Genomic DNA, 247,087 nt, shown 5'->3' on the forward strand with positions numbered 1-247,087 from the left:
AGGTGCCAGTGGTATGTCAACTGTGTGGCATCCTTCGGGATGCTGAATTTTCAAACTTAGGGAAGGCTATTGTGTAGAATATACTCTGACTCTCCTATGGCCAGTACCAGGAGTTCTGCTGGGCCCCTTCGAGGTGATGGTAACTATTAATATTAATCTCCTAACTTTCTGCTTCAGTTTCCCCATTCATCCTCATACCTCTTTTCTTCCTCAGCTCCCCCCTTTGCCAATTAATTAAGACCCCACTCTAGCTTATATCTACATATCCCAATAATATTAACCTGAGTCAGAGAACCCAACAGACTAAAGATGTTATGATAATAACCCACCTTTCACCTTGGAAATGTAGCAAGCAGTGTGGGTCTTCCAATGAATAAACCTAAGATAGTATCTTTAATCATCTACCATTATTTTTGTAAGTAACAATAATGTTACTCTATTAAAATCTGCCTCATTTTGCCATTAGTTATTCCAAGAATTAGGTTCTGAATTTCCAGATTTTCCTTTGCACTTACTCTTTCAGATTTACCTTGTTTCTACCTAAGCAGATTTGTATCTAGATTCCCCTCCACAATGGCTTTCATGTTCAGATTAAAAATCTGTAAAATGGCTTTTGGGGCACCTGGGTGGCTCAGTGGGTTAAAACCTCTGCCTTCTGCTGAGGCCATGATCCCAGGGGATCGAGCCCTGAATCAAGCCCCACATCGAGCCCCACATTGAGCTCTCCACTTGGCGGGGAGGCTGCTTCCCTTCCTCTCTCTCTGCCTGCTTGTGATCTCTCTCTGTCAAATAAATAAATAAAATCTTAAAAAAAAGTCTCTAAGATGGCTTTTGATATAGCTTCTCTCTAAAATAGGACCTCCACAATTCTAACTTTAGGTCAAAATACCACAGTTGTGGAAAAATGATTTTTCAGTTACGTATCTAAAATGTGACATTTTCCTTCCAGTTTGGGTTTTCCTGGCATGGCATGTACTTACATTCCAAAGAGTCTTTACACCATCCCTGAGTTTCTTGTCCTTCATTTGCCCATGAGGCACAGATCACTTCCATTAGCCCATTTTTGGATTTTACTGTTGCAGTTTTGGTTTTTGCCCTGTATTTAATTTAGTGATTCTGGTGTGAATGGAGTCTCCTGAACTTGGAAAACAGAAAAAAAGTGTATGTATGTATGTATGTATGTATGTATGTATTTATTATTGTTATGTTAGTTACCACAGTTTTAAAACATTAATCAGTTAAATCTTGATTACTAATGGAAATGAAAAGAACAGTCTTATACAGATAACTACAATCAATAAGCCAAATACCTTTTTTGAAATTCAAATTCCTTTATTTCTGTGACCTTTTAAAAAGTAGGTGTATGGCATATGAGTTTTAGTTTTATCTCCATTGTCTCCTATTAGGCAAATTCAACAGAATAAGGCCTCCATCAGAAGAATATTGTCATCTAACATGGCCATTTGGAAGTATTCAACTTTGCGAGGTCCATGAGAAAACAGGAGGAAAGGACAGTCCCAGTAGACCAAATGAAACTGATGACATGGAAAGGGAGATTTTTAACCTTAATTTCCAAGTATCCCTATGGGTTTGGGATGCGCTCATTTAAGGGATATGGGGAAGAGTTTTTGAGGTAGAGGGCCTCCTGAAAGGCCACTATCATGCATTCCTTACTGTATTTTGATTACTTCTGGTGGAGGGGGAGGAGGAGGTCTTTAGGAACACTCAGGAATATGAAAAAGAGGACCAGCACATGCTGGAAAGGAAAGTGACGTGGGAGAAGCAGTTAATAATTGAGAACTGAGGCATTTTACCTTCATAAGAATCATAATTTGCCTCTGTGAGTTTATTCTTTCACTAAACCTAATATATACAGAATATTATAATATTGTGGGCAATAAAAAAATGAGTACAGCAGTGTTTAGCCTGATGGAACTTAAAAGAATAGTTCAGAGGCAACATGGAGGGTTTGGGGGTAGGAAAAGAATAAATGAAACAAGATGGGATTGGGTGGGAGACAAACCATAAAAGACTCTTAATCTCACAAAACAAACTGAGGGTTGCTGGGTGGAGGGGGGTTGGGAGAGGGGGGTGGGAGTATGGACATTGGGGAGGGTATGTGTTATGGTGAGTGCTGTAAAGTGTGTAAACCTGGCAATTCACAGACCTGTACCCCTGGGGCTAATAATACATTATATGTTAATAAAAAGTAAAAAAAATTATAAAAAAAAATAAAACCTTTTATTGCAAAAAAGAATAGTTCAGATAATATATATACTTTAAAACTATAATGCAAAGTATGAAAAATACTTTAGAGGAGGAACAAAGAAATTTTTGTGCACTAAGCACCAGCAAAACAAGGATTCTGTTGGTTGTTGGCAGATTGTGCAGGGACTAAAAGCTATGGTGACATGGATTTAGACTATTTGTCAGGCTAAGAGGAAACCAGTGAAGATTTAAGTGCGTGGGAGCAATGTTATTGAATAGCATCATAACTGAGCTGCAATTTGCTAAATGGGTAGAGTGGGGGAGAGGCTGAAGGTGGAGAGAGCAGTAGGAATAGGTGCGATAATAACAATATGGTGTTCATAATTGTGGGTTATTATTCTAGAATGTTCTATAGGCACTGCAAGTCATGGCCCACTAGGTTTTGAAATTAATTTACTTGGTGGGGCAAGCATTATAAAAAACTGAAATAGAATAGAATAGAAAATATTGGATTTTACTGCACTCAGTAGTGTAAGTATTATTTTATGAAACTTCTGTTTCAGTTTTTAATATTTTAATATATATGCACTTTGTTATGTTTTTATGGAGCTTGTGAAATACATTTTCTATTGTGGATTGCGGACCAGATAGAGAAACTTTACTAGAGGGTGTATTTATAAAAGCTTACCTTCATGGTAATGGTTAATGGCAATACATGAATATACTCTACCTACTTTAGGCAAGGGTATGAGAGAAATCCTTCAAGCACACTGTGTATACGGGGATCAGTCTGTATTTTAAATAGCCACTGTCTTATTCTGCTACTTATTTTAGAAACGTCAGTTTGATCAGGAGACCATAAGTTTTGAATAATCAGTGTCATAATTTTGAGGTATCTCTTGCTTGCCTTTTTTTTTTTTTGGATATTTTATTTATTCATTTATTTTAGAGAGAGGGAGAGAGAGAGAGAATGGGGGAAAGCAGAGAGAGAGAATCTCAAGACTAAGAGTAGGACACTTAACCAACTGAGCCACCCCGGTGGCTTGCATTTCTCATCTCTTGCCTTTCTAAACACGATCAAATGCTTTCAGAACAATAGTTCTCAACAGAGGACATTTATCAATGTGTGGAGATACTTTTGGTTATCACAATAACCAAAATGACCTAAAATAGTTAATTAAGAGAAATGCAATTCCTAACAGCAGTTGTAAGATTCATGCTAAGATTTGGTCTAACACAGACTCAGTGAGATTATTTGTAGAATGCTCTGTTCATCAACTTTATTATTAGATTTAAAATGATGTATCAGTACTTGCTTATATGTGAACCAGAATGAAATGGTGCATGTAACAGTTTAGCAATATAAAGTTTGTAAATCTAGGATCATTTTTTGAATCTTGACATTAAAAGCAGAATTATATGTTACCACCATAATATCAACTAATTTAAAAGGCTATGTATATTTTTATATGTGAAGAAACAACTTTTATCTTGAAGTGAGTTTAAAGAACAGGCAGCCAGCTGCCCAAGTAAATCACATCATTCAAAATTCTTAACCTAAGAGTTTTCTAATTTAAAATAGATTCAATAGAAGTCACTGAAATTCTTATAGAGCAGACTATTTAATAAATATAGGTGATCAGAAAGGAATTTTGTAAGGGAAAGGGCATGTGAAATTGGTACCGGGGTTGTTCCAGGCCTGCTGAGGATACAAACTACATATAGGTTCACCAAGTCATTTATGGCTTCAGCTATCTGAACCATAGGTGTGTTGGTCTGCATGTTTTGCAGACTTTCCTAAGCTTTAAAACTCTGTGAGTCTAGGTTATGGATCTGTGTGTGTGTGTGTGTGTGTGTATGTGTGTATAATTTGTTAATGTCTTTTAGATTATTGCAATATTATTTTCATGCCTTATTGATAGCCCATGAGGAGACATTGTATTGAAGTAACTCAATTTTTCAGTGGTTTGGCTTCTATTAGGCCTATATGAATAAAAGACACCCTGCTCGTAAATCTGATTTTTAGCTGACGTTGTCACAGAGTAACTGTTTCCACAAGCCTGACCCTCCTAATGTCTTCATGAGATGCTTTGGGGGTACATTTGTTTTTTTCAGATCACTTTGTTCATGTGTTCTATGGGGTAGGTCCTAAAATTTATATTTATCAAAAATTTTTTAAACTAGTGTTTCATGGTTGCAACAGTTAGGCTACTGCCCCAAGCCTTAAGAGATCATTGGCTGCAGCAGTTCAAAGGTTAGAATGTTTCTTTTTATGCAGAAAGATGAAGCTCATTGATTATTCAACATATTAGTAAATTCTCAATTTTTTTCAAGGCATTTAACCTTACAATAATGTATAGAACCACCTCCTGGGTTCAAACATGTAAACGGATCTATGAAATGTCAAATTTTTGTGCCATTCATGATCATGAAGTTACCATTACCTTCCCCCAGTTTTTGTACCAAAGATACATTTCTGATGATCTAGTTATTATGTATACTTATTTATTAATCAGGATTTCTCTGGATATATAAATCAGCATTTCTCTTTCTCTATGTGTCTGTATTTTAAAAAAATCACTAAGACATTAGGAAGGTTTCACCATACTTTGTTTCCTAGGTGTAACCTTTTTTTTTTTTTCAAAGATCCTTCCATAGAGTTTATAAGTAGAAAATATATTATGGTGAATGGTGAAAAATCTCTTTGGAAAACTTGGAGTAACAAGAAAAAAATTTAAAAATGTATTTGTGACTCAGGAGAAATGATAAGAAATTATATAAGGTTTTCTTGAACTCTTAAAGAGATTAAAAACTTTCTCACTTTTTGGGGACCTTTTTGACAAAGACATTCTAAAAATCATGGATTATTTTAAAAAATTTGCATTACACCTCTTTTATACTCCAGCTTACATGATGTAAAGAACTGAGTGTTTCTGCTATATTCTCCCTTCCAGGCTAAACTGATCCACTACTTTGCAAATTTATAAGGATTTAAATTCCTTATAAATTGGCTATGAGTCATTGCTTAATTGAAGTGATTCTATAATAAATAATGTCATTTAATCTCACTTCATTGTACTACATTCACTGAATATGTAAATTCTCATACATATATAGCCTGCTCACAGCACTCAATATCTAACTTTTAGAGTGAATTAGAGGCCCGTTTTTGAAGTGATCCAGTTTCGGTAATAAACCACTTTTGTGTAGACTCCAGGTTTGTTCTTTTGACCACAGTTGTCTCCCCAGCTTACAATTCCAATGAGATACCAGGTATCTTTAAGATCCTTTATGACTAGAGGTCCCCCAGAATCACCCTGAAAATAAAAGAAAGAGTATTAGCTAAATATAAAGCTTGTTACTTAAAATACTCTTATGAACCACATATTTTATTGTTCGATAGCGTATTGATTACCAATTATAGACAAGTTAATTGAAACATGGATTCCAAAAGTTCTAAAAGCCTTAAATTTCATTTTCCACATTTTAATTTTTTCAGCTTTATAGACATAATTGACAAATAAAATTGTGTATATTTAAAGTGTACAACATGATATTTAATAGACATACACTTTGTAAAATGATTACCACAATCAGTTAATTAACACATTTATCACTTCACATAGTTACTGTGTGTGTGTATGTATATGTGGTTTTTTTTTTAAGATTTTATTTATTTATCAGAGAGAGAGAGGGGGAGAGAGCGAGCACAGGCAGACAGAATGGCAGGCAGAGGCAGAGGGAGAAGCAGGCTCCCCGCTGAGCAAGGAGCCCGATGTGGGACTCGATCCCAGGATGCTGGGATCATGACCTGAGCCGAAGGCAGCTGCTTAACCAACTGAGCCACCCAGGCGTCCCTGTATATGTGTGTTTTAAGAATGACTAAGGTCTACTGGCAAATTTCAAGTACACAACACAGAAAGTCTATCTAGCTGGTGTTGGTTTTTCTGACTCCAAGCAGGGTGCTTGGATCTCAGTTTTATTGGACAGACTAAACCCCTCACCATGAACCTCAGTTATAATCACTGTATTCCTGTCTTGGACCCTGTCCCTGGGTCACCTTCTCAATATTTTCCCCAAGTTTTCTATGGCTAAAGCTTTGCCTTACCACTGACTTGCACAGTCATGGAGCAGGCATCTTACCTCTGTTTCCCGTTTCAGTGAAATCTCTTTATGACCATCTCTTTCCTGAGGTATAACACTGATCTCACCATTTGCCTAGGATTCCAATGTGCTGTCTGCAAATGGGCTCCTGTCACCACCTTCTCCTTGTGCATCATGGTTTGGAACTCTCTGTGCATTCTCTGAATTCTAGCTGCCTCCCTCCACATTCTCAGCAACGGAGGCTGGACATGTACCAGCTTCTGCTCTTGCTCAGCCCATGGGCCATAAAACTCCCTGCTCCTTTTCTGACAGAGGTTTACGTGTGTAATTTGTGGGACTCTGGGCAGAGTTTTCTGCCACTAATATCAAAACAATTTTGGTATTTCACCATGTAGAGTCACCTCCTTGGAATTTTCAAGAATTTCATGTTATAAAGCAAGTGCTTTCAGGAAGAAATACACTTTCTACCTTGGTCAGAAAGCATACAGGCTGCATAGCTGTTGGACAGCAGAGGAAGGCACTGGAAAGGGCACCAGGTGATCCCAACATGACCTGATCCACCTTCTCCCTCAGCGGTATGGCCTGTCAGCCTCCTTATGCTGATTACTTGGGGTCCCCTCAAATACGAATTATAATTTCACACCCTCATAATTTTTGCTGCATTTAACAATTATTGAACTGACAAGATGTCCATGTTGATACTAACATAAATAGCACAGAATATTTCTTGAAAGAGATAGAAGAGTTTTGAATTAATGATATTAAAATAATCTCTACCTACCCTGCAAGCATCATACTTTCCTTCTAGATATCCAGCACAAAACATTCCAAATTTTATATCACGGCCATATACATGCGGTTGCTTGCACACGTCATCACTTATGATTTTCAGTTTGGCTTCTCGAAGATTATTTTGGGATTTCCCTTCAGGAAAAACAAAGTCATTTTAGTGTTCACAATCAACATCCTTAGCTAGAATGAAGCGAGTGAACTTTTTTCTAATCTAATCTATTTCATACTTAAAATTGTCAATACAGAATGAGGTTGATGTAAACAGTTTCTAGAGAAAAGATTTCCTTTTAAATTCTGGCACATTTAAATGATAATTATTATCCTTATTACATTTTAAAAATACCTATACTAGGAATAAAAACATTTCCCAGAGAGCAAACTCTCTTGATGTCGTTATATGTATGTATCTAGACTGGATTTTATGATCCAGAGTGTATCAAACAAAATCATTTTTATTTATTGGAAGTTTAAGTTTAAGTTTAATATCAAGTTAAATCATTTTGGAGAAGATCATGGAATCTTTGTTATCAGAGACTATCTCTACACAGTATTCTTTTTTTGAATTAACATATACTGTATTATTTGTTTCAGGGGTACAGGTCTGTGACTCTTCAGTCTTACACACTTCACAGCACTCCCCATAGCACACACCCTCCCCAGTGTCCATCACCAGCCACCCCCTCCCTCCTCCACCCCCCACCCTGCAACCCTCAGTTTGTTTTGTGACATTAAGAGTCTCTTATGGTTTGTCTCCCTCTCTGGTTTCATCTTGTTTCATTTTTCCCTGCCTTCCCCTACACAGTATTCTGATCCCTGATCCCTTTTAAATTAACTTCTGTCGTTGTGAAGCAGATTTTGCTGCAACTGGCCATTGCAGCTGAGCAACAGGAAAACCTGTAAGGGGACCGAGGAAGGTAAAATGAGTAGTGGAGCAAACCAAGAGGAGAAGGAGATGAAAAGGGCTGAGGGAGGCTCACAAAAGCGGGCCATGGAGGGAGGGGTCTTGGCGTGAGGGTGGGCATGAGGATGACAACATGCGTGGTAAGTACTTGGCACCGCATCGAAAACAGCGCATAGAAATAGACTCTAGTTTTGCTGAGGAGATATTTGCTTCATTTATGTCTTCCTTGAAGCCCATCTGTTCCAAACTGCCTCTCCCTTAGGCCTTGTGATTCTCACAGCCTGCTTATCCCACACCTGCCTTTCTCGGCATAGGCACAGGAGTGAGGGTTTGAGTTTGCCAGTCAATCCAAGTACCCCTGGACACAAACAGGGCCACAAGAGACCTTTTCAGGACTTAATGTCGATTCTGGCCAAGACGACATGTTCTTCCCTCTGCAGCTACTAGGGGAAGATGATGTAGACCCCTGTGTTGCTGGCCACCTTTGATACTATGGGGAGCTAGAATCCCTCCATATGAAGGCAGCCTCGGGGAGAACAAGCCAGAAATAGGAAGATTCAGACATTCAGAATCAAGTGACATCATACATCATACTCCTGAATCCAGCTATGTCTGAAACCAGACTCGTGTCATCTCTCTTGACTTCTAAATTACAAGGGCCAAATTTGCCATTTTATTATTATCTTTACTTTAGTAAGAGTTGAGTTTCTGTCACTTACAAAATAAGAGCACTCAACAAATCCAACCAAGCTGTGTGGAAATGGGTGGCAGGATAATATTGATGGAGGTTCAATCACACTGTCCTAAACTGGACATAGTGCTTGTGGTCCTTTCTGAGATACTGACCACCGTAGAAGAGTGCTCCAAATCCTGTGATATAGACCGTGGAATTTGGTTGGAAGGATGCAGAGGCTTCTGGCAGACAAACCCGGCGGATGTCATCGGTAAAGGTGACCCTGGGAGAGAACTGCACGGCAGCAATATCGTACTCTCTTGCTGGGAAGTGGTATCTTTCGTGGACAATAATTCTTCTGACATTTCTTTTCATTAATGGAGGGTTGATTGTCGTTCCAAAACTAACAGTCCATTGACGTGGATTTGCATTACTGGAAAATGTTAGAAATGAACAGAATATATAAACTGCACTATAATGATTACATAAAGGCTAATAAAAAACTCCATCTTAAAAATATATGTTGTAATGATAGTTTCCTTTGACCTTTAAATCCAGTCTATTGCTATTTTGAAAAAATAAACTGTGTACAAACAGTATCTTAGAGCTGGGGTCCAAAAAAGAACTATGAATTTCAGAACTGTTAAGCATATAAACTACCATTCATTTATCTCTTCAACAAATATTTATTGAAATTCTATGTGATGAGCCTTATATGGTGAAAGTGATGAACCAGATAGAAAAAGTGCCTGCTGATGGCTGTATTCGATTCCAGTGAAGGAAAAAAGCAAAACAAATTAGCAGAAAAATAAATCCAAGCAGTAATCACAGTTATGAATAAAAAATAGAGCAATTGAATAGAATATGGGAGTGTGTGTAGGTAGATAATTCTCTTTTGAGAATATGATGTTTATTTATTTATTTGTTTTTTAGATTTTATTTATTTATTTGACAGAGAGAGAGATCACAAATAGGCGAGGAGGCAGGAGGGGGTGGGGGTGGTGGGGAAGCAGGCTCCCTGCTGAGCAGAGAACCTGAGACGCTGACCTGAGCTGAAGGCAGAGGTTTAACCCACTGAGCCCCCCAGGCACCCGGAGAATATGTTGAGATTGAGACATGGTTGATGAGGAGTCAGCTGTGAGAAGACAGGGAGACAAGTTTCCAGACCAGCCTGCCAAGGCCTGATACCAGCTGGGCTATAGTTCAAGACACAAGGGAGGAATGGTGGGAAATGAAGCTGGCGAGGTAGCAGGAACCAGATTTGGGTGTTTCTTACATGTCATGAATAAAGAGTTTAGATTTCATTCAAGAGCTATGGGAATTCCTTGGATGATTTTAAGCCATGAGTAATGTAGTCTCTTGTACATTAAAAAAAATTACATAAGTTCTTTCTGGAGAATAGATTGTTGGAGGGCAAGAATTAACAAGGAAAAAGTTGTCAGAAGCCTTGTGAAAAATGACCAAATATGGGTGACTTGTAACTTGGGGGCTTGAGCAACTGTGGATCTGGTATGGATGAAGACTGGAAAGGTTGTCTAGTAACAAAAGATCATCCAGTAAAGTCTTTGTTTTATACTTAAGGAAAATAAATTCTAGATGGGTTAAATTATTTGCCTTCTATCATGTCTTCTTGCCTCTCTGGCTCTTCTATTTATTAGACATGGTCTCTCACTACAATCTATTTATTAGTAGCAAGATTGGTGTTCTTAACTAAGTAATTGAACTAACATTACCCATAAGGGATAAGCAGAGAGAGATAGTGCCCATAGAGATACTTGTTTCTTGACCACATTATTTCTTAATAGGTAGTTTTAGTCATAGAAAGAAGGATATAAGCATATATCATGGGGTTTAAGTCCAATTTGAAAGCTGTAATTGTGTTGGGATTATTATTTTTTTCTCTAAGGCAACTTAAAATTTAAGTTGTGTTTTTATATGTAATTTTTATGTGCAAAAATACTTTAATGAGAAAAACTAAATAAAAATTGGATTGTGGGGAGCACATGGGTGGCTCAGTCAGTTAAGTGTGGAACTCTTGATTTGGGCTCAGGTCATGATCTTGGAGTTGTGAGATCAAGCCCCATGTTTGGCTCTGCCCTAAGCATGGAGCCTGCTTAAAATTCTCTCTCTGCTCCCTCTCTGCTCATGCTCTCTTTCTCTCTTAAAAAAAAAAAAATTGTTTGTGAACACAATTATTCATATTGTATAAATATGACTTTTTTTATAATTCAGTTTTTTGTGAGTTTTATGGATGTAAATTTTCTCTCTCAATTATGCCTAGATAAACTTAGCATAAATAAAGTATTTTGAACTTGGGAATGCAAAGGACAGACCTTGAATACTATTTATTCAAACGGAAACGATCATTCTAGAACTTTCGGACGATGCCCTGATACCATTTAATGCAGCTTGTATTTGTTATGTTTGTAGATAATGAGCCCGAAATAAACCTCTGACATGAGAGATACTAAGTGAAGATTACAGATAAACTTTCTAAATTCTTAATCCAGGCCCAAATAAAAAAAGGATACAATTTAATGGTGATAAGTATAAACCAGTAATTTGGTTCCCCATCTAAAATGTAAGAAATCAAAGTGGGACTCCTATCTGGAAACCATCCCTGTAAAAAGGATCTGGGAATTTTGTTGATTATTAGCTTGAAAATCAATCATGTGATGAGAGTTCTTAAAGTGTTAATTTCATATAAGTCTGCAATGGTATGAAATAATCTCAGAGTAGGGAAGGCCATAGAAAGTCATTTGGTCTTTTCACTGATCCAGTGCTTGAAAGATGGGACTTTTCATGAGGCAGACATATATGCCTAGGTTCGGTTCCACCATTCCCTAACAATTGTGACTTTGGGCAAGTTACTTAACTTTTTTTTTTTTTGTTAAATTTATTCATTTTAATGAGAGAGAGAAAATGTGTGTGATCAGGGAGAGGGGCACAGGGAGAGAAGGAGAGAGAGAACCTTAAGTGCTGGGCATGGGGCCCAACTGCTGGGGCTTGATCTCACAACCCTGAGATCGTGACCTGAGCCCAAATCAAGAGTTGATGCTTAACTGACTGAGCCACCCAGGCACCTCAACTTAACTTTCCTTATTTCCCTCAGTGTAAAAGGGCTTATCAAGCAGGCTTTACTTAATGAGGCAAGTGTAAGAATTATATAAAACAAATCTTAAGCATCTAACTAAAAATTTGTAGCACATGGGAGCTTAATAAATGATTAATAGTTGCTGTTGTAAGCACACACTCTCCAGTAGCAATTCTTTTTGCTTAAATCCTGCAGGTGGGGGCCTCTCCTTTCCCACCTCTTTCTTCACCTTGGGATACCTCGCATGTCTGAGCAGCTCTAACTGTTGACAGTTCTTCCTTGATACCTTAATTCTCTTCCACAGGAAAGCGTCTCAGACATAGGGTTTACATGGCAAGGCTATATGGTTATACTATTACCTTTCTTTATCATCCAACACTCTATACTCTAAGAGTATTTCATTTCACTATGTTTTCTTTTAAGTCTGCTTTCCAGGACAGAATTCACTATCCTAGTCAGGATTTGACCAACGAAGAGTCTCCTTTATTTTGGAATCTGTAGTTCTCTTAATACAATTTAAATCACCATGTAGTTTTGTGAACAACTGACTCATAGCGTGTTTTTTTCTGACTCAAATTTCTAAACAATTTTCACATGTTAAAACACAAATATGATTTTGGTACTGATACACTTGGATTTTTTTGGACCTATTTAGAGTCTTACATTTATACCAACTAAAATTAATCATATAGTTCTTGCTTATTACTCTAATATAATTAATGTCTTTTTGAAATTTCTGTTTTTCTTACCCAAACATTTGTCATCCTTTCCAGCATCTGTCATCAGCTACTTTGTTGATTATAACTTCCACATCATCTGCCAACCCTAGAAAATACACTGTCTAGGACAGGGTGCAGGATTAAGGTCTTTGGTGGGCCATAAAAAACATCCTCAGCATTTTAATAACAATTGTTAATCATGATCCTTTAGTGAGAATTGTTTAGTTTTCGAGCTACCTATTACGATCACATTCAATTTATAATGTTTATGTTTTCAGAAGCCTTCCCATTTTACTTTGTCACTATGACATTGATCATATTATCTATTTTGAGAAGTGTATTTTAAGGGAGACACTGACAAAATCAAGAACATTTACAGGAGAAGAACCAAGATTGTAGGGCATCTGAAGCTGATGCTGTGAAATAAAGTAGTGATATTTATTTTCACATACGGTTTGGAGATTTTCACTCATTTTATATTGTTTGGCTTGAAAAAGAGAAAATAAGGAAATTTTTCTTTGCATGGTTCTATGGTGAAAAGAAAGAAATTTGATCCTTGCTGCTCCAGATCAAAGAACAAATATCAATGGTGGAAGTTATTAGGTTGCAGATTTGGCATTGAGCGTTATAAAGATATTTGCACAAGTAGAACCATCTACCACAAAACTGGAAAACTTTGGAGAGAGTAAGCCCTTCATTCCTTTGGTATATTCAAGGACAAACTGGGTATCTGCATAAGGGATTTCTGTGCATTCTAACATATTGCCCTATTGAGCTCTGATGTTTTTCAAACTTTAAGAATCTAAGTCTCTGTACAGATTTGGACTCAGGCAGGCAGAATTTATTACGGTATCCTAAGTCAGAATTTTATTTGCAAATAACTTTTCCCATTTGGTAAGCTGTCTTTTGTTTTATTTTGTTAATGTCTTCCTTCACCACACAAAAGCTTTTTATTTTGGTGTAGTCCCAAAATGGTAGTGTAGTTTTGGTATAGTTTAATTTTGCTTTTGTTTCCCTTACCCAAGCAAACATGTCTAGAAAAATGTTTCCACAGCTTATGTCAAAGAGATTGTTGCCTGTTTTCTTCTAGGAATTTTATAGTTTCAGGTCTCACATGTAGGTCTTTAATCCACTTTGAGTTTATTTTTGTGTATGTTATAAGATGGTGGTACAGCTTCATTTTTTTGCATGTAGCTGTCCAGTTTTCCCAACACCATTTGTTGAAAAGACTGTATTTTCCCCTTGTATATTCTTGTCTCCTTTGTCACAGATTAATTGACCATATAATGGTGGGTTTATTTCTGGGAACTTTATTCTGCTCTATTGACTTGTGTGTCTATTTTTGTGCCAATGTCATATTGTCTTGAGTACAACTTTGTAGTCTACCTTGAAAACTGGGATTGTGATTCCTATAGCCCTATTTTTTCCTAAGATTGCTTTGGCTAAGTGGGATCTTTTGCACAGTGAAGGAAATTATCAACGAAACAAAAAGGAAGGAAACCTACTGAGTGAAAGAATATATTTGCAAATGATATATCTGATAATGGGTTTATATTCAAAATATAAAAGGAATTTATACAACTCAACACCAAAACAACAACAACAACAACAAACAAACCCCCAAAAACAAATGTTCTAACTGAAAAATGGATAGAGGGCCCAAATAGATATTTTCTCAAAGAAAACCTACAGATGGCCAACAGACATATGAAAAGGTGCTCAACATCACTGGTCATCAGAGAAATGCAAATCAAGACCAAATGAGTTTATCTTTGTGTATGGTCCTTATATATAATGCAGTATTATGCCTCCATCAGAAAGGATAAATACCCAACTTTTGTATCAACATGGATGAGACTGAAAGAGATTATGCTGAGTGAAATAAGTCAAGCAGAGAGAATCAGTTATCATATGGTTTCACTTACTTGTGGAGCATAAGGAATAACATGGAGGACATTGGGAGATGGAGAGGAGAAGTGAGTTGGAGGAAACTTGAGAGGTAGACAAAGCATGAGAGACTGTGGACTCAGAAACAAACTGAGGGTTTTGGAGAGGAGGGGGTGAGGGGTGGGGTGAGGCTGGTGGTGGGTATTCTGGAGGGCACGTATTGCATGGAGCACTGAGTGTGGTGCATAAACAACGAATTCTGGAACACTGAAAAGAAATAAAATAAAATGAAATTTAAAAAAAGAATAAAAAACCCCAAATGAGACATCACCTTAAACCTATCAGAATGACTAAAATTAGAAAGATAAGAAAAATGTGTTGGCCAGGATGTGGAGAAAAAGGACTCTTGAGCACTGTTGGTGAGAATGTAAATTGGTACAGTTATTGTGAAAAACAATATAGAGGTTCCTCACAAATTAAAATAGAATTACCATATGACACAGTAATACCACTACTGGGTATTTATTCAAAGAAAACAAAATACACTAATTCAAAAAGATACACGCACTCTAAATCAAAGCTATAATGAGACATCACCACACACTTGTCAGAATACCTACAGTCAATAATGTAAGAAACAACAGGTGTTGGCGAGGATATGGAGAAAAGGGAAACCCCCTCACACTGATGGTGGGAATGCAAACTGGTGCAGCCGCTCTGGAAAACAGTATGAAGACTCCTCAAAAACTTGAAAGTAGAACCACCCTATTATCTAACAACCACACTACTAGGTATTTACCCAAGGAATACAAAAATATTAATTCGAAGGGATGCATGTTTATAGCAGCATTATTAACAATAGCCAAATTGTGGAAACAGACCAGATGTCCATTATGAATGGATAAGTAAGATATGGTATATATACATGCAATGGGATATTACTTAGCCATAAAAAAGAGTGAAATCTTAACCATTTGCAATGACATGGATGGAGCTAGAGCATTATGCTAAGTGAAGTAAGTCAAAGAAGGACAAATAGTATATGGTTTCACTCGTATGTGGAATTTAGGAAACAAACCAAAGAGCATAGGGGAACAAAGGAGAGGCAAACAAAGAAACACAACTCTTAACTATAGAGGATAAACTGATGGTGACCAGAGGGGTGGTGAGTGGTGAGTGGAAGGATGGGTTAAGTAGGTGGTGGGGATTGAGGGGTACAGTTGTTATGATGAGCCCTGGGTGTTGTATGTAAGTGCTGAAGCACTAAATTGTACAGTTGAAACTAATATTACACTGTATGTTAACTGGAATTTAAATAAAAACTAAAAAAATAAAAAAGCCAAAAAATGTTATATGCACCCTTATGTTTTAATGCAGCATTATTTACAATGGCCCAAATATGGAAGTTACTTAAGTATCCACTGATAAAGAAATAGATAAGGAAGATGTGAGGTGTATACACACACACACACACACACACGGGAATATTACACAGCCATACGAAAGGAGGAGATCATGCTATTTGCAACAGCATGGATGAACCTAGAAGGTATTATGCTAATAATAAATAATTCAGACCGAGAAAGACAAATGCCATATTATTTCACTCATGTGTGGAACCTGAAAAAAAAAAAAGGAATAAACAGGTAGAATCAGACCTATAAAGTCGGAGAACAAACTGATGGTGAGGGGAAGGTTGAGGGGTGAGAAAAATGTAGAATGAATAACTCTGAGGAATAAAAGGCAGAGCATGGGAAATAGAGTCAGTGATGCTGTACTGGTGTTGTGTGGTGATGGATGGCAGTTACACGTTTGGTGAGCACAGCGTAGCGCAGAGAGAAGCTGAATCACCATGTTCCACACCCGCAACTAATGTAACATCTGTGTAAACTATACCCCAACACCCCTTCCCAAGACCTGTGAGGCCGTGACCAATGAGTGCTAAGATAATTACTACTATGCCCACTAATGTTGCAAAGAAGTATACAACTGTAACATTATATTAGAAAAGAACCAGAAAGAAAACTTTTTCATTTACGTCAGTAGTATTTGGGGGTATTGGTTATTATTCAGAACATAATAAAACTCAGTTTTTAACAGTAGTGGAGGCCAACGTAGAGTCAATAACTTACTTCGTAAAGCAGTGCGCTGCTGTGATGAGCCACGTATTACTGACCAGGGTGGCCCCACACTGATGTACGTTATTACGCTGAAGGGAAGCTTGCCAAGGCCAGGCAGCCTTGGCTGCGACGTCTCCAGACATTATTCTGTTGACTATTAATGGAACAACTCGTTTACCACAGCCTGTAAGAGATAAGATCATTAAGTCATAAGAAATGTCTCTATAGCCTTTGGTTCAGGGTACCTAAGAGAGAGCGCTAATCTAGTATTGACATTTATCATTATATAAACATATACAATATTAATATCTATCCCCTTTGTTCCCTGATATGTTGATGTTTTTCTCATCCCTGTATTTATTTGTGGATATATATTGCTTACTAAAGCTATGTGAAACTACGAAGGGTTGATATATCACAAAGTAGGTGTCCTGAGGACTTGAGATGTCCTGGGAACTCCTACTGAGACTATTGCTTCCCAGTTTCTGAAGACCCAGTGTGTTACTTTGACCTGAAATTGTTACCAGAAGAGCTCCCCAGACAAGTAATTGCCCATTTGTTTTAACTCCTTCTCCCATATATTTTTCTGTATGACTAGTTCCTAAGGTGTGCATGGGTTAATGTACGATGACCAGTTTCTCACTCTTCAGGATAGAGAGTTCCGCGTTTCCACATAAATACCCCATTCACTATTGGTGGGAATAAACACGTACTGTGTTATGTATCAGATCAGAGATTATTTTGCTGCTTAGGGTTTCTCAGAATTAAGCCTGTCATGAACATGGTGTTAATAAAGAAAATATTGTAGTTCAATTCTTCTTCCAACTAATTGAGTATCAAAAAAGAAAACTCATTTTATTGACATTGACTACACAGCACTGTGGCCTGTCATTTTAGAAATCTCCACCACTCTGCCTTCACTCTAGTGTAGACTACCTTCTTTCTCATCTGGAGGACTAGGATGGCTTTAGTTTGTCACCCTGCTTCTGTCCGGCTCTTCTGATCTATTCTCCGTGCTGAAAACTGAGTGATGTTTCTTACATGTGTAAACCCTTTAATGACTTCTCTTACTGCCTTTCAAATAAAGGAAAAATGTTTCAGCATGGTTCTGGTCCTTGATCATTATTAATCATACCCATTTCCCATTCTATGTTCCAGTTACACTGACATTTTTATGTTATAAGAAATGACCATGTTCTTGCTTTTCTGAAGATATTTTTACATACTACTGCCCCTGTCCAGGACACTTATTCTACTTGCCACTTGATTCATGGCATCTCCTCTTTCTCCTGTCTCAGGGATCATTTTCTGACCCTATAAGACCGGGTTAAGCGGACTCTGTGATTGACTGTCAATCACCTTGTGTACTTTCTCTATTGTAGCATTTATCACACTATTTTAACATTTCCTGATTTATTTGTCTTCCCCTACCTTCAAACTCTTCATTTTAGAGGAGGGATTGTGTCTTATTCATAGTGGGATTCACTTTCTGGCACTTGGTAGATGTGAAAAAGATACTCGTTGAATGAATGAATGAATGAATAAATGAACAGAAATATATAGTGTGTTTGCAAGATACAGAGGCAAAGACATGAATACCTTTGTTCAAATTCATCACCACTTTGATAAAATCTTTCAAAATTTAGGCCACAGTGATATGGAGTGAGTGGATGGAGCTGCTGTCAACCATGAAAATGAATGTATTAAGCACATTTTATAGCTCAGTCATAGATAATACGGTCTATTTCCTCCCCATTTATTGCTTTCTTTAATTTTATTTCTCAGCAGAAAGAACATTTCATAGCATTTCTAAAATTAGAAAAACAAGCCCATTTATTCCGAGGCAGAAATGCATAATTTAAATTTAATTTAAATGCATATTTAAATTACTCCCGAATTCCCACTATGTGAAATGTTTTTCTTGAACATGATGAAAAAAATCAGTTTCAGAAAAATGTATTTCCATCTGTTGTCCAGTTGTTACTCTCTTCCAAAGAGAATGTGTGACATGGATGGGAAATTATGAGGTAATACTTGAAGACATTGTCCTTTTTGATGTGGAAATAGAATTTGTTTTTAGAAGCTAACTAGACTTACATGCTTGGACAGTTAGCTTCCCTGTTGATGAGCTCATTGCTGAAAAACAAAATGGAATATAGATTGATAATGTGATATGGTCTTAGTTGGTCTTTCAGAGGATATTGACTATATATGAACTCTGGACAACCGAGCATGTAATCAGGAGAATGGTAGCCCAATAAACTAGATATGTATACGATTTTTATAGAGATTTATAGGCAACCTCTGGGTAGGTGGAAAAATCCTCAAGCTGTAGGTGATTAAGACACAAATAGTGGATGATTGAACCCACAAGTAGTTTTTATTAATACAGAACAGGGATTTCCTAGTGGGCAGGATATAGCCTCTTTGGATTTCACTTCAGGAGTTAGAGAAAACGGGGAAAGAGGGAGCAAGTAGATGGGGTCTCCAGGCTCAAACCCAGCCTCTGTCAGAGCAGCTCTGCTTTTATCTCTTCTATTGAAGAATTCATGTAAGCCTTTCTTTAGTCAAAGGGAATGAAAAAAAATCTTTGAAACCACCCATATAAACTATATTTAAAATACTTCTAAAACAATTACTAAATTGTCAAAATAATTTTTTCTGAAGAATAAACGACTATGTAGTCTTATCCAATATCTGCTGAATATTGGTAAAGACCAATTATTGGACAGAAGCTAAAATCAAATTTTCTCAATTTCCAACAAAGTTAAGAACCTAAGAAAGGATTGGGATGCCTGGGTGACTCAGTCGTTGAGTGTCTGCCTTCGGCTCAGGTCATGATCCCAGGGTCCTGGAATTGAGCCCCGCATCGGGCTCCCCGGTCTGTGAGCCTGCTTCTCCCTCTGCCTGCTGCTTCCCCTGTTGTGCTCTCTTTCTCTCTCTGTGTGTCAAATAAAAAAAAAAAAAAAAAAAAAAAGAATCTGACAAAGGACACATGAACATTTCAGCTTAAATTGATGGAAGGTTATTTGAAAATTGTGTTGATTTTCAAGATAAAAAACCTTACTGAGCAGAATGAGGATAAACTGTTTTACTTATTTTGACCAGTGCCATGTTTTTCAGACTCATACTCGCTGTCTCTAACTTTACATTGTGCAAAATAAGAATGTTTCTTTCTACTCACCTTCTATAAATCCAGCTTGGCAAACTAGTAAGGACGAATTCTGTGAAGCAGGAATTTTGAAAGTATTCAATTCAAGAATACCCTTACATGGGTGTCTGGGTGGCTCAGTGGGTTAAGCAGCTGACTTCTGCTCAGGTCATGATTCCAGGGTCCTGGGATCGAGCCCCACATTGAACTCCCTGCTCAGTGAAGAGCCTGCTTCTCCCTCTCTCTCTGCCTGCTGCTCTGCTTACTTGTGCTCTCTCTCTCAAATAAATAAATAAAATCTCTAAAAAAAATAATACCCTTACATTCATGCCCAAGTCATTATATGATAAAGAATCAATTGCTCAGGACAGATTCTCAGTATTTACTCTATAGAAGAACTCAATTTTCTGTCAAATGTAGTTTGACAAGAAACAAGAAACAAATTTCTTGTTTCATTTTTTTAAAACATAATTTAATATTTCCTACATTAGTTAGTAATGGATTAAAATGAAAGTAGTATGATGTTAAACTTCTTCCTTAAAGCTTCATCTTAGTTTGTGCAAGATGCAAATTTCCCCTTTCCAGGAAGGGTACCAGGTTGTTTGAAATGGTTGTGAGTGTAATTGGATTTTTGAGGAGTGAATTTTTAGGGAGAATGATTACACTTAGAGTTAAAATATCCCCATGCAAGTAACTAGCTGTTGATATCTAATTTTTACCAAATAATTTTACTTTTCATGTGAAGGAGTGAAATTAATATTAACACCTAAGCCAAGAAAATGAGCCTCTAACATACTTCTGAGTTGAGAGTAATTGAGTTAGTATTCAGGGGTCTGCATGCTACGAGGACCATGAGGGGAACTGGAGCACACATGAACCAAACGTAGGCAGTGACCTGCTCTTTCACAGCCATGGTGTTGTAAGGGCCTTAGCCAGAGCGACCCCATCTCGGTAGAACAGCCATTTTGTTGTTTATGCAGTGAACTTAAATTGACCTTGCCCCCCAGAGGAACATACTTAGAAACAAGTCTGGGAAGCCAGTAAAATATGGCTGACAAGTCTCTGATAAAAGAGCCCAGATATAAGGACAGGTCAGGTCAGGCTGAGATAACAGAGCCCAGATGCAAGGACGAGTCGGGCCAGGTGGAGGCGTCCAACAGTAAAGCGCACATGCTATCGCCCTAACCACCAAAGAATATAAACCCCGTCTTTGGGGCGTCAATACTCACCAAAGTGATAGGCTAGTTCGAACAGCTACTATAGGGTAAACTGTAATTCAATTGGCCACCCGTGTGTGACCTAGCATGACTATGCAACTTTCTCTGTGTGTTACAATCTCATTGGCCAGGCTCAATCACATGGCCTTTGCTCTATAAAAGCAAAGGGGGGGCGGTTGCTCCCTCCATAGGAGACGCCCCTGGCGGTCGGTTTGATTCTCCATTCTGGTGTGAAATCAAGCTTTGCTTGACCTTCGCTTTATATCAGTCTAGATCCTTTGATCACGGACCCCATCAGTGTTTGCAATGCAAAGGAGCTGATTTTAGCTTCCCTTTGACACATTGCATCCCTCGAAGGATCCATATCACGCAGTGTTTGTTTTTCAAAAGAAACCCCAGAAAACAACAAAACCAAACCAAACCAACCCACAGATTCTTGACAAATAACAGATAATCTTGGGCTGCAGGGTTATTTCTAGACTTGGTCTAGAATGTCAACAGTTTCCCACTCATTGGGAACCGCCCAGATTGAGTGTTCCTGGAGAGCTGTGATTTTGCCTTGAGGATTATGCTGAGCTTTTCACTAAGTGGGTTTTCCTAAATGTTAGTAAACACTTCTCTTTTTACATTTGGAAATTTGGAAACTTTCAAAGTTGCAGCTTTTTCTACTACCAGTCACTCACATTATGCTTTCAGATTTCCAAAGCACGTGTAGAATTTACTAGCTTTCTAAGTAGTAATGGCCTATATGTTTCACATTTTCTATTTTCTTATACATCCTCATATACATGATTACAGGAAGAATAATTGCAATTTTTATGGATGAGAGAACAGAGGTAAAGTCATGGGCCAATTACTTGGGTGGTCTTAAAGTGACTCGGTGGGGTAAACTTTCAAATCAGGTTCTCCAACAACATCCTACCTTTTAAGCTACTAGTCATTAAGATTAAAGTGTATTACATAAACTGAGCCTGTCGAAAACAAAAAGACCAGGCAACGGATAGCCATTTTGTGCTTCATTGCTGGTTTCAGATAGCTCAGGCTTTTAAATTTCTGGCAATTAACTGGTTATTGGAAGTCACACACAACACGTCCTATACTTTATCAGAACTGCCACTATTTCACAACCTCAACTCATTTGTTTCCCCACGTAACAAGGTGGATTAAGCCCTTGACAGGTTCTTCCCTCCTGGGTTGGGAGAGGTCCCCAGCTTTATTCCCGGAGTAGCTGACTCTTCACCAGCAAACTCACGCCCCTCCCATTCCCTGAGATTTTCACTTCCTGGTCAGGTTTCCTCTTGAGGAGTCAGCCAGACCCTTACAAGGGTAGGGCATCCTGTTTCACCTCTGATATTAATTACTTACCCTGAAACTCTCTTAAGTCTGGTATCCATTGGAATTTGTAGGAGAAATCTGCACTTGTGTGCCGGAAGGAAGTATTGCAGAAGTAGCTTAATGCACAAGGGTAAACAGGTTTGTGTCTAGCCGCAGAGCCTTTAATATGCTAATATAAGAGATGAATATCATAGACAGAATTTCTAAGACGTGTTTGACCCAGAGCACTTTTTTATATAAAGCCTCTCAAGAAATTAGAGATCTAGATTTGAATCTTACATCGTTTTATTTATTAGTGTCCTTAATTTTTTGTTTCTCTTTCATATTTATAAAGGTGAATTTGCCTACTTCCTAAGAATATAGAAATTAGATGCTGCATGTGAAGAGTGTAGAAAAGGGACTTGATAAGGATTGGTTTGCCTTTTCAGTGTAATGATAATGGCATAATGGTTTGTGATTTTAAAAAATTTTTATTTTATTTTTTTTTCTCACCATAGGATACCCCCTCCCCAGTGTCCGTCACCCGCCACACCATCTCTCCCACCCGCTCCCCTCCAGTAACCCTCAGTTTGTTCCGGTAGCTCAGAGATTTTTAAAACATCACTTTTAAGGTGGCTTTAGTGGCTCCAAAGTATTTTTTTTAATCATTTTCCCAAATGCCCACAGGAGGAAAAGTTAAGAGAAATGTCATAATTTCACTATATACAGAAACCATCCATATTTTTAAAAGGCAACACATGAGTTTATGTTTTAGGAAGGTCACGTCCTGGAAATAGGACGTTGCTAAATGCTTGGTGTTTTCCCTACCTTAGTCATGGAGGCAGTGTCTGGATCAGATTAATTCTCTATTAGTGGTAAGGTTTGCCTTTACTTAAGGATGACTGCCGGTCAATACCTACAGGAAAAACCACTTGACAACTAACTTCAGACTTGCATTTATCAGAGAAACATAAAACCTTGAAATGCAATTTTTTTAACTTGAAAAAATTTTTCCCATCTAAATTCTAGCTGTTATTTGGAATGGAAGTTAATGGTAAGTAAGTTTAAGATAAGACATAAAGTAGAACGAGTAGAAAACTTCACACCCCCAAAAAGAGTGTACCTACTTACCATTAACTTGAACTGAAGACACATTTATGGGTACGGCTCTTGTGTTCCTTATCTTCTGATTTAAGATGCTAAGGATTTTCTCCTTTATTAAGGCCCTTTGCTCAGTAGAGGGGAACTGAAACACCATAACGATGTCTGCTTTCACACCATCTTCCTCTGGACTGCAACGTACAAGAGAAAGATTTTTATTCAAGGAATACACTGGGTCTTACACTCTTTCCTGGATTTAACACTCCTGGATTATGCCTTAATTGCTAAAAGTGTTGAGAACTAATCTTCTTACATTGACATTCATCTCTATGTCACTGACTCAAGATCATTTTATATGTCCCCTCTTCAAGTTTCCATCATATTTTGAGTAAAATTTCCCCATTAATTTGAAGGCTTGTTATAGTAGTTGGGTAAGATTCAGATCTCAAAAAAATTTCATCCAAATTGTAAAGTCTAAGGATCAGAAGACACTTCAGTGGTCTCTTTGGCCAGCTGATACCTACATCACCTCTAAGCACCCACGGCCCTCTAACCCCCCCGCCCCCCCCCCCGGCAGTAATTAAAATGATGGGAAATTTACTACCTTCCAAAGGCTGTTTCTCTTTGATCAGCTCTGATTTTAAGAGAATTCTTAATTTTGAGTTGAAATGTGTCTCTTTATATCTTCTGCTACATTAGGATTAGGTCTACCAGTTGGGACATATATAAAACATCAAGTTCCTTTCCCACATAAAATATATGAAGACAGTGACATTCCTGGTTCCCGAGTCTTCTCCAGATTAAACATGTGCAGTTCTTTGAACTTTTTTTATATAAACAAGTTCAAGTCTCTCTACCTGTAGTATTCAGTTTTTCCTTTTTAAATTGGGAAAACCAAACAATTAAAGGCCTTTAAAAATTAAATCTACGTACTGATCTGCTTTGTCTCTTATTTTTACACTTCAAAAGACCCAAGCTCTGAAAAGCACCACAGGCCTAATTCTCCTGAATCCTTTAACTAAAAATAGGAAATCGTATTGATTCTGAGGCACTTTTATATATTGTTGTCCATTTAGGCTCCAGAATGTGAAGATACAAATAATCAGAATTTTATGACATATTGGCAAATGTAAGACCAAGTTAATTTTCCCTCTTTAGACAGAAGGAAAACATTTTTTATGAGGTAGAATTTCTCTAGGTCCACAGAGAAAGTTACAAGTTATAATGACTATAAATTTCAGAGTTCACAAGACTATCATAATGTTTCTAGAATGTGATGGCAAATCAGAATTTGAAAAGAAATGATACGAAATCTAGAGAATTTCAGCAAATATGTGCTTTTTATCTCCTAAACATTGTAGAATTTATCTAATTTATACTATAAATTAGATAATTAGATAAATTAGATAAATTAGATTCTGGAGGTCACTAGTTATTTAGTAAAGGTGTAAGGAACTTGGAATAAGTCGTCTAATAAGACATTAATCTGTAGTCAGAAAAAATATTATTTCCTTTATATAAATCTGTCTGAATATATTCATTTTTTAAGAGGATGAGTCTTATAGGCTAATAGGTTTGCACCTATTATGTATTTATGTTCTGCTACATGCTTTCCAAATAACACAGTTGAAACCTCTGAGTAATTTCTGCAACTGATATGAACCTTCTCCCTTTTACCATAACAAACAGAAAATCTGTTAAAACAGGAACATTTTTTGTTTGGGTATGGCTCCTGGGACTTCATTACAGGTAAAACTTATAATTCCATTCTGCAGTCAAACTTTGCCTTCTTATTTTTGAACTGATACATCTCTCAAGACAACTTGGTAGGTTTTCCCAAGGGCACAGGTTCTGGTAGTTCTGGGCCTTACAATCAGTTGATGGGGTTTGAATCTTTTTTCTGTCACTTGGGGAACTTTGAATGTATCACCCAACTTCCCTGCCTCTTAGTTTTTGCATTTAGAAAATGGTGGTCAGCCCTGAATCTCCAGACCGTATAGAGATACCATTCATGAGAAATCTTAGGCAAGAGCCAACCTCACAGAGACAACAACATATGAGTGTTCCCATCTCCTTTGCCCTATGTCCCTCCAGGCTGGGAGTCCACCTTTGCCCAAACATACATACGTCAGTCTGACTACTTGGTTCTTGATATAATGCTTGTTCAAGGCTGAATCTATAAATATCTCATCCACCTGTTATTACAACAAGAGAAAAACTCTGTGTTAATAAGATATTTTATAATAAAAATATCCTTCTGATTAAAGGCTAAAAAAATAGAAAAGAATTTTAACATGAGTAATATACTTTTAAACCAGTGGTTCTCAACTTTCATAGTGAAACAATAACTGGCAGGGTTTTTTTTTTTTTTTTTTTTTTTAAATTATAGACAGTGGAGCCCCTCAGAGTTTGGTTATAATTGATTAGGAAGGAACCTAGGCATTCATATTTTTAAAAACCTCCCCAGGTGATTCTAATATGCTGACATAGTTACTTTAAGAATCTTCCTAAAATTCTATAGAAGGTGAAGCCAAAAGACCCAGAGCCAAAATGTGGCACGGAGGGAGGCTTTGAGAGAACCTTGGCTGAGTACTGGGTTTGAAGCCTATCCTGCTGCTCATGAACTGGGCAACGTTGGAAGTTACTGAACCAATCTGAGCCTCAGTTTCCCAACCTGTAAAAAATAGATACTGATAATGCTGCTCATAGGGTATAACGATTAAACACACATAAGATGTTGGGTATATTTTGGTAGTGATCTGCAGGTGGTTCCCAACCCCCCATCCTGGCATAGCAGGTCTCAGATTTCTCTGCAGGTCTTTGGCTCTAAGTACAGAGAACAGGAGTTAGGCATTTGGGAGAGAGGCAACGATTTTTCAATTGTTGGCTGTGGGCTCTAGTGTAAATCAGGGAGGAAGAAGGAGTAAGACAGCGTTGTAGATTTAGATGAAAGCTGTATTACTCAGTTTATATCACCATGGAAGGAGAAAATAAGCTACTACTTTTGGTTCATTCGCACAGAATTTTAATTGCCTGATCCAGCATCATGTGGCTGTGGCTTATCACGCCTCGGGTTTGACTTGCAGTAACTCTAGTGACCACTTGGTGGCAACAGTGTCATCTAAATTAAACGAGCGTTGTATTTCACATTTGATGAACCAAGTGTGCAAAACCCACGTCCTAAGTCTTTTAAGGAAGGGGCAAGAAAACCAACTTATTTTGAAAAATGCAAAAACATAAAAATAAATGGAAGGCTATGTTAGAGATCAAGGAACAAGTCATGGCTTCCTTAGCACTACCCGGCATTCACAAATACTTAATTGGGACACAAAATATTCCTGGACTCCTTTAACCCTCACCGTAACTGGTATGGGATAAAAGTGATCTTGGGAGATGAACTGTGAGAGACTGTAGAATCTGAGAAACAAACTGAGGGTTTTGGAAGGGAGGGGTCGTGAGCCTGGTGGTAGGTATTAAGGATGGCATGTATGGCATGGGGCACTGGGTGTGGTGCATAAGCAGTGAATCTTGGAACACTGAAAAAATAAAGTTAAAAAAATGATCTCGATTTGTGTTTTATTTGACACTTGGAGACATTATATAAGAATACCCTGGCATCGTGGGGATCATACACTGGGACTTATATTTAGATTTTCTGTTTGCAGGGCCATCTCTTCTCATTAAATGCCAGCTTCTTTAATCAATGTGATGTACATTTTACTTCAAGTTCTTTCACAGAACCAAAACGATACATTATAAAATAAACATCAGATTGACTTAAACTATAGAACTTGTCAAGATATAATTGGTTGTATATTTGTAAACCTGAAGATCAAAGGCAGTATTTAGAAAATTGAAAAACTGCTAGTATCCAAAATATACACTTATTTGTATTTATGTAAGAAGAGTTTAAATGGACTTGAGAAGGTGTGGGGTTTATAAGCTAAAAATGAAACTGTTTTGGGAGGTGTGTTTTTGGAGGAGTGACATTGATGTAGCGATTCCTCTTTTCATTGCATACAGCTATTATTATTACTCAGTATCTGGGGAAAATCCAAAAGGAAAGAAAAGGAAAAAGAAAAAAAGAAATAAAAACCAAACCCAGGCCAACTCTACAGGAAAATAGTGCCAAATATTAAATGGAAGAAAAGTAAATAGCAGCTGAGTATTTATAGACGTTTGTAATTATCCTCTGAATTTCCACCCACAGATGTTCCCTTGGCTGTTTATAACTTGTTGGTGAAGGTATTAGGTTAAGTTTTGGACTTTAGATGACATCATTCTAAAGTCCCGTGGCTGCTGCGATACCCACCCCGAGCATCAGTCCTGTTGTTGGTTCAGTTGTTCGGGAAGAGAGAAGCTGAGGAACAGCGTAAGGGGAATCCAGGCACAAGTGACTTCACTAATCATAGAAATAAGGTTTTCTTCCTTCTAATACAAATTCCAGGGCCCTGCCCCTCCCTATAAAGTCTCTTTTATTAGCCTGGGGTGAGGCCCAAGATCTTCAGGTGATTCTCGGGTGGTCCGAGGAAAACGTGGAGAAATGCTGCCGCACAGGGACTGGCTTAAAGGGTTTCTGCAATCAAGGAATTTCCAGCGGGGGAGAATCGGAGAAAACAGGAACCTAAACTCATTGCTGAATGGATTTTATGTGTGATCTAGCTTTCTAGAGACCCTAAGATAATGAATCATTAATCATGATTAATCTTTCCTAGAAGATGAAGGCTTAGGTCATAAGAAATACTCGACTGATAGTTTGGCATTCTATATTTGTAAGAGTTAAGAACACTTTAAAAAAAAAAAAAACTGGTGTGCCAGTTTGTTTTAAGTGTATTATTTACACAAGCTAATAGAGATACTGATTTATAAATTCAGCCCACCTCCCATTCTGGGGCATTTGCAGAGTTTGCTTGTTGTAATTAGTCACTTAACTTTAAACACAGACCCCACCCCTTTCAGGGTAGTACCTCCTTAGGTCTGATGATTTTGAAATGCTGGAAGTTGCGCTGAGATTAAGTTCTAAAAGGGCAATTGAAGGTTAGTTGAGTGTTTAATAAAAGAGTTAGGGAGAGGCTGTTAACTCCAACCAACAGACACGCCCATGCAATCAGCTCTCATTCCTGAGCAAGTTTGTTTACACATGGCCCACGCCTTTCACTGTCAGAAGCTTCCCAACTTGGCTTTTCTCTCAGCAATCTCCGTATTTACATAGGAGGTGTTGCAGGTAGATATGCCACCAAGAGATCGGCTAATGATATAAAAACAGTTTCTTCCAATGTCACACCAGATGAGCCCCCAGAATCAAAGGACCCACAAACATGCCATGAGGAAACTTCAGATCCTGTTGCTTTCTCCCAATTATAATAAGAGTAGCACATGAAGAACAGTGTAAGAGATGCTTTAAAAAAAAAAAAAGACACATTTAGTTTTAAATAAGACTTAATTGAAATTGCCTTGCTACAAGGGCTGAACGCAGGTAAAGTAGGAAATAAAGCACAAGTCATTTTTGCCTCGGGTCACAGCGTCAGATATTGAAGGTCGTCACCTTCTGTTGGCCATCTTCTATCCCGTCTTCAACAGACCTGTACCTGTCAGGCTTGACCCTTATTCCATGTTTACTTGTCCTTTTTAGACTATTCCTTGAATCTGTAGTATTCTCCGCCATTCTGCTGGCGCTTCTTTTTTGAATCAGAACTCTCCTTCAAGGTCTATTTCAGATAATACCTTCTTTGTGGTTATTTCTTGAACCTCAGAGTAATCTTTCCTCTTTCTGCCTTAATCTTTCTTATCACTCTTACACCTTCTACTCCCTCCTTAATATAGTTATTTATGTAATTTTAAAAATCTCCTTTCCTAGACTACACACCCTTTAGGGATATGTATTGATTTTTTCATGCTCTACAGCATGAAAAAATAAAGCATGTTTTTTTGGATGAATGAATGAAAGAAAGTGAGAATTTATCAGAAAGCCCTGCATTTACCAGGAAAGTTGCAAGAGTTTTTTTTTTTTTTTTTTTTTTTTTTTTTTTTTTTTAGTCCATTTATTTGACAGAGAGAGATCACAAGTAGGCAGAGAGGCAGGCAGAGAGAGGGGGAAGCAGGCTCCCCGCTGAGCAGAAAGCCTGATGTGGGGCTCGATCCAGGACCCAGAGATCATCACCTGAACTGAAGGCAGTGGTTTAACCCACTGAGCCACCCAGGCAAGTGTTGCAAGAGTTTTTAATGAGCTTTTCATCAGATTTAGACCAATGCTTCTGAAGAAAAAGCAAATTGACTATGATTTACTGATGGGAATCCTTTCTCCTTTTGGACCATTTCAGGTAATGTGATTGTTTATGGAGAGCTCCTCCATGTTAGTAAGACTACAGTAGTCATAATGGTGGGAATAGTCTTCATAGTTGCATCACCTGTGCACCAAGCACTAACCCCATTGTATTTGGGAGCTCATTTGCTTTTCTCCTCAACCCTCTGAGGTGAACACTATTATCGTCTGCATTACATAGATGAGGAAGTGACTTGCCCAGTTGAACTAGCTGACCTTGGGATAAGCACACAGGTGGGTTTTTACTAAAAGCTCCTACCCACAATGTGTAGTAGGCAGCAGCTAAGGGGTCAAGAAACTGTTTTAGCCCTCTTGCAAGGCAGTTTTCTTTGTTCTCTAAAAATGAGAACTATAATCTTGATTGTTCTTATTGTAATTTTTAAAGTTGTTATCTATTTAAAACTCTAGATTTTTGGCAAAACCCAAGAATCAAAAAGTCAGCTATGAATAATTTTTCTAAACCTGCGTAGAGTGTGGACACCCTTCACGTCAGTGATAGTATTTATGGAATTCTGAAGTTTGGTGGCCTTCTGGGTATTGAGTCAATTTGTGTCCACAAAAGTCCTTTCAAAAAAAAAAAAAAAAAAAGCTGTGTCTAGTAGAGATGGAAGTTGGATCCAGTCATGTGGGGGCTGTGGATATGTGGATGAAGTGCCATGGAAGTGTGACATTCTGATTACCCAAAACCAGGAGTAATGATATCAACAAATCGGTTGTGATATTATGTGGTATTATTGAAGATATTTCTTTGGTTGCCCTAGTCCTCCTCAGTGTTTCCTTATAGGCTGTTAGAAAGAAACAGATGAACATCTGTAACTGTTTAATCACACATAGCAAGTAGCAATATATTGGATAAGCCTTATGCCAAATTGGCTTATATTCCTGAGACTAAGAGGCAAAGTAAATTCAATAAATTAAAGTGTTTGCAATTAAGGGTGATAAAGGATAAATTAGTAACTTTCAGCATAACACAAAGGCTTAGATCTCTGAATTACCATTTTAGAAGAGGAAAATATATAATTTGTGTCTTTTCAAAGTTATAATAAAGATATTTAAACCAGAATGCCTGAGGCAAAGGAATGTGCTCTCTAGGTGTGTTGTCCTTGAAATCTCCAAATTATTCAGTGAAAAGGAGAAAGGGAGAGAATATGAATCCGTACTCTTAGAATCTTTTATATTTCCTGAATGATGAACAATAATCTAAATAGATTATCCAGTAAAGATTGTGCTATAATCTAACTTCATCAGGAAGTTTAGAGATGGTTCATATTGCTGCCTTTCTCAAAAAAAAAAAAAAAAACTTCTCTCAGAAAACACTCATCCACATTTTTCTCCTAATCATGGTTTGTTTATGCTAAACATATACAGGCAGATATTTTCATCAGCCTCCTTCCTCTATTATAGTTGTTTGTTTCTGTTGTCTTCCTCCTCAAAAACTGATACAGACAAGAGACCATAAGCCAAAACTGGTATCAAAAGACAAAGAAAGTCATTATATAATGAAAAAGGAGTCAATTCATCAGGAAGACATAACCATCATAAATATTGTACCTAACATTAGAGTACACAAATAAATCAAGCAAATACAAACAGATCTGAAGAGAGAAATAAACTATGCAATAATAGTAGAGGACTTCGCATCCCGTTTTTATCATGGATCCATCATCCAGACAGAAAATCAATAAGGAAACATTGGGTTTGACCATACTTTATACCAAGTGGACTAACCAGACATATATAGAATATCCCACCTAACAGCAAGAGAATATACATTCTTCTCAAACACACACGGAAAATTCTTTAGGATTTATATGCTCTATAATGATAGATCATTTTAAGTCACAAAACAAGTCTTAGCAAATACTTAAGACTGAAATCATACTGTTTTTGACTATGTTTTGACTACTATGTTTTGACTAGCATGAAACTAGAAGTTAATAACTGGAGGAAAGCTAGAAAATTCACAAATATGTGGAAATTAAGCAACACACTTCTGAACAACCAATGGATCAGAGGAGAAACCAAAAGGAAAAAAAAATCTTGAAACAAATGAAAATGGAAACACATATCAAAACTATGGGATGTTGCAAAAGCAGTTCTAAAGTGGAATTTCACAGTGATAAATGTCTACATTAAGAAAAAAGAAAGATCTTAAATAAACAACCTAATTCACACCTCAAGGAATTAGAAAAGAAGAAAAACTATTGTGCACCTGAAACTAATATAACACTATGTTAACTATACTGAAATTAAAAATTTAAAAAAGAAGTAGAAGAAATAAACAAAGTCCAGAGTTAGCAGAAGGAAGGAAATAACAAAGATCAGAGCAAAATTAAATGAAATAGAGACTAAAAGATAACAGAAAGGATCAACAAAACTTAGAGTTGGTTTTTTTTGACAAATCTTTGGCTAAACTAAGAAAAAAAGAAGACTCAAAATCAGAAAATGAAAGAAGAAATATTACAACGGATACTACAGAAATGCAAAAGATCATAAAAGACTACTGTGAACAATTATATATTAACAAATTGGATAACCTAGAATAAATGGACAAACTCCCAGAAACATACAACCTACCAAGATTAAATCATGAAGAAATAGAAAATCTGAACAGATCAGTAAGGAGCAAAGAGGTTGAATCTGTAATCAAAATCTCCCAGTATAGAAAAACTGATGGTTTCACTAGTGAATTCTACCAAACATTTAAAGAAAAATTAACACTGATTCTTCTCAAACTTTTCCAAAAAAAATGAAGAGGAAGGAACACTCCCAAATTCATTTTACAAGGCAAGCATTAACCTAATACCATAGCCAGATAAAGACACTACAGGCTAAAATTCCTGATGAATAGAGATACAAAAATTCTCAACAAAATTAATAAATCAAATTCAACAATATATTGAAAGGATCATACATTATGATCAAGCAATATAAATTCCTGAGGTATAAGGATGCTTCAACATACACAAATCAATAAAATGTGATACACAGATTAATAGAATGCAAGATAAAAATCATATAATTATCTCAACAGATGCAGAAAGATCACTTAACAAATACAGCATCCTTTCATGATAAAAATTCTCAACAAATTATATATAGAAAGAATATACTTCAACATAATAAAGGCCATCTATGGCAAGCCCGCAGCTTATATAATATTTCACAGGGAAAGGTTGAAATCTTCCTAAGATCAGGAACAAGACACCTAGGGTGCCCACTTTCACCACCTATTCAACATGGTACTGGAGTTCTAGCCAGAGCAATCAAGCAAGAAAAAGAAATAAAAGCCATTCAAATCAGAAGGGGATACATTGTCTTTATTTGCAGATATATTACTTTATATAGAGAAAATCCTATAGATTCCACCAAAAAACTGTTGACTAATCCATGAGTTCAGGAAAGGTGCAAGATACAAAATCAATATACAGAAAATGGCTACCTTTGTATACATTAGCAATGAAATAGCTGAAAAAGAAATAAAATACAATCATATCAAAAATAACGAAATACTTAAGATAAGTTTAATCAAGGAAGTGAAAGATCTATGCACTGAAAACTACGACATTTTGATGAAGGAAATCAAAGAAGACAAAAATAAATGAAAGATATCCTGTGTTCAGGATTAGAAGAATTAATATTGTTAAAATGTAAATACTGTCCAAAGCATCTATAGATAAATGCAATCTCTATCAAAATTCTAGTGGCATAGAAATAGAAAAAATAGAAATAGAAATAATAGAAAAAAGTCCTAAAAGTTATATGGAATGACAGAAGATCATGCATAGCTAAACAGTCTTGAGAAAGAAGAACGAAGCCAGAAACATCACACTTCATGATTCCAAACTCGAATACAAAGCTATAGTAATCAAAACAGCAGGGTACTGACATAAAAACAGACACATAGACCAATGGAAAAGAATCAAGAGCCCAGAAATAAACCCTCACATTTATGATCAGCTAATATTTAGCAAGGCACCCAAGAGTACTCGCTGGGGAAAGGATAATCTGTTCAATATACAGTGTTGGAAGGCTAATAACATGCAGAAGAATGAAATAGGGCCCTTATGTACCATCTCAAAAATAATTTGAAATGGATTAAAGACTTAAGCATAAACCCTGAAACCATAAAGTTTCTAGAAGAAAACATAAGGAAAAAGCTTCTTGACATCAGTTGTGGCAACAATTACTTGAATATGATATCAAAAGCACAAGCAACAAAAGCAAAAATTAGTACGTGGATCTTTATCAAACTGAAAAGCTCCTATACACCAAAGGAAGTCACCAACAAAATGAAAAGGAAACCTCTGGAATGGGAGAAAATATTTGCAAATCATATATCTGATAAAGGGTTAATATCCAAAATATATAAAGAACTTATACAACTCAACAGAAAAAAAAAATCTGATTAAAAAATGGGTATAAGAGCTTAATAGATATTTCTTCACAGAAGACATACCAAATGGTCAACAGGTACTTGAATAGGGGTTCAGTATCACACTAATCATCAGGGAAGTGAAAATCAAAACTCAATGAGCTATCATCTCACACCTTTTAGAATGGCTATCATCAAAAAGACAAGAGATGACAAGTGTTGGAGAGGATGCCATCCCTTGTGCACTCTTGAAGAATGTAAACTGGTGCAGCCACTATGGAAAATAGTAGGGAAGTGTCTACTACTTTATGATATAGCAATCCTGCTTCTGGGTATGTATACAAACGTGTGTGTGTTGTGTGTGCATGAGTGTGTACACAGAAATATTATTCAGGTACAAGAAAGAAGGAAATCCTGTTATTTGGGAAAATATAGATAGAACTTGAGGGCATTATGCTAAGTGAAATAAATCAGACAAAGACAAATACTGTCTAGTGCCACTTAGATGTGAAATCTAAAAAGCTGAATTCACAGAAGCAGAGTAGACTGGTGGTTACCATGGCTTGGAGTGGGGGTGGGGTCATGGGAGAAGCAGAGTGATGTTGATGGAAGGGTACGAACTTCCAGTTATAAGATGAACAAGTTTTAGGGATCTAATGTACAACATGGGGATTATAGCTAATAACACTGTGCTATATACTTGAATGTTGCTAAGGAAATAAGACGTGAAATGTTGTCATCCCAAAAAAGAAAGGGTAATTATGTGAGATGATGGATGTGTTACAGTGATAATTATTTTGCAGTATATCAAATCAACATGTTTTGTATTGTAAACTGACACAATGTTACATGTAAATTGTATCTCAGTAAAGCTGAACACAAAGCTGATACCAGGAAGTGAGGAAACTATGGAGGAGGGCATATATAACAAATAAACTCGGTGTGTTGTTTAGCTAAGAGTTAACTATCACAACATATATCCTTATAACTAACAAAACTTAAATAAAAAAATAGGAAAATAATAAATTTAAATATTAAATGGGAGAAAAATTGATGTAGAACTGAGCTTCCTATCTTAGCTGAGTACCTTCCTAACAAGTAGAACAATTTAATGGAAAGAGCACATGTTCTGGTTTCTTCCATGGCTTTGCATCTCCCCTGTGGTATTTACTAGCTGTGGACCTCAACGTCAGAGGCTTAGTTCTCTTATCTGTCAAGTGTGATAATAATGTTCCTTTGCAGTGTTATATTGCAGATTAGACATGAAATAGACAATTATCTTTTTCTTCCAGGATTCAAATTAAACACATTGAAGTTGGAGGTGCAGTAATACACATCTTCCTTTTGATATGCCTAATCTTTAATTACAAAATAAATGTAAGTCTGTGTTCTCATGTAAGTTCTCAGCCATATTCTACATTCAATCTTTCTAACCTCTGAACATGAAGTTTCTTGATGAAGTCTGCTTAGAATTTTCTCAAATCTTCCAAATCCAGTTTCTTCTTTCTAGGCATAGGGCCATAGTCCCACACCAAGTATGGAGCATTTCTTGCCTTATGCATCCAGACTTAAAGACTAATACCTTTGTTAAGTTTAAGTTTACCTTGACTCAGTTCCCTTTTCTTAGGAGCATTTCCTGCCTCAATGTTGATCAGAGCCAAATTTCTCACTTTTGTCATCTAATTTTTTAGACAGTAAATTTCTAATTAGTTTATCTCCTTGTAACTCTGTTTCCAAGTTCCTTGTTTGTATAGTTACAGACTGTATAGACACATAGTATCAAGTATATTTTGAGAATCATTTTAGGCCCTTTTTGGGTGTCCCTGGGTGCTCCTTGGACATAGGAGCAGTGTTTTTTAGGGGGAGACAACCTTAAGAAAATTCCCAACTGTCGCCATTGTTAATGCAGATGATGGTCACTGGCCCATGTAGATAGTGTAATTGAAAGAGACTAATGTACTATGGATAATTACTTGATCTCTGGAATTTTGTAGGATTGTAGATGGGAAGTAAAATCACACAGGTGATTTTTAGGGATGATGTAAGTTTATTAAGAACATGTAATCTCAAATTTTAACTATTATCATTTACTAGCTGTATGATCTTGAATAATTTAACTTTTCTATACCTTGATTTTTCTCATCTATAAAATTGTGATAATAATTGTACTTACCTCATAAAGTTGTTTTTGAGAATTAACTAAAATAATACAAATTGGGTGCTTAATGTAGTGTTTGGCACTCAGTACATGTTAATGATTTTTATGGTGTTACAAGCTTATAGCTTTCACATTTGTAATGGCCCTATAGTTTAAAAATATTTCCTCATATTGCTAAAATATATTTCTTCAAATAAAGTACTGCCTCAGCCAGTGACTCTACCCGAACTTCTAATAATTAAAGAAAGTGACCTACCCATTTGGGAGTGTCATGAATTTTTGGTGTCTGGTTACTGGAGTTCTTTTAGCAGTATATGAGCATGAGCTCATTTTACTTTTGTACCTCTATTTACATTCAAATCAGTAAATCCCCAATTATGAGGAAGAACAGGACCTGCAACTTGTCTTTCTTGGCTGTCTAGTTAGCACCCATATAGGACAGAAGAAAAATCTGGTTTTATTCATTGGGATTTAACAACAATAAACAGGAGTGGCTCAGGATAAAGCATGAACCCTTTGTGTAATTCTTCTAAAGGTGACTCGGTGGTGAGTGAAGGAAAAATGGTCTCATTTAACAATTTTAAATTGTCTCATTTAAACAGAGCTAAATAATACCACATTTTTCTTGACCACAGAAACCTAGCTGAATTTCTTTTCTTTGAAGCTATTCTGACCTTACAGTCCTCAACATACAATTTGGCTTTTAATTATGTCAGGCTGTTCAGTTTCATGTGTGTGATTCTCATTTCTCCAAAGAGATTGGAAGAAATTTGAGGAGATAGATCATGTTTCCTTTTCTGCAAGACTCAAGTGCAAAGAAATGTAAAGAGCTGAACAATCATACCACATATTGGGAAGAAAGATTGTTTAGTTAAATTGGGAAAACTGGCTCACTTATATGCAGAATAAAACCTGAGACCCTACCTAACATTACATACATGGTGGACTTTAGATCCATTAAAGACCTAATATAAAAAGTAAAACTATAAACTTTTTTTTTTTTTAAAGATTTTATTTGTTTATTTGACAGACAGAGATCACAAATAGGCAGAGAGGCAGGCAGAGAGAGAGAGGAGGAAGCAGGCCTCCGGCTGAGCAGAGAACCCGATGCGGGGCTGGATCCCACAACCTGGGATGATGACCTGAGCCGAAGGCAGAGGCCTTAACCCACTGAGCCACCCAGGCGTCCCAAAACTATAAACTTAATAGAAGAAAATATGGTAAAATACTTTTATGACTTAGAGGAAATGTCTTCTATAAAAAAATTTATAAAAAACATGAACATAAGACAAAGAAAATTGATGAAGATGATTACTTCAAAATTATGGATTTCTATTTCATGAAGAACAGCATAGTCCAAATTAATAGAAAACAGAATGGATAACTGTAATTTCTACAACCAACAAACTGTTCATATTTGGAAAATATAAGGAACTCCTGGAAAATAACCCTAATAAAACAAAATAACTCCAATAGTGAAATAGGTAAAGGATAGGTACCAACGGTTTATAAAAATGAAAAGTTTGCTAATAAGTATGTTTGATAGTGCACAAACTCATTAGTAATTAGAAAAATTAAATTAAATCCAAATAAGATATAACTTATTGCTTATTAGGCTGGCAGAAATCAGCAAGCCAAGTAATACCAAGTGTGGGCAAAAATGTGGGGACCTGCACTGCTGACGGAATGTACACTGGTTCAGACATTCTGAAGAACAATCCAGCTAGTTAGTCAAGTTAAGTGGATGCACACCCAATGACCCAGTGACTCTGCCTTCAGAAGAACTTGCAGAGGTCCATAGGGGACAAGTAGGAGGCAGTTTAGTGCAGCATCTCTTGGGATAATGGGCAGGAGGTAAAATATGGCAGATACAGACTGGGAATCATTCTGTGGCAGCCAATAGCAATGGATTAGATGTACATTTAACAACATGGATAGAGCTTAAAAAACAGATCTGAGTAAAAAAGTCTGACACAAAAGGTGATGCCATGGATTGAATATTTGTTGCCCCTCCCTCTGGCCCCCACTCCCTACCCCCCCACCAACCCCGGCCCGGATTCACATGTTGAAATGCTAACCCTCAATGTAATGGTATTAGAGGTGGGGCCTTTGAGAGGTGATTAGGTCATGAAGGGGCTGGTGCTCTTATAACAAGAAACCCAGAAAGCCCTTTATGTCTGTTCTCATCCATGTGAGGATATGTCTAGAAATCTGCAGTCTGCAACCTGAAAGACTGTCATCTCTTGATGAACCTGACCACACTGGTCCCTGATCTCAGACTTCCAGTCTCCAAAACTTTGAGAAGTAAATTTCTGGTATTTATTAGCCACCCAGTATCTGGTACTTTGGTATAGTTGTCCAAACTGACTAAGACAACTGAGTTGTAACACAAAGAATAAATTAAAAGCACGTGCATACAAAACAACAAAACTCATTTTTACAAGAATGAAAGCAAACTAAAGAATATACATGAAATAAGGAATGGTAGCCTGTAGGGAGAGGTGAATGAGAATGTGTTATGAGAAAAATAATGACGACCCCAGAAGTGCCTTGCCTGCGCTCGTGATGTGTTATTACCTAACTTAGTCTTTGCACCTGAGGCTCCTTCATTCCTAGAAATGTGTGCTTTACTGAAACCTTAAAGTCCGTTTTCAAACACTTTTGTTATTATAAATGCACTTTGCCTTTCTTTATTTCATTTTAAAAGATCTATTGCATTCCTGTCCATTTACTTCAGTAAAGATAGTGTCTTGGTTAGCCTAAAACAACAACAATGTTGGCTGTAAAGCATAAAGAAAACATTTTAAACTTTCTTGATTTATTGTAAATAGTTTCCAAGTTCAAAGAATTTGTACATCGAAGACAGATTATTTTTTATTATTATTTTTACATTGAAGAAGTTACGTGGAGTCACTCAGGGTTAGAGGGCTAAAGGAAGTACCAGGGCATGTGCCCAGGTTTCTTTGGCATTCCTCAAGAAATGATTGCAAATGCTGTTTTCTAAGGTACTATAGATATAGAGGAATGGAAGAATATATTTCAGCCTACAAACGTTAATTAATGATTTGGAGGGACAAGACTGTAAGATGGAACCAAAGTGCATGATTTAGTGAGGCTTGAAAATATAGGTTATAAACTCCATGATATTATTGCAAATACGTTGCAATTGAGTGTGCATAGGGATAAAGATCAGGTGGTGATAGGAAAATGAAAATTGATTTGAGAAAGAAAGGAAATATTTAGAACTAAAAAGGTTCTATGACTGCTAAAACAAACCAATACATCTGCCATTCCCACTGCTTTGAAATAACTGTACTGCCATGCTTCCTTGTCAAAGAAGTTAAATTAAGCTTAATTTTTTAAAAGATTTTATTTATTTATTTGACAGACAGAGATCACGAGTAGGCAGAGCAGCAGGCAGAGAGAGAGGGGGAAGCAGGCTCCCTGCTAAGCAGAAGGCCTGATGAGGGGCTCGATCTCAGGACCCTGAGATCATGACCAGAGCCAGAGGCAGAGGTTTAACCCACTGAGCCACCCAGGCACCCCAAATTAAGCTTAGTTTTTAAGTGATGGTTCACACACACCATCACCTTATCACACATCATGTGGAGAATTATATCATAACTGAGTTTACTTTTTCCTTTTTGGGGGCAGTCCTATATTTTAGTTTTAACAAAATTATTAGTATTGCATTTGAATATTACATAATAGGTCTGGCTATTTTATCTTTATTAGCATGCTTGTGAGATAAAATTAGTATTTGTGGTTATCTTTCCTTCTCTCATAGATTTTAAAAGTATTTTAAATCTTAGAATGTGGTCACATGCCATGAAATGTGGTCATCTTTCATTCTTAGAATGAAACATGTGGTTTCACAAGTAACCATTTCTGATACGGCTACACTTTATAATTTGGGTGATATTATGGGGCAAGGGGGGAAGTCATAGGCTGGGATCGAGTTGGCCTCCGTTCTCTCACCTTTAGATGAGAAGACTGAATTAGAGTGGTGTATCAGGCTCGCTGTTAGAAAGCAGATTCCTTTACTTCCTCATCCCTGACTTCCTATCTCATCAGACACTGATTCAGCGAGTCTGGGGTGGGGCTTAGGACTCTTCAAGATGATTTCGATGCAAGTGGTCTGAAAATCGTCTTTTGAGAAATATTGAAGGAAATGATTCACAAATCCCTTCCATCTACATTACTTCACAACAGAAAGGATATCATCTGACTTACCAATTTCTCACTCATCTCCCGTAAGTCCTTAAGTTGGTATGTGTTGTTTTGTCCAGAATTACTATTGACTCGAAGATCTGAAATTTTAAAGGTGGCATGATAATACTCCATTTTCTGTCCTGTGATATAAAAGAAAAGTAGGAAATTACGTGATATGGGCATAGCTTTCAGGATCAAAGGTACAGATACAATGAGGCTAATATAAAGTCTTGAATTACTGCTGAGATTCTTTAAAAATGTAGTTTCATTATAATATTAATGAAAATGATGATTAATGTATTATGTTAATAATAGCTGATATTTACTGAGTGTGTATTATCTTGTGAAACATTGTTCTGGGTACTTTACATGTATTAATTCATTTGGTCCTCATTCTAGTTCTCCAAGATTGGGGTCTCCATTTCACAGGTGAAGTAAGTGAGGCACAGAGGTGATAAGTAACTTGCTCCAGGGTCTATAACTAGTAACTAGCCCAAGTTTAAACCGAGACAGTGTGACTTTAGAGCTGGAACCATTAATTCCTATACTGTTCCTTGCTGAGGGACAATGAAACGTATACTACCTATTACTCTACAGGGAGTAGATGTAAATGAACGTCCTTGTGAATTTTGATTTGTAATGGGAGAGTCAGATACAGTAAGAAAGACAGGAAAAGAAAGGGGGAAAATTGTCAGAGGTGGGAGTTAAGAACACTGTGAACTGGGGTGAATCAGTCAGATTTCTGCTTGGCTACTGGGAAAGGTAAGAAAACAGAGAGCAGGGGAGACTTCTGGGAAATCTGGTAACCTTAGGAGTATGTCCTTGTGTGTGTGTGGTGGTGACGGGAGTGGACAAGAAAGCTACAAGAGTTAAAAATAGAGAATGGAGCCATCACAGAATGATTCTCTCTCCCTGGGGAACCAGGGAGATAAAATGGGTTTCCCAGTTGTGGAGTGGGAAAGGAAGAGGGATCTCAGGATGGTGCTTCTTCTACGTGGACTCTGCAGCGCCTTTTCTGGTCCCCCTGATATTTATCTCCTGAATCCATATTGTTATCAAACCTTATAGTCATAATAAAGGGGCTTTTGTGCAGTCACATGAACTGACCTAAGAATCTTTGGCCATTGGCATAAACTACAGGTAGGGTTGTCATAGTAGCCAGAGCTGTGTCCTTTAAAGCTCCTGATAGACTCTTCATCATTCCCCATCAAATCTGAGGTGATGACAATAGCTGAGACCATTCAAGGAAGCAACCTGAGCTAGTTGTTGTATCATACACATCTGTGTGAGTGAGACTGTGAGATTTGTCAAAAAATGTTAATGGTTTGCAGTCTGTACAGAGAAACATACAATTGAAAAAGAACTCTGAAATGCAGTATTTGTGTGATTATAAATATAACAATTTTATTTATTAGGCAATTAAAAATACCTGAATATCATTTTAGAAAGAAAAAAAATTCTCTCTAAAAATAAGTAACAACATTCTGTCATATCTAGAGTTTACCAATTATTTTAAAATTCATTATTACTTTGGACATGTGTTTTTCTTTTGCCTTTAAATGTTGGTGGATAGGATGATGAGTAAATGAGCCAATTTTAATAATTATCACAGTTTTTCACTTGATGATTAGAATTATTACAATTGCTAGTAAATTTTAGTTATTATTATTATTTTTTTAAAAAATTTTTTTAATTAATTTTTTAATTTTTTATAAACATATATTTTTATTGGTTAGTTATTATTTTTGATCTTTTGTGTAGAATCTCAAAAGAATACTAGATCGTGAGCTCTAAGTAGATAGGGAACTTGTTTACTTAATGCTATTTCTTGAGTCTTCCAGAAAAGTACTCATATATAATTAGGTAGTCAGTAATTGTTTCTTAATAAAATTATTGAATAAATTTAAACAATTCTAAATGTGGGCATTTGCTGGTAAAATTACAAAACTGTTTTGGGATGAAATCACATATACATATATATAAATGAGAAAAATGAAATCAAACTGGATGAAATCCATAATTTTTACCTACCAGAGACTAACACATGAGCCAAAACACCAATGGTCACTGCCACCACTGTCAGTAATAACGAAATGAGAAGGGCAGTCATCCATGGTTTCAAAACTCTGCTTCGGGTGCCAAATCCTGCTGTTCTGTGAAAAAGAAAACTCACCAGTTACTCTTACATGGTAATGGTTACAGGCTTTCCGGTTTTCATTTGGATAAGATCAAGTTGCTTTGGTCTGCCTTTCTCAGCAAGAAGACATTTGTCTTCCATTTTCATCAAGGTTATCTTGGTGTGAAGGGAGGTGTTAAAAAGATCAGGATCTGAGAATCCATGATTTGCTCCTGGTTTCTATTTCTGGAGGCACTGGCTCTCTGTGGTGGCCGGTCCTGACTTAGCAATGTGGTCCAAAGCTTGAAAAAGGATGTTTTCCCTTCTTCCTCCAACATTTTTTTTTCTCTTTTCTCTGTGTATCCTTTTAGAGTTTACAGAGTGATTTCAAATCTATTATCTTACTTATTTTTTATCTTTTAAGTCTTGATTATGAAGTATTTCAGGTACATAGAAATTTAGAAGAAATAATATAGTGGAACACCCCTATAATTATCACATCATTTTATCAGTTGTTAATATTTTTGCCATTTTGCTTCATTCATCTTGTTGCCATATTTTAATATGAAATAAGACATTATGACTTTTCATTACATCACCATTATAAACAGGGTATTTCCAACATAACCATAATACCATAACACTCCTAAAAATCAGCAATATTTCTCTAGTACATCCGACTATCCAGCCCACCTTCAAATTCCCTCTTTTTTTTTTTTTTTTTTTTTTTTTTTTATTTCCAGCATAACAAATTCCCTCTTTTATCTGCACTATGTTTACTGACGCTTTGTACAAATCAGGACATAATCAAGAATCATGTAGTATATTTGGTCATTGTGTCTTTCAAGTCTTTTAAAGAAGAGTCCTTTTTCCTTTGAAAATTTTAATTATGTTGACTTGTTGAAGAAATCAAACCAGTTGCCCTTTAGGACATCCCGCTTTTTACTTGTCTGAATGCTTTCTTATGATATCACTTACCTTGTTCTTCTATCCCTCTCATTTCCTGTTAGGGTAAACAGATCTAAAGACTTGATTAGATTTTGGTTAAATTCTTTTGACAAGACTACTTCAATGTGATGCTATGTATTTTTTACTTTTATCACATCAGAGTTAGAGGAAATTTCCATAATTCAGGAGGAGAAAAATAACTCTTTGCTTTTTTTCCTAGCCTCTTATGATCAACCATAGTGCTGATGATAGTGTGTCAAGTATTTGTTTGCATGTATATTAATCTAAACTTAGCTGTGCACTCCTTGTGGAGCTGGACTATTGTTGTTCATCTTCTTATCATTAAGATTTAATAAGGTTGCCTGATAAAGAATGGGAATTTTATAGAGCAATGAGAGGCAGATATTATATCAACTTTACATATGAAATAACAGAGGCTGAGAGAACAGAAACTTGATTAGAGTCAAGTGGCTTAAAAGGGTTTTGGTCATCTAACTCCTTGTGTAGTGCTCCTTCTCTACAACCTGCCATTGTAGTCAACTTCATTTATGCCCTTCATTAGAATTTAGCTTTGGGGGCAGAGGGTATTTTTCATATTTCATATTTCCTTCGCAAGATTTAGTGCAATGTTTTGTACCGAATGTAATTTTAAATAAATATTGGTTGATTTATATCCTGATTTTAATATAAGCATATTTTTATGTAAATGCAAGCACAAAAGATACAGTTTGTGGACCTAAACAATTGAGAAGATGGTAGTTTTGGCATAAGTAATGTATTTACCTTATAAACCTAGTGGAACTTGAGAGATCTAAATTCTGTTGAGAATAGAAAATATTGACAATGTGTGCGCTGACTGATTAAAAAGAATCTAGACAACTGGCTGTGGAAAGGCAATGTGTCTTCTAACGGACCAAAGCTAAGGTGCTAGAATATAACAACAAACAGAAGCTCCATGGAGTATAATATTACTTAGCCTCTTAAATGGCTTAAAACTTAAATTCAGAAGTGAAAGATAACTTAGAGGCTACCTGAAAAATTCAACATATTTTCCAGGTGAGAAAACTGAGGCCTAGAGATGATTAAATGACTTCTCTATTATAACCAAAATAGCAGTCATCTCAAACTCATGCCTTCTAACTCCTGGGGCACTTTTTTTTTTTCCCAGTGCCAGATGGCTTTTCCATTGAGTGTATGTGAAAATTCTTAAATTAATTTATTATTCATATATTCATTCACTCAATTATTTATTCATTCATTCATCATTTATTTGACCATTTAATTTCTCAGGAAATCTTAGTGTATCTTCAAGTCATTCAAAAACAATAAGAAAACCAAAGAAGAAAGGCTAGACCTCAAGGAGATTTAAAAACTTTGAAATATATGTTCCCATCACATCAGAGTTCCTCTGAGTAGGACAAATGAAGAAGGTGGATGATAGGGAGCCCATATCCCAGTGCTAAGATGCACGAAACTCACACCATTACATACTGAATGGTGGGACTCTCAGCAGAAGAGTGGTTCAATAACCAATGACACATTGCTTCATGTGCTGTGGCAGTCACATCTATAAATCCCATACAAGGTAGGGTGCTCCCAACAAATGGGAGTAAGAATGGGGAATAATAGGTATACAATGCCAAATTATAAAAGCTTCAGGAGCCATAGGCTAAAGCTGCCCCTACTTAATCCTATATGAATAAACTTTCAACTCAGTGTCACTTTTATAAATACAAACAAGAAATTCATGAAAGCAAACATGCATCATTGACTTTCCATTCTAGAGAGGTTCTGCTAGTGATTTGCATAATATCGCTTCAGATATGAAAAGAAATAGGCTTTTTAATGCCTTGGGAATCTAGCCTGATTGTAAGTAGAGATGCACTACACCATGGTGCTCATGCATTTTTTTCCTGCTTGCACCATAAAGCAAACACTGGTGTATTAATTTTCTATTGCCACAAATTACCACAAAGTTAGCAGCTTAAAGCAACTAGTTCACAAATCTGTATGTGTCATGTCTGGGTTCTCTGCTCAGGATCTCACAAGATTGAAATCAAGATGTTGGTTGGGGCAGCTGTCTGATCTAACATTTGCGATCATCTTCCAGGCTCACTTAGGTTATAGGCAGAGCTCAGGTCTTTGAAGATTTTATTTATTTATTTGAGAGAGAGAGCGAGCGAGAGCATTTGTGAGCAGGGGGATGGACAGAGGGAGAGAGAATCTCAAGCAGCCTCTGTACTGAATGGGGAACCCAGCACAGGGTTTGGTCTCACTGCCCTGAGATCATGACCTGAGCCAAAATCAAGAGTCGGGAGCCCAACCAACTGAGCCACCCAGATGCCCCTGAGTTCAGCTCTTTGAAGCTAAACTGGGGTTCCTGTTCTCTTGCTGGCTGTCACAGACCTTCCTCTTTAACCTCCTTGATTTCACCCACATTCTTTTCATGTGGCCCACTCCATCTCTATAGCCAGCAATAGAGAATCAACCTTCAACAAATCTCTCACATCTTGAGTCTCTCTCTCTACGGGTAGAACCAGCTAGTTCTTTTCAAAGATGTTACCTGATTAGAGTAGGCCCACCAAGGATAATCTCCCCATTTTAAATTCCACTGATTTGAGGCCTCAATTACATCTGCAAAATTCCCTCATCGCAGCACATAGATTACAGTTTGAATAACTGGAAGAAGAAATGTGTACATTGATGGATGGAAATCTTAGAGGCCTTTTGAAAAGTTTTTCACAGCTAGAAATATTATGACTTTCATGAAGATGTACAGAAATCTCTATAGCCTTCAGAGAAAGCATGTAAGATTTAAAATTTCTAATTTTTATAGGAGGTGGTAGAGAACTTTTCATTAAAATGGAATTTTATGTTGAACATACAATTAGAAGAATAAGGGATATTTTACTCAACTAAGAACTGGGAGCAATACAAAGTGAACTCTTAGAACTTGAAATGGGAAGAATACTAAAAGTAATCCCTAATTGTGGCCTAATTAGCATTCTGCATCCCTTTAAGGAAAGGGCAAGTAGAGATGATACTTATTCAGCATAACACAACCTATAATCTGTGTGAAATCCAATTTATCATATTCATTTGACCTTCATTAAGTTTGGTTATTCAGAGTTTAAAAGGGCATATTCATAGCATGGTATTTCCAAAGATGTTGTTAATGAAAACATGGTGGTAATTTGAATAATTTTGTGACTATGCTTTCTGCAGTCTTGCAGACTAAAAAATACACACCTCGAGGAATATATAGAGAGTATTAATTATTCATGATCGCAGATAGGATATTTTTTCTTTTTCAGTAACCAGTCTCCAAGCCGATGACTTATATATGTAAGTCCAAAGATGGCTTGGGTCAGCAAAAGATATTATAGACCTCTTTCTCCACATGGTTTTTCTTCTTTCTAGAAAGATTTCACTGAAGGCAGCACCTTAGGCTCACTCCTCAGTCAACCACATGCCCTTTATCATTTTTTTTTTAAAGATTTTATTTATTGATTGTTTCGACAGAGACAGAGATCACAAGTAGGCAGAGGAGCAGGCAGAGAGAGAGGAGGAAGCAGCCTTGCCGCTTAACAGAGAGCCCTATGTGGGACTCCGTCCCAGGATCCTGGGATCATGACCCGAGCCAAAGGGAGAGGCTTTAACCCACTGAGCCACCCAGGCACCCTGCCCTTTATCATTTTACCTGTAAGCTCTAAATATTTCCATTTTCAAGATTAGTCTTCTGCTTTCTCGTAGATAAATGTTATCATTGTGCAAAGGAAAATTCATGTGATTATTATGCAAATGCCAATTTATGGACAGATTATGTTCCTACAAATCTTCATAAAGACAGTTTCTTGAAGTTTGAATATACGATCTAATTTATTTTTTCACTTTTAATTTTATTTTTTGTTTTTGTATTTATTGTGTTCAATTAGTCAACATATAGTACATTATTGGTTTTTGATGTACTGTTCAATGATTCATTAGTTGCGTATAACACCTAGTACTCATTATCACACGTGCCGTCCTTAATACCCATCACCTGGTTACCCCATCCCCCCAACCCCCTCCTTTCTTTAACCGTCATTTATTTCCCAGAGTCTCTCATGGTTTACCTCCATTGGTTAGTTTCCCAGGCCACTTACAAGACTACTTGAACTCCTCAAACAACTGAACAAAGGTGCTAAGTGCACTAAATTCCTAGAAGCCCTTTGCTGCAGAAGACTTCGCTTGCCTTTTTCTAACATAGGGCCCATCCCTGGAAGAAAGTTCTTCTAGAAACAAAAGGCCAAATTTTCCCACCAGTGAAAATTGTCATTCCCTTTGAGCCACTGAAGTCAGACATTTGCTACAGAAGAGCAACCTTTCGTGGTGACCTAATATACATTGATATGTGAATATCTTATTCCTCTGGTACTGTTTTATTCTATTTTATTTTATTTTTTATTGTGTTTTATTTTAATTCCAGTATAGTTAGCATACAATGGTGTATTCGTTTCAAGTGTACAATATAGTGATTCAGCACTTCTGTACATTACTCCGTGCTCACCCTGATAAGCATACTCTTCTTAAAGCCCTTCACCTATTTCACTCATCTCCTCACCCACCTCCCTTCTGGTGAGCACCTTTGTTCTCTACAGTTAATCGTCTGTTTCTTGGCTTGTCTCTCTCTCTCTCTCTTCCCCTTTTTTGTTTTGTTTCTTAAATTCCACATATGAGTGAAATCATATGGTATTTGTCTTTCTCTGACTTATTTTGCTTAGCATTATTCTTTGTAGCTCCATCCATGTCATTGCTAATGGCAAAATTTCTTTATTTTTTATGGCTGAGTAATATCCCATCATATAATATTATATATGGAACATACATAATAATACATATATATGTTTATACATATAATATATATATATTCCAACATAATAAACCATTATACACATACACACACACATACCACCTCTTCTTTAATTCATTCATCTGTTGATGGACACTTGGCTTGCTTCCATAATTTGTCTATTATAAATGATGTTGAAATAAAACATGAGGTGCATGTATCCTTTTGAATTTAGTGTTTTTGTATTTTCTGGGTAAATGACCCATAGTGTAATTATGGATGCTTCTATTTTTAACTTTTTGGATCATAGGCTGCTTCCGTTTTTAACTTTTTGAGGAACCTCCAAACTGTCTTCTGCAGTGGCTATTTTGGAATGACCATTTAATACTAAAGTGGTAACAAGAGCTGCTATGTAGAAAGTGCTGACTTTGTGGGAGATATTGGCATATTGTCACACTTCATCTTCCACACACTCTTGTCAGTAGAATTATTTATCTTCATTTTTCTAGTAAATAACTTGCTCAATTCACATAGCTAGTATGCAGAACTAAAACCTAATTGGCCTCTGTGATTCAAAGGCCCATTTTTCTCTGCGTTATAAAATTTCTTTTTGAGATGGATTTTCACATTTTTCAGAATAGGCTTCCTATAAATTCAAATGAATAATGGGTGGTATTTCAAGTAGCATAAAAGGCAAATGAAGAGTCTTATGAAGTGAAAGTAGAGTTTGTTTGATCTACCGGTCACCCATCTTCATTGCAGTTAAGGCTTCAATTTATTTTTTGCTTTCACATCCTTTTCCTTTCTATTGGCTTTAGATTCTGATAACTTTAAAAAAGTTAGGATTCCCTTGTTTCCCTCCCCCAAAAGCCTCCTATAACAGTAAGCAGAGATTATTTGGAGGTGGGGAAAAAGAGGGAACGGATTGATGGGATGTTGACCATATTTGGGGTTACCTATAAACTGTGAAGTTTTAACTTAATTTGACACTTTTTTTTTATGCTACCACAAATTCTCTGTATGTTTTATTGAGATATTATGTGTACAAATATCCTCTTACTCTAAAGTGTGTAAGATCTTGAAGATAGTGAAAAAGTCTTCTATAGCATTGGACATTTCTTCAAAAATGTTCCCAGGGGGTGGGAAAAAGAGGGTCTCCCATAGTTAAGTAGGTTTGGAAAAAATGGGTTAAATAAGATAGGATCCTCCCTTCTAGATGTCTCAGAATCTGGTTTTAAATGGAGGTAAAGGTGAGAAGAATATCTATCTTGGATTTGTATGTATTCTATTCTGTTCACTGATACAACTCCAATGCCTCATACATCAGCTGACTCTTAGTAAATACTTGAATGCTATTTATCAAATTGGACTGAAATAAAAGATTTTCAAATGTCCTTAAAAAAATCACATCAACTGATATCTTGTGTGATTCTGATGTACCACAGAGCAGTTTAGAAACATAGCTCTAGATGTATTTATACCACTGTGATGTTCATGGAATGCTTATTGGGAAAATAAAAAAAGAAACCAGGGAGAGGAGTTAAGATGTGGAGTAGTAGGAAAACGTTATACTTGCATTGTCCCTCAAACACAACTAGATAAATATCACATGATTTTGAACGCCCAGGAAATCAATCTGAGGACTGAGAGAACAAACTGTAGCTGGAGGGTGAACAGAGGCCACATCACGGAAGGCAGAAGGTGCAGAGATGTGATTTGGGGGAGAAAAGAATCACTGGTTTTGTGGAGAGGAGGGAATCCTGATCAGGGAGAGATGAGAGAGAGAAAAGCGTGGGGAGAACAGAGCACAGGGCATTGCATAAAACAATTCCCCCAAACCACTGACTGGGAAAACAAGAAGGGTTAATTACTGCAAGTTTTTACAAGCAGCGGAACTCAAACTGAAGTGTTCGAAGTCCAGGCCTTCACTGAGTGGAGTTGAGTGGGCATCTGCTTCTGTGGAGAAGGAGAGGAGAGGCCTGCGAGCAGACAGCATGCTCTGAGGATCTCCTGGGTGGCAATGGAAGAGATAGTCACCTCTTAGAGTGCATTTGGGAGAGGTGGCACTGCTTTTCAAGGGATAAAAGAGCTGACAGTCACCACTGAGCTGCCCTGTTCATTAGCATATGAGCAGAGATGCCTGCTGAGGGCAGCTAATCTGGACACTGGCTTTTTGCTGCATTTCACCATAAATTCTAAACCCCTGCACGTTCTTGTGATTGCCCTTCTGGGACAAACCAACACCAGCCACAGTAAAGCAACACCCTTCCCCAGAGGATCAGTTCAGGTCCCTGCCACATTGGGTCCATTGAATTTGGAGTTTTGAAACCCAGCTGGTGCGCTTGAGAGACAACGCAGGAGCATTGGGCTGCCAGCTGGGCAGAGAGCTCAGACACAAACAGGGTGAAAGTAAGGATCTGAGGGTTTCCGGGGACACCAAAGGGGAGATTGTTCATTCTTCAGTGAAGACTTCCTGCACAGTAGCAGGCACAAACTCCCCATTCTGGATATTAGAGAGAAGGCTGATGCCATTTCCCCCCACCCATCAACATGGAAAGACTTCAGTGAACATCATAGCACCCACAGTGGAGGCTTGAGCTACTTACACCAAACCCAATGCCCCTACACTCTGAGCTAGGACAAGTGTGCCTGAGTGTCATATCACCACAGGCCCCTCCCCCCAAAAGGCCGGCACATCAAACCCCTCCTCCTCCCACAACCACCAAGACTACTGTCTTATTTTGATAGGGATTGCACTGAATGTGTAAATTGCTTTGGCTAATCCCTATTTGATAGGGATTGCACTGAATGTGTAATTGCTTAGATATTTTAACAATATTTTCTTCTAATCCATGAGCATGGAATGTTTTTCCATTTCTTTGTGTGTCATTTTTAATTTCTTTCATAAATGTTCCATAGTTTTCAAATCCAGATCTTTTACCTCTTTGGTTAGGTTTATTCCCAGGTCTCTTATGAGTTTTGTTGCAATTGTAAATATGTGATCAAGTCCTTGATTTCTTGTCTGATGAGTCATTACTGGTGTATAGAAATGCAATAGATTTATCTACATGGATTTTGTATCCTGCAACTTTGCTGAATTTGCTAGCAATTTTTTTGGTGGAGTCTTTGGGCTTTCTACATAGAATATCATGTCATCTGCAAATAGTGAAAGTTTGACTTTTTCCTTGCCAATTTGGATGCCTTTATTTTTTTGTTGTCCATGCTCATGGATTAGAAGAAAAATATTGTTAAAATGTCTAAGCAATTACACATTCAGTGCAATCCCTATCAAATAGGGATTAGCCAAAGCAATTTACACATTCAGTGCAATCCCTATCAAAATAACACCAGCATTTTTCACAGAGTTGGAACAAACAACTTTAAAATTTATATGGAACCACAATAGCCAAAGTAATGTTGATAAGGAAAACCAAAGTTGGAAGTATCACAATTCTGGACTTCAAGCTGTATTACAAAGCTGCAGTTATCAAGACAGTATGGTACTGGCACAAAAACGGACACAGAGATCAATAGAGAACCTAGACACAGACACAGAATAGAGAAGTCATAATGGACCCACAACAGTATGGTAACTAATCTTTGTCAAAGCAAGAAAGACTATCCAGTGGAAAAAATTTTCTGAGTCTCTTCAAAAAACAGTGTTGGGAAAATTGGACAGTCACATGCAGAAGAATAAAACTGGGCCACTCTCTTACACCATACACAAAAATAAATTCAAAATGTATTGAAGACCTAAATGTAAGATAGGAATCTAACAAAATCCTAGAGGAGAACAGAGGCAGGAACTTCTTTGACCTTAGCCATACCACTTTCTTACTAGACACATCTCCAGAGGCAAGGGAGACAAAAGCAAATATCAACTATTGGGACTTCACCTAGACAAAAAGCTTTTGCCCAGTGAAGGAAACAGTCAACAAGACTAAAAGGCAACCTACAGAATGGGAAAAGATACCTTCAAATGTCTTAATCATGTAAAGGGCTAGTATCTAAAATCTGTAAAGAACTTATCAAACTAAATGCCCCCAAACCAATATCCAGTTAAGAAATGGGAAGAAGATATGAATAGACATTTTTTCTGAAGCAGATATACAGATGGCTAACAGACACATGAAAAGATACTCAACATTGCTCATCATCAGGGAAATACAAATCAAAACTACGTGAGATATCACCTCACACCAGTCAGAATGGCTAAAATGAGCAACACAGGCAATAACAGGTGTTGGTGATGATGCGGAGAAAGAGGAACTGAATTATACTGCTGATGGGAATGACAACTGGTGCAGCCACTCTGGAAAACAGTTTGGGGTTTCCTCAGAAAGTTAAAAACAGAGCTACTTTACCACCTAGCAATTGCACTATTGGGTATTTATCCAAAAGGTACAAAAATACTGATTCAAAGGGGTACGTGCACCCTGATGTTTATAGAAGCATTATCAACAATAGCCAAACTATGGAAAGACCCCAAATGTACATTGACCGATGAATCGATAAAGACAATGTGGTATATATACACAATGGAATATTACTCAGCCATCAAAAGGAATGACATCTTGTCATTTATAACAAGGTGGATGTAGCGAGAGTGTATTATGCTAAGTGAAATAAGTCAGAGAAAGACAAATATCGCTTGATTTAACTCATGTGGAATTTAAGAAACAAAACAGGTGAACATAGTAGAACGAGGGTAAAAAAAAAAAAAAAAACGAAGGTAAACCATAAGCAACTCTTAACTACAGAGAACAAACTGAGTGCTGATGGAGGGAAGTGGATGGGGGATGGGTTAAGTGGGTGATTGGGTATTAAGGAGGGAACTTGTGTTGAGCGCTGGGTGTTAATAAGTGACGAATCACTAAATTCCACTCCTAAAACTAGTATTACAGCATATGTTAGCTAACAAGAATTTAAATAACTTAAAAAAAAAAAAAGCCTTCCACCTGCCATAATCCTCTCTGGAAAGGAGAGAGGGTCTGAAGATTGAGTTAATAATTGATCCTGCCTATGTGATGAAGCCTCTATAAAAAGTCCAGTAGTACGGGGTTTGGAGAGCTTCTGGGTTAATATGTGCTGGGAGGGTGGTGAAACCCAGTTCTACACGGACAAAATCTTCTGCACTGGGGACCCTTCTGGACCTCATTATTTGGCTGCTTATACATATCCTTTAATAGCCTTTAGAATAAACTGGTAATCTAGTAGGTAAACTATTTTCTTGAGTTCTGTGAGATATCCTGGCATATAAATCAAACCAGAGGAGGGGATTGTGGAAAGATCCAATTTATATCCAGTTGTCAGGTACTCAGGTCAAAACAACCTGGGTTTGTGATTTCTGTCTGCAGTGGGGGCAGGGGTAGTCTTATGGGACTGAGCCCTTAACCTGTGGGGTCTGTGCTAACTCCATTAATGCCAGAATTGAATTGGAGAGTTTCTTGGAGAAAAGCCCCACCTCGCTCGTGTCAGAAGTGTTGTGAGTGTGGCAGGGGCATAGGAAAGGAGTTTAGTAGTTCAGTAAAGGAAAACACAGCGAATTTTCCTTTGACAAAAATGAAAAAAAAATTGCTTTAAGTCTTCTCCTGCTTGGACAAATCCTCTCCAAGCATCCTGGTATTATGGATATGCTCTACCATTTAGAGTTAGAAGATTTTGGGTTTAGTCCCTGCTTATAATTCTTTGACATGTATCTTGAGAAGTTTATGAAACCTCTCTGAATTTCAGTTTTTCTGCTTGCAAAGTGGTGATAGTAAATACTACCCAGAGATGTGAGGAAATAAAGTGAGTAAATGAAGTACTCTAGCACACATCAAATTCCTACTCCGGTCAGGAGGGCTCATGGTAGTTATCTGCTTTGATAGTCGTCGCAGCTTTTTGGAGTGGGCCTTAACACCTTTTCCCCAGCTCAGTCATGAGGAAATTAGAGAGGCAAAGCCACACAGGTAGTGGAGCTAAGGGAAGGGAAGACCTAATGACTTTGACATCAAGGCCCTCTGTCCCATTTGTAACCAGAACGTGATGATAATGAGCGTGAAAGCCTTTAGTAGTATACCATTCAAACATTGCTCACTTTCATACCCCCAGCGGCTCAGTCTGTTGTCAGTGCTCAAGATGTTTCACAGGTCCAACTGTGAATGTACTGGGGATAGGATGGTGTGGATAGCTTCAGTTTAAAGTCAGTAACCATGATCTGGGGCAACTTTCTTTTTCTTTAAAATAGGGTAATAACTATTACCTTATTTTAATATATAATATATATTAAATATATATGTTAAAATATCATATATTACATATTATATATAAATATATGTGATATATTATATATATAATCCCCATATGAGGATTGTAAATAATAGGTGAGATAATATATGGAAAACGATTCACATTTTGTAAATAGATAATAAATGACAGATGTTATTATAATAATTAAATATTAGCCGCCACCCAGTAAGGATTCATATGCTTATCTGATCATAAACTCCTAACATCTGGGTTTCCAAGTATAAGCATATCTGCCAGCCTGCCTACTTTAGCTACAAGTATATTATTCCTGGTATGCCACACAATTGGAAAGGAGGAAAAGCAGAACAAAGAAGATGCTATAAGTAGCCTTTAACTTTCAATGATATGAATATATATTTCAATTTATTGATTATGTACAAAGCCTTATGGAGTGAATCTTTCTTAGCACTATGAATCTTTTACTCAGTTTTTTACATTAAGAACAAAAACTTATTTCTCTTGAGAATTATTAAAAAGAAGGAAAAGCAGGATATCCTAATAGTTAAGCTCAGATTCTGGATCTGGACTGCCACAAATCCTTACTCTTTCACTCCTCAGCTGGGATGTAGGGCCAGTTACATTTTCGTCTATACAGTGGAGATAATAATGGCACCTAATCATAGGATTGTTGTAAGAATTAAATAAGCTAATATGTAGCATATCTATGGCACTATGAGTTTGTTGAAAATGAGCCAAATAATAAAGTTTAGTTGATCATTTATATAAAATTGAATGATCAGAAAGTAACATGGAGCTATTACTTTGTTAATTTGGTTCTAACCCTGAAGATAAAACCCTGAATAAATTAGAGAATAAACTTGGCAAATTAACAAGTTGATTGAAATGAGTTTTCAAAATGAAATTAAAATTTAAATTATCAATATTTTTAAAGGTTTTCTCTAGAGGATGATAATAAAGAAGAGGAACCCAATTTTTGCATTTATTGATAAACAATGCTGAAAAAAATGAGATGTAGGAAGAGAATGATGCCAGACCTCTGGGAATAGGATAGTAATCTCAGATGAGGTCCTTTGGTATTTTAGCTCTTATATGGGAAATAATTGAGATTTTAAGAGAATAAATCATCCAATTAATTAACTTATAGGAAAGGGTAGTGGTATGTATACTGCTAAAAGCAAATGCAAACGGCTATTGACAGCAAAGTCTGAACACTAAGGACTATCTCTGAAATGTAGAGATGGTCCTGAAACTCATAGAGAAGAGATCCGAGGTTCAATGTAGCAGAAACAGTGAAGACATGAATCAAATACATTTTGAGAAGGCTTACACACTGTATTTCTTTTTAGTAGAGAAAAGTGGTGAGCGTGGCGGTAAAATACGTTGTAGAAATACTGTAGGTAAAATGGAGGGTGTCATAGTAATTATTAAACATTTGCTGTTTTCCGATCCTGAAGCCTTCTTGTTAGTGTGACCTGCTATCTCCTGCAGATCCTGGATGAGTGTTCTCTGAAGTTACCCTAAAGAAACCATACACCTTCAGTGTTTCCCACTTGAGTGTTTCTTTACAAGTGTCATGGATACCCTGAACAATAGTACTGACCCCCAATATTACTCCTCAAATTATTTCCCTTAAACTGAAAACATTTCTTTTTGTCAGATAAGATCAAAACATTTATTTATCAGAGAAAGAGAGCGAGAGAACAAGCAGGGGGAGCAAGCGGGCTCCCCGACTAGCAGGGAACCAATACAAGACTCGATCCCAGCACCGTGGGGTCATTACCCGAGCAGAAGGCAGATGCTTAACTTACTGAGCCACCCACAGATCCCAAACTGAAAACATTTCTATAAACACACAAATATTCATTAGAAAAGAGGACTTTCTGTCCTCTTTCTTTGGGGGAACTACGGCTTTACAATATCATGACTTCCATAAGCATGAAATATGCATTTTTTAATTCAATGACTTTCAAAATTCATTTTTTTAAAAGATTTTATTTATTCATTTGACAGACAGAGATCACAAGTAGGCAGAGAGGCAGGCAGAGAGAGAGGGGGGGAAGCAGGCTCCCTGCTGAGCAGAGAGCCCGATGTGGGGCTTGATCCCAGGACCCTGGGACATGACCTGAGCCGAAGGCAGAGGCTTTAACCCACTGAGCCACCCAGGCACCCTCAATATTCATTTTTAATAGTCATTTTTTCTGACAAAATATTATGCTATGCATTTACATTTTTGTACTCATTCATTTGTTTAACAAAAATGTATAGAGTCCTGGGATTTCTATGAGGAAGGCAGGTGTCTCTGCAATTATGGACCTTCCAATCCATATTAGTTCCCAGGACTGACTATAAGGCATGAAGAAAAGCAGCAAAAGAGAAACTCTATAGAAGCTAAGTTCAGTGAGATTCTTTAAAGGAGACTTTCCTTAAAACTAATGAACACCTTCCCCAACATCCCCAAACCAGAATTAATCAGAGCATAAGGTAATACAGTCTTTCAGTAACTTCTAAAATCCCAGCTGTTGAACTTGGCAACACGAAATAATGGTAGGAAGGATTTTTAAAACAAAAATAATGATTTCAACTACAGAGTTTAATCAATGCAACTGCTGAAATCTCACAAGATCCATCAGATTGAATATGTTCAGGACACTTCATAGGCAATGCTCTGACCTACTGAGAATCCAGCCACTGACAGAAAGTAGAGCAAACAGCCATTTGCTAAACAAAACTGAACTTACCGATACATCATCTGCAGGAGGAAGAACACGATGGTGAAGGTCTGAAGCCCCTGGGCTTGACTTTCTAATCAACTGCATGCCATCCTAGACGTATTAGAGGTCTGTGGCTGAAAGATATTAAAACAAATTACAAATAGTTGAAATGAAACTAGTTAGACAAGTCTGAACAGAGAAGCCTCAACCCATAGAATGGCTTGAAGAAAACAGCCCAGAGAGAGCATAGTCGCAACAAGAAAGCAACATATTTTTTGGTATTGACTAATTTTGTTACAGGAAAAGAAACTGGTTGCAAGGATTTGAGTGAGAAATACCTTAGGAATGCACTAGGATTAAGAGTTCAAAGAAGATTATTGGTAAATATACAAATACCTTAAAGAAACCTTCATGTAAAAACTCTTAATAAAAACAACCAGGTAGCCTTGAAACCTAGAGTCATAATATAATTCAAGAAATAGTTTTAATTTTTTGTTGAACAATAGTTATCTCCATGTATCAAAGGGTTATAGTGGATTTATTAATATATGTAATCATTTTTCTTTTAAAAAATATCTGCTTCTGAGAGTACACACAAATAAATCATATCAAGCTAGATTTTTTCCCAAAAGCATTTAATGTAATAAATACCCATGCTATCATTTATATTTAGGTAATATAAATTACAAGTATATTTTCTTTCAATATGTGTATGTGTATATATATATATAGAGAGAGAGAGAAAGCAAGAGAGAGACATTTATCAGAATGAAGAAAATAAAAAGAAGATTGGGAAACAAATAATTCTTTAAAAAGTTTCCAATCAGACATGAATACCTGCTCATTGTGAACACTGAAACGTTAAAGATGAGGCTGAAACTCTGACCTCTTCCTGTTCATGACTCCTTTCTTCCTCCTCAGAGGCAAATAATGTTATTAAGGTCCATCTTTTTTTTCTTTTTTAAGATTTTATTTATTTGTCGGGGTGAGGGGGGGGGCAAAAGCTGGGGGAGGCACAGGTAGAAGGAGAAGCAGGCTCCCTGCCGAGCAAGGAACCTGATATGGGACTCGATCCCAGGATCCTGGGATCATGACCTGAGCTGAAGGTAGACACTTAACTAGCTAAGCCACCCAGGCATCCCAAAGGTCCATCTTTTTATAAAATCTTTTATAAAACATACTAAACATTTCCATACACACAGACACAGAGACACATATACCCATAGAAAAACTTATGAATATTGATTAAACAGTATCACATTATATACAGCCTTGGGAAATTTGGTTTATTGTCTCTTAATATTTTGAAGATCTTTCTATGTTGAGAGATATAGATTTACCTTATTTTTCTAAAAGCTACATGCAGTATGAATATATTTCACGTTGAGCCTTGATTATAATCTTACAACCAAATGATACCCATTTAAAGCAAAATACTAGTTTATTTCTATTTATTTATTTATTTATTTATTTATTTATTTATTTAAGAGGCTTGAACTCACGACCCTGACATCAGGACCAGAGCTGAGATGGAGTCAGAGGTTTAACTGACTGAGCGACCTAGGCAACCTAGGGAAACACTACTTTAAATGAAGATTTTCAGTGGTCATTGTTTCTAATGCTTAGGAAAAGTACACTCAATGGGGCGCCGGGGTGGCTCAGTCATTAAGCCCATGCCTTTGGCTTGGGTCATGATCCCAGAGTCCTGGGATCGAGCCCTGTATCTGGCTCCCTGCTTGGCGGGAAGCCTGCTTCTCCCCCTAACACTCCCCCTGCTTATGTTCCCTCTCTCTTGCTGTGTAGCTCTCTGTCAAATAAATAAATAAATAAAATCTTTAAAAAAAATAATCTTAGTACTGTAGAATGCTTTAAGTGTACAGACTCTACAATCAGAGGTGGGCTTCAAATCTTAGCAGTTTTTATGTCTGCAAAATAAAATAATACTAGTGACTACCTTGTAAGGGTTTTTGAAATGTAAAGGTGTCAATATATGTAAAATGCTTAGAGTAGGGCCTTGTGCAGTGGAAGCGCTACAGAAATACTAATGCAGTGCTTGAACTCGCAACCCTGGGATCAAGACCTGCGCTGAGATGAAGAATCAGACACTCAACTGACTGAGCCACCCAGGCACCCCCAAAATATCAACTTTTAATATTAGGGCCTTAGTTTATATATAATCAAAAGAGAAAAACCATTTAGTGAGACGATAATAAGTGCAAATAGTACTTGTCAAGGACCAGACATTATCATCAATGCATAAGACTTCACAACAGCCCTTTGGAGGTACAAATTTAATCCATTTTACAGAAATAGAAACTGAAGCTCACAGATGTTAAATTAATTTGCCTTATCACACATCTGAATGTGGTGGTGAAGATGGCATTTCCCCCCACAGGTGCCTCTGATTCTAAAAGGCTCTGATCTCTATCAATTGGATCTACTATATGAATGGCTCTTGACACAAAGCTTGCCCTTAAAAATAGATCTCAGTAGTTCGCTACATCAAAAAATGGTATACAGTTGTGTGTGTGTGTGTATATTTTATATATATATATATATATATATTTTAAGATTTTATTTATTTATTTGACAGACAGTGATCACAAGTAGGCAGAGAGACAGTCAGAGAGAGAGGAGGAAGCAGGCTCCCTGTGGAGCAGAGAGCCCTAGGCTGGGCTCGATCCCAGGACCCTGGGATCATGACCTGAACCGAAGGCAGAGGCTTTAACCCACTGAACCATCCAGGTGCCCATATATATATATATATATATACATATATATATATATATATTTTAAGAAAATGAATATATGTATGTATACATGTAGTGCATATACATGTATGTATATATGTATGTGTGCATGTAAGATAATGTCATTTTTGAAAAAGGGGGAAAATTCTTTATAAGTTATATAAAGTGTATTTATATTTTATATTTATATATTATAAAAATTATAAATTTAGCTTATATATTTATATTATATAAAGTATAAAGTATATTATATAAAGTATTATATATTATATAAAGTATATTATATAAAGTATATAAAGTAAAAATATATATTTATATAAAGTATATATATTATATATATAAAGTATAAAGTATATTATATAAAGTATATATTATATAAAGTATATCAAACTACATTATATAAAGTATATTTTTTTATATCTGTATAAACAGAACAATATGATAGGATATAGCAAATTTTAAACTTTGACTACCTCAGGAGAAAACTGGGGAGAGATTGAAAGATTTTTCTATGTACTACTCAATGTTGTAAAAAATAGCTTTCTAACTTTAGAGATGGAAATGCAATTACAATAAGGTCTATTTAAAAAATCATGTAGACCAGGAGATGGCAGCATAGTAACACATTTGGTCTATGTTTCTTAGTGCCTCTCTTAAGAGTGTTTTTAATGAATATCAATTTGGATCACAGGGATCTGTTGTTTCTACATTTCTTCTACAATGAAACAATATTAACAGATTGTGGAATCCAGTCCCTGTTTTACTTGGGTTGACTTATTGCTTAAAATATTATTTTGATTTTTTTTCAGGGTCCATAAATAAAATTTTATTGGAACACAGCCATGCGTATTCACTCATAAGTTGTCTATTTCTGTTTTTGCACTATAATGGCAGAGCTGAGTAGTTGGGACAGAGACTGTATGTCTCACAGAGCCAAAAATATTTAGTATCTGACCCTTCACAGAATAAGTTTGCTGAACCTGGAAAATGAATTATTATTTTGTAGAATTAAAATTTCTTTTTAGAAGCTCTAGGAATATATAGCTGGTATTAATTTCAAGATGCGCTACTGCATATCCTTATGATCTTGGTTTAAGATTTGAGGATGGGACTCCAGTAAATGTCTGATGCATAACTTTTAATCTTTGTGACTAAGTCACTCCGATGCTCCTCTATTGTTTGCTACTTTTTGTTTGGTTGTCATTAATATATCTTTCTGGGTGAAAAATTCCCTGTTTATTAAAAAAAAACAACAGAATACTTTTTTTTTTTTGATTCTTTAATATACCATTATTTGAGGAAGTTCTGGGATCTTTGTCTAAGGAAGGTTGAAAAACCCATTTGTGACCACTTCAATCTACCTGTGGGTCTCTGGTGGCCCTGATATAGCTTATAGAAAGAACCCAATTACACTGGAGGAGGAAGAGTCCAGAAGTCCTCACGCTATGCATGGCCAACCATAGTCCCCAAAGGCTTTGCTATTTTCAACACCTATTATCAAATTACTTCTCCCTCTGTATGTGGTCTTGAGAATAGGACTTTTAATTTTTTTAAAGATTTTATTTACTTATTTGACAGAGAGAGAGATCACAAGTAGACAGAGAGACAGGCAGAGAGAGAGGGAGAAGCAGGCTCTCTGCCAAGCAGAGATCCTATTGTGGGGCCTGATTCCAGGACCCTAAGATCATGACCTGACCTCAAGGCAGAAGCTTAACCCACTGAGCCACCCAGGCAACCAGGACTTGGTTTTACGTATAGTTGCATATCCAATGTCTAGAATACCCGATGTCTGGCACATAGAAATTCCAGAAATGTTTGTTAGATGAATGAGTAAGTGATTTATGTAAGTAGTTGCATACAACGCTCTAGGCCAGTGATATCCATAGAACTTTGATGATGATAGAAATGATGTATATCAGTGCTACTTAGTATAGTAGCCATTAGGTTCATGTGGCTATTTTTTATTAGAAATGATACTAGCATTGCTGAGGAAATGAATTTTAATTGTATTTAATTTTAATTAAAATAAAAATAGTCCCATCGGCTAGTGGCTACCATATCAGATGGTGTGGCTTTTAGTAGATGGTGATGTTATGTGACTTCTTATTTTCCACTCTGCTGTGTTAGTCGATGATGGGCTGAGCCATTCTGCCTCAGCTGAATATGTAAATCTCTTTTCCAGCAGTACCTATTTATACATTCTGGGAATATTAAATAGAATATACATGGTATGGTTATGCAGGATTTAGATATGTGACAAATCTCTTTCTAGAGAGAGATTTATATAGATTTCTCTGTATCTATATAGATTGAGATCTATCTACAGATAGATATCTATCTCAATATATCTATATAAACAGCTTCCTTCACCCAAACAGATTCAGTTTCCAAATGATATTAATTTGGCTAAGATTGTTTAGATATGTGTGATCATCATAGATGAGTCTTTTAGTGTTCTTTCAGCATTATAACAAAAAGGAGAAGAAAGAGATTCTCAGACCCATGTAAGGAAATTGTGGTTGTAAGATTTTTTACAGTGATTTTTTTTCCTCTGACTATTAATCCCATGGCAGTGGTTCTCAGCTGGGTGATTTTGCCCCTCAGGAGACATTTGGCAATATCTGGATACATTTGGGGTTATTACAACTGGTGGAGATTACTACTGGCATATAGTGTGTAGAGGTAAGGAATACATTTGAACATTCTACAAGTCACAGGATAACTGCCACCTTCCCCCACAACATAGAATTATCTCTGACTAATGTCAGTAGGCAAAAACTGAGAAAGTATAATGGAGTATAGTGATGATTCAAAAAAATGAGTTTGAGTTTATTTTATAAATATATTTTAATGCATACAATATAATATTATGTATGTGGGACAAGAGAGACTCTCAGCTGATATAGAACTCAGAAGAAAATCTTGCACAACAGTTATTTCATTAGCCAAATTAATCGTAATGGGGGGAGCAAAGGTTTAGAAGCACAGAAAAAGATTGAGTTTTGTTCAAAACTAGTCCAATCATATAGGGTGTCACAAAATATACATTTAAATACATATGAAAATAACTATTTTATCATAAAAGGTAAATCTCTCCAAAGATGCTTTCTAAATTATTTGAATATTCTCTAAAAATACCATATTTTAAAGAATGCCAGACTTTTTTTTTTAAATAGGAAATTTTAATATTAGACAATAAAGACTTTTTCAAAATCTTTTTTTGTTTTTTGGTTTTTTAAAAGATTTTATTTATTTATTTGACAGACAGAGATCACAAGTAGGCAGAGAGGCAGGCAGAGAGAGAGAGAGGAGGAAGCAGGCTCCCTGCTGAGCAGAGAGCCTGCTGCAGGGCTTAATCCCAGGACTCTGGGATCATGACCTTAGCCTAAGGCAGAGGCTTAACCTACTGAGCCACCCAGAGTCCCCCAAAATCTTGTATCAAATTGTTTATGAATGTCTAATTTTATATTGACCTTTCACTTAAGTTATTTATGAATATCTAACATATTGATTTCTTATTCTGTGGGTACCTTACTTATTCTGGATTTGATTGAAGGTAAAACCATTTAGAAAATAAAATGCATTAAGATGTAATAAAGCAGAAGTGGAAAGTAAATTTCCATCAAGTTTGGAACTTCTCTCATTTTTAGAGATGGAAAATAGCTCCTTATCATGGAGTCCCTTTCTCATTTCCACCTAACAAAAAGGCCCAGAAATTTTGTCTTTTTTTCTCCTAAATATCAAAAAAGCATTTTTAGGTAGTGTAGAACAGGATACTGGGTTAGGCAATGTCTCCAGTTTTGCTGTTCGGTCCCAAGATTTATTCATTGTCCCAAAGTAAATATTAGGTAGTTGTTTACCACCTTACACCAATTAGAATGGCAAACATCAACACAACAGGAAACAACAAATGTTGGCAAGGATGTGGAGAAAGGGAAACCCTCTCACACTGTTGGTGAAAATGCAAGCTGGTACAGCCACTCTGGAAAACAGTATGGAGTTTCCCCGAGGTGTCAAAAAAAGAGCTAATCTATGACCCAGCAATTGCACTCCTGGGTATTTACCCCAAAGATACAGATGTAGTGAAAAGAAGGGGCACATGCATCTCAATGTTCATAGCAGCAATGTCCACACCACAATAGCCAATGTGTGGAAGGAGCTGAGATGTCCTTCAACAGATGAATGGATAAAGAAGATGTGGTCCATATTTACAATGAAATATTATTCAGCCATGAGAAAGGATGAATACCCATCATTTGCATTGACATGGATGGAACTGGGGGGATTATGCTAAGTGAAGTAAGTCAAGCAGAGAAAGACAATTATTATATGGTTTCACTCATATGTGGAACATAAGGAATAGCGTGGAGGGCCACAGGGGAAGGGAGGGAAATCTGAAGGGGAAGAAATCAGAGAGGGAGACAAACCATGAGAGACTATGGACGCTGGGGAACAAACAGAGGGTTTTGGGGGTGGGTGAGGGGAGGAGGTAACAGGGTGTTGGGTACTAAGGAGGGCACGTATAGTGATATGCGCTGGGTGTTACACGTAACTAATGAATCATCGAACACTACATCAAAAACTGGTGATGTACTATACGGTGGCTAACTGGGCATAATAAAAAAAGATAAAATCTGTACAACTAGGTGTAAATGTATATGTCAATTTTTTTCAAGTTTCAGAAACAGGTACCTGTGCATCTGAGGGCAAAGGGGAAAGGACTCATAGTAATGCCATCTCGTAAATCCCTGTTTCACCTCCAGTGCCTCTCCATCGTCTGGGTTCGCTTTGGTCCAAACGAATTACCTTGATTTATTTGGTACTGTGAGCCTATAGATTCTTAATGAGGATTATTTAGTGAAGGAGATACAAACTGTGGAGTCAGGGAAGGGTAGCCTGCCTTGTCAGGAAAAAAATAGAGAATGCTTAGCCGTTGGCACTTGTCTGATTAAACGGGATTATTCTAAAATGAGTAGTACATACTAGGAACAGAAAGAAGGACAAGGAGATAATGAGAGACATTTGGCAGCAATGGCAGCTCTTTGTGGAGCTGACAGTATTTTGTATGCTCATGGTTAGCAAAACACTTCAGATGATGTAAAACAAGATGCTTTCCTCATGTTTAAGAGGAATATTGTCAGATCATGCTTATTTGCATCTTGAATTCAATGACCTTATACATCGCAACACATACTCAACACAATTTGCTAGAGACCACATTTACATTTTGCACGTAGAGGTGATTGTTGCATTAGATGTTGGTTTTAGATTTAATCCAGTCCCGATAACGAGTCACTTTGGTATAAATTCCAGGCTTATTTTTTTTTCCACAGTCTATTCCCCAGCTTACTATTCCAATAAGATACCAGATGTTTCTATCACGTGCTATAACCAGAGGTCCTCCAGAATCACCCTGGAGAAGAAGAAATGTACATTGTCAATAAAACAAATGAAAGGGAGTAAAAAGTGCACGTTAATGAGCATGGGAATACCTACTAAATTAATTTTTTAAATCAAGGTATGTAAAATGAATTCTATTTTTACTTACTGTTAGTATTAATATAACAGTAAGCATATTACTTATTATCTCTGTTTTTATCTTACAACTTCTGCTTATCTGTGTAAATGTCTTCATTTGGGGGGCAGTGTGAATAAAGCTAAGGTTTCAGTTTTATCTTGTGTAGTTTTTAGTTTTGTTCTATCTAAAGAGGAAGCACAAATTGAACCTAAGTTCAGGTATACAATTCCTACATGAATGATGACCTTAAGGCTCAACTAGATGTTACCTCCATGAAGCCTGTACTGTTAACTAGATAAAATCACTTGCTTGAATTTGAATTTCACCTTGTACCGCTCACACCAGTTGACAGGAAACTGTCCTGTATGTTATATTGTTGTGTAGTAATAGGTTTAAGAGGAGAAATATAATGCAAAGGACACTCCAGGCAAATGTGCATTATTTATTACAGACAGGCTTTTGTTTCCAAATAAAGATTTAATCCCTAGCCCTCATGAACTGGTTTGAAGTGTGTGAATCTTGGAGACTTACCTAATATCTTTAGCCTAAGGTGTAGACAAATGATTTTTAAAAGCTTTTAGCAATGAACTTTTCATTCAAATGAAACATTCTATGGAAGTCCCTTACAGATTTATTTTATAAGAACAATGATCCTGTATGAAGCAGTCCAGGGGTCTTGTGCTTTTAGCTTCCTTTCCTTTTCTTTCCATGCTTCTTAGTACCGTTTAGGGATCAATGGACAGAGAATGAGAACTCTGGTCTACTAAAAGTCATGCTCCTCAGCTCCTTTCCTGTAGGACCACATCCTAATTTAGGTCCTCAGTATTTTACTCTGCAATTGGTGAAGGAAGCAAGGGAGCATGGGCCAACAGCAGAGAACATCTGCTCTTATACGGATTTATGTTCCTGCTGAAGAGTCATGTGACCCAGTTGTATTGTGGGCCACCCTATTGTTTCTGCTTCTCCTCAGGAAGTAAAGCGAGTGGAATGAGATCTTGTATTCTAGAACATGTAACCAAATCCTAGGATTTTATTCTTTTTGTTACTTGTGTGCTATATTATTAGATCGTAAATTCATATAGATTCAGTGTAGGTTTTTAAATATTTATGTTTCCTTCAGTAATTGCCACATTATCTTGCAAATTACAAAAAAACCCCCACCCCTGAATAAATAAGTGAATGAATGCTTATTATATCACATTACAGACAGCTAATGGCAGATCAATGGTGCCACCTTCACATTTAGGAAAAAGCTGGCGTATGTGTCAAATTCTCAGACATTTCCTAATCTTTCAAGAATTGTTAAACTGTTGGATCCATGTCAAATCTTTATTATTTTAGTTACTTACTTTTAGTCTTTTAAGTAGCCTGAATTTAAAACTGATATTCTCCTTAAATGCTTAACACTTAAAGTTCTGTATGGTTTGGGGAAAAACTATTTATTTAATTAGTTTTTAGATATAATTGGTGAGGTAGCACTTTAATATGAATTAATGTGGATAAATATATTTTTTTCCTAATAGTGCGATTCTAGCTGAATGTACTCTGCTAAAGGTCAAAGGGTTAAGTACTGGTAAAATGATTTTCTGTTGGACATGGAGTTACCTGCAGACCTCATTCCACAGTGCCTTACAAGTAGTAGGGATTATATAACTAAGTGGTTACCACTGTGACTTGAAGCAATGATTGTGTGATTTTCTGGCTTGGTTTCCATTATCTGCTCCCAGTTTTTTGTTTTTTTTTTTCTTCAGTTAAAGTTCTAATTTGCAACTGATGGTCATTTTTTACAAATGGTTTTGGAAAATAAGAGGGTGTTAAAAGAGGAGTATTTCTTATAGTTCTCCTGTTTCCTCTTTTTATACTCTCCTCTCTCTTCCACAACTTAATTTTTGGGGGTCATATGAAATGACATTGGTTATGGTCAGTATGGCCACCTCTAGTCAACAAATTCACTTCTGTGGATTTGAGTCTATTCTTACCTCACAGGCATCTAGTTTTCCTGTTAAGAATCCAGCACATATCATTCCTGATGATACGGCACCACCATATACATGAACTTGATTACATATATCATTACTTATGATCTCTACTTCAACTTGTCTCAGAGTATTGGGAAAGGGACCTAGAGAAGAAAAAAAAATTAATAGATGAAGAATCTTCACATTGTTGCTTATGATAGTTAATTGTTGTATCTTAAAAAGGATGGATCAGTGATAAAATATGTCTTGAAGTTGACTCTGTGCTTAGTGACAGTGCTCAGGTTCAAATTCTATTTCTTATGTGTCTTCTATGTGCTAGGTACCATTCTTGGCACATTTACTTCCACTGTCTTACTTAATCCTTGCAATAACCAACAAAGATAGATAAGAGTATTTTTTTTTTTAGGGGTGCCTGGGTGGCTCAGTGGGTTAAAGCCTCTGCCTTCAGCTCTGGTCATGATCTCAGGGTGCTGGGATGGAGCCCCACATCGGGCTCTCTGCTCAGCAAGGAGCCTGCTTCCTCCTCTCTCTCTGCCTGCCCCTCTGCCTACTTGTGATCTCTTTCTGTCAAATATATAAAAATCTTAAAAAAAAAGAATATTTTCATTTTCAGATGAGAAAACCAAAGCTTACCCAGTTATGATTCTTGCTACCATCACATAGTTAAATGTGTAATATATTAGATTTAAACATTAGATTTAAATTAAATTTAAATGAAAGCATTTCTCACCACCTGTGATGATCTGTGGTAGTTCACCTTACCTTACCTGGAAATCTGCCACTTCACTCTAAAAAGGATACAGCGATACCAGGAATTGAGAATCCTTTAGGAAGAGGAGTATAGAGCAATGTTGTACTATCAGAAAGTAATTTTTAATACTGAGTAGATGGAATGCTATTGTTTCATGAGAAAGACCATGTCTACTTCGATCTTAAATGGCTATCCAGACTAATACCAGGGTAAGTAACAAATACCAGGAGAAGAAATAGATTGTGTTTTATTAATGACCCATGCATTTATTGATTTGTTGTATGAAAAGTACCATTTCATTGTGTATTGTATGGTTTTAGTCATTGTGTTCTCATTACCCCTTAACAGCTTTATAAAATTAATTAATTAATTAATTAATCTTTTAAAAAATTTAAATTCAATTAGCCAGTATATAGTTCATCATTAGTATTTAGTGTAGTATTCAATGATTCATGCATATAACAAGTGTAGCAACTTTTAAACACTGTTAGTCCTTCATATAAAGATGGGTGCTCTGTTTATAACAGTTTCAAAGACAATTGAGAAGAGGAAGGAGGGCAGGGCTGTCAGTTTGATCAACTAGTCAGGCCAATTCTATGCTAAAGACTCTGGTCTTGGAGGCAGCACATAGAGGAGTTTGAACACCGCACAATTTATGTGCTATTTAGCCCTGTGCAATTTACTTAATCATAGTAAGCTTCATTTTACTCGCATGTAAAATGAGAAAATGATACCTATCTCACATTTTTATTGTGAGCTACAAAGTAATTGATGTAATCAGTTATGATAGTGCTTTGTCCCATATTCAAATTTTAGTCAATGGAAGCTCTTGGAGTGAACTGTAGGGTTCAGAATTACATATTTAAAACCCTCCTAGTTCAGTTGTGGTAGTTTATATGTCTCTAAGAATGCATCTATTTCTTCCAGATTGTCAAATTTGTTGGTGTAGAGTTGCTCATAGTATGTTCTTATAATTGTCTGTGTTTCTTATAATTGTCTGTGTTTCTATGGTGTTAGTTGTGATCTCTCCTCTTTCATTCATGATTTTATTTATTTGGGTCCTTTCTCTTTTCTTTTTGATAAGTCGGGTCGGGGGTTTATCAATCTTATTAATTCTTTCAAAGAACCAGCTTCTAGTTTTGTTTTGTTCTATTGCTTTTTTGGTTTCTATTTCATTGATTTCTGCTCTGATCTTTATGATTTCTCTTCTCCTGCTGGGTTTAGGGTTTCTTTCTTGTTCTTTCTCAAGCTCCTTTAGGTGTAGGGTTAGCTTGTGTACTTACAAAACAAGGCAGACCCCCCAGAGATGAGGAAAAGAATTTTCAGATTATAATGATAGTACAAAAAGCTGGACCCAGTCTCAGAATTTTGAAGTACATATGGAAGGCAAGCATATTTCTATAAAAGTCAAGTGACAAAGACTCAGTAGATAAAAGCTATAGTTGGAGGAGGTACATAAATCAGACTATAACTTTTTAGCAAGAGTCTGGAGCAAGAGTCAGAAATTCAGATGCCGATTAGATTATGTGCAGGTTGATCACCTAAGAGAGGTAGAAACTGGAGACTCACATCACGATCTAAAGATCTATCTTTGCACTTTATTGTGTGTTAGTAAATGTAGTAAAATGTCGTACTTGTGAACTTTATAAATCCTGAGGCAAAAAAACTCCTCCAAAGTTATGTGGATTGGAGGGGCCACAATTTAATATTTAGCATCATACATGCCATTTAAAATAATTGTGTAAGGCTGTTTTTGTTTAGCTGCTTGACACATTACAGAAGTTTATCATCATTACTGCTCACAAATTACATACTTTAAGATTCATGCAGCCATAGCAGAATCTCTGCATATGAAGACAGCCACAGAAAGAAGGAATGTGAAAAAATATGCTTGAATAATTTTTGAAAAGAAAGTTATAACTAATTTCCAAAGTAACCCATAAAGAAGGCATTAAACATAGATACCGTGTAATAGTTCTAGCCAAAGTTTCCGAAAGTCACCATATCTAGATTTTTCTATGTGCTGTTTCGTGATATTTTCCAAGGGACATCTTGATTTCATCTCTTATTTTCAATATTATGTGATTTTCAATTTTCAATATGTGATTTTCAATTTTATTTTACATCTCCATTCAAATGGAAGATAGGTTTGCATTTTTTGCTTAGCTTTTTTTTTTTTTAACTGAGATACTCACCATTAGCTTTTAATGCTCCCCATCCAGTGACAAACACTGAACTCTGAGGCAAGACTTCAAAAGTAGCATCTGGGAGACAGACTCTGCCCACATCATTGGAAAATAGGACAGGGGTGGAGAGCTTCACCACAGCGATGTCGTCATCATGCTTATGGGCAGCATAGTTTTCATGAATGATGATTGATTGTATCTTTCTTCTCATCAGTGGAGGGCTGAGAGTTGTTCCAAAACTAGCCATCCAGAGTTTGGGGTTTTTGTAACTGATCACAGATGAAAAGGATTATGGTTGATTCATTTCTGATCTAAAGTTGCCCAGGACTCTGAATCAGCATGAGACATAGGGGTGGTAGAAGGGCAAATTGTTTAAGGTGGTAGTTGGTGGGTCTTCCCACCTTATTTGAAGCTTCACCCCCCCAAGGACTACTTTCTTTCATTTAGCTGATCCAAATGCCCCCATTCTAAGGTAGCTTAAGTTACTTCCTTTGAGGGGGAGTTTGTATTTTCTAAAGGGAACAAAATATTATTGCTATTTTAGATATAAAAGTAATATAGATTTGTTGAAGAGACTATAAGTAAATAAAAATTAGACATATGTACATATTCACACACATGTATACCTTCATATGCATTCAGTTATTTGGGGGGAAAAAGAGAGGGAGAAAAGGGAAGAGGGGAGTGAAAGGTGTCAGACTGGAGTCACACCTTGTATATTGTTTTCTTATCTTTTCTTTTTAGTTAACATTTTACCCAGAATCTTTTCCCATATTTTATAAATTTCCCTAGTCATTATTATCTCTTTATTATCTCCATATAGTCCATATGTTAAATCTTCAAAAAAGATTAAAAATTGCAATCCTAAAGATAGTCTTGTGGGATAATCTGATGTAAATTTGTGGGTTCAGATACTGTATTAGCAGAGTTTTAAAAAAATCTCAATATATCCTAGGAAAACTGCTGAGTGTGTTTAACTTTTGACAGTATTGACTTGTTCTTAGAGTTAGGAAAATATATTCCGGGGAATATATTTTCAGTTGGAAATGAAGATTTCTCTAACTTTTCTACTCTTCTTCAGTAACTATAATCAGTTCCTAAGCCTGCTTCACAATCATGAGTTTCTTTGGGAGACTAAGATGCTCGTAAAAGAATGAAAGCATGTGCCTTTGGCTCAGGTTATAATCTTGAGGTTATGGGGGTCTTGGGGTCTGGGATGGAGCCCATATCAGGTTCCTGCTTAGTGAGGAGTCACCCCTCCCCCGGCTCATGCTCTCTCTGTCAAATAAGTAAATAAATAATCTTTAAAAAAAAAAGAATGAAAAAGGAACGAGAATTATAGGAAATGAAGGTGAGAAAAGAAAGTGACATTGGTGATCCTGTTGGTACAGACTGAGGACTTACATGTCAAAGCAGTGAGCAGCGGTCAGGAGCCACTCCTCACTGATCAAAGAAGCTCCACAGAAGTGGATGCCGTCCATTTGCAGGCTGGCTTGCCAGGGCCAATCAGCTTTCTTTGCAGGATAACCATCAGCAATTCTTTCCATAGATGGAAATTCCCTCCCTCGTCCACAACCTGTCAGAAGGAAACAAGGTAGTTATTTATTAGTATTTTATTTTATTTTACTTGTCTATTTTAGCTGACACAGAGCGTTACATTAGTTTTAGGTATATTACATAGAGATTCAACTTTTCTAAGCATTATGCTATGCTCACAAGTATAGCTATAAGATGGTTATTTATAACCAGAGTTATAAACATGTGTGGGCGTGTCTGGCACATAGTTAAAGATGGAAACACTAATAGGTTTACCTTGCCTTTAAAAAGTTAATTGAAATTATATAATAAAATAGTGATTATTCACATTGAAAAAGTATTGACTTAAAAAAGTAAACTATTTAATGTCCTCCCTGGTACATTTACAGCAACTTCAGCTTAAGGGTTTTTTTTTTTTTAATTTATTTATGATTTTATATATCTTTCTAGGTCATTTTCTTATGTATGATGATGCATCCCAGTGATATTTGACAAATTTTGTGTGTCAAAAGTACACTATTTTTTGCAGGAAAATACCATTTGTACACTTAAAATGCTTTTCTAATATTATAACAATTACCCTACTATAACTTAAGTGTCAAAATTCACATATTAACATTAATGTGTGTCATTTAATTCTAAGCAAGGTTTTCTACTTTAACAAAGTGAGCCAAATATAAAGAAATATGATAAAATGATAGGGAATTGTTAAAAGAAGTTGTCAATGAAACTTCCTGTGAGGAATAACAAGTTATTCTCACATAAACATTCCCAGGTATTAGTAGTAATTTTTCCCATCATGGAGAGTTAAGTCACACATCCATTCAGAGATATTATATAGTTTGGAGCAATAGTAAACGTGGGGATAGAGAAACTCTAGCAGTATTTTGACTTATGGAATTTGATTTGCAAACATTGCAGTGATATTCTCAAACTTACAGCTGTTCAGAATGTGTTCTGCTTCTGCTTCATTCATATCTGGAAAAAAAAAAAAACAACCAAGATGATTGCTCAGTAATGGAACAATTATAATTTGAAAATACTATGCTTACATGTCATGAATGTTTCTGGTTAGTATGAACTGAATTATTCAGGAATTTCTTAAAGACAGTAAAATAAATCCCTACAAAAAGGAGAGGCCTGGATGTAAATTTTTTCTTCTATTTGTGGACTCTAGGAAAATCCTGGTTTATAATTTTAAAATCATTGGCATTGAGAAGGATATTGTTTGTCTGGAAGAAGGACTACATCTAATTAACTTAGCCATACCAATTTATTAAAATGCAGGTTATGCTGAAGAGGATCTAAGACTACTTTCATATATGTACTATTATCTGGTGGATACCATTTCCTTTTGTCCTCAGAGCATCTTAGATGCTGACATCTCCACAGAGGCTCCAACTGGAATAAAGATCTACTAGTGTAATAACAAATCCTCAATACATATTAGTCATTTTATCATAAACTGAAACAAAAGGAAGCATGATCAGTGAATATTCCCTAAAATTATATGAATTATTCCTTATACCAGACAGTATAATAAGTAATCCAAATCCATGTTTCTGTTAAGATGAAAACCAGTGTAGAGTTTTGGTAAGCTTGCAAATTAATGAATCTTTCAGTCAGACTCTAAAGAGGAACATTGTGTTCATCTGCTAGGAACTCAGCTTATGTTTGTGTTTCTTAGAATAAATCCCATAGAATTAGGTTTTGCCAATAATAGCAAATCTCTAGTGGCTTCCCTGATCTTTATAATAACCCCAGAATTCCTACCTGGAGCTATATGACATGGTCCCTATTTATGTCTTTGTGGTCATATTGAACTGTTCTTGCTTGAAGCCACTACTCAGCGGCCACCCTAGCCTTTCTGTTTCTTGACTGTGCCAAGGTATTCTGGCAGTCTTTGTTCTAGTTGTTCCTCCTTGAAGAAATGCTCTTCCCATGACCATTTTCATGGTTGACTCCTTGTTGTCATTCAGATCTTAGCTTAAAAATCCTCTCCTCAGAGAGACTTTCCGTGCCAAATCAAAGTAGGCTCCCACTCCCTATTCTCTGTATGGAAAGTCATATTATTTGATATTACTTTGTTCATATACTTGTTTAATGGACCATTATCTTTTTTATTCCAATTAAAATGTTCTATGAGGACAGGTAATTTAGTTCCTGGCACAAATAGATTCTGCTGAGATAATAATGAGCAGTAGTAACTAATAGTTTACTGAGTCCTCTGTACTAGCGACTGTACCAAACACTGCTATATCCACACAATAATATTATGAGGCAAAACTATTAAGGACATGGTTTAAATATTTATCAAGGTAAGAAACTTGTCCTACAACCATTTCACTGTAAGGTCGATTTTAATCTAGTGTTACCTGCTATAGGTTATGGATCAGTGAGGGGGTGGAATTATGGTTACTTCACAGATAACTTTAGCCTTGGCTCATTTCTATCAGCAGAAACTATTGATGAACTTCCATGGTGATGCTGTATCTCATATGTACACATTATCTAGTAGATGTGTTCCACATGCAGGATAAAAGAAGTTAAATATCTCCATTTCTAGAACAAGATTGTGTAGACTCACTTTTTTCTGCTCTTCTTCTATAAATACAACTAAATACCCTGAAAATTATCTAGCAGATAATAAAAGAACCCTGAAAGCTGGAAGGAGGTAGGCAAAATGACTAGAGACTACAGTGTTTTAAGGACAATGTGGTGAGTTTTCTAGTGTTGTGTTCATCTCACATATACTCTGGACTTGAGACCAAGAAAGGTCTGCAATCTGGAACCATCAATAGGCATAGACAAAAAAAAATCTCGAGAATAATCTGTTCTCTCCATCCCAATACAGGGAAAGAAGACGCACAACAAAGACCTAGTGAGGAGCCCAAATCTCCTGCTTCACAATACAGGGCTGACTATCCATTTTGTCAGAAGTTGTGACAGCAAGAAGACTTTGACCATCCTAAACCCCACTTTCTAACCAGGGGATCAGCTTGCAGACAGACACCCACAGGGACAACATCAACCTTTATACACCCAGTGACATAAATAGATTCAGGCCCACTGCACTCCTCCACAAATGACGACCTAGGGATGCAAAGCAGCTTAGAGAAGCCTGTTCTACTCCCATACATGTTGCTGGCAGCAGGGGTTGCGAGGAAGCTCCAGAAGACTAGAATAGTACTGCAAGGACTCTGAAAACTAAATTGTTATTGAAACAATGAAAGTAGGTGAGACTCTACACTCTAAACATAAATAAGTGGACTACCTGCTAAAATAAAAGAATTAAATAGGATCAAGAGTCTCCTAACTTAATAATCAAAAGGTCTGAATACAAACAAAATTACTTGCCATACCAAAACCCAGGAGAACTACAATCTGCATGAGAAAAGATAATCAACTGATGCCAATACTGAGGTAAAGAAGATGTTGGAAGTATCTGATGTGGATTTTAAAGCAGGTGCCAGAAAAATAATTTAGTAGTCAATTACAAATTCTCCCAAAACATATAAAAAATAAAAATCTAAGCTAAGAAACAGAAGTTATAAAAACCAAATGGAGGGGTGTCTGGGTGGCTCAGTTGGTTAAGCGTCCAACCCTTGATCTCAGCTCAGGTCTTGATCTCAGGGTTGTGAGTTCAAGCCCCATGTTGGGCTCCACACTGGGCATGGAGCCTATTTAAAAAAAAAAAGAAAGAAAGAAAATTATAGGGCTGATAATAACAATACTACTAATAATAACAGTAATAATAATAAAAAACCCTGTTGGATGGTCTTAATAATAGAGTGGAGATGGAGGATAGAATCACAGTAAATTCCAAAGAAATTAAATAATATTTACTCAGAAGAACAGAGAGAAAAGAGACTGAAAAAAAATTAAGAAAGCCTCTGAGATTTGTGGGATAATAACAAAAGATTTAACATTCATATCAGAGTTCTAGAAGAAGAGAAAAAGAGTATGAGACTGAGAAAGTATTCTAGGAAATAATGGTTGGAAACTCCCTAGATTTAGCTAAAGACAAAGATGTATAGATTCAAGAAGCTGGGAAATTCTCAAATAGCAAAAACTCAAATCCCCTCCAAACCCATTATAATTAAGTTACTAAAAGCTAAAGACAATGAAAAAAATTCTTAAAAACAGAAAAATGATACGTTACCTATAAAGTAACACCAATTCAAATAACAGCAGTTTTCTCATCTGAAACCGTGGAGGACAAAAGGAAGTGGCATAGCATTTTTCAAGTTCTGAAAGAAAAAACTATCAACCATGAATCCTATATCCATTGAAACTATATTTAGAAATAAAGGTATTCTCGGATGAAGGTACATGAAAAGAATTTCAGTTTCTAAAAGACCTACTCTTGGCTAATGGCTAGAGGAAGCTCTCCAAACAAAATACAAATGATAATAGAAGAAGGCTAGTACCTTCAGAAAGGAAAGAGACAGAATATGTAGAAACATAAATATACATAATAAACCATTTTTCACCTCCTAGGTTTCTTTAAACATATTTTATGGTGAAACCAGAGATGCAACACCATCTGATGTGCAGAATATATAGAGAGGAAATACTAATATGATGTGCAAAATATATATAGAGATAAAGGTATCTAAAAAATGGGGAGGGCAAAGAAACCAAAATGGAAGTAAAGTTTCTACACTTCATTTGAAATGGTATAATGTTGCCACCAGTAGGCTATGACGTTATGCATGTGTATGTTAATACCTAGTGTAGCCACTAGAACAGTTATACATAGTGATAAACTCAAAAACATTACAAATAAATGAAAATGGAAATCTAAAACAAATGTTCATGTTACAGGGATGGAGGGAAAAAGGGACAGAGGAACAAGACACAGGACAAAAGAAAGCAAATAGTAAAATGAAAGATTTAAGCTCTAACACAACAATACTTAATATATGGATGGTTTAAATACATCAATTAAAAGACAGAGTGTGATTAGGAAAACATGACTCAACTATTATCTTTTTACACTGAAATTTCTAAATTGAAAGTAAAAGGATGGAAAAAGATCTTGCCAAAGAATCTGAAAAAAAGCAATAATGGTTCTACTAATATCAGATAAAATGGACTTCAGAGAAAAGAAAATTACTGGGTACCTAGAGGGACATTACATAATGATAGAAGAATCAATCTACTAAGACTAAGTAACAATTTTAAATGCATGTTTACAAATAGCAGAGCTTCAAAATACATCAAGCAATAACTAAAATAGCTGAAGAAAAAAAATAGAAAAATTCACAGTTGTAGCTGTGAACTTCTGCACGCAGCCTCTGATATCAACTGATACAATTACTAGACAGAAAGTCAGCAAGGATATATAGCATTAAACAACATCATCAACAACAACATCTAACTGACATTTATAAAACTCCATGCAGCAATAACAGAAAGCACATTATAAACACACATGGAGCATTAAAATAGACCATATCCTGTGTCATATTTAAAAGAATTGAAATCAGAGTACGTTCTCTGTTCAGAGTGGGGTCAATTAGAAATCAATAACAGAAAGGGAAGGAGAAAAATCTCCAAACACTTGGGAATTAAGCAACAGAGTTCTAAACAATACATGTATTCAGGAAGAAGTCCCAAAGAAAATTAAAAATTACATAGAATTGAGTGAGTATGAAAGTACAACATAGCAAGTATTGTGGGATGCAGATAAAGCATTACAGAGAGGAAAATTATAACACTAAATGCTTATTTAGAAAAGAGAAATGGGGCACCTGGGTGGTTCAGTGGGTTAAAGCCTCTGCCTTCAGCTCAGGTCATGATCCTGTGGTCCTGGGATCGAGACCCCCGCATCAGGCTCTCTGCTCGGCAGGGAGCCTGCTTCCTCCTCTCTCTCTGCCTGCCTCTCTGCCTACTTGTAATCTCCCTCAAATAAATAAAATCTTAAAAAAAAGAAAAAAAAAGAAAAGAAAAGAGAAATGATCTCAAATCAGTATTCTTGAGTTCCTAACAAAAAACAAACAGACAAACAGAAAAAGAAGAGCAAAGTAAGCCTAAAGTAAGGAAGAGGAAGGAAATAGTGAAGAACAAACCATTGATACACACATCAACATGGATGAACCTCAAGGAAATTACACTGAGTGGGAAAGGTCAATTTCAAAAGATACAAAGTGTGATTTACATGACATTCATGAAATAATATAATTATAGAGATGGAGAAAGGATTAGTGGTTGCCAGAGGCTAGGAATGGGTAGAGGAGATGGGTGTAGTTATAAAGAGGTAACTCAGGGGAATCCTGTTATGGTACAGTTGAATATATTGAGTGTCGTAGTAGTTACGCAAGGCTACATACGTGATAAAATGGCATAGAGCTATACCTACACAAATGAGATCATGTAACTGTGAAATCTGAATAAGCTCAATGGATTGTATTTATGCCAATTTCTTCGTTTTGATGTTGTGCTCTAGTTGTATAAGATGTTAACACTACCAAAGGCCGGGGGGAGCATGCAAGTGCATAAGATATCCAAGTAAATTTCTTTGCAACTTCTTGTGAATCTATAATTATTTCAAAATATTTTTAAAAATCAAGCACCCTATATAAAATCAGTGCACTAAAATCAACTGTACTTCTATACAGTAACAATGAGAGAGAAGAAAGAGAAATTAGGGAGTTGATCCCATTTACAATTGCTCCAAAACCCATAAGAGACCTAGGAATAAACCAAATCAAAGAGGCAAAGGATCTGTACTCAGAAAACTATAGAACACTCATGAAATAAATTAAAATGACAAAAAGAAATGGAAAAAAGTTTCCATGCTCATGGACTGGAAGAACAAATATTGTTAAAATATCTATGCTACTTCGAGCAATCTATACATTCAGTGAAATCCCTATGAAAATACTATCAACTTTTTTCACATACCTGGAACAAATAATCCTAAAATTTGTATGAAACCAGAAAAGACCCTGAATAGCCAAAGAAATGTTGAAAAAGAAAACCAAAGCTGGTGGCATCACGATCCTGGACTTCAAGCTATATTTCAAAGCTGTAATCATCAAAACAGTATATGGTACTGGCACAAAAACAGACACATAGATCACGGGAACAGTGATGGGTCCTTAACTCTATGGTTAACTGATCTTTGACAAAGCAGGAAAGAATATCTAATGGAAAAGAGACAATCTCTTCACAAATGGTGTTGGGAAAACTGGACAGCCACATGCAGAAGAATGAAACTGGACCATTTTCTTACACTGTACATAAAGATAAACCCAAAATGGACGAAAGACCTAAATGTGAGATAGGAATCCATTAAAATCCTAGAGGAAAACACAGGCAGTGAGATCTGTGACCTCAGCTGCAGAAACTTCTTATTAGACACATCTCCAAAGGCAAGGGGAACAATGGCAAAAATGATTATTGGGACTTTGTAAAGATAAAAAACTTTTGCACAGCAAAGGAAACTGTTGACAAGAACAAAAGACATGAGTGAACAGTTGACAAGAATGAAAGAATGGGAGGAGATATTTGCAAATGTCTTATCAGATAAAGGAGCAGTATCCAAAATTTATAAAAAAGTTATCAAACTTAACACCCCCCAAAACCAAATAATTCAGCCAAGAAATGGATAGAAAACATGAATAGACATTTCTCCAAAGGAGACATGTAAATGTCCAACAGACACATGAAAAAGTGCTCCACATCACTCATTATCAGGAAAATACAAATCAAAACCACAATGAGATATCACCTCACACCAGCTGGAATGGCTAAAACTAAGTCAGGAAACGACAGGTGTTGGCAAGGATACGGAGAAAGGGGAACCCTCCTACACTGTTGGTGGGAATACAGGCTGGCCCAACCACTCTGGAAAACAGTATGGAGGTTCCCGAAAAAGTTGAAAATAGAGCTACTCTATGACCCAGCAATTGCACTACTGGGCATTTACTCCAAAGATACAAATGTAGTGACCCAAAGGGGGTATCTGTTCTCCAATGTTTATAACAGCAATATCCACGATAGCCAAACTAAGGAAAGAGCCCAAATGTCCACTGACTGATGAATGGATAAAGAAGATCTCTCTCTCTCTTTCACACACACACACACACACACACACACACACACACACACACACAGGAATACTACTCAGCCATCAAAAATGAAGTTTTGCCTATTTGCAATGATTTGGATAGAACTAGAGGGTATTATGCTAAGCGAAATAAGTCAGTCAGAGAAAGACAATTATCATATGATCTCACTCATATGCGGAATTTAAGAAACAAAATTGAAGATCATAGGGGAAGGAAGGAAAAAGTAAGACAGGATGAAATCAGAGAAGACAAATCTTAAGAGACTCAATCATAGGAAACAAACTGAAGGCTGCTAGAGGGTTGGTAGGTGGGGGCAAGGGATAACTGGGTGATGGACGTTAAGGAGGGCATGTGATATAATGAGCACTGGGTGTTATAAAGACTGATGAATCACTGAACTCTACCTCTGAAACTAATAATACACTATATACTAATTAATTCAATAAATTCAATTAATTAATTGAATTTAAATGAAAAGAAATAAATCAAGCATACTGGAAGAAAGTCTGAATTATCTTTCTTTTCTTTTTATATACTATTTTAAACATTGTCCTTTGAAGAACTAATCATATAGTGTGCAGTCCAAAAATGGAAGGGGAAAACAATATATACCTTGGTATACTAAGGTATTCCCTTCTTTCCTTTTCTTTCCCTTCCTTTCCCTTCCTTTTCCTTGTCACTCAGAATCACTGGAGAGAATTCTGACTTCTATATAATGAGAAGAAAGGCCATAAATATTTTATATTATGTAATATAAAATATACCATATTTTATATTATAAATCACAAGGCTATAAATTTTAGGAAAAAAATACACCTAATTATCCATGAGCATTTCTACAATTTTTTGAATTCTAAAATTCTACAATTTTTTTAATTCTACAATTTTTTTAAAAGATCTACATGGACAGCTATTTAGCAAACTTGCACTTATTAACTCTGAAAGCCAAACTCAAAGCTTCCCTTTGAGATTTAGTATGATCCTGTATAAGTTACTTTTGAAAGATTATATCTAATATTTTCTGCATTGTTTCTTCTGTTTTAGACTTAAGATATTTGCCAACTAACTCTTCCAGTATTTGTGTTTTGGGGCCATGTGTGTGTTTTTGTTTTTCAGTTACCTTTTTCAAGACATGTTATCAATTCTCCAACTTCCTAGGATCAGGGGTGCTAAAGATATCTGTGAAAGTCCATTAAATAATACATTACATTAAAATGTTTATACTTGTCCTTTTCAAAGCATTTTTAACTTTTTCCAAAGGAGTCTAACTTTCCAAATTTTCATAGTTCCAAAGTTTCAAGTTTCAAGTTTTTTAACTTTCCAAAATTTCATAGTTGCCACTAATTTCATTTTGCAAAACGGGAACTAAGATAGTTTCAGTAACTTACCCCAGGCTGCCCTACTGTGGTTATCGTTGACATGGGTCTCCTGAGCTCTAGTCTAGGGTACTTCCTACCACTACCTTCAGACTTCCTCCTGGAATGCATTCCAGACATTTTTTTTCTACTGTATATACTGAAATTATTTCTATGAGTTTTGTTTTTAAAATTTTTATGTATTTTTTGTAGTTCTAAAGCTCTATATGGAAAGAAGAATGGTCTAGTTTCCTCTGTGTTCTGTGGTGCTTGTTAAATTAAAGATTGCTTTTGTTTCCTGCCTACTTTCAAGAGAATGAGCTAGTTTATAGAGTTAAAGATAGGTCATTTTACAAATACCAAGTTCCTGCTCTCTGCTGAGTTCTGTGCTAATCTTCGGGATGTGACTGTAACTACAGAAAACATATTTCCTGTGTTCAAGGACTTGTCAGTCTTTTGCATAAAAAGATGAAATAAAAAAATAAACAAGTTAATTTCAGAATACCCTTGGTAAGCACAGAAAGGATGAATGATAAATCCAAGGAGACCATTCCATGGGAATGAAGAATGTCTTAACTGTAACTTGCTCTGATCGGCAAGAGATCTGGTGATGGAGAGTTTGCCACAGATACCTGAATAGACCAATCCCTCATCTTGATCCAGCAACACTATGAAGGACCTAAGTGCCCTAATACCACAAAGTCAGGGTGGACAGATGCAAAAATGATAGAGTTTAGGTTTGTAACATTTGGCTTAATGGGAGCTCAAGATTAAATTAAATTATTTTGAAAATCAAAACTTCACCCATACCTACTACATCCTTCAACAAATGCTTTCTTCAGAAAGTCTTGTCTTTGCTATCTAAAGCACAGAGCACTGGATTCAGAGTCTTATTCTGTTCTATCTGCATGGTTCACAGAATTCAATGTTGGGCATGACTCAAGAAACTTCAAGTTCTTATCTTCAAGCCTTTTTTTTTTTTTTTTTCCCTTTTTGACTTTCACCAAACCTACAATGCAATCTTCTCTTCTGTCAGCATATTATGATATATCTGCTCTAGCCCTCTGGGACAGTTTTGGGGGAAAAAGTACCAAGGGAAAACTTATTAATAACTGTAATTACAAGTCAGCCTTAGTGTCTCATTTCATAGCTTATACAAATTCTTGTAAAATATGGCAACTTCAAGGTTAGTATATGTTAGGTTAACAATAGCCTTGGAATTATCATGAGCTTTGTTTAATCTTATACCCCAAATATCTATTACGTAGCTCCTTATGCCTGTGAGGCAAATGACATGGTGCCTTTACGCCAGACACAGCTATCATCAGGGTCTGGCATTTTTCTTCTTGTTTCCTCCATGCCCTGGGCCAGTCCTATCCTGCATGCTGTAGGAAGGCTCATGGTAGTGTCAGGAAAAAAATGACAAGTCTCCTTTCACAGGAGCCAAATCATGTTTGTATCCCTCAAGTGATTTCTGTGTTCACGCCACTCTTTCATTCTGGATTCTGATTGGAGAGAGTGGTGCGGCTGAAAGAACCAGGCACCACAGATTACTAGATCAGTAGCAGAGTTTAGGTTTTTATCTCATACATGCTTAATTAATTCAAAGAACTCCACCAAAATCTTAAAAAAAATATTATATTTGGGTTACCATATAATTTTTGTCTCATACTTCTCTCCACACTAATCAAAGTAAGAAAATCTTTGGTGTTGATTGTGTGGAGAATGGTTTATTATCAAATAAATGAGAAATTTAAAAACGAAAAGTGGTTTCATTTTATGGTGAAATAAAGCTTTCCCTGTAGATGAGAAGAATGTGAAAATGATAAACTCTAACAAGGGAAGGAAAATGGGATTTCTTGCCTTTCAGAAAAGGTAATGAAGTATCTATCTTCAGGAAGCTTTCATTTGATTTCAACTTCTGATGCAAAATGTTGTCAGCTTGCCTTTTTACTGTGTCTGCATGGTTAGAAGCAAACTGAAACTTAAGCAATACGTCTGTTTTCAAACCGTCATTACTTGAACTGAAAAAGAAAAACACCAGAATCAATGAATGAGTAATAGCCTTATTTATAATTGTTTTATACTTTAGTATTTAAGCATTAGTTATATCTTCAAGAAAATACAACATGAATACTTTATATATTATGCTGTTGTGGATTTCCTTCCTTCCTGTATCATATAGTTGTTAATACTGAAATTATCCCCTTCTTGTATAATTCAATCATATTCAGAGAAAGCAGAGTATCTTAGCATTCTATATTTTTTTTTGGAAAAATACATAAAAATGCTTATTAAATCCATCAACTTTGTATGTGTGTATAAAGTAAGTAAAAAAGAGAAAAGTATTTTCAAGGATTACAAGATTCCTTTGCTGAATGCAGTAGTCTTTAAGAGGACAACCGGTAGAATATGTTGTATCACTACCCAAGCTAAGAAGTTATTTCCTTATAAGTACTCTGTAAAGAAGAAATGACAATTAAATGTAATAATATTAAAATATTTTTTCTCTTGATAAATTTAAGATTTTTAGATCCTGTCCACAAATCAAACAATGAAAAATAAGTGATACAGTTTCCTTTTATCATAAAAATTAATTCATTGTGATTACCTAAAGTCAACAACATGAGACTTGATGTAATGATGATTTAAACTGGATCTTCGAAATATATTCTCTATCTGAGAAAAGAAAACAACAGTGTAGAACTTTTTAAAACATCAATTCACACATTTCAACATATCACAAAAATGCCTGTATAAAATTCACAGTAATAGCATTTAGTTCTAAGATTGTTTGCAACTATCCTCAGAAAGCTCATTTGGGCATAATCCTCTTGTCATAAGGTCACCTCTAAAATTGGATGTTGATACTTGAACAACTTGTCACATGATCAAAGATGTCTGATATATATCAAGAGTTGAATTAAGCTAGGTATTTCAGTAGCCAGTATAAAAGATACATTAGGATGGAAGTGCTGAGACTGAATTTCTTTGAAAAATTTGATGGTGTACGGAATTAACAGCCACTACCAGTCAAGCTCAGTTATCATCATCATGGTTGTGATTAAAGGATCAGTCTTGTAGGCTTTAGTGAAGTTTTTGGACCATATTTTGATCCTGTGGTAGGTAAATGGAGGAGGGGATGAGAATGTATATTTATCAGGTACTTCCTTAAAAAGAATATACTTACCAAGAAAAATACATGAAATGATTACTTAGAGTAAGACAAAACTATACATGCCACTTGTATGTCATTTTAGTTGAATAAATACTTTTCACTCAACGAATTTACCAATTTTTTTCTGGTAAAGTGCCATGTCATGTCATACTACATAGTTTGGTGAACATATTTATTGAAAAATAAATAGTTATTAGAAAATGAATGACCAGGGCACCTGGGTGGCTCAGTGGGTTAAGCCTCTGCCTTTGGCTCAGGTCATAATCCCAGGGTCCTGGGATCGAGCCCTGCATCGGGCTCTCTGCTCGGTGGGGATCTTGCTTCCCTCTCTCCCTCTGCCTGCCTCTCTGCCTACTTGTGATTTCTGTCTGTCAAATGAATAAATAAAATCTTTAAAAAAAAATTGAATGACCACATGTTTTCCTTCCAATTATGAAGGGAAATTTGTTTTTTAAGGAAATAGTTTTATGTACACACATACATTTATTTGACAAAACAAATACATGTTCATTGTAAAAAGTTAAAAAAAGCAAGAAATACAGCAAAGTAAAGTGAAAAGCATTAAAATAATTTCCAAATCACAGTACAGAGAACCTGCTATTTACATTTTTGTTATGTACTTCCAGATTTTCTATATTCATTTATATATTTTTATACATGACCTTTACATATCTTACATATAATTGAAAGTTTTCTGCCTGCCTCCTTCCCTTTTTGTTCCAAATTCATCATTTTTTATTGTTTCTTTTGAAATCACAGCTTTGTGAACCATACATTATAATTGAACATATAAAGAGTTTAGATTATTGAGTGCTACAAGAAGTTTCTAAAATTCATTTTAGGCACTAGTTTTAATAATTTCTCCTAGGACAGTATTTCCTAGGATTGTAATTTATCATCTAAATTAGTGGTCAGCAAATTCTAGCCTGTAGGGCAAATCCAGACAACCACAGTTTTTGTCTGACCCATCATCTAGGAATGATCTTCACATTTTTTTAAACAGTCAAAAAAACCAGAAGACGAATAATATTTTGTGACATCTAAGCATTTAACAAAATTCTACTTTCAGTGTCCATAAATAGTTTTATTGGACCATAGCCATACTCATTTGTTGTTGTATTTCTCATGGCTGCTTTTGCATTGCAATGATAGATTTAAAGAGTTTCAGAGACCACATAGCCTGCGAAGCTGAAAATACTTGACTATCTGGCATCTTAGAGAAAAAAAATTGCCAACTTCTGGTCTAAATTACTATACTTTCCTTCTTTACGTTGGCTCCATTTATACTCTAGAGGAGACGGCCAGTTCTAGTGAGTAGGCCATTTATTTACTAGTCATCTCACTGAAGTGTATTTTTATGGTCTTCCCATGTGGCAGACATAGTTCCAGGCAACAGAAAATATGAGTAAGTATGGGCGCCTGGGTGGCTCAGTGGGTTAAGCCGCTGCCTTCGGCTCAGGTCATGATCTCAGGGTCCTGGGATCGAGTCCCGCATCGGGCTCTTTGCTCAGCAGGGAGTCTGCTTCCATCTCTCTCTCTCTCTCTCTGCCTGCCTCTCCATCTACTTGTGATCTCTATCAAATAAATAAAATCTTTAAAAAAAAAAAAAAAGAAAATATGAGTAAGTAGACTTAGCCCCTCACAAATTCAGAGGGGCATAGACCTACAAAATCATAATGATGTTACAAGGTGGTAAGCACTTTAACAAAGGTGTATGAAAGTTATGTGAGAGCACAGGAAACAGATGCTAATGTTTATTCAGACATAATTTGTCATACTTTTTATTTGCAACATAAACCAGTCTTCAGGATAACTCAGAGAGATAGGAGAAATTATCTTTGTTTTGTAGTTGAAACTTTGAGGGCTAAAGTAGCTTTTCCAAAGCTCATAAACTCTCAAGAAGTATAATTTGGATACGAATCTAGATGTTCGGACTTCAAAGCTTAAACGTATGAAACTCAATATATTGCTTCCTACAAAAACTACACCTACCTTGATCAATTTTCTTTAATTAAAATTTCCTTCAGATGTATTTTTTTTTAAAGATTTTATTTATTTATTTGACAGTGAGAGATCACAAGTAGGCAGAGAGGCAGGCAGAGAGAGAGGAAGGGAAACGGACTCCCCACTGAGCAGAGAGCCCGATGTGGGGCTCGATCCCAGGACCCTGACATCATGACCTGAGCCGAAGGCAGCGGCTTAACCCACTGAGCCACCCACGCGCCCCCTTCAGATGTATTTTTGAAAAGACATGCCAACCCACTCAGTTCCTTCAATTCATTTCATCAGCTCATTTTTTTTGGGAAATGGATAAAGAACCTGGCAAGAATGATCTGTCATCCTTGGTCAGTGCTAGGCTCAGTAGAAGCTGTGTACACAACTGAAGTCTTCAGTAGAAGAGCATGTCTGTATGTTTATGTGGTATATTTTCAGGAATAAAGGTTTTGTGTAAGGTGCCTAATGAGAAATGTATCAGGGTCATACACACATTAGGTGCTTAATAATACAGTGATACGTAGTAGTGTATCACTGTATCATTGTGTCTAAATGACTGAACTGTGTTTCCAGATTACTCTATTAATTTTTTTTTTTTTTTTTTTTTTTTTTGTATTTGAGCTTTCTCTTGGGATCCTATTATTCAGTCTTTGGTGCAATTATTCTTTGCCCTGTTTATTTTTCCAATTTTCATGAGATACTGTTGATTAAAGTTGCCAAGATTAGCAAACAAAAATATGGTTAAGTTTTAATTTCAGATAAACAATGGATCATTTTTAGTATAGGCATGTTTAAAATGTTGAATGAAATATATTTTCAGTAGGATCTAAAATTAAAAGTTCACTGAGAGGGGCATCTGGGTGGCTTAGTGGGTTAGAGCCTCTGCCTTTGGCTCAGGTCATGATCCCAGGGTCCTGGAATTGAACCCTCTATCGGGCTCTCTGCTCTGCGGGGAGCTTGCTTCACCCTCTCTCTCTGCCTGTCTCTCTGCCTACTTGTGATCTCTGTCTGTCAAATAAATAAATAAAAATCTTTAAAAAAAATTGAAGTTCACTAAGAATTTTATATTTTATCTGGCATCCCCAACATAGGTATAATTTGATATTTTATCAGTTTATCTCTTACTTTATTTTAAACTTCTTCTTCACCAAAGTATTGTCAGAGTAGTAGTGATGACAGACTTACTTCATTATTGACTTTTTGTTTCAAGTCTCTTCTCATTTTTGAGTGTTCAGCTGAAAAGTCAGGATTATATTCAATACTGGGGATCTGGAATGAGGTCTGGTAATAGTAAAATTTCTGATCTGGAAGGGAGAACAAAAATGGATGGTTTCTCTTTAATTCATTTGAACTGCGTAAATATCAAAGTAGAAGCAATAACATGCAAAAAAGTCCTGTAATGATGAACTCTTGGGAATTAAACATGTGATAACTATGGCCAATACCTCCCCCCCCTTTTTTTTAAACTAAAATTGGTATATAATATTATACTAATTTCAGGTGTATAATATAATAATTTGATATTTGTATATACTCCATATATGCATATATATATGTGACATACATACATGTATATCATATCTTCTTTATTTGTTCATAGTTGGACACTTAAGTTGTTTTTGTATTTTGGCTATTGTAAATAATGTTGCAGAGAACTTGGGAGTGTATATGTCTTTTCAAATTAGTGTTTTTATTTTCTTCAGATAAATGCCCAGAAGTAGATTAGCTAACTCATCTGGTAGGTCTATTCTTAATTTTTTGAGGAATTCCCATACTGTTTCCCACAGTGGCTGTACCATTTATACTCTAACAGTGTACAAGGTTTCCCTTTTTTCCCACATCCTTGTCAATACTTGTTACTTTTCTTTTCTTTTTGATACTAGCCATGCTAACAGGTATGAGGTGATATCTCATTGTGGTTCTGATTTATATTTCCCTGACGATGAGTAGATGTTGAGTATCTTTTCATGTGCCTATTGGCCATTTGTATATCTTTTTTGGAAAAATGTCTATTCAGGTTTTCTGCCCATTCCCAAATTGGATTGTCTGGCTTTTTGCTATTGAATTATTTGAGTTCTTTATATATTTTGGATATTAATCCTTTATCGTATATATGATTTGCAAGCATTTCTAACTCATTTTTAATATCACATGTTTTCATAGTCATGTTGTTGTCAGTTGTTTTCTGACAAAATTATTACCTGTTAGTGATAATTCATAAATTTAAGCTATTAATTAGATCATGATAGAATGTAATATATTCTCATAAGTTAACCTTGAAGTCAGAATTGCTACTAAAATAATGTTTTTACTTTCAGTGCATTAAATATTATTAAACTATATAATAGCATAAGATGTATTGCATTGTTCATGAGGTAATATTATGTGAGCCAGTTAAAATTTTAAATGCTAGAATTAATTTTTATAAAGGATGGTCATTTCCCAAATGTAGATATGTTTATACCAATACTGCATTCTGCAAAGCTTACATACATTTAAGAAAATTATTGTTGCAATGAAAATTACACTTCAAAATATTAGAAAATACTAGGGTTTGAAATAAATTGAGTAGATCTTCAAATTTTTAAAAGAATACAATGGGATAAACTTACCAAACGCCAAAAAATAAACAAGGAGACCGATGATTATCGCTAGAACCAACACAACAGCTGTGACAATAAGGGCTGTCATCCACGGTCTCAGTGAACTTGTCCTTTGACCCAATATTGCTGGCCTTTTGAGAGAGAGTTGTGTATTAAAGTCAAACAGAACTTAAATGCTAAAACCTTAGTTTTGCCTAGTTTTGATATAGAACGTTTTTTTCTAGAATTTGTGTTTAGCCCATATTGCATTTGGTAATACCTGAATATATTGTTCTATAAAGTTAGAAAAATACTGACAATGAAAAATATCATTGATTGACATTTGACTTTATATTTCGATTTTAAAAAGTCAGAATTATATAGCAGTTAACTACTGTTTCATATACTTCCTGGTTCATCATGCTAATGTTCTGAAATATTTTTTTCTTTGTAAATGGTCAAATAACATATATTTGGTTCATGGGCTTCAAATCCAAAAAGCCTCAAAGAATGAGGGCTTCTGGGTCACTCTTCTCATTTTGGCATGAACCAACAGAGGCTCAGAGTGATTACTAAACCCTTGGAGTTGGACACAGTCAATGATATGATATTAGCAATGTAATGGGACAGATGGTAGCTATACTTGTGGTAAACATAGCAGAATGCATAAACTTACCAAATTACTAGTTGTACATGTGAAATAATATAACATTGTATGTAACTATACTTAAATAAAAAATAATAATAAAGATAAAACCTCAAAATTGGATGTTGAGGGAGTTGGAACTGGGTTTTGGGCTTTTGGAAATTTTTTCAAAACTCTATACTTAATCCTATAATCTCTGTTTATAAAATGAATAATCTGTAATGCATATGAAAAGCATCTAAAATAGGATGGGTTGGAGAAAAGAAAATAGAACTCTAAAGAAGAAATAATAGGTAAACCAAAAAGAGATCACCAATATAATGAACAAACAAATAAATAGTGATAGCTCAGATCTTTGGACCCAGGGACTTCATGGTGTGAGAACCACTGATGTATTTGATGAATATCTATTTCATAGTGTTATAAGATTTCAGACCTATGATTTTTAACCGATGGTATTAGGTAAGATAAGGCTGTATTTACTTTAGTAAATAATGAATCAATTTAAAGAAAAATATTAAGGATAATGATACTAGTAGTATGTAAATATGGCAAAAAGCATGAAAGTTGTATATAAATGACTGACATTTGGGAAACCTATGTGGAGGCAGAGAAATGTGACAAAGTTCTGTCCCTATCCCAGAATCAGAGTCCACAGCCTAAAGACCAAATCTGCACAATTACAGAGTTGAGGCAGGCCAGAATGAGACTGGCATGGGTTGTCCAGAAGATCTAATTCACAGGAGCACTGGGCAAGAATATGGCTCTGAAAGTGAAATATACCATTCTGATAAAATTATACATGAAAAAGCAGAAAAAAGAATTACCTTCTCTGGGTTGGTAGATGGCTGTGGTAAAGTAGAAAGTAGATCCCCACTTACTAATCAAAGATATCAACTGAGAGAGCCATTTTGGCATCAACAATCTGAAAAAAGTGGGGATATTTCTGTATTCTGGTATCTGGGCACAGAAGCTACAGGCATTTCCTCACCCCAGAACCATCAACCTGAGCTCTGTTAAGTATCTCAGTCAGGCAGAACTAGTTCTGAGTTCTGCTGTGTTTCTGGAAGGATCTAGAGTTATTCTGGCTTGCTACTCTTTGGTTGGTATCAAGACAAGATTATTAAAATCTACAGACATCTGACGTATCTTTAGAAGAGCGGGGGTCCTGCTGGGGCAAGGAAAGAACTGATGAAAATATTTACCATCTTTACTAATAGAAGATCATAGGCAATTATGAGCTCATTCAGTTAACATTTACCAAGTTTCTTCTGTGTGCCAAATACTTTCTGTTTGGGATTGAAAAATGAATAAGACATACTGTCCTATCTTTAAGAACATGTGATCTAGTGACACACTAAGTAACCAGTAAAATACAAGTGATAAATGTCGTGATGGAATTATGCCCAATAAGTTATGAGACATGAGTTGGTACAAATGGTTTTGCTTAGAGACCTTATCCTTTGAACTGTGTTTTGGAAGCTGAGGAGGAGGAATCAGCAAGAATGATGGGTACGTCAAGAAGAGGGAAAGCATAAACAAAGACAAGGAGACAGGAGACAAGGACAAAGATTTCTCAAGGACAGACATGAGAAAGTAGAATTTATGAACGAGAATAGAGGTAAACCTAATCAATGCATGTGTTCATTAGCTAACTGAGTAAACATTTGTTGAACATTGCTATGCACAAAACAGGAATATAATGAAGAATCTTCAATACATCTTCCTCTCAAGGAACTTAGAGTCTATAAGGAAGGAACACAGTGTACACAAATTGCTACTAGAGTGATAGAGTATTTCTAAGAAAATTTCAGAGGACTAATGATTTCTCTTTGGAAGAAATAATGGTTGAAAACGATAATTTTTTCAAGTTTAAAAATGCTGGGCCCATCTTCTCACTGTCTTCTCTTCGGAGTCCAATACAGAAAACCGTTGATAGGGAGGAAGTTTATTTCACAACAGAATTCTCATTATCAAAAGGGTGTGGTTTCCTGTTGAACTTCTAACACCAGACACGTCATTGTGACTTATGTATGGGTCACAGTTGAAAAATTGTTTGAATACATTTTCTTAATTATGTAGACATGCACAAAATATTTATTCCTAGGTATTTTTTTAAAAATTAAATATTTTTTTCTCACTGATTTTTTTCAGTACTGATCTAATTTTAACTCACACATTAATTAATTTCAATGGCTGATATCAGTGATTATTCCAGATTGGTGGAGCCTGAACCTCATAGGTACTTGGTAAATATTTGTCTACTAAATAAAATAATGTGTCATAAAAGAGGAGTTGACCCTAAACTATTTGTAACACAGAAACTATTTTTAGCAGAGAGTTTTGTTAGAGATGAATTAGGACAAAAAACAAGCATAAGCATTTACCTGAAATCAAGATAAAATTACAAATTTTGCACTTAAAAATCTCTAAAGGGCAATTCTCTCCTTCTCTTTCTTTCTAGTTTCTTCCTCCCCCTAATCCTTCCAATTCAAAGAATTAATTTTGGTCGGATTTATTCCAGACAGATGACTAAACAGATTCACTACAGTATAGGAAAAACCAGCCTTAGAGAAGACTTTGACATTCAAACAAACAAACAAAACAATATAAGTGACCTCACCTTTGAGGTATTTATGCCAAAGCAAAGAGGAGCAGTGATAAAAGCTATTCATTCAAGCAGGTCAATCTAGAAAACCTTTCACAAAGAGTCAAAGCATTGATCTCTCCCCTGCCTTTGGTCACATTCTGAGTGGTTCATTATCCAGACTCTCATGGGAGGTAGTTCCTGAACCAAAGTTCAGCAGAATGGAATGGACTCTTCTTGCTCTTATCAGTGTCAGCCAGTCAATGTCACAATTTTCTTTTACCAAGGTATATATTTAGGTTCTTCCCTTTAGATAACTCTCCTAGCATCTATTATTTTTCTTGGAGCTTTTAAAATGCTTTAAATAACCAAAATATTGCCCTCAGTGATTCAAAGATGAGAGAGAAAAGGATTTCTTCTTGCCACAGCCATGGCCACATAATTTGAAGGGTTCATGGTCTCTGAAAGGTTGTTCATAGGAGTTAGGAGTGTGGGTTCTGCAGCCAGTCTACCCGATTTTTTATCCCAGCTCCACTACTATGGGACCTTGGGCATTCAATCTCATTGTGTCTCAGATCCTTTTACCAAATGGGGGTAATAATACCCATTTTGTGGAATTATTGCAAAGACTAAATGAGTTAATTTACATAAGAGCACTTGGAATAGTTACTGAAACATGGTGAAGACTTAGGAGTTTGGGTTATTTATTTATTTATTTATTTAAATTATCAAAAGCAGCAGAAAAAGATACCAAGGGGTTTGTACTTGATGAAATGGAGTGAGCTGGTGAAAAGCATGTGCTGGATAGTAGATGTGCTATTTATGAAGGAAAGAGATAAGAACTGTTGCCCAGGACCTTGATATATAAGTGACAACACAGGAAAGAAACTATGCACAGACTGGGAAGCCCCTAGGGAGACTATCAAAGCCCTGATGATTTCCATGCAGAATTCTGTCAGATAACAGGGTCTAAGCTTGAGAGAAGGGGGACTACCAGAGCCTTCAAGAGAAATCCCAGGTTTCAGAGGTAGGCATAATCAGACTTTCACATTTGGAGCATCCATAGGGAAAAAATTACAATAATGGGTATGAGAAAGCTTAAGACAAGACAAGATGGGTGAATCATCTGGATGGGGTTTTAATCCATTGGCCAGGGAAGGCAGAATAACTCTGGAAGAAAGCTGTTGTTATGCAAATATCAGGAGGTGATGGTATTATTATTCATAATAACAGTGGCTTAGCGGTGATGATGATGATGATTTTAATTGTAGCACCAGATGTGATGAGACTTGCATAAAATCTGTGATGTGAGGAGAAATACTAACTAAAAGTTGTGCGAAAGATTAAATGAAGATTTGTGCTTCCTTTTATGTTTCATGTTCTGACAAGCTGTGTGTCTTGTTTCTGTAACTCTACATTATGCAAATAAGAAAGACATAATGTTTCATAAATGAAAAGTTGACTGATGTCATAATTAAAATAGCTGGTGTTTTAGTTGATAAGAGTTCAAAAGGGGATAATCAGGGGCAGAGAGAGCTACTCTCCAAATTCTGCTCATTAATGCAAATTTACATGGTGAAGTTCCATGAGAAGCTTTTCCTTGAAGGAAATTTTAGAGTACTGAGGCAATTAAAACCTGATGAGGACCAAAAAGGATGTGTAAGCCATTGACCTGGGCTACTGAAGATAAAGTGGCCAGAATGGTACTGCACCCACTTTGGCCAACACAGCTTATTTTATCGGTACGTTTTCCCTCTCTTACTAATATATATATATTTAAATTAAATTGAATTACTTTTTTTGTGTGTGTGTTCCAAAATTCATCATTTATACACCACACCCAGCACTCCATGCAATACATGCCCTCCTTAATACCCACCACCAGGCTCACCCAACCCCTCAGATTTCCTCCAACTCATTTCTCCTCCCCATCTCCCAATGTCCTCTGTGTTATTCTTTATGCTCCACAAGTAAGTGAAACCATATGATAATTGACTCTCTCTGCTTGATTTATTTTACTCAGCATAATCTCTTCCAGTCCAATCCATGCTGATACAAAAACTGGATAGTCATCCTTTCTGATGGAGGCATAATACTCCATTGTATATATGGACCATATCTTCTTTATCCATTCATCCGTTGAAGGGCATCTTGGTTCTTTCCACAGTTTGGCAACTATGGCCATTGCTGCTATGGACACTGGGGTACAGATGGCTCTTCTTTTCACTACATCAGTTTTTTTTTGGGTAAATACCCAGTAGTGCAATTGCGGGGTCATAGGACAGCTCTATTTTTAATTTCTTAAGGAATCTCCACACTATTTTCCAAAGTGGCTGTACCAACTTGCATTCCCACCAACAGTGTAGGAGGGTTCCCCTTTCTCCACATCCTCTCCAGCACTTGTTGTTTACTGTCTTGTTGATTTTGGCCATTTTAACTGGGATAAGGTGGTATCTTAATGTGGTTTTGATTTGAATCTCCCTGATGGCTAATGATGATGAACATTTCTTCATGTGTCTGTTAGCCATTTGTATGTCTTCTTTACTAAGATTATTAGTTAAGCATTTATCCTTAATCATTCTTTTCCTACTGCGGTTTAACAACAAATTTTGACCTCCACAAAAAAGCAAGTTTTGTTTTGAACATTGTAGCATGCACTGATGTATTAGCTACAAATACTTTTTAATGAACAAGTTCTACTCTCACTATAATGACCAGTGGGAAATACATGATTACACTCATATGTAAAATTTGAGAAACAAAACAGATGAACATAGGGGAAGGAAAGGAAAAATGAAATAAGAGGCAAACAGAGAGGGAGGCAAAACATGAAAGACTCTTAAATGTAGAGAATAAACTGAGGGTTGCTGGAAGAGAGTTAGGTGGGGGGATGGGCAATAAATGGATGATGGGTGTTATGGAGGGCACTCGCTGGGATGAACACTGGCTCTTATATGTAAGTGATGAATCACTAATTGTACTCTTGAAACCAATACTATACAATATATTAACTTGAATTTAAATAAAAATAAATAAAATAACATAAAATTTAAAATGTGAAAAGAAAATGAAGGAAAGCCTTCCTTGAGTCAGAAAAAACTATTGAAAGAAGGGTGTGATACTGCTGGAGAAGTCACATGAGTGTCAAAAAGGAAGGGTAATGATAGGTAGGAAACTTTGACAGGTTCAGTGAACAATAACTGTCAGGAGTTTTTACATCTAGTCAAAACATATTTTGAGCTGCCAGAGCTTTTTAGTGTCTTCCTTCCTTCCTTTGTTACTTTAGCAGCTTTATTGAGATATAATTCTTATGCCCTACAGTTCACTCATTTGAAGCGTACAACTCGATGGTTTTTAGGTTTTAGTGTATTCCAAAAATTAACATCACAACAATCAATTTTCAAACCTTTATCACCGTATACAGAAACTCTGTACCCATTAAGAGTCTCTCTCTATTTTTTTCTTACTCCCCGACTCTAGACAGCCATAAATCTATTCTCTGTCTCTAAAGATTTGTTTATTCTTGACATTTCACATAAACAGAATTACATAATATGTGACCTTTTGTATTTGTCCTCCATCACTTAGCATAATATTTTCAAAATTTATCAATGTGATAGCATGTATTACCCCATGCTGTTTTCCATAGTGGAAGGTAGGACTTCATTTGTGTTTATTGTCAAATAATAATCCATTTTATGATATGTTATATTTTATTTGTCCCTTGTTCAGCTAATGGAGACTTGAATTGTTCCTACTTTTTGGCTGTTATGAATAATGCTGCTATAAACATTCATGTTCAAATTTTTGTGTGGACATGTGTGTTCATTTCTTTTTCATATAGAGATAAGAGTGGAATTTCTGGGTCATACGATAACTCTATGCTTAACATTAAGAGGAACTGCTAAACTTTTCCAAAGTGTCTACACAATTTTACATTCCTATCAACAACGTAAAAATTTCTCCACATCTTCATTAATCTTTTCTGTTTTTCTCTTTCCCTTTCCATGGTAGCTTTTGGTTTTCTTTTCTTCCTTCTACTCATTTCTTCTGCTTTGTTCTTATTGTATCACCTTCTTTCTACCATAATCTGTTCATTTCGTATTAAACTCTTCCTTTACTTCCTTTACTTTTTTAAATCACATTTTTAAAAAGCAAGTATATGTGTTAATAAAATTATCTACAATTTTCTAGATTACCCACTTTCTGGAACTCAGAATCATAGAACATTTCCCTTGCACAACTGCTTCACGAAGCCAGTCTACTTCTGAATTGTCTTTCCCATTTGGCCCCTTCTTTTCATGTCCTTTACACCATCCTACTTCAGGCATTAGGTGTATTTCATCTGGACAATCACAGTAGCCATTAGTAGATCTCTTTATCTATTAATTAATTATCTAGATAATTTCCCCTTAAATACATTCTACAATGTTGCTACCAGAATTATTTTCCAAATATACAGTTCTAATAGTGTGACTCTGTCATTCAAAATCTCTCAAATATTTCTCATTATGCAGACCCAAACTCTCTGGATTAGTATTCATTCATTCATCCAATCATTCATTGAGGAAATATTTAGAGAGATCTCATTATGTGCTAAGAGCTGATTCTGCTCCCGGAAAAACTGTGGCAAACAAGACTGGCAAGTTTCCTCCTTCTGTGACGCTCACAAGCTAGTGGAAGGAGGCCAAAAATAAAACCAGCCAAAGAATAAATCTCAACTCTTGAAAACAAAGTGTATTAATGAATAGAGAGCGAATGGCAGCTAGGGCGAGAGGGTGCTTAACTGAGTAGTGGGGAGTTATCCCTGGAGAGATGCCGTTTCAGCTGAGAGATGAACTGCGAAGATGAATTGAGAAGTGAATCGGGAAGCTTCTAGAAGAGCTAGGTAAAGAGCAACAAGGTGGCAGCAAGTTTCTAGAGACGGAACAAAGGCGATCTTCCTGAGTTCCTGAAAGAAATCAGGCCAGAGTGCTGGATCATGGTAGATCCAAGAAAGAGGAGAAAAAGTTCAGCCAGAGAGACAAGCAAGGATCAGATCACGGACCCTGAAGGTGATGGCAAAGTACTGATAATTCGAAGAGTTATAGGAACCCCCTGGACAACTTTAAATATAGGTAGTGTCTTTCATTTATTGTGTCTAACTTACTTTTGGGTTCTTACTTTCCTGCACATGTGCTAGTCTGTCCCTTACATTCACCCCTTCTGCCTCAAATATTCTCTTTCTCTGTGTTTCTAACCTCCTCTTTTTGCAGCTGCTGGCATTACCATTACTGGAAACCTTTCAGTGTGCTACTTGAATGCCTTCTCCTTTTAAGGTCCAGTTCCTTTCACTGCAATCCTATTCCAGTTAGAAGCAACCTTGAAGCTTCCTCTACATATTTCGCTCTACAACAAAATTGGTCATGTTCTGTTTCATGTTCTGGTGCCACTGTGTCCTTCTCCCCACCTCAGCTGTCCAGTCTCATACTATGCTCTATGTCTTGTCATTGCCAATAGTGTCAATTCCTCCATAATCTAAATTTATTTATTTTTAATTTTTATTTTTTTAAGATTTTATTTATTTATTAGAGAGAGAGAGATCACAAGTATGCAGAGAGGCAGGCAGAGAGAGAGGAAGGGAAGCAGGCTCCCTGCTGAACAGAGAGTCCGATGTGGGGCTCGATCCCAGGACTCTGGGATCATGATCTGAGCCGAAGGCAGAGGCTTTAACCCACTGAGCTACCCAGGTGTCCCCTCCATAATCTAAATTTAATCACCTAACTCTGCAACTACCACAACTGCCTTAGTACCCTACTGGGACTTATACACCACACATCCTACTATGTTTTCACTGTCTCCCGTCACTCTCATGTTGGCATTGCTCTCTTACTTGGCAAAAAGCCCATGGTCCCTAATTCTACTCATTCCTGGCATACCTCCTCCATCTTGGAGTCTTCTCTCTTTATATCATTTCATCATCATATAGCAAAACTCCAACCATGGCTAAAAACAAATTACACCTATTTTGTGTTTATACAAACATGGCTGGGGAAAAAATACTCAATTTTGCTGATGAGTCTCATTTTAAATTGCCGGAGCCCTAACTTCAAGTTGGTCGTAGTGCTTCCTAGGCATCATACTTCCTTAGTTATTCTCTCTTTCTCCTACTGTGAGAAATAGAAGATTATTTCATACTTTATCTTCTCAAATCTTTAATACCTTCTCTTTCATCTTCACCCTCAGCTGATGGCCTTAAAACCATTTCACTGAGAAAATAGAAATAATTAGAAGATAGCATCCATTAACCCATCAGCTATCACCATTGTGCTTTTTTTTAAAATCTCTTATTTCTGTGCCTGTGTTCTCTTTCTCCTTCTTACAACAGTAATGTTTAACACAGTGGTTGGCCCAATGTGGGCAATAAATTCTGGTTTATTCTTTGAAGTGACGTTGCTCTGCTTTTTTCAGAGACAATGAAATTTAAGTGAAGGATATATGCAATAAGGAGTGAAAAGATTGGGTTCTAGTCTTGTCTTCCTACAGTTTGTCAGAATCACTTTGAAAAGAGGTGAAGAATTAAGACATTACCTGGATAATTAAGAGGAAAATCTCCTACTTTCTCTGATTGCCCAGATGGTTTTCTCAATATCCCACTCATCTGTTTAAACTGTCCTGTATATGATCTGTCAGATATTAAGAGGGTCTCTGGGTTGATGTCTCATGAGGAAGAAGAAGCTGATAGTAGCTGATTTATTGGGTTCACCTTAATGCATGCATCATGCACTGTTATGGGTCAGGCTCTTAAGAATATGTTTGAGGACAGCACAGTGTTACACTATTTTCTGCATTTTTACATGATATTTAACCTCTTCTAGCCAATCCTGCATGTATCTTATAGTCTTCAACAGAAAATAGGCGATGTTTTTCTCACATTACTTTTTTTTTAAGAGGTTGCTTTAATCACAGTAGCCTCACCAGCTCTTTGAAGAGCGGTTGGTTGCATGTGTGGGTTGGAAAAGAGCCCTGTTTGTTTTCAGACAAAATGCCTTTGCACTCACTAGTCACGTAACCTTACCTCATTTATTAGAGCCTGAGTTTATGAATCTGGAAAATGCAGATGACTCCTACAGAGATACGAGAATGAATAAAGAGCAAGTGCTTGCTTGATGTTAGCTATTGCTGTCAGGCTTGAATGAAGAAGACTTGATCCTACTGAACAAAATGGGATGGTTTGAAAAGTATTAAAAAAAAAGGAAAAGAAAGAAAGAAAGAAAGAAAGAAAGAAAGAAAGAAAGAAAAAAAAGTGTAAACATTCTGCTTTGACCAAGGCAGTCCAGTCACTGCACAGAAATCACACTCATTTGGGAGAGTCCTGTCGATGTGGTAACCAAGTGTACAGATAGTTCTCTCATCTCGTTTCCTATTACTCAGCTTCACACTTCAGTAGCAAAATACCTGCCCAAGGATGACTGTATTACTTCAGTTAAATATAAATGGCATTTCTATATATCTGATAAGCTATCTTTAATTGTTGGGAGTTCTTTCTATCTGTGTTTGATAAAATTTACACAGTGTAATCAGAGCCTCGTGAGGGTGGTTCTAGAGACTTAGGGCCCCTGAGAATATAGGGAGTGGTCCTTTACTCAAAGATGCCCCACCTTATTTCAAACAGGTTTGGGAGAACAAAGGGTGAAATGGAAGGGTAGAAGGGTGAGGCAGAGGTCTCCCTAACAATAATAATAATGATGATAATAGCTTTCATTTATATAGCACTTTAGAGTTTTTAAAGAGCTTTAGCTTTACCCTGTAACCCTTGATCCATCCCACATCTACTAAGGTTCACATAGTAAATATGATTTGCTCATTTTTCACTTGAGGCTATAAGAATTTACCCAAGAACATAAAAGTACTAATTATTTGAGCCCACTTAAGTTTCTTGTCTTCTACTTATGAGCATTTTCCTCCGTGGAACACAGGTCCTAATCCAAAATTACTACAGCAATGACCAATGGGGTGTGTTACAAAAATAGAACTTTGGGAAAGTAAATTTTGCTGAGCAGAATTCTACTAAAAAGCAATTTTATTTTCAACCTCAGTACAAAGATCTGGAAGAACCCCAAGAATCAGAAAAGTAGTACATGATAACAATTAAGAGCTTCTAGTGCTTTGTGGAGTAACCATAGCAACCATGGCCTTACAGCTGAGCTGGTCAGCAGACCATGTAGGAGAAGCATGCTTGAGTCACATGTCTCAAGATAGTGAGAACACAGCTGTCTGGGCTGTGACCTTCAGAGCACCCCAAAAAGAAGGAGAGGACAGAAAATGATTATTCCTGTTGGAGAGACGTAAAATCCTTTGGGGAAGAGACAATTCACTTATAAGTGGGACACAATGAACCGTTCTCTTGGGTCTGTTCTCTGAAATCTGAGTAGGAGTTCAAGTCAAAGAAGTATTATAAATGTATAAAAAAAGTATTATAAATGTCTAGAAAATCATTTTGATCATTTGCTATATGATGCATCTGACACTAGGGTCATTATAAAATCCTACTAATACATTCTCAGTGGCACCTTCATTGAGCCCATTAATAATGATAACCTTTTACCTTTGTAATCTTTTATAGTTTTCATGGTGTTTATCTCAAATATCAGTACAGTGGTAAAAGCAGGTCTTACGTATGGTCTAATGGCACACAGGTATTAACTAGAAGAATTTTAATTCAGGTGTTCTGACCCTCAACCCAGTGTTTCTTCTATGCTATTTGCTCCAAACTGCTATTTATTTTGGAATGGGAGTATTTCAGTAATCTGCATTTTAAATAGTTCTTTATAAAATAGAGAATATTTAGAGAGGGCAAGATTATTTTCCCAGAGAGTTGGCATTTGAGCTTGTAACTGCAAGAATGACAGAAGATTCCATTTGATAAACTTGAAAGGATTGGCAAATTCAGGTTGTTACTATCAAAGCATATTTAATTGTGGTCATTATAAAAAGCAACAATGAAACCTGAAAATAAAAAAAAATTGTGTTCCTTGTTTGTGATATATTTTTATGAGTGCTGAAGTATATAAGTACCCTCCATAATAAACACACAAAATGAAGATTTGTTTTAAAAAGTAGGGCTTCTAATCTGCATTTTTTTGAAGATGTCAACCTGGTCAAAAACAAAAAACAAAACAAAACAAAACAACTATTACATTAACCAAGCAGGCATTCTGCGTTGTTAGTCTCATGACTCTGGTCTAAAATTGCCCTCTCCCACTTCCCTATTTATATAATATACTCATCTTTAAGACCTTATTCAAGTGCTCTATTTGAAGTGTTCAAATTCTGTCCTGCTTAAAATTAGTTGTTTTATTTGAGTTGTTTTCCAGATTTCAGTTGCAATATCACAATCTTTTGCTGTAAGCACTAATATCTCTATCAATTTTCTTAAATTTTTAAAATGAACTTATTTTTAACATAGCCAATCCCTAAGCAATAATACCCACCAATACTGAGTTTGATAGAGTAGCTTTATTTTCTCAATCATACATTAAAATAAATCCTACCTAATGTCATTTCATACTATCACCAGCACAAGTATTGGTCTTTTAGGTAATGCTGCTAAAATTACATTGATTATACCTGTACTTAACATTTATTAATTTTAAAATTGTATTGTATTTATTACTATTTATTCTCTCAATCTTTCCTTTACCAGAAATCAGTTTTCCTTTAACCTCTATCAGGAACCCAGTTAATGGTCTTGTCCTTGGTAGGAGTTGAATACATTCATTGTTCTTATTATTGAAATAAAATAACATTAAGTTCATCTTATTAGTATTTATATTCTTGGTTTGCATAAGAAATACTCTGTATCCATTCACTACAACCCCTGTATATGAGTTTGAAATTCGATGTCTGGTTCATTTACTAAAACTGGAGATCAAGACTGCATTTTAACTCAGTAATATGTCAATATCTAGGAAATTTGGAAGGTATTTTTTCTCAGATGGCTAATAAACTGGGAAATAGCATACAAACTGTGCTGTGAATTCATGAAATAAGAATAATTGTGGATGGATTAGGCAATAGTACATCCAGGTTACAAACTGTTCTTTCACAAGTCTATAAAATAATTATTGCACGCTACTTATTTCTACAGGGACATTTGAAATATTGTACTATGCCAACACTATTCAAAAGAACTAAAAACAAAACAAAACAAAACAACATTGTGTTTTACTTAAATGCCACACCAAGAGAAGACCTCTCCTTTTAGAAACTTCCCTGTTTGAATACATTTTCTTTTTCACTGTTTTAAGTTGTTTGACAATAACCATTGATAAAAAATTGATAATTTTGCTTATAAACTTCGTGGAGCTAAGAAAGATAAATAAGTCATTCCACATGATCTTGGTCGATTTTTACTTTTTGCTTCCATATTTTTGAATGAGATATTCACAAAATGACCTGCAGAACTAGACATCATCAAAAGAAAGAGTAATCTGACAACTTTAAAAAAACAAGGGGAAAAGCTAATGTTGGATCAAATCTTCTGTTTACCCATTTTTCATAACTAAAATGAAAGTTGGGTGGCAAACTGGAAAGTTCATGTTACAAATATGAAAAGGAGTAGGTAAGTTAACTTACAAACATGAATAAAACTATTCAATATGCACTCTTTTTAATCTAGCAGTTTTACTTTAGCATTTAAAAATGATTACTGAGTTTATACTAATGTCCGGTACTTCCAGTAACTGAGACTATAGCAGTGAACAAGCCAAATACTGTATCAAATTTATTTTTGTATTTTTAGCACCTAGCATATGGGAGTGCTCAAGACTTTTCTCTGTTGAAATAGTAGGAAAAAAGGAAGACTCTGAGAAGAATCTTAAAGAAGATTAACTAACATTTAAGATATGGGCAAGGAATAAAAAGTCTGAAAACCACAGAGGGAAATGAGGAGAAAAGTAAAATGTGATATGATAATGAAAGACAGAGGATATTCTAGGAAGGTTTGATCCATAGTGTCATTTGTTACTGAGAAATCGAATATGATGAAAATTTAATAAACCCATAGAGTTAAGCAGTAGTGAATCACTGGTGACCACGACAGGAGAAGGAACAGAGTAGTGACATTATAAAGCAAATGTTAGTGGATCTGAGGAAAAATTGGGAGTGAAAAGACAGGATAGCAGATATAATTTTTTTTTCCATGAATTTGACTATGGATGGGAAGAGAGAGATAAGTCAGCAAGGCGTATGGGGTTGATACAGGAATTTTTTTGCCATATGAATGCAACAGTTTTGCAGATGCTTACAATGCTGTTAACTAGCTAGTAGAGATCTGGAGTTTGGGAAGATATTTGAAGGATCCTGGATTCTAAACTTGGGTTCCTGCATATCAAATTGCCATTTGTAGGGGTCAAAAGTGGTCATGAATTGATATTTCATATGGCTAAACCTAGTAGATTAGAGAACTTGGATGCACGGTAGGCATCCTCTTAGAGTTGAATGGATATAGATAGGTTTGTTGGTTCGATATCAGGAAGTTGAAGGAATTTTCATCTAATTGATCAATCACATTAGTAGAAGCATGAGAGGGTGGGTGCTAAGAATTTGAAATTTGAAGGTGCTCGAGGAGGTGGAGATAGTCATTGTGGAAAATGGAAGTACAGACGAGGGGGATGTATTAGGAATGTTGGTTAGGGCTCAGTCCTCAGATGAACTGGCACCTCTTGGAAACTTGTGAATTTTCTGTGCATTTCTCAGTGGTCTGGGCAGGGGTGAGTCATTGTTCAGACAGTCATAGCCTCTCTAAAATTTATCCAGGTATGAGTGATGAAAAACACAGGACAATAGAATTTAATGGGGTTTGGCATTATTAAAAAATTTGTTGAGGGACACGTGGGTGGCTCAGTTGGTTAAGTGTCTGCCTTGGGCTCAAGTGATGATCCCAGGGTCCTGGAGTTGAGCCCCCACTGCATCAGGCTCCCTGCTCAGTGGGGAGTCTGCTTATCCCTCTCCTTTTCCTCCTTCCTCCACTTGTGCTCTTTTGGGTGCTCTCTCTTTCTCTTTCTCAAATAAACAAAATCTTCACAAAAAATTGTTGAAATGACGAACATAAGGATCATAAGAAAAACAAAAAAGAACATGTATGTGTGTGATGGGGGTGGCAACTGATGGGTATGGAGAATTGACAAATTTGGAGGACACCTGGCTGGCTCAGTCAGTAGAGCATGCGATTCTTGATCTTGGGATTTGAGCCCTTCGTTGGTTGTAGAGATTATTTAAAAAATAAAATCTTAAAAAAAAAAAGAATTTACAGATTAGAAAAGCCAATGAATTAAAAAAAAAAAACAACCTTATGCATTAGCTGAAACTAAGACTTCAAGAAGGAAGGTTAGGATAGGGATAGTTGTCCAAAGTTATGATTCACGAAGTGCAATTTCAAGTCACGACAAAGTCTAGGTGTAGACATGAGAGTGTATTTGAAGAGAATATTATAGAGATGAGGATATCAGGGAAATAAATGACTAAGATGTTGTAGATCAAGCACAGGCCCTGAGGTTTCCTAGGGTAGATGCAGGGCTTGAAGTAGAGAAAGAGATTGGGAAGCAAGCCAGTCTTTATTAAAGGGGGAGGGGCATAATCATGGATCCATAGGGATCACCATACAGAAGGAAAGGGACCAGAGAATAAACTATGTGAGGCTCAGAGAAACAAGCCAGTTTGCAAGATCATTTACATGGGTGTGGAGAGCAATGGTCCCAGGTGGCATCAGGAGGACAAAGACTAAATCTTCAATAGTAAACCCTTACTTGAGATGGTTGTAAAAAACAATGTGTCCTAAAGATATGCAGATGTAGAGAAGTTTGTTAAAGAATGCCATTCCAGAAAATGTGAAAGTGCAGATTACTTATCCTAAAGAAACAATTTCGAATGTGTGCAAAATTAGCCAGAAGGATGTTCATTATGACAGTGTTTACGATATATGTGTCCATTTTACCTAGACTGAAAAAAAAAAGTAGAAGAGATTTAAATGAAAAATATCTAGAATGACATTTTCCTATAAAAATATTTAACCATAGAAAAACAGATGTTTATTATCTTGTTAAGTCTTATTTAAAAAAAAATATATAAAAAGGAAAATACAAATGTATATCCATGTATAATGTGTGGGTATTCTAATAAAACTTTAATTGGATTTTTAAGCTTGGAATTATGTGACTTCAGAGATACGAATCACTCCTACTTAGGTTAGAGGCCATCTGTTTCTCATTTTTTTTTATCTTGTCCTAGTCCTACATTGACAGTGCTGAATTCCTAGAACCCAAGGCACTATTACAGATGATGAGGGAACTCTGTCCTTTAAGTGACAAATTTCATTTCCAAATTAAAAATCACCTAACAGTCTTTTTATGCCTATTGTGATAAGACCCAAACTTGATTTAATAATCAATGTGGGGAAGAACTTTAAATCCATCAGTGGGTGTTACTACATGAAAAGAGACTGTAAGTGTTTGCTAAAGGCAGTAAGGGAGACAGGGAGAAGTGAGTGAAGGTGGTCAAAAGGTACAAACGTCCACTTATAAAATAAAGTCATGGAAATGTACAGCAAAGCAGCTATATTGTATATTTGGATGGTACTAAGAGAGTAGATTTTAAAAGTGCTCATCACAAGAAAAAATTGTGACTCTTTGGTGGTGGATGTTAACTAGATTTATTGTGGTGATCATTTCATAATGTAGACAAATATCAAATCATTATGTTGTATATTGGAAACTAAGACAATACTATCTGTCAATTATAACTCAATTAAAAAAAAGAGACTAATATTTCTGTGTGAGACAGAGAGAAATGTAAAATTTCTCAAAACCTCATTGTAGGAATAAGATAATCCAAAGAATCTATCTCATAGTTACTCAGTTTTAGGAAAGAAAATAATGACTAAAATTATAAATGTATTTACACCTATTTATATCATTATATCTAATTTTTATCACTAAGACAGAGTGACTTACTAGAAGAGTAAATAAAATATTTGTTTATATTTCTGTGGAAAATATTTCTGTGGAAAAAAGTCTTGAAAGAGATATGAAATCCAGTTAAGTCAAATGGAGAAATTCCAAATAACCAGTACCTGATGAGTTAGTTGGATATTGGTCTCACATAAATTTGAAGAACAATTAAACAGTTGAATTAACATATTATGTGCCAAGAATTCTACTAGGTCCTAACATGTACAACAAAGAATAAGTATATTTTCTTCACATTACTCACAGGAGACAAAAACTAGTGAAGATTTATTGTATACTTCAAATGGAGAAAACTCTGAGATTCAACTACACTGAGACATGGATTATCAATGGGAAGAGTAGGGATGGTTTTTCAACACTGGCCCTTCCAATTCAAGTACCCTTACCACTTACCATCCCTGGGCGCCTCAAAATTAACAAAAACCAAACTGATATGGCAAAACTCCATAAAGCAGACATAGTGGTTTATCTGAATAGGGATAGGGACAGTAGAATTTGTACAAATTTTGGACCTGGATGAGAAAGTTTTGACAATCTTGAGACTATCAAGAAATAGGAATGGAGAGGTCTAGATGGTTTCTTAGTCTAGCGATCAGAGGTAGGTCTTTTGCTTTGCCCAGATTTTTACTTCAGCCTGTTTTCCCCATCTGTGTCCTTTTGTGTCACTTTCATTTCTTTCTTTACCTTTCTGATAGGTGTCTTTTGCCTTTAACCAGCTGTAATTGACATTTGCAAGAGCCTTAAAGAAACTGAATTAAAACTGTATGTTTATTCATCTCTGTCCCTATGCCTCTGATGCTCAAAATGGTGACTGGTACATAGTATTTCTTTTTTTTTTTCAGAGGGACAGAGAGTGGGGGGGGGGGTGGAGGAGCAAAGGGAGAAGCAGAGAGAGAACATTAAGCAGGCTTCATAACCAGCATGGACACTGACACAGGGCTCGATCTCAAGACCCTGAGATCATGGCCTGAGCCAAAATCAAGAGTCGGACACTTAACTGACCGAGCCACCTAGGCACCCCAGTACACAGTAGTTCTTGAGTAAATATAAGATTACTAAAGAAATTGAAGAGCAAAAAAGAGGAAAAAGGTAGCCTTAATTGAATTATATGGAATCACCACTTTTTTCCCTTACAGAATGGAGATACTTTTTTTTTTTTAAGATTTTATTTATTTATTTGACAGACAGAGATCACAAGTAGGCAAAGAGGCAGGCAGAGAGAAAGGAGGAAGCAGGCTCCCTGCTGAGCAGAGAGCCCAAAGCGGGACTGGATCCCAGGACCCTGAGATCATGACCTGAGCCAAAGGCAGAGGCTTTAACCCATTGAGCCACCCAGGCACCCCTGGAGATACTTTTCAGTAAAAATAAAAATAATATTATTATGCTCATCATCCTACTTGTATTACATTCTATTTAAAAGTAAATCCTAATGTATGCCAGTATTAGAAATAAAATCAATTAAGTGTGAAAAGTTGTTTTTGTTCCTTTGTTTTGTGTTGTCTTTTAACAGCCTAAATCTATTAATATGTGGCTCTACAGTGAGCAGGCAGAAAGGGGAACATTTTGAATGACTGTAGAGAATAAAATTTGTTGGGGGATTGTGATCAAGAATTGAGTTTTATATACAATATCTAATTAACAAAGGATATAGTAAACCTCTCATTAAACAGCTTTAGAAAAGACATTTGTAATTACCTCATTATCTGAGTAATTTGTACTAATTGATTCGTATTTGTACATAAAGAATGTTCAAACTTGAGAAAAATGCAAAATGGATCAGATGGGGAGTGCAAACTAAAAAAATGTCTAAGATTTGTTTTCTATAGACTTCATTCCAAATCTATTAAAATACAAAAATTTTAAGATTATTTGCTCTTACCTGCTTTTTACATTCTTATGTATAATTGTTCTTATATTGTTCTTTAAATTTTTATTTTTAAAAAGTAAAGGATTTCTCAAAGGACATTAAGATTCTTATTCATTTTTTGAAGCTTTAATGATGTTTATCAATTTCAGAATTGGTAAAATGCAATACTTCCTTTACAACTTGTGTATTTCCTCTCCAATGTGTCAATTAAATGCATACTTTAGAAATATCACAAACAATATTATATATTGTCGAGTCTTGATAAGAGTGAGAAAACACTTTCTGCCTTGCCACATCCTTCCTCTCCTACAAATTTATACAATGTTACCTCAGGCTCTCTGTTTTCCCTTCCTCTCTCTGTGATTATCCCATTTTCATGTGAAAATTTCCAATGAAAATCCAACTTGTTAAACTTTTCAAATCCTAAATATGAAATTGTTAGCATGGTTTCCTGAAATAAAAAGCATTAACATTACTACTATGGTGTTATTATTTTCTTTAACAGTAAAGGAAAAAAAGGTCTATTAAATTCTGAGTAGTGATAATGTTCAGAATAAGAAACCACAACCTGAAACAACTCTTTGAAACATGAAATCAAGTTAAACTTACTGATACATCGTACACTGCTGGGAATGCACACTCCTCCAACTCCGTGTTGCTTGTGCTTTCTTGTCAAATGAGTAGCATCCTGGGCATTCCTTCAGATTTGTAAGGTGACTAAAGAAAGAATGCTTAAGGATTTAGAATAAACTAGTTTAACAAGTTGGGATGGGTAAATTTTAACCAATCGGTTTGAAGTGAAGAATCACTTGATAAGTCTTTGTTGCAGGAAGTAAAAATTTCCTGGTTCTTGCTAATGAAAATAAATGAGAAACAATATTGCATTCAAAACCTAAGCAACACCCTTGAAAACTTGAATTTGTCTTTCAAGGGGTGTCACTTTTTGTTGAGTCACTACAAGTCTCGTCTTCAGGCCCCGCTGTTCATCTTGAAAGGCAAGTGTGAAACAGGATCAGAGGTTTCCGTAAAGCATTTGATAGCCCTTGACTTCTTAGTCAAGGTGCAATAGTACATGAACCACTGCATCTGGCCTAATAGTTCACTTTTGGTGCTCTAAAGGGGACTCTAGCTCTAAGATAAGAAAATGAAAATATATTTGTGCCAACTGCCATGTTGAAGGGCTTCACCAACTGATTACGGTAAGTGGTTACAACAGTTTCAGAAAGAAAACTTGCTAAAATGATAAGGAGGGAAAAGCTTCTATGCAAAAGGATTTATTTGTATTTGTATATTTGTTATGTATAACATCACAGTGCATTTAAAGCCCTAGAAGTACCTTTTGAAAACTAAAGGGAAGAAACCAAGATGAGGGATTAAAATGGAAAACAGGAAAAGGGTAATCATGACATTTTTCAACACCAAAAAAAAAAAAAAAAAATGGATTTTGTTTTTACACCATAGGTGGAAGGCTCTTAATTTCTTTTTATGCTATCTCTTTTTTTGACTGGGGGGTGAAGACTGTGGATCCCTTCTCACAATAATATTTTTTAGATACATAAAATAGAATACACAGAATTATAGAGAAACCAATATATAGCAATATTGCTATTGAAAAATTTTTAAATTTATGATAGAGTAATAAATGTTTTTCTATTAACATATTAAATCACAAGATATAGCAATGTTGAATAACATAATTTCAAAGTTGTGATGAGCATAAACATTTTTTGATATATATGTAATAACTATTAAATGAAATAAAGATTATCTACAATCTCTTGGTGACAAAGTCACTGTAGCTCACGTTACTATTTTTATTTTTAGTTTGGGGTGTTTTTTTTTTTTGCCTATTTTATAAAAGAAAGAAACAGTAAATTTCTGTTAAAAGTAAGTGAAAATAAAGTTAAGACAGTTGTTTCTATCCAAGTTTTGGGTCTGCGGCCATATAACCCTGAACACGCTGGATCTTAACTGTCCAGGTTTTGGGCTCTATATTAAGTATCTCTGCTGTAGTAGATGGAGAAATTAGAGGTATTTGAAATAGAAGTGCAGGAGAGTGGACTATAGGACATCAAAATTGAAGAAGGAAGATCATTTTGAAGTTTTTCCAAAAATCCAAGGAGGAGATGATGGAAGTGGAATAGAAATTAGAGTCATTTGGATTTATGATTTCAAAGAATTGAGGCCAGAATGTCGATATTGACCACAATGAAGACAGGAGTTCGAGAGAGGGGTCTATTTTGAACAGGTACCTACTACCTCAATAAATGTAGGGAATGATCAAGAAGTTGGAGGTAATTAGGGGGGGCAATCTGTGGTATAGCTAGAGGCGTGAGCTTATATACTAAAAATACTATATGTTTTTATATTAATGTGTAGCAGTAATTTTTGGAAGATTACACAATTATTTGGAAGCTTTAAGTTACACGTAGTCAGTAGTAGAGAGATGTTAAACCAGGAGGGAAGACAGAGCAATATGACGAAAAGGAAAAGAAACCCCAGGCATAATGGGAGAGAAGCCAATGTGAAAGTACTGGTGACGACAGTGCCCTTCATTTAGTGCAGTGTTAGAGGGTTCATGGAGGATGCCTTGGTTTATAGTTTAGGGCCCTGGTGTAAAAGTTAGTTGGCAGCACAATAACCTGTCATTCTGGTCAAGGTCTTTGGAGTGTAGCTATCTGATGTAGCAACTCAAAGGTAGCCATTAAAAAAATGATTATACCAAACCACATAGTCACTGAAAAATATGTAATCTCAGATGAAAAAACATATAATTTTATATATACTGTATGTCAACTTTTTAAGATATATGTAAGAATATACACAAATATTGGAATATTAAAAAAGTAGAAATAGTTAAGCTGATACCATCATATGCCCTCTCTCTCTCAAAAAGTATGTTATAATGTTCCTGTAGTATTTTTTTAAGAGGATATATAAATCATCCATTTCTTTACTTTAAAAACTACTTCTGTTCAGTAGACCAACTATTTCCTTTTCCCTAAAATTTCTGTCAAGTTGCTGGTGCTTAATATTTGTCTTTCCAAAGGTTTGTTTTTTTACTTTCAGGTTCTATTTATCTCTCTTCTTGCCTGTTCATTCGGCTTCCCAATTCTCTTTCCCTAAAGATTATCACTTGTAGGGAAAACACTAGTGGACTGAACACTTATCCCAAGAATTCAGTTATCTCCACGTAGATCTAAACAGGAAAATACATGTTTGAGATTTAGCAAAAAGTGCTTGTTTTGAATACTGTGAGAGATTTCAAAAGTGAAGTAAGCATTGCTAATAGAGTCATTCAAAATAGGGTCTGGAAGACACTGAGAAAGCAGGCCTAGGCATGCTTCCTCTTTTCATTTTTGGAACACCACGGATTTTTTACTTGTCAGCTGCACCTGGCCCACCTTCTGGATCATATTCTTTTATTTTGGACTAAAACAGAGATAATCTAACATCTGTTAGCTAAATAGTAAATAAATGTGTTAGATTGTTTAACTCTGTCAACGTAATTCCTTCAAAACGATTTATGTAACCTTGTGGTTTTTGTCATTGTAACTGCACTCCCCTCATGGCAAGCTGGAGCACACTTCATTTCTGTCCACTGTGTCTCCTGGATTGCATTTCCCTAAGACCCCAAAGAAACACTTGTGGCTGCTTTACAACCTCTTCTTGGTCAACAATACAGATGATGAAAGGTGGTGATTAAAACTATTAAGAAGGAAGTCCCATACACTTATGAAATTTCTCTTTCTGAAAATATTTGAAAAGCGGGCAACTGAACATCATTTACAGAGAATACCTAGGTTTTGGGGGTGGAAAGAGAAGAAAATCTGACAGAATGATCTTATCTGTGAAACTATACTTTTAAATAAAATGTGGGAGATGGATTCTGTCAATGAAACGAAATGCATAAAAATAGAACTTCACAGGGAATCTATGACAACTGATTAGGATTCTCTTTATTGCATAGCTTTGTTACTTAAATTTTTTTTTTAAATAATCCAGAATATAGACTAAAATATTACAAAGTAGAGTACTTAAAATATACTTTGTTAAATGCTCACCTTGGACTCATTTTGATATTTTCCATAGTCAACTACATAATAACTTTTAAAATGTTTCCAGTAGAAAAAAAAATGTTCCCAGTAGATTGATTATAGAGTTCTCCAATATATTATAGTAAAATATGCTTTGGATTATAATCATTCTTATTTTTTTTAAGATTTTATTTATTTATTTATTTATTTGAGACAGAGAAGGAGAGAGAGGGTACGCAGACTACGCTGAGGGGGGACTTGATCTCATCACCCTGAGATCATGACCTGAACTGAAATCATAAGGCATGCAGGTGCCCCTGGATTGTAATCATTCTTAAAACCATCAAATAAAAAAGAATTTCATTTGCCTATTTTTCTTTTTGCAGTAAAATAATATTAATACTCATACAGAGGAGTTGTATTATATATTATTTCTTTTCAAGCAAATGATATACATAATTTCAACAAAACAATAGTATTTGCAAAATATACAAAGCAACAGTATTGATAAATGAAAATGGTAACATTGCATAAAAACTTCATGACTATCTTAGGGGAAGTTTGACATCAACTGTGCTGATATCAGTATCTAGTAATATGCTTTGCGCTTTTCAAACAGATTTTAAACATTCTCTGACTTTTGGCTGTTATTGTTCACAGGAAAGTTTCATAAATATCATGAGGTAGATAAATGAATGTTCCATTTCACAAATTGAAAGCAGTAGGAAGCAAAATTTTATTTTTTTAATTGTATGATGTGATTGCATTGCTCTCATCTCTTATTGACTATAGTTAAAACTTTAAGGCAAGGAAAATATTGAAACCTGTAAAAGGATGTTTATTGTATTTACAAAAACAGCTTAATCAAAAATTTTAATTTGCTGCATTTTAATGGGCTTTATGTTTTTTCTGCTTATAAAATAAAATTTCTAGTGTGGCAGTAAAAAGACCAAAGAGAAAAACAGACATTTGCTATATTAGTAGAATTCAAAATCTTTTGTTGGTCCTCATTTAAAAATAGTATAGATTTTTAGTTTATGCCATATTTAGGTTTTAAATTACTGCAATTTAACTAGTTCTACAGCTTTGCCTCATTAAAATGATCCCTGAGTGTAGTTGGATATACTTTTAAGTGGTGGTGTTTGTCGTAATTATAAAACTGTTTTGGTCCAGTGATACTTTGTTGGAAAGCATGTGAATTTGAGTTATCTCACCTTTTCTTTTTTTTCTTTCCTTTTCTTTCCTTTTCTTTCTTTCTTTCTTTCTTTCTTTCTTTCTTTCTTTCTTTCTTTCTTTCTTTCTTTCTTTCTTTGTTTCTTTCTTTCTTTTGGAAGGAGAAACAATGGATTGGCAACAATCTAATCCCACTGACTTCTAGAACTGCATTGTTCCTGGCTAGTGACATCTCTGTAACTCAGATGAGAGTAGTGGGGTGAAGATGAGACTAGCCAAGGCCTATTTCATTTTCATGACTTCATGAGGGGATGCCTTAGACATGTCCCCTCTCTTTCAAACAAACATATTAACAAAGTGACATATATATTCAGTTGAAAAGGGTAGATTCCCATTAAGGTATTTTTGTTCTTGTTGAATTATGAATTTCACTGAGAATTCTTAAACTGCAAAAATTTTGGTCCAGTCTTGGACCAAATCTTGCTCTATCATTAAAAACTAATGCTTTAGTTCTCATGGCACCCCAATTCCATCAGGATTCTACAGGGATTATGTGCTGTATTATGTTTACTGTCCGCTTAATGAATTTGACCTGTCTTTTAAAGCAATGCATCAAACAAATTGTAGTTTTTGTGTTTGTTTGTTTGTTTTAAATATGTATTACTGTAACATTTACAACACAGGAAGCAAAACCAAGTTTGTTTTTTTTTATGCACAATATTTTTGCAAAATTCACAAGGCAATGCTATTGATAAATAAAAACTTCAACACCATTAAAAAAAAGGCCCTTTTTACAGTCTAAATATATATGCACCATCATCTGTACTGGTAACAGTTTACAATGATACACTTAGCATTTTTTAGCGGGCTTTAAACATTCTTTGACTTTTCAATTTATTATTCAACTGGAAAGCCTCACAACAATGCCATGAGGTAGATCATTTAATGTCCCATTTGGTAGGTGGAAAACATGAGGTAAAAGAAACTTGTGCAAGGACACGCAGTTCATATGGGGCAGAACCAAAACATAGATAACATCACTCAACATGTCAGATATCAAACGAAAAATAGGACATATAAATCATGTTTTAAAAATGTACTTTTCCAAAAATAAATCTACTTTTTCATTTTTCAGATTACTTATGGCCTTCTGTTTTTATTTATGTTTAAATGTTATTGAATTGAATTGAGCATTGAATTATTTAAATCAGTGTATAGTTTCACAGGTACTTAGCAAAAAAGCTATCAGCCTTATGAAATGTAAATATAGTTACACAAAAGCACATATTCACTGTTATAGAACTTACATGGCAGAAATTTATTTTGTAGACAGATTTTTTTTTCTGCTTCTACCAAAGACTGTATTTACTTACCTTTTATATAAAAAGATCTGTCTTCAATCAGACACATCTTAAATTTGCTAAATATTGTCCAGAATGCTTTGGATATTTTTCTGCATATAAAAGGAAGTGTAAACATTTGTTTTTTTTCTGATTTTTCTATTGATATTTAGTTAATAGTAGTCATCAATTCAGAAATTTGGTGACATTTTCTTTTTAAAAGGAAAGTGTACATGGATGACATTTTTTATTATATCTTAATATTAAGGCATAAATAACAACTAGGAAATTTTTAAGGTTGTATTTATCTTATTTGCATATATTGCTGCTAAATTCACATACATAGAAATTAACAAAACTTTGTCATTAAAAAAACAGAAAGGTTAGATTTTTCTCTGATAAATCGGAACAAATCTAGCACTTGAGATCTCACATCTGCACCCTGAAGATGAATACTGTTACATGTCTCTAGTCACAGCCCTAGTGACAGATGACCACGCAGCTGCAACTCACAGTCCCAAGTATACTGAGATATCAAAAATGATTCTGAAAATCTAGTAGATCATTTAAGGGTTTTTTTTTAACAGTGTAATTTAAGCATTCTGAAACTACATGATTCTAAGGAAGGGACAGTTTTTAAAAAGTATATTGTTTTATGGAGTCGAAGGTACATTAATAATAATTCATAATAGCTAGTCCATATTGAGATACTGTGTGCAGACACTTCAAAGTGCTTTACTTTCATGAATGCATTCAATCCTCATAACAACCATATGAGGTAGGTGCTATTTTAATTCCTATTTTAGAGATGAGAGTGCTAATGCACAGAGTTGTTAAGAAACCTGTGCAAGGGGGCTCCTGGGTGGCTCAGTGGGTTAAGTCTCTGCCTTTGCCTCAAGTCATGGTCTCAGTGTCCTGGGATCGAGCCCCACATCTGGGCTCTGTGCTCAGCAGGGAGCATACTTCCCCCTTTCTCTCTGCCTACCTCTCTACCTACCTGTGATCTCTCTCTCTCTCTGTCAAATAAATAAATAAAATCTTAAAAAAAAAAAAAGACACCTGTGCAAGGACACACAGTTCATATGGGGCAGAGCCAATATTTAAGTTTGGGCAGCCTGGTTCCAAAGCCTGTGCTCTCTACCACTAGACTCTGAGCTATATTTAAGCCTCAACGTCATTCACTCATTTGACAAATTAAATTAATTTATATTAAAGCTCACAGAGGCTTTCCTTTCTTCCATATACAGGAAACATCCATGCTGTCCTTAATATATATGAGGTACTGTCCTAAGTGCTTATATAAATCAATTCTCCTGACATGATAGATATCTGACCTGTCAGAGAGCTAAAGACCTACAGAGGTACCAATTACCATCTGCTGATGTAGATATTTCTAAATAAATAATTGGATAGCTCATTCCACCAAAAATCTGAGGAGTGTTTTTCCTGCTGTTAATCTTTTGAAAGCAACTCTGCTAGCCTATGTCCCGTCTTTTTATCTTTCTCATACACGTGGAAGAATGCTCCCAAGTTTCTTCTTTTTCTTTCTTTCTGGTCTAACTTCAATTGATGTATGAATGGCAAGATGCTATTAAAGAATAAATCAGAAATGTTTCTTAACAATACAACATGCTTCCTGAAGCTAGTTTTTGCATATATAACAATATTAACAGTAAGTTCAGATATACTCAAATATGTTTTAAGTGGCAACTCTTCTTGTTAATGATAATCCTTTGTATTATTATTCACAAACCCAGGCTGGAGTTCAAGTTACATTGCAAATCCGTCTTTCTCCATTCTAGCCATTGAATGTCCAGCTATCAGTCCCAGAATGTTGAAACTCTGAATTCTCAGGGAGTGATATTTTGCAACAAGAGTTACAGGTGCTCCAGGTACAGTAGATTTTTGGCAGCCCCAGCAGCTCCTCATATCCTGTGAAAAGTGATGTTCTTTGTCTTCCATTGGGGGAAACCATTTGTAAATACTGATCTTATTAATAAGTATCACAGTTTCTCTTGTGAGTGAGAAGTTGGTGTTATTGCCGTTTGCTGTGGTCTTCCTCCCTCAGGGCAGAGAAAGAGTTCAGTCACTTGTATGCAAAGACCACCTTGTGATACTAGATTGGTCTTAGAGGATTTCTTGACATCCAGAAAAACCACTGATCCAAACCACATGATTATAAATAATATACAATATGCAGGCGTTTCAGCTTCATGGGCCATGGATAAAGTTCATGGACAGTTCACACTAGATACCAGTCTTGGAGGCAATCCATTCTCGATACTGAGTCACTCTGGTGTAAACCCCAGGTTTTTTGGGAAGAGCACATGATTGTCCCCAACTTACTATACCAACTAAGTACCAGATGTCATGATTATCATAAACCAGTGGTCCACCAGAATCACCCTTGAAAAAAAAAAAACAAAAATATATTTAAAATTATTAACTCTAATTAATTTAGGAGGAAGGTCATTACAATCCTCTCTCTTCCACAGGGAGAAAAAAAAGGATATTAGTACATGGTATAGGTTTCCAGATTAGAGATAGGTTATATAATGTTTCTCAGAATTGAGATGCAATTTTGTCCTAAACATTAAAGTGCATTGTTTCCCAGAAAGGCTAAACCTCATTCACATGGAATTTTTACATTACTTCTAGTTTAACATTCTTAGATTTTTTTTTGTTAGTTTGATTAGACACTTCATGCATGGTTTAGTAAGTACGTATATAAAATATTAAATATCAAGTTAACATTTGCAAGAATAGGTGGAAAGTTTTGATGATCTCTGAATATTGACAGGTAGACTCTATATTATAGATTGATTCTTGGTCTCCTTTCATGCCCCTAATTCTAATTTATGCTTGCTTGCTTAATTTTATATAAGCCCCTTTAAATCTGTTTGGAACAAGGACAATTATGTAAATAAACAGATACATATGTAGAGGTTGAAAGAGTGGTCTTAGTAGTTGAACCATCAAGTTTCAGGACTAGCTCTATTTATTATGGACTAAGTGACTTAGGATAAGATACTTAACTTCTCTGTGCCCCTTCTATCTCATTCATTTGTTCTTTTATCAACTATCTATTGAGTTCCAATTATGTGTCCCAGGCATTTTGAAGGGCATTCAGGATTCAATGATGACTGAAAGTGAATGGTCCCTATATTCATAAACTTGAAGTTTAGGTTATAAAAACATTAAACAAGCCCATAAATAAATGCAAAGTGACAGCTATGATAAATGCTAAGGAAATATACACAGGGGTATGTGACTCGTCAGGGAGGTCAAGAAAGTTTTTCTTGATGAGATGTAATTGAGTTGATATCTAAATGAGTTAACCATGAAAAGGAAGGTGGTGATACAACATGTTCTAGGCAGAGCAAACAACACTACAAATGCTCTGTAGTATGGAGGAGCCTGGTATATGCAAAAGTCTGGGGAATAAAAAGGGGGACTGAAGAGAAGACAGCAAAGGGGCAAGTGGTGTGTGATGAAGCCGGAGAACTCAGGAGACTAGGTCTTGAGGAACCCTGTGGATCTTTCTTAAAAGTTATATTTTCTATCTTAAGAAAGAAAGTAAGTCACTGAAGTGTTTTAAGGATTTTGACATGATCAGATTAACACCTTATTAGAAATCATCCTGACTTTCATTTGACTAATGCAGTCAAGGAGCATAAGCATGAATATAAGGAAATTAGCTAGATGTCTAATTCCTTTAAGGGAGCAGTAAGGAAAAAGTAGGGAAAGGGAAGCAAGAGATGACAGAGATATTTAAGGAGGTAAAATCCTTGGGATTAGGTAATCAATTGGGTAAGGGGTAGGGAAAGAAAGCTAGAGTGCTCTCTGGGGCTGAACAGAGTTAAAGGAGATGTTGTTCCTAGAGACAAAGAAAGAAAATCAGGTGGGGAGGCAGAAAAGCAAAATCAGGTGTACCATTCTGAATTTGAGATACCTTTGAAATATCCAAGGGGAGTTGCCAAGTAGGAGTTGAATATGTAAGTCTGGAGATCAAAGGGGAGGTTGGGACTAAAAGTATAAATTTGTGAATCATCTGTCAAAGGATGGCATTTGAAGCGAAGGAAGAAAATTAGAGAGAAAGTATAGCATAAAAAGAGGAGCAGGGACAGAATAGATCAAAATTTAATTGCTAGGTTTAAGAGAATGAACTTGAAAGGAAAGGAAAGAGAAAAAGCAGAGATTCAAAATGAAAATCATTACAAGCCAAGGAAGACAAGAAAGAGGGAGAGGTAATCATTATTAAATGGTGCTAAGAGGTGGGGGGAAAAAAAAAGAATAGGAAAAAATTAACAAGACAGTAAACAACAAGTACTGGAGAGGGTGCGGAGAAAGGGGAACCCTCTTCCACTGTTGGTGGGAATGCAAGTTGGTACAGCCACTTTGGAAAATAGTGTGGAGATTCCTTAAGGAATTAAAAATAGAGCTATCCTATGACCCTGCAATTGCACTATTGGGTATTTACCCCAAAGATACAGACGTAATGAAAAGAAGGGCCGCCTGTACCCCAATTTCATAGCAGCAATGGCCACAGTCGCCAAACTGTGGAAAGAACCAAGATGACCTTCAATGGATGAAAGGATAAAGAAGATATGGTCCATATATACAATGGAGTATTATGCCTCCATCAGAAAGGATGAATACCCAACTTTTATATCAACATGAATGGGAATGGAAGAGATTAGGCTGAGTGAAATAAGTCAAGCAAAAAGAGCCAAGTATTGTATGGTTTTACTTACTTGTAGAGCGTAAGTAATAACATAGGGAACATGGGGAGATGGAGAGGAAAAGTGAGTTGGGGGAAATCGGAGGGAGAGACAAAGCATGAGAGACTGTGGACTCTGAGAAACAAACTGAGGCTTTTGAAGGGGTGGGGGGTGGGGGTTGGGTGAGCCTGGTGGTGGGTATTAAGGAGGGCACATATTGCATGGAGCACTGAGTGTGGTGCATAAACAATGAATTTTGGAATACTGAAAAGAAATAAAATAAAATGAAATGGAAAAAATACATTTATTGGAGGTCATGGGGGGTCAGTGGAGACCTCAGGAAGAGCTATTTTGATGAACTGATAGGGCAGAAGCCATATTGGGATGGTTTAAAGGGAGGTGAGAAAATTGAGATAATGGGTATGGACATTTCCCCCAATATTTCATAGTAAAGAGATATGATGTGGTGCTGATTGGAGGCATTATGGGTCAAGAAAAAGTTGTTTTTTTTTTTTTTCCCCACCTAACTTAAGAGAGATGAATAGAAAAGGATCTAGCTACAAGAGAAATGTTGACTATGAAAAGAGAGAAAATAATGTTAATGTAAACTTCCCCAAAAGGCCAAGAAGAACCTGAGCAGAGAAGGTATCAGCCTTAGAAAATAGGTTACTTTTCTCTTGTGACCTAAGCTGAAGGTAGATGAAATGGGTTCAAATGAAGGTAGGTCTGCCTGCTTGGTGCTAGGAAGATGAGGAAATTCTCTGCTTATGACTTACTTTTTTCTTTGAAAACTGGAAAACAAAATCATCAGTTGAGAACAAAAAAGGTAAAAAGAACCCACAGAAATTAGGGAAAATGGAAAATGTTGGGAACATTCAGAGAGAGGCAGATTTGAAAAAAACAAACAAAAATAGTAGGATTGTCACTTTTATTGTCTAGAACCTACTATAGTAGAACCAGTGTGTTCTGTTGTATTTTTTCCAGGAGCATTTGACTTCATAGGCAGAGAGAAAGAGAGATTAGATAATTAAGTTCTTCCAGCTTTGGGACTTTGTCAGACAGAAACACTGAAAAGAGAGATCACCAAGAGAACTTGAAATATTAGCAGAAGTGTTCAGAAAATGATTAATAGTGAAATCTAAGTTGGACAAATTGACAGTGGAAGAAAGGATTAATGGAACATGATCAGGCAGAGAAGCAATGGTCTGTAGGTCCTTATGAAGTTGAAGATAAGTGATATTTTATTCAGCCAACAAATTTTTGTGCTAGGCACTGTGTTAGCTCTTGGTAATACAGTAGTAAATCAAACAGACACCCCCTCAAAATCTGTGCCTTTGTGGAGTTTATATTATAGTTTAGCAGGAGAAACAATCAACCATCTAAATAAAATATATTGTATATTGGATGGTATGAAGACTAGAAGGTTGGGGTGTAACAGAGAGTGCGGCCTAGGGAGCAGGAATAGTTTGAAATGCAAGCAGGAAGGATTGAAGATAATTGTTAAATAGGAAGATTTGGGGGAATTAGTATTTTTGGAGATGCAACAATTTTGGTGACAAGACTCAAGATCTGACCCTAGAAAGTGACTGAGAAGAAGTGAAGATCAATGGGGGTTAGGAGGTCTAGTGACTGAGAGTCCAGCATTTCTACGGGTCTGTGTTAGTACTGCAGTCTGGGGATGGACAGGACGCGCTTCAGGTGTCAAGGTCATTGAAGAGTGGTAGGGACAAAGAGAGAGACTGAGAGGCCAGGGGATGAAAACAAGATGCAAGAGAGATGATGCCAAAGCTGAATAAAGTGGTCTTCAGAGGACAGGTTTCTCGGTCTTCTGTTTCCAATTTCTTTTTTTAAAAAAAATAACAGAACAGAAGAGTAATTGTTTGAATCAGAAACAGGGAGCAATAGACCTTAATCTCCTAATTTATAAAATAGGCATAACAGTACCTCTTCAATTTCACTATAGTAAATGAAATAATATATATAATGTGCTTAGCACTTGGCTTGGCCTACATAAACACTCAATACAAGAATTTTTAATATTATGATTATTAAATAAACTAACTCTTAGTGAAATAAGTGACTTTTTTTCCTCACCTAGGGGAAATACATGCCAAATTTAGAAATAGCTAATGGAAATTTTCTTTTCCCAGTTTTGACCTTGACTTTGGACTTACTTTACATGCATCTACTTTTCCTTCCATGAATCCAGCACACAGCATTCCCGAAGTGATCAAGCCATCATATACATCCTTCCTATTACACACATCAGTGCTTATGGTTTCCACCCTGGCTTGCCGAAGTTTATTTTGTGTGGGTCCTATTACACAAGCAAACATACACATACAAACAAAACATGTATTCTTTGAATATAACTGTATCTAAAACATGGAAAACACATATGTTGTATATTCCTAGGAACAAAAACACAAAAACAAAAGAATATAAATATTAATTATAATTACTTATTGCCTAATTTCTGTTTTGTATGATAAATGCCTAAATGCAAGGAACTATAAACATACATACCCCAATACTACATCATATTTGTGAATCTTCAAGTTATTAGAACCCCTACAATTATATGTAATAGTGTGTGTATACACTTTTTTCCGTGAAGAGATGGTTTATTCCACTCATCTTGACCAACTGGCACCCTTTTCTATATATGGAAATCAAGGCTAAGGGAAGTACATTTGTTTTCTGAGATAGTAAAAAAGAAACCAGTGCATGAGCTGCACAGAGTTATTTGCCCCATTCTGTGCTATGTGCATTATTTAGGGGTGCCTTGAAGCTTGGGAAACAACCACTGCCCAAGATATGCCAGCAATCTGATGCCAGTACAGAGCAAACCTGAAGGTTATGGGAAGGAAGGAAGTAGCTTAGGACTCCAGAACAAAACTGCTGGTGAGCAGTCCTAAACGTGATAAGGGCAGAGAACATAAAAGGAGACTTTTAGCAATATCTCACAAAGTCCAGTTGGACATGCATGGGACATTTGGGAAATTTTACGTATAATAGAGTTTTGTCAAGTAAAGAAAAGCCAGGGGCACCTGGGTGGCTTTGTTGGTTAAGTGTCTGTCTTCAGCTTAGGTCATGATCTCAGGATCCTGGGATCTAGCCCTGCATCTGGGTCCCTGCTCAGCACGGAGTCTGTTTCTCCTTCTTCCTCTTCGCCAACCCCCAGCTTGTGCGCTCTCTCTCTCTCTCAAATAAATAAATAAATAAAATATTTAAAAATAAAGAAAAGCAAAGGAAAAAAAAAAGCCAGATTAAGATATATTAGCATTTGTCTCTTACTTTCTTCAGGATGATCTTTGATAGAACCTTAAACATTTCTTATTTCCCACTTTAAAACATTCAGCTAATCTCTCTCTTTAGAGTGGAATGAGCTAATAACTAAAAAATTTCAGTTCTGGTCTTTCATTTATAAAACTTGTTTCTTTCACCCACCCAGGAGCTGAGACAGATGAAAATAAATATATGTTAAATTAACTAATGCAAATGAAAATTCTCAAAACATTCACAAAACACTTACATTTTTAATCATCAGAAATCCTCATTAAAATGAAGAAACATTTAGACAAAAGATAGAAAGAGAGAGAGAGAAGGAGAAAAAAGGAAAGAAAAGAAAGGAAAGAAAAAGAAAAGAAAAGTAAAAAGAAAAAAGCTATCACTGGGTGCCTAGGTGGCTCAGCTGGTTAAGCTTCTGACTCAGTTTCAGCTCAAGTCGTGGTCTCAGGGTTGTTAGATCGAACCCTGTGTGGCCCTCTGTGCTTAGTGTGGAATCTGCTTGAGATTCTCTCTCTCTCTTTTTCCTTCTCTCCCTCCGCTTCTGCCCCTCCTCCCACCTGCGTGCATACACTCTCTTTCCCTAAAATAAATAAATAAATCAATCTTTTTTTTTAAAAAAGCTATCAGTAAGATCGTGATCTGAAACTGTATGCTAACTAGGAGTTTCTACATCTGGGAAATGTACAATTTAGAATCATTTACTCCCCTGTAGCCCATAGTATTTTGTCCCTTCTTGTAGCACCTAAAACAGCCTGTTCTTTTCTTCTATATTAGCTTCTGCCCTTTCTCACCACTGCTATAATTAATTGTGAATTCAACAAAAGAGACCTGATTCCTTTTCCTTTTTTAACCCCCAGATTCCAGTTCTACTCTGGGCCATATACACTGGAGACATCAACATTATTTTTATGAAGAGTTTGAAATGGATTCCCTAGGACAGATCGTTAGAGCTCAGGACAGATTTGCACTAAGTATATTAGGTTGAGCTACTCACCATCATCTACAATGGATCCGAAACCTGTGACAAAAACACTTGTTTTAGGTGGCAACTTTATAGATGAATCTGGAAGGCAAACTCTCTGGACTATATTTGAAAACTCAACTCGAGTAGTAAGCTGAGCCAAAGCAATGTCATTTTCATTTGTTTCTCTGTGGTAGTTTTCATGAACGATAATTTTTCCCAGGCTTCGCTGCACTGCAGGTGGTGTTATTGTTGTACCAAAAGTAGCAATCCATTGACTTGGGTCTTTATTTCTGCAAAAAATGAAAGGGTCAGGTTTGTGATGTCTAAGGGCATCCTTTAAAAGAGACTGAGACTGTATTTCTCCCCACTATTGGGATTATGCTCCTGAAAAATCTCTAAACTCACAGTATCCCAGTCTTTCTTCCATTCTCTCTTGAATTTATTCCCATCCCCATCATACCACAGTACTGATTTCTCTTATGAAGGTCACCAGTTATCTCTACTTTATCACACTCAGTGGCTGGTTCCTGTTAGGTCTGTTGTCACAGAGAGGCTGCTCTGGACCTGCTGAGATGTGTACTTCAATGACTGCATCTTATATTCCTCACTAGTTATTATTAAATTGACATTCTGGGTTTATTAATGTTAAATTTACATAAATAAATGTCTGTCATAAACTAAAATGGAAGTCACTCTCCAAAACAAGTACAAAGCGTGGAGGACTATGTTAACCCCCCAAATCAGAAAGTCTTTAATTAGTGGAACTCAAGTTCCCCTAAGGCATAATGCTAGTTATTCTGAGGATTGTACATGTATAAAAGTGAGTCTCTTTTTTCCTCTCTAGTGAGACAGTGACAATCACCTTACATTCCTTAGGTCATTCTTATCACACCTCTACACATAAAGAAAGGTGTAGCCATCTTGGAAAAATTTGGCTGTTACGCTTGGAAGAATGGTCAAGACTCTCCTCATATTACCAAGCATAGTTTTCTCTGAAAGGGAATGTGAACAGTGCCATTGGCCAGGGCTTTACTCAGAGCTTTTGTCTTTTGAGAGTTTAAAAGAAACCTCAGGGAGGAAAGATGATGTGTGCTTGACCTCCTGGAGCAACATGGTGCCTGCGTAGGTCCATGCATATGAATTAACACAGCTGAGTCTTAAAAACTATAGCTGTGAGGGGCGCCTGGGTGGCTCAGTGGGTTAAAGCCTCTGCCTTTGGCTCAGGTCATGATCTCAGGGTCCTGGGATCGAGCCCCACATCGGGTTCTCTGCTCAGTGGGGAGCCTGCTTCCTCCTCTCTCTCTGCCTGCCTCTCTGCTTACTTGTGATCTCTGTCAAATAAATAAATAAAATCTTAAAAAAAAAAAACCAAAAAAACAAAACAACAACAACAAAAAACTATAGCTGTGAAAGCCCAAGCATCACACTCTTATCAGGTCATATAGGACCAGTCTTCAATACATGGGTTCTTGAAGGAAGAGCTCCAAGAGTGATACCCTTTCTTTTTTCTTATTTTTAAAGTGACGGTGGATGTTGACAGAGGGAGGCTAGCCCTCTGTTAGAGTCCCTCTACACCTCAAAACTTAAGGCTACATCCAACTGTATATGTTACTCAGCAGAAAAGAATGATAACAGAAGCAGCTGAATTTTCTCCTTGAGCATGTGGAAGAGCTTATCCTTGTTATGTGTATAACAGTCAGTCCTCACACTAAAATAATTTATGATATAGTAGGAAAGATAACACCAGTGTCATGACAATGTAGGAAAATATGTGCTAGGAACCATGAGAGTGATACAAACCAAACTTCATAAATATTGAGAAAAGAGAGAGGGGCGCGCATGAAGGAGTGTAGAGCAAGCGTCACGCCTTCAGAGGACAGAGCAGGACCCATTCGGAATGGAGTAGACGGGAAACTGCTGAGCTGGACTCTTCCCAAGTGCTGAGTTGGTGACAGGCGACAACGGGGCAAGGAGGTGACAGGCGACAACAGCCCTGCCAACTTACTTGCGGAAGCAGTGAGCTGCTGTGAGCAGCCAGGTGTTACTGATGAGGCTGGCTCCGCACTGATGGCCTGCCCCTTTGAGCTGGAGGCTGACCTGCCATGGCCACTCCCCTTCCAGAGCGGTTTCCCTCCCTTGGACAATCCTTTCGGTAGAGGAGGATGCTGGCAGAGGCATGTTTGAAGATGTCATCCTTATTCCGCAGCCTGTCACAGAAATATATGTTAGCTCGTTTTCATGAAAAAGAGAAGGAGAAGAACATATGCTGATTTGCGCTGGGTACAGATGCTTCGGCAGTCCATTGTACCTGCTGTTTTTAACCCCTTCCTAGGACTCAGCATCTGAGGTTAGTCTATAGGGGTCCACCTGATCCTGTTGAGGTTCAAAATAAATACTAATAGGTCAAGGCCTCCAGCCCGGGAATTAGCTTCTCTATTAAGCATATATAGATGGATAAATAGATAAAACATTTATTGAACATTAAAAATATGTAGATCCTCTACTAAATGTTTTAGGTTAATTATAACAACACAAACGGAGCCTTGGAAAGAGAACTTAAATTAATAGAGGTCACCCAGCTGGTAAGTGACATTAGAGTCAGAGGATCTACATCAAATTTGTGTGTTCTTGCCCCTGAGAGAGAGCCCAGTACTGAATGCAGGTCATGCCTCTCCCTCGACATGAATTTACACATTGTCTTTGCAAGCCTGGAATTTAAATAGTCTTAATAATGGTATTTTTGGTTTTCTAAAACTTTAAAGTGTAGTTTCTAAAAAAAATCTGATTCCCTGACAACAAACTCTGAATTTGTTAGAGTTCAATCAGCCTCAATAAGACCTGAAAACATATTGATATATTTTATTAATGCGACTTTTATTTTTTTATTTGTTTAAAGATTTTGTTTATTTATGCATTTATATATTTAGTTATCTATGAGACAGAGAGAGAAAGTAGTGAGGGGGTTAGTGAGGGGAAGAGCAGAGGGGAGGAAGAGGGACAAGCAGACTCTGCTGAGCCCAGAGCTTAATATGGGGCTCCATCTTAGGACCCTGACGGAGATCACGACCTGAGCCAAAATCAAGTCAGATACTTATCTGACTGAGCCATACATGCACCTTTATTTTTATCTTTTTAAAATAAGCTCGATACCTCATGTGGGGCTCAAACTCATGACCCCACAATCAATTTTAGTATATGTGCTGCCGAAGCGAGCACATGACCCCACATTCAAGAGTGGCATGCTCTACCGACTAGCCAGCTAGGAGCCCCTATTAATGGAACTTTTAATTATTTATATTTTTATTAAAAATACTAGTTTTTTCAAAAAGGAATTTTCTCAGAAACAGGTTAAAATATATGCCTGAAATCAGATTTATAGATTCATCATAATTTTCTCAGAATTAAATTGCTCCAGTTTAAAGTGACCATAAAATTGAACAAATAGGATTTCTGGGTTAATATAATGTCATATTGGTAGTGCCCAACTTCCTCTTAAAATAGGCATAGAAGTAACACTAATATAAATAATACCTACTAGTTTTGAGCCAGGCCCTATATGTTGTGTTACATATATTTTCTCCAATTTTCACAACAACTGTCTATGTTAGGTGTCATCCTCATATTGTAGATGAAAAATCTGAGTCTATGCTATTTTTCTAGGGCAAAAGGAGAAAATTCATGAAAACTTATGGAAAGATAAGAAAAAAAATTTACAAATTCTGGTAAAAACTGCAATATCCAAAGGCATTTGAAAGCAATTTCTTGGACTACGCAAGCTCTAACCTGGGAACCAGAATTGTGTGGGGAATCCTGGTAAGCCTGACAAAGCCTTTGGCTTCCTGCTGTTGTGATTCCTCGGCCCAGGAAATGAAGCTACACTGCACTTGTTCCTAGCCAAGCAGAAACTATAGTTTAAACCATCCCACTGTGACTCATAAACTCTTTTCTTTTTCTCTATGTAGGCAGAAACCACATTTCCCGGCCCACCATCCTATCAGGACATACAGAAAAGATGAGAAGTTCTATGAAAATGCAGTTACCCCATGAACTGGTCTGAATGTGAACCCTTCACATTTATGTTAAAATCCTGACTCTTCGAGGTCATTGTATTAGCAGGTGAGGACTTTGGGAGATGCTTAACTCACCAGGGTGGAGCCCTGAATCCCACGAATGGGATTATGCCTTATTAAAGAGTCCAACTGCCTTATTAAAGAGTTTCCAGAGAGAGGGGTGCCTGGGTGGCTCAGTGGGTTAAGCCTCTGCCTTTGGCTCAGGTCATGGTCTCATGGTCCTGGGATCGAGCCCCACATCGGGCTCTCTGCTCAGCGGGAGGCTGCTTCCCCCTTTCTCTCTGCCTCTCTGCCTACTTGTGATCTCAATCTCTCCGTGTCAAGTAAATAAATAAAATCTAAAAAAAAAAAAAAAAAAAAAAGAAGAGTTTCCAGAGAGATCCCTAGCCCCTTCTGCTCATGGCATGATGATACTTGAAATCTGTGAGCTGGAAGAGGTGCCTCACCTAGCCATGCTGGCATCCTGATCTGACACTTTCAGCCTCCAGAACTGTTAGCAATTAATTTCTGCTATTTATAAACCACCCAGCCCATGATATTTGGTTATGGCACCAGGAATGGAATGAGATGCCCCATGAAAGCAATTTAAACAGTGAATGGAAGAGCACTGGCATCAGTGCTATATTTGGTGGTGCAAACTGGGAGGTTGATGTAGTTTTCATAAACTCTGCATCTAAGATCAAAACTCAAGCCTGCATCCAACTGTATAGCATGGTTAGGGCCCCCCAAATCAGATGATATATAAAATCAGAAGACAGACACATCTCTGAAAGTTATTTTCTACAAAAAAATTTTAGGGCATGTGTTTGGTATCAGGCAAGTTGTGCAAGAAAAACATGATCTTAACGTAATAAAAGCAGCCAAACATAAGGGGAAAAATATACAGTAATGAGAGTACATATAACATAAGGGCTATCTGTAATTAAATAAAACTCAAGAAATCATAGACACATCATAGGAGATATAAAATTCACATGGAAGAAGACAAAACATTACACTAGACAACTGAGATAAGTGGTTTTGGGGAGTACATAATGGGTAAGATCTTTCTGAATGCAGAGGAAAATCACCTGAACTGGAACTAGAAATAATGATTAACATGGAGGGCAAAAAATGGAATTCAAATAAATCACCTGTGTTCCTGAGGAACAGCAACAAAAATAGAACAATGGGAATGGAAATCATTCATCAAATTTATAATGGAAGAACATTTTTCCAGAACAAGAAAAAAATATATATACAGATTGAAAACATTCATAATATCTAGTCAAAATTCAGTGCAAAATATGATTACATCTCACTCTCTTGGCAAAAAGTTAAAGGGAAAAAGATTTCCTACATTCATCCCAGGACAAAAAAGGTAACCTATGTGAGAATAAAAAATGCAATAGTTTTAGATTTCTTCTCTACAACAAAACACTAGTAGAAAATGGAATAATGTGTATAGAATTTATAGTTAAAGTTTATGACCCAATAATCTTTAAGAAGTTGAGTTAAAGGAAATGGAAGCAGGAAGGCAGAAAATACACATGTCAGATATTTCAGCAAGAATACAAGAAAACTGAGAAATCGTAGCAGAAGACAACGTAACTAGTTACCACTATTAAAATACAACATTAGAAAGAAAGTTAAAAAACTTATAGTATCAATAATATGTATTTTTTTTTTTTTTTACTACCTCCTGCAAGTCATAAAACTTGACATTGTATCTGGGTGGCTCAGTTGACTGAGCTACTGACTCTTGATTTTGGCTCAGGTCATGATCTCAGGGTCCTAGGATCAAGCCCTGCATCGGGATCCATGCTCAGTGGGGAGTCTGCTGGAGATTCTCTCTCTCACCCTCTCTCTCTGCCTCTCTCCACTGTACTCTCTGTCTCTCTCTGTGTCGCTCTAAAATAAATGTAAAAAACTTAAAAAAAAACCCTTGATGTTGTATTTGGTATAAATTTTAAAATTTAAATGTTTTAAATATTAAAAATAAGCAGGAATAAAAACACCAAGTGTTTGGTTAAACAAATACATTAGGTGAGAAAAAAAAAGGCTTTATAAATTCTGCTTCGAACTTTTCTGTGGCTTTTATTCATTATCTTTGTTATGAAACGGACAGTTAATATGGGTTTTGGAACTTACGGCTGCTGAGAAGATTCCTCATCTTTTTACTGTCAATAGCTGGAATGAAGAAAACATTGAATTAGTTGGTAGAAGAATATGTTCCTGTTTTTGTGTGATTTTGTTCAAATGGTCACTGTAAGAAATGTTTATGATCCAAAGCATCCATATTTCAAGAGTATGATTTTTTCATAGCCAACTAATATATACATAATTCTTATTCGATTTGGTCCAAAACGTATAATTTTATCGTAAAATGTAAAGAGAGCATTTATGTTTTCTGATTTTTGCTATGAGATCTAAAAAAGAAATTAGGAAATTAGGAAAGAATGCTAAAGATAAATGTCCCTGATTGCCTTCTTTGGTAGCTCCAGTGTGACTCGAGGATGCAACCTCCAATTCCCATCACTGCTTGTGCTCAGTATATTAGATGTACCAGCCAATGTGTGTCAGGCGTACGCCTGATGGCCAGTGTTGAAAGGGCAGCTCCAGGGAAATAAAGGCATCATAGGTCCCTCCAGCCCTGGTCTACAAAGGATAGGAATTCACTCAGTGCAAGCTGGTGGCCTTCTCTTACTGAGGATTCTTCCTCAAGATGGATGTTGTAGAAGGTTGAAGCTCAGGCACCAGGAACCCACCCATACCACTTCATGCCTCCCTTCTCTGACATCTTTTTTCCCTTCAAAGTTCTCCTCTTGTTCATTTTAGTTTCATTGTTTGTTTGTTTTGGTTTTGTTTTACTCTGGAATATAATTAACATTTAAGGTAGGTACCATACTCTTCATTATTTCTAATTATTTCATGAAAGTTGTCATTAATATGTGTGATGTTTCTATCTCAAAATGGATTTTAATGATTTTCCTGATTTCCAACAGAGAAATTACCTTTAGATAATCTTTTTCTTAAACTCATGGATGCTTAAGGGGAAAAGACTTTCCAGTCCAAAGGGCAAGCCTTATTTCTTGGTAATAGATCAGAAATAGCTGCCCTTGAAGTACTTAATCAGAACAGTGAACACAACTGGAACACCTGTCTATGAGACTTATGCTAGTGTTTGCGGGGAGGGGTAAGGAACCAGAAAGGCACAGTAGGTACTGTGTACTGACCTTGAGACTTATCATTTGAAACACATTATTATGCCTTTCTGCTTGGATTCCAACTAGCTGTGAGGTAGTTTCAATTTCTTAATATTTTGACCTCATTTTCTTCTACTTTTGGGGAAAACCAAAACTTTTCTGATTTTTTTTTGTAAGGAATAAATGAGGAAATGAATGAAACATCATTTTAAATTGGAAATAATCTAGAGAACCTCTTCATAGATCATGTCAATGGTTTGTCCTCCAGGAGTAAACCTTCATAAAGATGTTTGTTTCCCTGATACTATAGAAGATAACCCCTGGAAGTGACCTATAAAGACCTCGGGGAGTCAGAACACCTGTGCTTTAGTTTTGACCCTGGGGCTTGCTAATCCTTGAGTCTCAGCTTCTTTAAAATGACAGAAAATAGGGGCACCTGGGTGACTCAGTGGCTTAAAGCCTCTGCCTTCAGCTCAGGTCATGATCTCGGAGTCCTGGGATCGAGCCCCACATCAGGCTCTCTGCTCAGCGGGAGCTTGCTTCCTCCTCTCCCTCTCTCTCTGCCTGCCTCTCTGCCTACTTGTGATCTTTGTCTGTCAAATAAATAAAATCTTTTTAAAAAGGCAGAAAATAATACTTACCTACTTATGCTTTTGAAAAGATTCAACACGGTATATTGGATAAAACTTAGAAATCTTAGCAAAAGCCCTAATCAAATATGAAAATAAATTTCTAAAATTAAAGTTTGCCTTATAGTGATTTTTTATTTATTTTTATTCTACACTGATATATGTATATCAGTGGTGAAGTCTTAAAATGTAAGACACTGACCTAAATTCTTATGAAAAACAGACAGGATTACAAAGGAACCACAAAGATAGTAAAAGGACTTACATGTGAGTGTAAAGGATGGTTTGTTTATAGTCAAAGGCAATTGTTTTGTCTTCAGACTTTGATATAAAATCCTTTCAATTTTTTTCTTGATTTGCTCAGCACTATCAGTAGATGGGTATCGAAACATGAGCACCATAAGAATTTTCACACCGCGTTCATCTGGACTGAAGAGCAAAAAAGGAGATAAAGCCACCTCTCTAGTCATTAACTACTTTTACCTATTAAGATTCATACTGAATTTAAAAAAACAATGGATGCAATATGTGTATCTCAGATTTCTAAATTATCTCTAGAAATACGGGCTCAGTTTTGTAGCTGAAAAAATTGTTCTTGCTCTTTACTTAGCTCATCGTCTGCAGGGGAGTGGGAGAGAAGGAGATGTTCATGAAATCATGCTTTATATATAGTTAAACAATTTGCTTTTCAAGACATTCTGAGCCATCATCACCAACATCATTTTTCAGCAGTGATACGGGAGAGGCAATGTTCTGTGTTCATGAAACCCAGTTACCTTTGCCTCCTCAACACGGAGGTAGATTTCATTTGCTGGCCTCCTTTGCAGTTTATCAAAACTCTGGTGAATTCTGGGCAATGGAATGTGGGCAGAAAAGATGTACCCCACCTCTTGCCTGGCCCCTGACACCTCTTTATGACACCCTCCATGCTTTCACTCTTGCTGTATTTGCCTACCAGACGCTCAAGTTCCAGTAGGCAATTTCCATTCCACATCTCTCCCAGCAACCATGTCCCTAGTGCCACTTTTGACTCTTTGGATTTTGCCTTGGAAATGAAGGAAACCTTTATTGTGTTAAGCCATTTATTTGGGGGGATTTGATGGTCAGTTAATAAGTGTTGTTAAGTGGATAATTAGAGAAAGCACTTATTAAAGGAAATCTTTTGATAAAGGGAACACATATTATACTATAATGTAGAGGTCTAGAAAGCCTCCAGTTGCCCTTTGAGGGTGATTTTAATCTTAAAACAGATAAAGAATCAAAGAAGGAAGGAAGGAGGAAGGGAGGGAGAAAGCAAAGTAAGGAAGGAACAAAAGTAGAGAGGGAGAGAGAAGAAAAGGCAGGGCTCCCTAACCACATGTGTATTTACTCTACCATCAAGAAGTGAAGCAGACAAATAAGTATTAAAAATACTTATATTTGTATATTGATTGATAGCCACAGAAAAAGTTTAAAAATTTTTTATCAAAATAGGTAGAAAATAAGATATATTATGCCAGCAAATGCCAAGCATTTTGGACATCATATAAAAAGTATATTTGAGATGGATTCTAATAATTTATTTGATTCTCTTACAACAAATATATGTTCAATTTATGCATATTGGCTTTTATCAGAACATAAAAATGAAAAGGTATTAAAAATAATAATAAAAATCCAGTGACATTAAAGAAAAACCTTATTGCAGAGAAAGTCATCATCTGTTGTTGTTGGCTAGGCTTAGAATGAGGATAATTGAAAAGAGCTGTTCTAAATTCCTCTTAGCCCTGAGCTGAAGGAGTAGGTAAGTTACCAGGGCCATTTGTCCCCTTGCACTGTCTGATAACCGACACTGACTCTTCACATAGAGCACTTTACATCTTCCTACTGCAACTGGGAAATGTCTATGCAGTAGAAGCTGCACTGCTCAGGGTTTATGAAATCTCTGTCTTCCTGCAGAGATTTGCTTGGAGGAGCTGGGTAGTCCTGCTCAGGGTTTATCTCTGTCTTCCTGCAGAGATTTGCTTGGAGGAGCTGGCTAATCCTGCTGATGGAGTACTTCTCACAGGTACAGGTTTGAAGTTGCAAACAAAATTTACATACCTCAGTTTGATGACATGAGATTTGATAAACCGACTCCCTCCAGAACGTCGAAATATCCTAGACATCTGGTTAGACAAATCAAACAAGAGAAGTATTCGTCAAAAAAAAAAAAAAATGCTACTCCTTGTCTTTCCTAAAATGAGTTGAGGCAAAGACAGTTTCAGTTTATTCCCAGATGGGAACTGGTTTATCATAGTGATGAGACTAAAAGAGGTTCTAATCCTTGCATAAACAAATAACTTTAACAAAATTGTGTAATTCTGTTAAGCCTCTGTAAAAACAGAGGATAAAAATAGTATCTACCTCATAGAGTTGTTTTGAAGATTAAATGAAATAATGTTTATCACGCATTTCACACCTTGCCTGGCGTATAGTAAACTATTGATAATGTTCATTTTGATTAGTGTCAAATTAATTTAAGTATCTATGCTACTTTTAAAGGCAACATCCTCACTTTTAATTAATAATTTAATTTAATTTAACTTTTTGAGAGGAAGAGAGAGAGTGAGCACTTGCGGGGAGGGGAGGGGCAGAGGAAGAGGGAGAGAGAGATAATCCCAAGCAGTCTCCACGTGCAGTGAGGAGCCTGATGTGGAGATGGATCTCACCACCTCGAGATCACAACCTGAGCTGAAATCAAGAATCGGACACTCCAGAGACTGAGCCATGCAGGTGCCCCAGCATCCTCACGTTTAAGAAAGCTCACCCTAAATTTGTCTTATTCCCAAATATGGAAACTAGCCCACTATTTGTATCAACTCATTGCTTTCTTAAATGATTACCCCATTACTAAAGCATTTGACACAATGAGTAACAATGCGTGTCCTTTGACTCTGACGCCCCGCACTGCTTAGTCACCTTTGTGTCGCAGGCAGACTTTCACAACTGGGACCAACTTTGGGAATGAGTTTCACCACACTCCATACCATTAGCATTTTATTACTCAGCTTTTCCAGCCGGAGCTGTTGAAGGTTTGGAGGCTCAGTGAGCCGATTTCCTGGAACCTAATTCCCCAAACCTAATGCCCACTGTTGAGGTTGTGCCTCACAGTAAAAAGCACTGGACTGAGTCAGAAATCAGAAATTACAGGTCCGCATAAGTTTACACAAGGCCCACCTCCCAGTAAATCTAGCCCCCCCATATGATGTTCTCTGGGAAACGGATAGAATATTGCCTCCCTCCTCACAAGATTTCTCCCTCTCTCTGACTCCTTTAAACTAGTAATAATGCTCAGTAGATTTTATCAACTAAATATTGAATCTTCCTCCCTTCCTCCAATTCCACTGCTGTGGTTTGAATTCAGCTCTTTCGAAACTCATGCCTGGGCCTCTGTACTGTCCCCTCACTGGCACGTTTCTGTGATTCCGCTGTCTTCTCTCTACAGTGCTACCAACCAGGGTGATACTCCTAAAGTGCACATCTGAGTATGTTATAATCCTGCTTCAAGCCCAGTATCTCCCTCCGTGTCAGCTCCACAGTCTTATGCCTTCATTAACCCTTGCCCCACCTCTACCTTCAAAGCCCATTTTCTTATCTACTGAATGACTAGCTCTTTCCCAATCCCACTGGACTGGTTCACATCTTTATGGCTTTGCACATTCATTTCCTCTCCATACAATGAACTTCTTTCCTCTGGCAAGTCCTTAAATGACAATTCTGTTAGCACCCGGACACTCTAGGGACAAATAAGTTATCTGTGACTTGCCCTCCTCGAAGTTCAGCACTCCTTTACTTGGGCCACCCCAGCGTCTTGCACGTGAGGCTGTTACGGTGATTGTCATACTGGTTCAAAGTTGTGCCTTTCCCACTCTAGACTGTGAGTTGTATGATGGTAGGGAATGTGTCTGGCCCATCTTTTTACCTTTAGAGTTTTGAACACTGCCTGACCCACAGTAAATACTTGATGCATGTTTGAATAAATCCATGAATGAATAAATGAATTAAGAATCAACAATACGGTAAAGGGAAGGAGATAATAACACATTGTTTTGTTTCATCTGCAAACCATGTTGACAAGTATAAACAGAAATCCATGGGAATCAAAAGCAGGGAAGGAACCAGGAGACTCCAGGGGTGACCCTCTTTCGTATGGCCGTTTCAGGGGTTTGGATCACTTTTGGGTTCTGTCACTTATGATTTAACTAAGCTTCTCTGAGCTTATTTTATTTCTATATTCCAGGGAACAGGGAGAAAAACCTGACATTAAGGTCATCAGCACTTCATATAAATGTCCTCTGAAATTCTGAACTATGCACATGATGGCGTTTGGGGAAAAGATCAAGATTCTGATCATATCAGACTATAAGGAAGTGCTAAGAATCTATTCAAACTAAAATGTGATTATTAGCAAGATGATCGTTCCCTGAGGAGTTGACCTCTGTTTTAAAAATGGGTAGATTCTGGTAGAGTACAGTATTGGTGTGACCACTAAGAATAGCTTACATGTACTAAGTCCATAGGACAGGGTATACATTGAGCCAGTTCCTTTGTTCAAACCCCATACCACCGTAGGAGTAAAATATTTCTAAAATTCTCATCAACCTCATTTTAAGATAAAGAAATTGTGTCAGGACACTTAAGTAAACGTGTCTATGGTGGCATTATAAGTGCTGGTTCTAGCATATGAACTTGGGGAATCTGGCACGAGATCTTGTGCTCATTCTTAAGTATAGTAAGTGACACTGAAAACACTTATACTTAGATGACAGATGCTCAGGTTGGTGATGGGTAGAGAGTCCTGGGGAAGGAAACCCCAAAAGAAGACATCAGATACATCTTTTATTCCCAGAATAAAAACCTCATAAAATAGCATCTCTTGAGAGATAATTTTTCCCCAGCTTCTGAAAGACTGTTCCTTTTTTGGACACCTAGTCATCATTGTCAGCAATTTCTGGAGAAAATTAATGTACTGTTTATACTTTTCTACTGAGAACTCAGTAACATGACATTTAGTCCAAATTACAAAAACTAATTGAATCCTTCCCTTTTAACAGTCCAAACTTTAAGAATAGATTTTTTTTTTTGAGAGATTATTCTGTTTAAAATAAGAGAGTCTAAGCTAAGATGGGGAAAAAGTTCACCATAAAATCAGATCCTACGTGGAGTCCTTGGTTTGAACTCCAGCATCAAAAAACAAAATGACATATTTGACAATACGTGTGACTCTAATAGTACATCCAGTTACTATCCTCCACAAGCTTGGGCTTGCACCTTCCCTCTGGCTGGGAACTACATGCAAATTAAGTCCTCACAAAAGATCAGTAGTTACTGGATGCCGGCTAGGGAATCCCTTTCTAGGTCCACCCATGAAAATAAGTCAGGCAAGTTCTGCAGATTTTCTGCTACTGTCAGGGGAATATGTAACAACAGAGGGTAAATACAGCAATAAAACAAATCCCTGTCCCTTTCTCTTCAAGAAAACTTCCTGCTAGTTCAAAGGGATTTTCCCTTCCTCTGAACTCCTAAAATACTTTTAGTTCATGTCATATATATCTGACAATTATATTCTGTACTATGAAAGCTCTCATATTGCCATATTGTCTTGTTATCCAATCTATCTACTTTATACTCTTTTCCATGCACCAACTTTTAAATTTATTTTTATTATTTATTTTTTTATAAACATATAATGAATTTTTATTCCCAGTGGTACAGGTCTGTGAATCGCCAGGTTTACACACTTCACAGCACTCACCATAGCACATACCCTCCCCAATGTCCATAACCCCACCCCCCTCTCCCGACTCCCCTCCCCCCAGCAAACCTCAGTTTGTTTTGTGAGATTAAGAGTCTCTTATGGTTTGTCTCCCTCCCAATCCCATCTTGTTTCATTTATTCTTCTTCTACCCACTTAAGGCCCCATGTTGCATTACCACTTCCTCATATCAGGGAGATCATATGATAGTTGTCTTTCTCTGATTGACTTATTTCACTAAGCATAATATACTCTAGTTCCATCCATGTTGTCGCAAATGGCAAGATTTCATTTCTTTTGATGGCTGCATAGTATTCCATTGTGTATATATACCACATCTTCTTGATCCATTCATCTGTTGATGGACATCTAGGTTTTTTCCATAGTTTGGCTATTGTGGATATTGCTGCTATAAACATTCAGGCCATGCACCAACTTTTATATACAAACTATATTATAACTCTAATAAGTCAATAAGAGAAAGACAATTACCATATGGTTTCATTCATATGAGGAATACCAGAGAAACACAGTGGATCATAGGGAAAGGGAGGCAGAAATGGAATAGGAAGACATCAGAGAGGGAGACAAGCCATAAGAGATACTTAACTATAGGAAAGAAACTGAGGGTTTCTGGAAGGGAGGTAGGTGGGGTTATGGGGTAGCTGGGTCGGGCATTAAAGAGGGCACATGATGTGATGAACACTGGGTGTTATATGCAACCGATGAATTACTGAACTCTACATCTGAAACTAATGATGTTCTATATGTTGACTAACTGAATTTAAATTAAAAAATAAACTCCAGGGGCGCCTGGCTGGCTCAGTGGGTTAAAACCTCTGCCTTTGGCTCAGGTCATGATCCTGGGGTCCTAGGATTGAGCCCCATGTCGGGCTCTCTGCTCAGTGGCGAGCCTGTTTCCTCCTCTCTCCCTGCCTGCCTCTCTGCCTACTTGTGATCTCTGTCTGTTTGATAAATAAATAAAATCTTAAAAAAAAATAAACTCCAATAAGGAAGAAACTGTACTATTTAGAACTTGGCGTCCCTCACAGTCTCGCACAAAATAGGTGTACAATAACATTTTCATTAACCAATTGATTCTCCAGTTATGGTTAATCATAAACAACACTGTGAAGAAAAATATGCCCACTTATGCATCTCTTCATAACTCTTTCATTATATTCTATCTCCTTCCTTTTTTTCTCATTTATTTATTCACTCAGTGCAATTGACTAAGAATATTCTATGTTTAAGGCACTGTGACAACACCGGATAAAAATTATTAAGGAAAAAGTTGTGGTCTCTAGATTCATAGAATAGAAGGATAGACAGTAGTCAACAAAAATACATTAATTATAAGATGTAACTACTAATAGAGTAAAGTAACATAGGATAATGACTGGGGGTATATCATGACTAAGTGTTCTCCAAGGAGGGACATTTAAGTGATATCTGAAATATCAGAAGCAATAAGCAAAAGAACAAGATAATGGGATGATCTTCCAGGGGGAAGGAGCAGAATGTGCAGAGCATCCGAAAAGAAGGCCAATATGGTTAGAGAACAGTGAGCAAGGAGGAGAGTGCAGAAATTGGAGGAATAGTCAGAACCAGAGCGTTAAATTCTTTAGAGGACTTCATAAAAGGTTTGGATTTTGTGCTAAGTACATTTGGAAGCCACTTATGAAATTTTATGCAAAATAATATATAATATGTTTTTAAAAGATCATCTGGTTGCTATGTAGACAGGATAATAGAGAGAGCCTGAATGGAGGCAAAGATTGTGGTAAGCTGCCTGTATGAGGCAACACATTAGCTAGGTCCAGGATGGAGACAGTGAATTAGAAGTAGAAACATCATTTGTGAATGGATTAGACATGAGGAGAAGGGAAAATACTATTGTAGCAACTAGATGGACTGTGATGTCATTGGCTGAGTGGAAAAAATAGGAATCAGAGAGTGAGAAAGAGAACAACTTAAGAATTGGATTTAGCTGGCGATTCACAGACCTGTACCCCTGGGGATAAAAATACATTGTATGTTTATTTTAAAAAATAAATAAATGAAAAAAAAAGAATTGGATTTAGATATAACATCAAGATGCCTATGAGAGATCCAAGTGGGAAATGTCAAGTAGACCACTGAATGCACAAGTCTAGGGTTTAGCGATATCTGGGTTAGAGATTAAAATTTTAGAATTACAGTTATTGTATATTCATCAGTACTCCTCCCCCCCCCCCCTTTTTTTTTTCCTGCTAAGAGAACCATTCTTTCCTATAGGGAACTCATTCCATATGGTCCAAATGGAGCTGAACTTGCCCCTTTTCCCATCTACCACAAAGGTGACACAGATTTATTCCCTTGGTCACACTGATTAATATAGGATTGAGGAGATATTCCAACTTTGGCCAACTAGATTGGTTCTTCAAATTTTCCTCCAAGGACTACTATGGAAAATTGTCTTTATCTTTTCAATTAATACCTGGAAACATATGAATATAGAGTTGTAAGCTATATCATCTGCCACGTGGAGAAAGCCTGAAGACATAGTTTGGGCCTCTGAATCCCACCATACCCGAAGTCAAATGAACCTCTAGATTTTCCCATCATCTCTCCTCCTTCCCTTCCTCCCTTCCTTCTTTCCTTCTTCTTTGACTTATTCATTGGGTTTCTGCTACTTTCAACCCAAACTGTGCCATTTATTATGGGAATTTACAGAGCAATAGAAGAAAAAGAAGCAAAATCAGGATCATGTCTTGGATGATCTGGAGGCCTAGGCCAATAGGAATTATATTGTCTCTAATCACTTACAAACAAATAATTTTTTTTCCTCTTAAGATATTTATTAAGAAGCTGAATTCACATACAGATGATGAATTGTGGTGAAAGAGGAATTGTAGCAAATATTTGTTTGGTAAAACTGCATTTACTGGGCAAACACACAAATGCTCCAACTTCTAGAAGTGTTAATTGGTAACAGTTCATACCAACACTTCTCCAGAAGTACTGTCCTTGTCTGCCCTTGTCTGACTCGAGCACCTTACTTATTGATGTCTGGGAGCTTGTGCTTCACCTTCCCTGGACAGTCTTTGTTGTATAACAGAAACAGCCCAGCCCTCTCACCTCTGGGTGCAATTACCTCTAAGACGTAATTTAGTATTAACCTTCTGGATTATTCTGAGCATTGATTTTTCAAAGTGATGCTAATGATTCATTGAGGATGTAAAAAATATTAGAACTTCTATTTATATTTATTGTTAAATTTTAAAAAAAGTTTTCAGAGCACTGTCCCCCATGTGGGGAATCCTACCAGGAGTGCACTAATTACCTAATGTCTCCAAGGGGAAATTAAGGATCAGTCTGTTAGAATGATATCTAGCTCAGTGATAGTTTTAGAATAAGTTCTCAGTAATTCCTTGCCTTATTGCTTTGAATTAAATAGTCATATTTCACTCATTGATTTTAACATAATGAAAGTAATAACTCCTAGTTTAAAAAAAAACAATTGTTATCTTGTTTTAATTACTATATTAGGCATTTTTAAACTCTGCTAAAAACAATGGAGCACATATTAATAAATAAATCCATTATTCAAACAAAACCATTCTGTGGCAAACCGTACCACACATCTGGCTCTGAGACTTCAGATGGGTCTTGAGGAAGGGAATGACACCAGAGAAAATAACTATCTGTAATAAACTGTTGCTGAGCCTAACATTGGAGCACCTAAATATATAAAACAAATATTAACAGAAATGTAGGGAGAAGTAGACAGCAATAAGATAATAGTACAGAATTTCAGTACTCCACTTGAAACAATAAACAGATCATCTAGTCAGAAAATTAATGCAGAAACAGTGAATTTGAAAAATGCTATAAACCAAATGGCCCTAGTGGACATGAATAGAACATTCTACCCAAGAGCAGCAGAATACACATTTTTTCTCTCAAGTGTGCATGGAACATTCTTTAAGATAGATCATATGTTAGGCCACAAAATAAGTCTCAATAAACTTAAGATTGAAGTTATATCAGTTATCTTTTCTGACCACAATGGTATAAAACTGGAAATCAAAAACAACAGAAAAGTAAGAAAATACACAAATGTGGAAATAATACAGCACATTCCTGAATAACCAATAAGTCAAAGAAGAAATCAAAAACAAAAAATTCTTTAAAAAAAAAAAGACAAAAAATCTTGAGACAAGTGAATGTGGGTACACAACATACCAAAACCTTGAGCAATGCAGAAAAAACAGTTCCAACAGGGAAGTTTAGAGTGATAAACACCTATATTAAGAAAAAAGAAAGATCAGGCACCTGGGTGGCTCAGTTGGTTAGGCGTCTGCCGTTGGCTCAGGTCATGATCCCAGCCGCACATCAGGCTCCCTGCTCAGTGAGTAGTAAACTTGCTTGACCCTCTCCCTGCCCCTGTCTGCTGGCTCATGCTCTCTTTCACTAGCTATCTCTGTCTTTTGCTCTCAAATAAATAATCTTTTAATAAAAAAGAAAATCTCAAATAAAAAACCTAACTTTATACTTTAGGAAACTAGAAAAAAGAACCCTAAAAACTAAGCCCAAAGCTACCAGAAGGAAGGAAATAACAGAGCAGAGCAGAAATAGGGACTAGAAAAATAATAGAAAAGATCAATGAAACTAGGAGTTGGCTTTTGGAGAAGGTAAACAAAATTGACAAATCTTTAGTTAGACTAAGGGAAAAAAAAGAGAAGATGCAAATAAAATCAAGAATGAAAGAGGAAACATTACAACTGATACACAGAGATGAAAAAAGGATGTTAGGAGACTTCTATGTCAATAAATCAGATAAAATAGAAAAAATGGGTACATTCATAGAAACATGCAATTTATCAAAACTAAGTTATGAAGATAGAGGAAAACTGAAGAGACTAAAAACAGAAAGGAAATTTGAATCAAAAATCAATAATCGTGCAACAAAGGAAAGTCCAAAATCAGATGGCTTTACTGGTGAACTCTGCGAAACATTTCTTGAACTGATACTAATTATCTCAAACTCTTCCAAAAAATTGAAGAGGGAAGAAATACTTCTAAACTCATTTTATGAGGTCAGCATTACCCTGCTACCAGAGCCAGATAAGGAGACTACAAGAAAAGTACAGGCCAATATTCCTGATAGAAATTGATGCAAAAGTCCTAAAAAATACTAGCAAACCAAATTTAATAGCACATAAAAGGATCACACACCATAATCAAGTGAGATTTATCCCTGGAATGCAGGGATGGTTCAACATAAGTACATTAATAAATGTAATACACTACATTAACAGAATGAAGAATAAAAATCATATGATCATCTTAATGGGGACAGAAGCATTTGATAAAATTCAACATCCTTTACTGATTAAAAACTCTTAATAAATTAGGCATGTGCCTTAACATAGTAAAGGCCATATATGGCAAGTCCACAGCTAACATACTCAATTGGAAAAAGCTGAATGAAAAGTTTTCCTTTAATCAGAAACAAGACAAGTATGTGCATTCTCACCACTTCTACTTAACTCAGTTTAAAAAATCTCAGCCAAAGCAATCAGGATAGAAAAACAAATAAAAGCCATCCAAATCATAAGGGAAGAAATAAAATTCATCTTCCTTTGAGATGGAGGACTTCACTGCGATTATGATGGCCTATGTGCTTGGCTTTGCCTACATTCCAAGGGGTGCAATAGAGCACATGATGCAGAAACTCTCATGGCAGTTCAGTGGTGCCAGGGAAAAAGAGAACCTGCCAACTCAGAGCTCTGAAGTCCACGGTCTGGTGCCTTTTTCCACATAGGCCCTTCAGTGGTCTGAAAAGCTCAAAGAAGAGGCTAGGGCTTCTCCTACATGGACACCCAGGGTGAGGCAGCCAGTGCTGAGGAGGAGCTACTGTCAGGGTGCATGTACTCTTGGAGGTGCTCCCACCTTATTCAGTGGAGAAGACCCAGTGGGTGCTGGCCAAAGCTCAGGGAGACTTGGAAGAAGTTGTGCAAATGCTGGTAAAGGGGAAGGAGGAGGGGCCTCCAGCTTGGAATGGCCCCAACCAGGACCTGCCCAGATGCTTCAGAGGCCCTCGAAAAGATGAGCTAAAGTCCTTCATCCTGCAGAAGTACATGATGGTGGATAGGACAGAAGATCAGAAGATTTACAGCCCCTGCTCCCAAGGAGGTCCTCAAGAAGCTGATCCAATACATCAACAACCAGGTAATGAGCACCAAAGTGGTTTAAAGATGTGTAGAACCCTGAGGCCAAGGAGATGAAGGTCACATACATCAACCTCAAACCAGCCAGGAAGTACCATTTCCACTGGAGGCATTCACCAGAATCTATCAAAGTCTCCTAGGGTCAGATCCTAGAGGAATATAGAAGCCCTATAACCCCACACAGGACCTGCCCTAACTCCTATCCCCCTTCTTTACCCTGCTTTCTATTCCTTGCCCCACAGCGTTAACTTCCTTTTGGAGCTGCCTGTGGAACAGTAAAGGTGGCCCTGAGGATGGGTGGGGACAGGAGAAGTAAGGAATTTGGCTTCATAAAAGGAAAGTGAAAGAGAAAGAAAAAATTTACAGTTAAATAACATAAGAGAATCTTTCACATTTCTGAGAATGTATTACCTTAACAGTCTCTGATGATAAAAAAATAAAAGGTCAATAAATTGTTGTCATCATAAAAGATATTGGAACTAACCAGAAAACCCCTACTTGCTTATTATGTACAAATCCACATTGCATAAAATTTTAATTGTATTCATTGCCCTTTGAGAAATTTGAAGTAGAATGAGATATAGTGAAGAAAAAGGAAAATAAAATATTCAAGTATTTGGAGGTACTCTTATGGAAGGACATTTAGTTTTGATTCTAAAAACTAGTTGTTAATTTTGAAATGGTAAACTTTGATTATATGCAAAGATTTTTGTTCAAGATGGCAAATTTTGTTCTCTTTTTGTGAAAACCCATTAAAATTATATTAAAGGTATGAAAATGGAGGTAAATCTGTAACACTGACAAAAACCAATACGATTTCTTTAGTAGATGACGGATTTAATTATTTTCCTGAACTCAACAAGTGAAGTAAAAATAACTGATAAAATACGATGCAGGAAGTCACAGGCTGGAAGATTTTTCACCCTCAGCAATATTGACATTTTGGCCAGATAAGTCTTTGTTGTAGGGAGCTGTCCTGTGACTTGTAGGGTGTTTTTGCATCATTCCTGTCCTCTAGACACTAGAGGCCAGGAGCACTCCTTCCAGTGTGACAACCAAAAAATGTTTCCAGGAATTGCCAAATATCTTTTGGGAAACAAAACTGTGAACCCCTGGACCAGACTATGAGTCACAGAAACACAGCCAAGAAGAAAGTCTATCTGCCCTAAAAACTTTAGGAGAAACTCAGCACTTAAAAATACCAAATACAAAAGAGAAGGGGCATGAAAAGAGATTACAAAAGCCAGAAATATTTCTATACACCAATAAAAACCAGTAAGAAAATGTTCTTTAAAAGATACTGATTAATAATGATAAAAAAGAGCCTCTAATATTACATTTAACCAAAGATGAACAAGGCCTTTAAGGAAAATATTTCAAAGTTTTAGTGAAATACAGTAAATATGTATAAATAAATGAAGATGTCAATTATTTGTCTAGACCTCTAGATTTACTAATCTCATACTCCAATGTCCTTATTGGACTGGAGAAACACAAAGGTCAGGATGAAGACAAAGATTGCGGCTATGCAGCTGTGTGCCAGGGAGCACCTGAAGTTACCAGAAGCTGAAAGAGGCAATGAAAGAGTCTTCCCTAGTGCCTTCCAAGGGAGCCAGCACTGTTGATACTTTGCTTTCATATTTCTGGTTTCCATATCTGTGAGAGAATACATTTCTATTGTTTTTAGCCACTAGTTTATGGTAATTTGGTACAACACTAGGAAACTAATACAACAGGTATCAACACTTATTGTCAAACTATAGAGGATAAAACATTGTAGCACTGACACAGTGGAAAAAAGGCTGATCAACAGAACAGATTAGAGAGCAGAGCAATATCCTGATACACACATGGAAACTTGACTAGTAGCAGAAATGGCATGGCAGATCAGGCAAGAAAAGACTGATTGTTCAACCAGTGGTGCTAAGAGAAATGCTTATTCATATAAGGGGGAAAATGAAATTAAATTCTTAAATCAAACACATATGCAAAATCAATTCTATGTAGAATAAAGAAGACTTAAATGCAAAAAGGAAAAATGATTTTTTTAAGACAGTGATATCAGGGTCAGGGTCAGAAAGGATTTCTTACACAAACACAAAGAACACTAATAATAAAAGAAAAGAATGATATATATAACTATACTAAAATTCAGAACACTGTTCATTAAAATGTATTTTAAAGAAAATGAAAAGCCAAGCCACAAAATGGAAAAAGATTCATTTCTCAACAGGAAGCATTCATTTCCCAAAAAATGTTTCTCTTTTTCCCAAAAAATGTTTCTGAGAATAAATTAAAAGACAAAATTATAAAAGGAAATGGACATATTACAGTGTATGTTCAGTAAAAAGATAAAGAAAAAAAATAGGCAAAAAATAAAGAGTACCTATCTATAAAGGACAAATGGTTGATAACCACTGATGAACATTATTAATAATAAAGAAAATGTAAATTAAATTCACAATGAGTTACTACTGTACATACATAAATACATACATACATGTATACATAGTAACCCGTTTGGCAAAAGTCAATTTTGTAGAAAATTTTGATGAGGAGGTAGGGCAACATGAATTCATTCCCTGCTGGTGTTGGTGCAAATGTCTACAAACCCCCTGGAAAACCACTGATCAGAATCTGCTAAAATGAGCAAATCCTATGACCCAGCAAATCATCTGCTTGGTTTATGACCTGGGAAGGCTCTTGCACATGGATAGGAGCACATGCACTAATCTGCAAGGATGTTAATTAGCTGCATTATCATAATTATAAAAGTGAAAATAGCTGAAATATTTGTCCACCTTAGAATGAATTAATAAATAGTAGTATATTCTTTCTAGGACATTCTACACAGAAGTGAAAATAAATGATGTAGCTATAGTTGCATGCATCAGAATGGGAAAGCCTCAAAGAAATAATGTTGAGTGAAATAATGAAGTCACAGAAAGAAATAATATGATTATATTTACATAAATTTCAAATGAGGCAAAAGTATATAATATGCTATTTGAGTATGCATACCTTGGTAATAAAACAATAGAATGATTAAATCCAAATTCAAAACAGTTTTTAACTATGAAGAAGAGAGGAAAAAGAACATATAGCAGTTTTCTAGATATTGGTAAGGTTCTATTTCTGAAATTTGGTGGTGGGTTCTTAGATATTCACCTTAAAATGTTTTACGCTCTTTCTAAAGTATAGTGATATCCCAACAAAAATGAATGAAAGAAAAAATACCAAATACCAAGACACATCATTACAAAATTTCAAAAAACAAAAAAGAGAGTACAAAGTTTCTAGAGAAAGAAGAGATTACTGAAAAAGAAACACAACTTCTTGTATAATGAGTAATAAATATAATGAGTAATAAAAGTGAACCAAAGCTTCAGGTGGTGTGAGGGGGAATGATTTTGAATTTAAAGGTTTACATTCAAACTCTCACTTGAGTGGACTGTAGAATAAAAGATTTATTCAACATAAAATAATTAAGAAATGTTCTCTCCCATGCACTTTTTCTTTAGGAAGGTGCTCGAGGACATAACCCACCATTATCAAGGAAAATATGAGATGCAGGAAGCAATGGCTCACACACACTACAGCAATCCTGTTTGGACCCAGGTTACCTCTCTGAAGGGGACCTAGAAAGCAACCAGTTCAAATTGAAGCTGAAAGCATAAAGTTTTGAGAAAGAAGAATTAAAGAAACAGTAAGACTTTGGACATATCTGAGGATATAGTAAAATAACAGAGGACTTAAAATAAATGAACGAGTTCTATTCAAAATTGCTTTTGGGAACACTCTTGTGCAACAACACTAAAAACACTGTTTTGTTAAAGGAAAAGCACTATTTAAATAGCTATGGAAATGAAAATACTATTCATTGCTTTTCTTTTTTTTTTCAATTTATTTTCAGAAAAACAGTATTTATTATTTTTTCACCACACCCAGTGCTCCATGCAATCCATGCCCTCTATAATACCCACCACCTGGTACCACAACCTCCCACACCCCCACCACTTCAAACCCCTCAGATTGTTTTTCAGAGTCCCTAGTCTCTCATGATTCACCTCCCCTTCCAATTTCCCCCAACTCCCTTCTCCTCTCTAACACCCTTTGTCCTCCATGATATTTGTTATGCTCCATAAATAAGTGAAACCATATGATAATTGACTCTCTCTGCTTGACTTATTTCACTCAGCATAATCTCTTCCAGTCCTGTCCATGTTGCTACAAAAGTTGGGTATTCGTCCTTTCTGATGGAGGCATAATACTCCATAGTGGAAAAAAGACAGTCTCTTTAATAAATGGTGTTGGGAAAACTGGGCAGCTATATGTAGAAGAATGAAACTCGACCATTCTCTTACACCGTACACAAAGATAAACTCAAAATGGATAAAAGACCTCAACATGAGACAGGAATCCACCAGAATCCTAGAGGAGAACATAGGCAGTAATCTCTTCAATATCAGCCACAGCAACTTCTTTCAAGATATGTCTCCAAAGGCAAAGGAAACAAAAGCTAAGATGAACTTTTGGGACTTCATCAAAATCAAAAGCTTCTGCGCAGCCAAGGAAACAGTCAAGAAAACAAAGAGGCAACCCACGGAATGGGAGAAGATATTTGCAAATGACAGTACAGACAAAAGTTTGATATCCAGGATCTATAATGAACTCCTCAAACTCAACACACACAAAACAGACAATCATATCAAAAAATGGGCAGAAGATATGGACAGACATTTCTCCAATCAAGACACTCAAATGGCTATCAGACGCATGAAAGAATGTTCATCATCACTAGCCATCAGGGAGATTCAAATTAAAACCACATTGAGATATCACCTTACACCAGTTAGAATGGCCAAAAATTAGCAAGACAGGAAACAACATGTGTTGGAGAGGATGTGGAGAAAGGGGAACCCTCTTACACTGTTGGTGGGAATGCAAGTTGGTGCAGCCTCTTTGGAGAACAGTGTGGAGATTCCTCAAGAAATTAAAAATAGAGCTTCCCTATGACCCTGCCATTGCACTACTGGATATTTACCCCAAAGATACAGATGTCGTGAAAAGAAGGGCCATCTGTACCCCAATGTTTATAGCAGCAATGGCCACGGTCGCCAAACTGTGGAAAGAACCAAGATGCCCTTTAACGGACGAATGGATAAGGAAGATGTGGTTCATATACACTATGGAAATCATATATTCTTATGTTAAAAAAGTTGAAGGAAAATGAACCAGGACAGAAAATCAAGAATTAAAAATAGGAAGCACATCTGTTTCAACCAACACTTTTCTTGGTTGCTAATTAGTGGCCTACTCTAATCTACATATGTTTAATGGTATATAACTTTATTCTAAATATTTTACATATATTAAGTTATTTAATCCTCACAACCATATGGCTTAGATAGTATCCACATTTTTCATAAGAAGAGTTTGAGGGATGGAGAAACTAAGTTCTTACAGCAACCACACTGAAAGTGAAATAGAAAAACATGTGAACTTTCAAAATTTCTATTAGCCTTACCATTCTCTCAATCTGATGACTCCTTTCTATAAACTCTCTTGAGCTTTTCATTCCATAATTTTCTTTGTATTTTATATTTGTGATTTTAAAAGAGGCAAGGTAATAGAATGACTTATCATCTGAAAGGCAAACATAAATAAAAGATCCATGCTTAAATATAATCAGTTTCTAGTTTCCCAACCCCAGGAAATAGGTTTACTATAGTGCAGTTTATTTCTTCTCGGTACAAAAGTTATTGTGGACATTTTCAAACATTTTGTAATTGTATCATCGTATCCAGCTAAAATAGAAAATTCAGGCCTCCAAGTACACTTTAGAATATTTTTTTACAGTGTTTATGCATATCAAAATTTTTATACAATTGGACATGCAAAATGAAAAATAAATATTGAAAGCAATTGCTGAAAGTCATATAAAAATGATCAATTTCCTCAAAGAACTATAACACAGATTTATCTTAGGTAAGCTGTGTTGTGAAGATACATTGAACAGGCTATCAGTTTTCTCTATGCTGCTAATAAATATTAGTATTCATTGTTTTCACTTTTTGCCTATTCTTAATTCTCAGCAGTCTACTCTTGACATACCACTGAAAATTCCGTTGTCAAGGACAACAGTTGTAATATGTAATAGCTACCTTTTTTAGGGTCTTTTTACTTTTCTTTTTTTAAAATCTTGATTGTTTTTCAGCCTTAATCATATTGCCTGAAACCCCATTTTAGGCTTTGTGGACCCATATTCTAACTTTCTTCTTCTCTGGCCAAAATTTTTCAGTGACCTTGGAGAACTCTTTATTTCTACTGCTATCCTTAGCCACCCACTGTTCAATCCTTGCTCAGGTCATGTAAATAACCCCTTCTGGGTAAGCCTACCAGGGATGTCCTCAACCATCAACTTTGTTGATGTTAAAAGATCAACTAGGATGGTGTACCTGGGTGGCTCAGTTGGTTAAGCACCTGCCTTCAGCTCAGGTCATGATCCCAGGGTCCTGGGTTCCGGCTCCCTGCTCAGTGGGGAGTTCACTTCTTCTTCTCCCTCTGCTCACCCTGTCTCTCTCTCAAATAAATAAAATCTTCAAAAAAAAAGAAAATCAACTGGAACACATTCACATTTTCAAGAGTTAATGTGAACAAATAGTAATTCCAGTTGGGCAACACCAAACCAAAAGTGATTAAGACCCCTCCACCAACAGGAGTGAGGGGAGATTGGTAAAGAGAAGATGCAGAAGCAAATCAAGGAAATTATTTGATTGGCTATAGCTTAAGCAGCTGCTTTGTATTGGTTTTGGAACAAAAATATGAAACTGGGTACATGGTGTGACTTGTCTTTAAAGATTAAGATTTTCACCCCTCTTTCTCATTTTAAAGCTTTATCACTTTTAAAAATTGTTATTTATTTGAGAGAGAGGGCAAGAGAGGAGAGAAAGGGAACACTAGTGGGGGTGGGGGCAGAAGGAGAGAGAGAAGCAGAATCCCAGCTGAACAGTGATCTTGATCCTAGAGTCACCACCTAAACTGAAGTCACCACCTTAACTGACAGAGCCACCCAGGTGCCCCAAAACTATATCGCTTTTAGATTTGTCTGTCCATGTAATGTTTGTTGCAAGTCTCACTGGCTGGAAATATGTAACACTGAACTCAATACTGGAGCAAACAATAATTTAACATCAATAAGAGATTAGTAATTAAAATTTTAATATCATGCAAATAGTATTTTTTATATGAGAGAATTTCAAGATATTAAGTCATAGAGCACTTAGCATTAGGCAATAGAAATGTGACCTGGATACTTACCCTGAACAACAAAATGTGTAACAATACCAATTGCAATTCCTATGATTGCTACAATTGCCAAAGTGAAAAGAGCTAGACGTATAGGATCCCAAAACTGCTGTCTTCTTTGATATTCAACTCGTGGGTAATCAGCTTCTGAAAATTCAAGTGGTCTGTGATAATAGAAACAATAATAAAACAATAAGAAAGTCATTATGATTCCACTTTATGTCCACTTGTTACATTCCTCTAAAAAATAGTTTATACTGCTAACTAATAATAGGATACTTAAGGATCTTGAAAAGAACACAAGGATTTAATTTGTATACACTTTCCCAATACCCCAATCACAGTACAAATTTTGGTTAAAGTTCTACTGATACTGACATTCAAGTGAGAATATCTTCCTATGGCATTTTGTCTGACATATTAGCAATTTGATATTTGAATGGTGAAACACAAAGATTAAGTTATTAAAAAGGTAATTTATAAATAACATTTTCATATTTTAATAAGAGAGTTTCTAGCAACAGATTTATACAATAATCTCATCAATTCTACTTGATTAAACATTAAAAAAAAACCTTTATATGAATACTTTTTTAATGACCTTAGGAATTTTCTTAATAATTTCTTTTAAAAGTAGCAGCATTACTTTTGAAGACCTGATTATGGTTCTTCATATTTTATTAGCACTCCCAGTGAAATCAGAAATTGTGAATTGTACTTGATAAGACTCCAGTCCCAAAGAAGACTATTTCCATTTGACTTTTACCTATACCTGCTCACATACTACCTCCCCACTCAAAATATCTTGTTATTAAGATTATCTATCTTTTGATTATTTATTAATCAAAATTTATTAACTTTATTTTCCAAATAACAGAATAACATTCAGTGTTTAATATAATTCAAGTAAGATATTTTATGTTATATTTTTAATCTTAAACAATATTTATTGTAAACTTATTAATTAAATGAGATAATAGCATTCTTAGGATGGTACCTACCACACAAAAACGTTTCAGGAGCAGTTCTAGATGCCTAGCGATACAAAGATTTTAAGATGTACTTCTTGCTTATTGGAAACTCACTCTTTTATAAGAGGATACAGATGTAGAATCAAGTAATTAATATATAGTGTGAAATGTGCCAAAATAAAACTTGATGCAGGAATAGAAAGCAATTAACTCTTTGGAGGTCTGTGTCAGGATGTTTTATCAGGTGACATGATTAAACTTCGAGTGTTAAAAGTTCTCCAGGCATAAAAAAGAGAAAAGAACAGAAAAAAAATTAACATGTGCAAAAAAGGGGGGATGCTAAGGATGTGAAATGGTATTCATTACTAATATAGTAGTCCCCTTTTATTCCCTGGGAATATGTTCTAAATCCCCAGTGGATGCCTGGAATTGTGAATAGTGCCAAACCCTGTTTTTTCCTATACATACGTATGTATGATAAAGTTTAATTTATAAATAAGGCATAGTAAGAGATTGACAATAATAATAAAATGAGCAATTATAACAATACACTGTAATAAAAGTTATGTATATATGATCTCTCTCAAAACAGCTTACTACACCATGCTCATTCTTCTTCTTGTGATGATGCGAGATGAAAAAAATGCCTCTGTGATGAAATGAAGTAAGATGAATGATACCAGCACTGTGACTAGCATCAGGCTACTACTACTTTCTGACAAGTCAGAAGGAGGATCATCTGCTTCAGGTAGAACATAGGTAACTGAAACCACAGAAGGTGAAGTCTCTAATAAACAGGGGGTGTGGGGGTGCTGCTGTAATTAGCACTGGGAGTGAAAATATAAAATACTGCTTTTGCCCTTGAGGAATTTGTGGTCTCCAAAGTATGTGCATGATTGCATTCTTTCTCAGCACTACTGTACTAGAAAGAGGATATGCTAAGGCTGGTGGACTGATTGGGTCATGAGGAGTCCCATAACCCAAAGTAAAAAGTTTGAAATTGACTGTGCAGAAGACGGGGAGCCAATAAAAGCTGTAATCAGACTGAAAATTTAGGATAATCGCAGGATGGGGATTAGAGCAGGAGTGCCGACAGGAAGGCCAGTTTAAAGGTTATTTTGAAGGTCCAGGAGAAAGATGGTGAGGACAATGCATGAGGACCTGAGCCAAGGCCGAAGCAGGGGGTGGAGAAGAGATAGATTTAGCTCCAATTCTTGACTTTTGTTGGCTGTTTACTTAGTTGTGGGACAAGGAAAGGATTAATGGCTCCCTTGTTTTGATGTCTAGATAAGTGATTGTGCCTCCCAGCAAGGTGAGAAACATTAAAGGAAAAGACAGTGATTTCAATTCACTGTCAATGTTGTTAATAATGTTGTTAATAATGACCAATGTGCTATCCTTACACTTGGGTCTGAGCCAAATGGAAAGTACCCATTTAATGCCTTTTTCTCTTTGACTTATTTTATTTCAGTTGTGTCACTGACACCTGTTTGCATGACTCTAATAAAAGCAACTGTTAAAGTTGACACCACACAGCCCAGAACAAACAAAAATTTATTAGTATTCCCATATACAATACTTCCTTCCTCACCCTAATCGAAGTCTCCATCTACAGAATCTGTGGTATTAAGTATTCTTGATTATTTAGTTTGTGGATATTTTGCTTATCACTTTTTCTTTTCTCACTTCCTTTTTTTCCTAAGTTTTGGCGATTTGGTTGTTTTTCTCTGAGCCCTTCAAGATGCAAAAAATGACAAGACTCAAATTCTGTCAAATTTGGGGGGTTATAAACACACAGTAAGTCATGATAACACTGCATCATGGTAAAGAAGATTTTTTATTCCTGACATAAATGTTGCTGTTCTTTGAATACATGAAAGATGAATGAGAGGAACACAGTCCAGATCCTACATCTGAATAATCATTTGCATACAAAAGCTAAATAATTCTGAGATGCAGCTGTTGGTTCCAGTTCAAGATGGCGACCCAGGAAGATCCCGAGATCATCACCTCTCACTGACACACAGAACCTATAGCTACATATGGAACAATGGACTCTGAAAAAAACCTGAAAACTACTTCTCAGAAAGTGAGAAGGAAACCTCATGGAAGTGGCTAGGAGAAGCTGAGATACAATCTCACCGTAAACCACAACCCTGGCAATGCATCCCACCACTGGGAGGGAATGCAAAACCTGGAGCTTTTTCTTGAGGAGCAAATGGTTTGAATCCCACACTGAGCATCCCAACTTTTAAAACCTGAGAGAGGAGTCCCCAAAACTTCTAGCTTTGAAAAACAGCCAGGCTCACCTTGGCAAGACTCATGAGTTTGTAACAAACAGATAATGGCTCTAAAAGAGCTCCCTGGGGACTTCTCCGCTCCAGAGACCAGCTATTTCATTCTCATGATTTAACTCCGGTATATACAGCAGACTAAGTACATTATCCCAGACCGAACTGTTGTACATAAAAAAGTTCAGTCTTATACCTTTCTCTGCAGACAGCCTCACAAATGGTCTGATGAAGAGAACAAACATAACCTCTAATACAGCCGCCTTACAACATGCCACTTGTGTAGAATTAACAGTTAAGTCTCAGAGCTACGTCTTCTTTTAAAGGCAGTTTCTTTGATGATAAGCACTGTAGTCATACCTAAACAAATAGGTGAGAAAGCTTGCCTCCTCTCAATAACTAGTTGTACTTGGCTCTAAGATTATTGTATAGAAGATGACTGACTTTTGGACATATGACACTTCTCAGAGAGTTCAGTCTTAAACTTTAAGGAAGTTTATTTAAGCAACTGGAATTGAGTTGCTTTTCCCCAGTTTCTTTTACAGAACTTTTCTTAAAATAGAGACTTTTATAGCAGGTAAATTGCGGTTCTAACTAGCATAATTTAAGCAGAAGTATGCAGAAGGAAGTAGACACCCTTTATTATATATCCGCACATTAAACGGCATGTGTGTTTTTTATGTTAAATTGTAAAAAATGAAGATAGTCTATTTGTGCCTAAATTATTATTATTATTTTTTAAAGATTTTATTTATTTATTTGACAGAGATCACAAGTAGGCAGAGAGGCAGGCAGAGAGAGAGGGGAAGCAGCCTTTCTGCTGAGCAGAGAGCCCGATGCGGGGCTCCATGCCAGGACCCTGAGATCATGACCTGAGCCGAAGGCAGAGGCTTAACTCACTGAGCCACCCAGGTGTCCCGGTGCCTAAATTATTCTTATTCCAGAATTCTCAAAGTTAATCCATTTGTATCCTTTTAAAGAGTTAAATTGAAATATATGTAAGCAGGGACACCTGGGTAGCTCAGTTGGTTAAGCATCTGCCTTTGGCTCAGGTCATGATCTCAGGGTCCTCGGATGAGTTCCATGTCAGGCTCCCCACTCAGGGGGAGCCTGCTTCTTCCTCTCCCTTTGCCTGAAGCTCCCCCTGCTTGTACTCTCTCTCTCCTTCTCTATCAAAATAAATAAATAATATATATATATTTTTTAAAAAGAAACATATGTAAGCATATATGGTTCAGGTGGACTGTACCAGTCACAGGAGGGCACTCACATGGTAAGAGATACCCCCACGCTAGAGTAAAACTTCCTTAATCACCAAATACAGCTACTGGACATTATCGAGATGGAATAATTAAAAGAGTCAGATGGCAAAAGAATTAATTTTTAAGTTCATAATTGGGATTTATATTCTGCCTGTCATTTTGCTTGATATAACTTAAGCCATTAATTTATTTATTGGATAGAGAGACAGAGAGAGAGCATGAGAGGGGAGAAGGTCAGAGGGAGAAGCAGACTCCTTGCTGAGCAGGGAGCTCAATTCAGGACTCGATCTCGGGACTCCGGGATCATGACCTGAGCCGAAGGCAGTCGCTTAACCAACTGAGTCACCCAGGCGCCCTACACTGTCTCTTTTTAAACTTTAATCTGTTTTAGTTAATTCAGTTATGAAATTGGGATTTAAAACAGTTCATTACTGAAATGCATTGACATTATTTTTCCCATTTCTAGACTTCATATTACAGTGGATGTGTGTGTGTGTGTGTGTATGTGTGTGTGTATGCTTGATTCTCTAAGGTTATATCACTGGAAAGCATTTGTGCTATTATTGAATAATTATTTGTTGGTTTACCATTAGTGTTACTCTTTGTGTTAACACTGATAGACTAATTCTCAGCTTCTCTAATTACTAATTGTAATCTGCTTTTCAGGTCACATACATATATATGTAATAGGTATTTAACAATAACTAATAGAAATATTAAATAAATGAAATATCTCTATTATTTATACTATAGTATTTTATTGGTTGATGCAGAAGCAAAGCTTGATCTATTCCTTGTAAGCTCAGTTATTATCTATGTTCTCTGAACTCCACATAGACTAGAAGCTTTTCCAGTACTTTTTATCTCCCATAGTCTTACTATGTGACTATTGAGTTCATGGCTAAAGGTCCCAAAGTTACATTGTCACACTACCATAATAATTACAATTAGTTTATTGATGTAAAATATGTCAAGTATTTTTAGACAAAGCTCTGTTAGTACTGAGTTTGTACTAAGTACTTTAGTACTCAGTTTAGTTAGTTAGTACTGAGTTTGGAACATATCCAGACCCACAGGATGCATGATCTGGTCAGTAGGGTTGTTATATGTCCTTGTGCTATACTTAATTCAATTCTACTTAAGAAACTTTTATTACGTACCTAGTATATTCCTAGCAGTGGGGATAGTATATTCCTGAATAAGGTATTCAGGGAGATTATGGTAGAGTGGAAAGGTATAAAATAATAAAATCAATACAGTGTCATAGGAAAAATAACAGATTTACCAAGTACAGTGATAAGTAAACATGGAGGATTGAATAACATAGGTTGTTTAGGAAAGGGACAAGAAGGCCTACAGGAAAGACTTCTTAGAAGATGTGATGACGATCAGGGCCCTTGAAGGTCAAGGGCGTTCTCCAGCACGTGATAGTGGTTAAACACATCCTACTCCTGTTTACTCCTTGCTTGCAAGTAGAACAACTTATCATTATCATAAAAGCACCTTTTAAATAGGAATATGACCACAGAATTTATTGGGAAGGCAAAAAAAAGAAAAACCAATGAAAAGTATTTTTCACCACCATGCTAATAAAAAACTGATAAAATCAACAGAAGAAAACAATTCATGCATTTTGGATAGAAGATGAGAAGTAAGAAGAGTTTCAGAGATTTTGGAAAACCATGTTAATGACTGAAACAGTATAATTTAGTTCAGCTGATGGTAGTGTGGTTCTTTCTGGGAAATCTCTTTTTATGGGAAGACTTGCCAATGCTAGAAAATGTGAATCAAAACCTTGTCAGATTGTGGGTAGTAAAGGCGAGGAGCTCTCCTTTGTCTTCATTGTGGCTGTTGCAGCTTTTCAGATAATACGGACGTCTATGATGGACACATGGTCTGCGTCCACACTTTGGCTATCGTAAGCAATGTTACAGTAAGCACAGGGGTGCATATATCTTCTTGAATTAGAGTTTTTGTTTTTGGGTGTTTTTTTTTGGTGAATGAATATTCAGTAACGGAATTACTGAATCACAATGTATTTCTATTTTTAATTTGAGGAGTATCCGTACTCTTTTCCACAGTGTCTGCACCAATTTACATTTCTTCCAGTAGTGCACGTGGGTTCCATTTTGACACATCCTTAGCAACACGTGTTATTTCTTGTCTCTTTGATTTTAGCCACTCTGACAGGTATAAGGTGATATCTCATTATCGTTTTGATTTGCGCTTCCATGATGATCAGGGATGATGTTGAGCATCTTTCATGTGTCTATTCATATGTCTTTGGAAGAATGTCTATTCAGATCCTCTGCCCATTTTTAAATCAAATGGTGGGTGTTTGTTTTTTTTTTTTTTTTTTGGTGTTGAGTTGTACAATATTTTAATCTATTTTTTTTAAACTCTTATCAGATATTTCTTTAGTGGACAAGGGATATATGGTGTGTGTCTATGTGTGTGTGTATGTATAATGGAATATTTTGCAGCCATAAAAAAGAATGAGGTCATGCCACTTGGGACAACATGGATGAACCTAAAAAATATTATGCTAAATAAAATAAGTCAGACTGGGAAAGACAAATACCATACGATTTTACTCATATGTGGCATGTGAAAAACAAAACAAGTGGGTAAACAGAGAAATAATAATCAGAATCATACCTATAAATATAGAGAACCAACTGAAGTTTGCCAGAGGGGAGAAGGTTGGGGCAAAATGGGTTAAGGGGAGTGGGAGACACAGGTTTCCAGTTACGGAATGAGTAAGTCATGAAAATACATTGAAATTGGGAATATAAACACTGCATTTTAAAAAACGCTGCACTGGGAATATAGTCAATGACACCGTTGTAACAGTGTTTCATGGTGACAGATGGTAGCTACACTTGCGGTGAGCACAGCAAGACTTATAAAGAAGCTGACTCACTATACTGTGTATCTGAAATTACTGTAACATTGTATGTCAGCTATACTTAAGTAAAAAAATATTACAATCAATCAATCAGTAATACAGTCATTTAAATAGTGATGACACATACTTTCATGATGCTTTAGATGTGAGTTTTGAAGACTAGGAACAAAAATGAAAGGACTCTGACAAGAAATGCCCTTTTGTTCAAAAGGCCCATGAGAGCAGATCCTTAAACTGTGATAGTAAATGACTATGGCAGCATAAAGAACTAGCAAAGTGGTGGGAAACTGGGGGAATTTCAAGTACGAGTTAGTCATCAAAATTTGGTTCTCTATCAGCTAGAGATTACTGGTTTGGCAGGTAATGGAGAAGGGCAAAGTTTCAGAGTGTGGGCAGAAATCAGATAGCACCCTGCTCCTTTATTGTAATGTGTAATAAGTCTGTACATTGCAGGGGGGTGGGTATGTTAATTGCATTAAATCCTCTTTACATAATGTAATAGAATACAAAAGCATATTCTAGGATATTTGTGATAATTTCATGGGCTTTCCAAAACTTCCTTTAAAAAATTTTTTTAGACCTACGATTTCTAGATCCAGCATAAGATCTATTCCCCTTTATAGCTTATCTTCAAAATCATGGTTGCCATCTTCTAATCACCCAAAAGCAACCTCTTCCCATGCTATAATATTGGCAAGGTCAGCTCCACCTTTGTGAAAGCAGCTACATGAACAATAATATTTGGTAATTTAATTCTTACAAATATGGGAAACATTTCCATAGTTTTTGTGTGTCCTTCAAAAACACACCAGGCTCTTCATAATCTTTTATTTTCTGGATGACTAAAAAAATTGCATTAGAATGATAACATCTTCTGCCTGAAAAAGATTTTATGGTTATTATGATTGCCAAACACACTGTTAATAAGACACCTTTGATTTAATTCATTCTGTCAACATATGTTCATTCAGCATCTACTTGTTTCAGGCACTATTTTAGGTAGCAGGGATATAGCAGGACTAAAGCTATATTCTCTACCCTCATGTCTCCTGGTTAGGAAGACAGACAGTGAACAACACAAAATCTATATATAAATATGGGGGTGGGGTGGGAGGAAGGTGAACAGAGGAGATGTCTCTGCAAAGATGACATCCAAGCAGACACAACAAAGTGAAGACGGAGTCATGCACATGTTTGAGGGAAAAGTACTATAAACAAAGGGAACAGTAAGTATGGGTATCCTGAAGTGGGAGCAGATTTGGTATGTTGACAGACCCGCGAGAAGGTCAATGTGACCAGGACGCAGTGAGCAAGCAGAGGAGAGAAGCCGAGGTCAGAGAGAGTCACCTAACAGTTCATAACCTAACCAGCCACTATAAGGACCATTTAATGTTATCCTGAGTGAGAAGGGAAACCATTATAGAGTTTTGATCAGTGGGATGGAAAGATCTTTTTAAAAGCATCACTCTGTAGAGAATAGACAGTGGTAGAGGGAGAAGGTAGCATGAAGAGTAAAAGTAAGGAAGCTTGTTAGGGGACCACTGTAGAAGTTCAGGTGGGAGATGATGGTGGCTTGGACTAGGATGCTAACAGTGGGGAGATCAAAATATATAATTGGACCCAGAATATATTTTGAAGGCCTTGCTGACAGATGTTGCTGACGAACTGGTGCAGAACGTGAAAGAAAGTATTAAGGAGGATTCCAGCATGTTTAGCCTGAGCAGGGGAAAGAAACATTTTGAAGAGGCTGAAAACCCTTTCTCAAATGAGTGCTTCATGGAACTCTACTGTATAACACTGATTTAAAACAGAGCTGTTCTGTAACAGAAAGGATATATGGAACTCTACCAGTGTGTAATTTCCTCACTGAGACACATTCACAAGAATCAACTGCTAAATGTCGCACTGACGTATGAACTCTTTAACATAAGCCTGAAGATTCTGTATGATGGAGCCCCCAACAGCGGTCACACAGCCCCTAATCATCTCTCTCACTTTGAATTCTCCAGCCTTTACCTGTCAGGCACCCAAGGAGCACTTTTTCAAGTGGCACCTCTATAAAGTCTTTTCAACATAGGAAACTTCTGAGCAGGCTTTGACCTGTAAGGAAACAGGTGGTAGACATTGACCTGAGGCATTGATTCCCTTTCTGTCAGAGAGCCTCAGAAGAGATAAAGCAAAGCTGGGATTCTAGAGAATAAAGTCTTGATAAAGAGACCTGCTTCCTCTGAAACCGGTGGCAGATACAAATGTATTTGTGAGTATGGGGGTAGGGACATGAAGACTCCTTTTTTGACTTTACCCAGGAATATGTAGATTCTCAGAATTCATGTTAAATATAACTTATTATTACTCCATTTCACTTACTAATGCTAAAGTCCCCTTTATCGTATGACTACTCTACACCAACCTGTTCTTAAAACCCTTCCTTCTTGGGATACCTGGGTGGCTCAGTCATTAAGTGTCTGCCTTCAGCTCAGGTCATGATCCCAGGTCCTGGGATCCAGCCCCACATCAGGCTCTCTGCTCAGCGGGAAGCCTGCTTCTCCCTTTCCCACTCACCCTGTTTGTGTTCCCTCTCTCACTGTGTCTCTCTCTGTCAGATGAATAAATAAATCTTAAAAAACCAAAACCAAAACCCTTCCTTCTTAACTTCCTTGAGGAAGTTCCTCTCACCTTTAAGTAACCTGATGATGGTTTTTAGGAATGCATTCCTAAATATTACATCTATCACACTAGTTATATATCCTTAGGATTATATAAAATGGATCTAATCCTTCTGTTACACGTAATTCATTCAACAGGTTCTTACTGAGCACCTACTGTATACCCAGCACCTACTGTATGCTGAGCACCATTATAGGTCTGATTAAAAAACCTAATTCCCTGTTATCACGTAAATTAAAATTGGGTGAAGACTTCCAGTTTCTTCTACCAGTTGGCCAAGCCAAAAGATTAAATGTCCTTACTGCCTAGGAATGGGCTGAGAAAGCATTTCCCAAACATCTTTTAAGAATTAAAAATATATATATATTAATAGGAACTATATAATAAGTGAATATAAATGATGAAAGCACAGATCCCTGAGAACTTTATAACTTTATAAATATTCTTTTTTTCATTCTGAATTTAAGGCTTTGGCTTTGATTAAAATCAACCAAGTAAGTAATGCCTCTCAAAATTAGAAAAAGAGCCAAGAATTTATATTGAATAAGGTTAGTTTGACTCAGTAACATGAAGAAAAGGGGGAAGAGTTGGCTAAGGGCTTATATAAACATCCTTTAACAGAATATGACCAATATTATTCAATCTTTTTTGTCACTTTCACATAACTTCCTCATTGGGCATTATCTCTGTGTTTGTTCTTAATGTCATTAAATGTTACAAAGAAACCCTCTAAAATTAATTTGAAGTGGATGGAGTGACTCTATCAGATAGTTGATGCCATCAGAATGAGAATTTAAATCTCTGATTATCCTTGGTACTAAAGAAATGTAAATAAATAAGTTTAAGGTAAATGATGTACACTCCTCCATGTACAGCATACATATTTATGTGCTAATCAGGTGTTCTCAAAGCAGCAACCCTGAGGGGAAATTCTTTTTGTGTCTTACACATGTCTTAACGCATTTGTATTCAACCTGAAGCACAGATACACATTAGATATTTTGTTTGGGAACAGTTCTCTCTACTTCTTGCCAAAAAGCCTTCATTTCTGGTAATGCCCATGATTAATAATAACTCTTTAATGACATGGGTTAACTGAGGTTAATAACTTTCCTTAAAACACACACATAGCCAAGCAGAGAGAGTCAATTATCATATGGTTTCACTTATTTGTGGAGCATAACAAATAGCATGGAGGACATGGGGAGTTAGAGAGGAGAAGGGAGTTGGGGGAAAGTGGAAGGGGAGGTGAATCATGAGAGACTATGGACTCTGAAAAACAATCTGAGGGTTTTGAAGGAGTGGGGGGTGGGAGGTTGGGGGAACCAGGTGGTGGGTATTAGAGAGGGCACGGATTGCATGGAGCACTGGGTGTGGTGCAAAAAATAATGAATACTGTTATGCTGAAAATAAAACACACACACACACACACACACACACACACATAGTGAGGAACACTATTATTGGAGAGAAACAGCAACAGAAAATAATATAATATTCCTTTTAAATGCAATTTTGAGTGCACAAAGGAACTTGTGAAACTCAGCAATATCCATAGACTTAGACTGCCTCTCTCTAGTGTTTGGCTATGTAGATAGGGCATTAAATCACCAACAATGGTCTGTCTTTCACTGTGGTCCACTCTATGGTCAATTAAAAAGCATAAAGTTTGTTTTGAGTGATTTGAGTTGAGATAAAATATAGTTCTTAGAAGCACCCTCTGGAGCCTGCTACCTCTAAATCCCCATTTTAATGCTTACTAGCTGTGTGACTTTAGCAAGATACTTAACTTTTCTGTGCTTCAGTTTTTTTTTTAAATCAGCAAAATGGGTATTATAATATCTTCTTCCTTAAAAAAATACTACTTCATAAGTTTCTTGTGAAAATAAATTGAGACTATATATGTAAAGTGCCATGAGTACTATAAATGTTTTTGCAATTATTAAAATGCCATTAACTTGCTGATTTTCATTTTTAGAAAGGACAACTTTTCCAGGTATAATTCAATCCAAGTGTCTTCCCTGCCTTTCAATATGGTCATTTTCATATGGTCAATTTTGATTCTCACTCCAGTAAAATGTTTTTCTGCATTCTTACCTGACTTTCTTGCTTTGAAAAATGAAATGATTCTAGTAAATTCTAAGGATGGGAATGGAGAGTAACAACAATTCAATTATTTTTCAAAGACAGTATTAAGTTCTCTCAACAGAGCCATGGTCATCATGCATTTTGATCCCATTTTTTTCTTTCATGCCTTATTTAGGTTGAAGATTAACAAGTAGAGGTGGTTTCTATATAAATCCTGTAGTATACTAAATGTTGTACTGTAATATAATTAAACCTCAGCACTGTATTTCTAGAATTAGAAATTAGTTATTTTCCCTTTCTTTACCTTGTTTGCCTAGTCCACATTTTATAGTTGAAGCTTACACATCTACTATCACAATTTCCCTCATCTCAGTTAAGTGTTTCTGAGATCATTCCTTCTATCACATTGAATCTCTAAAAAACACGTTTTCTTTCCAAAAATTTTAGGAATACTCGGAGAACAATTCAGACATTCTTGCCTGCTGTACTGAGACAATGAAACAGATTGCTTAATACTCGTGGATAGCAGATAACTTTTTAATAATCTTTTGTCAAAGAGGTTGCTGCCTGGGTTCTCCTCTAGGATTCTTGAGGTCTCCTGTCTCACCTTTAGGGAGGCAGATTTGTGTGTTTCTTACTTTGCAACATCTCCCCTCTGTCAATCATGGTGTTGGGCAGTTGACACATTTTATCTAAAATTTGTCCAATAATTTACCATGTAGCTATTAATAGTTTCCTTAATGACGAATTAACTAATACTTAGATTAATTTGGACAAGATAATTTTGGCAAAAACGGGGAAAAAATTTGAATTCAGGACTATGATTCCAACTCTCCAATTGTTTTTGTAATCTACACATTTACCTTTGATAATTAAACCCATAAGTAATTAAACTCGGAGATTTGGTTTAAGTCTGTCTCACTATGTTCTTACTGAACAATCAGAATGGAGTGTAAGCTATTCTCTTTGATTTCACTTTTGCACTCTGGCAATTTATCCAACACTCTTGAACAGAAATATTTGAAAAGTGCTTTTCTGATGGTGTTTCTTCTGCTTATATGTCTTCTCCAGCTGCATACTCTCTACTGAGTTGAGAATAAAAGGATAGAAAATGATTATGTGTGTAGTTACATTTTCAAATATTTCATAATTCAAGCTGTCATATTTCCTCATTATTCTGGCTTTGTAATAGTTTATCCTGAAGCACTAAAAAGTTTTAAGTTTGCATCTTTGCATTGAAAGTGTTTTTTGTTTGTTTGTTTGTTTGTTTTTTGCTGGCAGAAAAATAGACACATAGTCAATGGAACAGAATAGGAACCAGGAATAGACCCACAATTGTTATGCTCATCTAATCTTTAACAAAACAGGAAAGAATATCTAATGGAAAAAAGACAGTCTCTTCAAAAAATGGTTTTGGAAAAACTGGACAGCAACATTCAGAAGAATGAAAGTGGACCACTTTCTTACATCATACACAAGAATAAATTTAAAATGGATGAAAGACCTAAATGTGAGATAGGACACCTCAAAATCGTGGAGGAGAACACAAGCAGCAACCTTTTTGATATCGGCAATAGCGACTTCTTACTGGACATGTATCCGGAGGTGTGGGAAACAAAAGAAAACATGAGGCAGAGGAGTCTAAGATGGCAGAGGAGTATGAGACTTTGGTTTCTTCTGGTCCCAGGAACTCAGCTAGATAACTATCAAATCATTCTGAAGACCTATGAACGCAACCAGAGATCTAAGAATAGCTGCAACACTGCAAATAGAAAAGCAACCACTTTTTGCAAGGTAGGAGGCATGGAGAAGTGAATCTTAGGTGATATATGGGAAGTTAAACTGCAGGGGAAGAGAGTTTCCATAAGCCAGGTATTGGAAAGTGATTAAGAGCAGAGTGCAATATCAGAACTTTTAGAAGTCTGCCCTGGTGAGCAATGTCCCTGCCTGAAAGATACTCAACTGGCAAAGCAGGGCAGATTCCTAGGTGGGACAGTGTGGTCTTGGGATCCCCAGGCTCACAGAGAGAAGGGGGGTGGTGGCTGAGTGAGGCAGAGTTCCCAGGCATTGAAGCATGAAAGCCAGCTGAAATCAGCAAGCCCTGAGTGGGTTCTCAGCTCAGGGTTGCCATAAATCATGAACAACAATATGGTCAGGCAACTGCTCTCTGACCAGGGGCCCAGAAAATGGCAGAACCACAGTGGGACTACCCTTCCTACCCTGCAGAGGAGTGGTGTGAGTGAACCCTGCAGGCCTTTGTAGGGTTTAGAGAGTCAAAACAAGGTAATATGGCTGTGATAGAAACACTTGGTCACAGACTGGGTGAGCATGGAATGAGGATGGAGACCAGGGAGACAGGAGTGACTGACTGCTTTTCCCAGAGGGTGCACTAAGGTGTGGGACCTTGAGGTTTTGGCTCTAGCACTGGAGATTGGGAGGCTGTCATTTTCATTCTCATTCTCTAATGCATCATGGAAAGCCTGCAGGGAACAAAAGCTACATAGAACAATCCAGAGTAGATTACTTAGCCTGGTCCCCTGGCAAAGGAGATGCAATTCCACCTAGGCAAAGACACTTGAGAATCAGCACAACGGGCCCCTTCCCCCGAAGATCAGCAAGAACATCCAACCAAGACCAAGTTTACTGATCAATGAGAACTGCACAACTTCAGTGCTAGGGGAATACAGTACATAGAATTTAAGCTTTTTTCCCCCATGATTGTTTTACTCTTTCAATTTTAATTTTTTCTTTCCTTTGTCAAACAATTTCCTATTTTATCAACTCTTTCCTTAAGTCTTTTTTAATTTTCATTTTTATGTTACATTCTATCCTTTCATTGTATTTAATTTTATTTTTGTGTGTGTGTGTATATATATATATATATATATATATATATATATATATATATACATATGGTTTTCTTTATAGTTTTGGGATGTAGTTTCTTCTAACAGACTAAAATACAACCAGGATATAGTTTATTGCTCTGCTCTGTTCACGTTTTTACGAGACCAGTACTCTAACCCCTGAGCTACGGAGCCCCGCTAACACGTTTTTCTTTCTTTTGTCATTCTTTCTTTCTTTTTTTTTTTTTGTCTTTTAATTTTCATTTTTACAGTCACATTCTATTGTTTCATTATATTTAACTTTATTTTTGTTTATATGTGTTTTTCTTTCTTTACAATTTTGGGATCTAGTTTTCTAACAAACAGACCAAAATACACACAGGATCCAGTTTACTGCTCTGTTCTTTTCACCTGTTTGATTATGTTCTCTTTTTTTCTTTTCTTTTTTTCAGGTTTGGGTCTCTTCTGATTTGTTTAGTATATATTTCTCTGGGGTCATTGTTGCCATTTTAGCATTTGGGTCTCTCATTCATCTGTTCTTTTCTGGACAGGATGACAGGACTGAAAAACTCACCTCAAAAAAGTGAACAGAGGCAATACTGACTGCCAGAGAATTAATCAATATGGGTATAGTAAGATGTCAAAACTAGAATACAGAATAATGATTATAAACATACTAGCTGGGCTTGAAAAAAAAACATAGAAGATACTAGAGAATCCCTTTCTGGAGAAATAAAAGAATGAAAATCTAATCAAATCAGAATGAAAAAGGCAATTAATAGGATACCAAAAAATGGAAACTCTAACTTTTGGGATAAATGAAGCAGAAGAGAAAATTAGAGATATAGAAGACAAAATGATGGAGAATAAGGCTGAGAAAAAAGAGAGATAAATAACTACAGGATCACGAGGGGAGAATTTGAGGGCTAAGGGATACCATAAAGTGAAACAATGTTAGAATAATTGGGATCCCAGAGGAAGAGGAAAGAGAGAGGGCACGGACAGATGGTATACTGGAGCAAATATAGCAAGAAATTCCCTAATCTGGGGAAGAAAACAGGCATTCAAGTCCTTCCCTAATCTGAGGAAGGAAACAGTCACAGAGACCTCCCTCAAAATCATGTAAATAGAGGCACCTGGATGGCTCAGTGGGTTAGGCCCCTGCCTCCAGCCCAGGTCATGATCTCAGGGTCCTGGGATCAAGCCCCCCATCATGCTCTCTGCTCAGCAGGGAGCCTGCTTCCCCACCCCCCCCGCCTGCCTCTCTGACTACTTGTGATCTTTCTCTGTGAGTCAAATAAATACACAACACCCAGGATCAGCTTCACGCTCAGGAAGGAATACTATACCTCCTCCTCGTGGTCTGTGAGTCAAATAAATAAATAAAATCTTCAAAAAAAAAATCAATGTAAATAGATCAACACCTCAACATATAAAAATGAAACTTATAAATCTCAGAGACAAAGAGAAAATCCTGAAAGCAGCTCAGAACAAGAGGTCCATAATGAGGTTAGAAATATTAGGCTCGCATCAGACTTATCCAGAGTCCTGGCAAGCCAAAAACGACTGGCATGATACATTCAGCATGCTAAATGTCAAATATATGGAGTCAAGAATACTTACCCATCAAAGGTTTCATTCAAAATAGAAGGAGAGATAAAGAGCTTCCAGGACAAACAGAAACTAAAAGAATTTGTGATCCCTAAATCAGACCTGCAAATAATATTAAAGGGTATCCTTTAAATGAAGAGAGAGTACAAAAGTAACATAGACCTGAAAGGAACAAAGACAATTTACAGAAATAGTGACATTATTGGTAATACAATAGCACTAACTTCATATCCTTCAATAGTTCCTATGAATGTAAATGTGCTTACTGCCCCAATCAAAAGACACAGGGTATCAGATTGGATAAAAAAGCAGGACCCAGCAATATGATGTCTGCAAAAGACACATTTTAGACCCAAAGACACCTCCAGATTTACAATGAGGGGGTGGAAAATCATTTATTATGTTAATGGACATTAAAAGAAAGCTGGGGTGACAATCCTTGTATCAGACAAATTAGATTTTAAACCAAAGACTATAATAAGATATGAGGGAGAACACTATATCATAATTAAAGTGTCTATTAAACAAGAAGATCTAACAATTATACATGTCTCTGCCCCTAATATGGGAGTAGCCAATTCTATAAACCCATTAATAACAAAATTAAAGGAACACATTGATAATAATACAATAATAGTAGGAGACACTTACTGCAATGGGCAGATCATCTAAGCAGAAGATCAACAAGGAAATGAGGACTTTGATTCACTGGACTAAATTGGACTGGAACAGAATATACATTATTCCCAAGTGCAAACTGAACATTCTCCAGAATAGATCACATACTGGGTTACAAATCAGGTCTCAACTGGTACCAAAAGACTGGGATCATTCCCTGCATATTTTCAGACCACAGTGCTTTGAAACTGGAACTCAATCACAAGAGGAATGTTGGAAAGAACTCAAATACATGTAGGCTAAAGAGCATCCTACTAAAGAATGAAGGGGTCAACCAGGAAATTAAAGAATAATTTAAAAATTCATGGAAACAAATGAAAATGAAAACAAACTGTTCAAAACCTGTGAGATACAGCAAAGGCAGTCCTAAAAAATAAGTATTTAGCAATACAAGCCTTTCTTAAGAAACAAGAAAGATCTCAAATACACAAGCTAACCTTACACCTAAAGGAGCTAGATAAAGGACAGCAAATAAAGTCTAAACCCGGCAGGAGAAGAGCAGTAATAAAGATCAGAGCAGACATCCATGAAATAGAAACCAAAAGAACAAAACAGATCACTGAAAGTAAGAACTGGTTCTTTGAAAGAATTAATAAGATCAATAACCCCCTGGCCAGATTTATCATAAAGAAAAGAGAAAGGACCCAAATAAATAAAATCATGAATGAAAGAGGAGAGATTGCAACCAATATCAAGGAAATACAACTAATTATAAGAACAAATTATGAGCAATTATATGCCAACAAATAGGGTGATAAGGAAGAAATGGATATATTAAACTACCAAAACTGAAACCAGGAAGAAATAGAAAACCTGAACAGACCCATAACCAGCAAGGAAATTGAAGCAGTAATCAAAATCTCCAAACAAACAAGGAGTCCAGGGATGGATGGTTTCCCAGGGAAATTCTACCAAACATTTAAAGAAGAACTTTCTTCTTTATATCTATTTTTCTGAAGCTGTGTCAAAAAATAGAAATGGAAGGAAAACTTCCCAAATCCTTTCATGAGGCCAGTTTTACCTTGATCCCCGAACCAGACAATACCCCACCAAAAAGGAGAATTACAGACAAATATCCCTGATGAACTTGGATGCAAAAATTCTCATCAAGATACTAACCAATAGGATCCTACAGTACATTAAAAGAATTATTCACCATGACCGAATGGGATTTATTCTTGGGCTGCAAAGATGGTTCTACGTCCTCAAATAAAACAATGTGATACAGTACCTTAACAAAAGAAAGGACAATATTATCCTCTCAACAGATGCTGAAAAAACACTTGACAAATATCAATTTTTGATTAAAACCCTTCCCATTGTAGGGATAGAGGAAATATACCTCAATATCATAAAAGCCATATATAAAAGCATATCATGAAAAGTTCAAAGCAAATATCATTCTCAATGAGGAAAAACTTCGAGCTTTTCCCCTAAGGTCAGGAACATGGCAGGGATGACCACTCTTCCTACTATTGTTCAACATAGAACTAGAAGTCCTAGCCTCAGCAATCAACCAACAAAAAGAAACAAAAGTCATTCAAATTTGCAAAGAAGAAGTCAAACTCTCACTCTTTGCAGATGACATGATTCTCTATGTGAAAAACCCAAAAAACTCCTCCCCCAAATTGCTAGAACTCATAGAAGAATTCAGCAATGTGGCAGGATATATAGTCAATATACAGAAAGCAGTTGTATTTCTATACACTAACAATGAGACAGAAGACAGAGAAATTAAGGAGTCAATCCCATTTATAATTGCACTAAAATCCATAAGATACCTAGGAATAAAGCGAACCAAATAAGGAAAGAATCTGTACTCAGAAAACTATAACACACTCATAAAAGAAATTGAATATGTTCCATGCTCATGGATTGGAAGAACAAATATTGTTAAAGTGTCTATTCTACCTAGAGCAATCTACACATTCAGTGTAATCCCTATCAAATGTGTGGATTAAACTGGAGGGTATTGCTGAGTAAAATAAGTCAATCTGAGAAAGACAACTATCATATGGTTTCACTCCCATGTGGAATGTTAGAAACAGTGCAGAGGATCATAGGGAAAGGGGAGGGAAATGGAATGGAAATTGGAGAGGGAGACAAACTATGAGAGACTCTTACCTATAGGAAACAAACTGAGGGGGGGTGGTGGGGGGATTGGGCAATTGAGTGATATGCATTAAAGAGGATAAGTGATGTGATGAGCACTGGGCATTACATGCAACCGATGAATTATTGAACTCTACATCTGAAACTAGTGATGTACTATGTGTTGGCTTAATGAATTTAAATAAAAATAATAAAAAAATAAAAAATAAAAAAATTTTGAAAATAGAGCTACACTATAACCCAGCAATTGCACTACTGAGTATCTACTTCAAAGATACAAATGTAGTGACCCAAATGGGCACCTCACCCTAATGTTTATAGTAGCAATGTCCACAATGGCCAGACTATGGAAAGATGTCAGATGTCCATTGACAGATGAACGGATAAAGAAGATGTTGTATATATACAATGGAATATTACTCAGCCTTCAAAAAAACAAATCTTGCCATTTGCAATATGATGGAACTAGAGGATATTATGCTAAGCAAAATAAGTCAATCAGAAAAGACAATTATCATATGTTCTCACTCATATGTGGAATTTAAGAAACAAAATAGAAGATCAGAGGGGAAAGAAGGGAAAAATAAAACAAGACAAAACCAGAGAAGGAGACTCTTATCGTAGGGAAAAAACTGAAGATTTTCAGAGGGGAGGGGACACGGCAGGTGGGGAGAAGCGATAACTATGTGAGGAACATTAAGGAGGGCACAAGATGTAATGAGCCCTGGGTGTTATATAAGACTGGTGAATCACTGAACTCTACCTCTGAAACTAATAATAAATTATATGTTAATTATTGAATTTAAATTAGAAATATGCTAAAAATAAATAAAATAAATGTATGTAGAAAGATTTAAAAAAAAGCAAACATGAACTATTGGGACTTCATCAAGATAAAAAGCTTCTGATAATAAAGGAAACAATCAACAAAACTAAAAGGCAACCTATGGGATGGGAGAAGATATTTGCAAACAACATATCTGATAAAGGGTTAGTATCCAAAGTCTATAAAGAACTTACTAAACACAACACCAGAAAAATAAATCATCCAATCATGAAATAGAAGATATGAATAGAGATTTTTCCAAAGAAGGTATACAAATGGTAACAGACAGACACATTAAAATACGCTCAAAATAATTTATCATCAGGAAAGTGCAAATCAAAACCACCTCACGCCTGTCAGAATGGCTAAAATTAACAACTTAGGAAACAACAGATGTTGGTGAGAATTTGGAAAGGGAAACCCTCTTACACTGTTGGTGGGAATGCAAAGTAGTGCAGCCACCCTGGAAAACAGTATGGAGATGCCTCAAAAATTTAAAAATACAATTACCCTACAATCTAGCAATTGCACTACTAAGTATTTACCCAAAGGATGGAAAACACTGATTTGAAGGGGCATATTCACCTGAATGTTTACAACAACATTATCAACAGTAGCTAAATTATAGAAAGAGCCCAAATATCCATTGACTGATGGATGGATAAAGAAGAAATGGTATATATATATAATGCAATATTACTCAGCCACAAAAAAGAATGATATCTTGCCATTTGCAGTGATGTGGATGGAGCTAGAGCGTCATGTTAGGTGAAATAAGTAAGTCAGAGAAACAAATAAATATTATGATTTCACTCATATGTGGAATTTAAGAAACAGAACAGATGAATATAGTGAGAGGAAGAAAAAAAAGGAAGGCAAACCATAAGGGACTATTAACAGTAGAGAACAAGTGAGAGTTGCTGGAGGGGAGGTGAATGGGGGATGGGTTAATGGGTGGTGGATATTAAGGAGGACACTTGGTAGGATGAGCACTGGGTGTTTTATGTGTGTGATGAATTACTAAATTCTACTCCTAAAACCAGTAATACAGTATATATTAAGTAACTAAAATTAAAAAAAAAAACTTGAAACAAATTAAAAAAGAAAAGCTCTTTTGCTTGAAATATTCCTTCCCCAGACACCTATTTGTCTCATGACATGATTTCATTCAGGTGACCACTTGAAAATCATTGCAGAGAGGATTTCTGATTAATTTAAAATGGCCCATATCAGTTTCTATCTTTTTATTCTTCTTTGTTGTTTTTGTTGTACTTATCATTATTCAAATTATGATGTATATTTACTTATTTTTGTCTCTTCCATTAAAATATATTAACTTAATTCCCAATACATGGTAACTATCAAGTAACCATCTGATGAATAAATGAACTTAACATTTAACTTAACACTTGCTTTCTTAAAAACAATTGCTGCTGTTTCAGTATTTTATTATACAAACCTCTATCAAGTTGAGTTACAAGGTTATATCAAAGGTATATTCAGTTGTTTTCATTATTTTTCAGATATACATACAGCTAAACAAGAGATACAGCTGTATAGTGTAAATATCTCAAGGGAACAAGTTGTGTCTCATATTGATTTAATATAACATTTAATTTTTTTCTTGTTCATTGCAGTGAATCAGCATCTAAGGGAAATAAATGCCCTTCTAAGCTCACCCAGACAGAGAGAATTTGACTAAAAAATTTATTTATTTAAAAATATTTATTATTATTATTTTAAGTTTAAATTTTTTTGAGAGAAAGAGTGGTGGGGGGAGAAACAGAGGGAGAGGGAAAGAGAGAATCTTAAGCAGGCTCCATACCCAGTGCAGAGCCCGATGCAGGACCCAGCCTCATGACCTGAGGTGAAATCAAGTCAGTTGCTTACCCAACTGAGCCACCCAGGAGCTCCTTTAAATTTTTTTTTTAAATTTCCTTTAAAAATTTTAAAAATTTAACTGGAAGCAGTTTATGGAGTACCTACATCACAACCTTTAGTTGGTATTAGAATGATCCCAAGGAGAGAGGGTCACAACACATGGAACACTTTTCTTCACAGAGAAATTTCCCATCAGAGCTTTGTCACCATTAATTTGTATTTAAATATTTAAAAATCTAGTGTAAAGGTTAGAAAGGATTAGTAATAAAACTCTTCCATCAATAAGCATTTTAGTAAAATTTTTGTTACAAATTAATAGTTTTAGTTTTACTTGATAGAACCACAGATGGAAATAGGTTAGTCACAGTAATATTAATATTGAAAACTCATCCTATCAAAACCTGTTCAGTAGGCTTGTAATAACAAAGTGATATCATTTCAGTCTTTTAGATACACCTCCATGTCATTATTAAAAACAGAGTCATAGCAGTGTAATGACCAAATGTTCTGGTAGCCTCTGATATTGGAAAGAAATTTATTTAAAGATATTAGAAAGAAAATTAAATATGTAACAAGTACACACATTTGCATATTGACCAATAATCTAGTAAACACGTTTTTTAATGCTAACGATGTTCCATTAGTATTCATTCACCACTCTTTTTTACTGAACAAATAGAAACCTACCATGTGGTATAAGCCTAAGGATATGTCAGTAAGTGAAACAATGTCACCCTCATGAAGCTTACAATGAAGGTTCTAACACAGTCAGAAAAATAAATGAGTAAAAACTACATAGCATATCAGATGGCAATAATTCCTATGGGAGAAAAATAGAGCAGCTTTTGTGTAATAGTGAATTAGGTTGCAGGAGTAAAACATTTAATAGAGTGGTTAAGGAAACTCTCACTGTGAAGCTGGCCTTTGAGCAAGACTATATTGAAGTGAAGAAATAAGACATGCATATGGTAGGGAAAGGTTCTCTTAGGCAGAGGCAACATCTTGTGCAATGACTCTAAATCAGGAATGTGCCTGGTGTGCTTAAGAAGTAGCAAGTGGTAGACATAAAAAAACTTTACTATTTTTAATTGCTTCAAAAGATAATTGATTGTATTAAGCAAAATTAGTAACAACATATTATGAGCTTTATACACTGTGGGATTTAGAACATGAAAAAAATAAAACGTTTTCCAGAAATAGCCCCAGGGATGGAAGAAAGAAACTGGAAGAATACAGCATAAACTTCTTATATCAGGTGAAGTGGTATAATATTATTTGAAAATAAACTGTAATAATATAAAGATATATATTGCAAATCATAAAGAGATACTTAAAACTTTTAAGAAAGAGTTATAACTAATAGTAGAGATAAAGTGTATAATAAAGTGGAAAAAAATATATATAACTGACTAATTCAAAAGAAGGCAGAAAAGAGTAAAAGGTGAAAAAGAACAGATGAAACAAATACAAAGCAATTAGCAAAATGGTTTGATTTAAATACATTGTGATGAGCACTAGAGGTTGTATGTAAATGATGAATCACTAAAGTCTACTCCTGAAGCTAGTATTACACTATATGTTAATTAAGTTGAATTTAAATAAAAACTTAAAACAAAATACCTACATACATACATATAATCGTATCAGTAAGGACACTAAATGTAAATTATTTTTAAAACTCCAATTAAAAGGCAAAAATTACTAGATTGGTTATAGAGGTAAGACCCAACTAATACTGTCTACAAAAAAACCTACTATACTTATAAAGGTATAAATTAAAAATAAAAGGATAGAAAAGTTATGTATTTTACAAAACTAATAAAAAGGAAGCTATAGTGACTCTATTTATATTTGACAAAATTGGACCACAAAAAAAACCAGGGAATTATGGAGAACTAAAGATGATGCATAATAATAAAGGAGGTCATTTTACCAACATAGCAATGATAGAACAATCCTAAATGTGTGTGTAACGAATAATGGAGCTTCAAGTACCTGAAGCAGATACCATTATAAGTCAGAGAAGAAATCAACAAATCCACATTGATAGTTTGAAATATCAACACTCCTTAGTAGCTGATAGAACTGACAGACTGAAGAAAGGAAACAAAATATCTTAGGAACATTATCAACCATCATGCCCCAGCTGACATTTTTAGAACGCTCCATCTAACAACAGTGTAATACATACTGTTTTCCACAGCCTACGGAATGTTTACCAAGAAAAAACACAATCTGGTTCACACCCCAACAAATTAAAAATAAATAAAATCTTAACAGAAGAATCAACCTACAAATTGATAACAGAAAGATATCTGGAAAACCCCCCAAATACTGGAAAATTAAATAACAACTTTCTAAGTAACTGACTTAGGGATTAAAAAGAAGTCACAGTTAGAAATATTTTGAAGGAAAAATTATCTAATGTATAAAAATGTGTGGGATGCGCCCAAGACAATGTTTAAGAGAAAATTTTATAGCTTTTTAAATTTCTTTTTTCTTTTTTTTAAAGATTGTATTTATTTGTTTGTTGGGAGAGAGCGAGAGCACACAAGCAAGGGGAGTGGCAGGCAGAGGGAGAAGCTACTCAGCAAGGAGCCTGATATGGGGCTTGACCCCAGAACAGGGGGTACATGACCCGAACTGAAGGCACACGTTTAACTGACTGAGCCACCCAGGCATCCCAAAATTTTATAGTTTTAAATTCTTTCAGTATAAAATAAGAAAATGATAGTGTTACCTCTGCCTTAAGACACTAGAAAAAAGTAGCATAAAGTAAACCAAGACAAAGTAGAAGAAAGGAATAATAAAGATAAGAGCAAAAGCTAATAAAATTGAAAATAGAAAAACATAGAATCAATGATCACCAAGAACTTAAAATGACCCAAACACCCATCCACTACTAAATGGATAAATTGTAGTATAACCATGCAATGTACCCTTCCTCAGCCATAAAAGCCAACATGTTATACATGCAACAAGAATGCTAAATCTCTCAATGGTTTTATGATACATACAAAAAACTAAGAAAAGTTAGACACAAAAGACTATATACAAGACTATATACTGTTTGACTCCATCTATATGACCTCTGGAAAAGGTAACATTTTAGGAGCAAAAATCAGAACAGTGATCCCTAGAAACTGGAGCAGGAGTAGAAGATTCACTATCAATGGGCACAGGTAACTTTTTAAGGTAATGGATAAAGTCTGTATCTTGATTGTATACATTTGTCAAAACTCACAGAACTGTACCACTGGAAGAATAAATTTACTATAAAGGAAAATTAGGAAGAAAATTCTCATGAATATAAAAGGCAAATCAATCCTCTGGAGCATCATGCATAATTATAGTGATTGCACTCAAGGAAAGTGCTAATGGACGCAGAGTAGGTCCAAAGAAAGGAATTAAAATGATTAAGGGGCCCCTAGAATTGCCATATGAGTTTAGAGTAGAAATACTAGACTCAAATCTGAAAAGAGTATAAGGCTGAGTAGTGTCCTTATCAAAAACTTGTTTAACAAATCCCAAAAAACAAAGTGTTAAAAAGAGTGATCATCCTTTAAAAATAAAATCATGTGAAACAGAAATTAGGACTTCTGAAAAGAACACTTTATGAAACTCCTTCTGAAAGGTTGTGCTGATGGGAAATATGGTGGAGAAAAAGAGAACTTGTGTGTGTTCATAAGTATTGAAACCACAGGGGTGCTTGAGTGTGCAGTCGGTTAAATGGCTAACTCTTAGCTTTGACTCAGTTGTGATCTCAGGGTCCTGAGATCAAGGCCTGCTTCAGGCTCCATGGTCAGCATGGAGTCTGCTTCAGATTCTCTCTCTCTCTCCCTCTGCCTCTCCTACTTGAGATCTCTCTCTCTCTAAAATGAATAAATAAATATTTAAAGAATATATATTGAAACTATATATGGCAACTAGAAAATATTGTAGGGTATTTAATCTCTAGTGTTGATAACAGGAAAGCAATGCTGATTATTACATGATACACCGTGTCCTGAGGTTGTCACTGGCAACACATTGTTAAGCTGGATGGGCCCTTATAAGTGAAGTTCATGACCTTAAGGACATCCAACAAAAATGATTTATTTAGATGTAAGAAAAGAAGAACTCCTTTTCTTCTGTAACTAATATCTTGGTGGGGTTCATGCATTTGTGGCAAGTATTCTTGGAAAATCCTGTGTATATTTTGCTTGCTATTTTTTAATGTTAAGACTCTCTTAGTAAGTCTTAGTCCTTACTTAGGAAGATTACCTTCCTTCATAGTAAGATTATTACTAGGTGAAAAGTTAAGCAAGGTTTAGGCCATTCCATCTCCACATGTTAAATTATAACAAGGTGGGGGGAGAAAAATCATAAAAAATACACTTCATTTAAACCTTACTCTATGGCATAAGAACTTTTTAGTGTTCATTACTTTGAAATGTCTGTTCTAGAGAGTAGAGGAAAACTATCACTTTCCCAAGTGGAGAATGGAAGTTTGTAGTTAGGAATTTTCATTTGTTAATTATCTGGAGTATCAGAAGGTATCCCTTAAAGATCCCCTGCAGTTACTCTCAAGGGAAAAGTATTCACATCATGTTCACAGACTGAATAGTCCAATCTCTTTTCGTATTCTTCAGTTAACATGGCAGTAGGTAAAGGTGCCTTCTCGAAATTTTAAACAAATATTTGTCATAATGAAAAGAAAAATTTCTCACCAAAAAAGAAATCTGAGTACCTAACACAGATAATATTCAACGATTATTTAATGTTATCCTGAATAGAAAGTTGGGTGTCTTTACTGAAAAGCCTTTCTGGTTCATGTTTGCTTTTTTTTTTTTAATATAATTTTTTCTTTTTTAAATTAACATATAATGTATTATTACCCACCGGGGTACAGGTCTGTGAATCACCAGGTTTACACACTTCGCAGCACTCACCATAGGACATACTTTCCCCAATGTCAATAACCCTACCTCCCTCTCCCTATCCCCCTCCCGCCGGCAACCCTCATGTTTGCTTCTTAGAGTTCTCAATCTTCAACTCACTGGACTATAAAAAGAGCTACTAATTATCACTTATCCATGGGCAAAATTTTCTTAAAACACATCCCTACATTTATTTCACCCCCACATAATTAGTGTTAGCTAATGTTGGCCATTCCATACCCCTGGCCCATGGCTGTTCAAGAGTAGACAGACACTTTTAGGCCAATGATATAAGGTGGGGGAAGTTGGTTGGGGGATTGCTAGGAAAGATTTCCTTTCCTTTAAAATGAGTCAAACTCAGGGCCACCTGGGTGGCTCAATCCATTAAGCATCTGCCTTCACCTCAGGTCATGATACCAGGGTCCTGTGATCAAGCCTTACGGCAGGCTCTCTGTTCAGAAGCCTTCTTCTCCCTGCTCTCTCTATCTCTCACATAAATAAATAAATAAATAAATAAAATCATTAAAAATGTCTCCTTTTCTTTTCCTCCAGACACTATGTGTCACTATGTGACTCATAGGACTGCTACAGCTACCTTGCAAGTCTTGAGAAAAGCCAGCCTGGGGACAAAGCTCATTCACTAAGAACAACATAGGGGAGAGAGAGAAAGATCCTGGCTCTCATGTAATGCAGTTGAGCTGCTAAATCAAATAGGACCAAGACCAGTCCTGTTTTTAGAAATACTGTTATATTAAATAATTTTTCTTCTTGTGTAAGCCAGTTTGAGGCTGGGTTTTTAATTAATTGTAAATGAAAGCACCTAAACTAATACACATTTTTAAATGTTAATTCCACAGCCATAACTACCTTCCAAGAATATGCAAAGGGTTTTTCTTTTCCTCCCTAGAATTAAAGATTCAGTTCAAGCCCTATTATAACTTTGATATAGTTTTGATAGTTCAGACACAGGCTTTTGTATTACATGCATATAAAATACTGAAAAAGAAAACTGTATCACCCAAACATTGTCTATATTTTATGCAGTTTGGATGCACCTATTACAAATGCTTGATATGTTAATTATAAATATTTCTAGCAATTCTTTGAAATCAGGTCTTCAGGATTTTCCTTGGTAAAGAATTTTAATATTTATATATTCATTCAAAAAATAGTTATTGAAATTTTTTACTGGTTGGGGGTAGAATGGTTAACCAGACATATTCATAGAGTTTACAGCCCAGGGGGAAATGCAAACATTAAAAAATATTATAGGAATATCTATATTATTATCATAATGAAAACTGCTCAGGGAATTGCAAGGTGTTCTTCTATGCATATAACATGAAAATTTTATCTAGTGTAGGGATTAGAGAAGATTCCCAGAGGACATTTAAACCAAAACCTGAAGGATTATCTAATTAGGTAGTTAGATGTGCTAATCAGGCAGAGGAAGCAGCACATGTTGGGTGAGTTGAAGTTTGACAAATTCAAATACTGAAATAAGATCGGGGTGGATTAAACACTGTGAGTGTGAAAGAGAACAGCCTCAAGTCACTGCAAAAAGATAAACAAAATAATTTCACAAACATTTTTTGTGTATGAGTATTCAAAATTAGCTCTATAAATCTGGGCACTATTATATAAAGTTTATTAATGAATAATAAGAAAAATATACAAAGTTCATCACTTTACTCTGAATATTTTTAAAATTTAGTTTTTGTAAAAATATGAGAAAAACAGCATTAACATGGATACCATAGACAAAAAGTATGCAAATTATAGAAATATTACCTGTGATCTTTATACATATAAACATCCTAGCATATTATTAACATTCTTCTGTTCTTTCTACCTATATTTCATATTACTTTATATTATTCTATTACTCTCTTCAGCCATTGATTACATGCTAATTTATTTTTGCTTGTGTGTGTAAAATTTTTCTCCAAAATTGTAAACTCCTAAAGAGCAGAGGTTTCTCTTCTATTTCCAAAAGGCCCTTGCATGGTAGTTATTTAGAAACTCTGGTTGACTTAGAAGATTTCAACTATGACTGAGTCACGACGAACTCCAGATACAGAACTTGCCAGTATTTCATGGAGATAAAGAGGACATAAATCAACATTTGACACACAACAATTAGGAACAACCATAATAACTTCCCAGAATCAAATCAAGAATTCCTGGCCTGACGTTTTATTCTGTTCCCTGAGGCTGCAGAAAAACAATGACACATGTCATCTAATCATAAGGAGAACAGCAAGACTGTTCCATTAAAGTTTTAAACTTCAGATCAGGTAATAGGCAAGGCATTTACTTTTTTTCCTCAAGTATGATCTAAAAATCCTCTTTTAAAATATAGACATAAGAGAAATTGAAAAGAAAAATGCTAAATTACTAAGAAGCGCATATCACCTCCCCTTCTGTATAGCACGTCCAGCTGATTGGATCTATACTGGATCTATACCTTCCATGTCCAGTCTCTTTTCTTTGTTTCATGAAATAGCCTTATGGTCTCTCAATAGCTTTTCTTTTTAACTTAATTCCATTTCTTTCAACCAAAATAATTTTACTCAGCCTCATCCAACACAGCATAATATGCTTCTTGAGAAATCACAATCTGCCACTTGTGACCGAGTTTGGGATAATTTTTTTTTTTTTTTTTTTTTTTTTTTTAAGAAAGAGGGAAGGCGAGAGAAGCAGAGGCAGAGGGAGAGAGAGAATCTTAAGCAGGCTCCATTCCCTGCGCAGAGCCCCAGGTTGGACTCAATCTTACAACCCTGAGATGGTGACCTGAGCCTAAAACAAGAGTCAGATGCTCAACTGATTGAGCCACCCAGGCACCCCTGAGAGAACATCTTAAGGGACAGAATTAAAGTGCTCTAAATGACTGAAAAGCTAAGCATATACTCTCCTGACAAATATTTTGTATATTTGTTTATGTAAAACATTTTTGGTATGCCAATCTTAAAAAATCTTCAATAGTTTGTCTATTATTCAAAGACAAAATAGTTATACAGAGTGCTATTAGTTACAATAAATTTGAACTGCTATATACTTTATTATATATATTTATATAGTATATAAAATTTATTTTACATATATGATATATAAATATATATATTTATAGCTACTATATAAATATACTTTGCTATATACATATATCTGTATGTGTGTTTATCTGTATATACTGTTTGGTATCTGTGATATATATATACACACATATATGTACATACACACACCACACATTCTGTTTGGTATCTGTGATATATATATATATATATATATATATATATATATATCTGTGATAGATATGTCATAGTGTCCTATTGTATTATCCTATTGTATTGCTACATAGTTTCTAGCAAATAGAATTGTTATGTAACAGTACATACTATACAATACAATACAAAACTATATAGCAAATAAATTGCTATGTAGTTTCTAGCAAACTAAATAATTGAATGCATAAAATTGTTTTTTAAAATGCAGTTACTTTTTTTTTTTTTTTTTTTTTTTTAGTTTTATTTATTTATTTATTTATTTATTTATTTATTTAATTTCCAGCATAAAATGCAGTTACTTTTAATAAGCAGCCAGTGTTCTTTACTCAGATTCCTGTATGACTGACTGGTATAAAGGTTTGTATTTCAGTGGTATTTTGCAATCCAGTTCAGTGGGAGGAGGTATGATTAAGATATAAATGTCCTAGATATAGGAGATCAACAATGTTCTCATTTGCAATTAATATAATCTGCATGTTAAATAAACAAAATTAACATGTCCCAGAATCTTTCTGTCACATTTCTGAAGGGCCAAGTATGAAAGAGGTAATGACTAGGTTAGAGTGCTAGATTGTATATAGAGAAGTTTAAGAGTTTCTCATTCTCATTTTCCCCTCAAATGCTCAATTGTCTTATCACTGATGAATTAACTAAAATATCATGCAACCCAAATGCTATTTCATTAGACTTACACTTCCTTAAAATAGCCATTTTTTATTTTTTGAAGGTCTGAGGATATATTAAGTGGTCGTCTGGTAATTAATTAATTGCTATAGTAAAATTATCTAATTCCCAGTAGTTTAAAGAAAACCTATGTAGCTATGGAATCACATAAAATCATTGGATTTTAACTTCTGAACTTTTATTTATTTATTTGTTTATTTTTCTTAAAGATTTTATTTATTTATTTGACAGAGAGAGAGAGACAGAGAGGAAACACAAGCAGGGGGAGTGAGAGATGGGAGCAAGGAGCCCATCAAAGGGCCTGATCCCAGGACTCGGGAATCAGGACTGGAGCTGAAGGCAGATGTTTAACAACTGAGCCACCCAGGTGCCCCTAACTTCTGAATTTTTGAAGAAATCTTACAAACTGTATAGTTTAAATAGTGTAAATATTAAATTTTGTCTGTGTAAGCATACTTCAGATTCTATTATTGAATTTCATAATCTGATAGATTCTACTTCTATTTTTATGAGTGGATCAATAGAAATTTACTACTATATTTGCATGAACATCCATTAATCAACTTACAGTATTACATCTGCCTGCAGATAAAAACTCTAAAAAGGAATTACAGCCAGAGGGGAACTTGGGCAGCTCAGTTGGTTAACCGTTTGCCTTTGGCTCAGGTCATGATCCCAGGATCCTATGATCGAGTCCTGTATCTGGATCCTTGCTCAGTGGGAAGCCTGCTTCTCCCTCTGCCTTATTCTCCCCACTGCTTGTGCTCACTCTCTCTCTCTCTCTCTGACAAATAAATAAATAAAATCTTAAAAAACAAAAAAACCCAGAATTACAACCAGAAAAAAACTTATTTCATAGCCATATGAATAGTAATAGCCACATTTCATTAAGTACACTGCAGGATTTAGAATGCAATTCCCATATATTTTCTCCTATACAGTTAAACAGTTAAGTAGCATAAATGCAACATTAGTATATGAATCAAAGAAAATGCAATTCTAATAGGTAGATTCCATTCTAAATGTTTATTTCATTTATGTTAATGAATAGGTAACACATAATTAAAGCAGATAATCCAGTTCTAGGCACCTAGAACAACTCCTTACACATTAACCTTGTATCAAAGTATATTTTATTTAAAATTTATTTAATCATTTCCAGAAAGACAGTCTTGAATACAGTATCCTTTATCCTCATTAGTTTAGAGATAATGCATGTTCTCCCTGAGTTCCTGATCCACTTTAAAAAAAATTTTTTTTGAGGGAATGTAGCTTGATCTTTGAACCTGAATTCCAGTTTAAAAATATCACACATAGGAGGTATGTAGATTAGTTTATTCTCATTGGATACTAAGAATATAGTCAGTTGGCTTTACTATGTGCCTTGATAATAAATGGAGCTCTTTGCAACTCTATTTCAGTCATGCAAATTTCAGACTAATGGAGAGCCCTGAGAGAGTCAGGACAAATCACACAATACAAATAGGTCTACACAACACTACTAAAAATTTGATTCAAAAGCCAGCAGTTTATGAACGAAGCCATTCTCAGTTAATAAGCTGTATCCTTCCATGTTGCCAGTTTCATTTAAGTAATGCTTAACATTTTTAAAAGCTGTTGTCAACAAGAGAATAGTGACAGCTAATCAGTTAAATAAATAACAATAAAGAGAAATGAATGGTTTTGCCAATTTTAAAGAAGTATTAAATACTGAATAAATTCTTGCTGCTCTTGTTGGGCCAATGGGTAAGGAACACAGGAGCAGTCTTAAGTAAGAAATAGTTGCCCCAAAGAAGATGACTCATGAAAGGGATTCTAAGTTTATCTTTTCCTTGAAAGAGGGTAAATTTCTTAAGATGACTACTGATAATGCAAAAAAGTGAAGATAGTTGTCTCAGCCATTTTATCTGGTAATATCCCAAGTACCCAATCACAATATCCCATGAGTTAATATGTTCTTAAAAGTGACGAGGTATAAGCAATAGAAAAATAAATTAATCCTTCCTCTATCATGCCAGTAGCAGAAATGGTGGCCAGTAACACTAAAACTACTGAAGTCTGGGTTTAGAAATGAAGGTATAATCAGGGGATAGTAATCATCAAGAAGATGATTATGGAAAGATGAATGATAACAGGGAGGAGAAGATAGGTAGTAGGGCCATAATGGGACAAGAAATGCCTCACTGACTTAGTAGAGAGGAAAGTTAAAATGACAACACTGATGTAGTTTCAAGGTGGTGTCTATGCTATTATGTTCAACCCAGTCTGTAACAGGTCTCTACAACTTCTTCATGTCTACACATATGACCAAAATCATGAGTTCTGTGTGAAAGATGGGAGTAACATAACTGACCTGATTTTTACATTTATTTAATTGATTAATTAATTAACTTATTAATTAAGAGAGTGAAAGAGAGAGCATGAGCAGGGGGAGAGGCAGAGGGAGAAGCAGACCCCCAACTAAGCAGAGAGCCCAACCTTTGGCCTGATCCTATGATCCCAGGATCATGACCTGAGCAGAAGGTGGATGCCCAACTGACTGAGCCAACCAGGGACCACTAGCGGACCTATTTTTAAATAACTTTTTAAAACTTTAATCAAGATGAAGCCATAGAGTCTTACTTTGTATATCTTCTCTTATGATTTTACACTGCCACATTGTACTAAAGGTATCATTCATTCTAAGTCCTTTTACTTATTCAGGTTTATTTGACGGATTATGAAAAGAAGTGGTGCAGAGAATCTGTCAATGGGTATAAAAGGGGGAGATACAAGAGTTAAGGCAATTGTTGGATACCTTATAGATCAAATGATTAACTGGATTTTTTTCCCCCCTTTCTGCTTACAGTAGTTTACAGACACACCCTACAATCTGTTTGGCACTAGATTTTTTTTTATTTTTTTTATTTTCAGGAGTTAATTTTTGCCAACTTGCTCTATCTTATCTCATCTTTTGATATGTGTGTCCAAGGTTGTTTGACATTCTTGTGTCTAAGCCATCCAGTGTTTTTTAGATAGCATGAAGGATTTTTCAAATGTCCTGATAGTTTCCTTAAATCGTGTAATTTTTAAGTTGCATCAGTCATTCCATATATATATATATATAGTCATTTCATATATATGTGTGTGTGTGTGTGTGTATACATAAAATAAGACCTTGAAGAGATTTGATTAGTTTGAACCATATGAAATTTTTGATACTCAGTCATTTTTAACCATAAAAGGAGCAATTTCATATGGTTCCCACTAGTAGATCACACTAATGTATATTTTCTATAGTTATATTTTAAAATAATTTATTTTTATTATATATGAAATACCTAAGTTGTGGGCTGCTATCTTTACCCCATGAGAATGTTACATAAATTACTGAATGCTATATAGTAGCCTGTTTTCAAATATTGAGCAGTAATAAATAATTAATTATAAAATCTTAAAAACTTTGCAAAATAATCAGAGACATTTAAATACATTTTACTACTGGCAACTAAAGGGAATCAGTGAAAAGTCAAAGTTTAGTCATTTACACTATTGGAAGAAAATAAAAGGTACAGAATTGAAAACAGCAAATATCTCTCATATGTCTTTTTTTTTGAATATTTTATTTAATTATTTGACAAACAGAGATCACAAGCAGGCAGAGAGTCAGGAAGAGAGAGGGGGGCAAGCAGGCTCCCTACTGAGCAGACAGCCCAATGCAGGGCTCGATCCCAGCACCCTGAGATCAGCACCCCGAGCCAAAGGCAGAGGTTTTAACCCACTGAGCCACCCAGGTACCCCTCATATGTCTTTGAATTGGCTTCTCAACCTAAATTTCGAATGTGAATGTTCCTGAAAAGTTAAGGATTCAAACGTTTCATAAATAATTAAACCATATAATGAATATATGATTCAAGAGCATGAAAAATTTCTTGCTATTTTTCTCCAAATATCCATCCATTACGTTAACACATTGAACCCCATAGTACTCCAAAGACACAACATCCTTTTTAAAGGCTACCACAAATAACTGGACACAGCAACACGGAAGTATTTTCTTGGTCAAGGTACTGGTTTTCATGTCTTCCTACAATTGTTAAATAGTGTTAAGAGGGTTAGATCCTATTTAGATCTTCAGAAGACTTTAGTGGGAAACTTTTTCAATATTTAACATTTTCAAATGCATTTCACAAATTTAGCTTTCATTTATCTGTGGACAAAAGTAGGCTGTAGAGTGTTATCATATAAACTGAAAGTTTATTTTTAAAAAAATGCCAGCAGTTATCACTACCAGGATTTTCACTGATTCCAGAAATTATCAAAAGAAATAAAGCTAAGTAGAAAAGATTTTTGGAAAAAAGCATAAAACCTTTACCTCATACTGATCACATTTTAAATTCATATCCATTTGTTTTAGTTGTTTACCATGTCTCCTCTAAATTGTAAACACCATAAAAGTAGAGAATGTTTCTTACACTCATATACATGTCTATGTGTATATTTATGTGCATGCAATATGTGTAAATATGCTCACATAATATAAACTCACTATAGATATGTGTATATATAGTATGTGTATACATGTATATATGTATATATATTATGTGTGTATGTAATGGGCTACTGGTATGCCATAAGTTAGAATAATAAGCATTAGTTGAATTAATGAATAAATAAAACTATAACATCTAGTCTATAGTCATTTATATGATGTTTTCATCTCTTCTACAATAAATTCCCATGGTAGAAGTTTACTTCAAATGAATTCTCTCCACTATTTAACTTTTTATTTACCTTCTGATTACTATCTCAAATTATCTCATAGGCCTTCTCAAATAGATTTGTAATGAAAGTAAACTCCGGGGTCTTGGGTGGCATAGTCTGTTGGACATTGGACTCTTGGTTTTGGCTCAGATTGTGATCTCAGGTTCATGAGATAGAGGCTCTTGTTGGGCTCCATGCTCAGGATGGAGTCTGCTTGAGAGTCCTGCTCCTTCTGCCATATGTACTCTCTCTCTCAAATAAATAAACAAATCCTTAAAAAAAAAAAGTAAACTTGAAATTTTCATTTACTCCAACTTCTCTTTTCTTAGTCTCTGTTCTTCAGCTTTATGTTTATGTTTGGCATATGTTTCCATAAGTCAACAGACAAATGTTGAGGGTCTACATTGGGCCAGGAAATGTGTTTGGCCTGGGAATACAGAGAGCCATCTGTTAAACTGTGGGCCATAATTGTAAACAAATAGTTAACCATACAGAGAAGTGCCAACAGAAGTATTAATGTTTATTTGATTTTTCTTTTTCAGAGAGAGAGTGTGGGGGAAGAGTAGAGGGAGAGAGAGAAAATCTTAAGCAGCCTCCACGCCCAGTGCCCAATGTGTGGCTTCATCTAATAACCCTGAGATCATGACCTGACCTGAAATCAAGAGTTGGAGGCTTAACCAACTAAGCCCCCAGCACCCCTGTTTGTGTGATTTTTTTTTTTAAAGATTTTATTTATTTATTTGACAGAGAGAGATATCACAAGTAGGCGGAGAGGCAGGCAGAGAGAGAGAGAGAAGGAAGCAGGCTTTCCACGGAGCAGAGAGCCCGATGCGGGGCTCGATCCCAGGACCCTGGGATCATGACCTGAGCTGAAGGCAGAGGCTTTAACCCACTGAGCCACCCAGGTGCCCCTGTGTGATTTTTTTTTTTAACAGGATGGCTGTGCTTCAGGAATTATGAAGACATAATATGTGATGTAAGAGAAAATTTTCACAGTTATTTTGATTAGAATCTTCAAGGAAGATATGGGGTCTCATCAACCATGAGAAGGAACACTCATTTTAGGCAGAAGAAACAACTTGTACATAGGCAGTCTCCTTGCCATTCCCTTCATCTAGTTCTGCAACTGTACCAGGAAACAGTAGAACCACCAGACTACTCTGGTCTACCCTAATTGTTCTCAATCACAAATTATATCATTTCTTCCTTGCGCTTAAATTTTTACTCAACTCTCTTAATAAAGTTCAGAGATTTTAATCTGATATAAAAGGCCCTTCATAGTCTGACAGATCACTCATTTCTTCTCATAATATCCAACCTCTGTTTGCCCATGTATGTTAAGCATCATGACCTTTGCAAGGGCTGCGTTCTCCTAGCCCAGGATCCCTACTTCCTTCTCTTCCAATAATTCCAAATAGATTTTTTTTTTTAGACAAAACTCAATCATTATATGTTCAGAGAAGGCTTTATGAGGTTGAGGGGTTATCCCTGTGACATTCTTTATACTTATTTTTTCATATTTGTCAGATTGTGCCATCAGGGTGTGGCCTCCTGCCACTAAAGTATCTATATTGCTGGTAACCATATCTCTTATTTTTGCCTCACCTGTGGGAGGCATCAAATTTAAGGACTAGTGGGAAAAAAATCTATACTTTGGGATAATTTAAATGGTTTTTAGAGTCTCAAGAAAGTTAATGTCCTCCATATTAACTAGCTATTAAGTTCTTTGAAATCATGGAATTTAAAAGGACTTTAAGGCTAATGTAGTGTTTTTAAAATATTTTTGACCATGACCCACAGTAAGAAGTGTTCTATATCACAGCATAGAACATACACATAATCATATATCTAAAACAACAGTTCCACAATACAATACTTAGACTTACTAGTTATGATATAGTAAAAATATAACAAAGTTAATACCAGATATTACTTCACAGTTATTTAATTTAACAAAGAAAAAAAAAACAAAATGAATAATACCCAGATAAACTAAGTAACAAATCAATAAAATAGCTTTGTGTTTACTCACAGAAATGACTTCAAGTCCCATTAATGGTGACAACTCCTCCTCCATTTACATTAATGTAAACTCCCCACACTTTACATGTAGCAGAAGTGAAGTCTTGGAGGTAAGTGACTTGTCAAGACAAATGAGCACAAAGCTGGATCCAGAACACATCTAAATCTCATGCTAGTACACTTTCCACTACACTACAGTGAGAAGAACGAACTTCTGAGAAGCTATAGCATCTAATTCATTCGTTCTTTGAAACTGAGACTCTTTGCCCCTTGAGCAAAATGCCTTTACTAAGGAAGTCAGTGAACCCACTGCCTAACCTTTTAATCTCTATATCACAATCCACTTTTTTGACAGAGGATCTGTGTTAAAAATAATACTGTTCTAGAATCCAGTTAGAAGAGTTACTTAATCATAAGAGATACAGAATTATAAACTCTAGATCCAACCTGGTGAGGCTTCAATATAGAAATTTCATGTGTTGGTAGTAATACCTTTAGGTGGGAAAGTGAGTGAATGGAGATGATACCAGAAGTTGGGAAGAGAAGAATTCCACTGATAGAAAAAGCATACCACAGGATTCTGAGCAAAATGAGAATGAGAGAACTTCAAGTTCTTTGCTAATTCTTTAAAACTGAAATTGTTAGGATACTATAGTTATATGAATGTTTGTTATATGTAAAAGTAATTTTTCTATCTGTACATTTTGTCTTACTCTGTCCTTATCTTTGTGAATTAGAAATGATACTTTCAGGGGTCTCTGGATTGATCAGTCAGTTAAAATGTTCTTGATTTTGGCTCAGGTCATGATCTCAGGATCTTGAGATCAAGCCCCACATCAGGATCTGCACTGAGTGGGGAATCTGCTTGATATTCTTTCCCACTGACCCTCCCCCCTCACTCATGTTTTCTCTCTCTCTAATAAATAAATAAATCTTTAAAAAGAAGAAATAACACTTTATCATATTTAATAAGAAGTATACCTCTTGTGGGGCACCTGAGTGGCACAATTGGTTAAGTGTCTGACTCTTTTTTTTTTTTTTTAGATTTTACTTATTTATTTGACACACAGAGAGAGATCACAAGTAGGCAGACAGGCAGGCAGAGAGAGAGGGGGAAGCAGGCTCCCTGCTGAGCAGAGAGCCCGATGTGGGGCTCCATCCCAGGACCCTGAGATCATGACCTGAGCCGAAGGCGGAGGCTTAATGCACTGAGCCACCCAGGTGACCCTAAGTGTCTGACTCTTGATTTCAGCTCAGGTCATGATCTCAGGATCATGAGATCGAGCTGCATGTCAGGTTCTGTGCTCAGTGTGGACTCCCCTTGAGATTCTCTCTGTCCCTCCCACCCTGCCCCTCCCACTTGTTCTCCTCCCTCTCTAAAATAAATAAATAAATCATAAAAAAAGAAGTACACCTTTCAGATTTAAGAAGAGGTACCTATGATATACTATATCAAGCTGTCCTGAAATGGCCTTTGGAGAGAAGCTCTCTCTATGTGTGAAATAGATCATCTTCCTCAGGCTCATGCTATTATTTCAGACTGATTTAGGAAGGGCAAGAGCACTCATTATCTAAGAGTGCTGGAGCCTACAGGCTTAAAGTATTATTCTTCATTGAAGACAAAAATCAAATGACTGTACAATTATAATGGTCACAGAAACATGACTAAGTTTGAAACCTCAGTCAGCAGACCACATGGGAAATTGGTGTCTATAGAGAAGTCAAGGACCTCTCTGAGAAGAAACAAGGTTAGACTAAGCAGGCACTTGAACGAAATCACTCATATTGAATATCAGTTATTCATTTATGAGTCTATAAAATGATAGCCTGAAATTACCTAAATGTATATACATATACAAATTTATTTACCATAAATTCATTACTTGATCAATTATTTTGGAGTTCAATTGTGAAAAATGTCACATACATTGTAGATTTTTCTAACTCAATCATTATTTAGATATTTAGATATAAATATTTTAATTTTCATCCTTCATTCATGATACATATAATCTTAATGCTACCACACTTTTCACTATTTAGAATTAAAAATTGAAATTCCAATTAACTCTCCTTTTATATTTCAGGTTTTCCAGATATACTTCACAAAGCAATACAGACAAAAATTTGTACCAAGCTACTGATCATACCAAAGAAATTAAACTATTATAAATCGTTCTTTCGAAGCATAGGTTTTTCTAAATGTTTAAATATAATATAGTTCGATATGTTACTGCACATCATTTCTATTTCTGTTATTTAGAAAGGAACACGTTGGCTCCTTTTGTTTAAAAAATTCTTGTGTGTAGAAATAGCAACAAAATAAAACTTTAACCCAAAATACAGTAACGCACATTAAAAAAAAACCCAAAACAAACCAAAAAAAACCACCTTATTTTTAAAGCACTCTTGACCAGCCAGTATTTGTCCTGCCTGTCTCAGGAGTTGTGTCTGTTGGTAACTCTGACTGAGAAAAGCTGAGTACTTACGCATACATCATGGACCCAGGACTGGGGCAGCTTCTATCCAGTCACCATCTGATCTCTATCAGCCAGGTCAGGGCTGGGAGGCTGGAAAATAACGAGAGTCACTGGCAACAAGAAAGGAAACAAGTCCAACGTGTTTAGTGACTGAGATTTCGAGTCCTGATATAGCCCGATAAGAACATGATCAATTTTGTGCCAGCTAGTTCAACTCCGTGAAGTAATTATTAATACTTCATAGCACAGAGAAGCTCCAAGCGGTGGCCGGCACACAGAGTGCAACTGCTGATGATTCAGAAGACCACACTTTTCCAGTTGGGGAGGTATGATCGGCATTGAGGTGTGGCTCCAATTTGTTTAAAAAAAAAAAAAAACAACAACCAACAAAACATTAGAGTACATCGATGGTACTTCCTTCTTCATGAGAATTGTTATGTCTCTTCCCATGCGGTATGGTGGTGTGGTAAGAACCTGAGCTATGGGCCTGAGACAAGCACCCTGCCACCTTGCTGGTGCGACCCTGGGCAAGCTGCTTAGCTCACTGGGACTTATTTTGCTCAAAAGTAAAATGGCAGGACTGTATTAGCTTTTCTACTGCTGTCCATTTTAGTTCTAAAGATTACAGATTTTATTGAAAGAATTTACCCCCAAAACACAAAAGAATGTGATTGTTTTATTTTTTACTTTTCATTTTTTTTTTTAAAGAATAGCTTAGGGGTGCCTGGCTTAGTCAGTTAAGTGTCTGACTCTTGATTTTGGCTTGGGTCATGAGCTCAGGGTCCTGATATTGAGCCCTTGCCCTAGGCTCCACAAGCAGGGAGTCTACTGCTTGGGATTCTCTCTTTCCCTTGCCTTCTGCCCCTCCCCCCACTCATGCACCCTCTCTGTCTCCTCTCTCTCTAAAATAAATAAAACCATTTTTTAAAAAATAGTATATTTCATCTTAATGGTGTGTGAATACCTCAGTATTTATAAACAGTCGTTTTAGATAATTGAATTTTTTCTGAGATCTTGGTCTGAATATATGAACTTCTAGTGAAGATAGTAAAGTTTCAGCATGAATATTACAATTTTAAGAGCTGCTTTTAAAGGCTTAGAGCCAGGATATATTAAAGAAAAGAAAGCTTTAAATGTGAGTCTTCATTGTTCTTACAGAAAACCTTTATTTAAAATACTATAAGCTATATGAATGTAATATTAACATTTTAATTATAATATTCAACAAAGTCATTAATATGAAATATATTTCCCAAGACATTTTACAAATGGAAAAACCGAGCCAGATTTTCAGTTAGTGTAATCATTGATAATATGACAAAAAATATATAACAATATAATTTTGAAAAGGAATAAAAATTTCTGAGTCAATAGTTCACAAAACTTACTGAAACACTTTACCTATGCTGAAAATTATAACTTAATTTAGTAAAAAGTAATTTTATTCTTTGGAGATTTGATTTTTTTTCCAAAAGTAAAAAATCATTAAAAAAATCTAATAAAAAAGTGCTAGAAAAATTACATTAATTTTAATATGCCTATAACACACTATTATTTCTATATTATAATACTGTGCTAACTTGAAATTAGCATCATATACATATGCTTTTAAAATGTTTTTAATGTTTAAATTAAAATATTCTTCATTAATAAATTAATATTATATTTGTATACATTAATATTGTAATTGAATTTGTTAAAGTTTATAAAAATATTCTCAGCTCTTTATGTTAGTAAATAATAATACAGAGAAAATAAACTCTTGGCTCTAGTGGAGAAAATTATGCTATACAAGAATCACATGAGTACAAGAAACAGCTTTGAGATCTGGAATGAGCTGTGGTTTGCATATATTTCTCATATTCATAAATATTCAAAAAAAGCAGCTCAACTGTTTCTCTCAGGAATCTTTCTTCTTATGCCATTCTCTCAAGTTATCTTCTATCTGATTTCAAATTTTCTATTTCTTTCCTTATTTTTGTTTTTTTCTTCTTCTGATTTCAGCAAATATGTAAAATAACTCATCTTTATTCTCTGAGGTAATATCTTTACCATGGTGGGGTGGCAGCACCCTAGGGCCCTGAGTAAGATGACTGGGTTCACTTACTGGTGCTATCGTCTACTGACTATGTAACGTTTAGGAAAATTCTTAACCTTTCTACATCTTAGTTTCTTTCTCTGTAAAATGAGGATACTACTTGGGCAAAGTTTAAATGAAAGAAAAATGTAAAGAAGTTAAAATAGTGTCTGGTTCATAATAAAGCCCACAAAAATATTAGGTCTTTTAGTCTCTCCAACTCTCATTTTTTTCTAAGAGTAGTGTTACGTTGCTAATTACTTTCAATGAGCTTCAAAAGGGGAATTTCCAAATTCCCATTTATATGGTTTCCCTTTTCAGCAATTTATTATGTCTGCACAACTTTTAAATTTTTTTAAAAAGATTTTATTTATTTATTTGACAGACAGAGATCACAAGCAGGCAGATAGGCAGGCAGAGAGAGAGGAAGGGAAACAGGCTCCCTGCGGAGCAGAGAGCCCGATGCTGGGCTTGATCCCAGGACCCTGGGATCATGACCTGAGCCGAAGGCAGAGGCTTTAACCCCCTGAGCCACCCAGGTGCCCCACAACTTTTAAAATTTTAATTAAATTAATGTTAATTGTAATCTACAATTAAGGATATTGATGGATTAAGGTCCAATTAATGTAGCATTTTTTGATTTTTTAAAAGAATATTCCTTATAAGGCTGAGTAACTATCAGCTAATTCTGAAGGTTGGCAGGCACTAGTTATTTATACTATAGAAGAGAAATTACTACATGTGAATTTTATTTCATTGGTTCTTAGTACCTTCAGCACACCTTGCTCCATGAGTACAGGAACAATACTGGTTTCTATTGCTGCCTTGATTGATTTATTATCAGTCAAAAGACAATAAGTGTATGTTGCAAAATGTCAATAGGGGAAAGTCACTAATAAGATGACATTACATTATGACATCAAGCGGAAAGTTAAGATACTCCCAAACTGATCACATTTCTTCAGTTTCCAAAATGAAAGGAAGGAATAGGAAAAAGATAACTTTTAGAATAGAATCTAAAAGGTTTATATACATTTCCCTGTAATTTCAGAATTTATAATAAATTAGTTAAGCTTATGAACTTAATAGAGTTATAACAAAGAAATAACTTAGCCTCATACTTAGTAATAGCCCAAGGTCTGAGAAGTGGCCTTAAATTTTATCTTGCATTTATTAAGTCAATCAGCATACTATTTTGCCATTGAAGAGAAAACATAAGGGGATTTAGTGGAGTTTTATACCTTCCCAAGTATGAGGACTGCCAAAGGGTGATTACACGGAAGGAAGAGACTAACCTCAAGGGTGCCAATGAATTCTATGGACTAGAATGAATGTATCATTGACTTATGGAAAAGGAAACCAAATTGAAGGCCTCCCTTTAATAGATTATAAGAACAAATAGATATTATTTGCCTAGAAAACTGAGGTAATAAAAATTAGAGACACTTACTCTAATATCAACTCATTTACATGTATCATTTCCTTGTGCTTATTAAATTATGGAACCGAGAAGATCAAAAGATGGTAAATGTGCTTTTTTTTTTTTTCATCTCAAGAAGTAGATTTTGGAGGTTTTCAGCCAGTGTGCAAGCCAATAGGTTTTTTTTTTTTCCCTCAGATCCTAATTGTTTCCTTTAGAAAAGTTTTATTTGGAAGCAAAATATATATTTTACATGTAAGGGAAATTATTTTTTTCAATATAAATAGCTCAATTACTTCATTATAACCACCTTCAATGACATAGAAATATTCTATTATGATTTCAATATGACATATTAAGTGATTTCCTTGCTGATAAATATCTGTATTATCTAAGTCCATAAGTCTAAGATAATTTATCAGTCTCTACATTTTTTTTAAAAGATTTTATTTATTTATTTGACAGAGAGAGATCACAGTAGGAGAGAGGAAGGGAAGAGATCACAGAGAGAGGGGAAGGGAAGCAGGCCCCCTGCTGAGCAGAGAGCCCGATGTGGGACTCGATCCCAGGACCCTGAGATCATGACCTGAGCCGAAGGCAGCGGCTTAACCCACTGAGCCACCCAGGCGCCCCTCAGTCTCTACATTTAAAAATACTTCTGCTCAAATTATTTTACAAGTAATTATAAAATATATTTCTGCATCCTTATATGTAGAGTTCACTTTTTTATGCTTTGTGATCCATCTATCATCGAACTAAATGTTGGGAAACAGAAGAAATGCACGTGGTTATACCGAATTGACTAATAGTAGTAGCACTGAGATTCTGTTTCTAATAATCAGTCATTTATTTTCATTCTTTGGGTGACGGTTTTGGAAAATATTTTATGTACAAACTGTTTAACTCTTCTGAAAAAAATTAGTAGGTTCTGTTGTTCTAGAACATTATATGAACTTCAACTCAAATTTTGGAAATTAAAAAGTATTTTACGTGACAACTGTTTAACTTTTGGGAAAAAATTGGTAGGTTCTGTTGGGATAAAACACTACATCAATTTCAACTCAAATTTTGGAAACTTTTATGTTACACTTTCAGTATAGTATAGTTTACAGATATCCTCTTTCACGATACTTTTAATTCTGGCCTTCTAAAAAGAATAGTACCCCTGGGGATAAAAATATATGTTTATAAAAAATAAAAAATTAATTAAAAAAAAAGAGAATAGGACTTCTATGTTTAAAAATGGCTTTATAACATCTGTAAGAGCATTTTTACATGGTTGAGGAAGTCTAACAATATGTGTTCCTGAGGTTGTAGAGTAGTAGTCCCTAACTACTGATTAACTAAAACCTGTCAGCTTTAGAAAGAAAAAAACTTGAGCCTGATCTCCAACTTGAGTGCTAGATGCTAGGGTAGTCAATTAGGGAAAAATTGAAAAACCACAAACTTCTTAATGCCAAGGATCCTTCCACCAAAAGAGTCTTTCTTTAAAAATTCTGTGTGGCTGTCTGGGTGGCTCAGTGGTAAAGCATCTGCCTTTGGCTCAGGTCATGATCCCAGGGTCCTGGGATGGAGCTCTACATCAGGCTCCCTGCTCTGCAACAAGCCTGCTTCTCCCTCTCCTATTTCCCCTGTCTGTGTTCCCTCTCTTGCTCTGTCTTTCTCTGTCAAAAAATATATATAAAATATTAAAAAAAATTCTTTGAGCATAGGTATAGCATCAGAATCAAATGGCAAATTCCAAAATGGCCATAAATACTATGCCAAAGTGATACAAGGAAGAGTTTCCCTGGGTCTTCACAAAGAATGTGCATGCTTCTCTGTCATCAGAAAGATCAGATAATTAATGTCCTGGATCAGTGAAATGGCCAATGAGCAAGGAATGGCTAAATTCATGAATAGCAACAGAAAAAAACCCATGTTGAAAAGCTTTCTAGAAGATATGTTGGACATCATCGTGCAAAACAATGAAGAGCATAGCTCGTGACTATGAGTAAGATTCTGTTTCTTCCGTACTGGTTTCCCAACATCAAGCTGCTGAACTGGGAACTCCACATCTAGGTTTTTGCTTCACCTCTTAAGTGGATGGATCCAGTTGTCCAGGAAACTCTTCCCCCAAAACTGATGCATTTCCTGGCCTCAAAGAGACATAATTGCCTTTCATTCTCTTTATTGGAATTCATTCTGTCTTAGGGCCATGATATGTTTTCTTGATATGTGTGTTCGTGCACAATTAATTGTCTAGAGGACAGCTGGCAGCTTGCTGGCCACAAGTGGCAGTTTCATTCCGACCATTGCCAAAAGGCTGCTGCCCAATTTAACCTGTTTCTTTCCCAGAAGACGATACTTTTAACCTTTGCTAGCAGCACAATGCTGTTTGGTTGACTAGAGTATTTTCTTACTTAGAAACATGATGAGGTTAATAGTTGGAAGTGGAGAAGCTGATACTTTTTCCTCTAGGAGAGTAGCAATGGTATGGAAAGAACAATAAGAAATAACCACAGGAATTCTATAGCAGTGATTCAATACATCTTAAGATTTCTTCACCAGATGTGTGAATGAAGCAATCTTTCATAGACACATATCTAGACTCGTTTTTAGAGTAAAGGGAAAAAATAGAATAGAGGGAAGTAAACTTTTTAAAGACAACTATGAGAATGCCAGAGATATGCCCCCTCAAAAAAAAAGACAATATAATATAATGTATATAATATAATATAATATAATATAATATAATAATCTTTTCAAGATGAGGAGTAGAATAAAAACGTGATCAGGCTAGGGGTTCAGTTGACAGGGGCACTGACATTTATTGTTTTGGCTTCCATCATATTTTGATATACTGCAATTTCACATATTTGATTAGGTGAATTGTTTATGAATAAAATTATCTAGTTTTAGATAAACACTTCATAGAATGGAACAGGTTGAGTATAGGTAATAAAGAAACAAACAGAAGTTAGACCTATTGAGAAGTGTTAGCTCTTTCAGAGGAGCATGGGAGAAAGTGCATGCTCTTGTTTCAAACACCTTTAATTAATAAACTACATCCAGCCTCTTTCTAAAATGTAATTCTTTATTAAAGTATCACTGAAGTCTCTTTGGATTAATATCTGCTCTTCTGGTCTCTTTTGTCTCCTTATACCACTGCCATCGTTTTTGTGTATAGCATTCCTACATGTTAAAACATGAGCTATGAATATGATCTAATATTTTCTGGTATGCACTTTCAAAAAATAATTAGGTATTTCTCACTTGGAATTAAGCAGACTGAGATAGTCTCATCTTCATCAAATGATACTGGATCTGAGTAAGATGGATAAATGTATTCTACATTCTTACGTATTAGCTATATATGTCAGTGACTTTGCAAGGAAATATGTGTCAAGCTGATCAGCACCCCATAAGCTCCCCCAGCAGGGTTAAATGCAAAAAGACTGTTCTGTGACACAAGTACTAAATAAGCATTTATTTTTCTTCATAATTTTTGAATTGAAAGAAATCCTTTAAGACCTCAAGTAGGAGGTTTTTATAACAGCTCCTCCAGATTTTTTTTTTCAAAACAAATTTCTCTTTCATGAATTAATTAATCCTCATGGCTCTTTAAGACTGTCCTCTATTCAGACAATTCCTCAAACTGTATACCCACTTTACTCCCTCATTAAATTGTAGACCTATAGATGCCTGTTGAGTTCTTGTTTCACTGTCTTACCATAACTATATTCAATCATATATTTAAAAAAATATTTTCTTCTCCTACCCACTTAAGCCCCCATGTTGCATCACCACTTTGGGGAGGGTATGTGCTTTGGTGAGTGCTGTGAAGTGTGTAAACCTGGTGATTCACAGATCTGTACCCCTGGGGATAAAAATATATGTTTATAAAAAATAAAAAATTAAAAAAAAATATTTTCTTTACCACTTATTATGTGCCAAGCATCTTCAGAAACATTTTCTTGGCCATCCACTATGTGCCAGGCATTGTGCCTCTCATATGGCTAAGGCTAAACTGGTAAATGTGACACCATCCTGCTCTCAGAGAATTTTACAGTCTAGTCCCTTATCTCAAAGTTAACAAATTTTTGTGCCTCCAGGTTTCTGTCATTGTCAGTGATGCCACCCAATGTCTTAATCACCTACACTCAAAGTTTGAAAGGTATCTTTGACTCAGTACTCACTTTAATTCTCTGTGTCTAGCCAATGATTTTGATAATTATTCCCTCAAATTATTTTTTTGGTCCATATATTCTTTTCTCATCTTAATTTAGCTTACACTATTTTAACACCTTGCCAGCTGAATTCTATGACTCTTGCTCTTTTTTCCTTCCATGTCACCTTCATGCTTATTAAAGACTAATTGTCCATAAACATGACTTTCATCATGTGACTATTTTAGAAAGCTTATAATGACGCCCATATTTTCTACCTCATCAAGAATGTGCTCAATGAAATTCTAAAATCCTCTGAGAATCAAATTCATCCCAGCTCTATCTCCCATGATACATTGCATCATGAACTTCAAGCCTAATTAAGCATTGTTATTCTTAAAACATGTAATATTCATTCTGACTTTTAATTTCTGTTATTATAACCTCCTTCCCATTGAAGTGTTCTGTTATTTTCTCTCACTTAAATATGACACTTCGTAAAAGCTCAACCCAATTACCACCCCCTTAATGAAATCTTTGATAGTTTAGGGTAACACAAAGTGCAGTTCTTGGGTGCAGGTTGAGCCTGCACGGCTCAGTCAATTAAGTGTCTGCTTTTGGCTTAGGTCATGATCTCGGGGTCCTGAGATGGAGCCTGCCATCTGGCTCCCTGCTCAGCAGGGATTCTGCTTTGCCCTCTGTCCCTCCCCCTCTGTGTGTGTGTGTTCTTTCTCTCAAATAAATTAAATAAAATCTTTTTAAAAAATAAAAATAAAATAAAGTGCAATTCTTGGGTACTGACTGTTTTCATTCAAATTCTTGTCCTGCCACTGATTCTGTGATCTTGGTGAAGTCATTTAATCTCTTTGTGCCTCAATTTCTTCACTTGTAAGAGAAAAATGAAAATTGCATCTATCCTTTAGAATAGTTGTGCATAGCAAATGAAATTATGAATGTAGATGACCTGGAAGAGAATCTAACAAGAGTAGTTACTCAATAAACATTACATCATTCTCATAATCAATAATTTAGTTAATAGTGGTATATTGTTCTAGAACTTGTAGCTTCTTCACTGGTAGACTCCTCAAACACTTACAATGTATGATACAGTTTCGTGTTTTTGCTATTATGTATTCTAGTTTTGTCTCTTCAACTTTATTTGAAATCCAAAAGACCAGAATGTGGATGTTTTCCTTCTGAAGTATCTTCTGGTATCTGATATAGACCCATAATAGATGGACAGTTAACACACACTGGCTAATTTATCTTATTCCATTTCAAACTACAATTAGTATTTATTTTTTACATAACTTCTGAAAATTGGAAATATGATCTTTTTCTCTCTTTTTAATTTTGAAAGTAAAAAAAAACTTCATAAAAATTGCAGTTAGCTTTTCAGAACTTTTTATGAACTCCATCTTTCTTGGATGCTAAGTAAAAGGAATCTTCTAATAAATGACACTTGAGAGAAAAATAGGATAGCCATTTCCTCTAAACATTTTCTTTCCTTTATTGGTGGCTGATTTTAGGTATTGCAGTGGCTTATAACTTATTTATAGATGGCTTATAGTCTTCATTGATAACTTGATAATAGAGATTGACTCTAGTATGTAATAACTTGGAATTTCCATTGCCACTCTGAAGCAGTGTCACCCCATGTCTGAAGTCAGGGGTTATAGAAGCAGTCTATTCTGCATGCAGGAAAATAGGAGGGTACTATGTCTGTAAAGAATTTAAAAACAAAAGGAAAGTTACTGAAGTTGGTGTGGTCTATTGTGAATCAAGCTGATATGTACAGTTGTGTACAAGTTTGAGGGTGGATATATATTTTCATTTCTCTGGTAAATAGCTAAGAATGGAATGGTTGATTTGTATTGTAAGTATATATGTAACTTTGTCAGAAACTGCCAAATCACTTCTCAAATTGGTTGTTTAATTTTACATTCCCACCAGGAATTTATGGACATTCCATTGTTCCCAAATGTCCACCAACCGATGAACGGGTAATTCTTGCACACCAGGTAACAGAGTGCTATATAGCAACAAGAAGGGAACTACTGATACTCTCAACATCATGGAAATAATCTCAGAAACACTCCAGTGAGTGAAAAAAGTCAGACATAAAAAGTACTTATTGAATGAGTACATTTATATGAAACCGTAGGAAAGGCAAGTCTAATTGATAGTGACAGAAAGCACATCAGTGGGCGTATGTGGCACAGAGCTGAACATGTAAGGATTACGTGGGAAGAGCGATGGAGATAATCTATAATTGATCGTGGTAAGGTGACACGATGTATAACTTTGTGAACACTCACTGAATTTTTATGTAAATTATATTTTGATGAAGTAGATCTTTAAAATTTTTTATGTGGTTTAGGGCATGAACTTCAATTTTGTGTAAGTCAGTGTCCTGAAAAGAAATGCAATAAAGAACGGTCTTCATTTGAAAAAAAAAAAAAAAAAAAGTTGGTGCGGTCATTATTGTCACCATGCACCAGCAATTCTAAACAACAGTAATTGATAAAATATTCCTCCCTGCTGGGGGTGGACTAGTCCCACTTATTCTCCACCCCCACCCTACCTCCTATATCATGCTCTAAAGTTATCCTTGTGGGCATTAGATTTTTCCTGGTCAGTATTGAGAGTTCTGATACATCTTGGTACAGCTTTTTTCCCTCAAAAATTTTTATTATGTTCTACAGTAAAAATGCATTTTATATCACAGCATCATACACATATCGATACATATATATGTTTCACAAAACAGCCTTTTGTACTAGCAGATAATAGCACTGATTTTGAAAAATATTGCTCTATTTTGTTCCTTAACCATCCGAACCAAAACTACAAAGACTGTTCTGGAATGAATTAAGTAGTTCCCCTGGGGTCCCATGAACTATTGAAAATTAGATTTCTGATATTGAGAGGTGAAAATAGAAATGAAAGAGCTGATTTACTTTCTTTGGCCTCTTTACTAGACAACAGAGAAAATTGTACATCAAAGTCAATACCCAGGCTGAGAGGTGGGTATCACCCAAAGACCTCCCATCCTTGCTCTTTGGAATTTCCATTTTCAAGTCTGTACCTGACCTGAGTACCATCTTTCAACTTTTCCTCCAAATGTACTTCCTGTCTGAAAACATACTATTATTCTCATTGAATTCTGGCCAATTTCTAGTTTCATCCCCAATTCACATAACACTGAAGTTCACTAGTCTCCATCCCTTTTTACACTGTGTGCCTTGTTTCATTCATATCCATTGAGTGTACTAATTCCTTAGGTATTTCTATCACCATCTATGCATAATTCAAATACTTCTCACCGGGGGTGTTATTTTATGCCCATAATTCATTAATGAAACCAGTCATGATGCAATGCTCACTGGCCAGGATTTCCTCATGAAGCTGTAGTTAGATTCCTAATCAACAGCAAGATGAGAAGTCTATACTTAAGGATACATCTCAAATATTATGAATTATTCTCTCTCATATACTCTTTAGTTTATGATAGAGACCAATTGTAAACAGGGACTTAATCATTGTTACATAATTTCCAAAAATGTATTATACACAGCTAAAGTTTTATGAAATATATTTAAGTAAAAATTTTAAAGGGGGTGATTTATTCTGAGTTCTACATAAATAACCATTCAGTTATTTTATACCAAGTGAGAAAGTGACCTTAAATCTGTTTCAGTAAGGATTGTAGGAAGTGATTACAGATTAATATGCATACTTTTTCTAGCTAATTTTAATATAGGCTATCATTTCTCCTGAGTCATGGTTTTTCCCATTGTTAAAATGAGGGATTTCAACATTATATGCTCAGATATATGATTTTATATGTTCACGATAACATGATATATCAGGAATTGTAAAAAGACATTTAACCATTGAAAGGCTGGTAGGTAAATTACTCTTTGCAGACAACATGATTTTCTAAATAGAAAATCTAATTGATTTAAAAAACAAAAAGAAAATCCAAGTTAGTTAAGGATTAATCAGCTAAACTAACAAAAGAATTCAAAGTGACTTGATTCAAAAAGTGAATATAGCAAGGAATAACTTTGTCAGTATTAACCAATTGTGAATATTAAAATCTGAGGCAGGTGGATGGCTCAGTCAGTTAAGCAGTGGCCTTTAGCTCTGGTCATGATCCCAGGATCCTGGGATTGAGCCCCCCATAGGTCTCCCTGCTCAGCGGAGAGCCTGCTTCTCCCTCTCCCTCTGCCTGCAACTCCAGCCTACTTGTGCTATCTCTCTGTCAACAACAACTTAATATAAAAATAATAATAAAATATTTTCACAAAAGCAAAAGTGATACAATGTAACTAGTAATAGCCTTAAGAAATGTGCAATAACCACATACAAAAAGCTATACACATTTTAAAGAGAAGAAAAAACAACAAAGATGTGCCGAAAAAAAATTCCAAAAAGCTAAATGGATGATTTTTATATATGAAAACTGTTAACACACCTCCTACTGATTAAATGGAATATTTTTTAAAATGTGAAAATTCATATTAGATTTGGAGATGGGGAAGAGGAGAAGTAGAGAAGAGAGAGAAGAAAATGGGCAGGAAACAATTAAAAAAATGAGAGAAGAAACAAAATTCTGAAGATTTTAATGTTCCTTTAGGTATAAACCGCAAGATGGTCTCAGATTGTAGCTCTTCTCATGCTTTTGATCTACATCTCTCAGAGACTTCCATTTAGCCTTCCAATTTCACCCAGATAATCACAGTAAAAAATGTATGGTTTTTACAAAGCAGATATGGCAGCAGCTAGGACAGTACAACCTGGAGAATTAGGCTTATGTTCCAAATCTGATTTTCAACATTGACTCTTTCCATGTCTAGATTAATACCTCAAAACATTAACTTAATAAAATAGAGCACTCTTAGTGGATTGAAGGAGTGGGTGAAAGTTTCAAAGATCACCAGCTCAAAAAAAATCAGTAATATTGTAAGTCAATATTTTGCATTTAAGATTAAAGATTTCACATATCAGAAAACAGAGGATAAATAGCAGTATACTGAGAAGAATATTTGACTAGGAAACCAGATTCCAGTTCCAGAATTAATCACATACTGACCTTGTATTTTATCTACTTCTCTCTGGGCTTCTGATTTTGTTTCTGCCAAAAGAAATTTTGGACTACCTCATCCCTGTCTTTTTCTATTCTAAAATAATTATACTTCCATGATTTTAATCCTATAACCTATGACAAACCCAAGACCATTTGTAGTAGGGTCAAAGTTCTGATCATCAAAAATGTATCTTGTTCAAGATCCTCAATGTGATTGTGGAATTGATTATGTTAGGTGCTGGGGGCCAGGAGATAAGCATTAATTAGACAAACAAAATATATCACCCAGAGCACTAGCATTATATATTTCAAAGCATCTGATCTGCACAGTCATCAGATGCATAATCACTATGTTAAATATGTCATGGACTGAGTCACTGAATGAAAAAACAGCAGGTAGTATTTTTTTGTGGGCTTATATATTTTTAAACTCTAGCTTTAAAGCTAATGAATTAGCATTCTATCATTACATAGGTCTGTTATGCTTGACTTCTCCTTTGGAAAGAATTAAATCAGTGGTCCTCAAATGTTTGGGTCTCAAGACACAAACCTTAAAAATTACCAAAGACCTTAAATATAGTTTATGTGGACTACCTATCAATCATTACTATATTAGAAATTAAAACTAAGAAATTTAAAATATTTATTTAAAATAAAAATAGGTCATTTAAAAATGTCATTTTTATTTTTAAAAAGTTGAGTACTAAAAAAACGTGAATCTTATTTTAGGTCTAGGTCTACTTGCTCTCAAACTTACTGTATTGCCATGTGTTGTTTTGACTGAAATATTTTAGGAAAATTCTGTCTCACACAGAGATATAATTAGAAAGAAAGAGTATTTTGATAGGCTTTCAAATAATTATGGATATTCTTTGATTTTACACTAAACATAAAAGAGGTGAGTTGTTGCCATGTAGAATCTGAGAACGTATCAATTAAATTTTTGTACTTTGTTATGTTAAAATCCATCAGTCTTTGTCACACTTGATGGGATCTTTAAATGTGTATGATTTTGTAACATCAGGCATTGGGTCTTTATAAAGTACTGATTCACTTAATTCACATAATCCCCCGTATTCCCAAGTGTTAACACATTTCATTATATAATATCAAGAAACCCATGTTTCTTAACATCAACATCAACCTCATTATAAAAAGTAAGTATGTTGGAAAGCTGTAAAATTTACAGGGGTTATGCAAGTTTTTAAAAATTCTAATTTTCACTTGTGAGTTTGAATTTGATCACAAACAACAAATGATTAGTTGTTTTCTTTGAAGTCACAAACTGACTTTATTAATTTTTTATAAGCTGCCTGTCAAAAAAACTAAATCTAAGTAAATGATGCTGTATGTTAAATAGTAGCTTTTCAGCTTTTTTCAAATATCTAAGAACTTTCCTCAAAACCACTGCACTTCAGTTTGCAGCAGAAATGTTGAAGTACGGCTTTCATTTTGTCACCAGGAGTATTAATGTATTAATTGTGTAATGGTCAAGCTTTAATAAAGTTAATACATCAGTAACTTGATGATAACTTCTTCATCAATAACATTCTTAAGTGAAACTGGAATTCTTTTTTTTTTTTTTTTCTGGAATGCTTGAAAACAAAAAATGTAAAGGCAATGTGGTACAGTTTGGTTCCACTGCCTTGATTCATACTAAGGTGCAGCAGTTTTAATCATCATTGCTATTGCTTCAATCAGTACAAATATCAACATGGCAAAACCACTAATGATACTTCAATTTTGATGTCAACAGTCCATGAGAGTCTCAGGGATATCCCAGGAGTCCTTAGTACACACTGATCTAAAGTCTTCGAACAAATAAATGCCATTATAAACATCCCAAGATATTTTTAAAGTTGACTTTAAAAAAAATTCATTTTTATGCAATAAATTGAAATGCCTCATAATTCAAGGTTCAAGGAGAGAGAATAAAATTTGAACAAGACAGATTTAGAATGTCAGCAAAAGAAGTAAATTTTTAAAAGTCATGTCATAGTAAACTATAATAGGGCATAAGGAGGACAGCAAATGGACTTTAGAAATATGTGTTTATTCCTTTTAACCATTGCTTGCATACCTTGTAGTTTATAGTCTTGAAATGGTTCCGTCATTAGACAGTTTCTACTTCTTTGGCTGGCAGCGGTTGGAAATGGTCCAAAATGCAACTCTGGAATCCTGTCTCTGGCATCCAGAATACATGAAAGTAATGTAGAGTTAACCTCCTTCTCCCAGAACTTCACCTTTAAATCTGAGTCAGATAAGATCCTGGTTTCAAAAAGGTTCTTGCCAATTTGAAACTAGTCACATGCCATCTTTTTTAGCCAATCACAGGGCCATGCTAAAAACAACAGCTGGTCGATTGAGACATCATTCCAACACACCTGTAATCACCACTATCATTTTCGCTGACTCTCTACCAGAAAGTTCTGAGGATGGCACATAATCCCATCAAATCTTACAGCACCCAACATGTAGAAAGAAAAAATTATGTTCACTCTACATAAGGATTACCCAGTTTGATCCAAGCCTCACAGTGAGTCAAAAGTTAAAATACTGATGAAAGAATTTGGATATGGGATCTTTATTTCAAGAAATGCCTTTTTTTTTCTTATTCACATTCCTTTATGTGGCTGAAGGAAATGAATAGGAAATAACCTCTACAATTACCATTTTTAGAGTGTTTTTCGCCAGTACATAAAATGGCTTTGTGCTATTAACTATCTGCCAGTGAAACATTACAGTATGGAACTAATATTTATTCAGCTCTTACTTCTGTAAGACACGCTTTTAGGCACAAAAGCTTTGAAGGGTTTGGTAGACATTGTTATTACATAAATTAAATTACAGTACTTTTAGCATTTGGTTAAAATATCTAATTCAAAACGTTGGTGTAAAAATACCCAAGAAAAAAAATCTGTAGCTACCGTTTGGCTTTAAATTATTCCTAATTAACAAAGGAAATATGTTCCAGCTACTACACACGACGCTTTTAGTATATCTGTGGCAGTAGTAGATTGTATCTAATACTTGAAACATGAATCAACTAGGAGTTACATGACTCCTCAGCAGCTGCTAATTACAGGGCAATGACTGAGAAACTACTTGCTGAATCCTTTACTCTTTCCAACAAGTCAGGATTCTAGTTCTCAGGGCTCAGCCTTCAGAGATTTCTCTACCACCTTTACTCCTGACTTGCATGAACTTCCTTTGTGTCAAATACGCTCTCGATATATTCATGATTCCCAGACTCACATTTCCAGTCCGGACCCCTTCTCTGAACCCCAGACTGGCATATCCAAATCTCTGCTCGACATACTCATGTTTCACCAAACATCTTATATTTAACGTGTCCTAACCTTAACAATCAGTTTGCCCTAACCTTCCGGACTGCTGCTTCCCACTCAGTCTCAATTGCAGTAAACTGCACCACTCCTCATCCAGTTGGTCACGACAAAAATCTTGAAGCCATGCTAGACTGTTTTCCACATCCAGTGCATTAGAATATCCTCGCCTGTATCTTCAGAATTCAGATCTCACCCCTTGTCAACATCTCTACCTATACCACACTAATTAACAACCTGATCATCAGTCATCTGAAATATTGCATTTCCTCCTAAGCATCACTGCTTCTGTGATTAGCCCCGTTGAGCAGTCTACCCTGTATACAACAATTAGAGTGATCTCATTGAAATACTAGTCAGATTATGCTGCTGCCTTGCATTAACCCCTCACATGTCTTTTCAGCACAGTTCGAATAACATTGATCGTGCCCTACTACTTCTCTGTTCTTTCCAACCTAATTTTCACTCGGTTCCAGCCATGCTGTCCTCAGCCTTGGCAGTTTCTATACTCTCCCCTTTGAAACTTTTCCTGGAGATACTTACAAGTCTCACTCCTTCATTTCTTCCGCATCTCCACTCAAATGTCACCTCATCAAAGGCGCTTCTCTGACCATGTTCTCTAAAATAGTGGTTCCATCACTCTCTATCCTCAACCTCTGATTACTTGTTTTTCTTAGCATTTGTAGCTTGTTATCTCTGTCTCTGTCTACATATATATCACATACATATATATATATATATCCATTTATTATTTAGTTGAGTGAAAACACAGATCATTGCCCTTTTAATGCTTACAACTATGTGCCAAGCACATAGTTGTAAATATTGATGAAGTAACAAATGAATCAAGTACTCATTCATAAGGACTTTGTACAGAAACAGTATACATAATATCTAATTTCTGAGATATCTTCACTAGCTGTACCTAATGGCCAGTTCTTTAATAATAAAGTGCTAGAAATTAGTGCTGGAACCACATACATAACACCAATGAATTATATATATATATATATATATATATATATATGTATATATATATATATATATATACACACTCACTATTTCTAGAAACACACACACACACACACACACACAGACAAGCCAAGTGAGAACAAGTAGAGGCTATTTATTCAGAGTTTTTATAAGAAGGGAGTCAGAAATTAACATTTATTTGTGTTTGGTTGGCTCAAGGACAGGCAGAGCAGGGAGAAATTGTAGAAAGGTTAAATTAAAAGTAAGGCAGCCTATTTGATTGGATAAGGGTGCATATTTAGTTATCTGTGATTGGTCCTATGTTGAAAGTAGAGGAAAATATTAAAGAAGTTCTCAGCTATTAATCATATTATTAATCAAGTCCTGGTCATCTGGGGCTAATTGCTTATTTGGCCTCTTGGACTGGTCATTGTACATAGTGAGTTGGCTTTCTGGGCTGGTTGTTGAAGGTAATGGGTAAGAGTTGTATATAATCTGCCAATTGCTTACTTGTATATTCAGCCTATAAGCAGGTAACTTTCAAAAAGATACATATAATACATTATATATTTGAAAAATATTTTTATAATTATATTTTAATCTCCTTTAATATTTTTGTTATCTTTTAAGTATCTGTAGTTAAAGAACAACTCTAGGTATTGCTGCTAGTGATAAACATCTAGGACAAATAGGCTCATTTAGCAATGGTAGTTAAAATTCTGTGTTCAAGAATTTCTTATTTAAAAATGGCAAAGAGTATTACCTAAAATATCTATAACAACAAAAATAAGATGAAAAACATATTCTATAGAAGCTTATAAGGATACAATAGAGTGAGACAAGATTAGAAGAAATAATAGTCAAGAATTTCCAAAAACTGAGGGCATAAATCTTCATATTGGAGAACCTAAAAAATTGAAAGCAAGATAAAGTGCTTTTATAAGTTCTCATCTATAGAATATTTCAGTAAAACTTAAGAATGCCAAAATATTAAAGAACTTGTAAAACTCAACACCCTCAAAATGAAAAATCTAATTTAAAAAATGGGTGGAAGATGTGAATAGACATTTTTCGAAAGAAGACATACAGGTGGCTAATAGACACATGAAAAGATGCTCAACATCACTGGTCATCAGGAACTACAAATCAAAATTACAAAGCAATATCCCCTCACACCTGTCCGAATGGCTAAAACTCACAGTATGGCAAGGATGTGGAGAAACATTCTTCATTTTTTTAATTCTCCTAATTCAAGGGAATGCTCTTGCACTGTTGGTGGGAAGGCAAAGTGGTACAGCCAGGCTGGAAAACAGTGTGGAGTTTCCTCAGAAAGTTAAAAATAGTACCACTCTAACACTCAGCAATTATATTACTAGGTATTTACTCAAAGAACACAAAATACAGATTCAAAGGGATATATGCACCCCATATTTATGGCAGCATTATCTACAATAGCTAAATTATGGAAAGAGCCCAAATGTCTATTGACTAACGAATGGATGGTGGAGAGGTAGTTTATGTACTCAATGGACTACTATTCAGCCATAAAAGGGATGAAATCTTGCCATTTGCAACAACGTGGTTGGAGCCAGAGAGTATTATGCTAAGTGAAAGGTCAGTCAGAGAAAGACAAATACCATATGATTACACTCAGATGTAGAATTTAAGAAACAAAACAGAGGAACAAAGAGAAAAAGAGAGTCAGGAAAACCAGGAAACAGACTCTTAATTTGTGGAGAACAAACTGATGGTCACCAGAGGGGACGTGAGTAGGGGGATGGGTGAAATGTGTGAAATGCGTGAAGGAGCGTACCTGCCGAAATGAGTGCCACGTGATGTATGGAATTGTTGAATCACTATATGGTACACCTGAAACAAATACTACACTATGTATTAGCTAATGGGAATTTAAATACAAATTAAAAATAAAAATAAGAATTAAAAAAAGAATAAAAAATAGAACTACCCTAGGATCCAGTAATCACACTACTGGGTATTATCCAAAGAATTCAAAAAACAGTAGTTCAAAGGGATACATGCACCCCTATGTTTATAGCAGCTTTTTTACAATATCCAAAATATGGAAGCAGGCCATGTGTCTATCAATTGATGAACAGATAAAGATGTGATATATATACAATAGAATATTACTCAGCCATAGAAAAGAATGACATCTTGACATTTGCAATGACATGGATGGAGCTAGACTGTATCATGCTAAGTGAAATAAGTCAGTCAGAGAAAGAAAAATACCATGATTTCACTCATATGTGGAATGTAAGAGACTAAACAAATGAGAAAGGGGGAACAGAGAGAGACAAATCAAGAAACAGACTCTTAATTAGAGAGAACAAATTGGTGATTACCAGACACGAGGTGGGGAATGGCATGGGTTAATTAGATGTTGGGATTAAGGAGGGCACGTGTTGTGATGAGCACCAGGTGATGTATGGAATTGTTGAATTACAATATCATACATCTGAAACCAATAATGACACTATCAGTTAACTAACTGAAAGTAAAATAAAAAAAGAATCCAAACAACCGGTGTCATGTAACTGGTAGAAAACACTGGCATACATATTTGCATGTGAGTAAATATTTGAGGAAATAAGGATGTGACAAAATATAGTTCCAGAGCAGTTCCTAATTTAACCAAGATTTGCTGATTTCCTGTTGCTGTCCTGAGCATTTTCAGTACTTTTTTCCCTTAATCCTAACAATGCTGTGAAGTATACACTATTATTCCCATTAATCCGGAAAGAAAACTAAGATCGGGGAGATTGAGTAAATTTCTCAAGCCACAATACAACTAACGGAATTGGAATTGAAATACAATTTTTCTCATTGGATAGTTGGGGATCCTAAGAGCCTCTACCATTAGACTTTCTTCCTGAAGTCAAATCCTCATCACCATATTAAAGAAGATCATCAAAGGCTTTAAACTGTAAAAACAGAATCTTTGTGGACTTGGTTATAGTTATTTGATTGAGAGGCTAAAGAGGAACAGAAGAGAAAAATCATATTTAACTGGGAACTTGGGTGGCTCAGTGGGTTAAAGCCTCTGCGTTTGGCTCATTATGATCCCAGGGTCCTGGGATTGAGCCCCTCATCAGGCTCTCTGCTCAGCGGGGAGCTTGCTTCCTTCTCTCTCTCTGCCTACCTCTCTGGCCTACTTGTGATCTCTGTCCATCAAATAAATAAATAAAATCTTAAAAAAAAAAGAAAATCATATTTACTGGGCTCCAGATAATAATGGAAGTTGCCCTAGGAGAACTGTGACAAATTTCCTGATTCTGACTTCTGCGTTTCATAAGCATGGTGGGTAGAAGGGAGTTAAATATGTACCTACTGAGGTCATTTGCACTGAAAGTATCTTACTTGATTTGCAAGAGGTAGAGTTTAAGATTTTTTAGAGACAGACAAATCAGAAATAGTTCTGATGTAGCAATAGGTCAGTATATGGATAAACAGGTTGCCCCATATGTAATTGTTTGTTTGCTTACTATTGTAATTTATATTAATCATACTCTTCATTCACGGTCAATATCCAGAGAAAATCTGCTAATACACTGTTTAAAGAATCACTGCCAGTCATGAGAGAAGAAAGGAGAGCAGTATGACCCCTATTTCCATTCCTGTTATAGGACGAAAATGAAGTGGACCCTATCAAACTCTTGGGAGAAGGAAGTTCAGACACACAAAATACTTTAGGGGAGCTGTCAACTTTTCTCCTATAATATGTGATAACCTAACTGATGTGTGTGTGCAAATGTCAGAATAAAGGTCAGAGAACCTAAAAAATATGACAGGGATTCAAGTAATGTAACACATATTAAAAACTCAGATATCTCCTGACATAATACTATATATTGAGCACTTTGGGTCATACCAAATTTCTCATCAAATAGTCAGTGTATCTTTTGATAACCTGCTTGCTTTATACATAAACACAGATCTTGTTTCCTGCTGTACTGAGCATTTAAGCAATCTCACAACATGTATTCATTGTCTTATGATGACTGAGGTTGCAGGAGTTCAAAATGTATTGTCACTTGGGTGACTCAGCTTCCAAGTGACAATACATATTACCTCATTTTAGATAACGTGTTAGAGGTTTAACCTGTCTTGGGTTAGAAGAGGCTCTGATTAACGTCTATATCATTTGAGCACTGAAACAAATAGCTATGCTGTGTACTTATTTCTCAAAAGCAGGGTTCTTTCATATGTTTAAGCTGCATGCTTCTAGAACAGAGACTTATTTCCCTCCTATGTGTTTCATACTTTGGGACAATTCTTCTGCGGCAACTCTTATATTAATAAGACATTCTCATTTCAGGCAAAGAGCTAATGATAACTATAAAGAAGAAGTGAAGGGTCTTCTGGTGGTATTTTAATTTGAGTTATTCATGAAAATGAATGCTTATAACATAATCAATTAATTTGTCTTGTGGTATGTGCTTGAAACTAGGACTTTGTAGATGTGTTTATTTATTCAGCAAATATTTACCTAAAGCCCACCAGGTAGAGATACTGTTCTAAATGTTGGAGTGATAGTAGTGAATACAATAGAGTTCTTGTCTCTATGGGAGCTTATAGTCAAAAAAAGGAGACCGAGGCCCACCAAGGCCTTGCTTCTGTAACAATAGATCACCTCTCCTTGTGGAGGAAGGTGGTTTACTACATGCTAGGTGCTATGTTAAATGCCTTATATTTGTTAGGTTATGTACAAGACTTGGTACTATTATCATTTCTACTTTGTAGACAAAGACATGAGGGCCTGGGAAATTTAAGAAACTTGGCAAAGTTCTACAGCTGGACAGTGGCAGGGACAGAAATACAATGCAGGTCTAATGATTGCTGGGTCCACGCTTTAAACCATTTCTCCAGTGTGCCTGTACTGCGTTCAGTGTGCTGTTCCACTTTAAACTTGGTGAATATGACATAATATACAGGAACAGTAATGCCATTAAATAATGAATGAGCAGAGGATGGGGAACTCATATGTGAGTCAGACGATGAAGTGTGCTGATGTTAAGTTTATGGGGACTTAAATTGTTTGGAGTGGTCAAAGAAGCAACTGGAGATTTGAAACAGTCTCCAGGTCTAAACCTGGAAGTTATTACTGCTGTCATGTACTTGAATTTACTGTGTATTTACACTTTCCCTCCACTAGATCATGTGGTTTTTGAGCAGAATCCATTTGTAAATACGTATATCTTTATTTATCATGAAGCTTGATATTGTCATTTGCAAGAATGTTCTTGACACTTTCCTTTAAAATGGAACTTAATCTGTGCTCTTCCCCAAATCATATTTAACCTCTTCTAATGTGTGTGATGGCACCTTTATAAAAACTGTGCCCTCTGGGCTGTTAGCTATCTTCATTTATTTGATACTTGGTACAAATTGATAAGAACATGCACAAATCATCTCTATTTGTATTTTTTGATTACCAGAAAAAAGGACTGGAAGGGAGGTTTTTACTTTGTCTTCTTTCACCTCCTCATGGGACTATACTTTGTCCATTTATGAAAGGTGTCAAGTAAGTGTGAAAGTTTGACATATATGGAAGCTATGTGAAGTGGGCTATTTGGGTTGTAGTGCCCTCTGCTGGGAGAAGTGCTAGAACATACGTGTTCTTTTCTAATAAGCCCGGGTTTCAGAGGTAAAATTTCAAAGCTTATTCATTCCTTAAGCAAATATATTTGAGATACTATATAGAAAAATAATTCAAAATAATATACTTATTTAAATACCAGCCTATTTTACAGAATTTAAAATATAATTCAGCTTATAAAATTGTATTAACACAAATTTTAATGACAAATCTGTGGAAAGCAAATGCATATATCTACCTGTTTTTTTTTCCCCTCTTCTACCCACGTAAGGAAAAAATTTAGCTTTCCAATATGAGACTGAACTTTTGATCATTATACTGTAAAGAATCTCTTGCTTACTATCTAAGCCCTCCAGCTCTATTTCTACTTCTTTTTGACCTGAAACTTCAGTATGAACCTGTCTACTAATCATCGTTCGGCAGTCATTCCGGCTGATTAACAGAGCACTTTACTGTTTATCTGTAGAAACTGTCCATTCTTTGTAGTAGCAGAAGTTAGTGCCAGGGGTCTGTTTTACAGAACTAGGTTAGGCCAATTTAATTTATGCCTCTCCAAATATCCAAGAGCTCTCTCGCATTTCTTAGACCCCTTCAAGTTTAAGGGGCCATTTGAGTTCCGTCTAATCATCTAAGACCCTTAGTGAATATATTTTCAGTTCCATTAGTAGATCTGTTAGCAGCTTTATCTTTCTCTGCCATGGAGATTGTGGAGGCTACATGTTCACATGGCGTAGCTGTAAGGACCTGTTTAGCCAGAGGCTTCCATCCGGTTAAACAATAGCTTTGTTGTTTAAAACTTAAGCTGTCCCTGCCCCCCTTCCCCCAGGGGACTTACTTAAAAACAAGTTCTGGAAACCAGTCTCAGGTAACAAAGCCCAAATACAAGGGTGGGTCAGGCCAGGTGGAGGTATTCAATCAGTGGGGGCACATACTGTCTCCCTAGTTACCAAGGAGTATGGGCCCTGCCCTTTGGGTGCCTTTTGGGTGCCAATTCTGACCAAGGTGGTAGGCTAGTTCAAATATCTACTAGGGTAAATTGTAATTCAATTGGTCACCTAGCAGGACTGTGCAGCTTTCTCTGTGTGTTACAATTTCATTGGCCACCTGTGTGTGGCCAGGCCCAACCATATAACCTCTGCCCTTAAAAGCTAATCTGAAGCAGAGAGAGGTTGCCCTCTCTGTAAGAGGCGCGGCCCTGAACGTAAGGTTTGATTCTTGATGCTTGGCGAGAAATAAAGCTTTGCTTGACCTTCGCTTTGTATTAATTAGTCTTGCTCCTTTGACAATGGACCCATTATTGGGGGATCCACTATTGGGGACCCAACAGTTTAAGGGGCGATTTGAGTTCCGTCTAATCCTTAGTGAATATATTTCAGTTCCGTTAGTAGATCTGTTAGCAGCTTTCTTTTTCTCTGCCATGGAGATTGTGGAGGCTACGTGTTCACATGGCATAGCCCAGATAAAAGCAGCCTGAACTGCTGATCGAGCTGTCTTGATGAGTCATCCTACTGACAATAGTCTAAGATCGAGAAATAAATTGTGACGCATTAAGCTATGGAGATTTAGGTGTGTGTTACAACAATATGATCTAGACCATCCTAATAAATGATGCTGCATTCAGTCATGGGATTTGAGAGTGTTTCCTCTGCTTTCGGTGCCCTACCCATGTACCTCCACCTCTTCACTGAGAAGTCTTTTTTTGATTTCTTCCTGTTTATCTTATATGGCTTACCTCACCTTCCATTGCCCCCATCCCTCTTCCTAGTTCGCTGCCTCTTCAACATGCTTCTTTTGTGCCTGTGTATGGATGAATGACTCCTGGTTATTTATGGATGGACAAAGTTATTTTGTGGTTGCTATAGATACTTTCTTTAGAAAGATTAGCATGGCTCAGTGGTTTCAAAAGTTTGGTCTGCATACCCCAGCTGGTGTCTGAGACCCGTTCAAGAGGTCTGTGAAACCAAACCAGTGGTTCAAAGCAATAGTGGTTAAAACTGCTGACACCTTAGTAAATCAAGGTGTTGGCATTGGACTCTACCAGGAGTCATCCTATCCCTGCATTCTTCACTGCCACACATTCACAGAGAGGAAAAAAAAAATCTAACTTATTTAAGCATTCCCTGGATGAAACATTGACAATTATATTAGAATTACATTAAGAATTCCCTGGAAGAAACATTAAAAATTATGAAATCTTGAGGCTGAGTGTGTCTTTGTAATATTCTGAATGACCAAAAGAGAAGTACACAGAAGCCTTGCCACTGTCAAGTTAAGGTTGTTTTTCCCTCTAACAAAGCATTAAACATGAAGATAGTTGGGAAATTTCTGGAGGAACATTACATGCCCCCCATCCCTCCATTTCAAGTATCTGTCAATGGGCTGCAGATTATAAGGACAATTAATTGAATCTATATTCTCTTCTGGAAGCTTGGCCATTGATAGAAATGGTTTGTTCTTATAAATTGCTAAGACATTTGTAAAACTGAGGGAGAATCATGTCTTGCAGGATTGTGATCTCCTTAAGTTAACTATTTGTTTTTCCTTTAGGGCAGCCGGGAGTGGAGGTGGGGGGTGTCAGCTCCTGTTTGTCCTCCGTTTGCCTTCTGTTCCCTCATCATTTTCATACGAGAAAATCTGCAAATACTTGAAAACATTATTAACATTCTCTTCCCTTTTTCAACTACATACCTGTGTAATGCTAGATTTTTTTCGTATACTTCAACAACAACAACAACAACAACAAAACAGATTGAATGAAGAAGCAGAGATGAAAATCCAGCCACCTTCTATTAAGCCAGATATTAAAGATAGTGCCATATTTCTCATTTTTTTTCTCTTGGAGAATATCACTATTTTTAAATAAAAATTCTGTGATTTATGTTAACATGTAATGAGTTTAATACTGCTATTTTTAGTGGATTAAATATTTTGAATGATTTTCAGTTTAATTCTTAGTATGATAAATATCAATAGATACAGGCTATATATAAACAAAGATTCTTTGAGGATCTCAGTAATTTTGAAGAATGTAAAGGGACCCCAAGAGCTCAGGGTTTGAGAACCACTGATATAATCTAAGATCTAGGATATGGACTTGGTAAAGCTTGCTTAGCAGATTTAGCTATATGACTCTATTATTTTTAAAAAATCCACAAATTTATCCATTTTTAAATAGTGCATGAGTGGATGTGATGCTAATTGGCAGTACTTGATTTTCTAAAAATGGTCAATAAAATTTTATAGAAAATGGCTGCCTTTGCATTGCTACTCCTCATCCAAAAGACCAGCAACCACCTGACCAAACTTCTCAGCCTGGCAGGCCTCAACCCTGGCTGGACTGGCCTCATCCTCAGGTATGACTGGGAGCCTTCTGCATCTAGTTATGAGAGACCCACATGCTGCATCCCCACTGGCCTGCCTGAACCTCTCCCTCTAGCCTGAAGGTCAATTTCTAACTACCTTCCAGCCTTCTCTCAACCCATAGACCAAGTGGAAACAAGAACAGAAAAAGAGGGGGAAAAAAGAGCAAAAAATAAAACAAGGAAACCACACACACACACACACAAAGAAATTTGTCATTGTACAAAGACAGTCTGCTTTCAAATGTATTTTAATTAAAATACATTATACATTTTCACGATTCATAGCTACTTCTTTTTATATGTGGTACAGAAGAATAATTTCCACAAAAACCTGTATCAACACTGAAGAATTACTGTACCTGGTCTCTGGAGGTCTAAAATGCGTTTTGCAGAGTTTTGCTGATGGTGAGATTGTTTCACAGTGATTTCAAAAGTCGATCAAGCTCCCCATACAAACAAGAGACTTGAATTCAGTGCCTGATTCTGGTCAGCGTCAGTTTACAATCATCCTCCTCCCTCAAATGCCATGACATGAAAGCAGATAGAGCATGTTTCAACCCAACCCTCAGAGGAGGACTGGTTCCAGAGGCTGGAACCAGTCTCTCACAGTGCTGCCAGATAACTTGCAATGAAAAGGGACATAATTTCATAATTCCAGAAAGTCTGAGTGACTCAAACCAATAGCTTTATGCCACGTCAAGGCATGACGTGGGTTCATACAAGAGAGAAACAGTAATTGTCCTTTTTTAATAGGAGCACTTTCTTTGCTCAGGTCTTCTTGACTAAACATGAGATTTACTTTGTAAGTCTGCTTAAAATTCAAGTTCATAAATATTCCCTCAGGACCACAATTCTTTCAAAACAGCCATTGTACACACTAATTTAAAATGCATGCTAAATAAGGTTGGGAGTAACCTTAGGCAAAAGTGACTTCAGAGAGTTGCTACAAGATGCTTTTCTCTTAGATACCGGTCTTGGAGGCAATCCAGTTGCGGTAGGCAGTCACTCGCATATAGACCCCTGGCTTATTGACTTCACCACATTCTTCTCCCCAGCTCACGATTCCAACAAGGTACCAGATATTTCGAGAATTGGGATGAACTAGTGGTCCTCCAGAGTCACCCTAAATAAAACAAAGAACAGTGATCATTATGAGAATTAACTTTTTGTGATTCATGCTTCATACGGACCAGAGGAAAATGTATGGTGTAAATCCCTGCATCACCCTTTACCCCTTCTGTGGCTGGAGTATAGTCTCGGGAGCTCTTTGGTGTTAACTTGAATCTTGAAAGCATGAACTGATAAGTTATAAGCTCTAGTTCTATAAGAAAGCCTTTGGGAGACAAATGTTATAGATGTACTTGCAGAACAGGGCTTTATATCTGAGAAAAGTAGCTAAAACCCTGGCCACGGAGAGGCCAAGAAGGTAAGAGATAGGGGCTGGAAGTAGTTGAAAATTTTCGGAGACTAACCCTTTACTGAAATACGGTTAAGACTACGGACTGTGATGCTAGAAGCCCCTGTGTGCCAGCTTTTCCACTTGCTATGTGCTCTTGTGCAGTTCGGTTTACCTTCTTGTGACTCAGTTTTCTCATCTGTAAAATGGTAATGGTAGTATCTACATCACAAGGTTGTGATGAGGATTAAATGAAGTGTTTGTAGAAGACTCAGTCCATGCTTGGCTCAGAGTAATTCCAACTTAAGTATTTGTTAAACACTTACAAACATACATTGCATGTAGTGGAAAATTACTTTAGCACCAAAACTAGAGGGGGTTTAATAGAATTGTTAAAGGACAAATTAGCAGAAGCATACAATTGTCTCCATGTTGATAATTTTCATAAAATAAGAGCAATTATTTATACACTCTTATATACTCTTGGTCAGTATGACTAGTGTCCAGACTTACCTGGCAGGCATCTATATTTCCTTCCAAGTACCCAGCACATAGCATTGTGTCGGATACCAAACCATCGTATCCTTCCCTAGAATTACAAGTGTTTGTGTCAATGATCTTCACAGGTGCCTTCTGAAGTACCTCTGGGTATTTACCTAAAGGGAGTAAACATCACCAGTAAAAGAGCTGCTCTGAAACAGAGCAGGGTGGAAAGCTTCTTTTGTCCTCTGTGCATAAAACCTACATTTGACTTTTCCCTATTCTTAAGTTTAAATAGAAACTTTCAAAGAATAGTTTGAGGTCTTTTAAATGCTGTCTTTCCATGTCCTTTTCTCTTGTCTTATATATTTAAACCACAACTTTCTCAGCTAGTTACTCCAGGTTGGGGAGTTTCTACAACCAACTGGTCTCCACAGAATTTTCCAAACCAAGGCAATTTGAGAAGCCATAACTCCATAAGCATTATTTCCTGAGACATGGCCTGGGAGAACTAGGCATCCTGAAGTAATTGATGCCTTTCACTCTGTACCTTGATCACCATTTCTTCTTGATGCTTTTGTATTCAAACACTATGGTAAACCTTCACTGAACTTACCATTATATGAAAGTGCTCCCCATCCTGTAACAACAACTCCTTCACCTGGTGGAAAAACCTGTGTGGCTTCAGGAAGGCAAACTCGATGTACATCGTTCTGAAACAAGACTTTTGTAGTGAGCTGTATAACTGCAATATCATCATGATGTTCACCCTGGATGTAGTCTTCATGAACAATAATTTGGTGAACATAATGTTGCAGATAGGGAGGATTTACCCTGGTGCCAAAGCTGACAGTATAGTTTTTTGGATTGTTTGTCCTAAAGAAAGAAAAATTATGTATTTTGTATTTATCTCAAAATAATAACATAAACAATGAATTTTGGAACACTAAAAAAATTAAATTAAATTAAATTTAAAAAAATAGAAATACAGACTGCAGCTACTGTATTCTTTTCATTACATTAATATTTCTTTGCTGTATAGCTCGTTAGCAGTGATAGTCTGATTTTTAAAATTCATTTAAAAATCTTGTTTGAGTTCCTATACCATATGCTATGTCAAGTAATGGGAATATGGAAATAAAAATTAATAGTCATACCTTCAAGAAATGGGCATAAAATGAAAGATGGGCATACACACAGACATTTGTAATTGCTTAGTGCTTTGTGTCTAATCAGTGGGACAACAAACAGGTGGACTTAAATCTGCATGCACTAGGGAAGAGATTTCTTAGGGAAAGTAGCATTTTGGGTAAGACTATAGAGCTGAGTCACAGTTACCTAAAAGATCAGAGAAGAGGATAGGCATGTGCAGAAGGGGAGGGAGGTATGACATAAGATGATATGTTTTAGCAACTATGAGTCGTTAGGGATGTCTAGACTATAAAGTGATGAGAGATAAGAATCATATGAGAAAAAAAAATGTAGTATCAAGAATGAATGACTCTTAGCGTTTTTATAGGTAATGCAGAAAAAATCTTAGATTGGCTTCCTATATAAACTGTCTTCCAAGCCAGGACACTTGAAATGAGAGTGCTACTGATAATGAAGCTGGGAAAACAGGTAAGAACCGCAACTGTTCCAGGGTCTTTGGTCTCCCTATCCCCAGGCAACATGAAGAACTTACTTTTGAAAGCAGTGAGCTGCAGTCACCAAGTATCTTTCACTGATCAAAGATGCCCCGCAGTGGTGTTGGCCGTTTTTTTTGAGAGTTGCTTGCCATGGCCATTCTCCTCTCTCAGCGTTGGAACCTCCCCTGATTCTGTCATATGTAGCTGACATCCTTGCTCGTGTCCCACAGCCTGTCAGAGTCAGTTTTGTTCCATTGAGAGTAGGAAGATGATGTTTATTTGATTATAAAGCAGAGAGTAAACTGAATTATTCTTGTATGGTTCTATCTGACAATATCTTGCACTGAAGAGGATAGGTTATAATTTGCACAAGAATCACTAGCAGCCCTTGGATCACCTCCATACCCAGCATAGGATCTCCAAGATTCCTCAGCACTTGGAGAATATGAGAGGTATGGAAGGCAGGTAAAGTCACAGTTAAGTCCATGGGCTCTGCCACCCTGTCTGAATTCTGACCATATCATTCACAAGCTGGATGACTTTGGGCAGATTGTTTCACTTCTTTGTGCTTCAGTTTCCCCATCCTCAAATGGGATGATAATAATAATATCTACTTTTGGGATTGATGTGAGGACTAAATGATTTGTATGTAAAGTGCCTGATTAGAATTGTGCCTAGTTAACAGTAACAAGTCTTGACTGTTATGTCTTAGATCATCTCACACATTTAATTAAGAAAAGTATCTGAACTTACGGTTGTTGATAATCTTTTCAGCATCAACCTTACTGATTTCTGAAATAGAACAAAAGCTCATGGTAAACATAGTACCTAACATTAATCCGTTGACCCTAGGGCCGATGAAGTAAGATGCTTAGTTCAGCAGAGCAGGAGGGGTCCAGAAAATAATTTTGAATCTCAGGATAAAATGTCAGTAGAAAAGAGAGAGTATGGGTTTATTTGAATTGTTCTTCTACTTTATGTGAAGGTATGATATGGAAATACCACCTTCATAGTTCCACATGAGAGACTTCTTTTTTATTTGATTGGAACTGTATTCTTTATCAAGTAAGTGGAAAATTGCTGGTAACTTTTCTCGGGGGAACAGGAAGACCGGCAAGTGAATCTGATTCCTGTCAGTGCACAAAAATAATTTTTAGAAGTGACCTGTCTTATAATGGCACATTGTATGCTATTTTTGAATGTTATAGGAGATCATGAAAAAAATACACAAGACACACCATTACTTTTAAGGACTGTTCAGAGCTTTACTATTTGCTTTATAATGAAAAGCAGTTTTTCCCCCAGAACTGCTTTCAGTTATGCTATTATTGTGATTTGAATATTATGTTCTCAATAAGAGAGAACACAAATTATTGCTCTGATATAAAATACTGACATAGTCATTGAAAAAACTGAATATCAGCTTTGTGCATGGTACTTGTGATGTATGTTAGAAATAAAAAGATGAGAGTAACACTGCTCCTATTTAATACATTAGCTTACCCATGAGCCTGAGAGAATTAGGATCTGTGGTCAGAGAGCCTGCATGGTTCCTCAGCATCTGACGTAAGATGCTTTCAATTCTTCTTCTTGTGTTTTCCTTCATTGACCTGGAAGCCTTGAATACTAGCCATATATGTGCAGTGACACTGTTGTCATGAGGACTAGAAACAAGATAAGTATGTTTCAACAAGATAAACATATTTCATATATTGTTTAAAAATAGCATTTCCGGGGCACCTGGGTGGCTCAATGGGTTAAGCCTCTGCCTTCAGCTCAGGTCATGATCTCAGGGGTCCTGGGATCGAGCCCCACATCAGGCTCTCTGCTCAGCAGGGAGCCTGCTTCCCCCCTCTCTCTGCCTGCCTCTCTACCTACTTGTGATCTCTCTCTCTCTCTCTCTGTCAAATAAATAAATAAATAAATAAAATCTTTAGAAAAAAATAGCATTTCCTTCCTCATTGCCTGTTCTTTTATATTTTTATTTCTTCTGCTTTGTTATGGGTTTGTGTAGTAACTTCACTTTTGGTTAAACACAGGATCATCCATCTGCCTACACTTATTTGGTGACAGTAAGCATGCAGCTCTAGTATTCATCTTAGAGGACAAGTAGTTCTATAAATCTGAAAAATAGGAAAGGTTTGGGCATAAGGTAGAATTACCACAGAAGAGGGATTGAGCCCTGAGTCAGGCTTTGTGCTTAGTGTGGAGTCTACCTGGGTCTCTCCCTCCCTCTCTGCCTGCATCTTCCACTCATGATCGCTCACTCTCTCTCTCTCTCTCTCTCATGCTCTCACTCTCTCTATATAAAATAAATAATTTTTTTTTTTTTAAGAAGTACCACGTAAGAACTGGGCTCACTTATTCACCAAACATTTACTGAGCAACTTGCTACAGACAAGTGACTGGAATAGGTACTACTAGGTCTTGCAAGGGTGATTAACACATGGTTCCTATCCTCCAGGTATTTCCAGATTTCTAGGAGATAAGACATGTACACAAATTACTACAATAAATTAGGCAGAAGCAATGATATTTATTTTATCTTATCTTCAATAGAAGGGTAACTCATTTTTTGCTTAAAGAATCAGACAAATTTTCATGGAAGAGGTGACATTTACACTGGACCTTAAATTATTGTTTCACTATTTTGTTATCAAACAAAATTTCATCAGGCAGAGAAGAGGAAGAGTACTACTCCCGACTAACTGGAGAGCCGTAATTAATTAGCATCTACTGGGCATCTGCTATATTTTCACATTTATTATCACACTTAAACTTTGCAACAACCTTGCAACATAGGTGTCATTATCTTCGTTTTATAGACGGGGGAGAATGGAAGCTCTGAGCTGCTACCTAATATGCTTGAGATTACACAGCTACTGAATCAAACCAGATTCAGTACGATTGACTCTGTAACCCAGGATTTTCAAACTGTACTGTCTCTTTATGCCCAGTCACAGAGACAACAATGTCTAGGAGATTGGGCTCAGATGGAAGAGGACATTTAAGGCTAGTCAAGCAGTAGCAGTAATGAGAAGTTGTCGAATAAAACCGTACTTGAGGAAGATGAACCTGACTCTGGTGTTCAAGCAAGATTGGTTTGGAATTCACAATGGGGTGAGCAACCCCAGAGGTTGACCAGCAGACATGTAGGAATTGTAAGCAGCTTTGAGGCCAGTGTCTGAAGTGGCACTATTATGCTTTGACTCTTTCTCACGGATGACTAATGTTCTGGCATATAAATCAGTAACTTGTGCTAAGAAGCACTCAGTACACACAGGTTTGATTATCATAGGAGGGTGTACCAAAATGAAAATCTCTGTCCTGCAGCCTCTCCATCACTTCCTTTGGGCCTGTCCTTCCCATAGATACCTAACGTTACATGCATGGGAAGAAAAGCAGAAGCTCTCCAGTGGTCGCGATGATCTCTGAAAGATACCTGGGCCCTTCCACTTTAGCCTTCCATCTCTTTCCAATACTAAAATCAACCCTCCAGGTTAATTCTAACTGAGATCTTGATGTGTTCTGCAAGTCCAGAAGTCCCATGAGTTTCAGGAGCAGAGGAAGAAGGCAGGCATATTGTCTGGTGCCAATGATGAAGGTAAAAGGAAAACATATTTCATTGGAAATATGTTTATTTGCAAATATTCCCATACATTTCTTCTTTGATCCCAAGTCTAGTTTTATGAGAGGCAGTGACTGTGCTATTTCATGGATTGATGAGAAGAATCAAAGTGATATAGTAACTCACCCAAAGCTCTGGGGCTGCTATGTGACAAAGGCTGGGCTCAGGTTGACTAACTCCTGTTCTTGGGCTCCTCTGCTATCTCACGTACTCTAAACCCCCATAAAGAGGACACATAGCATGTTTTACGTATAGACTAGAAGGACCTCCTTGTCATCAAATCTTGGTGTAGATATGCTCTTTTCTACCCTGTAAGAATTCTAGGGTAGTTCCACAAGGTATTTAGCTGACTTGCAAGTGAAAAGACATGAGAAAACAGGGTCTGTATTTACACTACTGCTAAAATGTTTTACTATCAGACATTGGTCAAAGGGATCATCTGCTATTTGCTGGACATAAAAACTCAAGAAACTTGAGTTATGAGGGGTTTAATGAATAATAAGTTCTCAATAGATCTAATGAATAAATAGAGAGCCCAATCTTTTGTGTTTTTTTTAATTAAGATTTTATTTATTTATTTGAGAGTTGGAGAGAGAACACAAGTAAGCAGAGCAGCAGGCAGAGGAACAGGCAGAGGGAGAAGGAGAAGCAGGCTTCCCTTCAAGCAGGGAGCTGATGTGAGGCTCAATCCCAGGACTCTGGGATCATGACCTGAGCTGAAGGTAGCTCCTTAACCAACTGAGGCACCCAGAGGCCCCCCTTTGCTTTGGTTTTATATTGAACAATTATTCTGACATTTAACTTAGGGTGATACTGTTTATTAGTAATTTATTGACTCATGACTATTATATTTCAAAATTCTTCTTACAGAGGTACTTGAAATACATGTCTACAAATGGGTTGATCTCTTTTCTAACTGCTATTATTAGTTACTTACACCAGTGTGATGACTTGAGAATTGATATATTGTCTGTAAATACTAGAACTTTGAAATGCATCAACCATCTGTTAAAGAGAACATAGAGCCAAACATCAAATTCCAATAATATATTTATATTTTACAGAACTAACAATGAAATAAATATAGGAAAAGACTAACTTACCTTAGTCTCAAGAATTTTGCTAAGATAGTTATTTTCCAGTGACGTCTCTCTTTGATAATTACTGTTATATGGAATATCCCAAACTGTAAATCTACCTTGGTAGTAGTAGGTTGTATTTTCTGTAAGTTAAAGTGAGCCAAGAATTATTTAAGTGAAATGGATTTCAAATCCAAATAGAGATTACCTAGTAATACCAACTAGTAAATATTGTGCTTGTATTTTACATTGATATAGCCCATGAATCCTTCTGTCACAGTCGATTAGATATCCTGGGCATTGTGAAAAGTGTATACTGGACCCGTAAGGCAGCAAATATAGATATAGACAAAGGTAAGAAAAAAGAGTAGTATCTTTATTGAGACAGATAGGACTATATAAAGAAATGAGATTTATGTCCCATAACCATCAGACTATGAATAAAAATAGTTATCATTTATTATGTACCATGGGAAGATACTTTATAAAACACATATGAAGTATATATATATATATATATTTTTTTTTTTTCAGGAGAAATGTGGTCTCAGAGATATCCAGTAACTTATCTAGTATATAGCTACTAAGAGACAAGGATAAAATTTGATTTGACTACAGAGTCCACACCTAACCAATTATATTTCCTTCCCAAATTTTCATGGACACTAAGCCATTTGGTATATGATACGTCTTGCCCCTAAATGTGATAGATATTAAGCTGTTATATAGCACCTAGCATATAGTAAGCACTAAATCAATATTAATACTATTTTGCAATATGATCATTGCTTTTGAAGACTGTGATGAAAGAGACAAGCTCAATATCAATACAATCATTACATGAGGCAATAATAAAGATATAATTTTAAATGAGAATGTTAATTGTTTCTCTACAGTTTCTATCTGAATGCAGAGAATTCAAGCACTGTAATTAAAATAAAATATGACTAACTATTATAAATGTGGTGAAAATATTTCATATTGAGAAAGGTAATAGAAAAGGAAGTCAGAAAGTTCTAAAGAAATGCTGGAAATGGTTTGTTTATGAACAATAATTTGTGAACCAACATTGTTAACTGTAGTTAGTCTGTCTGGGGGTCATGGATCTTTTACTATAGAGACCAAACTTTGCAATGGTAGGTTATTTGACTTTACCATAAGTAGTAAAAAAAAAAAATACATCTTGAAACTATTCAGCTTTCTTTTTAATTCAGAGTTCACAGTGCACTCTTTGGTTCTTTATTTAGATTCTTTTATCTTAATATTCTAATTAAAAAGTCATATAATACCATCTTGGTAGGTTACTTTTTCTGACTATCAATTATCTATCTGTACATTCATATCTGTATATTGTATACATTCTTTTACTTGTGTATATTCAAAAGATGTCTGCAGTACAGTGCTTGGTAAATGCATGTTTCTGGGATCTTGGGTCATTGATGGCCATTTTAAAGGAAGATAGATAATTTCCTGTTTGCAATATCTTGTATTTGGTAGAAATGGAAATAAAGTTTACAACAAACTGAAATAACTAAAAATGTATTCTTTACCAACCTACTGCCAGAAAATGAACCAGGAGACCAATAGTTATTCCCAGGATTGCCAACACTCCAAACACAATGAGGGCAATCATCCATACTGGCAAAGATGGACGGGAAGCTGTGACCGGTCTGCAAGTAAAGGGTCAAAATATAAGAGGTATATCAGAAATTCAGAAATAAATCACAGGCATCCCAAATCTTTATTTCTTTCCTCTTGCTCACTCCCAGAAGCTCAGTTTAGACATCACAGTAGCAAAAAGTATATGAAGAAAATAAAGAAAATGAAGAAAGGAAGAAAGGAAGAGAACAAAGGAAAGAAAGGAAGGAAGGAGGAGGAAGAGAAAAGTTTAAAATCGAACCTCTCTGGATTTATGCTATGAAATTATGTTTCAGGAGTAGGATGTGTCTAGTTCCCTCCCACCAGAGACAGAGTTAGTATCAATAAATGAAGAACTTGCCAAGTTAGGGAGGAAGGAGGGAGGAAACCAGAAATGTCTTAGAAGTTCTTTATGCCAAAGCCTATCATAATTTTTGAAGTATGATCATGATTCTCTTTTATTTGCTAGGCTCTTATGTACAAAGAACACACACAAATATGAATTACTATATTGGGTGAGAGCAGGGTCCATCTTTCTTACTAGCTTATTTATGGCTGTAGTTCCAAGAGATATTTTGTAGAAAAGCATGCTGTTCAACCTATTAGTAAGTATTCTTACTATGTTTCATTTAGACAACAAATAGGTATTGCTTAATTGGAATAGGGATTTGGGGTAAATTTCCAGATGAAGAGGCATAAGAAGATAGTCTAGGAAGAGGGAACAACAAGCAGTGCTTAAAGAATGGCCACCAATTCAACTTTATTGCAGCAAACTCTGTGTCATGGATTGGCCAAAGATGAAACTGGGCAGTATAATGGCTAATTTTAAGTGTCAACTTTGGCTAGGCTATATTGCCAAGTTGTTTAGTCAAACACAAGTCTACACATCGTTGTGAAGTATTCTGTAGCTCTAATCAACATTTATAATCAGTTGACTTTAAGATATAAGTGGGTGGGCTTCAACCAATCATTTGAAGGACTTAAGAGCTAAAAGTGAGCTTTTAATGAGAAGAAAAAAATTCTGCCTTGGGAGTAGAAATCCTGCCTGAGTTTCCAGCTTTATCAACCATAAAATTGTGTGAAGCAATTCTGTTAAATAAAATCTATCTTAGGTACATAGATCCCATGGTTTTATATCTATATATATATTTATACGCCTAGCTAGCTAGCTATCCATTGGGAGAGAAAGGAGAGAAATAGAGAGGGGAGGAATAAGAGGAAATAGAAAGAGAAAGAGGTATCCTATTGTTTGTTTCCCTGGAAAATCCTCTTCCTCTGTTGTTACACAAAGGTGTTTATATTTTGTCTTCAATATTGAGGCTCCTCCAAGTATGACTGGAGGACAGCCTTTTTCAAAATCACCTGGAAGTGCTTACTAAATATGCAGAAAATTATATCCTACAATCCTACAATCTCAGATCTAGTTAATTCAAACTCCTGAAAGCGTCTGTGAATTTGCAGTTTAACACTTAGTGATGAAAATTTTTGCTAAACTATAGGCTATCTTCACAACAAAATTGGAAAACTTTAATCTAGCCAGGCCTATCGCCAGGGCATTCAGATTAGAAGTGGCTTTGAAGGGGTGCCTGGGTGGCTCAGTCAGTGAACCATCTGCCTTCAGGTCATGATCCCACGGTCCTGGGATGGAGCCCTGCTTTGGGCTCCCTGCTCTGCTGTGGGAGCCTGCTTCTGCTTCTCCCTCTTCCTCTGTCCCTCCGCACAGCTCACGCTTGCATGCTCTCCCTCTGTCTCTCTAGTGTGTTCACTCTCAAATAAAAAAAAAAAAAAGAAATCTGGGGCACCTGGGTGGCTCAGTGGGTTAAAGCCTCTACCTTCTGCTCAGATCATGATCCCAGGGTCCTGGGGTCAAGCCCCGCATTGGGCTCTCTGCTTAGCAGGGAGCCTGCTTCCTCCTCTCTCTGCCTGCCTCTCTGCCTGTTTGTGATCTCTGTCTGTCAAATCAGTAAATAAAATCTTTAAAAAAATGAAATCTTAGAAAAAAGAAAGAAGGGACGTTGGAGAGGAATCTACTTGATGTATTGGATCTCAGATAAAAATAAATTGGATTGATGCTTTCAGGAAAACAAGTTTTTGTATCTGATTTTTTTTTTTTAAATACATCCCCTGTTGATTTTTTTTCCTTTCTCTTTGAAAACTATTTCATACTTCTCTTTTCCTCAAACCTCCAGCACCTTTTATCCCATCCTCAATCTGAGCTGACCGGGTCCACTGAGAAAATTAAAGGTGTCAGAAGAGAATATTTACTACTCCATCATCACATTTGTTAACTTCTCATCTCTACCCCACACTCTGCTTTTTCCTCGCGTTTCTGTAGGTAAACTGTACCCCCGTCTTAAGGCAACCTCTCCACCATCTCATCTAACTCTCCAACCTGCTTGTAATCTATGTTCCAGCCATTTCATACTAACCAGACTTCCATGGACAACCAAACTCCTTCACACCTCCATGTCCTCACGCATAATCTGATTCTTCTGCCTAAAGGGTCCACCTCAAGTTTACCTGGTGAGCTCCCACTCAGACTTTATCACTAAACTCTGTCATCTCCTCCTTATTGAGGTCTCCCATGGCTCACCCGAATATGATCTACACTGAGAGTATTTTGTATTTTCACATGGCAATCTTTTCACCTCTAATGGAGGCCATGCTATTGTCTGGTCCAAGTCATTAATTATTGTTGATGTTGTTACTGTTTTATACCTAAAAGCCATATTGTGGGGTCTAGTACATCATAGACAGTGTTTGTTGAAGCAGAGAATAAATGAAGCCAAGGGATATTGAGGACAAGTAGGTTATGGAGGATATATAGATCAGAGGGATACAGATTATGGAAAGCCTTCAGTGCTAATCAAAAGAGTTTTTGACTTTATCTGGTGGAAATGACAACATAAGTATATGCAGTGCTTAGGGAGATGAATCTGCAGTCTGCGTAATGATGGTTTAAAGAAGGGAGAAAAATAAAAGGAGGACCAATGAGCACAGAGGCAAATATAATCAATGGGAATGGAGGGATGGATTGTGGTAGTAAGAAAAGAAACAAAGTCATGAATTTGAGAACATTTACAGTAGGATATTTGTCAGAATGTGGTAATTAATTAGCTGTCATGGTAAAGGATAGGGATAGGTCAAAGGTGACACAAGATTTTATCTTGAGAAGTAAAAAGAAGTCAAATAAAGTGTAGGAGAGGTAACTCGGGGAAAAAATGTTAAATATTTTACATCTGAAATTTAAGAGACCTTTAAATTTCCAGTACACAAATGGAGATGTCGGACTGGTAGTTAACTGAGTGAGGCACCATAGTTGGGGTTAACTTAGGAGTCACCCCAAAACAGGGAACAAACAAAGCCGTGAAACTGGATTAGTAAATTCAGTGCTTGTTATATAAAATAGAGTACAAAACTGACATTTCTCTTCCTGAGGCAAACGTTTGTTTTCATTCTAACTACAACTAAAATTTATCTCCATTTTTTCATGCCTTACCTGATTTTCATAGTCTCATTGTTTGACCTCACTCAAAGACTTTAAATTTTCCACATGTGTTTCTTAAGTATAAAATTTAAGACTTGTCCACCTTTCAGGAATGGGTAAGTACTTACTTCACCTTCTAGGCATTCAGCTCCACCAAGACGACTTTGCTGTCCACTTGGTTCTTTAATCTTTGCTCCATATCCTTTCCTTACTTTTCTGCTCCCATTAATTGGCATTGATTACTTTTCTTTTCTTAAAAGTCTCTTAACTGGGGATATATTTATATATTTCTTGTTTTGTCTAGTTTTGCTTTTTAAATTTTTAGATCAGAACAGGACTTCATATAGATTTGGGCAAAGTTTTTTCTTTTATCTTTACAATTTGTTTTAGGGCTGGTATTCTTAGAAGAAAAGAAATAAATCTAAATCTATTAAAATGTGATCAAGTAAGATATCTTAGAATTCATCCAGACACTATAGCTTGAAAGAAGACTGAAATATTCTTCCTAATTTTCATTTGTATTTCATCAAAAATGCTGTAGAATTTTATAGTTACGTTCCCTATCCTCTTTTTCCATTTTGATTATTGCTTGTCAGCAGCTCAGATGTTTCTCTCAGATGCAGCTACCATTAACTGATAACCTAAAGATCTTACATACCATTACACAGATTAAATATCTCTTTAAAAATGACAGACTTCCCACAGAGAAAAATCACTCAATGATTTACCCAATATTTCTGGTACTCCATACTATAAATTCATTTGAGAAACCACATAAGGGAGATTACTAAAAGATAATGTAGAATATCTATTGTATCTTGCCATAAAAAATAATAACAAAAAACAACAACAAACTCTTGTCCATGAAATCTTAATGCCAGCTTGGCAAGGATCTAAAACACCACTTTCTCCTGAGAATTTTTCCATTTTGTCCTAGAGAACTACTCTAAGAAAACAATTGAAATTGATAAAATATGGCATTGAAGTCTTTACTTCTACTTCTAGTGTACCTTTTCTTCTCTTGTCCATTCATTATTTAGCCACTCATATGCAACCACAAGATTGCCCAAGGTCTCCTCAAAAGCACCTGCAGAAACAACTATGTTTCCAAATACCCCCAAGCTCTTCTGGCAAAATAATGCCTCAGTCTGGGGAAGTTAACCACTAAATTATGGTTGAACCTTTCCTAGGTGACTAGGAGTACTTGGAAACAATGGATTAATCCTTTGAAATATTTCAGGTGAAGACTTTACACAAGTGTTAAAATGTCGAAGGAGAAGAAGATGTCCTATTTAAAAAACAAAACAAAAAAAAGTACATCCATCCAGCATAAAAATGATGTCTATCTTATAAGTAAAACAACAAAATAATCATCTGTTTACTTTCCACTTATTGAATGTGTATGATCACCCTTTCCTTTACTGATAGATCAGAAATGCAGCTAATAAGAAAACACTGGAATTATAAATAATATAACATATCTAATAAAGAATTTGCAGAACAGTAAATTATTTACTTTAGTTCAAAAAATGTCCTTAGTATATTCCATCACAGAGAGTATGCTCTTTCTAATCACATTTTTACATGAATAGTGATATTGTAAATTATATATGTATGTGTATGTCGTAAAGGGTTAATAAATTGACCAAAGATACAAATTTTTAGAGAAATATTTGTATGAAGCCTGCATTTATATTTTACAGTTATCTGAACATTAAATATTTCATAACTGGTTCACTTTATTTTGTATATTTTGATGAAAATGTCTTGTAGGTTGAAACTGTCTTTTTTTAAATGTCATTGGGGTGCCTGGGTGGCTCAGTGAGTTAAGCCTCTGGCTCAGATCATGATCCCAAGGTCCTGGGATGGGGCCCCGCACCAGGCTCCCTGCTCAGTGAAGAGTCTGCTTCTCCCTCGCCCGCTGCTCCAACCCCTGCTCGCGCCTCTCTCTCTCGGTCTCAAATAAATAAATAAAACCTTTAAAAATATAAGTAAATAAAATGGCATTAATAATCACTGTTCACTTAATGTAATAATTATCTAGTTAGATACTTTAAAAATAAATAGCACATGTCCATACATGATTTTCTTCTAGTTCATGAACATTTTACAGATAAAAATGCATGGTTTATGAATGATTCTATAAGGAACGCCTATGAAGCAATGGTACTGTGAGATTCAAGACAGTATTTATGAAAGCAGTTTAGAAAGTACAAGATATTAAACAAATACAAAGGAGTCATCATCATTATCACCACCAATAATAATTTAACATTTAACAATTTAACAGTTTAACATTTGATTTATGAGAGAATTTTTCCCTCTGCTTCCTCCTTTGTATTTTACACCAGTCACACAGTCATTTTTCATTCACAGTATGTTAAGCTGCTTGTCACCCTTCTGAAGCATTCTCCAAAGAATGACATAAAACTACAGATCCAGACTCAAAAGCATACGTGTTACAGGGGTGTCTCCATGCAGAAAATCCAAAATGCTGTAGAAAAAATTACAAATCCCCCTCTGAACTCAGTTACTTTACTGCAACCCTTGGGTGGGAATCATATTGGGGAAACAGTTAATTCTAATTATGTCTAATTAGAATTTTGGGCAAGGTAATGTCCACTTACCTATACATAATTTGCTGATATAAATTAGGCTGTTGGTGTTAGTAAGATAAAGGAAACTTCTGCACTTCTTTTGTCCTGGTCAGTGGTTCTCAGGTAAATGTGCTAACCACAATGATACGTGGGATTTTAAGGGTTGGGTGCAATAGCATCAAGCAATTAAAAGGAAACTCGTTTAACAAGTGTTGATGACATCTATGGAACTGTGGTTTAAAGGAAGAAATGAAAATTCCCTTTGAGTTGAATATTTAGAAAAAGAATAGACACAACTTGGATTGGTTGCCTGAGAGGTCCACCCAGGAAATACCACCGCAGATTGGTGAATCAGTGCTCTGACTCAGATCCCATCGGGCCCTTTCACGGAGAAGAACTCCTCCTCAGTGAAACCCGCTGAATCCACCACAGCAGTCTCTGACAAATGACTTAAATATACAATATTTTTTTAGTATGAAAATTCTGCTATAGCATTACTCATTTGAAATGTGCTTAGTCTAAAAATTCTCACTGGGAATAAATACATAGTATTGTAAAAAAATGGATTTACACTATATGTAATTAACTGAGTTTAAATTAAAAAAAACAAAAAAAAAGAAGTGTTAAACTATGTTAACATATTACCTACTTAAAAATACATTTGCATTAAAAAAAATAGATATGTCATCATGATCGAAAAAGAAAAAAAGAAATAGATTTATAGGTGGAGATCGGTTTTAGAGTAAGGAATACCAGTTCTCTTTTGCTAATTGTTCATGGGAAATGGTACTAATTAATATAGTCAAGAGTTGTTCTACTGGGGGCACCTGGGTGGCTCAGAAGTTAAGCCTCTGCCTTTGGCTCAGGTCATGATCTCAGGGTCTTGGGATCAAGCCCCCACAACGGGCTCTCTGCTCTGCAGGGAGCGGGCTTCCCCCTCTCTCTCTGCCTGCCTCTCTGCCTACTTGTGATCTCTTTCTCTCTGTCAAGTAAATAAATCTTTAAAAAAAAAGAGTTGTTTTACTGGGACACCTGTTTGGCTCAGGTCATGATCCCAGGGTGCTGGGATTGAGTCCCACATGGGTGGGGGGGGTGGTCCTTGCTCAGCAGGGAGCCTACTTCTCTCTCTGCCTCTGCCTGCCTCTCTGCCTGCTTGTGCTTGCTTGCTCTCTCTCTCTCTCTCTGACAAATAAATAAATACAATCTTAAAAAAAAAAAGCCTTTTAAAAAAAGGAGTTGTTTTACTAAATGAATATGAATTAAGTTTTTAGGTGACATCAAATTCTTATAAAAACAAAAAATCAGGAGGTCTCTAAGATATTTTGGATACAAATATCTGGATCTTTAGCGCCATCTTTCTTATTTTTAACTATCTATTCATTCCATTTATTCATTTGATAAATATTTGTGGTAAACTTCCTGAGATTTACATTATTGTTCCTAGTAGTGGAAATACAAAAAGGGACATAATAAAGTCCCTGCCTTCACGGTGTTAATACTTTAAAGAGAAAAACAGGCAAACACTCAAGAAAATAGTAAATGCATAATTTAATATGAGACATGTCATAATGAAAATTAAGCAGAGTAATTGGGTAGAGATTGGCGAGTGTGTTGGGAGGGTAGAGAGTGGCTTTTTTCAGGGTGGACATGAAAGGCCTCTCAGAGGAGGAGGCTGTTGAACAGAGAAATGGATTATAATATTAATTAGCATGACTCATCTTCCTAAAATAGATATTCATGACATTTCTCTATTTAAAATCTTCAAAACTTTCAATCACTTTCAGAATAAAATGTAAAGTTCTCTGATTGATATTCAAGGATCTTCAGGACGTCACCTCTTTTTATTTATGTTGTTCCATGGTAGTTTGGTGAAACAAAGGGCTTAAAATAATCTGAACTTCAGCTTTCTTACAGGTAAAAATGCAAGCTAAAGATGTCCTTCTTGTTAGGTGCTATATCATCTGAGGCCATGTATACCAAGTGCTCAGCACAATATCCAGGACATTGTATTATCTTAACGATGACTTTGCCTAAAGTATGACTTTAGTTGAGCCATTTCTCACGGTTCCGTTCCTTGCATGGCAAGTGCTTTCCTATATTCATGCTTTTATTCATGCTGTTTAATACTCTCAGAATTTGTCATTTCTACCCATTCAATGTTCATTCATTCTTCATGGTCCAAATTAATTGCCACTTTCTTTATGAAGCTTTCCCTGTAAAGCATTCTCTTTGATCTCTTTTTTCTGGTTTTAATATTTACAGTCATTAGTACTTTTATAAATTATAAAATTAGTAATTTTAGATTTAATTATCTGCTATGTTGTATTGATTTCTATTTCAATATATCCTGCAGATGGTAAGATTTGGTAACATATGGACTCCCATATGTTCATGGTAGGAGTTAGAATCAAGGCAGAAACTTTAGAGGGAGCATCTGTTTAATTTTACAGCTATATCCCCTGTAATTAACAGTTTCACTTCTAGGTATCCACCTAGATTTCTATTCTGGCATAGGTAATTAAACAGGAATATATGAATATGTTTATTACAAAATTTACAATAGCAAAAAAATGGAAACAAATTATTAATTGGTAGAGGAATGGTTAAATAAACTATGGCATATCAATATTCTGAAATGTTATTCAGGTGTTAAATGAGGTTATAGTAAATATGGTGGATTGACTTAATCATGCTTCATTCTAGGTCCCTTTTTCTGCTGCAGAGTTTGGAAAACTAAAAATGACATTTTCCAGGCTCCTTTGCAATTAGAATTCTGGCTGCAGTTTAAGTTCTGTCAGCTAGATGCACTCTGGAAAATAGTATTGAGGTTCCTTAAGATGTTAAAAACAGAGCCACCTTATGACCCAACAATTGCACTACTGGATATTTACCCCAAAGATACAGATTTAGTGAAAAGAAGGGGCACCTGCACCCTGATGTTCATAGCAGCAATGTAAAGAGCCTTCAGCAGATGAATGGATGAAGAAAATGTGGTTTATCTATACAGTGGAATATTACTCAGCCATCGAAAAAGATGAATATCTATCATTTTACATTAACATGGAAAGAACTGGAAGGTATTGTGCTAAGTGAAATAAGTTAATCAGAGAAAGATGATTATATGGTTTCAGTCATATATGGAACATAAGGAATAGTTCAGAGGACAACAGGGGAAGCGAGGGGAAAATGGTAGAGGAAGAAACCAGAGAGGGAGACAAACTGTATGAGACTCTTGACTCTGGGAAACAGATGGTTGCTGGAGGGGAGGTGGGCAGGGCAGATGGGGTACTGGGTGATGGGCATTAGGGAGGGCACATGATGTGATGAGCCCTGGGTGTTATATGCAACTAGTGAATCATTGAACATTAAACAAAAAACTAATGATGTAAAAGAAAAAAAAAAAACAACAGAAGAGAGAAGCATGTCAGGTGCCTTCTAAGGCAGAAATGAGGCCACTTTTGGATTTATGCTGGTTAAAGTTCATGGATATATGATATTTCCTCTAGCAGAATTTCACTGTCCACTCTTCAGATTTTGGGGAGCTAAGAAACAATTTTCGAGTAGGCAGAGACCCGACCAGCTTGTGGGTGTCAGGAGGCTGCACTGATGTTATCAATGTTTGTGCTCTTTTCTTTTCCTTCCTTCCTTCCTTCCCTCCTTCTTCCCTTCTTTCTTTCCTCCCTTCCTACTGCCTGCCTGCCTTTTTTTTCTATATTCATGAGTTTAATTAGTTGGTATAAGAAAACACACATGTATTTGCTATCTCTGTTAAAAAATGGAAATTTGTCTGTCACGCTAAAAGCTCCCCCAATACCCTATCACAGCCTTAGTCTCCCACATTCCTCCAAAAGTAACCTCTGCCCTGAATTTTTTCTTTCTTTTTTTTAGTTGAAATATAATTAAAATACAGTGTTATATTAATTTGAAGCATACAATATAGTGATTAAACAGTTCTACACATTACTCAGTACTCATCATGGTAAGTGTACTCTTGATCCCCTTCACCTATTTCACCTTTTTCCCACCCATCTCCCCTCTTGCAATCATTAGGCTGTTCTCTGAATTTGAGTCCTTTTTGTTTATTGTGTTTCTTAAATTCCGCATATGAGTGGAATTGTGTGGTATTTCTCTTTCTCTGACTAACTTATTTCACTTAGTGTAATACTCTCTAGCTCTGTCAATGTTGTTGCAAATGGCAAGATATCATTCTTTTGGGGGGCTGAGTAATATTCCATTTTTTAAAAATTGTATCTTCTTCCTTTTCCATTCATCTAAGGAGGGAAACTTGGGTTTCTTCCATATCTTGGTTATCATAAATAATGCTGCAATAAACACAGGGTTTCATACACCTTTTTGAATTAGTGTTTTTGTATTCTTTGGGGAAATATTCAGTAGTGGTATTATTGGATCATATGATAGTTCTATTTTTAAGTTTTTTAGAAACTTTCATACTGTTTTTCACAATAGGTGCACCAGTTTGCATTCCCACCAGCAATGCATGAGAGCGCCTTTTTCTCCACATCCTCACCAACACTTTCTTATTTCTTATGTTTTTGATTCTAGCCATTCTGACAGGTGTAAGGTAATATTTCATTGTGGTTTTTATTTACATTTCCCTAGTGATTAGTAAGTTGAACATCTTTTCATGTGTGTGTTGGCCATCTGTCTGTCCTCCTCGGAAAAATGTTTATTCAGATTCCTTGCCCATTTTTAAATTGGATCTTTGTTTTTTTGGTGTTAAATTGCATAAGTTATTTGTGTATTTTGGATATTAACCCCTTACCAACTATATTATTTGCAAATATCTTCTCCCATTCAGTAGGTTGCCTTTTGGTTTTGTTGATGATTTCCTTTGTTATGCAGAAGACTCTAAAAAGCCAAATCAATTTTGAGAAAAAAGAATGGGACTGAAGGTATCACAATTCCAGATTCCGAGATAAACTACAAATCTGTGGCAATCAAGACATTATGGTACTGGCACAAAAGTAGACACATAGTTCAATGAATAGAGAGCCCAGAAATACAGCCATGATTATATGGTCAATTAATCTACAACAAAGGAGACAAAAGTATACAATGGGAAAATGACAGTCCCTTCAACAAATGGTGCTGGGAAATTTGAATGGCTACAATGCAAAAGAAAGAATGAAACTGGACCACTTTCTCACACCATAAACAAAATTAACTCAAAATGGATATAAACCTAAATGTGAGACTAGAAACCTATAACTCCTAGAAGAAACAGGCAGTAATTTTTTTTGACATGAGCTATAGAAATACTTTTCTAGATATGTCCCTTCAGGCAAGGAACAAAAAAATCAAAATTAAACTGAGACCACAAAAAAATAAAAAGCTTTAAAATTGAAGGATACCATCAACAAAACAAAAAGTTGTGGTGCTTTCTGATCTCTGGATCTTATCTATTAAATTCAGAAATGCTAGTTACAGTCCCTTCCTCTGGCATCAGTTCTCTAGTATTCTGTGAATTATCCTTGAGGCTTAGCCTAGAGTCTGGATCCTCAGTTGTTCTGACAATTTTTGAAGTTTGCAGTTTTCAGCTTCAAACTTCTGTTTAACAAGCCTTTCCTAATCTGAACTCTGATACAATTTTAGATCAATATAGAAAGACTTCAAGAAATATTGAGTGAAGTGGTGTCTGGGTGACTCAGATGGTAAAGCATCTGCCTTTGGCTCAAGTCATGATCTCCAGGACCTGGGATGGAGCTCCACATCAGGCTCCCAGCTCAGTGGGGAGTCAGCTTCTCCCTCTGTCTCTCCCCCTGCTCATGCTTTCTCTCTGTATCTTTCTATCTCAAATGAATAAATAAAATCTTAAAAAAATATATTGAGTGAAAATATGAAATTCAGAACGATAATTCAATTATGATATGATAATTAACTAATACTTAAAAGAAATAGTAACTAATACTTCACATTTTAACTGGGTTTTAATAGATGTACTTAAATCCATGTGTTTATTTATGAAATGTTAAATAAATATATGAAAAGATCTGGAAGAATTCACAAATCAATGACTACTCCTGAGGAGAAGGATACAGACCAGAATTTAAAATAGCAATTAAAGCAATTTTAGCTTGATCTATAATGGGTTTATTTTTTCACAAAGATAATGTGTTAATACATTGGTTATGTAACTAATTTTTAAAAAATGAACTTGCTGAAGTGAAATCAGTTTGTCCTCAATATGATCTGAGTAGAGGAAAAGGTAGAATTAGCAATAAAATACAACTTCTCAGGTAGTCAGGGCCAAGTAAATATTGGCTAAAAATAAATTATATTTTTTGGCTTTGTAGGACTGTCCAGGATAAGATGATAGCTTGATGATAATAAGCTCCAAATCCATGAGAACACAGGACATAAAAATCTCACGAAGGTGTGAGCTATTTTTAATTTATTTTTTATTTTTATTTTTTTAAAGATATTTTTTATTTATTTGACAGAGAGAGAGAGAGAGAGAGGTTGCAAGTAGACAGAGAGGCAGGCAGAGAGAGAGGAGGAAGCTCCCTGCTGAGCAGAGAGCCCGATGTGGGGCTCAATCCCAGGACCCTGGGATCATGACCCGAGCTGAAGGCCAAGGCTTTAACCCACTGAGCCACCCAGTTGCCCCATGAGCTATTTTTTAAAGAATGGAAGGAGTTTACGGGGGGAAGGGGGAGTCAGAGAAAGACATTCCAGGCAAAGAGTACATTTGGAAAGGTCCAGGATAGCATGTTTCAGAAATCTCAGGTAATGGTGTGATTGGAAAAAAAATGAAATTTAAGGGCACAATGGGAAATAAAAAGATGTCTCTAACAGCCAGATCCCAATAGTGCATTTCAGCATCATTCCTTTTGACATAGTGATTACCTCGGTTGAACCAACCACAGGTCTAGGAACATAGAGATGGAAAAAAGGCCTTTGAGAAGTTCATGGTCTAGTAGGATATTCAGATGCACACACAGAAGTTTTACAGCTTGTGGAATGTGTTGTGACCAGGTGTATGCCTGGGTCAATCTGGAGCACCAATGTGGGGATGTCAGGAATACTTTCTCGTGGGAGGCAACAGCTGAGCTCTGTCTTGACTAAGGAATAGGAAGAGCGAATCAAGCTTTTTAGGGTTTTGCAAGTTATAATAATGAGTTTAGGTTTTATTCTCTGAGGGCGTTGAGACCAGGATGGAGTAGGATGTTAAGCAGGAGAGGGAGGAGCTCCTAGACTAATTCTCCCTGATTACTAAGACTTTGTCCCTGCTCTGATTGTGGCTTGGTTTGATTCCTCCTAATTCTCTTTCATCAAATGACATGGGAGGAAAATGTGGGCACAATCTCTCATTACCCTGGCTAGTAATTCCTGCCTTGCTGAATCACTTTTTTGGAGATAAATGTGACTTAAAAAGCAATAACATAGGCTTATAAAACCAGAGATGGTTATTTTTTTTTTTTAGAGTTTATTTATTTATTTGTCAGAGATCACAAGTAGGCGGAGAGAGAGAGAAGAGGAAGCAGGTTCTCTGCTGAGTAGAGAGCCCGACATGGGACTTGATCCCAGGACCCTGAGATCATGACCTGAGCTCAAGGCAGAGGCTTAACCACTGAGCCACGTAGGCACCCCCAGAGATGGCTATTTAATTGAATTCTTACATAATATGTACTCCCATGTTTAGTGAAAATAAAGTTTACAAATTTTAAATGAAGATAATTAAATTTTTTGAAGAAACAACATATGAAAACACGACAGGATTATTTTCTTTTCATAATTAAATATAATAACTGTAGAGAACACAACATATTATAATAATATATAATTGTCTTTTCTAGAATCCTTTAATTATTTACTATAAGTGGCAAATCTGAAATGTCCTTTAAATATCACTATGAAATGTTTCAAAAATAGCTTTTGAAGCTTTCTCTTTCATTAAAATTATAAAAAAATGAAAACCAGTATCAAACCTTATTATTATTATCATCAAACCAATATCAAACCTCAGTCATGAGCAGACATTACTTAAGACACTCAACAAAACATCTGACACAAGGGGGCCAAAAAACTAAGTTGTAATGTGAAGGAAGAGAAATTGTACTTCAGTTGCACTATCTGATGACAATTTCTTTTAAAAGCATAAATGGAGAATGTAACTATTGTGGTGTGCTAGTAAGTATTTAAAAAGTAAGTATTTAAAAATTAAGTCTCAGGGCCAGGGGTTTGGAGCTCATATGTAGCATTGGTCAGTTTCTATGATGTAACTAACAACACCACGGCCAATTCAGAACTACCCATATTACATACCAAATATTAATTTGGGAAGGGGTGAGAAGTAGTACTCTATGTATTTTTACCACACAGATACAATAGAGTAAATAACTTCAAGACCCAAAGTACTAGTAAAATATAAAGTAACTAGGAAATGATAAAAATGAGTTTTCGGTATTTCGTACTCTTAAGTTTTCAACTGTGGTGTGTTTCACAAATGACTAACATAGTTCCTGAAAATTTAACATTAAACTTGTACATCAGTGCAAGCTAGTTTCAGCTCACTACTGCTGTACTTCTAAATATTGAAATTTGCAAAGATTTCACAAGTTTGGATATTTAAAAGGAATCATAAGATTCCATGGGGAAAATACCTACATAAAGTTTACATAATGTATTCCATAGGGAATACTTACATAACATAAGCAAAGGATAATGTATAGAAAGAGCTCAGGCTAGCAGGGGAGACCAAGAAATATTCAGGTGCAAGCTCCACTGTCCTTATTTACAATATATAGATATTTCGTCTTCATATTGAACCACCAAAATTCAATAATTTCAAGATCCAGCAGGGTCTTGGATCAGGAAACAAACTGGCCCAGAGTTTGCAAGGAGGGTTTCTGATTTTAAACCTCATATAAACCTCACATAATCCTTTGGCCTTATGTTAGCCAAGAATCAAACCACATATCCAGGCATTTCCAAAGATAAAGATAGACTTTTCCCAGCCCAGTTGTAAATTCTATACAAAATCCAGTAATTGAAATTACAAAGGATAGTATTTCAAATATATCTTACTCTGGATGACCCAAGGACTTTTTTTTTTTTTTCTTGGTAGATGTAGAAGACTGAGAAAATATGAAGAATTCTGTTTTGAAATGCTAATGTAAGTTGCCTATTAGATCATCAAGTAGAAATTTCAGAGACATGAAATTGGAGGTCCAAGTGGTCAAAGCAAAAGTTAATACATTAAGGAGTTCTCAGCCAGTAGTTAGTTAGTATTAAAAGGATGGGCCTGGATAGGATAATCTTGAGTATGAGTGTAAGTAAAGAAGAGGAGAGAGCTGAGAACTGAGCCCGGGGGCACACCAACATTCAGCGTTGAGGAAGAGGTAGAAGATCCAGCAGCAGAGACTGAGAAGGAATAGCTGATGACATAGAAAGATTACAAAAGAGTATTCTTATTTTTTTTTTCTGGAATCCAAGCAAAGAAAATGTTTTAAAGAGGTGCCTGAGTGGCTCAGTGGGTTAAAGCCTCCGCCTTCAGCTCAGGTCATGATCTCAGGGTCCTGGGATCGAGCCCCGCATTGGGCTCTCTGCTCAGTGGCGAGCTTGCTTCCTCCTCTCTATCTGCCTGCCTCTCTGCCTACTTGTGATCTCTGTCAAATAAATAAATAAAATCTTTAAAAAAAATAAAATGTTTTAAAAATTAGACAGAGAAGGACAAATGCCATGTGGTTTTACTTATGTGAAATCTGAGAAACATAACAAATAAGCAAACAAAAAAACCAGAAACAGACTCATAAATACAGAAAACAAACTGGTGGTTGCTGGAGAGGAGAAGGGTATGGGGAAAAGCAAAATAGTAGAAAAGGATTAAGAGGTACTAACTTCCATTTATAGAATAAATGTCACAGAGATGAAAGATACAGGATAGGGAATATAGTCAAAATATTGTCATTACTTTTTATATGGTGATAGGTGGTAACACTGTGGTAAGAATTTTATAATATATTTATAATTATAAATTATATACATTTGTACATAATAAATTTATACATATATATACATAATATAGATTTAAAATATATTTATTATATAAGTACTATAGCACTTATATATTTCATATATATCTCATATATATCCATATATCTCATTATATATCTCATATAATCTCATATATAACTGTCAAATCAATACATTATATTCCTAACCTAATATAAAATTATATGTTAACTATACTTCAATGAAAAAATAAAGCAAAAAAAAAGTGTTTTACTAGGGCATGATCAAGAGTACTAAATGCTATTGATAGGTTAAATAAGACGAGGATTGATAATTGAGCCTTGGAGCTGGCAACATGGAATATACTGATGACCTTGAGAGATATGGTTTTAAAGCAGTGTCTGAGTCAATATCGTGACTGGAATGAGTTTGAGAAACTAGAAGGAAAAGAGATGAAACAATACTTTCAACCATATTTGCAGAGAAATATGGCAGGAAAGAAATGTAGGGTTTAAAAAAAAAACTTTGTTTTTGTCTGGAAAATATTATAGAATTGCTGTGTTTATGGAAATGATCCAGTACAGAGGGTAAAACTGATGATATAAGAGGGGTAGGTGACAGTGAGAGAAACAAAGTCCTTGAGAAGATGAATGCAGAGAGGCTATCACAGGTGTAGAGTTTGGCCTTAGATTGGTGTTAATCCAACAGTTGATCCAATGTAACGAAAGGACAGACAGATGACAGTAATAGCTAACAGCTCTTGTGTTTGCTATGTGTTTTAAGTGCATTACATTTGTTAACTTCTTCAAAACTCCATAATAACATGGTGAAGTAGATACACTCTTATCCCCATGTCATATCAAGGAAAACATGATATGGTGATGTCTAACCATTTGTCTGAGGTCATACATCTAGAAAGCAGCAAAGCTATGGTTTGAACACAGACAGTTTAGCTCCAGAGTTTACTTGCCTATATTGCCCTTGAAGAAACAAGTAGATTGATGGATTTTTATGGTAAGTGCTAGTAGGAACTCTCATCTGATTCCTTCTTCTTTCTTGGTGAAATAATGAGCAAAATTATCAGGTGAGTGTAAGGAGAAGAAACTGTTAAATTAACAACAAGGAGAGAAGGGTGAAGGAGTTACTTAGGAGAATGTTGAGAGGGTTTTCACTAGAGTGCAAAAGGATTTTCTGGGAGTTTTAAGGACCTATTTGAGATTTGGGATCATGATTTTAAAGTGAGACTAGTGAGCATGGTGTGCCTTTTTCTTCAACTGCTCTCACTAAACAGGATTATATACCAAAAAGTTAGAGAATGGAGTATAACCAAGTTGTGGTTTGGGCAGGCTGGCTGGTGAATAGAGAAGGAAGCAAGGGCCGTAGAGACATGGGTCATGGTTGACTAAAGTATTTAAACTCAGTAAGGAAAACATGAAGATATTTGTGAGTTTGCAAGAAAAATTCCAGTCAAGGGAATAGAATTTCCAGTAGGCTTTGGACTGTTAGGTCTATATCTAAGACTAAATAGAAAATATAAATTTAAAATAATTCTCAATACTTTGCATCATATATATATAAATTATACATATAAAATATATATATATATATTTTAAAGATTTTATTTATTTTTTTGACAGAGAGAGAGATCACAAGTAGGCAGAGAGGTAGGCAGAAAGAGAGGGAGAAGCAGGTTCCCCGCTGAACAGAGAGCGGGGCTTGACTAGGACCCTGAGATCATGACCTGAGCTGAAGGCAGAGGATTAACCCTCTGAGTCACACAGGCACCCCAATACTTTGCATCACTTTTTTTCCTCTTTCGTGAAAGTGTTTCCTAAATGCATCAATATGAAAGTTTTCTAATTTTCATCTGCTGATAGTTTGGAGATATTTCTACTATAAATACAATCCTTGGCACACCTGGGTGGGTCAGTCAGTTAAGTTTCCAACTCGTGGTTTCAACTCAGTTCATGATCTCATGGGTTGTGGGATCGAGCCCCAAGTCTGGGATCCATGCTCAATGTGGAGTCTGCTTGAGATTCAATCTCTCTCTCTCTCTGCCCCTCCCCCCATTCACAAACGCTCACACACTCTTTCTCTCTCTCAAATAAACAAACGTTAAAATAAATAAATAAATAGCAAATAAATAAATACAATCTTTGAAAAAGGAAGTCATTATTAATAGCTCTTTATTAAAGCTGAAGCTAGCTGGTTAATTTGAGGCTAGATAAAAGATGAAAACCCTGAGCATCTGGGTGGCTCAGTGGGTTAAGCCTCTGCTTTTGGCTCAGGTCATGATCTCAGGGTCCTGGGATTGAGTCCTGCATCAGGCTCTCTGCTCAGCAGGGAGCCTGTTTCCCCATCTCTCTCTGCCTGCTCCTCCCTCTACTTGTGATCTCTCTCTGTCAAATAAACAAATAAAATCTTCAAAAAAAAATTAAAAAAAAAAAGATGAAAACCCTAACCCTACCCAATCAGTGCTAGGGTTCACTTAGTTTCAACTGATTTTCCCCCGTAAAGACTGAGATCTATGGTCTATGGACCGACTGTCTGTGCCTCCTCAAAATTCATATGTTGAAACTCTAATTGCTGATATTATGGTTTTTGGAGATGCAGTCCTTACATCAGACACCAGATCTGTTTGCACCTTAATCTTGGACTTCCTAACCCCAGAACTGTAAGAAATAAATGTATGTTGTTTAAGGCACTAAGGCTATGGTAATTTTTTAGCAACCTAAACTGACTAAGACACCATGCTCACAATGCTGGGGAGGAAAGAAATAAGTTCATAGATATCTGGCTTCTGAATTAAGTATCTATAAGACGAAGAGATAGCTAGTAATACCTCTTACATCTCTTAGCAATGGAATTAAACTAAAAAAGCATATGTCTTTTTTTCCTGTTACTTTGATAAATCCAATTGGCTTATAAAAGGATTCCTTCTGTTATCCTAGTTAAGCTCCTGACCCAAGGAAAAGGGTGAATATGCATTCGTTTCTTGCCAGGACAAGTGTAATAGATTTCTAATCTTTCTTTGTGCTTTTCATTATGAACCTTCACTCCAACTCCAGTCCATTCTCCTCACCAAAGTTAAAGCGATCTTCTCAAAGTGTGATATTAAGTCATCTCACTCACACCTCTGCTTAGAAAACTCAAGGGGCCCCCACTACAGTTAAAATAAAATCCAAGGTCTTTACAAATTCTTACTTGGCTTGATCCCCAGCCGTGTCTTCATATATTCCACCATCCTCACTTCCCTGCCGGGCTTCAGCCATGTTTGCCTTCCTTCTGCCCACGTGGCCACCTCATTTACTTCTCTTGAGGACTTATGCTTGCTCCTTTAGGATTTCTCTTTCTCCCAGGTGTTTTATATGTTTTGCCTCTTCAGGTACAGTTCAAATGTTACTGTCTTGGAAAAGTTGTTCAGACTGTCCAGTCTCAAGCACCCCTCATCTTCCCCACTATTTCCTATCCTATTTTTGTTTTCTTCATTACATTTATCACAACCCAGAATCCTCTAATGTATATGTTTATTGCCCATCTTTGTCCACTGAATGCAGCATATTTGAAAGAAGATACTGTGTCTATACCTGATATTCCTGGAACACTCTAGGTGCTCAATAAATATGTGTGACCTTCCTGAGAAAGAAGTGGGGAGAGAAAACACTATCGTGTCCCATTGGCTATGGATTGGCTTGACATCATGCATATCACTTGAATCATATTTTATAATAAAGAAAGAATGAAAGAGTAACATCAGAACAACTGAAGGAAGGAATATTTTTTTCTAGTTTATTTTAGCTGCTTTTGAAAATATTAGTTACCTTTTTTTTTATTTTAGGGTAAATAATTTGCAGAGGCTACAAGTCAGCCCTCCATACATTTATTTGTACATGCACTGTTAAGAGACTTATTACAATAGCTGTCACACAGTTCCCTGCCCTT

The 247,087-nt window shown here is 36.1% G+C and overlaps 4 protein-coding genes and 1 pseudogene across 5 annotated transcripts; 1 reads left to right on the plus strand and 4 right to left on the minus strand.

Moving 5' to 3' along the window:
• Positions 1-4,820: 4,820 nt before the first annotated feature.
• Positions 4,821-57,475, minus strand: TMPRSS11A (transmembrane serine protease 11A). 2 transcript variants are annotated; one of them, XM_032334466.1, is made up of 10 exons: positions 57,234-57,475; positions 42,380-42,501; positions 40,370-40,488; positions 25,409-25,476; positions 23,312-23,472; positions 18,596-18,634; positions 16,511-16,682; positions 8,852-9,111; positions 7,094-7,236; positions 4,821-5,525 (listed from the first exon to the last, which is right to left on the minus strand). In XM_032334466.1, exons 1-10 carry the CDS (start codon positions 57,242-57,244, stop codon positions 5,364-5,366), a joined length of 1,257 nt encoding a protein of 418 aa, XP_032190357.1. In that variant the 5' UTR covers positions 57,245-57,475; the 3' UTR covers positions 4,821-5,363. The 2 variants fall into 2 exon arrangements, with proteins under 2 accessions (XP_032190357.1, XP_032190358.1); XM_032334467.1 differs by lacking the exon at positions 18,596-18,634.
• Positions 57,476-64,522: 7,047 nt separating this feature from the next.
• On the minus strand, positions 64,523-108,920 carry LOC116584059 (transmembrane protease serine 11G-like). The gene is made up of 10 exons (XM_032332035.1): positions 108,830-108,920; positions 89,145-89,266; positions 87,718-87,836; positions 83,971-84,038; positions 83,223-83,383; positions 72,866-72,904; positions 71,795-71,966; positions 70,400-70,659; positions 67,454-67,596; positions 64,523-65,369 (listed from the first exon to the last, which is right to left on the minus strand). Exons 1-10 carry the CDS (start codon positions 108,835-108,837, stop codon positions 65,208-65,210), a joined length of 1,254 nt encoding a protein of 417 aa, XP_032187926.1. The 5' UTR covers positions 108,838-108,920; the 3' UTR covers positions 64,523-65,207.
• A 6,877-nt stretch (positions 108,921-115,797) lies between these two features.
• TMPRSS11F (transmembrane serine protease 11F) lies at positions 115,798-206,161 on the minus strand. Its single transcript, XM_032334468.1, has 11 exons — positions 206,020-206,161; positions 191,212-191,292; positions 150,942-151,093; positions 149,149-149,267; positions 133,713-133,777; positions 131,896-132,059; positions 129,947-129,985; positions 125,752-125,953; positions 123,777-124,036; positions 121,666-121,808; positions 115,798-117,176 (listed from the first exon to the last, which is right to left on the minus strand). Exons 2-11 carry the CDS (start codon positions 191,220-191,222, stop codon positions 117,018-117,020), a joined length of 1,314 nt encoding a protein of 437 aa, XP_032190359.1. The 5' UTR covers positions 191,223-191,292; positions 206,020-206,161; the 3' UTR covers positions 115,798-117,017.
• LOC116584101 lies at positions 143,033-143,761 on the plus strand (annotated as a pseudogene).
• Positions 206,162-218,198: 12,037 nt separating the features above from the next.
• Positions 218,199-233,285, minus strand: LOC116584060 (transmembrane protease serine 11B-like protein). Its single transcript, XM_032332036.1, has 10 exons — positions 233,201-233,285; positions 227,003-227,118; positions 225,473-225,591; positions 225,307-225,374; positions 222,245-222,405; positions 221,495-221,533; positions 220,798-220,972; positions 219,730-219,989; positions 219,147-219,289; positions 218,199-218,360 (listed from the first exon to the last, which is right to left on the minus strand). The coding sequence occupies exons 1-10, from the start codon at positions 233,206-233,208 to the stop codon at positions 218,199-218,201; spliced, it is 1,251 nt and encodes a 416-aa protein (XP_032187927.1). The 5' UTR covers positions 233,209-233,285.
• Between the last annotated feature and the right edge of the window lie 13,802 nt (positions 233,286-247,087).

This window comes from Mustela erminea, chromosome 2 (genome assembly GCF_009829155.1).
Source record: "Mustela erminea isolate mMusErm1 chromosome 2, mMusErm1.Pri, whole genome shotgun sequence".
Lineage (NCBI taxonomy): Eukaryota > Metazoa > Chordata > Mammalia > Carnivora > Mustelidae > Mustela > Mustela erminea.

Bases quoted from the DNA above. Each gene is read 5' to 3' on its own strand.
- TMPRSS11A (XM_032334466.1), bottom strand. The intron at 23,473-25,408 runs GTATGTATGTTT...TGTACGTTGCAG, and splicing joins AACCAAGTAGTCAGACTGAC to TCCAGAGGAAGATGGTGTGA. The intron at 9,112-16,510 runs GTAAGTTATTGA...AACATTTTCCAG, and splicing joins GCAGCGCACTGCTTTACGAA to TAATGCAAATCCACGTCAAT.
- LOC116584059 (XM_032332035.1), bottom strand. The intron at 84,039-87,717 runs GTAAGTCTGTCA...TTCTTTTCTCAG, and splicing joins AACAAAAAGTCAATAATGAA to ATAGAGAATATATTTCGAAG. The intron at 71,967-72,865 runs GTAAGTTTGAGA...TCCTTCTGACAG, and splicing joins AGAACACATTCTGAACAGCT to GTTGTGGACGAGGGAGGGAA.
- TMPRSS11F (XM_032334468.1), bottom strand. The intron at 149,268-150,941 runs GTAAGTATCCAG...TTTGCCTTTCAG, and splicing joins TACACATTTTGTTGTTCAGG to ATGATAAGTCATTCTATTAC. The intron at 129,986-131,895 runs GTAAGTCCTTTT...TCTTCATTCCAG, and splicing joins ACCATCCTTTACACTCACAT to CTATTGACAGTAAAAAGATG.
- LOC116584060 (XM_032332036.1), bottom strand. The intron at 221,534-222,244 runs GTAAGCTAATGT...GTTCTATTTCAG, and splicing joins TAATTCTCTCAGGCTCATGG to AAATCAGTAAGGTTGATGCT. The intron at 219,290-219,729 runs GTAAGTTCAGTG...TACTCCCTTTAG, and splicing joins GGGAGCACTTTCATATAATG to GTAAATACCCAGAGGTACTT.